Source organism: Scomber japonicus, chromosome 23, assembly GCF_027409825.1.
Source record: "Scomber japonicus isolate fScoJap1 chromosome 23, fScoJap1.pri, whole genome shotgun sequence".
In the NCBI taxonomy this organism is placed as follows: Eukaryota; Metazoa; Chordata; class Actinopteri; order Scombriformes; family Scombridae; genus Scomber; species Scomber japonicus.
The window spans coordinates 6,854,790-7,143,147 of NC_070600.1; the positions used below are offsets into that span (position 1 = coordinate 6,854,790).

Here is a 288,358-nt window from a genome sequence, read left to right on the forward strand (position 1 = left end):
GTGTTTATGCAGTGTCGGTTTGCCCTGGCATCTGCTGCTCCTGCCATTAAAAATGACTAAAGCTCTTTAGCTGCTTCGCCGCGCTTTCTTAGTAAGACGGTGTGTGGGTATAGGAGTGTGTTTTGGGTCCACTCATCTGTTTGGGACGACGTGTGTGTCAGTCATTGTGTGTGTTTGTGATTTTGAGCTAAGTGTAGTTAACTGTAAAGCTTTGCAGTCAGTGTAGCATTTTACCGTACAAATGTCAGTATGTTGATGTTTAGCGCTCCCGTCTGTGGGGGGTTGAGAAAATTGAGGAAAATCAGGGAATCTTTCTAAAACGGTCCCAACGCTGGAATGTATTTTACAACCAGTTTCAGTGCTGTTTTTATTTTTTTCCTCCGCGGCGAGGCCAGCTGTAGACTGTGCCCCTCTATTATAAAAACAACACTAAAGAAACAGGAAGGAAGGACACTTTAAGGTGAACTCTGATAACCCCTCTTAATGTTATTGTGTGAGATAAATATGTCCAAGACTCCTGTATGTTTATCTGTCTTGTCACATTAAGTGATTCTGGTCCCAGCCACAAACAGCTGAGTCCAGACTGTGACACACTGGTCACTAAGGGCGAGCTGCCGCGGAGCAGAAGCATGTGGCTCGATATGGCAGCAACCTCTGTCTATGTTTGTGTGTGTGTGTGTGTGTGTGTGTTTGAGTGTGTGTGTGCGCAGTTAGCTCTTTGTCTCAGTCACTTACTAAGCCTATTGATCCAGCACCTGCTCGGACTATAGAGGGTCCAGCCAGCTTGGGAAACTCAACTTTAAGGAAGCACGGTCGCTTATAGAGTGGGAGCAAAGGGGAAGGAAACAACTGACACACACACACACACATACTGAAACACACACACACACACACACACACACGCACACACACACACAAAAACATCCACAAAGATTCAGCGGTCTTGCAGAACTGCTGTTTGGAAAAAATCAAATTTTACACCACAGCGGGTAAAAAGAAGTGTTTTCTAACAGGCTTATTTGAAGACAAGTGCTGAGTTTGCATTAGTATATTGTAGATGTTGCTTTCTGAAATAGATGCAGGACTCATTCCTGCTGTGCTATAAATACATTTACAGTCATGCAATTTTAATATCTTAGTTATTAACATAATGTAGTAAGAGGACGACTGAGAAATGAAAGTGATGGTGTGCTTGTTTACCCCATGAAGCTTGCTATCAATCTGAAACTCAAGTTATTTACTGACAACCCCCCCCCATCCAGAGTCAAAACAACAGCTATTTTTTTTCAACTTTTGGCCGCGTATTGACAGCACGAGCTGTGAATTTTGGAAAGTCGCCATTGGCCACCTAGCACCTGGAGCTTAAATGCTTCAGCCAGAGTCATCACAGTAGCAGCAGCTGTCAGCGGAGGGGGCAGATGAGTCTGATTTACTTCCTCTACACAGATTTTTCACCCATTTGGGAGATGAATCATTGATCCTCAAGCCGCAAGCCTGTTTCTCTAACTGGTAGGTCGCTGCTGGTCCAAGGGAAGTGGACCAGGGCCAACTGAGCAGCTGCTGGGAGCTCGCAAGTAGAGACCAGCACGGCACCAGCATCTGCAAGCTTCTCAGCTAATCTGCATACAGTACATAATATGCCTTTTTCTTCTAAACCATGTTCACGCTGCGAATGATCCACAAGTCCGCTGAAGTCTCATCACTTCCCGAAGAGATTAGCCAACAGAAGAACTTGGCCGGTCTGGAAGTAACAAGGCCAAGAAACCCCACTCCCTTTCTTACAAAGTTATTTCATTGGAAGAAAAGATGCTCAAGTTACAGCCATGAAAGGACTGCAGCTCCCTCATCTCTACAAATGCTGGTAACCTTTATTTAAACTCAACCAGCCACTCCAATGTCGTCAGTTGGCCTTTAAAATCTTCCTCCGTGCGATTATAAGGCCCGAAAAGGCATCACCTCTGACTGCCCGGAGGGCTTATGAGATAGCACAGTGAAGGACAGTGGAATTACGAATGAATAGCCCTACTCTACTCTAATTTGCTCTCATCAAGAACAGTATGTAAATGAGTCTGATCTTTGACCTCCTTACTGTTACAGTGTGTAATAAAAGCATATATTTATATCAGGTAGCCATCCTGCATTAATACTATAAGGTCAGATTTCGGTCACTCGATTTGAAATGAAACGTCACGGCTTTTAAAATTCTCTCCCGTGACTTTACATCGGCATATTTTCAAGATGTTCAAGATGATGCAGTAAAATAGTTGTTACAGTTAGAGCTTCAACTAAAAGCTTGTTGATCCTCTCTTAGATCCCACAAATCCTTAATCCTACTACTTTTAATACTGCAGGTATTTCCTTTCCCCCTTTTCAGACTTCTGTGGCCATATCTGTGCTGTACAGTTGTTGCTTGCAGTAATGGAAGCAGAGCAGTCAAAAATCCATGTTGTAAATGCAAATGGGGTTCCTTACATCTGAGAACTGGCGTTCCCAGTGGTCAGACTGGTCAGAATTTGCGAACATGCATGTTTTTTCCCCCCCTGATAGAGCTCGCTGCTGGTGTGGTTGGTGGGGGAATAGTTTTGGTTGGATTTATTGGTGTAGGAACTAATGATTGCTGGGAATTGGTTCTTAAATTAGGGTATTCTACAGAACCGTACCCTTGACCGCACATTTGGTCCCGGAAGGAGTCATCTGCAACCACTGAGCCAGTGAACATGATGATGATGAGGAGAAACGAGGGCATAGTACAAAGAGGTTTTCAATTCCTTGGAGATGTAGTCCGATTGTGTCTTTTTTTCCCCACTGTTTTGAATACATTTCTTTTCACAGTTTTTTCAGTGATAATACGAAAGAGAAGAGGAACATAACATGGATGTGAGTCAGTGGCAGAAGATTAAGCTTGATAGGATGAAGAGAGACTCCTCTGTCACTTATTAAACCATCAATTCCCCTCAATTCATTGTCCATGTTTTTGGATTTCTTGTATCTGATATCTGATTTGAGATGTTGGATAACAGGTTGAGTTAAACGCATGTAATATACAACTATAAATGCATTCTGTGGATTAAAAAGAAGAATTTGAAGCCTCTGAACTGCAGCATTTCATCTCACTCTGCAATCCCTCTCCCATGTAAAACCTCACACCCTCCGACTGCAGTTTCTTGCAATCGTGCAGCAGACATTCAAAGGAATTAGATGCACACCCAGGTTTTTTGAATGGATAATGTTTTGTTTTTTTTCATTTCTCAGAAGAATTATGCTTAAACACGAGAACGGCAGGCGGGGGACTGGCAGAAGAGGTCCATTCAGCAGAAAATATTACAGCCTCACAACACTAATCCTCCTCATTATAGACAGACATCATTAGCGAACCACAGAGCGCTTCCCTTGAATACGGATGACTTCGCAGTTTCACTTTCTCGCCGTGTGTTTTTTTTTTTTTTTTTTCTGGCGACCTCAGCAAAGAGCGTGGAGAAAAAAAATAAATACTTGTCAAAATCTGAGCATGATGTAAAGATGTTACATTTGTCAGCAGAAGGCTGTACAGGTTGGGGTAGGGGAGATTACATCATACAAGCCGCAGAATTAAAGTCAACTCTTTCTGGTTGCTGATAATAAGTAGAATGTATTTTAAAGTGTGTCATGGATCAAATTTAGATCAGCTATCTTCAGGCTTGGCCTTCATCCAATTTAGTTTGATCTAGCAATGTAATATCTTTAGCTGGTAATTTAAAATTGTGATACAGTTCATCAAATTTAGGCAACTGCGCCCATTCTGGATCTAATTTGCCTAGATTTCAAGATTAAATTGACATTACCACGTACTGTACTGTTGGAGGAACAGAATATCAGGGAAATGTGACTTTTAGCATATAAAATATCATTTCTTTATTCATTTGTAATTAATGGTAGTGATTAGTGAAACATTCTAGATGTTATGAGAGAATTATATAAAAATGAATGATTCATGAGTGATTCTGCGTGGGTAGTTAAATATTGCTTAGAGCTTTAATGGACAAATGTTTAACATAGAATGCTTTGCTTAAGTGAGTGTGCTGACTCAACAGTTTCACTCATTGAATACACGGAAATAGTCATGGTGTGATTACTGTGTGGTCAGGTTGTTGCTGAGCTGACCTCATAAACAAGCTTATTTAGGCTCAGTATTGTACTTAACTGAATAAAACAGCTCAAACCAGCAACAGACTTAGACTTAAAGACAGAAAGTTCGGCGTGATGAATGGTAAAGAAACAATAAAGTGACAGCTTACTGACACTGTAAAGTGATGTGTAATTTCCACTTCTAGAAAAGGTCAGACTGTGAAGCATTGTGGTCCGAGCACTAGGTTTGAGCTTGGTCTGCTGCCTTTGAGGCCTAATTGAGTCTAGTGTTTCTTGGAGACTATAAAAGTCCACCAGTCTCATCTGGGTCCCATCTGTTGGCAGCCTGCGCTCCAGCCAGACATGAGGACAAATGGCAAAAGCCACTCAGTACTGTCGCCTTCTCTGGCCTGACGCTTCATCACCAACACTGCTGGCTATTAATCTATGCTGCTAATTGATCATGTTACTAATTTAAGTCCCCAGCTTGGGTTCCTGCGAGGCCAAACCAACTGGCATCTATGTGACACTATGTCTCAGGTCGTTAATTTGATTACACAAGCCCGTCCGCCGGGCGACTTACCTATTATGAGAGTCAGTCGGTTTGGAAATATACTGACAAATGGATGATGGGAACTCCGGGCTTCTGAAGCATCCCTGATGTCATTTTGCATGCCTAGCAATTTCGAGCAGTGAGTGGTCTAAAGAGGGCAGAGGCAGATGGCCTGTTTAGACTGCTGAAAATATGGCTATTCAGGGGGTATAATTCATTCTCTTTTCTTGTTCACAGTCTGGATGCCTTAATGGTAAAGAGGTCAGCTAGTGACAGGAGGGTTGTAAGTCAAATCCTGCATTAGCTATAAATTCTTGCAAAGAACAGAATGAGAAATATTGTCCTCTCTGTTAAAGGTTGAGGAAAGAACATAAAAACATTTTTCAGCTTTTATGGCAAGTTTGTCATCATCATCATTATTTGTCCAAAACATCTATTGATGAAGAAAAATACAAGTGAAGGTGAAAAGAAGCACACTTTTTTTGTTTTAGTTGACTCTCACAGCTTTCATCAGTGGTGTTTCCAAATGCAGCAGCAGGCTAAAGCTAACCAAACAGCAGACAGGAAGACAAAGCTAGCAACTAGCTGATTAATGTATTGAAGCATTTAGTGGCTAACCAGTCGGAAGCTTTTGTTAAGATGAGTGAATATCGAACATATTTGTGGACACGTGACTCTGAATCAATGCTAATGTGTTTCCCTACCTGCTGGATGTGTAAACAGACAGCTAGTTGCTAGCAAGTTTGCCATATCAACTTAAAAGGTGATAATATGTCAATAGCGTGTCTACAGCTTGTTTCCTCTACCTCCAAGTGACTAAAAAAAGCCACAAATGCAAGCTGTGTGTTTAACTTTGCCGAAACTATGAGTTCTAGGAACATTTTACGCACGCACACACTTTACGACATCATTTACAGACATCAGAGAAGTGGAATATGCTTCAAGAGTGGGTTACGGAAGTTTCCATGGATGTCTTGATGCTTTTTTTTCCTCCACGATGAGATTGGGTTAATGTTGAACTGCATCAGCTGGCGTCCTCTGCAAAGAAGCTAACTTGAAAGCTTTCGAAAACCACATTTTAACGCAGGAGTGAATTAGTACAGTGCAAATGTGTCATTTTAAAGGGAACATTTGGTGTCACTCAAGTCTTCATATCTCATCCACATTTTGAAATGTCGTGAAAGATCATGTATTGCATTTGGCCCCACATGCGTTTATCTTACTTTCAAGTCAGTTGGTCTGAGAACAAGATATCTTGTGTCAGTACGTTTCATTATTACTGCCATATGTGCTGAGAGGAGTGTGTGATGTATCAAATTGAGACTTTATACTGATGAAACATTAGAACCGTTACCAAGGACTGAGAGCGTGATCCTGCTTTCAACGTATACTTCTATATACCTCAAACGCCTCAGCAGCCATTGCTCTGAGTAGAAACCGTGTGAACATCGCTCCCTTCACTCTCTGACTCTTGTGAATATTCTTAATGGGGGTCATCTCCTTTTTCTTTGTTCCTCTTCAAGCGCCTGTTTATTTTATTATTGTAAAAAAGGTGTGTGTTCTAGTGCAGAGGTTGACCCTCTCATGTGTTAGCCAGTTTAGCAGCATGAACAGAGCACGCGGGGGCTCGTTTGTAGCTCAATTGGAAGCTTTTAATCACTCATTATAACTGAACGACGTGGGCAGATGTTCTGTTAAGGGAGTTAAAGAGCCGGCTTGTTAAAAAACGGCTGCAGTGAAGGACTAGTAACCTTTGATCTAGCTCAGTTTGTTTGACTGCAACGCTCCAGCTGCCTCTTCTTTCACATACTCCAAACCTGTTGCAATTCGGGAGTAATAAAATATAAATCAATCGGTCTTTGCCCTAATTCCCTCTGTCTTTAGCTCTTAAGTTTAGTGAGGAGCATTTAATTGTCGCATCAGAAATCATAAACTAGCTTCCTGCCCCTTTTTCCTTCAGTTCATCTATCTTGTTTTATCCTCTGTCCGTCTCCCTCCTAATATATTACTCAGCCCAAGGACTCATCGGTAGCTTATTTACAACCGGACCACCTTGAATTATGCCATTATAGCTTCCCTCCCCTGCCTCCCTTCGCTTGCCAAATCTGGCACTCTCCTCAGCCACCCCTCAGCGTGACATGGCATGCGTCACGGTTGCGAGTGATCACTGAGCGTCCCTCTCATTCCTCAGCGCCTGGACAAAAAGAGGCTTGTAGTTTTCTTTGCCTTTCAAATGAGGAAAAAAAGCTACAACTGTTGTTTTGTGTGTTCTAAAAGTCAAAGCTCATGACTGCGGCTGGGATTTATTTTTTGACACTTACTCCCAAAAAATGCAGCGGAGGCTTCTTAGTTGCACAAAGTGACGTTCCCTCTTTTGAAAACAGATCTTCAGTCAGTCAGTAAAAACACACACAATGCTCTTGTTTATGATCCCAGTTTTATTCTAAACCAAAGGGACAAAAGTAGATCTTGTATGAGCGCTGCTTTTTTTGGATACAGCACTCACTCATGGCTCTTTAGAAGAGAGTCTGTCAATTAAAATGTTTTGATCTATCTATCTATCTATCTATCTATCTATCTATCTATCTATCTATCTATCTATCTATCTATCTATCTATCTATCTATCTATCTATCTATCTATCTATCTATCTAATTGGCCATCACTGGTAGTCAGTAGGTATGGTCTGTATTTTTGGCCATGCAGGAGACAACCCTCAATGACATCATAAGTGTTTTTTTTGCATAATCACTGTTCTCAATACCTTACAGTCTACATTGTAGTAAAAAGCCTTAAGAAGGTTTGTTTTCATCCAGATTAGTAAAACAAAAAATGTTGAGAATCGCCAGGCAGCAGCAGAGCTAGGAAGGTATTTCTCACCTCGCGTCACTGCTGGTCAGCAGGTTATGCAAACAGATGCTTTAAAAGTCAGCAGCTTAACCTCATTGACCCTTTTGGGAAAAAATGGCCTCAGACGGGACTGACAGCTGAATCAGTCGGCTGTCGACAGCGACGCTATCCATCACGTGTGATGATGTTTACCTACGTGAAGGAGGCACTGTAACAGCATGTACGTGCCAGACAGGAGACAGGAGACAGCCGAGTCAGTCCTCAGCAGCTGGCTTGTGAGCTTAAAAGCCATCAAGAAATACTTAACGTCATCCCCGTGCCCCTGAAAAGCATCCTCCACTCACTTATCCTCCTCTGCTACTTACTTTAATGTGTTGTGGTGTGAAGATTAATAATAACGCCTCTTCATCTTCTTTCAGACGCTTTATTATATATTTACCCACAAAGCCATTAATGGAAACGATAATAAACAAGATTAGTTTTTAGTGTTTAAGACAAGAAACCAAAAGCTTAAACCTTTTTTGGAGCTTTCCATCCATTCAGCCTCTTTTCCAGCCCAGTTTTACATTTTTACATTTTATTGATGGGGTCTCCGTTAGCCTGATAATTAGACCACATTGCCATTTACATTCACTAAATGTTTAGTTTAACCCTAATCAGTCAGTAGTGGTTTAAGAGATATCCTTTCTGTAAGTTGACTCAGGATAACTCTTAAAGCTCCGTCAATCTCTTTAATGTCTCTTGCCATTTTTTTGGTCACTATTTTTGAATGAATGTGGCGAGTGGTCTAATCAGCCATCAATGAAAACAAAACACTAGAGCTTTTCTGAATTGCTGAGCAAAGCCGAGATGTGGACAAGCGATGCAGAGGTTTGGAACCAGGCTGGCACTTTGTTAATTTCACATGTCAAAGTCTATTTACTTGTCACAGGGAGTACAATCCATTCTGGGAAAAGAGTCGGAGATAATGACTCAAGTGACATCACCATAGTAATCTAGTTTTGAGCTCGAGGAAAGTACAAACTTTAGGGGCTTTTGCGGGCATTCGCCAGGCAGGGGGGTTCTTATGAGCGACAATATTGAGTTTCATTAAGGGAAACGTAGGATCAAGTGGTTTCGAAGCTTGACCCACACTAGTGAAAGTCTACAAGTCAGGATATTTCATCCGCTGGATCGGTTTTGACCGTTGCTTATAAAATGTTTTCTCTTGCAAATGCTCCAAGTTAAAAGAAGTGCTAGAGTACTGATATTTGCACAGCTACTTATGACACTAACCTTCATGACTCACAGTTGCTAAGATATTTGCAGCGACACTGAATGGCCTCTGTTGTTCTTTTGTAATGTTGTTTGATGCTACCATAGCTCAGAATAAAATGCATCTAAATGAAAGAAAACAGAGACTGAAAAAAGATTAAAAAAAAGACAACAAACACAGTCTTTGCACATGCGTTGCATCATTTTACAACTTTCCGAGAATGCATCGTCAACTGAAGCGCTAACGAGACCAGACTCCAGCACCAAGCGAGGGTTTCAAAGAGATGAACCCAGAGGTGGATGAGGTGCTCGTCTTTGAAACAACTTTGTTTGACTCTCTCTCTCTCTCTCTCTCTCTCTCTCTCTCTCTCTCTCTCTCTCTCTCTCTCTCTCTCTCTCTGTCTCTGCCGCTCACTTTACACATTGCCTTCACACACATATGGACACACACCCTGTCTGCACAGCAGATGCGCAAAGCCACATGGAGGTCCTCCAAGTTATTTGATGCTGTAAACATTTGAAAATGAACCACCATATATAATTGAGACATCCATGGATACAGGCTTGTGTTGCCATGCAGATCCTGTTGATTATACATCATGTGTGTTTATCTGCTGACTGAGCTGGAACAGGAACGTCACAGCCAATAAAATCCTCAAAGGAAATTATTGTTTTATTTAGAAGAATATGAGGTATGATGTGATAAAAATCAGCTAGGAGCTTGTTTTGTCTCTGAAGCCTCGGCTACTTAAGTTGAATCATTTCCGTTTGGGTTTCTTGCGTTAGAAAAAAGTTTTATGACACACAGTTTCATAACATTTAGGCTGCTATGAACACAAACACTGACTGTAAGCCTGAGTAGGACTGATGAATCTGAATGTGTCAGGTTCAACATGAGGTTCAAACTAAAAAAAAAAAGAGCAATAACCCCCTTTTGAAAGTTTTTAGGAAAGACGGATCATCAGCTGTCTGAGGATCTATATGAAAGTCTTCAGTTGGGGAAAGGGATTATGGGAACTGCCACCATGATCAATATTGCATAGAGCAGTTTTTCAGCTGATGGCAGATGAGAAAAAAAAAAGTTTCTTTACTTTGGATTTTGACACGATGAGCAATGATCCCTGGATTATGAGACAGGATCCTTTAACCCAGCCTCCCTTCTGCCCATCAGCTGCGCTAAGCTCTGTCCCATTTTGATTCTTCGTCTGTCAGCAGCTGTCTGCTTCTGGACACGCTCGGAGTGATAGGGCAGGGTGAAAGAGGGAATCAATGGACTGTTTGGGGATGAGACCAGCGGAAACACCCCTCCCACCCTTCCTGATCTAGACAGAAGAGCTGATGTCGAAGTGATAGACTCAGAGAGAAGTGGAGGTGCTCTGAGGAGACATGTCCTTCAGGTCTGCTTTTACTGGCTACTCATAGGATTAAAAAAAACACATATAATTCTTCTCTTTTCAAAACCTTTGGGCTACAACTCAGCAGCAGAAAGCAGAGGGATTTGGCCTCGTCTGAATGTAAACATTTAGATTTCCAAACAGCTCGGCTCAACGTAATGATTAATAAAGTATATTCTGGCTGTGAAAAGCGTCCCAGTAATGTGTCACTGGAGTGTGAATGATGCGCTCTGCCTCAATAGGTTTCAAATGCCAAGAAGAATTACAAAAAAAGCATGGATTCATTCATGTCCTCTTGACATCTGAATGGAAGAGAAATTCAATGTTTGATACATGAGGACTGTCAGTGATTTTGGGCGCTTTAGCTGGTATCGATTTTGGATTCAACTGAGTCATCGTTAGACGAAAGTAGATGCTACAAAAGCCGATCTACTCATTGCTGAAAGGAGCACAAAGAAGCCACAGCCTCCACTGAGCTTCCATGCCCTCTGACCTCTCTTGTGAATCAGCTTCCAACCCTCCAGGACAAATATAATAAACGCTGACAGCATTCAGAAAATAATGGTGAAGTAAAACCGACTGTAAAGAAAAACCTTCGGTCAACTGAGTCATCCTAACTCTTACTCATGAGTTTGAGTCATCTGTGTTTTTGAAATACTGACTTAGGGATTTTAGGTGGCATGTTTTTTTCCAGTGGATATGTAGCATTTTGGAGTAAAACCCCACAATTATTGAGACTGTGCTCATGCGCTATAAATCACTAACGCCTGCTTTTCCAGTCCTGTCTTGAAGGAGGTTGTTTTCTGTCCCGTAGGAAGTGGTAATTGAGGTGTTGGCCCATTTGTATTTGACAAGTTGCATCGGTGGGGATAACACTTTCCAATTCCAGCCATCATACATCAGTCACTTGATACTTTTCAGAGAGGCCCAATGTGCCCACACATTATGTAGGCAAGAAGAAGGACCACGAGGAAACGAAGCTGTAAACATGCAGATGGAGCGGTGTCTCATTTTGTGTCTCACTCATCAAGTCTCGCTGGAGTGGAAAGAGTCACTTTATATATATACTGAAGTACTGTAGAAAGGCTAGAAACTGTGCTGAAATGTATGCTCAGTGGAAGTAATTACTGTTGTAAAGAGTCGCTGAAGTAACAGTAAATTAAAGTGCACGCAGAGGAAAAGATATGTCATCTTTTGAGTGCAGTTTAACTACAAAATAAAGGTCACACTTGTCTTCTAATGGAAGAAAAAAGACTCAAAGTAAAGTGCATAAACAGATTATAGTCAATATGTTTAAGTCAAGTAAATATGTTGACTTAAAGTGAAGTTTAAGTTGAAAATACAAACATATGTACAAGCTAACTGTCCTATAAACTATACTGTAGATATTCAGAAGAGTTTTTCCTTCTTTTCCAAGGCAGCCATTGATTTCCATCCATTTCTATATGGTATAAAAAACATTAAACACACTATTGAAACTTGTGCAGACTGATCTGAAATATCATCACTGGACTACAACACAAAAGTAACATAAGTATGACAAAAACTGATACACAGCTGAGTCAGGTATTTATTCTTTTATAATGAATGAAAATAGTTTGTTGGAGCCCATATATGAGATCCTGTTATCACATGACCAGAACTGTGCCAAAATTCTGGTTTTCAGAGTCATTTCTTTCAATATTGTCTACTACAGGCATGTTCAAACTACTCCATAAAGGGCTATGTACCTGCAGATGTTTGTTCCAACCAATCAAGAGCACACAATTCAACCAATCAACTGTCTGAGGACCGAGATCAGTGGATTAAATGAGTCAAGCCTGGTGTGATCCTGCTTGGTTGGAATGAAAACCTGCAGCCACATGAAGCTTTATGGAATAGTTTGGACATTCCTGATGCACTGAATAGTAAAGGATACAAAACATTTTTTTCTTAATTGAACTACAAGAACAAATACCACAATACATTTACAAGAAAAAACAAAATTTAGCCTACATTTAACAATAAAGTGCAACTAGTACCAAGGAGCAAACCACCACAGTGCTTTTATACAACACTATGCTCTTTAATAATGGTTTGCTTCTCAATTTGTCTCCCTTGTTCTCTATTGGTCTTGGTGGTATTAAGTAATAAAGCGTATTCATCAATGTCCAGTGTTCTCAGAGGAGCGAGCTGAGGGCAGTTTGAACCGAGACTTGCGGTTTCATACTCGGCAAACCTCATGTCATCGAGCCACGCTACAAGCTTTTCTCTCCTCGGCCGCCTACATCAACTGGAACGTGATATTTTGATTTGTAGTGTGGCTCCGTAAATGAAACATAGCTTAATTGAAACTGATTATCACACAAACTTTAACAGCTCCCCCCCTCATTATTCTTCGGGCGCTTAGTGGCAAGTTTCCTTCCCGCAGTGCATGTTGCACATGTGCCCTCCTGTCACTCGTCGAAATGTGCTCCCTTGTTTTGTTTTGTTTTTCCTGCTTTAAGCACTTCATGATTGGGCGAGGTGCGCCTCATCAAAATGCCCTTTTCCAAATTGCTTTTAATGGCTCACGCGGATCCGTCTGATGCCAGCCTGTGTCGGAAAAATAAATGATGTCGGTTCCTCGAGAAGCTGTTACAGGATGCCACAAAGCCAAACCGCCCACCAAACTAGCAGTTAAACATCGCCAGAATGCCCCGGCCGTCATCAACGCCTTCAATCATTATTCTGCTTGTTTACGTCATTTTAGAGTTAAGGCCGCCTAAAAAACAAACAGCGGTTTCGCCTGGAAGCCTCAAGATTTCTGGGTGCCGTGTTGAGGGCTCACAGGAGGAAGGCAAGGGTCTCGTCGGCGATCCCGTTAAAAGACAGATCTATCTCCGTCTAAAGAGATTTACTGTGTGTTTATGAGTTGACTCCTTTTTGTCTTTATCAGCCATTAAACTAGCCTTCAAAAACACACACACACACACATCGCCTGGTGAGCAGATGCAAAGCATCGGGACCGAGGCCCTCTGAGCTCTTTATCGCCGTAAATATCTGAAGCTGAGACAGTGCGGAGAATAATTGAGAAGTTCCTCGATAAAAATGGCTGTTATCAAGCAATTATTGTTGATTACATATCATCTGTGCCTATAGGCTGTTTATCTTGGCAGAAAATTACACTTTTAGAACTTCTACAACCCACGTCGTCCTGGCGCTCAGTCTAATTAAGACTGCGCTGCTAATGAGCGTTCACAGGCACTGCTCCACACATGTCTCCCTACGCACAAACGTCTGACTCTATGTGTGTGTGTGTGTGTGTGTGTGTGGGATAATCAAACAGGCTTGCACCCAGGCACACATGTGCAAGAAAGACTATAGAAGCCCACATGTAAAGGGGGTTTTCGTGCCAGCAGGAGGGAATGCGAGCCTTTTCGGGAGGTGGGTGGTTGTGAGTTGTGTCGGGCAGATGGAGACCCTCCGTGTGGCTTGGCATCCCGCAGGGCTCACAGTGGATACAACCAATGTAAACATCTCAATGGTGAGAAAGTGACTAGGAGGAAGATGGGTTGCTTCTTGGGGGCCCTTAAGGAAAGCACTTGACCTATAGTGGAGGTATAAGGGCCGGTAGTGTTGGATGTGGTTGTACTAGTGTAAATATGATGAAAGAGAGCATGCATGGTCAGTTATCTCTCTGTGTGAATTAATTATGAAAACATAATAAACCAAATTAACAGGCATAGTAAGAAACCCGAAAGCAAGAAACTAGAATTTACACTATACATAAGAACCATTTTCGGTCATATCACACAATCTTCCTCAGCAGATGGAGTTTGCCCACTCGTCATGAAAATGCAGATGTTCAATTTTCTGTCCGCAGTGCAAATATGAAATGAAATCAAACAATTTGTGATCTCAATTAAGAAGTTGAAAGCTGAATTAAAAAGTCACAGAAATACACATCGCTGAGCCACGGAACACAATGGCGTTCAAGCTCAGCGGGTATCCCAGCAGCCCTGTGTGCAGATATGACTCATTATCCCAGTCTTACAAATTCTCCCTTCAACTAATCAACAGAGAAAGAGAGACTGAGTAAGAGAGAGAGAGAGGGAGAGAGAGAGAGAGAGAGAGAGAGAGAGAGAGAGAGAGAGAGAGAGAGAACTGATGGGAGTTACAGCTCATGAATCATCATTCCCCGCTGGACGTCGGGGGCCGAGTTACCCAGCCTGCCCTTTGTGTGGCCTTGGCACGCCGCGCCGAAGCCGAGCGCGCCGACCTTTGACCTCGTCATAAAAGCTCTCCTGAGGGGGCGTTGGCAGCTTGCCGCCGTGTTAATGAAGCCACCCATTGGCCGCTGCCACGGAATGCAAAAATCCCCCCTCCTTCACCCCAATAACCACAACCTCAGTGAGCCTTTGTGAAACTGAAACCAGTGTGGAGAGGTGACAGTCGTTGGCTGTTAAAGGCCTCGAGTGGGCCACGCTGTTGCTGACCCACACACCCTGTGTTTATATGGAGAAATGTGTGTGTGCGTGTGTGTATTTTATATGTGTGCATTTACTACATATTTGCTTCTTGTGTCTGCCTCTTCATAAATGTATACGTGTGTCTACCGCTTGCTGCCAATGTGTGTTTACTGACTGCGTGTGCATGGCATGCCAGGGCAGGCTGCACCCCGGGGCTGTGTAGGTTGAGATACACTGCGGTCAGTATGTCACACAGTCGGGTCCCCAGGGGTCGAGCTGGGGTCGCCTAATAGCCGCACAATGACGCGCTTTATGGGTAATAACGCCGATGATCCGAGCCCTCTGCCCCGAGACATTTAGGCTCATTGAATGTTAAGTATTGTCACATTCTTGCTGTGTCTGCCCTTTGTGCTGACTGTCTGACGTCTCCTCATTTTCTTTTTTTTTATGCCCCGCAGATCGAGAATGTGGACGCCTGCCTCAGTTTCCTGGACGCCAGAGGAGTGAATGTACAAGGGCTCTCAGCAGAAGGTAAGAAGAATAAACAATACACGATTCAAGGCCGGGATCAGGACTGATTCAGACTCTTAATTGAATCAGTGGAACTAGCAGAAGACGGATCTCCCTGTTGTATTTCTAATTTCTCAGACTTGGAAAATTAATTTGGCTCCAGCAGCACCCAACCTCCTGTGGGTAGCTTTCCATTTCTCCACAGTACCAAAAAAAGGGGGTTAAAACGTATTTCCAAGACATACTATTATACTTCACAGCAATGGAATTTACCACGTTGGTATCATGGCAGGGTGCAGTTTCTCCATCTCCAGCTTTCAGTATGGCAATGTAGGCAATCATTAGGGCATCAAAGTGGATTGTGGGAGGATAAAAACTGCAGAGAGGGATTCAGCTCCCGACTATCAGGGTATACAGTACATGGCTTATATGACAAGGCATGACTACAGTGGCACTCGGCGCTGCGTGACTGCTTGCCAATTTAAACGATGAGCTAAAATTGTCGCACGGGGCCAGGGTTAAAATTACAGTTAAGTTCCAAACTATGTGTTGTGATTGTGTTTTTGCACTTGATTATGAGTTTGCAGGAGGAGCGCCAGTTTCCTTCAACGGTTTGTAGACGGATTCAACTGCAGTTGTGTTATTTTCATTGCGTGTGAAGAGCTTATATTTAGTTTTAAGGGCTCAAGACACCAGATGTGTTGGTGATGCAGGAGACACCTGATGCCCGAGCACATGCCTGACATACCCAGTGGTTTACAGGTGTCTGTGGTTTCCTTTTGTTTTTTGACTATTGCTTGGACAAAACAAGCAACCTGAAGAGTATTTTTTACACATTTTACACAATTTGTAGACTAAATAATGAATTGATTCATTCATTCAAGTGCTATAATATAATTAATAATAGTATAACACTCACTGAGGCCTTCTAGACATTCTGTACACACAGATAATAATGATAACTTTATTTGTATAGCAGATTTCAAAACAGTTGTTACAAATTGTTTTACAGATTATAGGAATACAAGAACATTCAATCAATCAATCAATCTTTATAGAGCCAAATCACAACAGAATCTTCTATCTTGAGGGACTTCTCACATAAATCAGATCTAAAGTAGAACTTTGTATTTAAGAGTATCTTGACTGCAGTTAAAGTAGTCAAGATACAGTAGCTATGGTAACATGTCTCCGTCTGGGAAGTTCCAAAACTTTGACTTTTCATGAGCTGAGAAAAACAGTTTTGTTTACAACTCTGTGGAAATGTATTTGTCAGAGAAGGGAGACATTTCTCAACTTATGAGGCAACAGGTTCTGAGAAATGACCAACTGCCTCACTCCATAAATTCTCAGCATGTCACAAGTTTACTTACAGGATAGATTGACCCAAACTTTTTGGTGTGACGCCTGTTTGCAATGTTAAAGAAACTAAATGCATTACATATAAAGAGTTGTCCATATACTTTACAATATAGTATTATTCCAGTCATAGGTGCAGATTATATACATGAAAGAAAACCAGTTCTAATATACAGGTACAACCTCATCTCAATTATTGTAGCAGAAAGCATCTCCAGCTGGTGTTTAGGACCTGTGCTTGCCCAGACCCCATGTCGCGTCTACGTCCCCCTTTAAACATTAAAGAGGTGAACATGCCCTTGACCTCTGCAGCAGCAGAAATAGTTTGACAGCCCGACACACTGACCGACAGCTCAAAATTCTGTGCCCACCCTCAACACTAAAGACAGCAAAGTGACTCACTAGGCCTGGAATTTCAAAGAGGGTCTGTAAATATATGGGCTATTGGGTTACTCTGCCCATCACTGTTGCTGCTCTGTTTCATCATTTCCTCCACTCAGTCCATCTTTCTCTATATCAGTCTTTACCCTTGTCAACTCCATTCTCAAGGCGTGCTTGGCATATGGTGTGTGTGTGTGTGTGTGTGTGTGTGTGTGTGAGTTGAATTAGGTAGCCATGTTTGCCTTCTCCAGGCTAATTGAATCAGTCAAGGGCTTTACAGGGTTTGTTCCTTGGCATAGGCAGTCTTTATCATCTTTTTACAAGGCATGGGAATAAAATAAAGTGGGATGTTTGATGTGCATGGGGGCACTGCAGTTTCAGAGAATGTACTTACTGTAATAAGTTCTATAGAAGTCTGCTTGCATCTCTCTGGTGGGACGCTGTAAACCAAAGTTCCGGAAAATTTCATCTCGCTGAGTGTTCTGGTTCACCCTTAGATGTTTCCGCTTGCAGAGGTTTTGGCAATAATGAGCTCAGAGACTTGTTTTCCATGCAAGAAAAGAAAATAATACTACAGAGGAGTACAATATTGACTCTGTACCATTTGAAACAAGAGATAGTGAGGTTAACATGTATACAGGTCAAAACCCATATCATTAGAAACTCATGGGGATAAAGTTTAAGAAGCTTTACCAAACCTCAATCCTGGACCATGTTCTTACTTTTTCACCATATTTCTTTTCACAAATAAAAAAAGGTTCCACCTCCTCAAACTCACACTTGACCCCTTAGAACAAACAAAGCCATCAAAAGCGCCAAGTGTTTTACTACATGAAATGTGATAATTATCTACAGGAAGTTCAGTCCACCGTTTCCAGCCATTAAAAGCAGGTGTAAAGCTCCCGAAACACACATTTCCTGCAGTTGATAATGGGTTACAGTGAAGGGTCCTTACAGCAGGTCATTAAAACCTCTTTCCATTGCAGTTGAGACCTAAGCAGAACAGACTCTTATTGGTTGTAGTGCTCTGACCTGTTCACCACAGTAAAATTCTGCCACCTTGATCTCAGTGGTATAGATTTTTAAAGAAAGGCCTTTTTCATTAGTCCACTTAAACACTCCTCTGAGTTGGGTCAGTAAGGGGTTAACACTTGTTCTCATAGAAGAAGGTAAGGCGTCAGATTATATGGTTTTATGTTAAAGTTTTATTATCGTGTCTACGCTTTATATTATGTAATTATAACTTGGATAAAGAACATTTTTATTCCACAACTAAATCAGGATCTTACAAATAAATGGAAGTCAAACAAAGGAAGTAAAAACAAGCTTGCGCAAGGACACAGGAGGTCACTAGCGGAAGCAAAGACATAACCAGCTGTGGAGTTGTGAGGAGAGACCCTAACTGGGTGTATTGTCTGGGGATTAAACCAATGAAAGGTTGATTAAGTAGGTAAAGACAGAATATATAGAGCTCAGACAGTATTTGTCTTCTTTTTGCTATTAGCCAGCTGTGCTAGAACCTTTCCTTCACCTCCTCCAAAGTCCTCTGTGACTTATTAAATAACCAAGAAAAAAAAAGACTGAATGAAACCACATCACCCACTTAAAAGGCCTCCAGGAGCAAAGGCACATTTTCGTTGAGCGTGGGCCAAGCAGCAACACTTCTCTCCTACCCCGTGCCAGAGCAGCGAGAAACCTCCAGCAAGTACAGTAGATGAAAAAAAAAGCTATGTGCTGCTGACAAAACCGTCTAATGTCCTGTCACCGTCTCATGGAATCCAGCGATCTTTTTCTCTATCACAATTTCTACAAAAACTCTCCGAAACTTTAAAAAGGTGCCAGAAAGAAAAAAAACAAGCAAAAGCTGACACCTTGTAAGAGTTTTACAATGAATTTCCAGCAGACACACTGCGCTTTGGCCAGATGACAAGCTGAGCTGCCGACAATTTATGATCAAGTAGAAAAGCTCTGAAGTGTTCATATCTCTCCGACATCGCTTTGGAAGAAAGTGCTCCTTTGTCCCTGGTGCCAGAGAGAGCGCTCTGAGTTTGTGCAGAAAGTCACTTTATGTTGCACAGTGGCATATGCTGAAATCCCCCTTTCATGCATAAATCCTGCCCTACTTGCAGATGATTCTGTCTTGAACATTATACAGCAACACCAAAATAATCACGAGATAAAACCGTCGGGCGAGAGCAACAGTGTTTCTTAAATTGGTGTTCATATAGATGTAATTTTGCCTGATACGTTTTGTGGCGACGTGTAATTCATCCCAAATGACAAAACTTTTATATAGATCATATCTGCAAATTCAGGATACGTTGAGATTTTGCCGTATCATTGGTTTGATTTTTTCCAAATGTAACCAAGACCAAGCTCTTTCCCTAACTTTAACCAAATGTTTTTGTTGCTAAAGACTAACCACACTTGGCTTTCTTACGCCTGACTTTTATAATAACTGCACACTGCATTGCAATAAAATGTTGCTGGTGAACATAATAAACGTGGCAGTTACATGTGCTCCAAAAACATATTTGTCATTGCAGATTAGTTTGAAAGACATTTGTAGGAGACATAGTTGTTGAGAGACATCAGTTACTTTGTCTCGTCCTGTGCCTGAGAAAAGGGGCAATGCTCAAATTCCCAACAGTTCCTCGTTTGGATGGAGCCAAAGTGCAACATTTATTTAACGCTGTTTCCGGTAAGCCTTGCCAACCTAATGGAAAAAGTGATGTTACAAGAGGTTATATTATGGTTGAACTGTCTCCAATGAGGTGCTATCAGGACCAAAATCTCCTTACTTTTACTCATTCTAATAATAAGTCACTCACAATAAATGTATTCAGTTGTTAATACTGAACAGATATGCATATGGTAAAATGATCCATTCATGAAAATATATTATACTGTTGCTGGAAAGCCTCTAGAGAGCTGAATCTGTGTATTTTAGTGTATTCTCTAAGACAAGGCACATCAAGGCAACCGAACTAACCACTGTTCCCTGCAGTGATTTTACAGCACAAACCTAGAGCTTTGTTGGTTAATAAAATATATATCAGTTTATAATAAATATATACATAAAAATGTTCAAATATAAATAAATATACACTATCCACATGATGCTAAATCACATCCATGCCATAACAGAGACCATTGTTTAGTCCTTGGTTCAAGCTCTTTTTTATGCAAGTCATGACTGGCCATTGGGGCAGAAACTGAGCGGAATTACTCAATTGACCAGGCACCTTAAGACTTTTATAATGTTAGTTGATACTGTGTTTCACTGTGTAATATCCAACATATTTTCAAATAGATGAGTGCAAAGTAGAGGACATACAGTAATCTTGGAACCTGTGGGACCCAAGACAATCGGCCAAAAGACTGATTGGAAGCGTCAGGTCAAACTGTCACTTCGCTAAAGTACATGAAACACTCAAATTACCTGTTCTGCTGTATGTCTGACCCTAACCTTGATGACAAGGCCTGTAGCAGTCTCCCTCTGGAATCGATGAAGTATTCCTTCTCTTGTCCTCGCCATTATCATTTCAACTACTTTTACCGGTCGCCAAAAGTTTCAGTCCGCAGCAGCTCTTCGCTTGGCTGAATCTGCAACATTGTTTCTCCCTAAAGCACAGAAAACACTGTTCTGACTATCTCAAAGGCACAGTATAAATTACCGCCTCTGGGTGAAAATGGAAAACAACCCCAAGAGATTAATCTTCTCCAACTTTCACAGTCTCCAAAAAGCAGAGCCATGGATGGCTGGGGAGAGGGTTTGAGCCTCGCCAGATTGAAAAATCGAGTAAAAACCTCTGCGTCAGCCACCGCTATCCTTCCTTCGCCTTTGTGTGCCAGCTCTCACTGAGGGTTTGATATGAAAAGTCCATTTCACAAATGGGTGCGTTAGCCACAGTGATCAATTCTCCCGACTCTGTGAGTGCTGAATCCCATCCTGGCTGTGTGTAGGAGTCTGTGGGAGATGCCTTTCTTTAAGTTTTGTCTGACATGAACTCAGGACGTGATCAGGATAAGATTAACACTCCAGACAAAGTTACTTATTGATTAGGAGCCAGCTCAGCATATTTAAGAGGACACTTTGTTTGCTGGGCTGCACTCTCTAGATCTGATACCCACATACATGAACACATGAACACTCTTTTGTTCTCATACATTTTACTTCCTTTGAATTCATTTTTAATATCCATTTATATTGGATTTGATAGTTTTATCTTTTATGTGCTCCTATCAGTGCTGCAGTATCCTAGCTTATTGTGTTTCAGCTGTCATTTTTATCTAATCCATTTCAATGATTTCACTACATTACCTTTATACAGCAGTGTAACAAAAGTGTCACTTCTGTCAGTATCCTTACAACAATAGCACCTACAAAAACACTTCCTTATTTCAAGGCAAAAGCAGAACTCTAAATGAAGTTTGTGTTATATATTTTTCTCCGTTTGGCTGCTCTTCCCTCTACACCAGACAGCAGTTCTTCTCATGCTGAGCTTCAATCCTAAATAAAGCAGCTGTGTGTCTCATATATGGCTGCAGGTACTTTAGTCCAAATCCATGAAAGCTGAAACTTCAATTGGTTTAAATCATTCTTACACAGTGTTAGTCAATGCAAAATACAATCTACTGACTCTGAATTGTAACTGCTATAACTCTGCCCAAGTGTATTCAGTATATCAATAACTGCAGTTAAAAGCAGTTTATAAGCGCCCTTATAAAACTCTTATGCTTGCTGCACAACAACACTTGAGCTCTATGCCCTAGTATGGGTTTTTTTAGTCAACATATGTTCACTTTTTAGTGTTTGAAAGATACAATAAATGGTCTGGAAAATATTCATCTTTAACGCCACAGGATGCTGCTTTGAAAGAACAAGTTCTGAACTACTTTGACTTGAAGTAATGACTTTATTCCTAGAAAATGCATTGGTTCTGCTGGAGGGCAGATAAAGAAGAGAGTTGTATGCAAGCAGTTACACATGACGGATGTAGGATGAATTTCTTTGATGGGAGTTCTGCACAATAACTAGACTGTCAGACTGTATAGACTTATTCCCTTCCCTTTGTTTTGTCCCTCCAGAAATCAGGAATGGCAACTTAAAGAGCATCCTGGGCCTCTTCTTCATCCTGTCACGCTACAAGCAGCAGCAGCAGCAACAGCAGCAGTACTACCAGTCCCTGGTGGAGCTCAGCCAGCAGACCAGCAGCACAGCATCGTCCGCCAGCAGCCTCAAGACACAGGAGATGCAGTCCAGGTACGTTTACAGTGCTGTAAATGCTTCACATGGTTGTATTACAGGGATGTCATTTGCAGCAGAGGTATTCTGGAGGTCAGACAAGCAAGCTAATGTCACTGGTTTGAATTAGTAGACCAATAATTTTTTTTAGAAAGCATGCTGGAAAAGAAAACGACCAAGTTTTTGCTTTTGGATGCTTAATAAGGTCCAGTTAGAGCTTTCATAAAGAGGAAATTGATGGATAAGACCGCCTTTAAGTGGTGTTGAAAATACATAACAGCTTTGATGGAAGATGTTTCTCATTAAATGGTGAGAGGAGTTTTTGCTGTGTCAGCTCCACAAGGAAGTTTTGACAGGGACGTGTCGATTTGGCTGACAGCGGAGTGAGGAAGAGTAGTCACATCAGGTTTACATTTTTAATGCAGTCCTAGCCTAAGATTGTGTTAGTACGTGTTACATTTATTGAAGTTTAAGTAAAGTTTATTAAAGGAACAGTTTAACATTTTGGTAAATACACTTATTTACTCTCTGGTGGAGAGTCAGATGAGAAGACTGATACCAATGTCATATCTATTTGTTAAATATAAAGCTAAAGCAAGTTAGCTTAGCATATAGATAGGAACAAGGGGAAAGAGCTAGCCTGGCTCTGTGCAATGCCAACAACTCTCTGCTTACAAAATTGGGAATTGTCATTTTTTTATGCTTGGTTTTTGTGTGGATTAAACAACAACAACCATCTATAACATTAAATATAAAGCTGTAGACAGTTAGCTTAGTTTAGCATCCAGACAGGAACAAGGGGAAATAGCTAGCCTAGCTCTGTACAAAGGTAACAAAATATGTTTACTATCACTGTAAAGCTTATTCACAAACTAAATAAATAGTCTGGCACATAACTCCCCTGTAAAATTAGGAATTGTCATTTTTACACTCGATTTTTGTGATGTTTAAACAAACAATTTTAATTAAAAAGCTTTAGCGGTGCTGGTAGATATTGTTAGAGCCAAGCTAGCTGTTTCCCTTGGTTCTGTTTTTTATGCTAAGCTATGTGTGTATGAGTGGTATCGATTCCCCATCCCCGTCCAATAGTCTAACAGTGTATTTCCCAAAATGATAAACTTTTGCTTTAAAATTGGTCATGTAGATGTAATTAGCATAATAATAATAATAATGATAATACATTTGCTTCCATCTAAAAAATGGCAGCCTAAACAACAAGTTTCCACAGTTACGTAGTTGTTTTTAATATGAACTGCTCATGTTTATTTGTACAGTAGACATGTTGGCATACAGACAGCTTGGCAGTAAAAAGCAGTAAAAGCACAGAAGGCTTGGCCCTGTGTGATGTAAATAGACAGAGCAGGCATTAGAAGAGCATCTAAAGACAGGCCTGACATGCCACACATGAGCAGCATTCCCCTCCGCCAGATCAAGTTACCGCATCGCTGCTCTGTTGAGAGTCCGCGTTAGCATACGTGCGTAAAATCAGCGCAGTGAGAGTTGGTCTCAGCACTTGAGGAAGAGGGCATGTGAGTAAGACGATATTGTCGAGAGCTTTAGTCTCACTCAGTTTGGACGGGTTAGGAGGTGGTAGTGGTGAGGTCAGTGTATTGTGTGTGTGTGTATGTGTGTGGGGGTCATTAGGGGCACAGCTGCCTTCCATTCCCACCCTACTGCTCCCCCACACCCCCACTACAACAGGTGGAGAAGGCTCTCACCGCTGCATCAGTCCATCCGGGCAAGCATGCCAAGCTCTCATACATGTATCTGAAGTTTCTCCACCAGTGAGAAGGAGAACATATGAATTCATGAAAAACACAGAACTGCACAGCGGCTCAATTATTTAGCAAACAGACCCTTTGGCCTCACAATCCACAGCCTCAGTAACGTCTCACTCCCCCTGGGCTGATAAGTTAATCACGTCTGAATGCTGGAGGCCAGAGTGGAGGTCAGCAGATCACTTCATGTCTGTCAATGATAAAGTAAGCCATTAATCTGGACTAATTCAACCTCCCTTTGTAGCTGGAGAGAGTACAGAAAGGTGTGGAGAATGAATTGGGAGAGAAATTGGAGAGAAAAAAAAAAGGTTGTCCCTCATACTCGATTATGACACACATATTGTATGAAGCAATTTGGCCGAGCTGACGCTGACAAGCCTGTGAGCGGGAAGTGTAAAAGGTTATGAAGTCAGAGTTTGCTGGTGGATTATGTGTGAGTTGAAGTTGTGCAGATCGAGGGTTAGGAGAGGTGGAACCGTGGAAGGGAGCGCGATTGAGCCAGATGATCATGAGTGTGTGAGTCAAACGTCACACACAGATGATTTGCTGCCATGTGTTGCTGCTGAACTGAATTCCACTGAGTGTTGCGACCTGTGTTCTCCTTCAACCAAAACAAAACAATGTCAACTTGGTTTTTAAAAAATATTTTTCATACAGGAAGACATTTTCATACATTGCTATTCCTGTCATCTTTTTCATTTGTAAAGATATCCAATCTCGGATGCTTTTTGTGAACCTTTTTTGCCGTTCAGTGGTGACAAGATTATTCTAATGCAACTAAAATACAGTTTGATAGCAGAAAATGTCAAATTTAATGTCAATCCCTCAGCACTAAGAGTTTTTTTTCCCATCAACGTTCAGTTATCATGAAGGGAGAAGCCTTTTTGACATAAAAGTCATAAAGTACACCAGAAAGTTATAAATACGGCTTAAATTCCAGAGCTGCAGTGAAAATGACAAATGATTGATGGATATCTGAATGTAGATTAGTTTTTTACCTTAAAGAACTGCTGTAATTCAGACACAGCCACTCACACTGCATCATGTCCATAGATGTGTCTGGTTTGTAAAATCTAGACAGCGTGATTCTATTTGAATAATCCACCTGAGCACACACTGGTGATAATCTGAAGTTTGCTTTCTCTGCACTTTTCCATCGTGTACCATTTCCACTTCAAATGATATTCTAAAGGTGTCTATTGTTCTTTTATTTGAGGTTTCATGGCTTGCTGGTGCGCAGGTTCCTTCTCCTCCTTTTTCACTCACGACTCAAAACATTGAAATATAATTTATCTATTCATAAAGATCTTTTCTAGTTCTAATTTTCCACAGTGATGAATTCCTGTGAGCTCTAGTAGACCCTGAAGATTTAGCGTGTCTGAGTAACGTTGTAAAATAAAAAAGATAAACCAGAAGAGTGGGGGCTTTAAATTAAAAAAAATGTTAAGCTTTTTGAATTATCAAATTATCTGTCTCGCAGATTTACACACAGATACACACACACGCACACACAAACACACACACTGTCACACTCTCACACATTTGGTCTACTGCACATCTACAGTTGTGGTATGGGGTGCTTTCTATAGACAGCACCTGCTGGCCTAACTGGTGTCTCTGGGGTAGGGGATGGGATGTGTGTGACTATGTGTGTGTGTGTCTGAGGGGAACTCCCCATTGGACAAAGTGCGACAGCTCGGAGCCACGGGAGGTTTTCAGTGCTCTAGAAGGCAAGGGGGCCCAGGCCTGGCAGAGCACAGCGAACCCTCCCTCTTTAACTCACCATGTCCCGGGGCGAACAAGTTGACCCCCTGGTCTGGCGATCCTCTCGCCTGCCTACCGCCGTGTCTCGCGACAGGAAGAGCCGTTTGCCATATGGGAGAGCCAACAGTCAGGTCAAGCCTGACTCGTCTCCTAGGTACAGTTTTAGCATGTGCGCTCTATGAGTGTGTGTGTTGTTAGTGTCCAGGCAACAGAGTTTGGATCTTTCTGAAAAGCAGACCTTGACATGAGGAAGATGGATTATTGTCAGTAGCGTCATGAACTGGTAAATGATTTTGTTGTCCTGTTATACATCATGGATTGGTGTTAATGGTGTTTGAAGGGTTGTTATTGGATACAATTGGACATATTGTTTTGGTCGGTGTGGTTGAAGTCATTCAGTCTTGCCTACAGCTTAGGAAATCAGAATCTCTAAAAAATAAAAAGCCCCTTCTTGTCAGACTAATTCTGTATATTTGATCCATTGTCTTTCATTTTCAGGTTGTCAGAAATGTGTCCTTGCTGTGATTTAATATTCTCTTTTCTGTCTGTGCAATACATGATAGGTGAGAGATTGATGCTGGAGTTTAAACCTGTGTGCCTCAGTAATAAGACATATTTTGATAAAATTGTTCAGAGATTTGTTTGCTCTCAATGGGTAAGTGTTGTGTCTCTGGAGAACCATACCTCTATGAATCAGGACAACTGTCATCCTCCATCCAAACACATACAGTACCTCTGATATTGCTCTGTTATCTCCGAGGCTAAGTCAAGTGTGTGTATATGTTGGGAGGGTTTAGCAGGTCATTCAATTAGCATTTTGTTGTATACATTTGTGTAGATGCTTCAGACTGCAGATAGAGACAGGGGAGAAAAGACAAGGATTACATAAACACTCAAAGATGTTTGGCATGTACCAAGAGATAGCAAAAAAAAGAACGGGGCTATATATATATATATATATGATTTCCATTGAGGTTATGTGTTAACTGCATAGAAGACTTTATAGGTATCTATATTTAAGCTGCAATAGTAGACTGGTGGTCTTAACGCGAGTGTTGATTGGTACATTGAATGCAGGCCTCATTTGAAAGACCCCCTCCTGCGAAGGTCGGGTGACATCTCATTACCTGCTGTCATCACGCTGACCCGAGTTCCTGAGTGGCCACCATTTTGATGTAGAAACTAGCAGTTTGCGTCTGACCTCAGCGCTGCAGCTACAATTAAGCTGAAAGCGATATTACTCACATCGAATGCGACGGCATCCAACAACGCTTGTATGCGCACCGCACTGTCGTGAACTATTAGACGGAGGCCTCGCTGACGTATGTTGTATTCGATCAAGAGTGACAGACTGTACCTCTTCTCTCCTTCACCACCACCGCCACCATCATCTCCCTTTTTTCCCCGCTCCTAGATCCTGCCCTCATACGCTCCGGTGTCTCTATTTTCCACATTGGAAAGATCTTAAATGTTGCGGGTTGGATAAGCAGTCCAGGCTGGGGACTCTATACCATTGCATTATGTTTCGTTGCGTTTTATAAAGTTGGACGTGGGGGAGGAAGGGGCTCAGGATGGTTCTTGTGGTGGGAAAATGTGCACCACAGCAGCACCCCTGATATTTTTCTGTTATACATCTGTGGGCTTCTCCTATACTACATGAGCTGCACTTATGTAACCATCAGTCAGACTTTTGCGGTCTCCGTTGCCTTTATAGATAACCTCTGTTCTTCCCTGCACTGCACTCCACTCTGACTGTGAGAAAAAAGAGAGAAAGACAAAAGTTTTACTTTGAGAGGAATGTGACAAATTTAAGCTTGACCCCTTTTTTTCTTTCCAAACTCTGAAAAAGCACTTTAGAAAGTGTCAAGCTCTATTAATCCCTGTGTCAGCTTGTCTTTTGTGTGTGCTGAGTACAATTTACAGTATTCAATAGAGCACAGTACATACTAATAGAAGACAAACAATGGTTTGAGAATTGATGGAGTAAGGGGGAACAGATTTAGTAACTAGACATCATTACCCGATGTGTCATGTATCATATAGGTTATTAATAACATGATATGAAGGTGCTTGCCACCCTGATCTCGCTTCCCCTGCGATCTGCTGCCGGCTCCCGAACTCGTTAACATAACACTGCATCATGAAAACCTGCAAGGTCAATTAGAAAGGTACAGTGACTCGGCACTTCATCACAGGTGGTTTAGAGGTGAGGTTAATTGTCCAGAGGGGAAGGCGTAAATAGAGAAAGACAGTGTATGTGTGTGTGTGTCTACAATATGTGCAAGAGGCAGGTGAGAAATGTTAATGTGTGTGTGAGTTAGAGCAGGAACTTAAAGACACATTGTTAGAGAGCTAGAAAGCTAATTAGAATTCTGCACACCGCCTTGAAAGATCCTTGTTTTCTCCAGCTCGACCTCAACCAAACAAATCATTAAATATGTCACTCTGTCACTTCGCCACAGCCCGTTTGATTCTACAGAATGATGAAATTTATTTAGGACATCGATTGAAAATATCACAGCAGCAAAGCCCGAAATGTCAACAAAATGCTTTTCACTGAGAGCAGAAAGCTAAATGAGTCTGGATGTAAAATGGGTTGGGGAAACGCAGTGAACACAGGTTATCTGTTCTTCAGTGAGAACTGGAGGTGAGATTTTAACTGTCAGTTCTATTTATCTGTCAACAGTACTGTGCTAGCCAAGTTTAGCCTCAAGGACTACCATGTTTACTATTGCTTGGCAACACCATCATGTCTCTCTCATTGGCTATCATATATATAGTCCTGCTCGGGAAGTAGTGATGTAATCATACATATTTAAAATCCTAAATATCAAACAAGCCCCGATGAGTATCCAAGCAGTTTTTGGGGGTTTAAGATTGGATGTGTAAACCCCTCTCATTACCAGATAATCTGGGCTAAACATCAGTACCAACCAAGATCCCAGACCAGATCTCTCTTCCCACTATCAGAAGGGGTCAATCAGGGATGAATCAGCCCAAAACTTCTGTAGTCTGAGCCCAGTTTTACTGCTGATTCTGTGCGGGATTGATTCTGAGTCCAAGAGGGACCACAAGAATCAGCAAGAGAGGAAAATCTACGAGGATACGGAAGTGAATGAGAGGGCTTTTGAAATGGCGACTGTGAGGAAACAACCACAAGCTGTTGTATGCGTGCGTTGACAGCTGAGATGGAGAAAAGGTTTGTCAATATGTGGCAAAAACATTTCTGCTTATATACTGTGTCTTCCAAGACATATAACCATACAGACAAAGAAGAGCTTTACTGAAGCAAATTGTTGCACCATGTCAGTTTGGTTTACATCTGCCTCCCCAAGAGATCATGTGAGGTGGTGCACGATATTCCTAATAATGGTGGAGAGAGAAGAACATCTGCTAAGTTTCTACTTATGTACATGATGTAAACTAATGTCAAAAATCAGTTTTTAATCTGATTTTAAAACTCCTGTAGTCTGATCCGGGCTTAAGAGTAAGTGAAGCATGAATAAGAGGCTGCCACAATATTCCTCAGGGACATATTTTAAAAGTTATGTTCTTGTAGTAAACTTTATTCCTTGAAAGATGATTGTTTTAATGGTCTTGGTGGTTTACGGTTTAATTTGGGGTGTGTAATTACATTAATATAATAATTGATGAAGTTTCTCATCTCTTGTTTTAGTACGTTTGTCTTTCATCATTTTATAGCCACCGCAATAATTTCAGTTGCTGATTCTGTAGTTGCCTTGAACTCATTTTTATTCAGTTTGGTTCAGTCAGGGTGTCAGCTAACCTCACGAAATGTTGAAATGTGCAAGTCTAATTTCGAAGCTGTTGGCATTGGTTTCATATTCAGTTTTATGCAAAGTTGAGAGCTGCACACTGAACTGAGAATGAGTAGAAAATAAAGACGTGATGACTGCAGTGCGTCATTCAGCCACCCAGTATATAGGTACTTTATTGTCTCTGTCCACTTTCACTCACCAACGCCAAACCAGCAGCCCACAAACACAAAACAGAGAACAAGTTGTTCCCCGTTGTCAGAAGAGAAGGACGTCTAAACAGACTGCTGGTGTTGTTGCTTCCTCTGTCCTCCAGCTGAAGTGTAAATGGTCATTGTACAGTGTTTTACGGTTAGACTTCTTGTGGAAATGCGGCTGCTTTGTGGCTCTTCTCCTCAAGAGGAACTGTTAGGACCCCTCAAGTTCTGATCTCTGTTCAGTCTATTGAAGGTATGATTAAAGTCTCTAATTAGCCATAATTTTTTTTCATTTCTACTGTGTTGTGTACAGTATTAACTATTTGAAGGGGGAGGGGTTGTTAGTTGCTAGTGTGCTTGTAACTAATTTTACTTGGTTTGGTGAGAATAGTTATTAAGACATTATATGAGGCTACTGGGACCAAACTGAAATTGCCATTGTAATTTAACTAGCTGCTGTAGTCTTTGTTAGCAACTATTAGTCCTTTACAGTTTGTATTATTTATTTCATGTACACTCAAATGTCAAATTCAGACAATGGTTAATATTTTTGAGAACTAACTGAGGTTGAAAAATAGGTGAGGGCTAGCTATATTTTTAAACTGGAACTCCACTGAGCTAATAATGTTAGCATAGATTTTCTGAGCCTGCCACAGCACTGCCTACAATACAGTTTGGTTAGCTTCTTTTGCTGCTTTTCCCCCCAGTGTTTGTGCATAGTTTTGAGCATAATTTATTCATAAAAAATGTTTTCTTATGTAATTATAGTCTTTGGTAGCAACTATTAATACTTTCAAGTTTGTATTATTTTGTTTCATGTACACTCAAATACAGACAATGTTTCATATTTCTGTACATAAGTTAAGCTGGAAATTATGTGAGAGCTAGCTATTTTTTAAACTGGAACTCCACTCAGCTAATAACATAGTTTTTCTGAGTTTGCCACAGCCTACAATACAGTTTGGTTAAATTTGTAACATTTATCCTAAATGTAGCTTCTTTTGTTGATTTCTTCACTATTTATGTGTAGTCATGTCCATAATTTACTCATGAAAATTGTTTTGTTTGTAAACAGAGTGAAAAAGGAGTGGCTGATTGCATGTTACTAGCTAACGTTAGCTAAGGAGCAGTAAGACCTATCTCTCCTTAACGGCAGATGTTAATCTAATACTTGTTGCTTTGAGTGAGTTTTCTCTTGCTTATTTAACAATGCAACAGCCACAAATAATAGTTCCCCAAAGCAGTTAGAGCTACTAGTTAAAAAAGAAAGATTTGTTGAGAGGATAGTGTGGCTAACTTTCAATAAAGGCTCTATTCATTTACTTTATGATAACAAATGAAAAACACTTAGATGGTTTACAGTGATATTACACACAGGAATAAACAACAGCCTCACCACCTGGTATTTGACTTTTCATTGTTTACAAGGCGTATGCATGATGATTAAAGGCAACTCTTTGTTCATAAAGCGCTCTACAAGTAGCTTAACTGCTTCCTGTCAAACATGAATCGAGAGGCCTGCCTGTAACAGCTAGAGTTGATTCACATCTCTGCGAGTGACTAACAGTGAGTGTTGGGTTATAAACTGTGACTGGTGCTGTGGGCATTTCCTTTGCCTCTGCCTCGTGGGTTGCGTGTGTTCTGAGGTTTTCTTCAAACGACGCCACCGTAAAAGTGACTGTGAAAGGTTTTTCAGGGGGGCGTTTTAGGTCAGCGTCCCTATAAACAGACTAAGATATTATTGGCTTAGTCATACGCATGTGGTAATAAACATATGTGAGCCATCATGTGAAAAATCAAAGAAATGTGCACTGGCATGCCACATTATGTACCATGTGCTTCTTCTTCTTCTTCCCTCTCCCTGGTCATCCCTCTTTCCTTTCTCTCTCTGCCTCTATGTGAATGCCTCTTCTCACTAACATTATTGCATTAAGACATGGATTAAGAGAATTCCAGTAAGACGCCGGTCTCATTCCTCATTTAACTGTTAACAGTCTGTCCATCATCTGCTCTGCTTTCTCCTCAGTCTCACAGCACGATATGCAAGTCCTCCGGGCCACAGTGGAATAGGGTCCCCACAGAAGAAAAACACAAGGTAAATAGAGCAAATACCCCATATCTTTTTTTTCCGTGTCAGTGGGTTAGCTATTTTTATATTATTGTTTAAAGTTCCACATACAGAGCATTCATATTTCGAAGTGTTAGAGTTAATGTTTTCTGGTATTTGTCATACTCTGATACCACCATATGGAGGTTAGAGGTCCTCGGTCAGGGTCAGCAAGAGAACAGCTGGTAGGGCTTCAGTGTTTTGCTCCAGGATACTTGAGCAGGGTGGAGATGTGCCTCACAGCTAAAGGACAGCTCCTTCTTTAATGTGCTAAATGTTCATTGCATTCTCTCTTACCGCTGTTGATTCAGCCTAATTAAACATGCCGCTTCAGTTCAGGACCTGTAATATGTGAAAATGTTAGGTTTGCGTTGTTTTTGTGTCCAAAACTGGGGCAGTTCTACTCATTACTGTAATAGGCACACTGGCATTGAAAGCCAGTCCATTTGAGTAATGTGCAAGAAAGCAAATATTCAGTTAATAATCAGCTGTATTTGAAATGAATCACATGAATGTCAGACTTAATGACTAAAGAGAAATTTGAATCCACAGTATAAGAGTTGACAAAAATAGCCATTAAACTTCCCCTACACGAACTCCTGAGTCAAATATATCACAGTCACAGACACATACACATTTTGATTGACTAGTAACACAGGGAGTTCACTACATAAACACAGTACTACCACAAAGAGGTCGCCAGAAACACAAAATAAGAAAGTTCAACATTACCACGGAAAGTTTTTACACAGGTCGTTTCTGTACAGTAAAAGTCTATAACCTCTGTCCTCGGTCCAGCACTTTTACTACTCGAAAAGTGCTATTCAATGTGATATGTCCTTTGGGAACAGCCCTTTTACACATCTTGGCAGCGGAGCCGCTGCTAAATAATCTAGCAGACGTTATAATGACACTCTTTGTGTTGCCAAGCTGTAGGCTGGAGCTAGCAGTAAGGGAACCACAGGCTTCAACGATGCTTAAGGTGGCCTGGCAAACCATTGACCCCCCAACCGTTCTGTAACTTTAGCATTTAGGTGCTCGCACTTATGCACGGTAACACAGGTACTCATTTAATGTCAGCTTATATGACCAAAACACATGGATACAAAGACTTGCCATACATTTATATACATATAAGGCATTCACCCACAAATCTGCACATGCATACTGTATACACACACCCTAGAGTCCAGTTGTCTGATGCTTGCAGCATTTGTTCCAGCTCAGAGGCCAGTGGGAACCAGCGTGCTGGCAAATAATTCCTCTCCATCCGCCACTGAGCAATGGCAAAAATGCCGCAGCCAGCAGCTCCAGCCCTATGGGTGGTAACCTCCCCTCTCACATCACTGACAACAAACCCTCACCACTGCTGCTTTTCAGAAATAGCACTCTCACATGCCTCACACACATGAAAATTACAGTCGCGCACAACGCAAACAAAACCCTTTATGCGAAGTTGGTGAGCAGCGACGGTGTTGGCTTTTCACTCGTCTTCCTCTGCCACCACCACCGTCATCTGATTCTCATTCATACAAGTATGATTACCACCTTTAATTGCTCTCTTACCATCCGAGGAGTTATTTTTAATCACCACGTGTTGTCTCCTCTCCTGTCCCTAAAGCAAGAAATGCTTCAGTGTTTCTAAAAATGGGAAAACAATAGATGTCTCTCTCTGATACTGTGCTGAATGTGGTGAAAAGTGTTTCCCTCGAGGCTCTGGAGGTTTAAGTGTTTTTTTTTTGCTCTTGATGCGACATTCTGCTCGTTAACTGGTCCTAAAGGAGCTACCACTTTACAACGACTGCACTTTTTCACACGCATTTACTTCTATGACTGGTGTCTTTTGTTCTAGTAGAGGGCAGAAGTACGTCCAGTGAGTTATGTTTTTGTATTTGATTTTATTTTAGTCCCCTATTTCCCTTTCAGGAGGTGTATGCTTGTATTTTTGTGCCTCATAATGGATTGCCTCCTGCCATTGGTTCTCATTTTGTTCTCCCCCTCTGAGTCCCCTCCTTGAAGACCCCTCAAGGACCAAAACTGAGCTAAATGAGCTTTACAGAATACCACTTGATAGGCCACTTGTTGGTTACCCATATGCTGTTGGGCTACACTCTGCTTTAAAAGGACCATACCAGTTTTATGGCAAATTCTTTCCACAACTAATCTGTGCTTTCCATTTAAACTCACCATTTTTTGAAGCATGCTATTGAACTTTAGATTTGTAGTTGAATTTTTCCTACAGTCCAGTGACTGATTTCCACTCATTTCTGAACTCAGTTGTGTGTTTTAAGAAACTAAATGATTTTCGTCAAATATGGAAATGGATGCACATCTGTAGCTCCCTGAAACCGTGCAGAAAATAAATATGAATAAAAAACCAACACAGATTTGGTAAAGAATTGTTAAAAAATGACAAATGGATAGCTAAGATATAAAATATAAGATAGTTAGAAGTATGCTTGCACTGATGAACTCCAAAAAAAGTGAATAAGAAATCTTCATATACTTTCATGCTAGTTATACAGTCAGTACTTTATATTTTACATATATAAGACTGTATGTATATGTATCCACCTGTCTAATCCTTTCAGTGCCTTTACGTTTCCCTGTGACTTTCCTAAAAACAAAAATCAGTGTCCAGAATCACGTCTTCCCTCATGAGCTCCATTTCTCTGTTGCATTAACAAATATATATTTTGGCAGATGAAAGAATCTCACGATAAAAGGGACTCTAATTTCCATCTGAATTGCCTCAATCTCTCGCTCATTTCCCCCCGCTGTTTATCTCTCATTTTCTCTCTCTCTGTGTCTGGGTTAGCTGCAACAATATCTTTTCTGTGTCTCCCTCTTTCACTCCCGTTCTTCTCACTTGTTTCTTTTGTTCCTCGTCGATAGAACTCTATCCCTATCATTACAAATGTATATGTGTGTGTTTAGAGGGGTCAATTTAGTTTGCTTTTACTGTGAAATTCAAAGTGTCTTCCTCCCTGTCACTTCTATGCTACCTCTGTTTGTTCCTGCATTATGTGGTTTGCTACTGTTTCAGCCCACTGAGTGACTGGCTCAATTGTGGGCTGAGGACCACCTCTGGCTGCAGCCCAGTACAATCACTCAAGCAGAGCTCTCAGGCCTGGATCAGCATCTCTAAACAGCCAGCGTCGTCACTTTAAGACACAGTAAGATGTAAAAGCAGGGTCTGAAACATTCAAAGGAACTGAATGAAAAGGAACTGCATATTTACTGCATCTAGATGTCAGTTCTTTTTTGCACCGGAGCACTTTTTTGCACAATCGTATGTGTAGAACAATGTTTGCATTGCTCAGCACACTGAGCGACTTATTAGGCAGTTTTGCTCTGACTACACGCTGTGCAGAATGCCTAATGGCTGAGCCTCGTTCTATTTTTTCAAGGAAGGCGCCCAAAATCGACTCCCCCAATTTTCACAACTGGATACAGCTCAAGTTTGATGCAATAGTAGAAGTGCTGATTAATTATTATCTTCTTTTTTTTTCTCAAATGCTTTTTTGTGTTGCTCGTTGCATCAGAAATCGCAGCCCCGCAGCTTAAAGCCTCATTTACTTCATTTGGTATGAAGTTTTTGGAGCTGCCATCCTCTGCTAATCAGAATCTGTCTATAAGTGATGTTTAAAAGGTGAGGAAATAATTGCTTTTATTCCGTTTTGTGCGGCATGTGACAACAGAAGAAAACAATTGTCTCATTTGGGGATGGAAGCAAATCCAATCAAGCTATTAGTATTAACAGAATATTGAACTTTGTATAGCTGGGCTCAATCTAATGCCTGTCAGAGAGAATAAGCAACATGTAGCATAATATGCAGAATAGCTGCAGCACAGGAAGTCTTTAAAATATTTACATTTTTTTAGTATTTAGACTGCCAGCTTATTTTTGGGCTTGTCACCAGTGTCAAATAGATTCCAGATTCAATGATGAGCCCAAGGGCCAAAGGGTCTATCAGCAGCTTTTCATTCTGCTACGTTTCCCACATTTTAAACAGTATTAAAGGGACACTCCGGGGAAATAAAAGTCCAAATACTGCTTACACTCTGTCCAAATAGTACTCCTCTATTGATTTGGTTTCTTCTTATCAGTTTGACTGATGCTACCACAAACCTCGCAGACACAGCATCAAATTACCAAGTAGAGGGGAGAAAAAGTTGACCTCTCTGGTGTGTTTGATAACAGAATGAGAGAAGTGAACTTTGGAAGATGTATTTCATCATTTGAAGCTCTTATTTTGTAATAAAGGAGTAAAACAGCACCGCAGGCAGTTTAGAGAGACGAGTATTAATAATCAAGATGTTTTTTTGTATCTGTCCCGCTGTTTGTTTATTTTCTATTAAGTAAAGGCTTTAAAGACAAAATGGAACATATGAAATGTTTTTGTTGTTTTTTTTTGTTTTTTTCCCACTGGGGGTTTTTTCGACCACTTGATGATTCCTCCAGTAGAAAAACTTTCCTCTCCCGACATCTCGGCTCCATCTGCGATACAGACCCCGAGTGACATATTCGGCGTAGCGAATCGATTATCTTTGTGAGAGGACATCACGACAGCTTTCGGGCAGGGAGACAGAAAGACACAAAGTTATGTTTGAATCTGTTCAAGGTCTTTTTTTTGTGCTTTTTAAAATTGACAAAGATGAGGCTGTGAATGGAAACACCCACAGCGCTGTGAAGCGAGGTCTTCACTCAATGCCTTCCTTTTTTTCTTAACACCCACCTCGACTACATTTTTTGTGTTCTTTTCACTTTCCTGCATCGTCAGCTATGAGAGTTTTGTAATATACTCTGTGTGTGTGTGTGTTTGTGTGTGTGTCATCTTTTTATCCCTTCTCACACACGCTGGATACAATCTAGCAACAATTTGCAAACAAGCAACATAAATGTGGTGACAGATTTGCAGAATTAGGAGTAGCACGGTGTAAATCATACAAATCTTCAAACCAGATAATGATGTCATTAGATTCAATTACACCAAAATGTTGTCTGCTGCAATTCATTTTACGATAGAATTGTATAATAATTAGCAGCCAACGTCCACGTATGAATGTCTGAGCTCAACAGTGTATAACCGCAGCACTTTTATTAAGATGGAGAGCAGTTTTCCATGAAAATGTAATCAACAGATCCTTTCCAAATGTGTTTTTTGAAACATCACACCGACTAACAGATGGGAGAGCAACATCTGTCAAAGTGCATAAAGGATGCAATGTAAAGTTATTTTACAACAACAGGTTTTTGATGAGATAATTATTTTAGCTGCCTCTGGGGAGTCGTGAAAATCCTCCAGCTGCAGCATGGCAAATCAACGTTTTGACACTCGCGGCTTTGACTGTGTCAAAAGAAAGATTATGTGTGAGTAAGTGTGTGTGTGTGTGTGTGTGTGTAAGAGGATAGAGAGAGAGACTGAAAATGCAAATCTTCCTGCAGGTATGTGTGTGTGTGTGTGTGTGTGTGTGTGTGTGTGTGTGTGTGTGTGTGTGTGCACTGGTTCCTTTAAATGGTGACAGTAGAGGCAAAAGTTGCAGTGTATGACTGAACTGTAAATGTCAGAGGATTAGAGATAGATAGGGAGGCAACAATAAATATCAACTTCATTTATAAAACAGTAACAGGCACTGATAGATGTCAATCATCCTGTCATGAAGAAAACATCTTTGTCACGCACTACAGATGTGCTGGGATCACATTTTCAGGCTATGATATGCTGGATATATATATTGAAGCTAGATAGATATGCTATATAAAATATCACAGTAAATGATATTATGATGAAATTGATCAGATGATTCTGGAGTCTAAGAACTTTATAATAAATGCTATCTGCTAGATGTTCATAGTTAAATTCATTTTTAAAGTAATTATGGTTAAACTGTGCTCTCTCTGAAAACAACTATAATCAGTGTAATTACGGTAATGGAAGTGGTTTTGCAGTATTGACACCATCAGAGTGTTTCACTGTATAGTAAAAATAATGTACCAGCACTTTCATCATAAATCATAAGTTCACCTCATCCTCACCCTTCCTCTTCATCCCATAGGAGAACCCACACTGTGTGTTTTACAGCACACTCTTCTTGATCTCTCTTCATCTCAGTCCAGGATCACAATTCATGAGTCAGTAACAGGACTCTTTACAGTGAGCCTTGCTGTCTGTGCAGTATAGAGTATAGAGTCTATACAGTTCAGTCTGAGGCCTAACTCGTCTGTCTTCTTGAATCCTTACTTTTATTCTCAGGGTTTCCAACAATCCAGGGTTCAAGTTTAAAGCGTGGGCATAATTCAGCACAGATTTTTTTTACAAGTTTAGTGCATAAAAATGTCGCCTCATTTATTCAAAACTGAGAAAAATGTCAGAAAAGCTTCTCTAAAATGAGTTGAATCTCAGGTGGGTGGAGACAAAGAGCCACAGTGTTTCTGGCTACATTATCATGTAATGATCATGAATGAAAACCAACCAACTCGTCTATTAATATATTTCTACCCCAGAAAACTCAGTACCTCTTCTCCCTCTCTGTGCAGGTTACCGGGACCCTCCAGGGTACCTGCTGCAGGCAGCGGGGCCTCTAGGGGCCTGGGCTCTTCCAACCTCAACCGTCGCAGCCAGAGCTTCAACAGCATCGACAAGAGCAAACCTCTCCAGTATGCAAGCGGCAACGACAGAGGTGAGAACGGCATGTTAATAAAACACAAAGCAGAGGTAGAATTGAGTTTAGGTGAGGGGAGCGTTTTTATATTCTCCTTCCCAGCCACTTGATGGCACCACTGACTCAAAGACAGAGAAGCAGATAGGAGCTGAAACAGTCGGAGCTCACTTTTACCAGCCTTAACCAGTCTGCTGAATCATTCCCCAGCTTTTTATTCCATATGAGTTCTAATGGATGCCATTAAAGCGGAGGCGGTGACAAATTTTCACAGCGTGGCGAGAGATGACCAACGGGGGCAAAATTAAGGCAGCCGCTCTGTCAAGCATGATGACGCTAATGAGAGAGATGATGTTTTTTGAGAATCAGGTCTCTTTGTAGCTTTTTATTTAACACAACATTGATTATTCATGAGTTAATAGTTGTTTTAGGGTGCTGTCTCTGTTGTGGGGAGTAAATATATCAGCTCATAATGTTTTGATTACTGATAATCTCTGCTTTTGGCTCGCTCACACTGTTTATAATAGCTTCAAGATTTCCTGTGGCTCATTCAGAAGATTTATCATGACTTATTGGCTCACACAGTGATAATAATTAAAACCTTTCCCCCCTCACGGGTCACAGTCATTTTGATAATTAAAAGCATTCCTGTCAAATTTACGACGACATTATTACTACAAACCCTTTGCGTTGGCTCGCAATGTATGTAGTCATAAAAAATGTTTTTTTAAATAATGAGATCATGCTTTTCATCTTAAAGGCTGGCTCAGTCGCTGAGGGGAAAAAAAAACACACCACAGGATTGAGTGTGTAGAGTGGAGAGAGGATCAGTGGGAGGTGATGGGGGCGGAGGAGAGATGCAGAGAGTGGCATCAGATGCAGAGAGCAGGGAAAAGCCTCGAGCAACATTCACTTTAACAAAAAAAAAAATCTGTCTTTTTCTCTCCATTTCAATCTTAAAAAGTGGAGAGTGGACTGTAGTGGGAAGGTTGACAAGTAGCATGTGATGAAAAGAGAGTAAAGATATTATTTAAAAACTGGCATATCATATTAATATTAAGCTTTAGTTGAACTATCAATCATTTATTTAAGTGTATTCTTCAGCAAACTCCATAATACAGGATTCAGACAATGGCTGGCACATTTTTAAAAGGGCAGATATGTTCTTTTCCGGCCCATTCACACCAAGCCCTCAGGCTTTGAAGCCAATTTCACATAATGGGCAAACCCTGTATTTACAGGGTAATTATCCATCACATGATGCACACTGGCACAAAAAGACTTTCCCATAGACTTAAATGAAACGTGAAAGAGACATCTGTCACAACCCCCCCAAAAATGACTCCATTTAATCAGATAACATTAGGAAAGTCTAGAAGAGCCATATGATTGAATTATTTTAACTCCATTCAAGTCAGTGGAGGGCTAAACTATCCGTTAGCTGGCTCAGCTGGTGTACTTTTTGGAACATATAAAACAAAAAAGAAACACAAAATAAAAGTCTTAGTCTGAGATAGATCCAGGACAATAAGGAAGTGAGTAATATCCGCATAATTTAACTTTTTTTTGCTTCATGCTACTACCGAGAAACTCCAGTTCTCCTTTATACATCCATGATTCACAGCGCTCTGTCGAGCCCCGCCAGAAGACAAACCTTCACTTTGCACAGATAACACACCGAGGCATCGGAGCTTCACTGCAGGGGGAGATGAAACAGTATTTTGGTCTCCAGTAAAAAAGAAAAAAAGAAAAAAAAAATCAATTGTCAGGAAATGTCAGCGCTGCAGCCAGAACCTTCTGGGCAAAAAGCAGGTAGCAGAGAAACAGATACAGGAAGTCTCTGCCACAAGCCATGTCATACATCTTCTTAACTTTATTTCTTCTCTCACAGCAACTTTCATTTGCTCCTTTCATGTCACATGCCCTCCTGTTTCATCTTTCATTCTTTTATCTTCCTTTTGGGTTTTCAGGCATATATATATATATGTTTTGCTTTCATCATGCATCAATACTATTGAAATTATCATATGTTCTCATGTAAATAGTGTAACTAGGATACAGTTTTTTTGTTTGTTTGTTTCTATGACTTTTTTTTTATCTATGCATGTTCTGTGTCTCTGCTCACACACACAAACACACACACTCACTCACTCACACACACACATGCACACACACAATGAAGCTCTGACCAGACAGAACACAAGAGCTCAAAGGGCAGAAGTAGCATTGCATCACTCCTGTTGCCATGCAACTATCTAATTAGCTTCAACCAAATAAATTGAAGCATCAAAGGGCACAGAGGTTTTTTTTGTTGTTGTTGTTGCGAGCAGAATTGGACTGAAGAAAAGTTACTGATTGCCCCGCTTGTTGTTAAAGATGAGGATGAGTCAAAGCTGAGTGGGAAAGCTGCTGACTTCTCCCAGCGAGGCGATAATTTATAATCTGTCTGACAGTGATGTAATGTGGAGAGCAACTGAAGTTAAAAAGCGTTCAATCTAGAGAAGAACAAGAGAAATATATAAAGGTCACTATTGTATAAGTAGCTGCAGGTCTGAACTGAGCAGTGGACATTAACTTTATGTTCATATGTCATTTCAAACATGCATATAAACATATACATTTATAAACATATAAACATATAAGCATATAAACACACTTACTTAAAGCCTTTCACTTTCTTTCAGTGGATCATTTGTCACGTAGCTGCAAACAACATGTACGTGTGTATTTGTGGGTCCGCCGCCGCCCACAAGAAGTGACATTTCATTCCTTGGCTGCTGAGGCAAAAAAAAAGTGGAGAAAAAAAAGAGTCTGTTGCCATGGCAACGGCAAAGTCACTGCACGGTGAAAAGTGCGGTGACGCTGCGAAACAGCCTCGGGAGGGGAAGGAGGAACGGGGAGGAGGGGAAAGGGAGAGAAGGAGGGAGGGACGGGGGTCTCTAAAGACGGGGTTAATTGAGTGGACACACAAACAGAAACACACACACACACACACACACCCAGAATTATACAAACTGCTCGTACCTCTTTCATTCACATTCATAAAGTGCCTTGAGGGCCACTGTCTCTGAAGATGAGGGGTAATACAGAGGACACGAACACACACACACACACACACACACACACACATATAAACACAAGAATGTACTATTTGCATGCTCATGCACATTTATACCATCATCAAACAGCTGCCTAGACAAACACACACACACACACACACACACACACACACACACACACACACACACACAAAGAAATATAAAATAAGGGTGTCGTTTGTTGAGTTTGTGAGTTTACCTGGTGAGGGTTTACTGATAACACCACACACACCCATCAACTGTTTAGAATTAGAGGACCATATTAACTTTTATTTGGCTAGAATTAAATTTGAAACAAAGATCAAGTCTCAAATGGAGTCTAGATATGTAAATATTGGTTGCAAAACAGTCATATTTATCAGAAGAGTTGCTTAAATTTCAGATGGAAATTAGCTGGTAGCTAAATCTGCTACAAAGCATCTTTTCTCTTTCTTGAGATTAATGTATATTGTATATGGTCCCTGATATTAATACATTCAAAAATAATAATAATAATATACAGTTCAAATTATGGAATACCATATCCTAAATGTTAGAACCATGATTATACTAAAAATAGTATTTTATTAATAGGCAGCGATACAGTCTGTTTGAGTCAGATGATTTGATGCCATGTTGGCAAAAGCAATGACCAGTATGTTCCAGTATGTTCCAGTAACCAGCTGGTTTTGTCAGATTGCTTTCTGGAACATGATTATCATCAGCATTAGCAGCACTATTTTGATCTAACACATGTTGCCTACCAGTAGTAGCCACAGACTTAAAGAGAGGCGTATAAATTGATATATTAGTTCATCTCGAATGGAGACATACAGAGGTGAATACATTCCACGGACATGATTGGACATTTTACAGTTGGGTGTTAGATTCCATCCAATACAGCACCATGTAAAGAAACCCTGTTAAAGCCTGACAGATTGCACTTTTCACTCTTCAAAGCAGCAACAGTGTGCTCAGACTCTTTCAGGCATGTTTTTTAAAGGACACTGTCAGATGCATAAGCCGGTTGAAGCGTCTCGTCTCAGGCCGCAGTTTAAGCTGAACGACCCTTCCCCGCCTGTCTCAAGGGGCTTTAAACTGCAGACTGGAGGTGACTCAGTGCTCACTGTGCTGACTGACAGCCAGACACTCTCAGTCTAATAGCACATAACTTCACGCTGTCACTGCATCTTCTTCTTTTTTTCTATTTGTCTGCCTCTCTTTGTCTCTGAAGTAGCCTCCATCTCATATCCGGAGAGGAGATGCAATTTTGTCTTCTGTTGTGTCTGTCTCCCTCTCTCAATTTGTTGCAAACACTACGCTTATCTGTCAGTTACTGTGTGTGTGTGTGTGTGTGTGCATTTGAGGAAAAGAGAGAACGAGGCGAAGAAGTGCTGATGGTCCGAGTATTAACTAGCAATAAAAGCGAGGAGTGTGTAAAGGTCAACGCTCAGCTGCAGACGCTAGAACATTTTATTTTACACGCATGATGGATGCTTATGTGCTCTGTGTGTTTGTGTTTGTGTGTGTGTGTGTGTGTGTGTGTGTGTGTGTGTGTGTGTGTGTGTGTGTGTGTGTGTGTGTGTGTGTGTGTGTGTGTGTGTGTGTGTGTGTGTGTGTGGTTTGGCCCAGTACCATTTCACAGAAAATATGCTAGAAGTAGGCACTTTTGTCATGCATGACAGCTCAGCATCCAGGCATGTAATAGAATCAACACCAGTGAATGTAGTAAATGTTTAAAATATCAAATAATGTCTTGAAATAGTTTGTAAATACCATAAAAGCAAGAAACATCTGCTTACTGGTATGTAGACACAGACTTATTAAAAAAATCAGTTTGAAGGAAATATTACATAATTAATACTTAAATAGCTTCTCACTTCTTACATAATGCAGCATTGACTACTTTATATAAAATCTGGAAGGGGCTTGAAATACTGCCAGTGTGTTTATAAATCTTTACATATACATTTCACAGTCTTAATTTGTTGCTGCTGACTTAAATTCTTCCATATATGTATATTTAATATAATATGTCTGTTCAAGCATAATTGTGATGCTAGAGTTAAAGGCGCTCTGTTGAGTTTTTTCTTGTAAACAAAGGCTATTCATTTCACTTTGGCTAAGCAAGTAGCGTCCTCCATTCCTCACTGTGGACATTCTGAGTGGAGACTGTAGAAGTGAGTGGCACTGCTTATCCCACCTCCTGCCCCTCTTGCACTATTATACTATTATATTACCATTATATCAGTCGTATATAAAATGATCTTCAAATGACAATAATATCATTTATCGTGATTTTTTCTGAGACAATATATCGTCCAACAAAAGTAGTTATCATGACAGATCTACACAGGGTACCTTCACATGTCAAATTCAACCAAAAAGTTCCCCACTGTAAGATGTACTCATACATGTAAATACGTGGTTAAATGTAGATAACATGATATCCATCAGCAGGAAATGATTTTGGCTTCTAGTCCCTAAGAGAACGGGCTTTCTTCTAGAGCTTCTGTTCTCTACCAATGTTGAACAATCATGCGTGGAGAAATCCCTGGATCAGAGGCACAGAAACCAATTTCTACACCCACTGAAGCCTCAGTATATTTGGCTTCAGATATTTTTTGAGTTGAGTTCGCAATGCTTCCATTTTCCCAACTGGAAAAGCTCACTCTGCTTTTGCTACTCCAATCCCTATCTACATGTAGAACATGGATGAATGTAATACAATCTTCTTTTGAGGATTGTGAAGAATTATTCAGGGGAAAGGCAGAAAATTACTAACGTTAAAGTAGGGTAGGTGCAGGGAACGCTGCTCCACCAAAACAGTAAATTAAAAATAACTCAGAGAACATATTGAGCATCGCAGCCTGATGAAGCTTAATAGTGACTCTGAGGGTGGATGGCAAATGGAAATTCTCCATCCACGTTTTAACATAGGTGGCCTGATCTCGTTTGTTGTCACGGCTACAGTATGGTGGCCTGTAGCTTGTAACAGCTGTTACCCACCTGCAGCATGCTGTGACAGGCCTCTATAGAAGTGTAAATCAGGGGGATGGAAGCCTGAAGAGGAAGGTACAGTAGACCCCTTCGAGACATCAGAGTAATAATAACAGTGAAATCTTTTCTATATTTTGTCAATTGGGATAAGCGCTCTTTTTTTTTTTAGAAATCTAAAAATGTCCCGCTCCACATTTGCTTGCTGCTTTTGAGCTGAATGTGTGTGTGAGCTCTCAGGTGTGACTTCTGAATATGTTGATTCTCATGTCAGATAAATCCAGGAAGACGGTGAAAGTTTGCTATAATCTAAACTTGAGTGTTGACTCCAAACTTTAAGCTTTTGTTAGGAGTGAATACTACAGAGGGAAAAAAGGAGTACATGCTGGATCCTTCAAATTGTAATCATCACGCCATTAATGTGTCCAAAGTAGATACTGTATGTAGTATATGGATTTTTATGTATTTCTCTCTTCTTCTTCTCTGCTACAGAGGCGGTGAGGGGCATCCCAGTACCCGGCGGGATGAACGGGAGTGGTATTGGTGGTACAGTTCCCACCAGCCTCAGCGGGCAGCAGCTGGCCTCTGCCATCCCTTCACCCACCACCGGCAAGTCCTGGCGCAGCAAGTCTATGAATCTCAAGCACAGCGCCACCTCGTCCATGCTGGCCAGCCCCACGCACTCACCCTCGTCCACCCCTTCGCCCCAGACGCCGGAAGGCCTACAGCAGCACGGGAGCGACGGATCGAAGGTTGTCGGCGGCGGACCCCCAAGGTCCATGCTGGAGAAGTTTCGTCTGATTAACCCTCGATCGGCTTCGCGATCGTCACCGTCCGTGGCGGAGATGGCGCTGCAAGAAGAGGACGATCTGTCAGAGTACGGCGAGGACGGATTGACGCCCATGGGCTCCGTGTGCAGCAGCAGCAGTAGCAGTGCTACAGCCAAGCAAATGCCTACAAAGACATCCACATCCTCCCTCAATGCATCAAGCAAGACCTCCTCTTCTTCATCCCCTTCCTCTTCATTTTCAAAGGGTTCTGCTAACGGTAGCAGGTCCATGACCTCATCCAAAGACAAGGAGGAAAAAAGCAAATCTGGGAAATCTTCTAAGGAGTCTTCTCCACCCAAAGAGGAGCGCGAGTCGTTCGGCGACTCCACAAAGAAGTCCTCCAAAATCGCCAGCCTCATCCCCAAGGGAGGGAAGCCGTCATCGGGTAAAAAAGACCCTTCCACCGGCATCCCTAAACCAGGACTCAAAACTCCCTCCAACTCGACGGCCAAGCCTCAGAGTCAGCCCCAGACTCAGAGCCAGGCCTCCTTAAACAGCAGCGGCAACCTGCGGGGGGGAGAGGGGGAGAGGGCCAAACTGTCAAAAAGCGGACAGGGCGGGAGTTTCTACATACAGCGCTCCACCGGAGGCCAACCGGAGGCCAAACGGACCAGCATGACCTCCTCCACCAGCACCTCAGCCCTGTCCGGGTCTGGTGGGATGCTGGTAGGAGGAGGCGGAGGTGGAGGCGGAGGAGGAGGGGGAGGAAGTGGAGGAGGGGCGCTTGGAGGGAATGGAGTTGTTCAGCTTCCTCAGCAGCAGCAGCACAACCACCCCAATACTGCCACTGTGGCTCCCTTCATGTACAGGTGAGATGAACATGTGTGTTTACTGTTTTCTCTTTTCCAGGGAGGTCAAACATTCATGAGTATTCACTGGAGCACTCTCAGTCATCAGCTGGCATTCCTGTACATCATGCTTTCACCTCCACATCACTTCACAGTTATTACAGAACAAATTAACATCTGCAGCTTGCACTCTTTGCCAAAGCCTATTATTTAACTGCCTGGGTCTCATCTTTGATGTGAAAATCCAAACATTGGCACCATTCAGGAACCCTTTTACCCCACCCCCACCCCCCCTCATCACCTCTCACTCTCTTCATTCAACTGGTGTTATTATGAGGCACACAGTTGGCTGATTTTCTCTCTTACGACAGCAGAGGTAATCCAAGGGGGTAAAAAAAAAGAAAAAGAGGAAGAGGAAGAGCCGCCAAAGTCTCTGGGATGCCTTTGTGCTCAGAGAGAAAGAGAGTTAGGAATCCCATTAAACAAGGCTTAATCCCTCACCCCTTTTCGCTCCCAATCTCTCCCTCCCTCTCTCTCTCTCTCTCTCTCTTCCTCCCTCTCCCTCCCGCTCTCTCTCTCTCTCTCTCTCTCTCTCTCTCTCTCTCTCTCTCTCTCTCTCTCTCTCTCTCTCTCTCTCTCTCTTCTACCTCCTCCGTTGTGCACAGTCAGCTTCGCCACATTGAACGGCGCCTCTTTTTGAGCATTAACATGACTTTAATCCCACACGTTTAGCAAGTTTAAAAATGCTGCCGCTGTTGTTCCTGGACAGATAGAGAGTGATAGTCAGTCAGGAGGACGGTTGTAAAAACACAGTCTGCTCAATCAGCAAAATGGAAATGGAAAAAAGAATGAGCGTGGAAAAAGGTGGATGCATCATCTGTGATGTCACTTGCTAGTTGATGGATTATTTAGAAGCATGACCTTTATTACCACTTACTGGCTTCTTGGGGAACCAGTTTACTGACTGCTGAGACTTTTCTTTCTGATTTTAGGTCAAATTTGTGTTTTTTGGGTCCATTAGAAACAAAAAAGTATGTGGCATGATTATTGCTGGGTATCATTTAAAACATTATGATACCAGTACCAATCCTTGTACCCTAAAAGTGATACCGATACCAATTGAGTACTTCATTCAATAATACCTATCATGTGAATAAAATCATTAAATTGCATAAAATCTCACCACTCCTCCACATCTAAATGATTAGATTTTTACACAAAAGTCTACAAATTATTAATATTTGTTAAATACAAAGCCAGATGAGGTGGCTCGGGCATCTAATCAGGATGCCTCCCGGACGCCTCCCTGGTGAGGTGTTCAGGGCACGTCCCACCAGTAGGAGACCCCGAGGAAGACCCAGGACATGCTGGAGAGACTATGTCTCTCGGCTGGCCTGGGAACGCCTCCGGGTCCCCCGGGAAGAGCTGGACGAAGTGGCTGGGGAGAGGGAAGTCTGGGCTTCCCTGCTTAGGCTGCTGCCCCCGCGACCCGACCCCGGATAAGCGGAGGTGGATGGATGGATGGATGGATGGATGTTAAATACAAAATGCTCAAAATCAGGGAGACGTTTCAATACTGCTTCGATTTATTTCAGTTGATACCTTAAAGGTACAGAGTACTGATACCCAGCCCTAGGCATGAGTTGACCAACATAGTCAAAGGACACAATGGACACAGTTGCACTTTTGGCAAACTTCTGGTTTCTATTATAAACCGTTTAGCACAGGTATGTCTGAACTATTCCATAAAGGGTTCATGTAGCTGCAGGTTTTCATTCCAATCAAGCAGGAGCACACCAGACTTGACTCATTTAATCAACTGGTCTCAGTCTTCAGACAGTTGATTGATCGAATCAGGTGTGCTCTTTGGTTGGACCAAAAACCTGCAGGCACACGGCCCTTAATGGAATAGTTTGGACATGCTTAGTGTAGGTTTAAAGACATGAAACATTTTAATGAGAGGCTTCACTCATTTTAAAAAAGTGGCACAGCTAAATTCATCCCCATATCCTGGAGAAATAGGCTTGATGACACAGATATTGCTGGAAGTGCTAGTTGATGAAGTGCTGTAGACGGCTACACTTTGTCTTCTTTCTATTTAGCCTGTGCTGTGCTGTGCTGTTTACTCCCTACTAGCATTTGCTTCTCAGGATTGTGCTGTGTATCATTTCATTCAATAAAGAGTTTTATTAAAGAGGGAAAAGAATCTGTCAAAGAACATCCAGACACAATCCAAATGCAAAACAAATCCGCTGTTCTGTACAATTCCATTAAAATAGGCTGATTGTGTTGCAAAGTGTCATCATTTTAAATGCTGGCCTGTAAACATTCATCTCCACACATTTAACCTAATTATCATGTGTGGTGCATCGCTCAAACTCCTGTCTGTGCTTCTGATACAGAGTACCTAGACTTACATGTCATCCCTTTACCTTTTCTCCCCCTGAGCCAACATATTTGGATTCCTGTCGTCTCCATCTTCTTCTCCTCCTGCTATAAATGTTTCACTTCGCCAGCAGCCGTCAGCAGGCTGACATAGCGTAAAGGCCTCCTGCTGTGCTGCAATTTTCCATCGTTTTCAGGCCAATTAGCCATCTTTCTCTTGTATGGATTCTCTCCCTCCTCCCACTTGAAGCCCCCGTCTCTGCCAGGCTGAACAGAGCACGCTGGCTGTGTACAACTTTGCTGCAGTTTGTGTGCAGGACTGACCCGCACTGAGACAGGAGGCTGTTTTGCTGTGTCAGTAACTGACTCCTCTGCATCCTGACCTCAGCTGACCTCAACAGTTCAGGGAGAGAGTCAGGAATTATGGAAATACAGTGATGGGTAGAAACAAGGTTGAATGTGGTGTTTCTTTATCCTAACATCACCTGTACTGTTATGACTTCTGAAGGTTGTGAGGAATATTTAAGAATCACTCTTTGTTATATATCAGCCAGGAATAGATAGCAAAACAGTGATTCAAGTAACAGCTTATCAATGTGTCATCTTGAAAAATGCTTGTTACATCTTAAATCCAGACATTTCTGATCCAAACACTGAACTCTTTCTCTCTTTTTAAAAAGTAGCACAATCTACATTAAGAAAATATTACTGCAGCAGCCACATTGCTTTCCCTATCTCTTATTTTGGGTCCAAATTGTTGTAGAGAATATCTCTGTGTCTGTGAATCCACTGAGGTGAGGGATGCTTGCATAAAAAAAAAAAGAAGCTTTTTTACATGAGCTGAAGTCACAAGCTGATGCTGCTGTCGCTAGTGGAAGCCAATTTTTATCTGCAGCTCTGCAGGTGGTGCACTGTGTGTGTGTGTGTATGTGTGTACAGGAGGGCATGAATACTATATACACTAGCTTGAGCTGAGATCTGTCTTTCGTGTGTGTGTGTGTGTGTGTGTGTATGTATTTCAGGATTGTGTGGTTAAAGTGTTAGTTTGCTTATCATGCCTACATGCACATTTCACTGTGTTTGTATGCGTATCATCTGTCACTGTGTTTAACTGTGTTTGTTTGTGTTGCTGATACTCTCTGACAGTTTGTACATGCAGGGTTTTTCACTGTGCACGTCTATGCGTCTGTGTGTGTGTGTGTGTGTGTGTGTGTGTGTGTGTGTGTGTGTGTGTGTGTGTGTGTGTGTGTGTGTGTGTGTGTGTGTGTGTTTAACGCCGTTATCTCTTCAAGTGTGTTGGACTCTACCGTTGTTTCTTCAGATCAGCAAACAAACAGTAGAGCGTGATGCAGCTAGCGGATTGAGGGAGAGAGACAGATATACACAAACACACTCCGAGAGGCACTCGCAGAAAAAAACATTTCATCTGAGACCCACACCTCACCCCCCATCCCTTCCTTTTTTGAGGCTTCCATCTGTTGAATATGCGACTGAAACATAGACTCAGAAATTCAAACTCTTGTTTTACATCATAGAAACACACTGAACAGACTGAATGCAAAGATAAGAAGATACTAAGACTCCTTCCATTACCGGAGTTCATCAGTCTTAAAAAAACTAACCACTCTACAGACTACAATATATTTATATGATGTGTATGTATATGTATGTGTGTGTGAGAGAGAGGTTAAGACATATTGCTATAAATGCACACCTGCAGGACAATACAAATTCTCCATTTGTAGTGGCACTTACACGCATTTATTTTTCAATGCACACATACACACCACACTCTTACACCCATATCAGCACATCCAGGTCATTTTGGATGCACTCAAATTTTTCACTGGTCTGCTGTTCTTTATAATAAAGGACACGCAGGACTGGGGAACACTGCATTGTATTCTCCCATAGGCAAAATACAAGTAAATGGTGTTATATCTGGTGGGGAAAAACATATTTTGGCATAATTGGTTTTAATGGGGAAATATTTGTCCTTAAAAATGTTGATGTAACACCTTTTTCTATACAATGTATTAAAGACCTATTAGAAGTGATATGTTTAAAATAAAACAAAATCCTTGGAAACATTTATGCTATATACACAGCCCAAAATGATCAAGAAAATAAAAATGAAAAGCCAAAAATGTCCTTAATAAGGCATAAAGGTTAACACTGTGCTAAACTAAAGCCAAATGGTGATAACTCTCATCCAAAAAATGATGCTACATTTGATTGACTTCACTTCTTTATTGCAGCTCTTTCTCTGCGTCTGTATTCTAACCGCTGTGTATCATTTCTTCTCTGTACCTTCAGGACATTCTCAGAAAACGACTGCACCATGGTGGCCCCAGCCGACCCCTGCCTCAGCCCCACCAAGGGAGAGCTGGTTTACAGCAAGACAGCCAAACAGTGCCTGGAGGAGATATCAGGTACGACGGGGTCAACACACACACACACACACACACACACACACACACACACACACACACACACACACACTCACACACTCTGCGGGCTCTGCGAATGTGATATTTCTCGGTGTCTGTATGTGTGTGTGTTGGTGAGTGTGTGTGTGTTAACATTTGTCTCTTGTATTAACCCTCTTGTACTGTTCAGCATCTATATTTATTTAATGTTGACCTTCCTGCTGCTGCAATGCTGCTCTACATGTGAGAGGAGCTGTTTAATACATTTTCCTTCAGTTTAGAGTCAAGCAGTTGTACATTATGGATTAGCTGTTCTTTGTAACATTTGAGTAAAAGCAGGCTTCAGGGTGTGCCGCAGCATTAAAGGAAGATAGCTAAAGGGGTTAGCTACTGCTGCGGCTAGCACAATTGAAGTTCGGTATAAGTGTGTGTGTGTGTGTGTGTGTGTTGACTGGGTATCTATTTTTGTTTACTGGGGGGGGGGGGGGATCCCTGCTTCCCTGCTTCCCTGCTTCCCGAATGCATCTCTGCTCGGCGCTGGTTTCACGCAGGGGAAGGGAAAAGGTCAGCGCTGACAGCCGGACACAGGGAGCATCTGTGGCTCTTTGTTTACATCCCCGCAGGCTGCCATCATCTGTTACAATCCCAGTGCTGCGCCGGCGACCAGTTATCTGACACACCATCATCACAACATACATGTCCAGTTTATCATTTTCAGCCTCATCACAGGAAGACTGGAGTTTTTTATCCAGAGCCTTTCCCTTTAACTCTTACATACTGTTCGGGTCCAATCCGACCCATTTTAACAGCTGTAAAAACACCACAAATATCTTTTACTCTGAAATTTGATGACTTTTCCTGAAGTGGCCCAAAATGCAGAAAAATTCGAATATTTTGCTACAAATTTGTGTCCATTGAGGCTGTTCTGGGTCAAATATGACCCGCATCTATGATATGTCTTTTAGTGAAATGAATAGTTAATAGTTTTAATAAGATAGTAGTTATGAGGATTTCTTTTTATGATGTAGCAGTGGAGACTGATGGCTCTAATGGTTCTACAATAAACCCCACAGTTTCATAAAGGTCTTCAATAAAAAACATTTCAATCATTATTGCTATGTTATATTTTCATGTCTTAGGTAAAATAGGATATGATATTGTGTGATAGTAGAATATAAATTATTCATCAGTCAGATCGACTATTGATGCTTTCTAAACAGATCTTTGGTTCAAAATTAGCTATTGACACTTTTTATGAGGTGATTCTTAGACTGGGTCAAAGTTGACTGAGCGATGGTGTAGAATGTGAACAGTATGTAAGGGTTAAAAGTAGTACCCCTTGGGATAAGAGGCTAAAATCACTTACAAACAGGAACACGCTGCCTCTCGATATATTTAAATTTACGATCCCATCCAACTGTTATTGTCATGAAACCCATACGGCCTGAAAACAACTGATTAAAATCAAAACATAGTGTTTGTTTGCGAGAAGGAGAGACCGCAAACGTCTTCATTGTTCTTTAATTAGAGCCAGAGTGCATCTGTACGCTCTGAGCTGCTGCAGCTGAGAGCTTTTTGAGATGGAGGGATATTCAGCGTTGTTTGAAGGAGCTGCTAACCACAAACTTAAAGGAGCATGAGAGGTTAAAGCAGCCACCACACCATCAAAACACACTCACTGACACAGCTTTAATTGCTTCTGGGTTTTTGGAAATGAAGCCTACAAGTGTCACAACTCTTCTTTTAACATAAAAGATCATTTAACTGGTTCAGATTTAAAGGGTGGATATCCTCATTTGGGATAAAACTCCTTTATTATAATAATATAAATCATAGAAGTCGAAAAATAAGACGTCAAGTTCAAGTTGGACACAGAGGGACTGAAAGCCTCAAACAAAGTGCAGCGTGCACAAACAACAGCGTGTGATTACAGGTCGGCAGCGGCATTCCAGAAGTTTCGCTTTCGGGTCGCGGCTTTACCCCGGGCCGTCATTTGGAGGCTAAAATTAGGCCGCGGTGCCGACCGTCCCCTTTGTTTGGTGTCCATTTCAAACACTTTGTCATCGTCGCACGTTCGTTTCGCGCTCGTTTCACATCCTTCATTTCTCTTCCTCTCAGCGAAGAGGCGGAAATCTGTCTTTGAGGAGGAAAGCCGAGCGTGTGTGTGTGTGTGTCTGTGTGTGTGTGTGTTTGTGTGTGTACGGCTTCCACATGACAAACCTCGCTCATTTTAAATATAGCGGCTAAAGCAACTTCAGTAGTAGCAACTTCAGCAGTGGGGTTATCTCAACATCAAAGCCGCACACTGTGATTCTCCTCTTCAACAAACATGTTGATAACATCGCTCACACTCTCTCACTCACTCAACCCCAGTCACTGGCAGTGTAAACATATAGGATCACCTTAATTATGGTTTCTGAGGCAACCGCTTCCTCTCTGTACTAGCTGCCGGTAACCAGGCTTAGAACATGCGTGGAGGACAGCTGTGACTAATTGCGACAGGGCTAATAAAGTCTGCAGTGATTGATGGGAATATGTCGGTTCTGTGGACTCATTGTTGATCCATGATAAGCTACATCTCACTGTTTAGCTCCTCAAGATAGCATTTAATTAAGTCAGGCGGGTGGCGCGGGTGCAGCAGGGGCTGCAGGCTTACAGGTGCACTGTCCAAACAACTCACTGTCACATTGTGAGGGAGAGAGATGGAGAGATGGAGAGAGAGAGAGAGAGAGAGAGAGAGAGAGAGGGAGAGAGAGAGAGAGAGAGCGAAGAAAAGGTGTGGAAATAGGAAATAGAAGGGAACTCAATAGAAAGTAAGAGAATGAGAGGGATTAAGAGAAATAAATGATGATAAACAGTGTAAAGGAAGGCTAAGAAAGAGAAAGGAGAGAGAGAGGAGAGAGAGAAGAGACAGAGAGAGAGAGAGAGAGAGAAAGAGGGAGTACTGCAGGCTGCATGCTGGAATGAGCAGGCAGACCGAGAGCTATGTGAGCCCGCTCGCCGGCTTCACTCTCTGCGCCGCGAGGAGAGAGAGAGAGACCGTCAGAGAGTCAGAGGGGAGGCAGGAGAAATGTGGCTTCGAGGAGGTAATTAAAGGAGAGACAGAAGGTAGAGGGAAGAGAGATAACAGTGAATGAAAAGAGGCTGTCGTTTCATAGGATAGCAAAAAAAAAAGAGAAAAGAAAATAGATAAAGAGAGAGAGTGCAGAGAGGGAGCGCAGAGAGAGAGGGAGGAAGCAAGAAGAGAACGTGTTACAGCGAGGAAGAGGGAAAGAGGGAGATGTAGCGATTCGTTCATCCACGCCCCTGACTGTGGTGAAGGAAGAGGAGAGGAGCCAAGAAAGACGGGAGAGAGAGAGACAGCATGAGGACAGGAGAAGGAGCGGAAGAAAGAAGAAGAAGAAGTAGTGCGTGCGTCTGGCTCAGCGTTTGACCAGAGAGTATGGGCTGGCTCGAGGATGGATCTGGATTCTACCTGCGTGCCTGAGAGGGAGCTTTTCTCTCCCCTCCTGCTTTCCTTCCAGCATCAGAAGCCGGGTCCTCGGTCCTCAGTCGGGGAGGCGTGGGACTCGGAGACACATCTCCACCTCCGGTTCCTCCATCCTTCCTTCCCCTCCGTCCGCTCTTATCGGCGACAGCGCAGCCGAGATGAGAAACGGAGAGGGACGCCCAGGTAGATCCACTCACACGTATAGTTTCACTCACTGAGCCCAGCGGAGGTCGACAAGGTAAGCCACGAAACGAGAGAGAGGAGGTGAAGCGGGTGAGCAGACATGAAGAGAGGAGCGGAGTTTTCGGTGTATCAGGGAGGCAGCCCTGCTCGACGGCCGCCCCAGCCTCTCCCTGACAACCTCAACCTGCGGATCAAACAACGCTCGCTCACGAACCTGACCCTCCTCAGCGATGGCGAACAACGGGTCTACTCCTTCGAGCTCAATGAACCGCCGCCGGCGCCTTCTCGCCTTTCTCAACCTCAGACCTCTTCGTCGTACTCCTCTTCCTCGCAGCGTGCAGGAGGCAGTCTGCAGGGGAGCCCCAGAAAAGAGGCTGTAACAAGGGGCGGAGGGGCACGGGGCATCAGAGCTCGATCCCTGTCGCTCTCTCTCACCAAAGTGCTCTCTCAATCGGAGCACTCCCTCATCCCCGTGCCTTGGCGGTGCAAGGCGGCGGGCGGGCGTCCTCAGCGGGCCTCGTACAGCGGACACCCGCGCAGCACAGAGCCCTCACACAAGTCCAGTGAGGACGCGGGGACGGACGAAGATGGCAGCAGCGAGCGTTCGGATGAGGAGCCGGCGAGCGCGGCGGCGACGAGCAGGGGCGGCGGTGGCGGTGGGAAGCAGGGAGGCAAGGAGAAGGACGGCGGGTATTGGGCTGAGGAGGAGGTCTCGGGGGGAGGTCCTCGTGAGGGGACAGCTCAGCTGGATAAAGAGGTGATCCTCACCATGCTGGGCGACCTGGAGCAGGTGCTGCACAAACAACCCCGTCCACGTAAGTCCACACAGCCTCGGCAAATGCCAGGAAATCAGATCAGATACAAATGACTCAACATGAAAGGGTTACCATGACAACACCACAAACAGGAAGTAAAATAATATATGTTGCTTTCACGTAAGTTAAGATTTGGTTGAAATAAGCAAAATTGAGGAGATGTGCCCTCAATAAACTGGTTATTTAAATCCTCATGGTGGGGAAACATATTTTTCAGAGCATCCTATTAGCATTTTAAGACATCATTAAAAAGAAACTTGAGGCCGGGCTATACGATCACACACACACACACACACACACACACACACACACACACCCTCATCCATGCATCCTCATCCACAAAACATTTACACAAGCAGCAGCAGCAGCAGTTTGAATCCACGGACACAGACAGATTAAAAAGAATTCTCTAACGCATCCTTTCTGTCACTGTCACAGCCTGTAAATGAGGCGCTGTGTGTGTGTATGAGTGTGTGTGTGTGTGTGTGTGTGTGTGTGAGTGCAGCTCTAATGGCATGCAGTTAGGGAGAGTTCACGCAGCATGCTTTATGTCAAATTTCCCATCATACAGTACAATGATGACGAGTTTTCAGAATCAGCACCTATCTCCAATACCTAGCTTTGATGTCACATAGGGGAAAAGGGAAGAGTGAGAAAGTGGGGAGAAGAGGAGGAGGAAGAGGAGGAGGAGGGGGTTCAGATGATAAGACAGACTGTTTTTTCACCCCGTTGTGACAGCTGAAGACGATTATTGTGACTCTACAGATAAAGCAAAAACTGCACAGCACAGCATTGCCAGTTTTTAGCAACGAGCACATTTATTGCTGATTCCTGGAAGATTTTCTTTAAGCAGGTGGAGGCATGATGCAGCATAAAGCAGCCATACCTCCACATTTAGAAACTGAGGAATCAACACGTCCTCTGCTGGCTCGGCTTTCATTACTCGCACCTCCTTCACTGCCGCTGAATCACAATGTGATCAATAGCTTATTATTACACCTTTCTCTATGTGTGTGTGTGTGTGTGTGCATGCTTATCGCTGTAAGTAGATATACAGGTGCTTTTTTTCCACCTTTTTTAATGCACATGAACAGGTGTGAGTTTAATCCAAATAACTGAGAATCCAACAACATCCTTAAAGAACTCTTTGACCCTGTCCAAGTTGGCTTTGAGAGGATCCAGCTGCTGGTCGTATTTAGCCTCGGGGAGCAGTTGTCGTCGATTCGTATTAACAAGCTCTCAATGTGCTGCAACGCCTGTTAGGAAACACATTCAGCAACAGGGCTGTAAAACCACACACGGATACATCTATCTGTGTGTGTGTATGTGTGTGTGTGTGTGTGTGTGTGTGTACGTGTGAGAGCTGCCACACTTGGAGCGTTGATGACTGACAGCCAAAGCTTCGTTAAGGCTGACAAAATGCTGCAACGAGGATAGAACTGCAGTCATCTCTAGTTGTGTGTGTGTGTGTGAAAGTGGGTTGGTGTCCTTCTGTGTGTGTCTGTGTGTCTGTGTGTGTGGTGTGTGTGTGTGTATTATAATTAGATGCTTGGGATTGGTACCCTGATAGTATTCAGCTGGAGCGAGGGGCATCAGTACCAAGCTTCCATGCATTATTGAAAGAGAGGGGGAGAGAGAGTGTGAACTGGCACTGAAGCGCCCACTGCTACAGTGTGTGTGTGTGTGTGTGTGTGTTGTGTGTGTGTGTGTGTGTGTATAACTGTGTCAGTCCCAAACGGCAGTCATTTGCATTATGTTGTGTCAACTCTATCTGGAGCAGCGTTTGTTCTGCACTCTTTAAATGTGTGGTTGTGTGTGTGTGTGTGTGTGTGTGTGTGTATGTGTGTGTGTATATACCTTCACTACTTCTGTGCCCTTTTCAACCCCCCCATCCCCTCCCTCTCCACCCCTCCAGCCCCCTGCTGGGCTGGTATCAGTTTGGCTGCTTCACAGGCTCACCGGGCCAGGAGCTGGACAGCAGCTTTGAATCCAAATGAATGTTTTGTGGCTTTTTCTCCCTCTGCCCTCTCACCTCTCTGCAGTGTTCAGACATTGAAGTGGAAACACCAGCTAAACATGCATATAAGCAGCTGGGTGAAAAGAGGATTTAGTCTTTTTTTGATCCACAAATGACTGCTGAGTTTAGACACTGCTTTTCAGAATGAATATTAGCTTCTAATGTTGGTTCGCCTGTTGCTTTTACTGCATGCAGGTGAGCCCTCTGCTTCTCTAATGCAGTAAATCCTTCAAACACACTCACACACACACACACAATATAAATGCACTCTCACATACACACACACACACACACCTTGGGCTGCTTCTCAGCGTTGCAAGAAGTGTCCGTTCACCATGGAGACTCCAGGGCCAGATCTCCTCATGTCACTTGATAATGGAATTGTAATTGGATCTTTCTCAAAGGAGCCACAGTGAGAGGAGGAGAGGAGAAGAAGAATTATTTCAGGGGGGGAAGAGAAGCTCTGATAACTGCTGTGCTTTGAGTCGAGTCGCCTTCCATAAGGAACTGCACCCTACTTGAAGAATGACTAACTCAAAGATCAAGCTGGTGTTCAAAAGAGAGAGAGAGAGAGAAGGAGAGAGAGAGAGAGAGATAGGAATAAAATCAGGGCACAGAAGCTTCTGAGCATCAGAAATGAACATATTTTTTCAGTGATTCCTTTTTCTGTTGAGATTTAGTGTAAGATCACGGGTATCTCATAGATTTCTAATTACTGGTCAGAGAGTGGACAGCTGATTTGGGGTCATGGGTCAGGAACATGTAGCACCACCTCATCCTCACCTAACCTCCAGTGTGTTTGCTCCACGAAGACAAAACATGACCTCAATTACACCAGACTGATCTTTACCCTGTGAGGTGATTACACAGTGCGGTGCAGTATAATTGAGGTCAAGTATCGCCTCAATCGGAACAATATTTTTAAAATGTGAATACGTTGAAGTAAGACAATGAGACTGACAGCGTCCACTTGCACTTGAGTCACGTAACTGGTGTAAAACCTGTGACTCTCATTTCTTTTTCTTTTTCTTTTGATGTCCTTGAATTGATTTTTCAGCTTATTCATCAGAGTTTGAAAGCGTTTTAGTCCTAACAGCACATTCTCACTAAGAGAATTGTAATGAATGAAAATGAGATTCAGTTGTCGCTGTGCTGTTGTGAGTCATTGATTTAACCTTTATTTAACAAGGTTTTCTCTACACAGCCAAGACAGCTGCACCAACTAAAACAATCACAGCATGTAAAGCAGTCTTAAACAGACCAAACAGAATAAATACAACAATAATTCATTATGGGAAAGAGACTCGTCTATTGAATTTCGATAAACTTTGATATTAACATGAAGACATATATTAAGACTTTAATAAATCCAATGTCAGTGTCACCAAGGCAATCATTTATTAGCTCTAAAGTCCATCCATCCATTTTTTTGACGCTTATCCTGGAGCCGGGTTACGGTGGCATTAGGTCCGAGCAATGAAACCCACACATATCTCTCCCCAGGCATGCTCATCAGCTCCTCCTGGGGGATCCCAAGGTGTTCCCAGACCAGAAGGGATATGTAATCCCTCCAGCATGTTCTGGGTCTCTAAAGTCGAGTTTATACCAAAGATTCACAATGAGATGAAACAATTTTAGAACGTTGCAGCAGGGAAAAGTTGCAGAGGTATAAACTGGCTCGACTCAAGCTGGCTACTGATGTCGCCTGCAAGTCAGCTGTTTCTAGAACATAAGGCACGTCATCTGTTTTAACTCTCATTGTGAATCTGTGGTCTAAACTGGCCTTAACCCTGCTGTTGTCTTCAGGTTCATGTTGACCCAGGAAGACAACAGAACTAAAAAAATGAGGTGTAATTGAGGTATAATTAACTATAATATGTATAAAAGCTGTGGTAATAAGTTGGAATGAAGTGATAATTTATACCTTTTATAAACGGAACCAGACTGGGTTCATTTTGACCTGGACAGAAGTTCCATGGTCACCAGGATAACAACAAGAGGGTTGACAATGTGTATTATCACACAACATACACTGAAACAAGATGATCGGTGCCAGTTTAGAACATCAGCTACATACTGGCTTTGTCGTGGTATTCTGTTCAAATCAGTTTTTAGAATGTGGTAAAACAATAAGAAACATAAAGTGTCAAAATGTCAAGGAGCGGTTGGAGATCTCTTCCTGCGCAGTGTAGATTTCAGTTTGAAATGTGAAACTATAGAAAGCAAAATGCCTTACAGACAACTATAAATTGATTTTTATAAACCTATAGTTATCCAGGGAACCCGGCTTAGTGTTTCAGCTTATTTTCAACACAGACCTGCTTCATATTCCTTCACATAAACACCTCAACTATTTTTTCCCTCCCGGCACTGAGCTGCACCACAGGAGCCGCTGGGGGCCTTTTCAATCCTCCAACCTACTACTGCTCCCATCTGCCCTCATTTACCGAGTCAGTGTAATCACAGTAGCGCGCTGTCAGTATGTTTGCTCGGAGCACTGGAATCAGCTCGTGCACTGACAGAGAGCGTCTCCTCGCACTCATCTTACCATCACGCTGCATTGTCGCCTCGTCATACCAGATCTGCCGGCTCATTCATTTCCACAACGGAGGCTGTTTTCCTCTGAAAGCACCTTAAAACTGGAAAGCAGTGTGACCGGCATCCATTCTGTGCCTCTGCCACTTGTTAATTACCCATTCTTCGGTACCCGCCCGCAGATATAGGCTAGTTTGACGAGCTAACAGAGAGGCTTAATTGGAGCAGACAAGCACATACTTTGGTGTGCGCCTACAGCTCGCACTTCTGAAATCTTGCCCACCCTTTTTGCTTATTAGCAACACTCCTTTAGAATAGGCCTCAGTGAAAGTGAAACAAGCGTGTCATCTGCACAGGAGGCGCAGAGAAGTACATAAAACACATGAAACGCTTTTGTAAATGTATGCGTCAAAGTGCTGCGGGGCAGGCTAGGAAGACAGTGGACTGAAGGGGTTTTCTTTTTTCTTCCAAGTTTGCTTTCACTGTGTCCTCAAACTAACTGACAGAGCACTCAGTGTCATGGCGTGACATTTCTGTGTTGGCCCAAAGGAAAAAAATGTCAATACTGTGTAAAATAATGTATCTTTTTTTTTTTTTAAGAGTAAAGAAGTGTACGCGGTGCAGCCTGGTTTAGCTGACAGGCTGATTTATTGTATGGCTTACAGCTTGTCAGGATGGGGTTTAGGGATGTGCACCCATGCCGACTGTCATCCTGATTGGTAATCATTCTTTTTTTCCTACGGAGACGCTCGGTGACATCCAATGAAAAACTGTATGTCAGATGTCCTCATCGCTTAGAAGCGTGCTCTGCGGTTGTGTGTATGTGTGTGTGGTTGTGTGTTTGTACAAGTCCAGACATCTAAGTAAATCATACAAAAATGTGTGTTTCCAGGAGAGGACCCTGAGACAAGACGCATGAGGACGGTGAAGAACATCGCTGACCTGCGGCAGAACCTGGAGGAAACCATGTCCAGTTTACGGGGGACACAGATCAGCCACAGGTAGGCACACAGATGACGCTGCCCTCTGATTTCTTTATATAGTTTGATTTAGGTTAAGAAAAGTGATTTTAAAAGTTCTTTATAGGCATATGGTGGAATAGACAACCAGAGATTCCAGTCTTGGAGATATTGTAACAGTATAACAGCATGATCATTTCTCATTCACATAACAATCCTATATTCAGCCCTACAGTCATATAAACTTGCTATACTGTCAAGACTGCAGCTACAGCACATGCAACATTGAGCAGCCTCCTGTAATTCTCTCCTAAAATATCCCCCAGTGTCACAACTTCCTTGTTCTTACAGTCAGTCTCTTGTAATCTGCCTCCACAGTGGCACCTCAAGTGTGGAGGCAGGAGTCTTACACGAGCCCCACCAATCAAAGTACATTTTTAAACCAATTTTTGGAATCTGACCCAAATGGCTTGTTTCAGAGTTAAAGTGAATTATATTTAAAGCTGAGACAAAAGTGTAATATAACACCTCCGATGGGATCATTTATACCCCGCGGTTCAAATCTAAAAAATGCTCCCATCTGTTCCTGAAATGGTTTACCAAATTATTCCAGGTTTTACTGGCATTGCATTAGTGGTACAGTCCGCTGGGCCTGACCACCATTGTGATATTTGTTTCAAAGCATTAAAGCTTTGACCCCCCCGCGCCCCTCCAACCTGGCTCTCTGCAGGCGTCATCCAATTTCCATCAGACACTGTTTTTAGAAATAAATCAAATAAAGGCAGAAGAAAAAGTGACTCGATTTGCCAGGTTTATTTTAAGACACCCACACCTTCAGTCATTCTAGCACCCATCCAGGTTTGAGAGATATCGTGATTCACATTTACTGTTCACTTAACAGAATTAGAAAGGTGGATTGCATTTGGTTTGTTTGGGTTGATTATGCTCAATGATAAAGATATGAGGGCTTCAAATTAAAGTCACAGAAAGGCAGAAGTGATTCAAGCTCTGGCCAGCTATGTAATTGATGTCAGCTGGTTAACCTTAAACCTTTTTTAATTGATTTTGGAAGGGCTGGGTATCATTTAGAAAAAAATGCAATACCAGTACCAATCAGTACCATAAAGTGATCCTGATACCAGTTGAGTACTTTATTTGATATATTAAATTGAAGAACATATGTGTTGATTGGCTGTGAGCAAGTCCATACAAATAGTCATATTTTCTAGCTCTGGGTACAAAAAGGATCGACTGCTGGTATCTGCATGACGGGAGACGTTTCGATACTACTTCACAATGTTCACCAGCTTGTAGCTAACTTTGCCTGTGTGCCGTTTGATGCTCAATAGATTAGGTTTCATCCACTGTTAATAGAAAAATATTGATCGTAGCAGCTTTAAGAAACAAATATGACCACTTCAGGGCAGTATGTACTCTGTCACCTCTACAGTTCTTATTAAGCGCTTGCCCTTCCTGTGTGGAGCTTTCTTCACAATAACAACAGAGCAACCAGAGCTTTGTCTTCTCATCCCAGAGCTACAGTTTACACAGAGCACCCACTCTTCATACTGCTATTTTCACACTGACGTAATGCGTGGCCAGTCAGTCCGAAGCTTCAACTCCCCGCAAAATGCGTCACTGCCAAAACAAAAGACACACGCTGTGAAGACCCACACATGTCGGCAACGGAAAAAACCCCCCCACTGAAAATAACCAACGAGGAGGAAAAAAGACTTCCTCTGCCATCACAGCTTCACGTCTCAACACTCGTCCATCCATGTCAGTTTCTTTTCGTGCATCCGGCGTCCTTGGCAGATAAAACCAATTCTAATTTTTGATGCCGTATCTCTGGCTTGCTCACAACACTGAGATACGTCTCCAACTATTAATGATGTTCCCTCTATTACCACGACCATCTTCTCCTCCAACGTTTTCTTGGATTTCATTCCAAAAAAAAAGCAGCATCACCTTCCTCACCAGCTGGCACACATGTAATGACATTCAGGAGTTGATGGACAACTGGCACCTTAAAAAGACTGTCCACCATCTGTGAGCCACGGGGCAACGCAGAGAATCTTAACAGCACACAGCGAATGAGACTGCGGCTCAGGCGAAGACAAAATGATAACCATTGGTTTATGTCGGCTCTCTGGGCAGAGGCTCGCCTGCTTTCTCCCTCAGTCTATTATTTTGTGTGTTTTGCCCCATTTACAGAGGAAGATGGTGGCCAGGCTGCCGACAGCCATGACAGATGGCAGTCTGTCTCTGTGTGTGTGTGTGTGTGTGTGTGTGTGTATGTGTATGTGTGTGTGTGTGCATGGGTGTGTTTGTTTTCTACATTTTTCTCTCCTTTTTTTCCCTCAGAGGAGTCTCAGCCAGGCACAATCAATACAGCAACATTGTCTTACTACCACATTTAATCCAATGAGACTCACAGGTATATTTGATTGGCGCACAACTCTCATTGACATGCATCAGACTCTCGAGGACAGTCGGCATGAAATTTGTGGAAAATGCATCATCGTGCCTTTATATTAGCATCATATACATCAAGTCTGCATGTGCATGTTTGTGTATTGGAGCAATTGGAGCTAAGATGGCTGTGAAATAGCATATGGGCAGCTGCATTTTTTTTTTTTTTTTTAGCCATTAGGTTTAATGGAAAAATTGAAGTCAGCTCATGAGCGTGTGTGTTAGTATTCTGAATGTGACAACAGCCTCAGAGTGAGAATTCAGTCCATGACAAAAGCCTGGCCAGACTATCCTAATCTCTCCTCTGGATAAGAAATGGCTGTAATCACCATGAAGCTTTGAAGCACCTTTAGTAATTAATCACCGTTACGCTCGGGTGGACATGACTGTCATACTCATCATTCAGTCTTCCTTTCCTTGCTGCCACGTTTTAGCAGTTTATACGCCTGGGTGTTCAGACACATGATAGGAAACATCAAAAACGTCAAAGTGTCGTCCCCCAGCACTGCTACATCCACCACAATTTCTTCTTTATTAAAAAAAAAACAACAACACAGTAAACATCTTCTTTTTTGATTAACACACTACATGTCACACATAAAAACAACAGCTATTACATCAGTGTATATTTGCCTCCAAAAATCCAGCTCAGTGCACCATACAATGGATGAAACTAGCAGAAGGCATTCATTTCAAGATGCTTGCTCATACAATAACAACTGTAGTGTCTTAAAGGGGTAAAAGTTAAATTTGAAGTGATGTAATTATACTTACATCACATTGGTGCAATACAGTGACTCCAAGCCCCCAAATTTCTTAAAATGACTTCAAATAGACACTTTGATCCAACTCGGTTCTTCATCAGTACAGAGTTTTAAAAAGTTACAAGCCAGAATAAAAGCAGAGAATTGATCAGTAAGTAATCCTTTTCTCAGCTTCAACCTCCTGAAACTGCCCACAACTCCATCATCATCACACACACATAGCTGTGTAGAGCTTTTTTTCTTCATATTTGGAGATGGAGCAGAATACAGAAGCTTCATCAGTTGGCGAAAACAAAATTGGAATGAATGAAGCATTTCTTCCTGGATGTGGTGCAGGAGCGGGGTGGTGCTGCAGCAAGATTCCAGTCAAACGTGGGACTGCTGTAGCTTTTAGATGCCATTACTTGTCACGTGACCGATGGGAACAAAATGTGAATGGCATTGCCACAGCATGCATTTTGCCAACTTCAGACATGGCATACATTCAAGACAGATGTTTTAGCCATCTGTCCTACAATTGCACCAAACTACAGAAAACCAGTTCAATCTTAGTGCACCCCCAATCACAAAAACACACCCCTAACCACATTACTGTGACTAAAAAAACAAGTTTGCTGGGTTGGTTTGATGGCAGCACACATGTGTTTATACAGTTTTGAGCCCTGTTCGTAAATTCACAGCCACATTAGATATACTGAGAGTAAAACCACTAAATCTCTGCTTTTCTCACCATTCTCATCATTGCATGTCTCAGCTCTCTGCTCCAGACTTTGCATCGTGATAATTGAGACAGAAAATGTGACACAGCCACAGCAAGGTGCAGCTTGCCTGGAAGTCAGACAGCTAATGTTACCCATAATTATTGACCCACTCGAAAAAGCTCCTCTCCAAATATTTTGTGTGGTCGGGCTAAGGTTTCAGAGACCCTGCAACCATCTCTCTTTCTCATTGAACTGACCTTGCTGTTTTGATGCTGCTGTCATCGGGTGCAGCTCAGGTCACATCTGCAACATCCTTCAGAGATCAAGATGTGTTGAGATCTCTACAGGCAATGGAATGTACTATTGATTGACATTTAAAAGGAAAAGAATGACCTCCATTTGTGAAGAAATGCTGTGATCTTCAAGCAAGCAACCAGGAAAAAGACATTTTTCCTCCTCTTCTCTATCCGTCTGCTGGGGCCTGAGGGATCCCCGTCTAGCCTCTTGGGGATTCAGCGACGGCCAGATGACATTTTGTACATAATAGCTTCAGCTGGTCGACTTTGTTTATTTTGTGTTTACACTTGGGGTTCAGAGAGAACGGAGGCCGGCTAAATTATTAATTTGCCTTGGAATTGAGGAGCTAGCCGTTGGTCCTATTTGAGTGCATGTTCAGGATTCAGAGGCGAGCATGCTGTTTCCTTTTAAATGAACATTTTAGGCATTTAGCTGATGCCCCAATACCAGGTTATTCACTAAGATTGCAACACACAATAAAAGTGAAATCCTGATCTACCAAAATTACTACTAATACTTAACAGTAATGAAGAATCAAAGCCGGAGACAGTTTCCAATCCCTGACAATGTTCTTGAGAGCAGTCAGACTGAGCAGAGGAATGACATGATTGAGCTGCAGGAAGGTAATACAAGGCTTTTCTTGGCAAAATGGGTTTTCAGTCCGTAATGGGAGATGGAAAGTGACTGGAGTGAGTGTGTGTGTGTGTGTGTGTGTGTGTGTGTGTGCGTGCGTGCGTGCGTGCGTGTGTGTGTGTAAGCGTGTGTGTGTGTGTCAAAGATGGTTGTAGGGCAGCAGGGCAGGGCCCCTTTTCTCAGGGTCCAGATTGAAGATCAGATCTGTGATGTTCTGAATTGCTCTCAACTCAACTTAAAAGGGTTTAACATCTGCCGGTACCAATGCAAGCCTCACTCCTACGCACATTATAAATATACATGCAGATTCATACACACACTCGCTCGCACATCTCATGGAAATGTTAGATTACATGCTGTCGTTTTCTGTCCTTAAAAGCCACTGAGTAGTAAGAGATGCTGAGTAACAAAATGTATCAGGTGGATATTAAGCTCTGCAAGGAGGTTGGAATACCTTACATAGTGAAATACCCAGTGATGGATATAGGCTACTTGTGTCTCTAATATTAAAATACTAATAATCTAACTTAAGTGTTTTTGTATATATATATTTCATGAAACCACTGATAAATCATAGCTGGTTGAATGGCAAGTTACATTGATGACATGCCAATTATAGCAGTCTAAGTTTGTCCATGACTGAGAATTTGCACACTTACTAGTGTCAAAGCTGTTCTTTAGGTGTAAGGTTGGTACTGAAGTTGGACCCAACAAAAGAAAAACTGTAACCTTCAATCATGAAAATGGAACAGTCTTTACATTCAACTAATTCAACCATATAGTCCTAAAAACTAAGCTAAAATAACTATCAGTCCACCAGTAGACTGGAGGCTTACAGTTGTGGCTTTTGATTGACTCACAATGACTGATCCCACTGTTTCCCTTCACAGGGTAGATTTAATCTCCACTTTAAATTTTCATGCTAGCTTAGTTTTTGTGTATTTTATGAATCCCATTAGCTGCTATTATGTGTATATTATAAACCTGACTATATGATTCAGATATAGATAAAGCAGCTATTATTAAAAAAAATGTGGCTAACACTATTCATGATTGTGAAGACCCTTTGAGAAGATTCTACAGAATTATATTTCTACCAAACTCAGTGTTACCAAACAAGTAACCCCCATAAGAATGAGATGTTTAAGTGTTAAACGTCTCAGCAGTCAGAGAAAGTTAGAGTGTATTTATATCCGGCATTGCTCAGCAATAAGCAGTTCCCTGCTGTCAACATGGATTTTTCTCCCACTGAGCTCTTGGCTAAACATAAAATAGTCTCCTCGTATTAGGATTTATTTTGGATGTACCTCTGTTTTATTCCAGACAGTGGATAGCAGACAGAGTTGTTGAGTGAATAATGTTGAAGCGATGGTCAGAAATGAGTTTCAAAGGACAACACAGCGATGACAGTGATGGTCCTCCATGTCTGTCCTCTAGCCAGCTCTCTTTTTCACCTCCAAGCTTTTACATGAACATATGTTAAAAAAAGTGTTAGTTGTCCTGTCCTTCTGGAATTTCTCATGGCCAAACAAAAGGAGCACTTAAAACACCCAAACTTTTAAAAACTTTGAAAAATGTTGAAGCTGTTGGAAAAGTCATTAACAAATATCACTATATACGTGATAGTATCTAGTATCGTGAGGTATCTACTTGATTGCACATGTTATCAGTAGCATTATGCTGTTGGTTTAAAGTGTCTCTTTACTTTCATTTATTTTGAGGAAGCAAAGATTCTCCTTAAAACAAACAGGGTTTATGGGAAATGTGTTCCTTATTGAGAAATAATTGGTACTGGTACTTGTAATCATTAGAGGCCTCCAGTAATTGATGATAATTATTATACTCACATGGTAACAACAATATGATGACATTAAAATGTATGGTTGCCATGGTTACCTTCATTGTATAGCTGCAATAACAATAAATGTCCACTGTCCACTTCTGTAGCATATCATACATTTGAGAGTGTATTTATCTCGTGCCACTTGACATGTGAAAGATAACATGTGACCTATTGACAGTAAAGATGAAAAAGGATGTAATATAGCAAATTGTACTGTATGTGTCTGCAAGTGGTTAGATTTGTAAAATATCTCGTCATCTTTCCTCCGCTTGCCGTTCAGCCGTATCCTTCGATTCCATGCTCCTTTATCTCAACACCTACACACACACACACACACACACACACACACACTGTACACTCTCCCTGCGTTTATCAGTCTCTCTCTGTTTTTTCTTCCCTGCTCCATGGAGATAAAGATAAGCTGATTTAGCGAGCTACATTGTGTACCAATGTTTAAATGATTTTGATTTCTATACCGTGGCAAATTGATTTCTGTACTTCCATATTCGGCTGTGATCTGTTGTCAGATAAGCAGTTGTTTTTTGGGGGTTTTTTTCCATTTGGCATTGCGTGTGTCATTTGGCGCGTGTGTGTGTGTGTGCGTGTGTGTGTCGATCTCAGGAGGTGTTGATAGAGATGTGTTGTGAATACGGCTGGCATCGCTGCCCTTCTGATTTCGGCACTTGGCATCACAGGGGCGCAGTCTTCCACGCCCTTTCTCACCAAGCACGCACACACACACACACACACACACACACACACACACTTATACAAGGCTGCTCTGACACCTCTCTCACTGCTGTGTGTGAGACGCTGCTTTAAGATGTCATTGCTTTTGTCACCTAATGAAGACCCACACACGGAGGGAGGTATCCAAAAAGGTATCTCATCCCACCTCTCCAGCTGCTGTCCTCCATTTGAACCACATCATCTGTTACAGTCAGATATCCTGCTCTAAATTATAATATAATTATTTTATATATACAGTATATATGCTGATAATGGTACACTTTTGTATATGAGCATTAAAACATCATATAGCCAGTATATGATTGCCAACAGCATCATGTAAAGCTTAGTCCTGTTTACACTGTTGGTTTTGCTACATAACATGTGAGTCCTGTTTCCATGGTAACACATATAATCAACACACTCTTAATATGTTTACACAAGGATAACTGTGGCTATAATCTACGCATATTAGCAACTTTTCCTGAATAACATGAATCAGAGCAGCTGTCTGGTTTCATGTCAGGTTGTTTCTTCTTCTCATCATTTAAATGCAGTGCACTGTTTTTCCCAGCAGAGAGAGCTCAAGCTAGGTACCACTGTGGCCATGCCATGTTTTGCTCTCCGTGTCCAGATCATATCATATTGCAGGGCTCAATGTGTGAGCAGCAATGAGTGTATATTGTTATTGCGTTCACAGTCTACAGATGTTGCTTATTTCTCACCTGCTGCGTCTCTATTGTGTTGTCGTCAATGTCAATTTGGATTTTGCTCCTCTTTTGTTTCCAAAAATGTCCCAGCAAGGCGTTCCTTGAAAGATGAAAGTCATGCGTTGCAAGTTGACATATTCAAAGCCTTCTTAAAGGGAAGAATTGACAGCAGAGGCTGTTGTAGGGCTAATAGAGGGTAGGCAGGATAGTGAGTCAGTCCTTTTTATCTCTCTCCATCAGGTTTCATTCCTTGTCTTGGCTGCTTTTATTTGCACTTCCTCTTTTTTTCTCTCTCTTCTGTGTCTCCCACAAGATCTCTCTCTGTCTCTTTTTAGATGCATTCAACTGAAATGACAAAAAAAGACAAAAATGACACAATCAATAAAGATGCACAGTGTCTATAAAAATATTCCAAACTTTTTAACTAACTTTAACTTTTGTGCTGTCATTATGTAGGCTTTGTATAATTTAGTGGCATCTGAACAGATTTTGCAGAAAAGGAAAATAACATTCATAAAATAATGTTTTAATTAGTTTATTATCCTGTGACAATAAAAATGATTGTGTTTTGTTAGCTTAGAAGGAGCCCTTTATAGCTACATAGGGAGTGGGTCCTCTTTTACAGAGGTTTCCATGTTGCACTGCCATGTTTCTACAGTAGCCCAGAGTGGACAAACTGGCTTTAGAGAGGGCCTTTCACAACTTTTTTGAGTTTTGTGGCAACATGTTGGAATGGAGAGGGTGATGAAATATACATTAATAACTTTGTTCTGATAATATTTTATTTTTTGTGACATTTCGAAAGTGTTCTGTAAAAAATTAACTTGAGTTAGATGGAAAACATAGCTGTCTTCCTCTCTCTCTCTCTTTCCATCTCAATTTGATGTACTGTGATGGTCTGACATATGTTCCCCTGGGAGACTTCACTCTCTTCTCCCCTCTTTCTTCAAGTTAACACACTGGAAGAAACAGCACTTTAGGAAGGTCACACACTCACCCACACACACCGACACACACACACACACACACACACACACACATATAAGGCAGTGTTGTAAGACGCAGCATGTGATTTGAAGAAAATGGAACTCAACTGATGTAGACAGTCCCGTATGACTGATCTTTTCACCTGAATGATTTGCCCTTCATACAGGTGTGCTCCTGATATAATAGAAAGTTATGGACGTGTGATTTCAGTCTATTTAAGGCACTTTTGCAAAGACCCTCTATAGTGAGACTTTAAGTATGTTGAGCAACTTTCAGATGTTTGAGTAACAAGTACCAAGCTTAGAGAGATTTTGCTGTATCATGTTGAAAGCAGGATACATTTTCATACATCTTTTATCTCTACTCCTCTGTCTCCACAGTACACTAGAGACAACCTTTGACACCACGGTAACCACTGAGGTCAATGGACGGAGTCTTCCGGCCCTCACCACACGCTCCTCCCCCATGGCCTGGCGTCTGGGCCAATCCCAAACCCCACGTCTCCAGGCGGGCGACGCCCCCTCAATGCCCAGCAGCTATGCTGCGCCCAGGGCGAGCACGACAGGCGCTGGCACCACCACAGGGCGCTACAGTGGGCACTCGGACCCCTCCAGGTTTGTGTACAGCGCCCCCCTGAGGCGAGGAGCCGCAGCAGGGGCGAGGGGGGCTGAGCAGGGGGAGAAGGGAGGAGGAGGGCTGGAAGGAGGGAAGCAGATGGAGGTGGCAGGGTACATGAGTGATGGGGACATCCTAGGGAAGAACGGCCGGATGGATGAGATCACCAGCGGGTATGACTAGCGCCAAGCATGTTAGCTTCCTCTGACACTCTAATTTCCTGCTTTAAAGACCAAATCAATAATGTTTTTGACCATATATATTACAGATATATTTACATACACGACTGAAGAGTTTTACTATCAATCATTTTGTGTGTTTCTCAATTGATTGTACCTGACAATATAGTCAGTTTTACCTAATTACTGATTGAAACAGTTATTTAACAGCATTATAGCAAGCATTTGAACTCACTGTGTATTATTAAAACATCAATCTATTTGGGAGTGATAGCAGGTTTTACACTATATATGGTGTTTTTGACTGGTAGTGGGGTGTTTGACCTTGATTATGCTATTATATTATCATTATATCAGTCGTATAAAATGATCTTCAAATGACAATAATATCGTTTATCGCGATTATTTCACAGTTCTACCTACCAATTCACATATCACCTTTAAATAATCAATACGACTGAAACATTTTACAAAAGATTTGGCTTAGTAAAAATGTGTCTTCACCTTTTAATGCATTGAACACATAACTTACCCTTTATTTCAAAACGCATTCATGTTCATGGCCTTTCGTGAGCCCAGTATACTTTGCTGTAGTATACACTGATTTTAAGATACAGTTGATTAACTTCCTTCATCATTCATACTGTAATATTGCTTCCTTTTTGTATGATTATGAATACAAGTGACACCTTCAATGTCACGGTGTATACTTGTTTAGTCCAAAAACACCCTGAAATTCACTTAGCTGTGTATTCATACAGTCGCCAAGGCCTCACAAATCTTTCTGAGTGGATTAATACAAACAGCCTGCCAACACCCACCAAGGTTATCACATGTTTGTCATGCATTGAAAAGAGAAGGCTCAAATAATACATTTCTGTGGGCATTTGATACACTGAGAGATAACCTGAATGAGAAAAGATAAGTCAGGGTCTTGGACCATACATCACACCACCAACATGTGTGTTTTGGGCTTTTGACCTTCACTCACTCAATAGGAATAAACGCGTTGAGCGAGCGGGAAGCGTGTTAAAAAAACAGCCACACAAACGCACCCTCCCCCCTCCCCCCACTTGGCATCCGTACTAGTTAAAATTTCCGTAAAAGCATTTGGCGGGGGAAAAATTGCGAGGGATGTTAAGCAAGGAGCGATGGAGTAAAACACGCGTTGGATTAAAGACGTGACTGATCAGAAAATGTAGCAACACGTCAGGAGGGAAAGGTGATTAGATGAATTATTAGCTTAATTAGAGCAACACTAATGATCCCCGTGTCCTATCAGCCGTGTCTGATAGCTATCTGGCAGTAGCCTCAAATCCTAACCAATTACTCACTGCCACATGCACATCCACAGATATACAAATTGTGAGCATTTACTTGAACACACAGTTGCATCCTCACTAATGTCAAAGTTCTCATATGTACTTCTATGTTGTAAACAATGCTCAGTAATAAGCCAGTGCACTTTCTCTGCTTTATTTTCTACTTGCTGTGTATGAATATTTAAAAAGTAAAAGTTTTTCGTGCCAATCCGAGGTCAGATGTCTACCTCCTCTAATGAATTCCTCTCTCACAGATACCTTACAGACGGCGGCCTCCATCTGTATGCACGGAACACAGGCCGAGCCTCAGACGCAGCTTCTTCCCGAGAAGTATCTCAGAGAGGAGGCAAAGAGATGCAGGGCGACATAGACAGGTAAGACTGGAGTCCGTCAATCAAACGGCGCTGCTTGTTTTACTGATGCGTGTTTGTGTTTTGTCTGTGGACCGCGCCCCATATCACGAAGTTCAACTGGAAACCTGGTAACACAAAGCTTGTTATCAACTCAAAGAAAGTGGTCTCAGACAATTCATCCTAAGCCACAATCAGAAGCATGAATGGAGTAGTTAATATGATTGAAGATGAAACGGTGATTCATCTTACGAGGAAATGCGATTATTGCAGTCACACAAAAGGATATTCAGTGAGATGAAATACATCCAATGTAATCACACAACTTCAATTGAATAAAAAGCTGGAGAAAGTCTAGAAATAATATCCTAGTATTAAAGTTAAGGCTAACACTATAGGGTTTCATTTATTATTAAACATACCTTCAATTTTAAATACATTTGGCACCTTCAGCATAGAGTATTCTTGCTTTTATGAACACATACTGTATATTTTATGACATATACTCTTTATAGCATATCCTGTATATGTGTAATATTGGGGGTTTCTGTCAGAAGTTGATATGGAAGGGTTAGAACAGCAAAGTCATTCTACAGACCTATAAAAAAAAATATCTATTGCTCTTGTTCCTGTCAAGATATTGTTGAAGTGATGTCTAATTTTTTCCAGATATATCATTGATCAGTAGTTTGATCTGATCCTCTGAAGTTTACATGTTGGAGCAGGGTAGGGGTTCCTTTGGTTGATCTATCCTGGTCAAAAGTGAGCCGTCTTTGTGACACCAGCTCAAAGAAAAGCTGGCTAACCCAATAATCTTCCATCATGGTGATCAATCCAAGGACACATTTATAGGATATTTAGATGATGGTGCATTGACGTCTACATTTGACATTTCATAGCTGATGTTCCTCTCCAAAGTACCTCGCAATGAGTTCATCAGCATAAGCATCCATGGCTTTGCTGGTTGCCATTCACTTTCAGCTGCAGCCAGGTTGATGTTTGCAAGGGCGAATCCACCAGACTGTGTTTTGCAGCCAGTGATGCGTGTGCCATCACTGGCTGTGACAATGGCAGAAAGGTTGAAAGTGTTATCAAGTGTTAATCCTAACCCTAACCCTTTGCCAAGCAGAAGCTGCAGATGTATCTTCTTGAAGCCTGATGGGTAGAGGTAACTGCCCCTTACCTACCTTACAACTTAGCATTCAAACAAGCCGAAGTAGCTTCAGCAATCGATTTTAACTAGTAGGTACATTTGCTACCCTATCACAGTAAAAGAATGATCAATATATACATTTTCTACTTGAAAAATATTGTCTGCCTACCATCATGTTACAATTTTCTCTATATTGCATAGATTGGTGTAAATATTTGCTCTCTGTAAGCAGCTTTACAGCACTGATATTACACAAAACCTCTTCTTATCTGAATGTGAACAAGGGTCAGTACCAGAGACTTCATTCCATGGTGTTAGAAGAAGAAATGGGAGATAACATTTATTTTTTTACTTCAAGATACAAGCTAAGGGTATATGAAGATATGGCAAAGAGGAAATGATTCAGTACTGAAAGGTGGCATGGGTTAAGAGCTTTCATTCAGCAACAGACTGGAAGCAAACATATCTTAGTTTGCTTATGGTAACCCAATAAAAGAATAATGAAACCAAAAGCAAAAAGCAAGCCTCGAGCATAAAGTAAGAAATGAGTTCAAGTCCTTCAGAGGTGACAGTCAGGACACCCACCGTACTGCAGGGGCAACCGAGAATAAACGAGGTGAAAAGGAGAGACGTGCTATCGATTTTAAAGCTGTCAAGCTAAGATTGCGATGACATGCCTTCAGAGAGGCTGCTGGGAATCGACTGATGCTGTGACATTTCCCAGTGTCGCAACTTTGTCTTCTGCCAAGATTTTAATGAGTGGCGTGGTGTTTTTTGAAGGAGTGGGAGGCTTGAAAAGCAATCAGATATGACTCTCAAGACTGAGTTGGCTTTTGTTTTAGTGCTTTAAATCAGTAAAAGTTACGTTAAAGAGACTCTAAGCCAACATGAAAGCAAGTAACTAAATTAAAGTAAGAAAAAAAGCTAGACATTCCGATTGTTAGTGAGTTTAGAGATTCTCTTCAAGGAAATTGAGATGTGCTGAATGTGCATGGTTACACTGAGCAAATTTAAACAGGGTGAAAGATGATTTGCAGATATGCTGATGGATATTTAGCTCCCTGCTGTGTCTGAGTCTTTGTGTTTGCTCCTCTTCTATAGATAAATCTAGATATGGATCTAATTGTTTTACAGTCCAGACACACAGTCCTGCTGTTTCTTGGTAACATGCTCACTCTCACATGCGTCACAGAGGCCAGTCAAGCTAGTCAGCCGGGGGAGGCGAGTCTGATCATATCTGTGACCAGCCGAGCGTTAAAACACGCTAGACCTGACCGGAGGTTCAGAATAGGCGATCAACCTGCCCCTGTCAGTCTCAAACCGATGTGCCTGTCAAACTTGACTCTCGGGCAAAGAGACTGATAGGATGAGAATTAATATGAACCCTGTGAACTGTCTCTTCTATTTGCTGAGTCTCAGCTTCACCCCTCACATATGTTTTATCTCTGCATTTTAATGTTTTGCCTAAAGTACCTCTCACCTGTTCTTGACATAAATCCAGAAAATTGCAGCTTTAACTGTGTTAAAGCTTTGGGTCTTGGGGGCGATGAGGAAATATTGATGCTTGCTCCCCCTTAAGACACCTCCACGCAACAGACTCCTGATAGGATCAGAATCTGAACTCTGGTACCCCTGTTTTCCTTCCTTCTTCTCCTTTTCTTTACAAACCTAGGAAAACACCTACTAGAACACGCATAGCTTTGATGCTTCCTCCCAGCCTCCCTCTGACATGTGTGATTGTCAGATGCTGAGCTGTCACTTCCCGCTGACATGTGACAAAGCTCAGGGGGAAAAAAATCATTTCCGAAGCGATTGCACACCGGGCTCCACACCTTAGCTCGGCTTTACCTCCCTCTGTAGTACAGGATATACCTTCCATGATTGGTTCCTTCTTCTATCCCAAAGCGCTCTTCTTCTTTTTCCCATAACCCCCCCCGGCTTTAGGCGAAATAAGAAGCAGATAAGGCTCAAGTTCAAACAGTCTATTCCCTGACTTTGAAGAACATTTCATCTCACAAATGCACATACTGGCACATTCTAGGAACAACAAATACAATCCCCCCCCATGTCTTTATGGTCACTGTAAACAAACCACACTAGGACACAAAAACATTTAACACATTTTCTATGCCTCAGTAACTGGCGTGTAGTGTTGTAGTCATTTTTTCTTGCATGGCTGCTCAGACTAGAGTAGCAAGGAGTTGACTGAAGGCAAAATACACTCCAATCAATCTTTTACCAATGCCTAGGGAAGGCAAATGAACTTGTTGGACTCAGTTGAGGATAATCTGAGTTAGAGGTTTTTCTCCATCCTAGCAGCATGGCTCCCGGTCAATTGGTCGGTCCAACACTTTGGCCCAGACTGAACCACTGGCTTTGATGAGCAGCAGGTTGACATTTTTAGGTTAGAGTGAAATATCTCAACAGTTATTTAAGGGATTAGCATGAAATTTACAACAGATATCCAGGGTCCCTAGAGGATACATTAAAAAGTCTTGTGATCCTTTGACTTTCCCTCTATTGCCACCAGCAGGTCAAAGGTCTCACTGCTCAACATGTGTTTGATGGATCACCGTGAAATTTTATACAGATGTTCATTGTTCCAAGACAATTCAGACAAGAAGATTCCTATGACTTCAGTGATACTCTGACTCTAACTTTTCCTCTGTAGCAACATGAGGTTGATGGTTTTAGTTGTTACTGAAATATCTCAATGACTGTTGGATAGATTGTTGTGAAATTTGACAACCGCGGTCCATTATTTCATTCATATCAGCCTCACCTCAGCTTTTTTGTTAACAGCTAATCAGCATAATTTAGCTGACACGTGTTCTGGCAATTTTTATTTATCAAGAAGCACAAAGCCGGTAACGTTGTCTTTCTCTAGTTTATTCAGTCGTCTGCAGACGGACTCCTTCTGTCTCAAGCGTGAGATGAAAAAGCGAGCCCCGAGCAGAGGAAACAGTCAGATTATATACAATACATTATCATAGAAAAGGGAGACATTGTTCTATCAACAGACCAATGTCATCACAATAGGCACGTCATCACGTGTATACAATCAGGACAATAGTTAATCAGTAGACTATAACATACATGATGTTCCATCAAAGGTCAATGATATTCCTTAAATCAGCATTTCATGGCATGGTCAACAGATTATGACACACACACATATGTCTAATCAAATAACATAACTACTCATTTGCTCAGACAAGATGAATAATAAGAATTTCCATTACATTCCCCCATTTGAGCGTATTACGCTCACAAATTAACATTAATCAAACAAACATTAATCCTTGAAATTCAAAACTAATGATTAAAAAAATCTGATTAACAACATCTTTTTTTTTTTTCTTAAGTAATCAAAGCAAACAATATTGCTAGATTGAGCAATACTAGATTAAACAGTACTGTCAAAATCATGTAAGTCAGCATAGGGTGGAACCCAGTTCAGAGAGGAACCACCTTCAGATTGAATTATGAACTGCCCAACAGAGGTTTTAACCAATGAAGTGACCAAAGCTTTAATGCAAGGTATAGCACAACAGATCACAACCATAAACACTGTCAGGGTAACAAGCACAGGTGTCCATGCTTTCAGTAACGTCATTTTCCATCCTCCCTGGGTCAGCCATAACCATGGACTTTGATACACAGAGTCTTTGATCTTTTGTTCATACAACAGGTCGTTCAGGTGTGAGACAATATGAGTCATATTGTCCGTAATGTCCCACAGGTAGCCGTAACCACCTGCTTGCACGGTGGTATTCCCAGGAAGTGCTCTTGTTCAGTGAAGCACTTCCTAGTGAAACAAACAGTTCCTTGTTGTTGGGTGGGGTTTGTAGTCATGACAGATTGGTGAACTCCTGGTTGTTTCACCTGTGTCATGTTCCAGAATCTCGCCGTTGAACCCCCGTAGTTGACGATGCTGATGTTGCACATGTCGATGTTCTCAGCCATGTCCTTCACAGTCCGGTCCTCCAGGGAAACCCCCCAGGGTGAAAGCTACCATGACGCCTAGTGTCTCCGAAACATTCAATGGTTGTTGGCGTCACAGGTATAGCGTCTCCCACCCCGTGAGGAAGTTGTGTGCAGACATAGCAGCTGTCATTTGTAATCCTTCTGGCTGTCGATAGTACTACAGCGTACCAAGAATTTTCCTCAGGCTTCAGTAGGGGATGAGTAAACTCAGGCAGCAATTCTCTCCTCTTTCTGCAGTTGGATGCTCTGCAGCTGCTCTCTGAGTTTTTACCCCCCTGTTGTTGTTCAGGCTGTGATGTGTCTTGTTGCAGGAGCAGTAGCAGGACGATGATGACAGTGAGCAGGAATATGCTGCAAATTCCTCTCCATCTGCCACCCCTCCAGCGCCACTGTATATTCGTTGGCGTCATTGCATCAGCCGTGGTGCCTCAGCTTACCCCCGTAATCAGTGTACTAGAGACGTGTGGTCCTACTTTAAACCACACCCCTCCTGTTGGTCAGTACAAGGCGGGGGAAAGTGTTGGTTCACTTACTGATGCTCTGCACGCTTGATGGTGTCTCGTCCGTGGGTTCAGGAACCCGTTTGCAGTGGCTGGCGTGTATCCAGGTGACCCGTTCTGCGACCTTCACTGCTGTTTCCGTGGTGAGGAGGATTTGGAAAGGTCCGTTCCACCTGCGTGCTTTCCAGCTCTTTCTCCTCAGGTCTCTCACTACGACCCAGTCTCCAGATTCCAGGTCATGTAGTTTTTCCTCCGTGGCTTTTGGTAGGGCGTCCTTAGCCTGTTTGTGAATATCAGTAAGCACAGAGGACAGGTTTGCACAATAACGTAACATTTCATCCTCACACTGGGAAGTTGCCTCTTGACCGGTCCAATTCCTGTATCCATAGGTCGTGCAAAGAGGATTTCAAATGGGCTAAGGCCATTTCTGCTTCTGACCCTAGCTCTCATGTACATCAAAACAATCGGTAGTGCTTTTGTCCAAGTTAAACCAGTTTCCTCACAACATTTAGCCAATTTTCCTTTCAATGTACCATTCTCTCTTTCAACAGCCCCCCCACTGGCTGGGTGATAAGCACAATGTTGCTTCATTTCAATGCCAAAATACTCACCCACGCTCTTAAGGGCTGCGCTCACGAAAGGTGTACCATTGTCGGATGAGATTTTACCTGGAATTCCCCATCTGGGAATTATTTCTCTGATTAGAGCCTTGGCTACTGCTGCTGAGTCCTGCTTAGAAGTGGGAAAAGCTTCTACCCATTTGGAAAACATGTCAACAAAAAACCAAACAGTATTTCTTTCCCTCACTAGGCGAATCACTAATGAAATCCATTTGTAAGTGATCAAAAGGTTTTTGTGGTGGTGGATGCGCACTCTGTTGCATCTGGATGCCTCTGCCTGCATTGTTAGTAGCACAGATCACACAACTTTGACAAAATTTTTGGGAGAAATTAGAGAAACCCTTTGTGAACCAATACCTCTGTATTTCACTCATCATTCCCCCTTTTGACACATGATCCCCCATGTGTCAACTTAGCATAATGAGGAAATAAGTATTTGGGTAGACAAGGTCTACCATTAGGCCTGCTTTCTTCCAAGCCATCCTCTCTTCAGGGCTGGCTCTGGCCTGTAGGTCAAACAAATCAACTGTGGATGTCAGTGGTGAGTTAACAATAGCAAGACATTGAATGTTATTGTTAGTGTTATCTAGCTGTGCTGCTGTTTTGGCTGCAGCGTCAACTCTGGCATTCCCCTGTGAAACAAAATTGTCATTATTTGTGTGTGCTTGGCATTTGCAGATAGCAACCTGTTTTGGAAGGAGGACAGCATCGAGAAGTGCAGCAACCATTGCATGATGGGCTATAGGTTTGCCTGTTGATGTTAAAAAATCTCTATTGGCCCAAAGACGGCCAAAATCATTTACCACTCCCCATGCATATCTACTGTCAGTATATATGTTGGCTGTTTTGTCAGCTGCAATCTTGCAAGCCTCTGTCAGCGCTACTAATTCTGCTGCTTGTGCAGAATAATTTGAGGGAAGTGGCTGTGCAACAATTGTGTCATGTAGTGTTGTAATAGCAAAGCCCGCTTGGTTTTTACCGGTTGTTGAGTTTCTCGAGGCTGAGCCATCCACAAACAGTTCCAGGTCAGCGTTCTGCAGAGGTGTGTCCTGCAGATCAGGTCTGGGGGAACAGGTTTCAGTTATTACTGCCACACAGTCATGTGGTTGTCCATCGTCTGGTGTAGGGAGAAGAGTTGCAGAGTTAAGAACATTGCATCTTTTAACAGTTATGTTAGGCATATCAAGCAGAATTGTGTTATATCTGATCCACCTTGCTGTTGACAGGTGGGAAGTTTTCTGTTCAAGCAAAATCATTGAAACAGCATGTGGTACCAGTAGGGTGAGATCAGCATAGCCTACAATGTCACGTGAAGCTATCACAGCTTTTTCTGCAGCTGCCACAGCTCTTAGACATGTAGGAAGTCCTGCAGCAACCGAGTCAAGTCTTGATGAGAAATAGGCTACAGGTCTCTGTCGTCCCCCATGGTCTTGTGTCAATATTAAAGTCATGTACCCACCCCGTTCGCCCACAGTCTGTGTGAATGGTTTGGTGCAATCCGGAAGGCCCAATGTTGGAGGAGATTGTAATGCCAATTTCAACTCCACAAAGGCTTTTACAGCCTCAGGTGTCTAAATAACTTTGTCTTTGGGATCCACTGTCTGCAATATGACGTCATTCCTAAAAAACTCATTACCTGTTTCTTTGTTTCAGGCTGTGGAATGTTTTGGATTGCTTCAATTCGTTTGGGTGAGAGGGTTTTGCCCTCTGCTGTGATCACATGACCCAGAAAAGTGACTTGTTTTGAAACAAACTGAAGTTTTGACAAGCTGGCCTTGTGACCGTTATCAGCCAGATGGTTCAGAACAGCGAGTGTGTCTTGTACACAGGCTTCCTGTGTGAGAGAGCAAATCATTAGGTCACCCACATATTGCAAAAAAAAAATACTACCAACTGGTAAGTTGAGTGAATTTAGATTGTCTTTTAATGCTGCATTAAAAATGGTTGGAGATTCAGTGTAACCTTGACAGAGCCTAGAAAAAATGTACATTTTGGACTCAAATAAAAAGCAAACCAAAATTGGCTCTTTATCCACTGGGATACTAAAAAAAAATGCATTTTCGAGATCAACAACATAGAACCATTTACTGTCAGATGGAACTCGAAAGAGAATTGTGTGTGGATTTGGTATATTTGGTGCGCGCGTGGACTGCTGCATTTACTGCTTGCAGATCCTGTACAAATCTCCACTTATCGGGTTGCTCAGCATCTCTGATTTTCTTTACAGGAAAAATTGGTGTTCTCACAGGAGATTTTTCATATGTAACAATTACTCCTGCTTTAAGGATATTGATTTTGCATGACCTATACAAAGATTTTGGTGTGATCACAACTGGTTTGGCATCTTTAATCAGTCCTACATCATATTTGTGCTTTGCCCATAAACATGATGGTACCTGATTTAGCTCAGGATTTTCAGAGACGTCTTCTATGAAAATGTGATTGCCGAAAAAATGAATCAAAGAAATCTTTTACCTCTATGGTTGTTTGGAAATTTGTGTCTGGAATGAGCTCAACAGTCTTTTCCGCAGTCACTACAGCAGAAAATCTTTTTCGGTGCACCTTTAGAAGCGGATGGAAATCAACATCAGGATCTGATGTTTTTCCCCACCCGGAGGCCTCATTGCAATCCAAGGTCCCAAGTCCTCCCACCTTTTAGTTTTGGGTTTGACCAGTGAAACATGGGGGTTGGAGTGTGGTATCCTGAACAGAGTTTTAGAAAATGGATTAGACAGAGTTACTGACACAGCACATCGATTATAGGTCCAATATAACCAGTTTAGTCTGAGTGTGTGTCTGTCCTGATCTGTCCTATACCATATTTCCTCAAACTCTCTGTCTGCTCCCTGCAAGATGTGAGTAGTGCAGTGGAGGCCTTGTGATGTCATGAAGTCAGTGTGTTGTTGACATTAGGTCTTCCCTACCATATCTGACAAAGGAATTTGTTTGGGGAATCCTTGTTACAAGAATACATTGGGAAGTGGAAACCAAAACAAACCAAAACAAAATAATTCTGTTGAATGGCTGGTGAGATAAGCTGTTGCTTGACGTATGTGTCTATTTCTGTTGTGTTTTGCATGTCAGTGGATGCATTTCTACTTATCTGCTGTGTGGAGTGATCTGCCGTCTCAGCCCTTGTGTCATAACCAGATGTGTCCGTCACTGTCCTCTGCTCCACCCCTAGTCAATCAGCCTCGGTCTCATGTGGAATCTCGTTCTCATTTTCCTTGTTTTTTTCGAACAGTCTTTAGTCTAATGTCCCATCATTCCACACGTGAAACAAGCGTCAGTTGTCCCACGGCCTGCCCTGTCCCTTGTTGTGATGTCCTCGTCGCTTCAGTTCATTCAGATGGTCTGAATTGTTGACAGAAAATGTCCAATTGTGTTGCAAACTCCTCTCCCCCATTTTTGACTGAGGGGAGGTGAGTAGCAGCTTCTTTCATCTTGTTGTATGTCCATGGTCTGAGTAGTCTGTTGACTTGAAAACTGTGCCTGGTCGTGTTCTGCTTTCATCCCATGGGGAAAGGTGTGCGGTGCACAATATCTTGTAGCATATGGTGGAGGTGGAAGTCCTTGTCTTCCCACCCTTGGGCATGGAATTGGCTGTGATGGTGTGGTTATGGCTGTGGCTGTCATCATTCCCGGAGCGCTGGCTGCTCCTCCTTGGTCCACAGCTGGTGCTGGCTGTCTTCTGGGCAGAGCAGAGTCCAGATCAGGATCTAGTTTGAGGCACTGAGATGCAGAGGTTAGTGTAGCTTTCCCTGCCTTATGTCTTCTGTCCCTGGTGTTGGCTTCATCAAGCCAACAAGCATAAACATTTTTCCCTTTTTTTTTTTTTTTTTGTTTTGTTTTGACTGACTGGTTTCTTCTTTTACTGTTAGTTGGATTTTTAATTGTTCTAATTGTGTTAGGCTAAAACTGCCCGTAACTGGAAACCCACACTCCTGAACCCAGATTCCAAGATGGTCAGTACTTTGTTCACCATATTTTGTGATCATAAACCTAATATTGGGAGAAGACATTACAGGTGGATCTACAGGTGTTTCATCCTTGGTACTGTTAGAGCCCATTGTGGCAAAAAAAATAAAATTTGTTTTAGATTTTTAGTTGCTTCTTCTCTTTAGGTGGATTTGTAAGGACCTTGGATTTTTTATTTATTTATTTATTGCTACTTCAGTTAATTTAGTGTAGATATTTTACTCTTAGTTTTCTCTAAAGTTTTAATCCAATTTGTGTTATTTTTACTAAACTCCTCACTTTTTTTTTTTTTTTTTTTTACAAGTAGAGTGAAAAGTAAAAATATTCTATACCCCTACGTTCTTAGAACTTTAAACCTTAAAACTAAACGATCGTTGATGGTAACATTCAAAGCTTTTTTAATGTGCACACGGACTGTCTCTACAGTCTCTAAGGTCCCAGACCCCCGAAGCTTCAGCGATCCTACAGCGGTAAGCACCTGCCCTGTTAATACGTCTATTACACCCACCCTCGGTGGCGAGGATCTATTATTACTGATTGTACTCACCAGAAAGACAAGGTTGTGTGCCAGAAAAAAGTTCCTCGATCACGCCAGTGAGTGGGCGTCGGTTCTCACGTGTCAGGTCCCCCACTTCTCTACCCTCTTTGACAGGGAGGTTTGGGGCGTTTTGGAGTCCCAGACTCCAGCTGTACAGACTTAACCTGCAGCGCTGAGTCCCGAACGCCGGCTCACGGGTGATCCTGCCGACAACGCCAAATGTTCTGGCAATTTTTATTTATCAAGAAGCACAAAGCCGGTAACGTTGTCTTTCTCTAGTTTATTCAGTCGTCTGCAGACGGACTCCTTCTGTCTCAAGCGTGAGATGAAAAAGCGAGCCCCGAGCAGAGGAAACAGTCAGATTATATACAATACATTATCATAGAAAAGGGAGACATTGTTCTATCAACAGACCAATGTCATCACAATAGGCACGTCATCACGTGTATACAATCAGGACAATAGTTAATCAGTAGACTATAACATACATGATGTTCCATCAAAGGTCAATGATATTCCTTAAATCAGCATTTCATGGCATGGTCAACAGATTATGACACACACACATATGTCTAATCAAATAACATAACTACTCATTTGCTCAGACAAGATGAATAATAAGAATTTCCATTACACACGCTAAATTAACACAGTGATGGTGTGTCAACATTAAACCTGCTTAACATCAACATGCTTGTATTATTATTGTGAGCATGTTAGCATGCTAATGTGCTGCTGACTAAGAAATGGCTAAGACAAAATCTCCAACCTTTACCGTTGATGTTCTTAAACTATTTTCCATAATTAAACTTGAAGTTTGAGGTTGTCTGTGTGCAAAAAGAAGGCAGAGCTTGTGTTATACATACAATGCCTGATTGCAGGAGCCTTTGCCACTGCTATCACTGTAGATACATACTTTTTTGAGTGATATCTGGATATTAATTGTAGTTTGAGACAAAATATTTGTTCACTGAGCGCAACTATATAATAATTGTTGTTTTATCAGTAAAGGGAAGATTACCGAGCTTAATAATGTTTTCAAACCGATTTCCCCTCTACTTGGATTTTCTCTCTACTATGAACAATAAATGGGAAGATACACACAATGCAGGAACACACATACACACACACACACACACACACACACACACACTCTCATGCTTTACCTCAATCAAGCCTTACACAAACACACAGCACTTACTTCCCAGCTCTCACGGCACACTGGCAGTAGTAGAGAGAGTTCCTAGGAGGCAGGAAGAGGGAGTCGGTCTGTGTACATAATCTGAGCTCCCACGAGACTCATTATTCTTCACGTTTCTCTCCGTCCATAACGACTCCCCTGGCTGCTACCCGCGGCAGCTTTATCCCCAAATCAGCAGAGCCCCCCGAGGAAATTCATCTAAATGACTCATCAGATCGAGACTCACGGCCAGCAGGTGACTGAGACCATCTGGGGCTGGAACAGGGTGGGCTTATGTCTGCTGCTTCAGTCAAGTGCATATGTGAGCTTGATGTGGCTGTAGGTGGTGTTAGATGTTGCACACCTTCATTAGATGTGTGGGTGACTCAGGTTTACATATATGGAGAGTCTTTGTCATCAATGTTTGGCCAGTGCCTACAATTATACTGAACAGCAAAAACACATAATGTATCCTACTTTTTGGGGGTCTTGGGGTTTTTTTGTTTGATTATGCTAATAATTCAATTTCAGGAAAGTGACCATCGACATGTAAATAGCTGAATATCAAAAGCTCAGATTCCTCTTATTATCAGTTCATTAAAAAAACAAAAACAATGGTGAATTCAGGCTTGGGTAAAAAGCCCAACTCTAAAAATACTCCTCTGTCATGCAACATAGATGAGCGCATGCTCGTGGCTCCACTGTCAAGAAAAGGCGCCCAAGGAGAATGTTTTGACACCAACAGGCTCCCCGTTCTCAGCAGAGTGATGAATAAGTAAAAGGGCCTCGCTTTTAGCATTCTGGTGTGTGTGTGTGTGTGTGTGTGTGTGTTGCTCTCTCTCTCTCTCTCTCTCTCTCTCTCTCTCTCTCTCTCTCTCTCTATCTTTCTCTATCGCCCTCTTGTTTAAGGGCCGGACTAAGGCAGCTGGCTCTGCATTCTTTTTTTTTCTTTCTTCTTTTTTTTCGCTGTTTGAAAAGTAAGCTTTGGGGAATTGGAGACAAGCTGGTGTGTGAATGTGTGTTGCGTTGTCCGCGCTTGACAAAAAGAGAGCTTGTTTTTTTCGTGCACTCGCCCTGTATTACATTTAAAGGGTGCGTGTGCAGACTTGCGCGTACGTGTGTTGCTGAGCAGCAGGATAACGGCTGTCACTCTGCGGAGCGGTGACAGTCGCGGTGGAGGCTGCGCCGCTCATCAGTGCTGCCGTAAGCAAGGAGAAGATTTGGAGGGTTTTTGCCATCAGTGACAGCGCCGGTCGTTATATAAGTTCCCGTGTAGCTCCTCTCTGCCAAGGGCGTCACTTAGCAGCAAAATATCCTCTCTCTCCAGTTGCACCTGAAACTGCAGCGCTTCAATGTTTCTGCTTTCTAGTTTTCTAAAGTTTTCTGGCACTTGTCAGTCTGTTTCTGTTTTCTTTTTTTCCCAGTGTTTCCACTTTAATGAAAAGCACACAGGCACACAGTCTAAACTTAGCAAACTGTGATGGTAATTGGAAGAAGTTTTATTACCGATTTGAGCACCCAGCTCTGTGTGGTTGTTTTGTGTGTGTGTGTGTGTATGTGTGTGTTCATGTGTGTCTTCACTTGCGCAGGTTCATGCATAGACTATATTTCCTCAACAACAGGAACATTGTGGCACATACAAACACACTCATTAAGCATCTATTTATTCACAGAACCTCAAGGAAAAGTTTCCATTCTTATGGAAGAGTTTTCCCCTCATTTCTTATTCGTTGGCACTGATTTAGCGACGTCTTCCATTCCGGATGCCGCTCTCCCTGTTTATCATTCATCTAAATATCTCTCATAATTTCCTCCAGGGGAAGTTCGGTATTCTCGTTCATTACTTTACTCACTGAATTAATAAGTGAAGTCAAGTGAAAGAAAAAAAAGACATCTTGCCCAATTAATTTTTCTAAATGTATTATAACAATAAGATTTTTACCCCAAAACATTTCCACTGTCAACCAAAACTTACTGCATTATATATATCAGTATGTCTGGTATAATTTGTCTCTGTAATAATTGTACATTTACATCATTTTTGTGTTGATTGAGTGCAGGAAGTGTATTCTGTCACAGTCTCCCTTTCCTTCGCTGAGCCCGCCTGAAGCTCCTCTCAGCATGATGATCTTTGGGCCATATGCCTGTGTGACAGTGAGGCACAGCTCTGTCAGTCAGGGGCAGGTTATTCATCTGCTCTGACTGAGAGGTGAAAGACAGCATGGCCACCAGTGTCTCTTCACTTCTCTTCACTTAATTTCACAGTGTAACTACTTCATGTTCCAGTGTATTAAGTAGAACTGTTCAATTTCACAATATAAATCCAATTTAATCCCATTGTGGGACCAAAGCTACACATAGCATTTTCAAGATTGTTTGATATAGTTCTCGGCCCTCTATTGTCTAACCAGATTTAAACAACATATGTTTTCATTCAAATAGCAAAGCTCATCAACAGACTTAAGAATTCCAAATTGGTTTCTTCTGACCAACATGTATTTTTATGTAACTTGTCCTGATTGAAAATGTTTTTGTTTTTTTACTCTAACAAATATTTTCCACTCAAGTTAATATATGGAACTTAATTTTTAAATATGGAAACCCTATAGAAGAGATTGTATCAAGAACCACATTGTGAATTCTCTATAAAGAACCAGCAGCAGCTAGCATTGAATAGTAATTCACAAGATATTAAAATATAGAAGAGATTCAACCTGATTAAAGACATTCATGTGCAGGAAGGTTCATCTTCTACATAATACAGAGACACACGTGCAGACGGCAGCAGACACACACACACACAGGAGATGCCCTCCGCTCTCCTAGGCGATTTATCTACCTGGGCTCATCAGGTTGGACTCAGGGGTGAGACTGAAGGCAAAGTGCTGGGTGAGGTCAGATCAGCCCGTCTGACTCCCTGATTGATGACAGCTCCCATATGGTCAAACTTTAGATCAGCTCACACAGGTCATCTCAATGTCCATACCTGCTGTCTTCTCTTTGTATGGGAGTTAACTTTCTTTAACTGTCCACATTTTAAATGCCAGCTTTGACCTCTTCAGCTTTTTAAAGAATAGTAGGAATATTAAATGAATGAGAAATCTTTCAGCTTGTTTCTCCATGATAGAAATGCAACACCAATTTTGGCCCTCAAAATCATTGAAAAATATGCATTGTCCCGTCTATTCATGCAAATTTCACAAGGTGTTGCGTCTGACTGCATGTGATTTATGGGAAACAGTGATGCTTTAATGATGGGTCACCTTAAAGTGACACAAAGGTGACATAAGATGGCTATGAGATATTTATTATCCCTCCGCATTGTATAATACATGTGCTAAAGAGGTCATACATGCAGAATGTGACACCTCATGTGAATTAATGTGTATTGTCCAGGCCAGTATAGTAATCAGATTCATTCTAGGTCATTCTAAAGGGAAACACTGATGGCATGCTGGTGTCTCCCACTAAGATATTCTATTATGAGTATAAGAATTTATTTTTGGTTTGATTTTGGCTAAATGTGAATGCTCTCAGGATGAACCTTTCTCCATAAGTAAAACATGAAAGAGCTGAATGTCTGTTTTGTACCACAAAGCTACATTAGAAGTAATATGATGTAAGCGACCAGGAAGATGACTTATGGATCTTAACTTGTGCAGTGTTGTAGTGTCGCATTAGAAAGAGAGAGAGAGACTCCCTCCACAAGCAGCTCTGGTTCCAATATATCTCCAGCCTTAAAGCTCACTTGATTTAAAACTTTTAATCAAATAAGTTTATCTAGTTAAAAAGGCCTGAGTGTTTACAGAGGAGAAAGATTATTTGATTGTTGATGCAGAGCTCATGCCCCTGAGAATTCACTATGATCGGGAATTCATTTAAAAAGATTGAATTGTCTGCGTGGTTTTATTTTTTCAAGTTCACAATCACTGCAGGGAGAATCGTCTTTCTTTCGCTATTCAGCTGGAAGGGAAAAAAACAACCTTGGAATCAAAGCATCACATTTAGCTGTTGTTATCAATTTAAGTGCCTGAACTGTGTAGTATGTGAGAGAGTATGTTGTCAGTAGTTCCCCCCTTTTCTTTTCAGGGTTAGTGCAGCTTGTTCTCATTCTTTTTAGAGGTGTGAAATGAAAAAAGATTTGTACGTAGTATTCTTAATGGAGTGAGACACTTCAGTAGTCATGTAGTGCTGAGGTAGACTTTAGGATAAACTAACCAAACGTCTCCTGCTACAGCCGCGTCAGTTCATTTGGGTGAGAATGACTGAGGTTATGACTCCATTCATCATGTGACAAGACTAATGAGTTTGTGAAGATAATAATCAACAAAGCTCCTATCGTCGATAATTCACTTTACTGCCATGGCGCCCGACTCTGTTGTGGATTATGAAAATGTAATCGTGTTAAATGAGGAGTGGTGTGGTGTAATTACAGCGTTTATGAAGCTGTAAGGAACTCTGCATTGTTTATGTTCCTCTTTTTGATCAGTAATGACCCAAACAAGGTATGAATACACTCCAGGCTTTTGTTAATGACTGAATAAGACAGACCTTGAGTTTCTAAAGGCATCGAAATACAAAAGAGATAAAAGGATTCATTTTGGATATCTAACACAGTATTTGACGCTCCATAAAGACATTTAACACGATTTACCTTCATTTAAGTTCTTATCATACTAGATGACTCTCTGATGTGTTTCATCAGAACAGATGTCAGTTGCCAATTATAGCAACCCTGTCAAGTCAGTCTCTCATAGAGATGTCGTCAGTTGTTGGTTGCTCATCATTGATTACAGACCCATGCCAAAATCACCGGTGGTGGGATTCAAACCTTGGCCGAGGGAGCTTTGGAGATCTGCCACTGTCCATCAACTAGTAACGCCATAATCCTAGAAAGATGAAGGATTTAGATTTCTTCAGTACCAGAATAGTAGATGAGCAAGGTTTGGTGGTGAACAGTTTGCCAAGTCATCTGCTACTCAAAGCAAAGCCAAACAGCTGAGTGACCCCACTGATGCCCGCTAGCTCACCCATGCCCTCCATGGCTTATTTTGTCCGACCAACAGTCCAAAACCCAAAGATATTGACAAAAAAATACATTTTAAATGTCTTTTGACTAGTCAATTCCTCTTCTTCCTATTCATGTTTCCTGCTGTTTTGACTTTATAGACAAGACTTCATTGTAGTTTTTGTTCTTCACATCTCTTAAGAAAATAAAAACAATCCTAATCAACCTCCACATTGTACACTATATCTGTCCTGAGGTTGAAAATATGGTTTAGTCAGTCAATCTCCTTCCAGGCCAGAGGAGGAGGAGGAGGAGGAGGAGGAGGGAGGGAGGTTGGTGGTTGGGCCGGCGGTGGGCCATGAGCACTTATGTGGGCTGTTTGTTTGCACATTTGCCAGTGCTGTGCCATCGACTAGAACAAACCCCTGCCGGGTTGTATCGGCCTGCTGGAACCCCCCTCGGCTGCTGAGCGGCTAAAGATTTAGTTGTTGTCTTTGACCGCACTGCAGCAGGAAGGCTAGACGTCTTTACCAGCCCAGCCAGGCAGTACTGACGTCCTGCTGTCTGTCACTGCTTGGCAACGGATACGTTTCCAGCCCTGTCTCACCAAGGTCACTCTGTTCCCTCTCTTTAATTGAATTGTGCCAGACTGAATTGGATTCCACAGTCGGTGTCAAGGCTGGGTTTTTTTTTTCGACAACATGTAAAAGATTTCTCTCTTCCTGTGACACAACACCTTAAAATAAGAATCCAAGGCTACTTTTTTCTATCACTCTGTCTTATTACACAGTCGCTCTACTCTTATGTTACATTAAGAGACAAAAGTTTGATTTAATTGATATCAAACTTGAGTGCCTGGCTCCCTAGTGAGCACAGAATTCAGGGAAAAAGCTGAAGCAGGATGGCTCACACTGTTTGATTTATCTCTGGCTACTGTGGGAAGACATTTCTAGATATCCAGGTGGCGTGTACTGTCCTCTGACACTAGAAGATGTTGTGATACTGGGCAGCTCTGTGCGACAGTAATTAGAACCACATGATGAAGAGGACTCTCAAGTTAGTCTTCAATAAAGCTCGTCATCCTTTTCCTCTTCGATGTACTGCCCGCCATTAGGGCTCTTTCAGCGCTCAAGAGAGGAGAGTCATGAATAATGTCCCAACACGAGGCTTGTGTGGACAGACTTTTCTGAGCCGTCTCACGTATTATGCATGAGATCACTTCCAGTCATTCGGCGAGGACGAGACACGGTCGGTGCATTGCTCCTATCCAGCTTCCCTCCTAGATTTGGCTGGATTCTGCATTGTCATCCTCCTTTAATTAACCCTTGCTAACCCACTGATGACGGCATGCCTGATTGCCTCTCCCAGGGCTGACAGGCCCATCCTGGTGGTGAAGGGGAGGGGATATGAAGGGAGAGAGAGGAGGGGGGAGCCTGTGGCAGCAGCAGCAGCAGCAGCAGGGGGTGAAAGTGAAAGAGTGAGGTAGTCCTTTTCTTCCTTTCTCTCTCTCTGGTTCCCATTTCCCTCTCTGGACTCCCAGTCGACTCGCACAGCTTCCAGCTTCTCTGCCAGGTTGAGCTTTGCCTCCTGTGGTAGTAGGCGCGGCAGGGAAACAGACACACCAAAGCAAAACACTTCCGTGACAAGACGACAGGCAACGTCCATCCCGTTAGAGGTGAGTTGACAGAAAAGCTAGAAGCTGCTCTACACGCCTACCTTGCTGATTGACGCTCCTTTGTGCTGCTTGTTTGAGTTGAGTCAGACTGTCTAGTTTTGTTCTGATAGCTTCTAGTTTTGCTCTTTTCTTCATAAAGGAGACGCTTTGGCAGCTGACGAAAAAAGTAAAGTCAAGTTTATAAGGATGCCTTGGTGTTTTCTAAAGTATAATTGCAGGATCACAGTGGCATTAACTGGGATTATGGCACAGGCAATATGGATATGAGTGCTTTCCATTTACATCATAGAGCCCTGGCTTCTCTGTCTGAGTGGTAGAGAGAGAGAGAGAGAGTGGAAAAGCTGAAATACTCATGCATTTCAAAGTTTTGTGTGCAACAGATAGTCGTCTTGATGGTTTAAAAGAGGACATCGTTGTTGTTGTGGCTTTGCTGTTTTCTCCTCCCAACACTTGAGCTTGCCGTGTGTGCAGTTAGAGATTTATTATTGTACTCAAAGCAATTATCCACATAACACAAATTTGACAATGATGACAGTAGCTTTCATTGGCTTTTATTATTTTATACCTCACTGTGTCTTTTAGTTCAGAGATTCTAGCTCTGTTGTAAATAAAGCTTATTTGTTTGTACTGTATAAACAATCTCAGCCCACACATTTACTGTTCGGTTTACTGTCAATCAAGCAGCAGTAAATCTGTCTCTGCACTCCAGTTGGGAGAACGATGTCCTGTTTTGTACACAAATTCAAATAAAGAATGAGGAAATAGGAATTCAATCATTTTCAGTAGGTGTCAGATCAGGATTATGCTTAGTTTTAATCATCCACAGAAGTTTGAATGGGTTTTATAGGCATGATTTGAAGCTAAAATGTGAGAATGACCAAAATTGGAATGACAAGAATTTCAGATATGTCCTCGATTCAGTGTGAATGAAGTCATTCATGAATCCACAGCACTTGTCTTCAAATGCCATTACATGTGAGATGTTATGTTCTCGTGTTCTCGCTTCCGTTATGTAAGAAGTCCTCTGAGGAAGTGATGCCTTCTCCCATCTGTAGACAACCCACCTTTACATCCTCAACAGCACCCCCCCCCCCAAATATTTCTAAATCCCCTCATCAGAAACCTCATTTATCTTCATGATGTAGTGTAATCACCGGTTGTTATCCTTTGTTCATGCCGCTAATAGCATTTTCTCCTCTCGGGCCGTCGAAAGAACAAGACTTAGCGTATTGAATATTGCATGAGATAATGTTTGCATGGTTGAGTGGAGTCACAGTGACGCATGCACGGGAGAGCAGCTATGTGCCTGTGACACAGCGGCCAAAAAAACCCAAAAAAAAACAAGCCTATGTAATTGAATCTGCAGCAAAATAAAAACACATGGATCCATCCTCATTCGTGGTCGAGTCTTCCTACCTGAGAGCAGGCCTGTCCATCATCTGATATCAGACATCATCATCCACATTTTCACTACTGAGATATACCCAACCCCCAGGTTAGAGGATTTTAAAAACATACCTTTAAAGCACTAGGTACTGTAACTAGGTGTTACAGTACCAGGCATTGCACTTCTGTTTGTCCAATGAACACGGTCACCACAAGGGAAATACCGTATGTTTTCATATGGATATGGATTTGAGGGGGGGGGGGGGGGGGGTTGAGTGTGACTTATTTTGCACCATCTGCCCATCTCACTGCCTTCACATATGAAACACGGGAGAGAAGCTTATATCCTCTCAAGCGTTCCGCTCTGTACATTGTTGCTCATTGTTAATTTAAGAAGTTATGACACAAAAAGTCCGGCTCGCCCGCCCTCGCTCTAGGGTTATTGAGTTCAGCTGTGCCTTTTCTGAGGATGCTGCTCCCCCCATCCCCACCACTACCCCCTCCCTCCCTGTAGAAGATGTGGTGACGTGCAATCTGAAAACGTGCAGGTCCGATGGGAGGAGCTTTCATTCGCCGCTGTTCTGTCAGAGCAATCATAGCTGATCCAGAGAGTGGAAATATGAAATATTCAGCCTATTACAGCCAGGCGGGCTATCAGGAGGAGGAGCGTCATTTATTTTTGTTTTCTTTTTGCTTTGTCCACTTTTTATCCCAGGATTATGCACTGGGCTTGGAAGCTCTTCCTCAGCAGTCCCCAGCTTCCCATTCAGAGAAAAACACAGTCATCTATTAGTGTTCATTCAGCATCTGAGGCTTTGAAGCCACAGTCATAATAAAGGTTTTCTCTTCTCTATCTGCATGCTTTATTGAGATGCCGATCAATACTATAATTCAGCTATAACCTCACTGTATGATGAGCCAGCTGGCTTTCAGACATCATTTTCTGCAACCTTCTCTATTTTGAGATAAGTTTCAAGATGCTCCCTGTACTCAAAGGGAGATAATACAATTATAGAATGGAACAAGCAACTTCCTTTAATAAACGAGGACTCAGATTCCACTGTCTTGAAAGCAAAGGCTAAACAATAATATGCATTTATACTGTCCCATATTTATAATCTACCCGATACATCATTTGTATTAACTACCGGTACTTGTTTCATAACTGTTTCTGGAACTTATTTTAACCTTTATCCTACTTCTTGAGAGAATTATATCAATAGTATGGTCAGGCTTGTACTTCTATAGTTCTTATTTTTCAGTATACTATATCTTAAAGACAGACATTCAGTGCTAAATGTCTCTTTATAAAGATTGGTAGAAACATCAGGGACAATTGTAGAAATGGAGGACTTTATATTTCTATCCCAGACAAAGTTGGATTTGCTACAGCATTATAAGACTTTCCTGATTTATCACCTGTGTGTTCTGTAGATAATCTGCCCATTGTTTGCATTCCCATTCACCAACTTAGTTCTGCTTTTTTTGTGCCCCCATTGTAGTAACTCAGTATGTTAATTAATACAAATCAGCTGCCAGAATTACATTTACAGAAGTCTGAAAGCCAAAGGGCATCTTTACTTTATGATTAAGATTCCAAAGGCCATTCACTGTGACTCATTATGATAATGAAGCAAAAAATTGGCCAAGAAATAGTTTAAATCGCATTACCCGCAGTTCATACTCATTCTCTAGAAAAAAAAAGATGTTCTGCATTGTGTCAGAGAGACCACCCTAGGAGGAAATAGTGATATGCTGCAGCCAGCGCAAAATTATTCTCATGTTTAGATAAGAATTGGAAGTCAATGAGCTCCTCTGCAGCCATCTGTCTCTGCTTTGCACATTGTGATGATAGACTCCAAGAGCTAGCATCCTATTACTGCGGCCTTACCATTCCCCTTTTTCTATCTCCCAAGTAAATGTGCAGCACATGATTTTATCAAGTGTAATTTGTCTCAGTTTGGAGGAAATGAATAGTGATGCAGACAAAATGAACCCTTTCTCCCTTTAAGAAAGCCTGAATGATATTTGAGGTGTTCAATTAAGCATGAGGAGCAATCAGAGTTCATAAAGTACCATCTGTCTGTTTGATCTGTGTGTAAAGAGTGTGTCACTGAGAGCATGATGCGTCTACGCTCTTTGAACTAATATTTATACACCGAATAAATATAATAACACAGATTGAGTTTTCCGTATGTCTGCTGGCAAACACTGACTTTTGGCGTTGAACCAAGTCGCCTCATTTTGTCGGGTGCATTAAATTTGGCTCAGTCTGCCCCTGTTATCTGTCACGTACTGAAGGCTGGTCTCAGAGGAAACCTCAGCGCAGTCGCAACTCTCCTGACACTTCTGAGGCTTCGGTAAGCAGAGGGGTAACTTTAAATCAGACCGTCAAGGTGACCCAGCAGGTCCTCGTCGCTGCCAAAAACTTTCGAGGCCCCCGCCCTGCACCAACTGCCCGTTTAACCTTGATGTCGTCGCTTTCTTTGACGGAGTCTCAGCTGCTGTCAAAAGACGCCACCGCCTACAACTCAAAATGACGCCGCAGTATCAGCGAACACTGGCTTAAGTGCAGATGAGAGGAAATGATTAAAGGAGAAACAAGCCAGGCATGTTTCAAAGCCATCGATTTCCACGGGCTTTGTTTGCAAAAGCCCAGTGTGTGCAGAAACCCGCTCAGCAAAGACAGGGTTCGACTTCTGTTTGATATCAGAGCTCCACTCAAGCTGCTCCTCGCCTCTTTTTTTATTTATTTATTTATTTATTGAAGAACCGTGGTATACCTGTAGATTCATAGCTCCGAAGCTTAGATTGCCAGACGGGATCCCTACTACGTATTTATTTTTTTTTGTATGACAAGCTCCTCTGTGGTTTAAACATTCATCTCTGAGACGCTTTTCCGATAATGGCTTTGAATTGAAGAAAAATGAAAGCTCAGAATGACAGATTAAGGAGGGCGAAATGAGAAGCTGGCAGTGACATTCAATATCAAAAAGGTCCATTACCTGTTTTATATTGCCTGTTTACTTCTTCATAGTTTGTGCTGGTGCTGTGTTTTCAAAAAAAAAAGTATATATATATATATTCAACACAACACAAAATACTTTGAGAAATAGGGCATTTTACTTTCTCATGCTAAAATTCCTCATCATTTGCTTATATTATATGGTTATAATGTTTCGAGTCATAGACCTGCTCAGATTCCGGCCATGAAGATAAATGCTGCTCATTCAAGCTTCCATTAGAGCAAATCAATTTCCCGCTGCCTCAGTGAATAACTGGGTTGCAAGGTGTCAGCTCTGCGCTACATTCATGACAAATCTTTTACAGGTGTCAGGTGAATATGCACAGACCAGGAGGTCAACATTACCACCATTCAGCCACCTAACCCTGCAGCGGAGCGGTAAATCCTTGTGAATACGATCCATCTGCTCCAGCAGAGATCTGAACTGACAGTCTGTCAAAGAGATGCGAGCCACAGTGTAATTACCACTTTCACCACCATCACGCTATTAAAATCACACATTTTTGAGCACAGTTTTTCCTGGTGAGTAATGAAATGGAACTTCACATCAGAGGATGAACAATTTGATTTTCAACCGAAATCAACGAATCTCTTCTGCTTCCTGCCATGGCAGAGAATAAAATATTTCTCTCCTCAAAATGATGAGATAAAATCAGATAAGATGTATCTTTATTTATCCCCCTTGGGAGGAATTCAAAAGAAGGGGTAGCCACATCCTCCCCATCTCTCCTCTTTCATGATGTGTGGTAACCATTGCTAACAGAAAGAACGTTGTTTACATCAACACTCTCATCAAGAGCCACGTTGAATACTGACACACCTTTCAATGCAAGAGATTACAACCATGTCGGTAATCAGCCTCTACAGTTCTCTCAGAAACAGGCATTATGACCTCCAAACTGCTCGCCAAACTGGAGAAAAGCCTCCTTTATATACTGTCAATTGGAGAATGGCTTCCCATGTTCAGGAAAGCACTGCATGAATTTATAAGGGCACTTTCACACCACCAGCAGTTGGTGCGCTCTAAACAGTCCATTCGGACCAAAAGCTCCTAGTTCGGTTAGTCTTCATTTGTGTGAAAGCATCAATTGCACTCGGGTGCGCACTAAATCAAGAAGACCGCGACCTCCAAAAAGAGATGATCTCTGTCCGCTTGACTCCGCACCAAATGGCTGACCTACCGGAAGATGAGAGAACGTCAATCGGACCAATCTTGATTTGTTTGCAGGTGTGAGCGCAGACCACACCGCAGCCTGTATGCTACATAGTAACAATTTTACTGCCTGGTGCGGACCAAATAATCTAACTAGTGGTGTGAAAGCGCCTTAAGTGCCCTCCATAGCTGGGTTTTGGGCCACTGCCCTCTTGACTAACTGGCTTTGAAGTTTTCCTCGTGCCTTGTTTCAAAATACAGTTTTACGCTTTAAGTTCGACACACAACATTTTTGCAGTAGACTGTGCACTCAGCGTTTTTTTGTGTAAAATATATCAGAATGTGTTTGTCCAAGTGGCTGAAAGATTATTTAGATAAGATACTTTTGTGGTTCTGCCATTCTCAGTTGTCCTTGAAATATAGCAAAAAAAGAACACTAGCTAGCTATCCTAGCTAGCTATCCTACTATCAATGTCATGCTGCACCTTGCTGTCAAAAACAATGGTGTATTTTGAGACCAGTCAATTATTTCAGTATTAAATTGAATAGGCTAGGTTTAAATAACATATTTTATTACAAAACAGTACGTAAAAAAAGTTTTATTGAATTGCTGAGTCGTGTGCCTCCGGTGGAGCAGGTTGACACAGTCGCTATCTCATTTCTGCTCAAGCAACTGATTTTTATTTTTCATGTTTGATAATGAGAAAGAAATTTGTTTGTTCATTTTCATGCTTATTAACACTCCCAACAATTATTTCTTAAAAGGAATCATCAGAGATAATGAATGGCATACGTTTGTTATGCTTGACAACTTTCACGGTTATTGATCTTCTGAACAAACTTTAGAAAATCAATAACGCCATTATCTTCCCCAGACAGCTACACATCCGCACATCTCCAGCTCACCCACATTTTTCTTCCCGTCCTTCCATCTTTGTGAGCCTTTTAAAATTGAGTCATTATTCTCTCATTTTCAGCCTGCCTTCGAGTTTCATCCTCTTCTACGATGAATTATAGATGGCGAGCTTGAATTGACTTGTCGAAAAAGCGTAATTACCTTCTGGAAGTTGTTTCCACTTTCTGATTTAAAAAAGAATTATTTTAAATACAGCATGTGTGTTTGTGTTTGTGTGTGTGTGTATGTGTGTGTGTGCAATCTGTCAGACTGAAAATTCACGTCAGATGAAAGTGCTTTTGGATTTGTAGGTAAAGTAAATTGTGGGCTGTATGTATAAAAATCACAGTGTGTGTAGTTGTGTGAACAGTCGTTTTGTTTGTATTGATTGTCAACTGTGTGTGTGTGTGTGTGTGTGTGTGTGTGTGTGAGAGAGAGAGAGAGACCCAACCCTACCTAATAGGACCAAATATCCATAAGAGTTTAATTTAACTCAGGAAGGAAAAATAAACGGAGCCAGCCATTGTGCAGCAGTCTCACACACACACACACACACACACACAAAGGCTAACGCACATGCAGATAAGACTTAACAGGTTGGCATGGAAACCAACTTGTATGAGCAAGGACTGTGTGTGTGTGTGTGCGCCGTCACAGCTGTGGTGCTGGCTGACTATCACTCTTTGTGTGTGCGCATGTGTGTGTGTCTGAGAGAGACACACACACACACACAATGAAAGAGGAGAAGAGCTAATATATCATTATTAAAGGTGATTTATTGGTGCTGATGGCAGAAAATGGGTTTGCAAATTACAGAAACATACTGCAGGAGTTTTCAGCGTTGTAATTAAAGAGTGTGTGTGTGTGTGTGTGTCTGTGTGTGTGTCTGTGTGGAAATGATCATTGTTTGATCCATACGCTCCTCATTTGGTTAGCTCTTGGTGTCTGTCAGCTTTAAATAATTAGAGTGTTAATGAATATCCTTTTATTCCTCCTCACATTCAGAGTTAATGAGGAGCTTAACAATTAATGAGCCAACGCCTTTTTTAAAAAAAAAGAAAGAAAGAAGAAGAACTCAAATACCCACAAGTCAATGGCATCCAAAAAAAGAGCACAGCTGTTTGATGAGACAAATTGAGCATCTGCAAGTCTGAGAGCCTAGCTGGTGATTGGACAGTGAGGAAATGACTTCATTACAGCACTTTTTTTGCTGCAATTCTTCACTGACATTTTGAATAAAGTTTTAATTAGTGTTGAAAGATGCTGATGGCAGATGGGGTGCAGCCAGAGCATGCTAGTTAGTAAAGCACAGAGAACTGCTATATTACTACTCCAAAGCTTCAAGATAAAAATGACCTCTGATCTGAACGCTGTTATTATATTCCTACGTCAGCCTCAGTCTCACTCCTCTTCTTCCTCTCTCCTCCGTTCTCCTCTCTTCCCACAGCTGGGACGACAGCAGCTCAGTGAGCAGCGGGCTGAGCGACACGCTGGACAACATCAGCACAGATGATCTGAACACACCAGCCTACTCTGCCGTCAGCTCGTCACGCAAAAGCAAGGGAGCACAGGTAAGGACACGAGCGCTGATTGTTTAGTATCTAGATCTAGATGTTTTTTTCACAGTGGGGTTGGAGTATGGGAACTTATTTATTTAGCTTGCTTTGTTAACTTTTACACTTTCAATTTTAAATCCTTACTACGGCAAACACTCATTAAGCAACTTATATGTCAGATATACAACAAAGGAGCAACTGCTATACCTGTTTACAGTGCAGCCAAACAAACTTTTATTGAATAACTTAGTCAACAATGTTCTTTTTTCCTCCAAAATCCTATGAGCAACTGCAATATGATTTCATTCTGCATCATCTAACAGCTGCTCCTTCTTGCCCCATTACTCCCCTAAAAAATTAATGATGATTCACTGTTAAAAAGTGCTGAGAATGACCGTTGTTTTGAAGACGCATTTTAGTAGAGACAAGTAAAAGACAGTTAAATGCTTTTAGTATGAAACAGCAGCAGTAGGAAATGTTCATTTTGTATTAGCAGAAACTCTGTACAGCTCTGTAATGGCTTTAAGAATATGGACAATAATGAGTGAGAATAACAGCAGTGAGACAAAATTACAAATGGTAATGCTGGATTACAAAGTTATGACAAGCACATCTGGAATACAAAAGCAGGAACTGGACCAAATAACTAAATCTATAACAACAGATTTGCTTTATAGTACTACTATTATGTTTTTTATTATCTTTTTTACACCTCTTTATGTACACCTGTGAGTAGAGTGGGATTTACACATCATGTGACTGTCAGGTGACCTCGGTCTTTGTGGATATAAGATGGTAACTATACATTCTGTCTTTAGTCTGCAGGAGGGCAGGAGGTTTGAAACTTGTAACTTCTCAGCAATGCTGGATGAGACACACACAAGCACACACACATACACACACACACAAGCACACACATACACACACAAACACACACACACACACACACACACACACTAGAGTACCTGGGAATTGCCTGCACATATTTGGGAATAGTGGTGTCTGTCACTACCAAAAATGTGAATATATTGAGTGGTTATTGCAAAAAAAGAAAAAAAAGGAGACCATAAGTAACATCAAAAACTAATGATAAAATAATAATAAAAGAACCATTACAAGAAAACACTATAACTTTGATTAAAATAAGAAGGGATAGCATTTAAACTGTAATAGAAACAGGATTATTATTATTATAGATTAAAATAGAAGCAGGAAAAACCAGATCCAACTAAATTCCCTCTTCTAATACCGAGTTAGAAGCCAGTTGGTTTAGTACAAAGCGAGGCCAGCCTGTGTGCGAGCGCTGATATCACAGCTGAGAGAATTAGCTGCGGACTGACGGCCACCGCTCAGCTCTTCCTCAGAGGCTCTCTGCTGTATTCTGCCAAGTATCTTTGGCCCCTCATGAAATACTCAACAGACTGGGCTCTTAAGAGACTCCGGTGTTGCTAGGGAGACTGGCCATCTGTCAAGGTAGGATGGTTATTACCGCTGTGTTTGCGTGGGTGTGTTTGCGTGGGTGTGTTTGCGTGCGTTCCCAAAAGAGGAGATCTGGACAACGGGTGATTCCATAGATAGCTATGACTTCACACACACACACACACACACACACACACACACACACACACACACACCCTGCTGTTCTGTTTATCCATTCACTTCTATTTCTTTGGGCTGGCTTTGTGTTTTTAAAGGACCATACCTTGAGTTTCACAATGTTTTAGACTATTAACTATAACTATACTTATAACTGACCCCCCTCCCCCTCCCCCCACAGTCCCAGAGAGGAAGCCGGTCCAAGCATGCAGAGCAGGAGGTGAGCAGCAGCTGGGCCGGAGCCGAGGACTTGAAGAAGGTGGAGGAGGAGCTAGAGGCGAGCATGGACCCCAGCAGCGGCTCCTCCCGCTGGAAGCCTTCCTCATCCTCATCTTCCTCCCAAGCCCAGGGCCAGTACGAGGACGCCAGTCAAAAGGCCACCGCGCTGGCCCAGATGTCTCAGACGGGCTCATTGAGGAGGGGCATGACAGCCCAGGTGGGCATCACGCCCCCAAGGACCAAGAGTACCTCTGCCTCCCTCAAAACACCCGGTAGGAGGACACGTTTATCTGTTTATCTTTAACCAATATGTTTCATTTTTTCCCACTGAAATGGAATATTTGGTTGGTGTACAGTTACAATTTAAATCAAATCCTCCACTATTGATCGGACTGTTAAACAAGTGGCCGGGGCTTAAAGTTGACGATATGGAGTTTCAGAGAGAAACAGAGCAAAGCAGTACTGTTGGCTCCACACACCTCAGATCAAGAGGAGGACGATGGTGTATCAAAGCTGTTCTGGCAGCATGTGGTGAACCAACATCTTACTGAGACACTTTATGTCGGGTTTTCCTTTCATTTGTCATCTGTCTTTATCTCTCCATATTGACCCACAATCGATGTGACCGTTGTGGTTAGCTACTCACCCAAACCCACATTTGATTGGATGAACTTTTGTAAATGCCTCTGAGTACAGGATGAGTCATCAAACATGTGAAACCATTTTACAGGAACAAGACATGTTTTTCATTTCACTGGGACCTAACCATCTACAGTGACATCAACAGATGCATTTCATATTATGTGCTATGCTTTTTTCATAAGCTCTATAATAGCAGTTTTAACACATTGAAACACAATTATAATTCATTAAGGTGACCTATTAATAATTAGCTTTTTGAAAGAACATGATTGGAATGTGAAATAATTAGTTGTAACAGATTTGTTGCCTCTGCCAAAAAACATTAGATGATTCTTTTCACTGATACCTGAGCTGAGAAACTTTGTTCTCAAGTTTTCTGTCCACTCAGCAGGTTCAGCAGCATTGTTGCAGATAAGCATTGGTTTTCAATGCGGCTGAGCTTTGATAATCAGGGCTCTGGCTGTTGGCCAGTATTTACACTAATTCAGCTTTTCCTGCTCTGGGGCACCACAGGTGATGAAAACAAGAGCCGGGCCAAGAATGTGCTGAGGGTAATGTTTCTGTATTTGTGCTAATAAATGTTTATGCAAATTGACAGGCAAAACTGATGATGCCAAGGCCTCAGAGAAGGGCAAGTCGCCTTCCAAGAGTTCAGCCGGCATCCAGCGCTCGCCCTCAGATGCTGGGAAGAGTAGCGGAGATGAGGGCAAGAAGCCACCCTCCGGCATTGGACGCCCACCCACTACAGGATCTTTTGGATACAAGAAGATCCCTGGTCCCACTGGAACCCTAATCACCTCTAGTGGTGCAACGCTCACCAGTGGCTCAGCCACGCTTGGCAAGGCGCCCAAATCCTCAGCTGCCCTCGGCAAAGGTGCAGGCATTGGCGGTGTGCGTAAGACCAGCCTGGATGGCTCACAGCCCCAGGATGACGGCATTCTGCTCAGCTGCGGAGGCTCCAAAGTGCCCCTGCAGTACCGCTCCCTACCCAGACCAGCCAAATCCTCCAGCGGGGTGGCGGCAGGGCGCAGCGGGCACCGCTCCAGCTCCAGCAGCATCGACTCAAACGTCAGCGGCAAATCAGCCGGAGGGGCGGCGACACAAGCGGGAGCCAAACGCAGGGACGCGGGGAAAGTGTGCTCAGACCGCTCCAGTCCCATCACCATCAACCAGACTGACAAGGAGAAAGTGGCGGTGTCAGACCAGGACCCGGCAGCGGGATTATCCACCTCCCCCAAGTCAAGCCCCACTTCCACATCAGCAGGCCAGTCAGGCCTCAGGCAGCCGGGATCCAAGTACCCCGATATCGCTTCTCCTACCTTCCGCAGGTCAGACACACAAAACCACGCCCACTGCTCTCATTCTGTGTTCGTCCCTCACCGTATATGTTCCGACGTGAATCAAACATTTCACCACATTAATTATCAGTCCCTTGGTTACAGTACAGAAAGCATGCCTCGAGGTGCAGCAGGAAGTCTAGGATCTATTTTAAGAGACTCATCCGATGTCATCAGCAGTATTTCAGAACCATAACTTTAGTTTTTTTTTAAATTCATGATGATAAAGTGATGTTTGTGTTACTCAGCAGTGTTTTCCTGATGCAGGCTGTTTCCCAGACTCCTCGAACAGATAGGAGCATTTATTGAAGTTGTCATCTGTAGTGGTAAAGTCTCAAAAAAAACAAAAAAACACACTGTCATCTCTATCAATTTTAGATATCTCTGGATGCACAAAAAACGAATATAAGACATCTAATAAATCACATTTCAACACCTCTATAGGAAAATTGATTGAGTGAGTTTACGCACAGCCGCACAGCCTAGGGGTGCCATTACATAGATTGCACACCCGCCCCCCCCTCCGCCCTCCCAGCGTAGGTGATAAGTCACTGCAGATGAAACATATCTTTTACCCTGAAGATGAAGGTCTGACGGCTCTTCGTTCAGGTTCAGGCGAATCCAGTTTAGCGCCCCTCTATCAGAACAGACAGGAGACAGGAGTTCCTCTGCACGCCAATCCCCGGCTCATTAGAAGCTCGCGGTATCGGCAGGCGTGTCCAAACATCCGTCCCATCCGATCTGTCAAGCCGACCTGTTTCATCTGCATGTCTTCAAGCTTCTTTCTTTCTTTTTTTTTTCTTTTCCTTCAAGAGAGCGTCACCTATATATATATTTTGTGTGATTGCGATGACAGACTGGGACGGGGGCGCAGGCTGTGTAGCAAGCTGTTTTGAAGCATATGCGGGGAGGGGGGAGGCGAACGGGGGGTCGAGCGGCCTAACAGATTGGGTTATTTAAAGAAAGCGGGGTCGCAACGTCAAAGCTGTGAAAGCAGATGTGTCGATGTAAATTACAGAGAGTTCGCAGCTGAAATGAGCCGGAGTTTGCTGCGAGGGGATGAACTTGTCGGGAAGTGAGCTCAGTGTTTTCATCTGCAGTTTAAAAAAAAAGCTGGTGTTAGAATAAAGATGTGTGGATGTTTGATTCTTGAGCATTTGCTCCTTGATGCTTGTGACCAATCCAGTAATTTACATGTAGACCCTAACCCTAACCCCTAACTCTAACCCTAATCCTAACCCTATCAGATTACCACAATTTAATCTACTTTCTCAACTCCAAATTATAGCAAAGCCCTTCATTTGTCAGTATGAATCTTACAGATGCTCAGCACTTGTTCTTTGAGCATTTCTGAATGACTGCACCCACCTCTCTACCCTCAGATTGTTTGGTACCAAAGCCAGCAGCAAGGCCAGCTCTCCGGGCACGCCCGACTCTGGCAAGTGCCCCTCATTACTGGGCAGCCCCCACGGCACGCTGGCGAGGCAGGCCAGTCTGGACTCACCCTCCTCTGGCACGGGGAGCCTGGGCAGCGCTGGGGGCATGAGCGGTGGCAGCAGCCCGCTGTACGGTAAAACCCCAGACCTTTGCACCGACTCCTTGGCCTCCAGCCCGGCCTCTGGCCTCTCCCTGCCCTCCAACGCTCGGCCCTGGCCTGCCTGTAGCTCGTCAGCCGGCAGCAAGGACACACTGAGCTGCCAAAGCATGACCAGTCTGCACACCAGCTCTGAGTCCATTGATCTGCCGCTGGGCCACCACGGGCCCAAAGTCACACGAACCGGCAGTGTCAAGTCCACCCTGTCTGAGGGGTGAGTAACGTGAGGATACGATTGGGCGGAATCGTATTCATTGTTTCATTTGAGAACACAGACAAAAAGAATGCATCTCCCTACCTTAAGATGCAGAGGAAGCCTAAATCATAATAATCATAAAGGTTATGAATGGAATCATCCAGCACAGTTTGTTCAATTTAAGCTTCTTTTCCTGGCATGGTTACCTTTTTTAAAAAAGTAGGTATTGTATCAGAGCACTTAGCTAATGCCACTGCAACCCATTTAACCTACTATAATTTACCAGCTAGTCCATTACATTGACTTAACTTAGCTTAACTTGGTTTTAATGGGAGCTTAATAAGAGACTCACTGCCATGCCAGAAAAGGTACTACAATAAGGTTCAGTTCATTTCAGATACTCATTCCCATTACAAGTCTTTCTTTATAGGGTGTTTCCATTGTTTTGTCCACACACAGCGCATGCAGTATATACCTTAAATTAAAGAATAAACATGGCGCCAGTTATTCATCCTTACATAGCGTAGCTGTATGTCTCAAAAATGAAACAATTGATTTAATCGTTGCCTGTGTTTTCTATTTGTCGTCTCTTGTGATGTGGCGTATCAGTTAACAACGTTTTAATGTTTTGTTACTCATTGTGTGTCTGCATATGTGTGTGTGTGTGTGTGTGTGTGTGTGCGTGTGCGTGTGTGTGTGTTAAAGGTGGAGTTTGTAAAAAATGTGAAGTCTTTTTTTTTTCTTCTCATGTATCATATAAGCAGATGGTCTCCAGGTGTTCATCTAATTCACTCATCCTCTGTGTTTTTAACAGCATGCCTCTTGACAGAAACACCCTTCCCAAAAAGAGACTGAGGTACAACCAATCAGCAGCCAAATCTCATTCTCAACTTTTTTCCTCTTTATTCATTGGCACAGATTATTATTATTCTTATTATTATTCTTATAATTATTATTGTACAAGTGCATGAAAAGAATCACTCTGAATCTACTATATTGACTTTTCTATGTTGGTGCATGTGTGGCATGGCGTTGCACCATCTTCAGATTACCAACATTTTGGGATTGTCTTACGTAGCATTCACACTGCAGGAGTCATTACTCAGCTCCAAACTGCTGTTCAAACCTTATTTGAACTATTTCCTCAAAAATTTCAGAATAAGTTGCTATCTTTTAAACTATTTCCAGCTCTTTGTTGGTGTTTTCCATCAATCAGACTCCTGTGGCACAACACTGAGGATCTGATCCCGTACCCCAGATCCCATACCCTAGATCAGATTCTTAAAAAAAAAAAAAAAATCAGAAGCAGTAACGAATGCAGCCTCAGATGATCGGAGCGTGTTTGTCTGTCTTGCATGCTTTGCCTCTCTGTTGCATCGTCATCTCATCTCCCCAGCGCTGTTTTAGTAAAAATGCGGCAATGACAGAGCAGTTCTTCCTCAGCTCTCCCTCCTCCTAAAATGGACCTGTTAGCCAAGAGGAGGAGGGGAAGGGTGGAAGGGTGGAGGGGGAGCGATAAAAATGGATGTTTTGAATTTAGTCGAGACTGCAGGGGGAGAGAGCCAGAAATACCATAACCTATTCATCACAGTGGCACGACCTCTGCAGGGAACGGCCTCTCTCTAGCCAATTATACACTTCTCTGCTGGTGGGAAGCTGCGAGGTCAGACGCCAGTTTTCGAACCATTCTTTGATTTTTTCCTATTGGCTTCCGGAAGCTCGAGTTCTTTTACAGGCCTAAGAAAAAAGCATCTTATCCCGTACTACACTTTACGCCTGCTGGATGTGATGCTCCGTTTTTTTTTTCTTCTTTTTTTCTGACCACAGATTTGACGCCCATCTGTTCACATCTCAAAACCAGACAGCCTGATCTTTACATTTCCTTCAAGAGGAGCTTACACTCATAATTACCCCCCTCCTCCTCTAGTCGTATAAATAAGCGTGACGGTCCTGCTCGTGTGCATTTTTACTTGTAAAGCAGTAAGAGCACAGAGTCAAACGCTGACCCCCCCCCCCCCCCCACCCCCCGTTGGATGTTTCGCTTGTTCCCTTTCAACTCGATTGCTGCCGTGTCACAGCATTCATCGCTTCTCTTTTAGACACCCAATCCCCAGCGCCGAGAATGTGGAGCCCAGGCGTATATAGTGGGGTGGGGGGGGGGGGGTTGGTGGGGACTAGAGCGAGGTCAGATGTGACAAGCGTAGTAATGGGGGGCGTTGGAAGGGAAGACGGTGCTGAAAAGGGATGAGCGCAAACTCAATTATCATCCTCTGAGGATTAAATATGGCCGATTGTCACGCATGCGATAAGGGGGCCCCCCCTTCTACCGCTGAGCCACTTTGGAGCTGGGAGGAGAGGAGTGGTGGCGGTGGCGGTGGCAGTGGCAGCAGTGTGTGTTGGGAAGCTTTTGAACCTCAGCAATGTGTGTGTGTGTGCGTGTGTGTGTCTATGATGGAGTGTGTGTAGATGTATGCATGTGTGTGGTGAGGCTGCATGTGGTTTCTTTTTTTCTTTCTTTCACAATCTGCTCAAATGCTTCTGCTGTGTACCACCACACACATTTCATCACCACAGAAAGAAAGTCACCACCTGTAATTGCTGCCTGTCAGAATCTGTTAAAGCTATTGGAGTTTACAGCGTCTCTGTGGGCTTCAGGTACCCTCCGTCCTCCCGGCAGACGTCCCACGAGGAAGGGAAGGAGTGGTTGAGGTCCCATTCAACAGGAGGGCTTCAGGACACTGGCAGCCAGTCTCCACTGTCTCCTCCAGGAGCCTCCTGCACCAACACGGGAAAATACCACTACTCCAACCTGTGTAAGAGCACACTACTCTAACTGGCTGCTTGGTGGATGGTTGAATGATACTGAATGATTCAGTATCAAAAGTTTTAATTTACAGACATCAACAAGGGCTCATAAAGAGTAGAGACAGTCACCTAAAGACTAATGGAGCGATTCATGTCTGTGCAGCTTCTGTGCAAAATAAAAACTAATCTGTGCAACAGCAGCAATATATAGAGTACATGCATATTAGCCGAGTTGACTAATTTTCTAACCAATACCTGCTGTTGGGATAAGTGTTCCCATTAAGCACCAAAATATAAGTTCAGCTGTTTTTCATGGATACTGAGATATTTTATGTAAAAAGTCAGAAGTCTGGCATGGGCTTAATTGGTACTGTGACATCACTTGAGCCCATGTGTGCTCCAAAAAAACTCTCCTGAGGAAAAACTTAAAGGTCTGACTTCAGATGTAATCTCCTTTGTAATCATCAACATTTTATTAAGTAACATTTTTTCTCAGTAACAGATTACAGTTACATTTATTTTGTAATTATATTACATAACACCATTACATGTAACTAGTTACTCCCCAACACTGCATCTTACACTATTTTAATATAATGACTCATGAGGAATAACTTCACTTTGTTCGATTTTTGCCTACAATGTGTATTTAAAACAAGAAACAAGACATAATAAGACATGTAGAAGACACATGGCCATTTAGATAATGTATATGATATTGTGTTGTATAATTGCATAAAACATTCTTTTATGTGCAAATACAGAAATAACTTAGTGTCTAGAAATTTCAGAGCAAATTTGCAACATCATCATTAAAGCAAGTCATCTATGTAAATGTTACTGGGTCAGAATATCAACACTCATCTTGATCACTTCATCATTTTTCCCTCTGTGCAGTGAGCCCCACTAACATCAGCCAGTATAACCTGCCACCAGGCAGCAACAGCATGAGCCGCTCCAACAGCATCCCCGCCCAGGACTCCTTTGACCTGTACGGAGAGGGTCACCCACTGGGTGGCAGCGCAACCTCCCTGGAGGATCGCCCGCGCGCCATCAGCCGCTCTGGCTCCTTCAGGGACAGCACTGACGAAGGTAGGACACTCTCCAAAACCTGACTCACTCAATGAACCCCACTTCTTTAATAATAAGCTGTTAGAAATAATAAAGCAAAGCCAAGCCCCATCAGTCATCAGGGTCTTTAATACCAGATTTAATGACCCCTCACTGTGTGTTCATGCTGTGAGTGGCTTAGCTGAGGTCGCTCTGTTCTGCTTTTTGTGTGGGTTTTATAACAGGCTGTGACTGCAGTCACACTGTATAGAGGTCAGCTTTTAAACAGCCAAATCACAGCTTACATCATCTGTGTTTATTATGAAGAGAAATAATAAAACAATTGAATTTAAGTTCAATGGTCACATAATTACATAAAGTTGACTATTGTATAATCACATATTAATTTCAACCTTATCTGTGGCTTTGCTCTCAGTTGTTAATCACTCATTACTCTCTCTGTGCTTACAGTTCATGGCTCCTCACTGTCTCTGGTCTCCAGCACGTCTTCACTGTACTCTGCGGTAAGAACCAGTAGCATGTTCAGGGTTAGGATACATGTGAAAGAATCAGATATTTGTGTAACAGTTACCCCTTTTCAGAATTAGTCAGGGTGTAAATATTGAAATCTAGCGCATCACGCTCTATAAAGCTGCACTGCTTTATTTTGTTGTAGCATCCAACAACGCCTCCAAATCCTCAAATATCCTCTCATATAGCACTGACTGTAAATATAAATATCACATTTTAGACACTACAACAGAAATCAGTATCTTTATAAACAGATTTTATTTCCTCTTCACTTTTAAGAGTTCAAGATTGATTGAAGTTCTTTTTAATCTTCTTCCTAATTGGAGTTTTTGTCATTTGAAAAAACAAAAACTGACTGTAAATGTTTATTTTTTTAATTGTTGGTGCAAATTTTAAACATTTTTATACTAAAGAAAAAAACTTTTAAGCTGATTTTGAAAGTGGGAAAGCCTTCAGCTCTTCTCAGTGATGCAGTGTTGCATCAAATCTCACTTGAAGGCTCGTATTCTGTCCTCTCCCTTTCTGTTTTGTGTTTTTTTATAAGGACACAAAATAACTTTCCATAGTCGCATGCTTCCAAACTAACTTTGGCAGATAAGACTGTGGACCAGTGTCTGCTTTCTAATAGCACAGGCAGCGCTCCAGTCGTCACGTTCAGTGAGGCAGCAGATTAGTTTTAGGGAGGCGAATCGATTACTGCCCACCTCTGCCTGTTTCCAATTGTACTCGCGAGTTGCAGAGGAGAGGATGAATGATGGAGATAATTTAGTTTGTAAAGTTTTCCCTCAGGTCAAAATACTTCTGTTTGTTTGGTAGTTTTCATAAAGTATGTTCCATTTTAGTCTGTCTGATTTGATTCTGTCTGATATTCATTTTAATTCAAGTTTGTTAAGATTTGTCCTTTTAATCATTTCTTTTAATCTTTGGCATTAGAAGCTTCTCTGGCTTTATATGCTAATACAGCTTATAAGTTACTTGATGAGACACAACACACACACACACACACACACACACACACACACACTCACACAGACAACACACACAAATGATCTACAAGTTACTTGATGGGACACAACACACACAGACACACACACGATTTAAAAGTTACTTGATGGGACACAACACACACACACACACACACACATATATATGATTTAAACGTTACTTGATGCGACACAACACACACACACACACATATGGTTTAGAAGTTACTTGATGAGTCACAACACACACACGCACACACACACACACACACACACATATGTGATTTAAACATTACTTGATGGGACACAACACACACACACACACACACACACACACGCACACACACACACACACACAGCAGACGTTTTAAAATTGACTCAACTTTGTTTGTTTCTTGCTTCCAGACGGAGGAGAAAGCACACTCAGAGGTAAGGACGGGGGGGAAACTTAGTGTGTGCCTGCTTGTGTGCATGTGTGCCTCCTTCCTTCACATTCACACAGTTACAGTTACATTGACACCCTGAAGCTCTCTGCATGTGGGGGTGAAGCGCCTTGCTCATGAGCATCTCAAAAAGAACTTCTCACTTACTGGATTTGCTTTTCTGGCTTAATGTGGGATCAATCCAACAACCTCTGGGTCACATGCATGTTTCTACTGCACTTCAGGAGGCTGCCGGCTCTTTTTCCTGTGTGTGTGTGTGTGTGTGTGTGTGTGTGTCCTTCTATCTTTTTGCACTGCATCTGTATTCAGAGACTGTGTGTCTAACTCAATCAAAGCAAAACAGTGATATATGTTGATCTTGATTTAGAAAGCACTTGGACTCTTATTGATGTATGATTAAACAGTTTAACCCTATGTTGCATTGCTTAGTCTTTTTGCATTGATCTCATCTGGATCATAAATCACCACACACCCTTACTGTGATATAACTTCTATACTCATTACAAAAACTCAACACTATACCAATATAATGCATGCCCTTCCCTTTGGCTCTTTCTGTTTGGCTTCATTTAACAATCCTGTTCAGTTTATCACTGATTCTTCTTTGATTTTCCAGTTTCAAGTTTTCATTTTCTGATTTCTGTTACAATCTTTTTCTCTCTGTTCCTGTTTTATCTGTGCTGGAAGCTCTTAAGTTTACAATTAGACTCATGTTTGGATCAAACAGTAATGGCAAATACTTTGTAATGTATCTTAAACCCATGACAGGTGGGATAATCATGACCCAATTCTGATCATTTCTCTCTAATAGCGGACACACATTTGATGTTTACTACGTAGCATGCAAAAAGCAAAAAGCTGAGCCATGTTGATATGTGCTACATATTCAGACTGTAAGGCAGGTGACCTACACGTCTTCATCTAAATGAGACATTTGTTGTCATATTGGCACCATAGCAACTTGGCAAAGCAGTGTGAAATATATACGGCAATCACATGAAAGCAAAACAAGTCTCGATTTGAGTTGATTTGAAAAAATGAAAGCTTTGTCATTGTCAGTATCTATGCAAATGTCTCAACAGCATCACTGCATATTCATCCTGCTATCAGATATGGATTGTATATTTAAAAAAACAGGCTAAAGTCACATATTAGTCACACTTAAGAGGTTAAGCGTGACCCAAACTTTTTTTTTTCTTGCACTTATGTTGCAAAGAACCACCAGATCTTTGCGTTATCTAAACCCTGTCAGGTATTTGCAAATACTATATGACCTGTGTGATACTTACCTGTTTATATATTTGTCTAACAATGAGAGAGCCAGTGATGTGGTTTGTTATAGCCTCTGTGTCTCCAGCCACATCAGTACATGCTGTTTGATGGAGGCATGCAACATAGTGTTAATTCTTACTCTTCTCTTTTCAATCAAGGGCCAAACAGTCCAAAATTCCACGGTAATCCCCCACACTTTATGTTCACACTTCACCCCAGTGTTCTTTTTTTCTCTCCACACAGTGCTACCATGTAAAAAGTGTGCACAGTAATTTTTTTTTAAACATCAAAAAATGGGAGTTGCAAGTTCAACGCCTCTTAACATTTAAAAATCAGTCTTATTTTGTTAATAGCTTCTTCTTTTTTTTAATTTTAAAGGAGCATTATCCATAAAAATGTAACCTCTGTATTTTTCTCTATCCCCTCAAAAACAGCAAATCAGAAAGCTGCGTCGCGAACTGGACGCCTCTCAGGAGAAGGTGGCGACCCTGACGTCTCAGCTGGCTGCCAATGTGAGTTTGTTTACTTAGAAAAAAAAAAAAAAAGGCGCAGTGGAAACAGCCGGCTCATTTGCATGATAACCTGCTGTCAAAGAGCTTTTTTATAACGAGCGTCGCCTATCGAAGCTCTGGGAGGAATATAAATCTTTAAGACGCCCACTAATTCCTCTTCTCTGTGTTTGAAGCTGCTGTGAGTGTGTTTAGGCTTCTGCTTGTTTGATTTTAGTGGCGTGTGTGTGTGTGTGTGTGTGTGTGTGTTTGAGTGTTTGTCCTCAGACGGGATGTTTTCTCGTGTGTTTGTGTGGAAGGAAGGGTTGCATCTTTGCTTTTGTCTCAGTCGGCGCCGGTTTTTCCAACGAGAAAAAAATAAATAAAACAGGAGCCTCTCCCCAATTCAACCAAGCAGAGAGAATCAAATAGAGACAGACGGGGTAGGGTGGGGGGGTTGGGGAGGGCAGGGAGATGAGGATGAGTGGATCTAGACATCGAGTGCGTCATGCGTGGGTGAAACGAGGAGAGATACAGAGACCTTCAACCCCCCCAGAGAGGAGGCTGTCTTTGTGTGCTGAGATGCAGATAGATCGACAAACTCCAGCATCTGACTCCACTCAGCCAACCCCCCCCCCCCCAGACCACCACCACCACCCCTACCACCACTCCCCGTACCCTCAATGCCAAGCGCCTGATCAAGCGTAGAGGCAGACAGGGTCTCCGCTTCGGTCCGGCGCTTTGATCACAAAGTTGAGACGAGCTGAACTACAAGCAAACTCTACGAATGCGGGGGGGGCGGGGGGACTTTATAGATGAGTTAGGGACAGTCAGACCACTTTCTGTTTATGTATGTGTGTTCAGCCTTACATTTACAGAATAGTCTCAAAGGAATCATTCACGATTAGCACATGATGTACTAGCATAGGCTTTGGGATCGACTGTTGGACCCCAATCAACATATTGGGCACCTCTGATCTGATCTACTGTATGTTGAGTCTGGCTTCCACAGCAACTGAGTTAGGGTTAGGTTAGTAAGCAGATAGATAGATCATTCATCCCCCAAAAATGCAAACCCTAACCCTAACCCTCATATTTACAGCAGTTGTTGAGGTAGGTTAGTGTGTGTTTGTGTTGCATAGGCTGCCAGTCTAGTTGGCCCTGACTCAAACAGTAGACACTCAGTTTTGGCTGCGCTTCCCAGTGTGGTACATTTACAGGTTTGATAACATGTAACCACCTCAGGACGCCAGCAATGAAGCCAGTGCAGAATCTTAAATGAAAGAAGGAGACGATGTCATCTGTGTCAATGTCTGTAAATGACAATAAGCGAGTCGACTCCACATTTAAATCTTGGAGCTGCCTCCCAGCTGTCAGGAAGTTGATATGAGGCATGATAAAGATCAATTCATAATAAAAAATGTTTGTAGCACACAGTGTTTATGACAAGATATAAGTTTGATCTTGTTTGTTTCTTTAATATTTTTGCCTTTATTATTAAGTTAGCAGCAGAGAGACCAACAGGAAAGAAGGGAAGAGAGAAGTGGGTATGACATGTAACAGATTTGAACCAGGGACGTTGTGTATATACGGCATGCACTATAACCACTCGCCTACCAGGGTGCTCCCAATGTTTTTTAATCTGAATATGAATTAGAGTATAATTATCATGACCATTCAAATTTATGCAAAAACCATGACCTTTGTCCATTCATTATGCAAGGCAAGGTAAATGTATGTGTATACAGTAGCACATTTCAATAACAAGGCAATTCAAAGTGCTTTACATTAAAACATTAACTGCATCAAGACAGGATACAAAAGCAACACATGGCGAAATAAAAGACATTTAAATACAATTAAAAGTAGAGTTTCTCTCAACGCCCCCAACTCTGATCGACTTCGACTTGTTCTGTTTTCAAGATTGGAATCACAGAGAGTTCATGTGTTTTCTTTGCAGTTCAGTTGTAAAGTAAAAGTCTGCTGATGCATCCTCACATGCAGGAGTCGATGCTAGCCAGTTGACAGGGAGAGTCAACAGAGATGACAAAGAGAAGAATTCAGGAGTATGGACAGATGAGAAAAAGCACTAAATTTACATTTAAATGTGTGACATATATTTTACATATGATGTTAGCAAAAAAGACACAATCTGAGACTTTAGCATCTCTCTGTGTGTAGTTGATATTTCCTGACCCTCAGCAGATTCTGAACATCAAAATAGCAAAGAAAAAGGCTAGTGTTATATCTTTCTGTGCCAAGCCAAATGCAAACACTTGCACAACAGAAACCCATATATGCTTTTCAACTCCCACTCCACTGTCGGAGCCTTCCTGGGGATTTGAATCTTTGGCCGCATTCCACCGGGGCTGCATCACACTGTATCTACATGACAGCGCGGTGGGCTGTCGGCCGCTGTAAGCTCATCTTATCCTCCCGGTGGGGAGCGCGACACTATGGAAATGTCAGCCTCAGCAGCCCCCTCGCATGTTCTCCACCCACGGTCCAAAAACTAGACTGCTGGCTGCGCCTTGTACAGGGACCTGTCAGAGACATCACTTCATCATCTTCACTCCTGCACACACACACAGCTGTAAACCCACACACAGGCAGACGCAAACACTTGAACACTTCAACATGTAAACACACAGTGTAGCAAATACTTCCAGAGCACACATGCTGCTTTAAATACTCCATTTCTTACACACCTACAGGTTGTGCAAATCAAGGCTGCGTGTCGTTACCACTGAGTGACAAAGTGCTATTTTTAAAATGTTATCTTCTTGGTAGAAACACAGCAGATTTGTCTTTAAGGTTATTTTGAAACAGCATTTTTAATCTAAATACAATAATTTCTTGTTTAATAGATATATGGGTCAATGATGTTTTTTGTGTCCTTGTGGTTTAGTCAAATTTAAAGGGGTTCAAATTTGAAAATAAATATATGAATAACTTGCACACATATAGGATTGTGGCAAACATGTCTAAGTGGTGTAACCATAAAAACTTTGTACCAAATAATTAAACTTGCTTAAAAACACTAAATTCTCAATAAAACACCATATCAACTAGTTTGATCTTACATTATAACTTTTATATTAAATAAAGATAATGGAATACAATTGTTCTAAATATTACATTTAATCTGTCAATCAGGAACCATTTCAAGTCATTATTAGTATAAGTACACTTAAATACACTGTAGGTGGATAAAATATTGAATATGTATCATTCTTCTGTGGTTATACCATTTGACATCAAGAGCATTCAGTCTTACTTTTGGTAAAAAAAAATGGTGCATATATCACATATCACAGTGCAAGTAATAAAAGGTCATTTCTATTTGATTGCAATAGAAATTGGAGGTGACATGATGACACAAAGTATATTGAGTAAAAACACATGCTCACCAGCTACATGTTAACCTCTAGCAGCTGACTGCATTTGCATTTCATCTCCTGTCATCTCATGAGAGAGCCACAGAGAAACTGCGCAGTGATTGAGGTCATCTGATCTCCATCTCTTCCTCTGTGCCACCGCATACATAATCATTATTATTAGTATTATCTTTATCTGGGTTTGTTTTGCTCAGGAAATTGAATTTGGTTCTTTTATGGATATGTCATTACCCTCGGTCACTATGCGTGTGTTCAGTAAAAGACTCCCATATTATAAACATATTTGCTACTGCACTGTCATGTTAGATTAAGAACGCTCCACGGGTGTCGTTATAATTAACAGCGCATTTGTTTTAGGTTTTATTTGATCAGAAATGGAGCAGAATTAGCAAAACCAACATCCTGTCGAAAGGATTAAGATGAACAACTGCTGCCAGACTGGCCCTGCTTTGTACCGCTCAGTATGTGAAGGGGATAAGTTGTTCTGCCTTGGCTGGCGTTCAATTAAATCGGGTTTAAGAGTTCATACAGGCAGCCCTCCCTCCTTCTCCTCCTCCTCCTCCTCCTCTCCATCTCCTTCCTCTTTCTACTCATCCTTCACTTTGTCAACCTAACCTTGTCTCCTTTCCTTTTTCTGAATCCCTCCCCTCTCGCTTCTCATCGTATCATCACTTTCGTCCCCTCCCTCTTCTTGCTGTAGAGTTTAAAGTACTCAGCGCAGTAGTAGGTAGGTTGCGTACTGTAGTTGTGGACCCCCCCCCCCCACAGCGCCCCCACCAACACGCAACACCTTTGCGATGTGGTCCACGTCTTTAGAGGTAGGGTCAGGCAGCATAAACACAGACGACTTCTCTTCGTCCAGTTCGCTCGTTTGGCCCACCGTCAACCTCTACCCCACAACCCAGGATCAGCACGGGGGTCTGAAAAACAGGGGTTCGGGGACCAATCGGGGGGGCAGCCGGGACTGGATCCCAGGAGCGAGACAGATGGTTCAGCCGTGGGACGCGTCAGAGTCCGATCAGCGTCTCCTTCAGGGCGGACAGGTGGGCAGGGGGTGTTGAGTTGGAACTGGAAGGTGGAGTTGGAAAGAGATGTGGAGTTGGAGGGGATGAGTTGGAACAGTTGGCATTTCTAAAGGTCGAGACCTTTGCTGATTCAGCCAGAGACACAGAGGAGGAGAGGCAGCACAGGGTGTTACTCTGCATGTGTGTGTGTGTGTGTGTGTGTGTGTGTGGCCCAGGTTTCCTTCCAAGCATAGACTGATGAAGAATATGCTCATTTTGTCTTTGCTTTTTTACGGCTAGTTTTGCTCATTTTGGGAACAAATGCTGTTAGACTCAGTAAGTCTTAAGAAATATAATGATACATGATGAGTGTGTATGTATGTGTATTTGTGTGTGTTTGTGTGTGTGTGTGTGTGTGTGTGTGTGTGTGTGTGAGAATCAGAGATCGTCTGATGTGTCTGGGCACGCTGCCCACCTTTCTGTGATCCACCATGCCTGACAGGTGTCTCAGGGTCTTTGGCATAGGATAGGAGGATAAGCTGGCAGCACACACACATAAACACACACACACGCACACACACACAGACTCACACACAGTCATGGAACATGAGGCTTCAGCACACTTCCGGACATACACATACATACATACAAAAAAAACACATGCACAGACGACTCCAGAAACACACACACACACACACACACACACACACACACACACACACACACACATAAACATACACAAACCACAGGTTCAGCAGAGCAGATGGTGTGACGTCGCTAAACATTGCCACCCTTCGGCGTGTCGCCACTGTATCTTCAAGTGACAGATGAAGTCAGGGAGGGCAGCCCTCTCTGATCTGTGATAGCCACAGCTCTTCTCTCGGCCGTCAGTTTTAGTTTGCCAAAGAATAATCTCATATTTTATATCATCACGCATACCATATCATGTCTTTGACGAACAGAATATTTGTCTTGGTAGTATTTAGCTTTCGGAGCACGCTCAAATGCACGATGGGTAATCCACAGTAAATAGATACAACAGTAAAGTCATACAAAAGTAGAACTGCTCAATACATACTTAGTGTAAAGTTGCTCCTGGAATCTGAGACAGACATTGTAGCAGCAGTTCTTTATTGGGAACCTTTTCAAGAGGGGCACAGTGAGAGTCTTCAGGTTTTTGTGCACCTTTTTGTCCCGAAAACTACATGAATATTAACTTATATCTTATTTATCTGTAGTTACTTTTGTGTTTAAGCTTCCCAGAGAGAATAAAACAGTGCTTTACAGCCTACAGTATACTCTTGTGTCTGGTTTACTTGAGCAGAAACGAAATGAAAAGTTACTCTACACTCACTAAAACCTTGTATTCATATGTCTCTTTCTTTGTCTGCAGTCTCACCTGGTGGCAGCCTTCGAGAAGAGCCTGAGTAACATGACCTGCCGTCTGCAGAGCCTCACCATGACCGCCGAACAAAAGGTACAAGAGCTTAGTCCTGAATTTGAAATGTACTGTGTGTGAACTCTGTGGCGAAGGGATTACAGGGAGGAGAAATGATGAGAAACAGGCAGCTGTCTGACATTGAAATAGTGCAGCGGAAAGTAACATCGTGGAGGTCTGCAGGTGTGAGTTAATGGATATTTTTTTTAATCATTCAAGCTTCACTTCCAGACTCACAGGAGCCTTTTCATAGTGAAGTTTCAGTCAGCGCTTGGATATTTCTCTCTAACCTTGACCAAAGTTCCCCAAAACCTTCTTTTTTTATATTACAGCCAGTTGTAAGTCTCCAAATCTGTACCGAAACGCAAGGGTTCAGCACATTCAATGAACTTATGGCCCGAAAATCTTTTTAAAACTAGAACATCCTCCAAAAATACTCCATCATTCATCTGCTCCCGGGTTTATTTCTCTCTGTTTCCCTACAAGTCGACTCCTTTAGCGACTGGAGAGCTCGAATGATGCAGAAGCACTGATCACACAGGAGCGGCAATGTGCTTCAAGATATATCCCTTCCACAAATTATGAATGCTTCCTTCTGTTCACACACACACACACACACACACACACACACACACACACACACACACAGAAAGCTGACGAGCCCTGGCAGCTTTTTAATCCTCTATAAATTAAAGCAGACTGGGATCTGGTGGGATGTCTTTGTCAAACAAGGCCATCCCAACTTTTAATTAAAGCAGAAACCCTATCTGCAGCCCTCGGTGGGTTTTTCAGGAAAGGCAGAATAAGAAGACTCCCTCTATCTGATCATGTTGGTTCAACAGAGGGTAGAGCTTTTTTCTTTTTTTTTAAAATTCAAAGCAGGTGGTGCCGGGGTCGGGGGCAAATCCACTGTGAGACTTCTATCTTTCCTATCTTCTGGAAAACACCCTCCCCCACTCATTGCTTTTTCCACTGAAAGCCACATGAAATTTATAACAAAGCTCTTGATGTGTTGTTTTTGGTGCGTCATCTTTACTTATATATATATATAGAAAAAACCTCTCTCTCTCTTCTCTGTCTCTCAGGAATCTGAGTTGTGTGAGCTCAGAGAGACAATAGAGTCACTGAAGACCCAGAATACCGACGCCCAGACGGCCATCCAGGTGGCGCTCAACGGCCCGGACCACTTCCACAAAGGTACATCAAGAAACCAGCAGCAGCGTTGGAACAAAACTTCTCACAAATAATCTGCAGGGTCCTTAAATGTCTGGAGTTGTTGGAGTTAAAGCATTAAATTTGATTTGAGTGTAATTATACTTGTTCAGTTTATGTTATTTATCATTATTATCAGTATTTGCTGATTATTTTACATAAACCAACCAATCAACTCATTTATTAAAGTCAAAATTAATCAGCAGTTGGAACTATAATGAAACTAATCATTAGTTACAGTCCTATATAAATGACTTCAAAATTAGCCTGATACCCTGATATGACATTTTGAGGTAGATTTCCCCCAAAATACTTAACTGTGCCATGAGTGGAGCCTGATTGGCCCCAGAGGGGATTGAAGCCCTACTAATGGAAGTGATTCTGCTGTGTAGGTCAGTCTTAGAAAGCCTTGACTAGTCATGAGAACAACCTGAATCAGAAATGACCTTTTTTTCAGTCTTAACCTCCTCGTAGCTGCTTAGTCAAGCCGGGCTGAGCCCAGCATAGCAGAATATTAGAGGAATAAAGGTAGTTTCTCATCTCTTCAGTGCACTAAGGAAGACTTTGTTGTTTCCAGACTTGCGGATTAGACGGCAGCACTCGTCAGAGAGTATGTCGAGTATCAACAGCGCAGCCAGTCACTCCAGCATGGGCAGCCTGGGAAAGGACACAGAAGACAAGAAGAAGAAGAAGAAGAGCTGGGTAGGTGGAAAAAAAAACAGACACCTAGGGATCGCTGGGAGAGTAAAGCTGGAAAGCGGTGCTCAAAAGTTAAAAAAGCCCAGCATTTAAAACATCTGGCTAACTTCATATAGAAGAAAAACATGCAAGGAGAAAGTTAACAACCTTCACATCTTACTTTACATCTCAGAAATGCTCTTCTGTAGGAATGCCAAAAAGTATTATCAGGATTTAAACTGGATTTCAAGGTACCTCAAGGTGATGCGGCACAGGTTCAGAAGCCTAAGGGTTTTTTTTATACATATAATGAGTTGTCTAATCATATTTTAAGAGGTGGATTTGCTGCTGAAAGACTCCTAATTCATAAATATGTGCATTATTCAGTGGAAGTTAAGCGAGATCAAATGTATTCCATATGCCTGCATTAAAAGATTAAATGTCTTCTTTGCATAGAAGAAGGGATTTTAAGGATCCATGAAATCCTGGAAAGCTTTTTGTGTTGTTGCACCTGCTGCAAGAGCCTAAAAAAAGAGCCCAAAATGTAGAAGTAGAACGCATTAGATATTGTTCATATACCTGCAAACAGCTTGAACTAACCATGATTCAGATTCCTAGAGGTCACGTTGACCTAGCGCGTATCGCAGTCTTGCCACCGTATCCCCGTTGCTAGGTTACAATGCTGAGACGTTGTCAGTTGAGTGGAGGGCTAACAGAGGGTCGAGCAGACGAGTCAACCACCCCTGCAATTACCGTTTGAGACTCGCTTGGGTTTTTCCAACACGCAGCTAAATCAGCATGCAGATTGGGGCCTCGTCAAGAAGCGAAGTGGCCACTCGCGTCACAGATATCAAAGTTCGGCTTGAAAACAAGGCGACGGCTGCTCAGAGGTGAGAGGAGCGCCGGCTGAATCACAGCGACGAGTGGGAAAGTTTGTGCAGAAGTGTTGAAAGAGAACCACTCTGAAAATGGACTGTTAAAGTGCTTTTGAATAGGCTCTTAATTCTCCAGGTGCTTGAATAGACTCGGTCAAGTTCTGAGGTCTGAAACAGCAGCAGGCCAAGCGTCTAACATACACATGGATTAGAGTTTAAATCTAGCCCAAAAAAAAAAGAAGAGATGAAATAATCTAAAAAGTGCACATTTACCACCATAAAGTGCTCTCCTCTCTCCCTCTCTGCTCTCCTCTGTGATTTTTTTTCTGTGCTCCACACTCAGTGTCCTTGGCTGAGAGCCGTTATTTGGTGCAGCCCCCTGAGTCAGACAGATGACATATTAGAAGTTCTCTCTCAGCCAAACATGCACACAGCCCAAGCCAGAGCTCACTGTGTCCGTACTGCAGTGCAAAAACTCCTGCCCTTGAAATGAAAATGCATGCTAACAGCCCCAAAAAGTGTGACAACTTATCCCGCCATGTTTAGCAAACCCCCCCCCCCCCCACCCCACCCCAAAAAAAACAAAAATTCAAGTCAGGCTCATGAATGCAAATCAATCCCTTATTTAAGCAGTAATTAATTATTCATTTGCATAAATCCTGCCTCGGCATATGTAGGGAGAGTAGGGACAAGGATGGAGTTGAAGTGAGGTTAGTGAGATGGAAGTGAGCAGACGGATGGTTTTCTAAATAGGTAGATCGCCCTTTTCAATAAGGCTTCTTCCTGCATCTGCCCCCGCTGAAGTACCTTGATTAAGACTCCAGTTTCTCCAGTTTGCTTCTGTGTAATTGATATCTTGACTTCTAGCCTCCCCGTGGAGAGAAAAAACTGCACACACACAGAGACTCATTATTCCACACACACAACTGTAATCCCAAGTGTGCTCCTCATGCATGTTAGAGTATGAATACATAACACAATTTTGGATAACTTATCATCACATTTTGTTGGTAAAACTAGAGAGAAATTCCATCTATTCTTTTTCCACCCTGCTGTAAAACATGTATTATATTTACTGAAACTTACATTGATTGAATGTACTGTATTTGTGTATTCTGCTAAACATGATTATACATCTTTTTATACTCATTTCATGCAGCAGCATCATGGTCTACATGCTTGTTTAGTCTTTAGTAGTAGCTTTATAATGAGGGCCAGATTACAATATAACGAAGGCATAAACACATTCAGGACAAGACATAAAAAAAACATAATTATACAGTATGGTCACACATACTGTATAATTATGCTTCATGTCTTGTACATTATAACTGTAACTGTACAAAACTACCATATGAAAAGTGTCCAAATCATACTTTTACCTTATTTAATCCTAATTCCAGTTTTAACACCAGTAAATTGTTTGTAACAAAATTCTGATATCGATATTCCGGCCGATAATCTTAAAGATACAGAATATGTGTATAAAATGCACATTTTTTGCAATGTGGTTATCAACCTTGTGATTAAGATATGTGATGAAGGCCATGATATTATACAGTTTAACTATAAACACAGTACCCTTAAACAGTAAACTATACTGGGAATTTAATCATTATAGATTCCTATATATAGTAATAATACATACAATGAAAAGAAACTTGAATGAAGAGAAAAGGATCAAATGCTACCTATATAACTTTTTTTTAAAAATTGGTGCATATTGATCAACATATATGCTGTTACCAGAATATGTCACTGGCTCGGGAAAATACTTTTTAAAATTAACAATGAAAACACTTGAAAGTTTTTTGTTGCCATTTGGAACACGACCACTTAACGTTGATGAGTGCAGCTGCAGAAAGTCTCACACATTAAGTTTAACAACTCATAATGTGCTTCCCTATCACACGAGGAAGCATCTATCACATAACAGGAAGATGAACAGGATGCTCTGAATGTAATCATAATACCAATAACAGTCGTTATCATCATCCTCGCAGCACCAATAACTGTATTTGCTTAAAGCAGAGTGCTCATTAAAACACTTGAGCAGCCATTAGCTTTAATCAGCAGAGAGTTTGTGTGTGTGTGTGTTGGTGTGGCTTAACGCTGAGTGTGTTCTGCATCTTCAGGTGGCTGATTCCATCCCGGCTCAGGTCAGTGGCTCCCAGAGTGTCTTCTGTATGTGTGCAGTGGTTATTCCCCCATCCTCCCTTCCTCCGTATTTCCTCCTTTTTTTCCCTACCTCTCAGAGCAACCTCTCCTTTACCTTTTCTGGAAACGTCGGCATGGATACAGCAACCCCTTCATTCCTCCCTCTTCCTCCTCCCTTGCTCATTTTGACTGCTTGTTCAACCCTAATTTATAGGGCCATTAAAAAGCCTGATCTCCAAATCCTCCCTCTGTCATATCCATCTGTACTTACAGCCTTGCTTTTTGCCTTTCCTCTTTACCTAAACCAGACAGTGACCATTGCTTGGAAACAGCAAGGAGTGACTTCCTGATCTGGCAGGATGTGATGTCGCCAAAAATGTTGTCTCTGATGTTATCAGGAAGACTGTATTGATTGTCTTCGCCTCTGTGTATTTGTGTTTTTTGTCTTGCAGTTACGCAGCTCCTTCAAGCAGGCCTTCAGCAAGAAGAAGACCAAATCCCAATCGGCACACGACGAGATGGAGGAGATGACTGACTCGCTGCCGTCCTCGCCTAAGCTGCAGCATGACAACAGGCAGGGCAGCGTCGCCACGCTGCGCTCATCACCCTCCACCACCGAGTGAGTACCTACACACACAAACACACATGAATCCACTCTCATTCTCATCCTTCTGTGAATATTTAACACACACATGGGTCAATGATATGTTTTTGTGTCCATGTGGTTTAGTCAAATTTAAAAGGGTTCAAATTTGAAAGTAAACGTGTGAATAACTTGCACACATTCTTTTTTTGTGGACCCAGCATCAAATAGAGAATATATTAGAGGATTATGACAAAAATGTCTAAGTGGTGTAACCATAAAAACTTAAAAACAACTAGTTTGGCATGATCTTAGATTATAACCTTTTTATATTAAATAAAGATAATTGAATACAGTTGTTCTAAATATACAATTTAATCTGGGGAATCATGTCAGTTTCATTCTGTTCAGGGTCAAATTTGACCCATCTTTACATTTGAGAGCTGTAAAAGCACCATACACACATTTATTTTACCCTAACTTTTCTTAATGTGACCCACAGTATAAAAAAATGGAAATAAAATGCATCTTTTTAAAATGTTTATGCAGCTGATACACATTTTTATATATGTAAATGTACAAATTTGACCTGTGTTTATTAAAAAATACAAAGCATTCAAACATGTTGCATACATCACATTCTATAAAATGTTCTCCTGGACCATACAATAGTGATTGTGAATGTCTTTTTAATCAAACAGAAGGATTAATTAACATTAACGACTGACTGAATGTGTTGCTGTATAGATGACTCATGAGTCAGAAATATGAACAGTATGTGAGGGTTAAATGAAGTTATTATTTGTTTAAGTGCACTTAAATACACTGTAAGTGGATAAAATATTGAATATTTATCATTCTTTTGTGGTTACACCATTTGACATTTTCAGGAGCATTCAGTCTTACGTTTGGTAAAAAATGGTGTAAATGTCATTTTAAATGATATAAAACCAATTTTAACACACCCAATGCTGCTTTTAAAACTATTTTTTAAGATATTTTTGAATTGCTCACCTTGCCAACCCTTATTTGTAACGGACCTCTATATGCATGACATTCCTTCTGTAAGTCACAATTTGTTTTTTTTCTTCTTTACATATGTTTGTAAATCCTCACCTCACTTTTTCTTTAATCTCTCTTCCGGCCTCCCCGTTCATCCTTTTTCTGTAACGTCTCTCCGCCTGCTGTAGCAAGTGCTTTTGTGATAGCAAGTCCTCCCCGATTTGGACGACAAAGAAAAAGCAAAACGGTCATGTGGTCTACAAGCACAGATCTCGGTAACAGGCACCTGGCATGCTCCGAGGGGAGTGTGTAGTGTGTAGTGGGGGGGGGTGTTGGTGTGACTTTCTCCTGCATTTTAATGCCTTAAAAACAAAACACCTGGCATGTCAGAGGTGATGGATCGTCACCGGCACACACAAACAAAACCAGGACCTTTTCTCAGTTTTATGAAAAATGATCACTATAGGCTAAATAATGGGTGACAAGGACAAGCAGTAATCATTCTCTCAGTCATGCCAGAGTAAATTGTGGCTGTGCGTCACTGCAGAAGGGACAGGAAGTAGCCATTTGAAGCATGTGAGTACATTCTGTGCACATCTGCTGTGCTGTGTGGCACCTGCTGAGATAAATACTGTTTTAAAGGAATCTGACGTGGTTTTGTCAGAAGAAAAGCATGTGGATTTTTTTAAATTTAAGATGACACAGTGAACTACATGAGTATGACACATTCCTGTTGTGTTATGACTTGAGTTACTGTTTTAAATATCTGCCTGCTGTTGGTGGAAATAGCTGAATCTCTGCTGTAATGATGCACCTACTGAAGATCCCACACTACACATGCTCTTTAGATATGCAAATTCAACCATAACTGCAATATATGTTTGACTTACAGTATCGGATTTGCTGAAAAAAAATAGTTTCCCCCTTATGGACTAGTGTAAATGGGAAGGATTCGCTGTCCCAAATGCCCCGCTACCCCCATTCAATACAGTACTGTGCAGCTTTCTTCACTGACTCCAGCTTCCCTCTAAACTTCAGCTCTCTTGCTTCCTTTAAGTGTGTATTTTTCGATCCAGATAAAGTGTGTGTGTGTTAATGTGTTTGGTATAACCCTCAAGATGACCCCCCTTCCTCCTCCTCCTCCTCTTCCCCATGTGTAATCCCGGGTTGCAGGCTGTGTGAATGCACCGAGGCCGAGGCTGAAATCATCCTGCAGCTGAAGAACGAGCTGAGAGAGAAGGAGCTCAAGCTGACAGACATCCGCCTGGAGGCGCTCAGCTCCGCCCATCACCTGGACCAGATCCGAGAGGCCATGAACCGCATGCAGGTGAGGCTGCGCTCGCCGGTTAAACGCAGGTCAGAGCTTGTGCTGGCTGACCTGCTGGCGTCTATTTATGTTTGACATTCAGGTCAAACTGGAGCAGCATGCAGGATTGGCCATTTGTTGGAAGAACATGTGGTGTGAATGTGAATGTGGCGGTCGAATCTAAATATTAAACTTAGCTTCAGTTCTGGTCTCGCTGTTAGTTTCATACAGGAAGTCTCTCTAGAGGCTCAGATAGAGGCATCTCATGGAGAAAAAAAACACTTTTGGTTGTCCTACAGTTGTTTTTTAGCTAAGGCTCAAATAACACAACTTTATTCTTATAGTATTATTGTTATTATGAGTGTGAACAGAAACTTTGTATTTGTTTTAAAGAACATTCTACAGAGCAGCTTTGGTCAATACATGATATATAACACAAAAAATAATGAGTAATAGGATTCTAAAGCCTGCTAATTAGAGTTCCAGCTATTACAAAGCACATTGAAGCAGCATGCTGTGTCAGCTAAAAATAAGCAATTAAGTGAGTTTGTCTTCTCAGTCCTAAATATACTCTAAAAGGTAAGCATGTTCCAAGTAGGCAAAGTGGATTTGTTTCATTGTTAATGAAGCTGAATAAAAATATACAAAGAAAAGTTTCCCCACTGCAAATAGATGTTTTTTTTATTTTTTATTATTTTATTCCTATTTATGTAGTGCAATGAAAAGTCACCCATCAGTTCAAAGTATAAGGCTGCGTCATTTCATTCTTTAAAAGAAGCACACGTTCAAAAGAATATCGCCTATCACCATAAACGCCTCGGTTAAGTGGATCTTTGCGGATGTGGATTGCCTCGTCTGAAGGAGCCTATAGTCTCCCTTCAGATCTGGGGATCATGTAAGGCTCCTTATCTGAGACTCGTCTTACACTACAAAGAGAGCCTTGAAGATCAAAAAGCCGCTTTACAGCTCATAATTCCAATAATACTGATGGAGAATAACACCAGTGGCTAGACTGAATGCAGGGAAATGACCGTTTGCTGTTTGAACAGACTATGACCCAATGTTATCAGAGGCTTTGAATGCAGTTTCTGTTAGTGTGTGTACCAGTGTGTGGTTACCTATCTTATGCTGAATCACTCACAGCTTTAAGGAGCAGTTTTAAAGCTCTAATATCACTTAGTCTTTTATTTCACCCTAGATGTACTTGGTGAATATAAAGCCGTATAGTATCCATTCTAAATTACTTGATCAGTTACTTTAGTATTTTTTATGCAGTGGTTTGTGTTGCTGTGGCATATTTTTCTGCTGCTGCATATTTTTCTGCTTCTTCAAGGTTTTATTAATAATAAATAATAAGTAAATTTAATAAGTTAATTAATAATAGGCTTAAACAGAATGATTGCACAATTGTGCAATCATTCTGTTTACAATTGTAAAGGGAAGTTTCACATTTCTTAGGCTACTTTAACTTTGAATCCAATCATTTTGACGTTAAACACATTATTTCAGGTCAAATTTGTAAATGTTAAGGGAAATCTCAAGGACACTGAGAATTTGGGCCCATTATATTCCTCTGTGAATGTAAAATGAAAGCATTCCACAAAGTAAGATAAGATACAATACAACACGGTGGGGAAATTTACAGTATTGCAGCAGCAAGTGTATAGCAAAAATAGAACAATTAATACTAAGTAAAAAAATATAACATTATCATTATCAGTAACATTATGTACAAGAGTAATATTGGTGTTGAATGGTAATTATACCTGAGTTTGATATTGTTATTGCGCAGTTGAACTGATGTAATAGTTAAGTACAATTCTTCAATTTTAATTTCTAATCTTTTTCTCACTGAACAGAATGAGATCGAGACGCTGAAAGCGGAGAACGACCGTCTCAAGTCCAGCGGCAACGCCACGCCAACGGCCACGCCCATCAAGACGGCCCGGCCGCCATCCGAGACTTCCAGCACATCCTCGTCCTCCTCTCGCCAGTCCCTGGGGCTGTCGCTCAATAACCTCAACATCACCGACACCATCATGTCAGGTCAGTTGAGTGTCAGAGCTGGTGTCCGCGCCATGTCGATCTCAAGTGTCAAATTGGTGTAAATCAGTGTTAACGGCCCGCAGTCTGTTCTAAGCAGTGAGAGCAGTAACTGTGAGAGAGTGGTGGAAGTGAGTCCCCACAAACCAAAAATAATACAGCTCAGAATGCCTTCACTGGCCAATCAGGACTCGGTATTCAACAGAAGTGTGTAATAACCCCCCACAAACATTTTATAGTTTTTAGGAGGACAAGTTGTTTCTCTTTTTCTTACAAAGAGGTATATTCAGCCATTGAAAATTAAACTTCCAACCATGGCATTGTAAGTGCCATGTTCTTGTGTTGTGTTAAGCCGTAGGACACAGTTTATAGTCTGCAGTAACTCTCAGGGCAGGATTTTTTTTCTTTTTTTTCAAGTTGGATTAGCTCCCTACATACTTGCCTCAGTAAATGTGAGAGAATAGTGTTTGCAGAGAGAAATGATCCAGAAGAGCTGCGTGGAATGATGAAATAGCTGCTCTCTACTGCGGACATGCCGAAAATCTCTCCAGGCCTGCTCCGTTTGAGAAGGGAAAGAGTTTGTCCCTCTCACTCCTCCTATAATTAACATAGAAGGCGCAGCTCTCTCCGAGGACGCGGACCCTCGTTAATTGACGGAGGGATGAGCTGAGAGCAGTGACGCGTGGGAAGACGAGTGGGCCAACGGGCCGTTATCACCCCAACACAGAGCCCTCAGCAAAGGGAATGCAAATGACGAATACAAAGTACCCCCCCACACTTCCCTTTCCAAAATGGAGAATGGGGAAAAAGAGAATGAGGAAAGACATAGGATGGGAGTTAGTGGTGGTGTAGCAGAGACTTGTTGCCAAAGGTTAAAGGTGGCATCAAACTTGCCCAAAGCTGAAACATAGCCACAAAAAATGTGTTGCTGCTGTTATCTATTGTATTAGTTGTCTCTAATAGTTATAAATTGATAAAAAACCAATGTACTTTATATTAATAATGGATTACATGACTACTTTTATGTAAAACTCAAAGAATTATAACCTGATTCTGCAGTTCCTGTCCAGCAAACAGCAGATAGATAAAGGTAGTGACTAACATATTATATCTATCAGGTGGCGAGAAACACAACTCCAAATGAATGCTAATGTTGCTTCATGTCTCCTGGATGTGGATACAAGCAACAGTTTGCTGACACATTTGCCTAAAATGGTGATATGACAGTATGTCAGTGTTGTGTTCATGGCTTTTCTCTGCTGCCCCCTGGTGGAAGAAAACATGTTATTGCAAGTTTAAATTAAAAAAAACTTAAAGTTGGTCAGATAGAGAGAGTGACAATTTAGAGAGACCGTAAGTGGCTGTGGTAAAGTTGAACATTTTGACCTTGGTTGAAAAGTTGAAGTCCTTAAAAGAACCCCGACTATTAAGATATGTCTTAATACGCTATGATTGCTCTCCCCTACAAAAATACCCAGACTGCATTGCGACGTAAACAACAATGGCGACATATGAGTCAAATTATTTTTTCCAATTTTATAAAAAACCAAGACACCAAAAGTGTTTTTATATCACATTGGTTTAGTTGATGCCAACGTTTTGATAGTCTGGGTTCCTTTTAAATTCAACAAGCTGAGCCTGAGTCTTTTATCAGTTGAGAGAGATGACCATGAAATGTTGGCACAGCGATGGAAACAATAAACTGGGAGTAGATGCTTTTCTATTAGACTCTAGTCTATACCAGATGTTGCACAGTGATAGTGTGTCGCTGTGCTTTATTATGCTTACTCAACACTTGAGTTTCCCAAGTTTTGTGATATTAGAGAACTGACAGCCAGAGAAACAGCTCTGTCAGCAGCTGGCCTTGAGGGTCTGTGACCGACAGTAAAGAAGGGCTTCATATAAATGTGTTTGCGCTGATGGTTAAAATATACTCTATGGTCATCAAGTCATTTATTTCTTGTTCTGTCTTTTCTCTTGGTTACTTAGTTGTTTTTTAATGAACTAATCCAGACAAAAATCAGAAAGCACAGCAATTGTTTGTATCATATAGACAGTCACAAACGAGCTAGTAAACTGTTCAGCAAATACCTCAAATGAACCTCTTCCTGTTGAATTGACTTTTTATTCTGTGTATAAAAATTCTCCCTCATATTGAACAATCTTTCATTTCCTCACACAGTTATTCTTACATTTTTGTTCCTTGCACTCACTCACTCTGTATGAGAACATTGATTAAATGTGAAAGTAATTATCACATGAAAGAAACTCATTAGCTATCTTTTACTGTAGTCTACTGTTTGTCCATTTCCAGCTTATGAGTATTCGCCAGCAAGCAGAGCGAAAGTTTGTTTGTAATGAATCAAACCTCTGAATGATTAAAGTTGGTTTTGTTTTTAGATATTTTGCTAGACGACAGCTACGAGGGCAACCTGCGGAAAGAAGGCCGGAGTGTGCGGATAGTGGTCACCATCAACAGCGGGCTGAAAACCACCAAGGTTAGTGGATGATGAGTTCAGGTTATTTTGTCTTGTTTTATCTTTATTTATTCTGACTCATGCGTTTTGATTGATTTAACTCTGCAGGGAACACAAAGCCAGCAGTACCTGATTGGCTCTATAGGTGTGAGTGGGAAAACCAAGTGGGACGTCCTGGATGGGGTCATCAGACGCCTCTTCAAGGTAAGCAGACTGTAGCTGGTTAATGCAGGTCAGTCATTGTAAATGGTAAATAGACTGTACTTATATAGCGCTTTTCTGGTCTTTCAACCACTCAAAGCACTTTTACACTACAAGTCACATTCACCCATTCACACACACATTCATACACTGTTGGCACAGCTATCGGGAGCAATTTGGGGTTAGGTATCTTGCCCAAGGACACATCAGCATGTGGACCGGAGGAATCAAACCAAGGATCTTCCAATTAGTGGATGACCGCTCCACCTTCTGAGCCACAGCTGCTCATTTAGGCACAAAATATTTTTTTTTCCACAGCAGATGTTTGACTCGTCTTAGCAGGAACATCACAGGTGTAACAATGACTCTACATCTACATTTAGATATGTCAATAAACTACGCCATTGAGCCCTGTACAACACCACAGCCGAGGAACTGGCTCATCTAAATGCAATATTAGTGTGAAACTTAAATGTAATAAGCCACATCTTTGGTTTAACTTGTTGAAACGTCTATGTCCAAGTTATTGTTGTTGAATCGTGAGTACACCTATAATGTTCAGCTACTTAGTTGATCGGGGTTCATTCTAAAAATGTGCAAAGCTGCATCATTCCTGAATCTACATACACAGACACACAGTCTATTTAAAATTATGTTAGACCATAGAATAGCATTACATCTTTACATCTAAGCACGTCTAACTCCCTCCCTCCCCTCCCGCTCCTGCAGGAGTATGTGTTTCGGGTGGACCCCCTGACCAGCCTGGGTCTGAGCTCAGAGAGCATAGTCTGCTACAAGATGGGCGATGTGGTTCGCTCCCACGCCTCTGAAGTGCCTGAGCTGTTGCCGTGCGGCTACCTGGTGGGCGACAACAATGTCATCAAGGTCAACCTCAAAGGTACGACAGCGAGGAGACAGAGTTTCTATTTCAGGATTAGAGCTGATGTAGAAACCTGGTTTATATTTTTAAGATAAGAGTTTTGGACTGTGAGATATATGAATGTATAGTAGAATATGCAAAGTGCTTTATTGAACGCTTGTTTGTAAGGACATCAACTGGTCTTGAAATATTCACATTGAAATTTTTACATCTACTTTCCTCCACCCCTTCCTTCCTCATCCTAGGTTTGAGGGAGAACAGCATTGACAACCTGGTGTTCGACACGCTCATTCCAAAGCCCATCATCCAGCGGTACCTCAACCTGTTGATGGAGCATCGTCGCATCATCCTCTCAGGACCCAGCGGCACCGGCAAGTCCTTCATGGCTGCCAAGCTAGCCGAGTTCATCATCTCCCAAATGGGACAGAGGGTGACGGAGCACAACCTGGCCAGCTTCAACGTGGACCAGAATTCCAGCAAGGTAGGGAAGGAGAGTTTGGGAGTGGGAGCCATTTGCTCCTTTATCTTCTGATCATGATGTATGCAGGTAGCTGGATACATTTTTTCTTTCCTTGTGACAAATGAAGGGATTTTGTATATCACATGCAGATATTTCTTCAGATCTTCAAAGATGACAGGTTGCGTTGCATTTTGGTCTTTTTTCTGCTACTGTGTATGCAGAAATTGGGGTCCTCTTCTTCTTCTGTTTTACAGTTTTCCCTGTATGATTACTGAATGCTCGTACAAAATTGCAGTTCTAGAAAAAAAGGCCTTGTTTCTGAAGGACTGACTCAACAATCTGACATTTGCCTCTCATGTTTTTGATCATCCCTGAAGAAAAACATCCTAGCATTTAAATAATGGGCACCAGAATGTGACATTCATCACTGATCGATGCTTTTTCATTTGTTTTTAGCTTAAATTTTAATCATTACAGTTCAACTTAAATAAAAAAGAAGCAGAGTCTCAGATCTGCACCTTATTGTAAGTTTGATCAAACATTTCAAGTCCTTTATCATCCACATTACAAGCTGTTAATGCTTCCTTGTCCAGGACCTGCGACAGTACCTGTCCAACCTGGCAGAGCAGTGTAACTCAGAGGAGACAGACACAGAGCTCCCCACTGTGGTCATCTTGGACAACCTGCACCATATTGGCTCCCTCAGCGACATATTCAACGGCTTCCTCAACTGCAAGTACCACAAATGGTGAGTCAAGATTTTTCCTCTCTCCCAATTTTATTGTTGTTTTTGGTGACTAGTAGCTAAAACCAAGGAAGATATACATTAGAATCAAAGTCAATCGTGTAACTGAGTACTGATGGATCTTGTCTTCTTTGTCTCCATTAGTCCTTATGTTATTGGGACCATGAACCAGGGTGTCTCCTCTTCTCCTAACCTTGAGCTACACCACAACTTCAGGTTTGTGACAGCACTGGAATGTCTCTTGATCTCAAAATATTGTGTTACTCTAAGTTGCTCTTCATATTGTGTTTAAAATATTCTTCTTGTAATATGTACAAGTGTTATCAGTTCCACAGAGAAAGCTCATTTAAGTTTTATTTGCTTTGCATCATGTCACTTGTCTGATAATGTGATTCTAGCTCTCTGCATGTAGTATCTTACAGATTGTAAACCATAAACTTTTTTTTCCAGAGCGAGTGCTGTAATTGCATTTCTTGGATAATTATCCTTGTTAAATGAAAATGAATAGACAATAAGTGAGGATCATTTGTGCTTGGCTTGTTTGACTAGCTGATGATTTGGCAAATATAAAGTCATTAGTGAAAGCTTATCATGGGCCAGACATTAATTTAATGTGAATCATCACAGTGAAGTGAAATAAGCCAAAAACTCTTTATACTGAAATGGCACAAGTCACATCATCTTTAATATGAGCTGCTGTGATGATGAGACGTCTGATGGAGCGGTGAGCTGTTTTATTAGCTCCCGCTGCTCTAATTACACCATTGATCATCTGTCCTGTCGTAGGTGGGTGCTGTGCACCAACCACACTGAGCCGGTCAAAGGTTTCCTGGGTCGCTTCCTGCGGCGGAAGCTGATAGAGACAGAGATCAATAAGAACATGCGCAGCAATGACCTGATTAAGATCATTGACTGGATCCCTAAGACCTGGCAGCACCTCAACAGCTTCCTGGAGGCACACAGCTCGTCTGATGTCACCATTGGTCAGTATCGCTCTCATTCACGCGCACACACACACGCACTCAATCACACAGAACACTGAAGCTTGTGCGGTGTACCCACTGTCTGTCTAAGCACATTCATATTGACATTAGTGAATGAAACATTCAGAGTTACTGAACCGCTTTTAATTACTTGAATTAAAAGTCTAAGTGAGTGTGTGATGCTCACAGTCTATAATCCATCTTCCAACCACCAAACACTCATCATCTGGGCTCTTGATCCCTACAGGCCCCCGTCTCTTCCTGTCCTGCCCTATGGATGTAGAGGGCTCTCGGGTCTGGTTCACTGACCTGTGGAACTACTCCTTGGTGCCCTACCTGCTGGAGGCTGTCAGGGAAGGACTTCAGGTAAGTGATAACACCTTAAACCTTAAATAACATTAGATCTAGATTAACAGTCAAAGTAATTACAAAAAATATGGTATTAAATCTCTGCTGTTATCAGTAGATATACTGTATGTACAGTATTACTATAAGAAAGAAAGAACCAGAACCCTTGAATTATTTATCTTAGATGTTTCAAATTATTATATAATAACAATAATGTAGTGTGTTGATGCAACAAAATCTAAATAAACAAAATGCATGAATTTATAAAATAAAAAAGGTCAACTTCAGGACAAAAATGATTACTATACTATACTTACTACTATAGCTGGATGGCACTCTGCTCTCCTTCTGCTGAGCCATTATTGCCACGCACCACTGTGTCTGCACGGCTGTTTAAATGTTACGACACAAGTAATGAAACTGAGAAGATAATAAAATTCACCCTCTGATTTTTATTTCACTGCACACACTTCTTTTGCGAGTCACAAGAAGCACATACAGTGTGTGATTAAAACTAGATTAGATCATCAGAATTAGATTCATGAAAATACAGAGCAGTCTTTCAACCCTAAATGTCTCCATATAAGTTAAAACACTCACATAGGGTTTCTTCTTTACTCATGTCTTCTTCCCTTTGCAGCTGTACGGCAAAAGAGCCGCATGGGAGGATCCGTCCAAGTGGGTGAACGACACGTATCCGTGGAACGCCGCCGCACTCCAGCAGGAAGGCCAGTCGCTGCTCCAGCTGAGGCCGGAGGACGTTGGTTACGACGGCTACAGCTCGTCCAAGGAGGGAGCGTCGTCCAAGCAGGTGTCTCAGAGCGACACAGAGGGAGACCCGCTGGTAAGAAAGACATCAAACACATGAGTGTAGCATTTAAGACTTGAAAAGATGTAACAAGTGGATAACAGATTTTAAATAACCAAACACAGATTCATTTAAACTGTGACCTGGGGTTAATGTTTTAATTCAGTCATTCTAATATGTTTCTATATTCATGGTGCAATTTTAACAAATCAAGGCTGCTGGTTTCCATAGAAACCTCAAACAAGCATTGCTATGGCTTTTGCCAAGTGAAAAATACAACAACAAATTAAGAAAGCAGTAGGAAGAGGAATAAAAGTAGCGAGGTGATACCATCTTGCCAAATGTGGAAACAGACACACACACACACACACACACACACATACACTGAACTTCTCAGGGAGAGTAGAGAGAGGGAGGGAGAGAATTAATTTCCATTTGTTGGGTTATTGCAACCCAGGAAGAATTAAAGGTTAGTCATCCAAAAACGACTGACTTGATTTCGCAAGTGTGTGTGTGCGTATGTGTGTGTGGTTGTATGTGTGTGCATGTGCGTGTGTGTGCCCAGGCGTGCCCAGTTTTAATGTGCAGGTGTGCAAAGGCTCATTGTAGGAACACTTGAAGCAATGTGCCAGATTGCAGCAGCACCTCTGCATTATTTAGACCATTAGCTCTGTCACACAGATGAGACTTTGTGCAGTTTTGTTGTGAAGACTTGTAGCAACATTTTAAAAGTGTATTTTATCACATGTAAAATATAGAAAGTAAAGCTTGTGAATCATTAGACTTAATGTGACTTATGTTTAAGTCACTCCTCATAGCATTTCTCACACATGAGTATTTCTATAAGATTAGTCTCAATCGGTGGTTTACAACCTTTTTGGCAGTTTTTCCCGTCTAAACCTCTCAACTGTTTTACTTGAATAAGCCTGGAGATGTTAAGTTTTGCAGTCTAAACTAACCATATATAAAAATACATCTAACTACAATTTTTACTCATATGTAGACAAAATAAACCAAAAACCCCCCACATCATCCACATCCTCAATCTCTCTTATTAAAGTGTGTTTTGTGGCGTTTGCAGATGAACATGCTTCTAAGGCTGCAGGAGGCTGCGAACTACTCCAGCACGCAGAGCTGCGACAGCGACAGCACCAGTCACCATGACGACCAGCTGGACTCTTCGCTGGAGTCTGCGTTGTGAGACCAAGGAGCTTCGCCAGGAGACATCACATCCTTGAAATCCTGAAACCAGGAGACCACGGGAACCTTTGAACCTCCATCACTACCAGACACCCCCACAGTGCACAGATGTAATGATATATGAAAAGTTTTATTATCCAAAAGTGATACACCACCACCCTCCCATGAGAAAGAAAACACATTTTTACATAAGAATGGTGCAATATTAATCAAATTATCATGTTTTAAAGGGCAGTAGCCAACGAGCATCCTAACCAATTATACAAGTTAGACGGTTCTATTTTACAGACCTCAGACAGTGAAATTAGCTCATTTTTTTTAGTGTGTGTATAACATTTTAGGATGTAACTTTTCATATATGTGTAGGTGGGGCGTGTCTGATAAGGGACAGTAGTTCCTCTGAAGTTGACTTCTAAGGAGTAATCACATTAGTGCTCACGATAATGAGCCGCTGTTCGCTCCATTATTTCTAACTTTGGGCGTCAATCTCTAAAGTGTCCAAGAAACGAAAGAAAGCAGAGGGTTTGACACAACTGGATTTCTTTTGGGTTTTTTTTTTTTTTTTCAATCCCAGTTATATCTTCAGATGTTTACAGTTGGGGAGTATCGGGGGTGGGAAGAGGGAGGGGGCCGATTCTGTTGTTTTATGTCTTTCCTTGTTTACAGAGGTGCTTCTCACAGACACACATACACTCACGTACACAAACGCACTTACACACAGGCAGCAGGAGGAGGGGGAGACACTCCTTTTAATCAGAGGCTTTAATTGGTTCAAGTGCCCCCGAGTGACCAAAGTGTCCTTCAGCAAGGCACTGTATCTCCACCACTTCTGACCCCACCCCCTGAGGGAGGCGAGTAACAACAGTGGATCTCTTTTTCCAAATCACCCCTAAATGGCACAAATTAGAACATGGACCCCTATTTGATGATGGGGCTTTAGATGTTTTATTACAGAATGTGTATGAGAACCACTGCTGTAGAACGTTTAAGGTGATGCAGTGCCCTCTGGTGGCCATATTGGAGGCTCTTCGCTCTTAAAAAAAGTGGCTTTGAACAGTTGATTGTTTCTTTACATATAAATTAGACTCACTGCAGATCCATCTGAGTCATTCTGTGTTTTAATAACGTCAAAAACCAGCTGTTTGTCCTGGTTAACTAAACTAGCTCCTCACAAGTTACTGTTCTAAAGTAGAGTCCAGGGCTAAAGAACACATTTTGTCTCTATATCTACTGTATATCTGTATCACCTTTTTTTGGGGTGTTTGTACTTTTTCTGAGCATAAATTGTCCACAGACAAGGTTGCAACTCCATGACATGGTCAACGCATTCGCAAAAACCTCTAACAGCCTCACTGGGATTACTAAAGAATTCCGTTTTCATAGCAAACTGACACACACATATACACACACACACTCCTCCTGCCCTCAGTTGAGCCTCATGGTGCTGGTCTCCCACCCTGAACCTCCTCAGTGTCAGGCACTGCCAAGCCGCTCCTCGCTGCCCTGTACGCCAACAAGCACAAAGAAAAAGCGCATTGTCTGTGTGTCATCCAGCCACATCGCTACTGTGAAGAAAATGGACAAGTGCCAATGTTTCCCTTTGATTTACTGCCAAACGTGCACACACACACCAACACACACACATTCGCAGACACAAACAGACTTTACATCGCAATGCCAAGCTGACCATGGTTATAAACTTTCATTAAGTTGTTCTTGGAATTCCCTCGAAGCTTGACGTCACTCTCCAGTTTTGCATATATTGCAATGATGACGTCAGCATTTTTGCTTTAACCTGCTTGGAGACTCATTTTTGGTGGTGTTTTCCTTTAACAAGGAAATTCAGACACTGATAGAAAAAGACAAGCCTCGACACTGTTCGATCAATCAACAGTAGTATTAAATTGAATGATGCAAGCTTACAGGCTCATTAGAAAGCCTTGTGTTGAGCATCTGCACCCATCTAACATCCATAAGGTACCAAAAAAAACCTGAAGTATTTTTACATGGCCAGGGAACAATGATATTGGTGCTTTCTCACTGCCTTAAATGTGCAAAAGTACGGGAGGCATCTCCTGCTCCCATCGGCTATAGTGAGAAGAAAAGATGTTAATGTTGGAAGATGATGTTGACGATGATGATGATGATGAGCTGCTTCCTGCTATGTTAAAGATGCTGCTTGTAGTCAGGGGGGAAAAAACTGTTCTGTTTGTTGTCACTCCCTCTTCCTCCAAAACCGCCCCCACCCCCCTCGTTTCTGACATACACAAGAGTTGATGCTGTATTTGAATTGAAAACTGACCAATATTGTAAAAAAAAAAGATCATTTAAAAAAAAAAGAGAAGGGGATGGGGTATTTTTTAGTTGGTAGTTTTTTCGCCCAGTTGAGCTGGGCTCACTTGAACTGACAGGAGCACAACCAAACTGTTTGGCTTTTCTAGCCTGACAAGCATGTTTTGAGTTTGTTTTTTTTAATTATTACTAAAAAGGGGGGGGTGCATTAAGAAGAGACCTTTACCTTTATGTATGCGTGTATTGGACGGAAGCCATTTTGAATTTTGATTGTCCTCTCTTTGTTTAAACGAGTGGGTTGGTTTTGCACACTTGAGGTCGGGGTGGGTTGTAAATACTTAAGTCTTGCACAGTGAATCAAAGATGCATTCTGCCCTGTTGATGTTACAATATGCTTAACCCGCTGAGTAAATTATTGTACTTTGAAGACAGAGAGAGAGAAAGAAAAAAAAAGAAACGCAAAAACTCAACACTCTGTCAGAAACAGGTGTGTGTCTTGTGGTGATTGGATGTTTTGCCTATGCAGGAGGCATAAGGTGTACAGTAAAGAATCCGTTTTATAACTCACTAAAATCACAGAACAAAAAAAAGAATAATAGGCACTTTTCCAGTATTCTCCCATTCTGCCATAATATTCTCTGGATCCTCTCCGTCTTTAGGAATGCCTGTTATTCCTTAGAAGCACTTCCTCTCTGGACATTTAAATCCAAGCTTACCGCCACGTTAGGCTTGCCAGAGGCACCGAAGCTGACCTGACACCGTACTGTATACATTTACCCACAACCAACAGGTGCTACTGGTCAGTCAAAAAAAAGAAAAACACATCGGAGACCAAGACGTCACATTGTCACAACCTCAGGACAATCCTCTCTTCTACAATCCTACCTGTGTTCGGCTTCACACGTGTCTCTGCAGCCAAGCCTCTGATGGTTGCTCATACTTCCGGCCAACTCTAGCCAGCTTTCCGTCTGCAAGGGTGTGCGGTCGCATGCTAAGGGGGTAGTCACCATGGTAACCGACTTATACCCATGTATCAAACCTTGAGCTTTTGATCTCACAGAAATTCAGAGCGCAAACACCCCCCGTTTCACCCTCTCAGCTACACTACACTCCTGTTGTAGGCCATTAGATCCCGAGCTAGCAGAACTATGACACAGTTAACAGTGTACACCATAGTGTTGATGATCAACTGGTAATTTTTCCACGTACACCTGCAGTTACATCTCAGTTGAAGACCATAGCATTTACTCTGGTTTGAGAGAAAGTTTTTTTCTTCTTTTTGGGTGAAACATTTGTCCTTAAATGTTTTATATTTTGTACATTTGTATGTAACATATCATGTAAATAGACAGAGACAGTGATTTAACTCATCTGGAGGATTTTGTAGTCTTTGTAAAGCCCTAATAAATGGTATTTGGTGTCACACAAGCAAACAACATGCCAAGTCTTTGACTGTGTCCTTTTTTGTTTGTGCTATGTGACCATCTGGAGGATGGATGTTTTTTTTTTTTTGTGGAAGATAAAAGGATCAAAAACTGAGAGCAGCCAAAAACTGTCCTCAATTTCAAGTACCTTTTCTAAAAGCAAATATCAAAATAGGAACTTGAGTCACAGTATAAAATATCTTTGGAATAACTTCAAGCATGTAACTTTTGTAAGAAAAGAATAAGAAGAAGAATAGTGAATGCAGAGTCTCAAAATGTTAGTGTTCTTTCAGAAAACTTCCAAAATAATTTAATAACAAATCAAATCTTAAATGTTCAATATCTATTAGAGTTTCAGTAAGCATGACACTGAACATAACTGGCTGCAATATAGTGATATTTCTGCCAGGGTGAGTGTTAAATGTATTCACTTCACCCTATTAAGCCAGTGGAGACTGGTTTATGTGCTGGTGTTGCCATCTCATCTGAGTGTCCCCAGTAAAATTCTGGACTTTGGTCTGTCAGAATGAAGCTCAAACTACTTCATTAAAGAGCTGTCGACAGAAGTAAAAATGTAATGTCTCAAATATGATGTGTGTTTCTAAAGAAAAAACCTTATTTTTCCTCATTATCTCTTCTATCTCTATATTTCCATATCGATCATATTTGAATATACTTCAAACTTTCTCGTATATACAACAAATAGGACTATGTAGAAAATACATTTGTAGAAAAGAAACAGGTTTAATCACAGTTGCAATATTTACTAGGGTACTAGACTTTTGGTGATGTCTTTCCGACATCTAGTGTGTTTTTGTTTTAGACACAAACTGAATGAAAAAAAGATAAGTCATGAAGTTTTAAATGTCAAAAGTCCTGTATTCACTGGAAATAAAGTACAATTAGTATACAGATGTCAAGACACACAAACATAAATCAAATGTTGGAAGGTTTTTAATTGACATTTGTCATGAAGAAACAGGAGAGCATGTATATGGACTGTATTTATATAGCGCTTTTCCAGGTGTTATGACCACCATGTTAAAAACCTCAGAAAGTACACTTTAATTTAATAGATATCCAACATAATAGCTCAATAAATTAGTGTTATAGGATCTTATTTCAGTATCTTGGACTCATTTTAATGAGAAGATATGTTTTAATGAATATTGTAAATACTAGACATTCTGGTTCATACCAGTAGATGGTGGTAATGCGTCAATTGGATGTTTGTCCATAGCCAATAGGCCTCAAAGAAGAAAAAGACGTTTCGTCTTCACTTCCGGATACAGCAAAGATGGGAGCAGCTACGACTCCCGGGACAGAGTCCAAACAAGACGATATGAAAATGTTTCAGTCTAAAGGAGCACCGCTGTCTTTACCGAAACACTCCTACTGGTTTGACTTTTGGGTGTTCGTTGTGTTTGACATCGCGTTTTTCTTCTTCATGTATTTCCTGGTTCCTTAAAAGGTGAGAAGTTTGTGCTAACTAACGCCCTTAAATTCATAAGGCGGCTACTGGAGATACTAAACTAGTGAGTATGAAGTAATAGAGAGTTGAATTAGTCAATTATAATGTCAGTTAATTTATTTATTTATTTATATAGAAGTTTTAACTATTGTCTGTTCTCTGGGTTTATCTGTGCTCATATTTGACAAACTGCAAACAAATGTTCCGTTCCACCTTAAAAGTGACACACGGCCTGTAGATGGCGCTGTTCAGTCACTTTCAAACTACTTCATGAGCTCATACACGTAACAAATGGAGGAAGATAAAATGACAGGAAATAATACAACTGAATTGTTTTTAATTGATGTACAATCCCAAATATTTAATCATTTTACCTTTTATTATATTTTTTCTCATTGTAAACTGATGTGCTGTCTATTTGCTGCGATCCTGTCTGTCTGTGTTAAAAAGTTTAGAAACTAACACCCAGTGGTTTTTAACCATGAGCCGGTCTAATATGTCTAGACTATAGTGACATTTGCGTAAGAGGCATTTCAAATATGGGTGGGACAATCTTGTTGTGGTGGGGAGGTTATGCAATAAATGTTCATTGTTGAAGTCAAACCACTCACTCACCTTGCAGGTAAAAGGCATACACCCTAACCACTTAGTTACATAAGTCTGCCAGCAGAATGCAGACTTTTAAAAAAAGGTTTGTCAGTGAAAAGCGAACAAAACCAACATTTAGTTAAATGCTATGGTTTCATTTTAAGTAAGTTCATGTCCTGGTCATCTTGTAAGAGTGTGTGACCCACCTTAACTCAGATACCTGGCATCTGAGCATCAATGACAAGCTATTTTGGCATTCTCTCCATTCCACCCTTTTGTGCACAAAAGCAGTGAAATCTCCCTTTTTTTCATTTTCACAAACAGTAAAGGTTTTGAGGTAGATAGTAAAACAAATGCTGCAGTGAAAGTGAATAAAACTCTCTGTTGTGGACTCCTGCTTTTGATGATAATTAATACTTCTACCACTGATTGTACAGAAATATCTACCACAAATGAATAAAATAGCAAAATCACTGATGGTGTGTAATTTATTAACACCTCATGGTACACTACAGTCCGACTGATATATCAGTCAACCATTATCATCAGGTGATATTGACCTATGACAGATATATTGGTTTCAGCAAACAAGTTGTCCGGTATACATTCTACATTTCACCAGGGTACAATGTTTTTTCTGTTAAGTGTCACCTTAATGTTGTAGCAGAGAATTTTGTCTTAAATGTGATTGTTTTTGTTAAGGATTCATCTTTTGGACTCTGGAGCATGAAGACATGGAGTGCTGGTCTTACCCTGCATCAGGAACGCTAACCCAGTTTTGGCTGAATTAAACATCATTGGACATCACACCCCACGTTTCTAGGACTTGCACCTTGTGACTGCAAGTTTTATACAAATGCCGTCCTGCTTTCACATCAAAGATTTTGACCACAGAACTCTTTCTCATGGTGACATGTTGCCAGTTGATATGGACTTTATTTCTACATGGATGGATTCATGTTGCTGCTGTGAGGAAGAGGAACATTCAAGTATTTAATTATTTCACTGAAAAGTGGCAGCATCTTCATCACTTTGTGCCTAAAATCACCAAATAACTATGTTTAAGGACCAGTGTTTAAGATGTCAGGGGCTCTATTGGCAGAAATGGAAAATAATATTCATATGTGTGTTTTAATGAGTGTATAATCAGCTCCCACATGTTTGAAAGAAAGGGTTGTGATCTACAACCTCACCGCTAGATTCCACTTAATCTTACACACTGGTCCTTGAAGTGTTATGATTTTAAATGTTACCCAGTAGAGCAGATTTGTGTGTTCTGTCATATTTATACCATTGGATGATCCAGAGTGGGTCAGTCAAGAGTGAAGACACCAGAGGAACAAGACTTTACTTCCACCCCATAAAGAACAATGTGATGTGGTTTTGAGTCTGATGCCAGCACACTAAACTTTTGGGACTTTGCACATGAAAAATACTACAAATAAAATGTTTTTCCTACCTGCTAAATGGTGATTAGTTGTTTGTAGTTAGTTTCATTTACATACGCATGTCAAATCTATTTTTTTCTGTTATATCTGTTATTATAACAAAGTACAACATAAGTCTTAGTTTTTCAGAGCAGAAAATACACAGTTTTGCACACTGCAATAAAATAAAAGTTGAGATCAATGTGTGGATTACTCATAAAATCACAAAAACTGATTAGTCTACATCTACGTACATCTACAGCCCCTACTTCTAAGTAAGGCTATAGCCTTACCTCGATGAGATCAATGTGTGGATGACTCATAAAATCACTGATCATTGATTAGCCTACATCTAAGTAAGGTTATACCTGATATTTCATTTGATATTACATTTAGTTACAGAATTAACATTGATGGGAGAAAGAAAAAAAAGATAATCAAAAAGCAAAACAAAATAAAATATAAAAATCAAAATGCCAAATTTTAAACATTAAGATACAATGATACTGATACTGAAGATCTGAAACTATAATACATGGCTGTTGTCCAGGACACTTCTTGGCTGTTGTTCAGTATTGGGAATACTCCTTGCTCTCTAGTCCTATGAATATGTATACGTATTTTATTTATTTTATTCATATGGTCTAGTAGGCTGATAGGAGAACCTCAGTCCCTGTATACCAGGCAGCTACAGAGGATGGCTCGCACCCACTACACAGGGAATTTCAGCCCCTTCCATCAGGCCGCAGATACAAACTCCCAGCATGCAAAACAAAGCGATATAAAAACAGCTTTGTCCCATCAGCCATGAGAGAGATAAATAAAACTCACCCCTAATTAAACTAAAGTAATGAGTTTTTACTTATTCATTTATTTATTTTGGTTTGTTTTTTAATTCATTATGAAGCATTATTACAATGGTTTTAAATGCTCTTTTTTTTTGATCCAGCACTTACCTTTTTACTGTTATTATATTATTGTGTCTGACCTGTTTGTTTTGTGTGGATGAAGCCAAATCATCAGTTAAACTGTGACCTGAATCTACCTTCGGGTGCAAATAAAGTTACCTTATGGACGTAATGTAGAGTAGGTCTATCAGTCAAAGGTTTGGACAAGACTAGTGGGCTCATGACAGCTGAGAGGAAAGAGTTTACAGCACCTGGTATTCCCAGGCGGTCTCCCATCCAAGTACTAACCAAGCCCGACCCGGCTTAGCTTCCGATATCAGATGAGATTGGGCGTGTTAAGGGCAGGGTGGTATGGCCGTAAGCAACGAAACAGGCTGCAGAAAGCCCATTTAAAGCTACGCCAGGGCCCGTTATACCTGTCCTTGTCATTGAAGGAAATAAAATGGAATTTTTCACACATTCTATTCACTGTAGACATAATACACGTCACATATAGTGGATACCACCATACCATCAGCCACATATACCTAATTGCACAGCGACAAAACACGACGTGATGGAGAGACACAGAACTTCGAAAGGTGCACGATGGCGTCGGGGCACTGGCGTAGTTACGGCGTGGAGGTTACGTAGAAGCATAATTCAGCCTTCACACTTCACACACATACAGACACACACACACACACACTCACACACACACACACACACACACACACACACACTCACATACACACACACACACTCACATACACACACACACACACACTTCTGGCAGTAGTATTTTTTTGGTAGTTGGATAATGCTGGAAGTACAATTATTGTTTTGTATTATTTTTTACAAGAGGCTGCGTTACCAATTAACAGCCTATCTGCATAGTAAACAATCACTAGTATCAACAATCAACACATTTCCTATTAGATTATGGTGGGACGGGAAGTGTCACCATTTCTGACGGTCACAGATTTTGGTGTAACACCGGTTAAAACAAGGGAATATATATTTTTTCAGACAATACATTTTTCTGAGGCAATGAGTATTCACATTTCCCTCTATCATTACCATGATATAGAAATTGTTACTTAGATTTTTGTTTTTAACATATTACTTTCATTAACAACTATTATACTTCAAAATGTGATTATGCATGTAAAGGAATCTCAAGCACCTTTTCATGCATTGGGTCCACTATATTACAATTTAGTCTGTGTGTCATAGCCTAAATAAACATTTTTCAGAAATCCCATTATCAATATCTATTGACTTTGTTAACCAGTGGTGTGGCATCATGCATTACCTCATTTTAAAAAACTGTCTTGACTTTTCAGCAGTGAGATGTGAGGACACATGTATTTTTATTTAATTTAATGGTCCTCAGGTTGGATGCTGGATGAGATACACCTGTCATTAGCATTTTAGCTCAATAGCTTCCAGGTCATGTGATCAATTGACTCAAAACCAGTGTTAGAACCTTTAAACACAGTATCTCTGCTTTAATAGCCCACATTTTTATTTTGAAAACAGGAAGTCGGTACACACTGTAGTTGTCTTCTGTCTCCGTGTGTTTACTGTAAAGTCTGCAATACCGGTGCACTTGAAATGTTGGAGTGGCTGGCTCGGAGTCGCACTGGGTGGTAGCCTACCATCCATGGGCGCTACAAAAGAGATTTATCCGGGGCGAATGTCTGTCGAATATCCAACTTAAAACTAACTTCACTGCGGTTATTTATGGAGGGAATTTATGAAATAATACAAGCAAGCAAAGCAACATACTTACTCAGCTGTAAGTCTGTGGGCCTGCAGCATCTGCTCACCTGTAGCTCACCTGGTTTCAGGCTCATTGAACTGGTTGAACTCTGACCTCTGCCTCAGAGCTACACCATGATAGTAATGACACATAAATAACATCAGACATATTATATTACATGAGACATATCACGTTATTTGCCTCTAAATAACACTCCACTGTGTGTAGTTACTTCTCCCGTCTATCTGCTCTTTTCTCTTCTTACATCATAACAGGATGAAACTAAGTGATATTAATAATTTAAATAATGTCAGAGTAGGCTGCTGTATGAAGTATTATCAGGCTGTCCTAACAAGTCTCTCCGGCTCCTCTCCTGTGGAACCATCTTCCTGATTCGGTCCGGGGGGCAGACACCCTCTTAAGAGTAGGCTTAAAACTTTCCTTTTTGATAAAGCTTATAGTTAGGGCTCTTAGAGCTCTTAGCCTATGCTGCTATAGGCTTAGACTGCTGGGAGACTCCCATGATGCACTCCCATGAGTTCCTCTCTCCTCCTCTCTATCTCTGCCTATCCATCTATCTGTATCCATTAACATTCATGTACTATTAATGCATTCAATAAGCTAAACTTCTTCCCCGGAGTTGTCTGTGCTTTCTGGTCTCACAGGTAATCTGGGCCTGGAGACGTCCGGATGACGGATTCCAATCCCGGACCTTCTAGCTTCATTTTTGATTTTCATTGTGCTTCTCTCCTCTATCCTTCCTTTCTCTCCTCTCAACCCTAACCGGTCGAGGCAGATGGCCGCCCACTCTGAGTCTGGTTCTGCCTGAGGTTCCTTCCTGTTAAAAGGGAGTTTTTTCTCTCCACTGTTGCTCATGTGGGAATGTTGGGTCTCTTAAAACCTGAAGAGTTCGGTTTAGAACCTGCTCTATGTGTTAAGTGCCTTGAGATGACTTTGTTGTGATTTGGCGCTATACAAATAAACATTGATTGATTGATTGATTTAAATAGAAATTAAATTGGTGTATTTTGAGAGAAGCAGTTTTACAAACAGTATATACCTCAACCTGAGAGAACGTGCTTGTTCTGAGTGCGTGCACATTAGATTTGAGTGTGCAGACTTTAGATTTGAGCATGTGGACTTTAGATCTGAGCGTGCACAGGACATATTTGAATGTGAGCGAAATGTTTGTGTCCAAGAAATGTGAGCACAAGCATGTCATTTTTGAGTTCAAGCACACATTTTTAAAGAAAGCAGCAGACTTCTCAGTGCGAGCACAAAATGTGAGCATGAGGAGAATAAATGTGAGCATGAGAAGGAGCTGTGTTACTAAAAAGGAATAAAATCATGCTCTCAAACTGAAAATCTACGCTCTTGAATAAAGATAGGATAATTCTTCCATACTAAAGTAGGTTGACAACTAATTAGTGTATTTACTTAGTTAATTTGCATAAAGGTTAAATACAGAAACATTTCAATCAGTTGAAGCCATTTGTATGTTTGAAATTCATACTTTTAATTTGAAAAACAAAGTTACTACACGTGTTTCCGCTTTCCAACGCCTACCAACATTTTTCTCATAGGATGGCAAAGTCATGATCCGCCCTACTCCATCTCTGATTGGTTAGTACTTGTTATCTTCGTTGGTTGGATTGGTTAGATTTAAACATGAGGCGCAAGATTGGGTAAGAATATGATGATGAGCCAATGAGAGGCAGAGTAGAGCGGGCTTACTTAGAACAATCCGTCGCCATCCTATGAAACGTAAACCTGCCTTTCCTTCCTTATATGCTAGTGTATTGCTGAAGTTTAGTGACTTAAAATTGACTTGTTATCGCCTGCGTGATGGAATCGACTGTCAGTTCCTCTCAGTTGGAAAACACAGGTCCGTTTTTCTTCAATGTGGAACAAACAGCTAACAGTGAGCTAACCTGCCATACTACCGTTAGCTTGCAGTCATAGGGTTTAGTCGTATTGTTTTGTTGTTAGCAGTGCTTTATAAAGGGTTTAACGTCGCATTTTGCCTTGTTAACACATTTCTGTATATAATTCAACTCATGGCTAATCTTGGAACTGGTTTTGTCATGTTATAATATGAATTTACTGGGCTATAACAGTACCAAGCTTCAAACAGCTGTGAGGAGAGGTGGTGTTAAATCCTCAATACAGTTCATCTAAAATACACTAACACAAGACAGCTTTATATTTAATGTGTTTATGTTGTGTTGTTGCAGCTGTGCTAGGAGCCTGTGTACTTTTTATCTTATTGATATAACAGCAGCTTTCACCCAACAAGCTCTGCAGCCACCTGTTGTGTTATTTCTATGTTTTTATTCTAACCTGCACATTTACTAATGATTTACTAATAATCTTGTTCCATCAGTTGGATGTTAGAGCTTCACTGTACACAATGATGTATGTGCAGAGTTTGATTTCACATTCAGTTGGTGGAGCACTTTTTGGAAAGTTTATCATGATAATTGAAAACCTGCTTTTTAAGGGGTGGGGCTTATGAGCAGGATTTGTGACATCAAGGTCAAGGTAACTATTAATTAATACCAGAAGGTAGATTTGGTTTGCAGTTTCAGGAGAGGGCATCACAGCATTCAAACAGATACATACATACATACGTACATACAAACTTCAGTGACAGTTAAAAAAGCAGAAAGCAGACATGGGCAGGTGCTCGCAAGGCTAACTGATCTGGATTTGAAAAGTAAAACAAGATAATATAGACCATTAAAAGAATCACTAAAATGCCAGTATAAAAAACCTGTTAAGAGCATGGTGGTTCACAACTAGTTTGGAGCCAATCCTGAACCATTATTCACCTTACACAAATGTGATGTGGAAAATGAAAGCCCCCAGTGCACTGAGAATGGACTTAACAGCAGAGTCCTGCACGGGTTCGATGACTCACAAATTTAGATGAAACGGGTGAAAAATACCCTACAGTTGAATTTGTAGGTACGGGTTGGGTCAGATACATGCAAACCGTGGGTCTAAAGTGCAATGCTTAAGCTATATTTTAAAACGTCATTTCTGCAAACGTAAAAAATATATATATACCTCCCAGAACTCTGCTTTCATTTAAAAAATCACATCCACTCACACTGCAGTCATTGAAATGGATCCTGTAGAGTTGAGAAAAAGAAAAACAAGTTTAGAATTATTTTGTATCCCATGTAGTAGACTGATTTTAATTAGGGTGAGGGTTGGGTTTCGGTTCTATTTAAAGCAGGTTGGGTCCAGAATTGAATTAGTGATACTGTCTGATAAAGGGTCGGGTGCGGTTTATAGCAAAGCAGGTATGGGCAGGTGCGGTTTTACAAAACAGGACCTGTGCAGGACTTTGCTAACATGATAACCTAACTTTTTGTAGAGTAACACAATATAAAACATATCTAGAGAGGATCTTTCAACCATGGTTCAAAGTAGTCACACCAGACCCTGAGCTCTACTAAATGCTTACTGGCAAATATACACACATTGGAGCCGAGCTTCACCAATTTGTGAGTTTGCTACAGAAGAAAGACTAATAATTATGGTGGTTTGGTCTGTAACTGTTGAGTATCAAGAAGACCATTGAGAAAAGCATATAGCATTGACCCTGTCTACTCCATGTCTATTTGAACAGATATATTCCTGCCACTGTCATCATTAAGGCTGCTGATTCCTCCTCTGCGGCTGCTTTCTGCGGCGTTGTGGCAAGTGGCTCAGCGGAGAGACGTCCTCGATTACGAAAAGCTGGACGAATTTGTGACGCTGGTGACGGCGACGGTTCCAGACCTGCTCAGTCCGAAGCAACGGGGGAAACTGCTGCTTCGACTGAGAGCGAAAGTGAGTGGGGGAATTTCTGATGAAATCGAGTCACAAAAATGAATATGCCATCGTCCATCTGCGACACCTTTCTATATTTCAGTGCATCTTGCAATCTGTCTTTTACCACACGTTTCTCCTCAGATCATTCTTGAGATGTGCAGAAATGTGGAAACAGCCAACATCTCGTCTATACAGCCTCATCTAGAACGAATCCGACCACTAGGGTACACTGGGGTAAGTGAGTCAGTGTCTCATTACAATTCCTAAAATATAGGATTACAACATGTCAGTCCCTTCTGTCATTGTCACATGTACAGAACTGTGACATTCCACTTGTAATTACTGTTCAGATGGGGCATTGTTTAAAATGGTCCCAGTAACAATGATAGTTTCTTTCAGAGTGGAGATGCAGAGGTGGATGCAGAGGAGACCATTTTCCTGGAGCTTGTCCAAACGCTCCTTAAAGACCCAGCAGAGCGGGAACATTTTTACCAGGCAAGGCAGCTTCACACGTAGTCTAACTGGCATCCTGATCATGAGCTTTTTGTCATTACGATCCCTCACAATTCGATTTTTGAGTGACTTTTACCTTTCGTCCTATCAAGGAGGTTTTCTCAACAGAATACGGTCTCAGCTACGACACAGACATGCAGCTCCTTGTGTGGGAGTTTCTTTCCAAACTGGAGAAGTTGCTTCCAGTACCAGACCTGGGTCAGGTAGGACAAGGCAGTTACTACTGAATATCAGCGCTGGGTTTAAGAATATGTATTTGGAGCTCAGGTGCAAACTTTCTAACTACAATTCCAGTATATGAAAAGGGTTATAGTGTCAAAATATATAAAGTAAGAGCAGTGATGGATGAATGGATGTGTTTAACTTTTTTAATGATTCACTGATTATAAAAGCCCCACCTCATCATCATCATCATTATCATGACTGTGTGATCACACTTTGGCCCACATATAACTTTATATTCATGCTGACACGTTTCCTTTTGTTCATAAACAGACTGTTTCGTGGCTGACCTCTGCCCCTTCTCTAAAGGACTGCTTGGAAGCGCTCTCCAATCCTGACGACTTAAGATCTCTCCTGCAGCACCACAAGTGCCTCGAGCATCTCGGCGCCCAAGGTAAACCGGAGGCTGCTGGTCATGTTGAAGAATTAAAGCTTCAAAATCAAACATAATACCCATAATGGCAGTCTGCGTTAAGGAAGTTTAGCAACTACTCTCCAATCCCACCCCCTACCCTATCATGCTATTATATAATCGTTATATTAGTGGTATAAAATGATCTTAAAATGACAATAATATCGTTTATCGCGATTATTTCTGAGACAACATATCCTCCAATAAAAGTCATTATCGTGACAGGTCTTGTATAGGAATACTGTTTGTCTAGTTAATAGGTAACTGAAATCAAATACTGTTTTATACTAAAAATATGCAAATAAAGCAACTAAATAGTATGTTTGGGTGTATTAAGGGTGTAGGTCTTACAGAACATGGTCTAACCAGCCAACCAAGACATTTTCCTTCATTTTACTGTTGTTAGCCATCCTTACAAAAATGACCTGATAATTATAGTAGAGATGTGTGTTTGCAAATTAAGCCAACTTACTGTGGTCGTATTAGTCAGCAGAAGGCATAAGAAGGAACCTAGATATCGGCATCAGAAACCTCAACCAGGTATTTGAACCCAGGTCCAGGTGAAGGTGGTTAATTGTAAAGACCACAAACAGTTCCAAAATTGGAGGGAAACATCAATCTTAATCAGTTTTTTCTGTTTTCCGCGTAGGTACCACTGTGGAGATGTCCACTCAGGTCTTTGCCTGCTCTGAGTGTCCATTCTTCCACATGCAGGAGTCCTACCTGCTGCAGCACATTGAGCACAGTCACCCTGAGCAGTACAGCAAACTCCAGAGAGCTGCAGAGACGCCTGAGACCCCCAAGAAGAAGATCCAGCGCCCGGTTTTCCCAAAGCCTTTCCCCATCCACGACCGACCCGACCCTCACATGTGCCAAGAGTGCGGCAAAACCTTCACACGTGCCTCGGACGTGACTCGTCACCAGCGGACCCACACGGGAGAGCGACCGTACACCTGCGAGGAATGTAAAAAGGGCTTCAAGAACTCTTGGGATCTGACCAGACATCAGCGCATTCACACCGGAGAACGACCCTTCCTCTGCTCCCGTTGTGGCAAGCGTTTCACTCAGATGGGTTTGCTCAAGCTGCATTTTGAACGAACCGCTTGCGGCCAGGCTTGCGACCCCCCGCTTGACTTGACGACAGAGGTGGTGGTGGCGGCAGAAGACGCGGCAGAAGACGCAGCAGAGAAGGCGAGCAGTCAGTACAAATGCCAGAAGTGCGGAGAGAGCTTCGGTAGCATCCTGGAACGGCTGAGGCACCGGCAGAAGCACGTGGTGAGGCGTCAGTACAAATGCTCGCTGTGTGAGAAGATCTATAGCCGAGCGTCAGACCTGAAGAGACACCAGATGAAACACACCGGGGAGCGTCCGTTTGCCTGCGAGTGCGGCAAAAGCTTCACCCACGTGTGGCTCCTGAATAAGCACCAGCAGATCCACACCAAGGATCGTCCATACCCTTGCGCAGAGTGCGGAAAGAGCTTCACACAGCTCCAGATTCTTAACCGCCACCTGCTGACCCACGAAGGCCAGCGACCTTTCCAGTGCTCTTACTGCGAGAAGAGCTTCACCCAGATGGCGAGCCTCACGCGCCACGAAAGGACCCACACAGGCGAGAGGCCGTACCTCTGCGCCACATGCGACAAGACGTTCCTCACACATGGTGAACTGGTCAGGCACCAGCGCAGCCACAGCAACTTTCGTCCGTTCAGCTGCCCCCAGTGCTCCAAGAGCTTTAAAACCAAGCGCGCTCAAAGCGAACACCTCAACACCCACACAGGAGAGCGTCCCTTCGCGTGCGCCCGTTGCGGAAAGAGGTTCGCAAAGTCGACCTCGCTCGTACGGCACAACCTGACTCACACGGGGGAGCGGCCACACCAGTGCTCTCAGTGTGGGAAGACGTTCCTCACCTCTGGAGAGCTCCTCCTCCACAGACGGATCCACACGGGGGAGAGGCCTTATCCCTGCTCCCACTGCGAGAGGAGGTTCAGGTGCTCCTCGGACCTCAACATGCACATCCGAACACACACCGGGGAGAGGCCGCACAGCTGCCTGTTTTGTAAAAAGAGCTTCTCCACGTCTACGAGGCTCAAGAGACACATGCACACACACATGGAGAAGGGCCTGGATGTTCAGTCATTTAGCCTTTGACCTGTCAGAGGCTAACAATGTACTTTATTGTAGATAAATGGTGCTTTTTCCAAAATAAGCGTGGCTGTGAACATCCTTATACTATATAAGGGATATAATTGTTCTTTATTACATATTTTTTTGGTGAAAACAGCTCAGTCAAGTCAATAAATTGCCCCCTTCAAATGTTGAACACCGTTTAGTGGAATCCGTTTAGTAGCTGCCCAGGCATTTTTCCGATGTGTGGCGATGCTGTTATGTGGAAGTTATGTTTGGAAAATTATAGTTCTGGTTTTATGAACATGGAAATTTACATTTTTTTGGGTGCTTGCTGATGAATATAATCCAGATATGTGTCAGACAAATAGATACATGACATTTATATAACAGATACTGTTGTCCAAAGCAACTTCAGATAAGTGCATTCAATCCCCGTAGGGAGAAGAGTTGGATTGTGTCAAAAATTACAAAATAAGAGCATGTTCTGAGCTACATTCCAAGTGCTACAAAGGGTCAAAAGGGACCCTTTGTAGCACTTGTGGTTGTCTAGTGGTTAAAATGTAACCACAGTGATGAGATGCTGTAGGTCAGTGGTTCTCACCCTCAAAATAAAGTAATGTCTATGTAACACCTATCATCAAATGTATATATATATAAATATATAAATGTGTATGGATTATGACCTAATCAACCAAAATGTCATGATTCAGATCATTTTGGGAGGAGACTTGTATCCACATTATAGTCTGTCTTTATGTTTCTATAAATAAGAGTTCTGTCAAATATAAGGCACAAATTAATCTGAGGAATATTCTGTTGATAATCTAACCACACTCAAAACAAACAAACAAACAAAAAACGCTGAGTATGACATGACGTTTAGGAAGCTGACAACCAAACAAGGGGCCAAAGGACAGATGATAACATTTAGGGCCATGGTAAGGAGATAAATGATCAAAGCGTGAAAACAATGAAAAGGGGGTAAAAGAGCAGGGTATCTCTAATCTAATCAAGACTTATGTGCTATCCCTAGTTCTGTCCATGATGACTTAATGATTTCTATTTTGTCTGATGATGGAGCAGGATTTACTGCTCTGCTTTGTATTGTCAGTGAGGCTCAGTCATACTGTATAGTCAATAAAGTTCAATTTTGCTGATACAAGTACCCAAAGTATTGACCAGTTTCGGGAGCCATTTGTAGCCATTTCTGCTACTCTCGACACAAGGAACAACTGCAATATACAATCAAGGATATTTTTCAGATGATTTTCAATATATTTGTATCATAGACTTATTTTGCACATATTTGTATTTCATTCTAAAAGAAAACACAACAATGTAATTGTGGTAGAGCTTATTTCACTGCCCTGTCTACTTGTTACCATCACTTATTTGCTTACTTTTTAAAATTTTTAGTATATTATTTGTTGTAGGGGAGAACGGGGTTGGTTGCCACATGTTAGTTGTTGGTCCCTAGAGGGCGCTGTTTGAAAAGTGTTGGTACTGAAATTTTCTGAATTTGGGTGAGATTTGGTTTGAGATTAAGATGAAAGGATGTTAAGTGTGGAGTTTATAAAACAATCATCACCATTGAAAAGTATGAAAAGAGAGCGATAGTTTAGATGTGTTTTTGTTAGGCACACTACAACATAGTGTAGAGAGCAATATGAACAGGATGTGATGCTCAAGGCATATTGTTTTATAAGGATATAAAATGCACTTGTAGGAATGATTTTTGTGGTTTATATTCTTTTGATGCAGGAGATGTGTTAGGTTGTTGTATTTTAATGAAATGAAACACTTTAAATTAGTTTCTGAGATTGCATAGTTTGTTTGTTTTTTTAATTTCCCCATTAAAACAACCCCATAGTGTGTGACTACCAACTCAATGATGGGGACAGTTGTCTCAAGTACATGAGACGTATTTGACGTTGCACATCTTTTGAACAGTATGAGCTTAACGAGAGTAAGGCAATTCCAGGATCCAGTAAATAAAGAAAAGCGAAGTTTTAAAAAAAGTGTGACTACCAACCCTGTTCTCCCCTACAGTTTATGACACATGATTTGTCTCAATTTGGCCCTACATTGAACCCGAATGTCTTAATGACTGTTAAGTGTTTAACAACAGTAACACAATAATATTTGGCTGTTTTTGTAGTATTAAAACAGCAACACTTGTATTGACTTTTTAAAGCAATCTAAGATGACATTTACACTCGGGTCAAACTGGTTGCCACGTGGTTATTATAAAACGGGATGAATATTAACATTTTCCCTCCCAAGTTTCCCGCCGGACCCCTTATCTGCGGGGAACTTCCTGTCCCACCCACATTCTCGTGTCGCTTCCGGGTGGCAGCACAAGACTCCTCCAGAGAGCCGACGTTTTCTTTCCGCTGTAAACAAAAGTTACTAAACGGTTCAGCCCCGACGACACATTCAGCGACAAGACATGCATATCAAAACAGGTGAGTTTGTGCCACTTTTCTACACGTCCGACTTAAATCCCTCACTTTTAAGAGGTGTTACTTTGTTGTCTTACCCGACGGTGTTAGCAGTGGCGCTAGCGGCGTCGACAGCAGCCTTTGAATGTGGGGGGGGGGGGGGGGTTACGAAACTTAAAGTGAGCTAGCGAGGCATTACTCAAAAATTGTGAAAAGTGGAGCCATTTCCTCGGCGACACTTGCTTTCGACACAGCGTTGAGGGAAATCCACCCGGCTGTAATGTTGCACTCGTAAAAAAATCGTCGAGTGAGCTCACCGTACCATGACGCTGCTAATTAAAGTCTGCTAACACCGGTGCGAGCTCTTTATAGCTGCAAGCACCGCACAACATACTCGTATATCCGGAGAGTTTGTGATAACGCTGCCACTCCTTGGCACAGCGACTGGGGAGTGTTTTTTTTTTTTAAATTTTATTATTTATACGGTTAGTTAGTTTTGGATGTTGTGAGAGGCGGGATTGGTTGAACTGGCACTAGTTTCTATCAGATGTGGCGCTGAGGAGCGAGCACGCTGCCCCGGCCACACGGAGCGTTTATGAGACGTTCAGGTGCTTTTAACCCGCACAGCAACTATGTTAACCCGTGCAGTTACTATGTTAAACCTCACAGCTACCATGTTAACCCGTACAGTTACTATGTTAACCCGCACAACAACTATGTTAACCTGCACAGCAACTATGTTAACCCGTACGTTAACCTGCACAGCAACTATGTTAACCCGTACAGTTACTATGTAAACCCGTACAGTTACTATGCTAACCCCCACAGTAACTATGCTAACACCCACAGTTACTATAGAGAGTTTCAAAATTTCCTGCTGACATATTTCTTATTACTCATTGAGTTGCCATTGTGTATGAAATGCGCTATATAAATAAAACTGCCTTGCCTTGCCTAGCCTACTCGCTATAAAAAACAATTACCACCAATGTAACGTTACCGCATTGCTGGAGAGTAACGTTATGTTTAAATATAATTTTGAAGTATTTGTACTTGAGTATTTCCATTTAATGCTACTGTACACTTTTACTCCACTACATTTCAGAGGGAAATATTGTACTTTCTACTCCACTACATTTATTTGACAGCTTTAGTTCATTTTCAGATAAAGATTTGACACAATGGATAATATAATAAGCTTTTAAAATACAACACACTGTTAAAGATGAAACCAATGACATTTTACAAAAATCAGTGTGTAGCCAGGGTCACATTTCAGATGTCTATGAGTTGATGCTAGTGGGAAGAAACTGTTGAATCTGACTGTTCTGCTACAAAGCTGCAGTCCATGGTGGGGGTTGGAAGGGTCTCTGATGATGTTGTGAGCTCTGGTCAGACAGTGTTTTTGTGTAGTGTCCTGGATGGAAGGAAGTGAAGTCCCAATGAACTTCTCCACTGGACTATACTAGCTAACTGTATATAAAGTAGTGTAAACTAGCTAACTGTATATAAAGTAGTGTAAACTAGCTAACTGTATATAAAGTAGTGTAAACTAGCTCCACCTCCAGCAGCTACAACAATAACATGCTGCTCTAACACTGATGCTTCACTATTAATAATCTAATGATGTCATATAATAATAATATATCACTACTTTTACTGTAATACTGCATACGACATCACTCATAATACTGCAGTACTTTTACTGTAATACTGCATACGACATCACTCATAATACTGCAGTACTTTTACTGTAATACTGCATACTACATCACTCATAATACTGCAGTACTTTTACTGTAATACTGCATACTACATCACTCATAATACTGCAGTACTTTTACTGTAATACTGCATACTACATTACTCATAATACTGCAGTACTTTTACTGCAGTAGGATTTTCAGTACAGGACTTTGACAGTATTTTTACATCACTGTGTTGGTACATGGCTCTGAATATTTCTTCCACCACTGTGTTACATGTCTTGAGCCATGTGGACACAGTAAGTTAATTAGAGTGTAAATACATGAACCTTTCCTTTAGCACTTCCCGTTAACCCGGCATGTTTTTTCATTCTACATTTACATGTACAATGTGAATCATCCTGTCACACTTGACAGTAAAATATAACCAACCATGAGGAGTATGGTGAGCTGAAGACAAGAAAGACATCACACAGGAGTTTATTATAAAACCATTGCTTACAGTTCCATTTTTTTATGCTTTTCATGTGAAAAACTGACATCTAGGGTTGTCACTTATCAATCATTTTCTCTCTAATTGATCAAGGATGTGGGAAAACCTGAAGTGGGGTCTTCTTGTTGCTTCTTCTGTCTGAGCAACAGTTTCTAACCCAAACATATTTATAATAATCTAAATTATGTAAATTAGCAAAAACAAAGGTGTAATGAATGATTGTCTTTTTTTAAATCATGAAATTGATTATTAATTGAATATTAACTTTATTGCATTAATCAACACTTTGCATTTCAGCACAATGATAATCCACGTACTATACTGAACAATCTTAAAATTCTGACTGCTCTGACTGTCAAGACAAAAAAAGACATCACTTCATCTCCGTCGTCTGACTTCATTGTCTGGTGCACTTGTTTGTTTGTTCCTGCACAACTCGGCAAAGGCATCAGCACAGGGAGCTGCTGTTCTGCCAAAACTCAACCGACAGTGAAGTCACATGACAAAATGTCCCGGTGTTTCTTTATATAAAACGGCAAAGTGCAAAATTCCTTTTGTGAACCAGCGTCAAGGGAAGAGTCTCGTAGTGTGAAGCTCCCACATGGATACATTGAGTGTGCTAGCTGAGACTCAACACCACAACACAATGTTTATTGAGAGCAGAACAGAGTTTCTGAAGACTGTGACCAAATGTTCATGTTCTGTTTCACACGCTGGACTAGTCAACCAAATCATGGGTAATAGTAGTAGTAGGAGGCTCGATACTAGGACTGGGTAATAAGTCGATGTTACACAGATATCGTGATATTTCATCTTAGATTTTGAATATCACTTTCCAAGATTAACACACCGCTCTATTATCTGCCTTTATCCACTTATGGGGCTTTTTCATTACACAGTTCTAGCACTGCTCAACTTTTTTTTGCTTTTCCATTAGGGATAGTACCTGGTACTTTTTTAGTACCTGCTCTGGTGAGGTTCCAAGCGAACCGAGCCAATACTAAAATGTGACATCAGCAGACTGCTGGCCACTGATTGGTCAGAGCGTTGTCACTGGAAGAGTCATGAGCCGTCCCACACAAGAATCAAAACCCATATTTTTAAATATTGGCAACAACAGTTACAAGTTTCACATGAGTTAACATGGCTCCTATGCGCAAAATTACACTGTGGTCCTTCGGCGAGGTGCAGATGTTCCTGTGTGTGGTGGCAGCCGTACTATGATGACCCCGCCCATGTTTTGGAGGTACTATGAAGTGCTGTAAAATTACGTACCTGGTACCAAACCGAGTAGAGTCGAGCCGAGTAGTGCTAGAACTGTATGATGGGAAAGCGCCAGAAGTCATTATATCCACATCACTGATGATTATTTATCAAAAATCTCTAGATATTTTGTGAAAGCACAGATAGTCGTCCCTACAATATGGGTAAAATATTGATATGGAGGCATTTGGTCAAAAATATGGTGATACTTGTTTGTGCTCATATCACCCAGCCCTAATAATACACATATCAGTGTTCATTTAGCTCAGAGACTAAAGTAAGTTATAACAGTTAACAGCCAGGAACAGTACAACACGTTTGACCTGCATGTGGACGCTCTGTTTCAGGTACATGGGAAGCCAGCAACACTGTATGTGAGTCCGATACCCTGTGTGATCCAGCAGTCCTCGTTTCAGCCGCCAGCTCTGAGCCACACATTCGTAACCGCCGCCTGTCACCCGGCTCTGGAAACTGTGGAGGAGGAGGGGGCGGAGGCTGCATCTCTGGAGGTAACCAGCAGCCCCGACAGCTGTCACCCGAGGGGGACCTGATCGGACCGGGCCACACGCACGCTTTCAGCTTCCGCAGGGAGAAAGAACGCAAGGGCCAGCAGCACAAAGGCCGCAGCCTCCGCAGGGAAAGCCAGAAGGGGGTCGGACGGGCGGGTGAGCGGCCCCAAAAGGTCAACCAAAAGGAGAGGTGGGTGGAGGACAGTCTGTCGCTGCTCAAGCCCCCGCCTGCCTTCCCGGTGCAGGACAGCCCCGCCAAGCTGCAGCCCGCCGTCAGCTACGCCTCCAAGGTGAAGGCGGGCGCGACGAGCGGAGCGCTGGAGGAGGACCGGCCCGCCATCGGCGTGCTGCTACAGAACCAGTGGGGTCTCAGTTTCATCAGCGAGGCGAGACCGGCTGCCGAGGGCTCTGGCCCCCGCCCGGCCACTGGCGCCCTCGCACCTCAGCCCACAGACACACAACAATCAGCAGACCCACAGCTCGACACAGTTCTCGCAGGTCAGCCCCCCGAAGAAACGCCCAACCCAGTCGCTACCTCCGTCACCCCCACCACGCGCCCCGAGGCGGACGAGAGCAACGGGAAGCTGCTGCTTAGCTGTCGCCATCTAATGGAGGCTCTGAATTATCACAGTAGAGGTGAGAGCTGAAAGAAGCATTCAAGTGCACACGTTTTAATGGGTAAAGTCATCTCTGTACATGTGTCCTAACTGCATCTTTCTTTCTTCCTTCCTCCGTAGAATGGAATGGTGTGTGCAACAAACAGAAAAAAGGTAAGCTGACTCCCAGCTGTTTGAAAGGTTGTGACATTGGCTTCCACGAGCGAGTTGGGGCAGGGTCCCATGTTCCATGGTGGAATATTTGAAGGCATTATATAGTGTAGATATTTACACACTCGGCATTCAGATGCTCAAATAAATTAGCGGAGGGTAAATGTGGTGCACTAATATGGTAAACAGGGTGTGGTTTTGGACAGAGCCCCTGAGGCTGATTCTTTTATTGCTTTAATGTGATTGGCTCAGAATGTGAGACACGATTGACAGAAAGGGCTTGGATTGTGATTGAAGCAATGAGGCAGTCAGATTTGATCCACTTATGAACATCTAGCATAATTGTTATTAATGTATCTGCTAAAGAAATGTTATATATTACAGCCATTAGAAATGTTTATTTGACATGATTTTCTTTGTTGTGTTTGTTTCAGATCCAAAAAGGGTCGTCTGGTACAAGGACACCCAAGAGCACCCAGCCTAGCAGCGTGAGAAACCCAAAGCAGATATATTTATATACATATAAATATATATATAAAAACACATACACAACACCTACATGCACATGAGAACACATAAAGATGGACAGTTTTTTTCGAGTCCCCCTTCACACAGACTGCACTCAGGATGATGTCTTCACACAAAAGCCACACTGAGACACTTTGGACTAACTCCTTTTTGAGATCTTACAGCAATGGACTTTTTTAAACGCCTTACAGAAAAGCCTGCCTTAATTAATCAGACCTGTCGTCATCACCTCATTACGATTTTTAGCTTGTACGTGTAGAGCTGGTCTTTTTTTTTTCTTTTTTTTTAAACAATCTCTGAGGAGCTGTAATTAATTTCCCCCACCCCCCCTTTTTTTTTTTTTTTTGGTGAAAGCTGCAGTTTTATCAAACTTTTTGTCCTCTAAAGCGAGTGGTCAATCAAGCACTTTGTTTAAAAAAAAAAAAAAGAAAAAAATCTGTTGTGACCAATCCCTGTGTGCGAGAAACCCTCACCAGAATGATTTTTTTTCTTTCTTTCTCCACCCTTCTCAATTTCTAAACAGAAGAATGTCTTGTAATCTTGAGTTTTACTGTTAATGTATGCAGAAGACTTCTGTATCCATGTCTTCAGTTTACAGAAGGGTGTAGTCAAAGGCACAGTAGAGTTCACCCTTTACCCCGTCCCCCGCCCCCTCCCCCTCCCGTCAGATCTTAATGCTGTTTTACTTTCTTTGTTTTTATTTGGTTCCCTAATCGGGTGAATGTTGCTCGTGAATCCAGAAGGGAGCTCACTGTGTTCAGTATGTTTCTTTTTTTTTGTTTTTTGAAAATGAAAATTTATCGAATATAAAAAAAAAATAAAAAAATTACACTGGAGGAGGAATGTAAGTGAACAGTATTGCATAATAAAAAGGAATAAACTTGACCTGTTCCCATTTTAGTCTTTTTTATTTTATTTGAACATAAATTCAGAAGAAGTGCGTGACAAAAAGTAAAATAAAACATCACATCTGTCAGCTTTTCCCTCCTCAGCAAATACAAGCTCATGATGATTCATGATGAGCAATTTGTAACGGAACATAAAACAAAACACAATATAAAGCTAACACCAAATCATACATTTATTGTAGTACAGACATCTTTTAAAAAATGGCAAAGAAAGTGTCCTAACTTTGCATATTGTGACCTCCTCATTCCACTGTGTTTCTGCTCTTTAAGACTGATGCACAGGAACGACAAAATGTCCTCTTAGAAATTTCTCCACCAGCAGAACAGGACTGCTGCACCACCACCTTTAAGCTCAGTCCATCAGTCTCTCCACGTCACCTCCACTTCATCTGTTCTGTACCTACAACAGGAGAACGGTTACTTCAGGTACCACAGAATCCAGCAGTAAAAATCCCATTCATTTTCCCCACAGACAGTTACATCATCAATTCAAAAGATACAAGTTAACTATGACTAGCCAATCACAAGGCTTAAAATTTGGTTGTAGGCAGAAGCTAAAGACTGTAGTGTAAAATCATTTGCAACACTGTAAAGTTGAATATGTTGACTCTTAATTTCTGGGTCACTTTTGAGTGAATCCAGCAACCATGTCTATTGTTTAACTTAAATGTTAACCCTGTAAGACCCAGATATAGAAAAAAAATGTTGGGCCTGGTTGGGAGCAGAATTTCTATATTTGTACTCACTTTGTCTGAGCAGATATACGGAACATATAAGCATTAATTTGAAGGGTTGATTGCTTACTTAGCCCCATAACAGTATATATCATCAGTAATAATCACACAACAATCAGTGTTATTAATAAAAATACTGGAAAAAAGCCATGTTCACTTTCAATGTGGTTTGAATGAAGGCTGTCTCAGACCCAGTCTATGTTGACTAGCAGTGATAGTATTATGCTCTCTACTTAACATACTAAAAGGAACACATGCATCCCCCCAGAGTACTTACAGGTTCACATTCAAGATCATTCACACTTGTTGCATTGTCCCTGAACAATGCAACAGGCACCCCCCCCCCCCTCCCCCAAAACAATCCAGAACATTAAGAGCCCGTTTTTCTATCCCCTAATTCTACAAATTACAACTTGAGAAAACATGCAGAAAAATAGCTCAGGATCATTTAGAAGTTAAAAAACTACAAAGATACAGGGAGTTTTAGTCATGTGTTTAATTATGGTCTAAGCTAAACTAAGTACACATTTAACAGAAAAGCACATTTACAACTTAGTTACAATGAATCATCTAACACTTGCAATGGCAGCTGAGGCTCATGGGCTCATCGTTTTTAACTGTGCCAAAATCACAGGCAAAACGTTCCTCATTATTCAAAGAGGTGGTCATGATATAAATCTATAGGATTGTTGCGTTTTCTGAGAGAGAACTTATTGTCCATATTCAAGAACATTAAGGAGATGATATGCAGAACATTTTGAAATGGGGAAATAAGATCTTATAGCATAGTAGTGGTGTCAAGATGAGGAGCAGGCTACAGAGGTCTGGTGACCTCACCTCTTAGTAACTCCACACCACCACATATATTTTTTAGACACTCTTGTGGAAACACACTTTGATTTGTAAAATCAGTGAGGTTCTCCTGTAAGGGTAATAGTGTAGTCTATAATACTGGCATTTTTAGCTGGGGGGAGGGGGCTAGGGCACAGATGTAGATTGTCAATACAGACAAATGACTGAAGTCAAAAGTGAAGACATTTACCTTTGTGTTATCCATGAGTCCTCCAGCTCGGTCACCTGACCTGACCTAAACATCTCCCAGCCGGCTTGAGCAATCATCGCTCCGTTGTCTATGCAGAATCTGTGGCACAAAGTGAACAGTGTTATCTGGACGGGACCGGGAACACAATGTTCCTGGCAGACTGGAATCCAGTTTATTTTAGGAACTCGGCAGTGAAGGCATGTGATGGAAAGAAAAGACGACAGTTTGCTCTTTTCACATATTCATACAAGAGATTGATATGGACATTGTTGTGCTGAATCTTTTCATAAAAGGCCTGTTACCCTGAATGCTAGCACTATGTCACTGCTTTTCTATGTTCAGTCCATATACTACAATTCATTTACACTACTGCTAGGCATAGCAGCAACTTCAGTCATTGTTTTGCAGATACAAGTGTTTGTGTGTCTGAAACATGTCTAAATAACTACATTATTATCCAGCAATATCTAAACAGGCATGTTTTTAATAAATAATAATATTAGTAATAGTCAAATAAATGAAAACAATAGCAAATCTTGTCAGCACTATATGTGGTTTGTACTAAATAGAATGTTTTGCATGATTATCTCTTAAATTAAGAGATTTTTGAGTTGATTATATATTTTAGTTTTTTGTTAGATATTCAAAAACAACAGCTAGGCCTGTCCCAATATTTATGTTATCGACCTATCGTACAATGATGTAATTATCAACATCATCATGTCTATATATGGACTTCTTGTATATGGAAATTACATTGATCATTTATTCACCTCAATATTGCCACACTTCACATTAGCAGCTAAGAGGCTATTCATGTCACATTGACTAAACAAGTAATTAACTCCATTCCTCACTGTGTACGTCCTGAGTGGAGACTGTAGAAGAATTAAAGGTAAATGACTGTCCCCAACCATAATGACTGTCTGTGTTTTTTGCAGAAGCATAGGGCCCACTCTCCAATCCCACCACCCACATCCCTTTATGCTATTATATTATCAGTGGTATAAAATGACAATAATATCGTTTATCGTGATTTTTTCTGAGACAACATATCGTCCAACAAAAGTAGTTATCGTGACAGGCCTAGGAACAGCATTTTCCCCATCATGAAACACCCCCACTATATAACTTGGGTTAAAGGGAGTGATGGATGTTACTGTCCTGATACTACAACAGGTGTGAGGTTTGTGCTCCTGAACAAGGTACTAACACCTGACTGTAAAAACATGTATTATTTAACACCAAATGAAGCCCATTACCAATACATTACAATGTCATCTTAGTGGACAAACAGATTTACCGTTCATCTGTGGCGAACAGTTTTGCTCCTCTCTCCTTACTCATCACCCCCATCATCTCCTGCAGACGCAGATTGCCTGCAGAGGAAACACAAAAGGTCCTGACATACATTCTCAAGCTCAACCTGCTTATTCAAAGACACAAATATGAGGTTCTTTAGAGTGAAGACACAGGAGACCAACACTAAATAAATGTACTTGAATTCCATTAAATTATCTTTTTTTTCATATTTAGAGAACAAACACCACTGACTCTGCATGGACATGTTTCTCTTTTTTTGGGTTGTTGTAGCATCTCCAAGAATGTAAATACTTTCCAAAACGGTCTTGCACAAAACAAAAATTAGCAAGCTGTTCCTTTAAAAGACCCTGAAAATCTTAATCAGCTTCTTTATATGAGGTGACAGAGTCCTACATGAACATCTATGTATCTGTTTCTCTTTGTAGGCAGGGCCCAGTTATAGAAAGGTGATGTCACATACTTCAATGTACCACTCGGGATTTTCCAATATTATATCTTAATCCAAATCTGACAGACGTTGTTTATGTAAAAAAGGTCACTGCAAATCAAATGTGATCAAATCACACCCACAATGTCCTGATTAAACTGATTAGATGATTTTTTTTTCAGTAGTAATTTGTTTTCAGAAGCTGTAAAAGGGAATAACATTTGACTTTTATAGTTTATTTTAGTACATTTATTGTTCCCACTTTGCTCAACTTGTCTCATCTACTTATTATCCAGTGATTTCAAAACATGTGATAGGTGAACTAGCTCAATAACTCCTTCATGGGAATCTCAGAACATTTACTGTGTGTATTTCAGCTTAGTGAGACATTTTTGCTGCATCGTCGTGTTTACCGGACGTATCACTATACTATAGGTGTTTGGAACAGGGTTAAAAAGTTAATATTGGATTCTTCCTTTCAACGCTCTTGAAGGCTTCTTGAAGTACTTACAGCCAACCCCCCCGACGATGAGGACCTCTTGGGAGCCGCAGTGAGCCATGGCCCTCTCTGTGATCTCCACCAGCATGGAGAACACAGTCTCCTGCAGGAAGGGAGACATTACAAGCTGAGCAATGCTGACAAAGATAAATGTGTTTTTGACCGCATATCTCAACATCAAAGAATTTTCCAGACATGCCGATCTTAACATGTTTTGACACTGATATTTCTTTTTAAGCGTTTTAGTGTTGATATCAGCTTGACTGAAGCTTTAATCTGGAGTGCTGGTGGCTTGAAGCGTGCTGGCTAGTGGCGTTGGTTCTGACCTGCAGTGAGAAACACAGGTCCTCTGCTGTACACTGACCAGAGCTCAGCATCTTATTAGCAGCTTCCTATGAAAGGATTAAAAAAACATAAATCAGGCTTGAAGTAAAAAGCAAAAAGAACGATGTAATGATAGAAATCAAACATTGGCCTGGAGCATCAGTCTCAGGATTTTCCTCATCAACATTTCCATCACATGAGAATATAATAGACACACTTTATTCATTATTTAGATGACAGCTCACCTCAATGTAGGATAAAATCCCAGAAAATGACACATCCATTCCTTTTACTGTGTAAGGCAGCTCCACATACTGACTCCCCCTGACAGCACGGACGAGAAGTGATGTTAAACAATGTCAAACTTCTCTCTCACACACACACACTCACTCACACACACACACACACACACACACAGTCCAGTGAAGCTGCTTAGATTGCAGTAGTGGCAGCAAGCGTGCATGTGTTTACTAATGTACAATAACTCACTTCTTGGCCATCTGTTCTATGTTGTAGCCTGGACTGGGATCATTGGAAATCTGAGTGGAGAAAAACAACATATGAACCCACATACAGCAAAAGGAAAAATATCTGCTAAAATAATGACTTCAATGGTGAATGACGAACCTTAATAACCCTGGCGAACCTGTCTAGACAGTTGCCTACTGCGATGTCGATGGTCTCCCCAAATATTCTATACCGCCGCTCAGAGTACGCAATAACCTTGACAGGAAGAAATGGACATTGGTCTGATGACATTTATTTGACCTTGTGTTACAGATTCAACAGCTCCAGAAGCTCAAAAATCAAGATTTATGCAGACTAGTCTTTTTTTCCCACAGGAATGAGGTCTATATCCACAAACTAACCTGTGTGTTCCCTCCACTAACATAAAGCACAGTGGGGTTGTTGGCTTTGGTGATGAGTCGGCCCATCTCGATGTGTCCAATACAGTGGTTGACGCCAAGGAGTGGCTTCCCCCAAAGCTGCGCGACCGTACGAGCTACAAGGGCCACTGTTACCAAAGGGGCACCCATTCCAGGACCTGCAAGAGGAGACATTTGTTGCACGAATTGTTGGTAGCTGTAGATTACATCTATGCTAGCTGCTCTTTGAGGCTGTTCTTAGGCACAGTGGTGTTTTGAGCTAAATGCTAATGCTAGCATAGCAACATGTTCACAGCACGGACTTGTAAAGAGAGCAGCGTTGGAGCGAGGCCCCGTTCATTCCTATGACAGTTGCTCAGTGGGCAATGAAGCCACAAAAGTCACTTCCCGCTATGGGTCCCTTCCCACGGAGCATGCTCACTAGAGACTTCAGCTGGCCCAGACAGTTAACCGCCAATTTAGCCCTTCTGCTAATTCGAATAGAGATAAAACAATTCAATAGTGCAGCTCTTCTAGACTTTCCAAATGTTATCGGGCTAAACAGATTAAATTCTGATAGTGAAATGAGTCATTTTGAATGAATGTCACCACAAAATTTAATGACAATCCATCCAGCAGTTCATAGATTTAATTTCACTAAAAGCAAAAAATGTCTACTCATGGCACTATAAGTAAGGTAAATAAGTAGGATTTCTCCTCTGGGAATCATTAATATCTATCCAATAGTTGTTGAGATATTTCCGTCTGGACCAAAGAGGCATTGCCAAACATCAATACTAAAGGTCAAGTGGAGTAAAAAATAAAAAATAAAGTCCCAACCATTAAGTTTAAAAGCAATTGTTTTCCAATGCAAATAACAAAAACTTGCCTCTTTAATATAATGTCTTAGGTCCACCATTACTCACTAATGTTATGAGGACAAGCATTGTTCAAACTCACTTTTTAAATCATTCTGGTCAAAATCAGAAGGTTTTTTAAAAATATCAAACATCATGCTTAAATTGAAGAACATATATATAGTACAGTATAATGTGATGCTCAACATGTCTAATCTAACCCTTATTTTACTGAATAATGAACTTGCATGAGCTTATGTTACCTTTGGTGTATGCCACGCAGTCGATGTCTGCAGGCTTCAGCCCTGCTTGCTCCAGAGCCTCCTTCAGGACGGTCAGTATGACGGCACGATGGTGTCTGGCTGTGTCACTTGGCAGGAAGCCTGATAGGTAAAATCACAAGGTGTCAACATCAGCTGTAGATTTTTAGCTCTAACACATCAATTGTTTAGAGGAGGCAACATCAGTGTTTTATCAAAAGTCTGACTTGCCTTGACCAGGAGGGGTAATGTAGGTCCGTCTTGGGTTGGACAGCACCTCACCATCCCGGATTATTCCTATGCCGATCTTATTGGCACTGCCCTCAAACCCAATTACTACAGTCATGGCAGCTAAAAAAAACAATTAGGGAAGAAAAAAGCAATGTGAAGTTAAAAGAGATGAATTTTCTTAGTGTGAAAGAAAAGAAGCTTATTGCAAAAACAAGACAATAATACACAGTAAGGTATATGGAAGTTCAATTCTGACAAGAAAAAAAAATACATGATGAATTGGGAATGGTAAAAACAAATTATTATGTATAGTCTAATGCTGTAACATTAGTTGATTAATTGCCAACTATCAAATAATCAGCAACTATTTTAATAATCAATGAATCATGTGGAGACAAAAAAAGTCTGAATTCTCTGATTCTAGCTTCTGTATATTTTCTGGTTTCTATGACAGTAAACTGAATATCTTTGGGTTGTGACCTGTTCGTCAAGACTAAATATGATATCTTGAGCTTTGGAAAGATAGTGATTGACATTTACTGATAATTGGGTAATGAAAATAATCACAAGTTGCTGAGTTCATTTATTAGTAAGTAAGTTGACTAACACGAAGTCAAAATCATGCAATAAGTATTTTAACAGGTGATTACACTCATTTAAACATACTTATGAATATTAAGTTACATTTCAGCAAAATACAAGTCCCAATTTAGAATTATTTTCATTATCCTAAATTCTACACTCTGCACCTTTAAACTTATTCTTAGCTTTCAGTCTATGCATATACAATCATGGCTAAAAATACTGGCACCTATGCACACTTCTATCAGGTAATGCACTACTTCTCCCAGAAAATTGTTGCAATTACAAATGCTTTGGTATACACATTTATTCATTTTGTTTGCATTGGAACAACCAATACTTAGTTGCAATCTTCCATCCATTTTTCTCTTCCGTCTACATGCAGAGAGGTTCTCAAAGCCTCGTGACAACTCTTTGCTCTTCTTTCTTTTCTCCATGCTCAGTGTAGTACACACAACACAAAGGTTGAGTCAACCATTCTCCATTTTAATTGGCTGCGAGTGTGATTTCTATATTGCCAGCACCTGTTACTTGCCACAGGTGAGTTTAAATACAAATGACAGGAGCGTCACATGATTGAAATACAACTATTTCTTACAACTTGGACAAAGTGCCAATAATTTTGCCCAGCCCGTTATTTGAGTTCTGTGTGGAATTTCATCAGGTTAAACTTTTTTTCCCTCTACTTTGTGTTACATATGAATACCAAAGCATTGGTAATATTTTTTGGCCATGACATACAGTACCAGGAAAAAGTTAGGTCACACTTTTCCATTGATGTGAGTGGGAAAGTGTGTCCAAACTTTTGACTGGTACTACACACACACACATTAACATTGCCTGTACAGTAACTCCCTCGATACATGAGCATTGAGCAATATATTACGTGCATATTATATAAACCACAACACAGCCTTCTGTACATATATATATATATAGCTGCTATGTTATCAGTGAAAGCAGACACACTAACTGTTTTGACCCTGCTGCAGACAATAAGGTGACACTACCTTGCTTGTTACTTTCCTTTCGTAGTTCACATGAATCCAAATTCGCGCCAGTTAAAATTTTAATTGAACTTTTTTATTTCTTCAGCTAGCTCCAGCAACCCAACTACTCCATATGCAGCTCAGAGGACCCAAACACTGTGAGACGTAGTGTTCGCCTAAAAATAAAAAAATAAACTAACTCTCTCATACTAACCTAACGCTAATTAATATTGCACTTAACCAAACCTTGTGTATTTTCATTCAGTTTTTCTTTCTTTATAGTGAGATATAAGCATGAGACGTTTGATGTCATTTTAAGCAGGCAGTCTCTTAGCGCAGCCAGCACGTGGTCACAAATCTTTGCTGTGCTTTGTGTGTGTTTGACTCTGACTCAGCCTACTTTTGGGGACACATTTCAGATTAAAGACCAATTCATTGGTGACGACATGTCTAATTGGGGACAAAAGCCGTGTTCTTAATTAATAAAAGTCTGATTTTGGGGTCAGTGGTTATGATGAGTCTGCAGGAAATGAATGAAATCAATGTAATGTCCCCAAAATGAACTCAAGTAAGCATAAGTGTGTGTGTGTGTGTGTGTTTGAGTGAGAGAGTGTATGTGTTGGGGGGAGTGACTGTGGAAGAACAGTCGTCTGCTCGTTGCATCCTGTTGTGAAAGTGCAAGTAAGGTTATTTGCATGTCCTTCTCCTGAAACTTGTAGGTAGTTAACGTTATTTAACAGCATTTGCATTGATTGGTGAAGCATATACACCGTTCAGGAAGCTATGTTAGCTGTTTGTCTCTATAACATCCTCCGTGAAGGCCGCCTGCTGCGTGCGTGCTCTTTGTCACACCGGAGATGCTAGCTATGCTAAGGCTAGCCTTTAAAGCTACTGTGTAAAACCTATTAAGAGCTTCTACTGTAGTGGCTTTTTTGTCTTCTGTATGTATGCATGCATGTTGTTGTTGTTGTTGTTTTAGCACCCAGCGTCTGATAACTTGCAGTTGGTGTGTTTGGCTTTGTGCTCATCCACGTTAAGGAGTTGCTCAACACTCAGCGTGCTCCCCCTCTTTGTTAGAGTTTGTGTTAAACCTCCAAAAAGTCACTTAACCTTTGCCAAGCGGACCAATACCATTTCTAAAACATGCATAGGTAGAAAAGGGAGGCGTTTAGAAACAGAATGCTTTCTTTGGGCCGTAAAGACATCAGAGTGTCTTAAAAACCATCAATTTATGTTTCATCTTATAAGTATTTAGACGTTTTACATTTCAATTACAAAGGTCCTTAATATTTTTCTAGCCTGTCATTGGCACTAGTATTATTTATTGGAACCCGACCGATATATGGTTCAACCGATATTATCGACCGAAATTGACCTATCGCAGACATATTGGGATCAGTGAATATATTGTGCCATATGTGCCGATATCTTTATTTTTTAAAGTTACATAAGCAGTATGATCATGCACACTTAATAATTCTTCTTTATTCAAGGTTCTGTTTTTTTATTCATAGCGCATTATAATTATTAAATTCCCCACTGTGTTTATAGAGTATATTGTTGAACTGTAAAATATCAGCCTTGATTATATATCTTTGTTGCAAGTGCTTAATAACCACATCTGAGGGATTATTGCAACAAAATATGTATATATACAGTATCAGTAGACACACTTTCCCGTTCACTTCAATGAGAAAGTATGTCCAAACTTTTGACTGGTACTGTGTAATATTATCAGCCTATATATTGATTGAATTTGTTTGCTCCCTAATATAAGCATTGGTCCCTAAAATCCAGCATCAGTTGGACCGTTTTAGTTATAAAATGTTTTTAAATGGAATTCAAGTAAACGCTGTCTGGAAAATCCCCAGTTCTATTGTTCCAGACCCCTGATCTGAAATGAATTAGGTTTTTTAATCCATCTATTCTTTATCTACTGCTTACCTGCATCCAGGTCATGATTCATGAGTCATTAGTTATATTAATGGAAATGATTATTAAATACTTCCAGGAAGTAATGACAAAAATGTGACATGAATTGAAATTGTAATTCTAGGCCTTATCCTGGTTATTGAAGTCTTTCATACTTTGACTGTGAAACCGGTATTACATTGCACAAAATGTCTAAAGGGACATATATTATATTATATATTGGGCGATAAGTAATTGCAGCACAGGAATCTTGGTCACAGTAATACCAAAATGCTTAAAGGACAGGTTCATAGTTTTTCTTTAAACAGTCAGATGTCTATATGAACACTGAGAGGGTTTCCTCATTCCTCCTGTTCATACTGCTTTTAAATGTATGTGATCATGATATAAAGCTTATAGCTTATATAAAGGCATTTGGTATTTGGCTCAAAAAGGTACCTATTTGATTCAACTCATTTGGATCTTCTAAAGACCACTGTGAAAAGGAGGAACAATTACTTTAAACTTAATCCTCTTCATTCCCTGTGGAGCGTAAGGCTGAGCTATCTGCTTCCATCTGGTCCTGTCCTGTACGGTATGTTGTGCCTTGCCCCAAATTAGGTCAGAGGTCACAGTTCTCTGCCAGGTTGTTTCTGCCTTGTTTTCCCGCTTTCTTTTTTTTTTTAGCCAAAAAGTTTCAACATATCTTCAGATCATGGTTTTTAGGCTGTACTGCTTTGACTTCCAGATGATTTGAAGGCTTGTAAATGGACCTTGAGCTTTCCCAAACCTTATGCTTTGACAAATGCAAATGCTAAAACCATAGAGGAATGGTAGTGTTCATATGGGCAACTGACTTGAAAAAGTGTGAACCCCTCCTTGAAGTTATGGTGTGCATTTACTATTTTTATCTGATTTTAAAATACTTGCAAGTGTTGCTAAAATAATTTTTCTGTTTTTTCCAGCGGCGCGTGTGCTGTCCTGTGTGCGTGTTGTGTGTCTGCGAAGTGTGTTTGTAGTCCGAGCGAGTTCAAGCATGAAGAGAGGCAAGAAGGCAGAGGAGGCGGTTGCAGAAGGGGAAAACGACACAGGCTCTGGTACTACAGCAGGCACTAACACATTCTTCACTTCATTCATTACATCTGGAAACATTTCCAATGTCCTCTTTACCAAATAATACATATCTGATCTGCCACTTTGATTCATGGCCTTATAGCGTCTGCAAAGAAGACAAAGAAGGCTAAGGAGCCAGAGGCCCCAATACTGTACGATGACCCTCCTGATAAGATGACCAGCAAAGATGGACGTGACGCCAACATGAAGATCACGTCCTGGAACGTTGATGGGCTGAGAGCCTGGGTGAAAAAGAAGGGTCTGGATGTAGGTTTGCAGTGAGCTTTGGAAATAAAAACACTGGCAATTATTCGCCAAGCCGAGGCTCCGGTTTTAATGCTTTTTGTTCTTCTGTTCCAGTGGGTGCGCGAGGAGGCTCCAGATGTTTTATGCCTGCAGGAGACCAAGTGCGCTGAGAAAGCCCTGCCTGCCGACATTACCTCAATGCCCGAGTACCCGCACAAGTATTGGTCCGCATCAGATGAAAAGGATGGTTACAGTGGTGTGGCCATGCTCTGCAAGACTGAACCCCTCAAAGTGACCTATGGCATTGGTGAGTTCTGTCTTATGTTGTCAGATCAGGTCTGAACCTTCACTGCTGCCTGGATATGGCAAAAATACGTTTTGATTTTCCAACATCTCTAGCCTAGTGCAGCTCCACGTTACTCACCTCTTTATGCTAGTAGTTTGACTCAAGAGCTGGTAACATCAGTTGGTCAGTCTACCACTAGACTAAAATATCTCCACAACTATTAGGCTGACTGCAATGAACTCTTTTCATGATCCTAATAACTGTGGTGATCCCATGACTTTACTTTTGGCGCCACCATCAGGTCCACATTTCTGGTTCCTAGTTTAAAATCTCTAACTGTTGGATTGTGAAATTCTTTACAGGCATTTAAGATTCTCTCAGGATGACTTGTATTTTGGTAGTTCCTTCTCCATCCATATAGCACAGTCATCAAATCAAATGTCATTTGGAAGCACCAATACTTTAATTAATAAAACACCTAATGACATTCCTATTAGCTTCAACAATGAGCAACATAGTAAACATTATACCTGCTAAATATCAGTATGTTAGCATTGTGAGTATGTTGGTACATGTTTTGATGTGGTTAAACTGTCAGTTACACATGTGAAGAGTGATGTGGCCTTGATTGGTGGTCTTTACTTTTATATTAATTGTGACATTAGAAATGAAAGCTAAACTAAAGAATTTTAAAACAGAACCTTTTGTCTGAGTGATTGTGAAGTATCTACATTTCACTTTTTGCTGAACCTCCTCTACCAATCCCCTTACCCAGGCAAAGAGGAGCATGACAAGGAGGGCCGTGTCATTACTGCAGAGTTCCCCAGCTTCTTCCTGGTGACGGCATATATACCAAACGCCAGCCGAGGTCTCGTGCGCCTAGATTACCGCAAAACCTGGGACATAGACTTCCGAGCATACCTGTGCGACCTAGAGAAACAGAAGCCCCTGGTGCTATGTGGCGACCTCAACGTGGCACACCAGGAGATCGACCTGAAGAACCCGAAGGGGAACAAGAAAAACGCAGGATTCACCCCTGAGGAGCGCGAGGGCTTCAGCCAGCTACTGGAAGCCGGATTCACCGACAGCTTTCGCGAGCTCTACCCCGAGCAGGCCAATGCCTACACCTTCTGGACCTACATGATGAACGCCCGCTCAAAGAACGTGGGCTGGCGACTGGATTACTTTGTGCTGTCCTCTGGTCTGCTGCCGGGCCTGTGCGACAGCAAGATCCGCAACAAGGTGATGGGAAGCGACCACTGTCCCATCACTCTACACATAGCAGTGTAGGTTACTGTGGTCTGCAGAGCTCTGGTACAGTGAAGCATCACCTACTCGGGCAGGAAAATCTTGCATCTGTTGAAATGTCTCCAGGTGAAATTCACAGTTAATTCAGCAGTACCTTAATTGTCTAGTAGTTTTATCTTTTCCAACATCATGGTGATGCACATTTGTCCTTTCTGTAATTGATGTCAGTAAACAAAATGTACAATGAATTCCTAACGGCTGTTCTGTCTGAAGATGCAACACTAAATCCTCTGTAAGCTCATATTCAACAATGATTTAAAACCAGCTGTAGAACTCAAAGTGGCTCCTGTCTGTACTACTGCTGACCTGAAACAAAAGTCTCCGCCACAAAACCTGCAGGATGTTTGTTTTTTTGTTACTGTTGAAAATGAAACCACTGTTCCTAAAAGCAAATGTAACTTGTTCAGGCACAAAAAGGTTAAAACTTTTTTTCCAAATCAGTGTTAAGCTGTAAAACATTCCCACACTTCTCAATAAAGACTAGATTTCTGTAGAACTTTCTTCTGTTTGTTATTTGAAAATACGGAGCCAAGATATTAATAGTACCAAAAAACTGTAATGCATCAAGACATTGTTCTGCTTAGTGTGGTTTAATAACACAACCATGAAATCAAATGCATTCAGTCTGAAAATGGGACATGAACATGAACCTATAATGAATCTTATGTTACTTTTGTCCTAATCTAAATGATAATCCCAATTTAAATTCCAAATATAAAGTTTCAGATATTTCAATGTCTCATGAAGTCTATGTTAACTTCATGATATGTGTTCTTTGATGCATTTTGAGATGATATGACTGCCTAAAGCCTTTCCCGCATTCCACACATATGTATGGTTTTTCCCCTGTGTGCGTTTGCTGGTGTCTTTTCAGCCGATTGGCACTGAGGAAGCTCTTGTCACACTCGGCACAGGAGTACGGTCGGACTCCGGTGTGGTAGCGCAGGTGAATAGTCAGGTAGCAAGACTGTGTGAATTTCTTGCCACAGTGGGGGCACTGAAAGGGCTTGTGGCCCGTGTGGAAACGCTCATGCTTCAGAAGCTCTGCGTGGGAAAAGAAACCCTTCCCGCAGTCGGAGCACAGGTACGGCCTCTCGCCGGAATGTGTCAGCTCGTGTCGGATCAAAGTCGCCTTATAGACAAAACTCTTGTCGCATTGCGAGCAGCTGAACACGTTTTCCCTGGTATGGCAGCGCTCATGCTTCTTCATGTTGCGTTCCCTCTTGAAGCACTTGCCGCAGTAGGAACACATGAAGGGCATTTCTTCTGAGTGGATCTTCATGTGGCTCAGCAAACCGCCCTTGTAGAGGAATCCCTTGCCGCACTGCGCACATCTGTGTGGCCGCTCTTTTTGGTGGATGCGTTGGTGTGCTGTGAGAGCTGCCCGGTAGGCGAAGCTCTTCCCGCAGTTGCAAATGTGCATTCGCTCTTCTTGATGAGTTTGGAGGTGCCTGTTGAGGTAGCTGACACAGCTGAAGCCCAGGTCACAGCGAGGGCATTTGTGAGAACGCTCCACTTTGTTGGCATCCTCGCTGTGGGTCTTTAAGTGTCTCACCAGCGCAGACTTCCAGGCGAATGCCCGGCCACACTCCGAACACAGGTACTCGCCATTCTCCATGTGGGTGCTCTTGTGCTCCCTCTGTGCCACCAGGGACTTGAAGAACTCCCCGCAGATCAGGCACTCGTACCTGCGTCCAGACTTGTGCGTCTGCTTGTGCCTCTCCAGTGATTGTTTGAAAGAGAAACGCCGTCCACACTGAGAACAGAGGAAGGGCTGCTCACCGGTGTGGATACGCTGGTGGGCTTTTAGTAAGGACAGGAACTTGAAGCTCTTCTCACAGTCTGGACAACTAAAACGTCCCTCCTCTTCTGTGAGGCACTGAAGGGACGGCTTGTCATCCTCTACCTCAACAGAGTGAACTTTGTCAATGTGCTGCTGGACCTGCACTTCTTCTGAATGGTGGAAGGAGCAATTAGGACAGGAGAACGCCTTTGATGATCCATCTGCAACAGAACCTTATGGAGAATCAACGCTATTATAAGACTAGAGCAAGAAATCAACAAAGAAAGAGCAAAATGATGTGTGCAGTTTGGACTTTGTTTTGTGCAAGTGCCACTAAAGAATTTTCAGAAACACTGCAAATTACAGGCCAAAATGAACAATTATAATAATGTCCTTGACTTGAATTAAATTGCAAACAATAAGTTTGGAAAATACAGTAGTGTATTGAAAAAAGGACCAGTATCACGCAACATGACACTGATCCTTTTTTCTTTTTCTAGCATGGCAGCAATCAAAAGATTATATTTCTAAAAATGAAACACTCACTTTCATCCCTGTCCTTCAATGACACCATGGTTGACCCATAAGAGTGCTCTGCACTGTAAAAAAAGAAGGGAAAAGTCACAAGGAGGGTAGAGAGTTGTGGGATGTCTCACCATACATAACTATTTGAAATTTTAATTTGTCATTCAATGTGTGCAGTGAAATGCATAGTGCATACTCTTAACAGGCAATTAGATAAAGAAACTGAAACATTAAAGATAAACTATATGTAGTATAAAGTAGTAGTGCAAAGTGTACACTGGCCTGGTAAAAATGTTCTTATATTGTATTTTAATCTGCTTACTAAATCTGTGAATAAACGAAAAAGTTTTAATGTGAGACAGGAACAACTAAGTGATCATGAGGCCAGATGATGTTACCAGTTGAAAGGCAAAGGCTTCAGTGCTGCTGGAGGACTCGCACTGTTGATCTCCTTCCTCCTCTTAGTCGTCATGCGCTTCTGCAAATTTATCACCTGGATCTTCATGGTTGGTTTGCGTTTGCGCCCGCTTGTGCGTACTTTGACTAGAGAAATGACTTCATTTAGTGTGCCTCCAGGCTCTGAGGCGGGACACTCGCTGCTCTCTACCTCTGCATTCTCTGAATTACGATCACAATCATCAGCTGCTCGAGCCTGGCGGTCAGATTCGGCCAGGGCGTTGACCTCTTTTACCTGCTCGTGGCTCCCCGATGTCTTGTTTGCGTCTGTGTGGTTATCAGTGTGAGTTTTCAGGTGCCTTGCGAGAGCGAGCTCCCAATTGAATTTTTTGCTGCACTGCTGGCATGTGTAAACACCGTCTTCCATGTGCGTTTGCTTGTGCTCCGTGCGGGCCATCAAAGAGTGGAAGGTCTCCCCACAAACCACGCAACTGTACTTCCGTCCCGTCTTGTGTGTGTTCCTGTGCCTGTCGAGGGACTGCCTGAAAGAGAAGCAACGGCCGCACTCGTTGCATCGGTGGGGGCGTTCGCCGGTGTGGATAACCCTGTGTGCAGTAAGCGCAGAAGCAAACTTAAATTTCTTCTCACAGTCTGGGCAGTCATGAGGTCCCAAAGAGGTCTGAAACTGAGAGTCTGCAGAGGCGTCCTTGTTAACTTTTGTATGGACGATGTTTATCAAACCACTGACAGGCTTTTCTTGTGTTGTTTCCTCCCCTGCTTCACCTACATCCTCCTCCCTGGTCGTCTCTTCTGTGAGCACCACCAGTGAATCTTCAGCCACCCCGTCTGTTCCTTCAAAGCAGTTTACTCCCATCATCACCTCTACGTCGGTGCTCGCACCTAGTTCGACCTCCGCGTAATCCGTCACTGTGATGATTTCCATCGCTACGTCATCCACAAAAGAAACAGTGGTGTGTGTGTCATCACTGAGGTCTCGCAGGGGATGTGACTGGTTGGGTTGTTCTTTCGGGTTTGCCATTCTTCTGGCGGGAACTGCAGAGAGGGAGGAGAGAATGCTGTCGCCCATGCTTGAGGGTGGAACTGTGCCGGAAAAAAAAAAACAAGGGGAAAGCGTTAACTATTGTCTTCAAACTTAAAAACACAGTAGCAGTGGTTATGGGAAGTCGCCTACCATGTTGATCTAAATGGCCGAGGTGTTTGTGGTGCTGGAGCAAAGTCCTCAGGTGTGTAGGTTCAGAGACGGAACACACACATTCCTCAAACACAGAACCTTCAGCTCCAAGCCAGGAAACAGTCTGCAGGTAAAGTATAACAGCACACATCACCACAGATCCAATATCGTCAAAAATTATACAGCATTCATGTAATAAACAAATATAATATAAAACTAATTGCTGGTTGATCATATTTAATATCTCTTTTGTCTGGTTACACAGAATCAAAAAGTGTTACTATTTTTGAGATGAGAGTAGTCGAGCACTATGAGTTTTTAGTTTGTCTTAAAACATAACAGATCCTTTTAAAGGGCTTCCAATGAAAACTATAAATGTGGAGGGAGGAGAGGAGAGGAGGGGGGGGGACTAGGTGCCTGGAAAGGTGTGTAGAGGCAAGGAGGAAAAAATGTTAAAATTCTGTCCACCCTGATGCCCAACCCCCACCCCGTTTTGTTTTTCTGGTTCCTTTTCTTTCAAATTCTTCCTCTCTTTCCCCTTCTTTTCTCTACTTAATCACAACACCTGCCCACACTGACTGACTGACTGACTGACTGCACTGTGTCTTCAATGTTTATTACTTATACTACGCTTAATTTATGATTCACGTCTTGCACTATAAGTGGGAGCTATAAGTGTGTTATGTGTACCTTGTTTCTATTACATTACACATACATGCTCAAAATGTAGGTACACACAGAATGAAGTGGAGAGAGGAATACCCATGGCCTCAACATGGGGAGGATTTTATTTTCCTGCAATTATAACATTATACTTATAGGCCGTTCATGATAACTGGTTTATACTGAATACTTACTCCCTCTAGTGGTCTTAGTTGTTGGTAGCTGTTACCTCTAACTGTAATGTTCTCACATTTCAAAATTTCACCTGCTTGAAGAGGTACGCAGTATTAATAGTAAACTTTTACCGTACCTTTATCTTTTTATCAAGATGTCATAATGACACTGCTCACCTGCTCTAGGTCAGGGACTGGCAACAGCTGAGCCAGTCGGCAGAGGAACTCCCAAAACAGCGTCTGCAAATCACTGTCATACTGTGGTCCATACTCAGCAGGGAAGACCTCCTTTAAAAAGACAATAAAAGACTGTCATGACAAATGTTTCGCTGTATCGCAACAGGAGCGTTTGGCTCTACGGAGGTCTAAATGATTGTGACTCACTGAGAAAAAGCCTCGTCTCTCTTCAGGATCTTTGAGCAGGGTCTGAATTAACTCCAGAAAGTGAACCAGTACTTCCTCCTCTTCTGATTCTTTTATCTGCAAGTACACAAGTTCACTACTGGATAGCTGCATATGTTTACATACACAAAAATATGGGCTTAACAGAGCAGTTGGAGTTTGAAGACTTAATTCATTCAGAGTGTAGACACTTACATCTACCAGGGAAGGGTGTTGTGATTTAATCTGGTCCAGGTGAGACAAGATGAAGTCATGTTCCACAGGCTGTTCCCTTCGGCACAACTCAAGAATAAACTGATGAGGAGAAAGAAAGAAACACTGCACCAAAATACTACTGTTTTTACACTATAGTTCATATATCATTGGCTATCTATCTGTAAATCTAACTATCTACTGTTTCCTTGCCTCATCTTACATAACAGCATTTGACATTAGCTATGAATCAGCTCATGAATGAGGAGGACATCTCTCGTGTCCTCCACTGGTACCCACCCTAGCTCTTAACCCCAGGTTAAGTTGTGTCCTGTGCTTGTACAACAGCAGCTCTGGGACCATGTCATTTACTAAAGAGATGAACTCTGCCACTTTCCAGTAGTTCATGACATCATGTCTCTTCAGCACCTGCCACATAGAGGCTGTCATGAGCTGAAAAGGTGGGACCAGGAGGCGCAGTGACGCCAGAGGTAAGGGGTTGCCTGAAAAACAGAAATGTAGGGTTGAATAAAGCTTACCTGACATCTTCCTAGAGAGGAGAGGATATCTGTCAATATGTCAAGTTGTCAACCCTATTATCAGAAAATTAAACTGTGTGATGATGGAAATTTAAACTACCCAACTTGCTGTTTTTTAATCACATGGTACAATTATGTATAATGATTCTGACATAAAAGCCTGACTATGTGCTTATAGGCACGAAATATTAAAGTGCCCCTTTGCTTTTCTTCTTGTTCCTAAAGTTGGATGTTTGAGCTTCACTGTGCATGAAGCAGAATGAAGCATGGGCAGAGTTTGATACTGGAAAGCAGTTTTCACATTCATTTGCTGAAAGTGGAACATTTTATCTGAGCTTATTAAAAATCTAATTTTAAGGGTTGGACCTATGAGCAATATTTGTGACATCACAACTAGTGTCAATCCCGGTCCAACATTCAATTTATGTATGAGGTAGAAACTTAAAGAATCCAGTGCACCAACACCAAAAATTGACTTTTCAGTAAAGTAGGGGTGATTTTGCGGCCAGCAGTTAAATCTATGACATTAAAAACATTTAAATTTTCATTGATTTATCTTTAGGATTACTATATTACCCATCTGTAATTCCAACTCAAGAGGATCTTTCCTCTCCTTTGCTTTTGTTTGCTAACTGTATTTTTAGCGACACAGGAACAGAGGTGTGTTTTGAATGCAACCTTACTGAAAACACTGAGAGCGTGTTCAATACAGACAATGTTCCTAAAACTAAGTCAGCTATACATGTGGCATGCTCGTACGAATAACGCATGGAGAAGCATAATTCATTAACAATATGCATGTAAAATGATTTGTGATGCACACTAAAACCCGCCCAGATACAACCCCAAAATATGTCAATAAAATAGCTCATGAAGCTAATTTAGCTTAAGTCGAAGCAACGATAAAAGGCAACTGTAACATAATTATTCCAGACTTCCGAGTTTTCCAACAAATTAGCATGTATTCATCCTTGCTAACCCAACAAACAAACCTTCGGAAAAGGTCGTAAAAACACCTGAGTCCATCTTCTCTCACTGGTGCTGATGAAAGTTTGACTTGCTTCGGTTAGCTGCCTTTAGCCGGCTGGCTAGCTAATGTAGCCAGTTTACTAGTATTAGCGGCTACTGGATAACACAGACTAACAGACAGACTGTGGAAGTTATTCGACTGTAAAGCCTCTCCTCTAACGTAGGAGATGAACTCCAAATAACCGTAAACACTACCAAAACAAACAATTACATAGTGAATTGATTTGTTGTTGAAGGCTTCTTCTTCACTATTTAGATTATCCGACACATAACATGCTCCTCGTTGCATTACTACCACCTAGTGGACATTATTTGCATCACTCCGAGCGCTGCTTACCCTATCTTTTTCTGTATTACTGTATTACTCTATTCCGTATCATTCCGTACTATCCCATTCTGTAATACCCCGTGATAAACATATAGTTTTCACTCTTGTCCTTAATGTGATCAGGGGCTTCAAAATACATAAAAAACAGACATTGCAACAGATTTATTTTTCCTTATTCTTCATTGTAAAATTGTATAAAGGCACGTTTATTGCGTGTGTACACTTACTTGGCAATTAAGCTTATTCAGCTACTTCAAATCTGATGTTTTTGTATTTCCATTTCCTGCTGCTTTTACGTCTACTCCACTGCATTTCTGAGGGAAATGTTGTACTTTCGGAATGACCACTTTTAGATTAATTATTTAGCCTACTTTATGAAGACAAAACACAGGCCTATGATTGATTATTGAATTGTTAACCCTATAAAGCCATATTTGATACATGAGTTTCAGAGAGACCTATAAGGGCTTTAAACAACACTGTATTCATATGTTTTTGTTTGTTTAAAAAAACATGCTATTTAAAAAACTACAAAAACTTCCAGATGTATCAAATATGATACAAAATAAAAGAAATGTTGTTTCATTATTTTTTTAATTACTCATCAGAAGATCCAATAAACAACATTAGAATTTTCTAAAAAAAAAATATATATATATATATATATATATTAAAAAGCTTTTATTTCTAATGAGTACTTTTCCATTGTATAACTGACACTTTCAATTGAGTAAAGGGTCTTAATTTGGTCACTGAGTAGTGTCTCTCACTGTAGGTAAGTACCACACACTCTGACGCCACAACACAGTCTTGTTAGTCAGGACTGGGTTGCATTAAGTTCCAGGACTCATGGAGCCCTCTCAGTGCAGGTCCTCGTCTCTGGAGCGCTTACCTTTCAACAACACTGTTTTGGAAAAGTTACCGGTGGACGACTCTGAGGAGCCCGGGTCACGGATCGTCCCAGCGGCATGTTTCTCCCGAATTGCAACTCTTCAGCCACTGGTGCGTCCGACCTTCGTGGCTCTGTCCCAGTCAGCGCTGGCTCTGCTCGACCTGGGAGTGCAGGATGTGTTGAATGATCCTTTGGGCCCGGAGTATTTGAGTGGCTCCCGGTTACTGCCAGGCTCCCAGCCGGCTGCGCACTGTTATTGCGGTCACCAGTTTGGGATGTTTGCGGGTCAGCTGGGAGATGGAGCGGTGATGTACCTTGGGGAGGTAGAATCTGGCACCCATGGGCGATGGGAGATTCAGGTGAAAGGTGCGGGAGTCACACCTTTCTCCAGGTGATTATGTGTCCCCAGTTCAGGCATTTGTTGGTGCAGTTTAGTTTAGTTTACTTATAATGTTTGATACATTTTCTATCATCAAATGAGGATAAGACACTTTAGGCAAGTGACACAGCAAATTCTCCATAAGCCTTCATCACTAGAGGCATGTGAATGCACTTAACCCAGGGAGAGCTGCTTATGAGCTTAACTGCTTGGCACACATCAAATGCATCCCATTGCTTACCTCACAATAGCACTCCATGAAACCAATTTCCCCAGCAGATTTTTTTCTCTTGAACACTCAGACATTTTTTCGTTCATGCCTTATAACATAACTGACCAGTATCACCTCAATTCACTGAAATCATATGTGTCAAATTTATGGCCCAAATTAGAACATGCAGAATTATATGAGTTGTATCGCTGTCATATTGTAAATGAAATTTTGTTTTGTTAAGATTTGTGTTTTTTTCTATAGCTTTCTTGTGGAAGACAATCAATTAAAGTTAAACTACTGTATTGTAATGTATATTTTTGATGCTTATTTAACTCACTTGTCTGACACAAAACAACACAGTCATAAAGATTGGATAAAGATTGGTTGAACAACATTCAGCATATTTCCAGTACTGGCAGGTTATAACCTCTTTGACTCATGCACTGATTAATCAGAAATGGATACAATGCAATTTTCTTAGAGATGGTGATGGCAGGAAGGTGCTTCGTTCCAGCATCAGGGAGTTCTTATGCAGCGAGGCCATGGCCGCCCTGGGGATACCTAGCACCCGTGCAGCCTCCCTTGTGACCTCTGACCTCTGTGTCAGCAGAGATCCACTGAACAGTGGCCAGCGAATTGCTGAACGCTGCTCAGTTGTCCTGCGTCTTGCCCCTTCCTTCATCAGGTAATCAAGTCTTTCCAGAGTTCATCACTTCTACCATAATGATGTCTCTGGTAAATAGGGATCAAACTGTAATATTGAACTAAAATGCAACTAAGATGAAAAGCTGACTTCATACAGAAAAACCTGTGCACACATGATGATGATTTATACTTTGTAAAAAAGTTATATAAAACAATCCCAAAAACAAACATCTTTCTTCCGATTGTTTAGGTTTGGATCTTTTGAGATATGTCTGGGTCGAGATGGATTCTCAGGCCTGCAGGGTCCCAGCGCAGGGAGGCATGACATTCGCACTCAGCTGCTGGATTATGTAATCGAGACTTTCTTCCCTTCCATTCAACAGGCTCATAGCAACAGGAAAAACAGGAATATGGCTTTTTTTAGAGAGGTGAGAAGATTAAATGTCTCCCTCAGGGGATGTAAGGATGTAGGATTCAGTATGAAGTCATTGCTAAACATGGCAAAAACTATTTAGGATTTAATTCATGTTGTTGTTTTAGCATTTTGATCATCATATTGGACTTGTTTGTACCCAGGTGATGGTGCGAACTGCAAAACTAGTGGCCCAGTGGCAGTGTGTTGGGTTTTGCCATGGCGTGCTAAACACAGACAACATGAGCATCCTGGGTCTGACTCTGGATTATGGCCCCTTTGGTTTCATGGACAGGTAGGCTGCTGAAAGCATAAGTAAGTAGTAGATATAGTATATATAGATGTAGATATAGATATTTTTATATATTACTAAATATATTATTTTATTTTATCAGTAACATATTTCTAAAAGTAAGATTATAGTCTGTTTTGACATTCAGTGGCTAATAAGAAGATAAGAAATTTACATAAGAAGAGCATTTAATGTAATGTGGCTCATCATATTCTACATGAAAACTGTCCCATCTTCCGTCAGATTTGATCCAGATTTTGTTTGCAACGCCTCAGACAAAAGAGGACGGTACTCATACCAAGCCCAGCCATCCATGTGTCGCTGGAACCTGGCTCGCCTGGCAGAGGCATTGGGCTCTGAGCTGGATGCAGCCAAGGCTGGAGCTATCTTGGATGAATTTATGCCTACGTATGAAACCTTCTACCTGGGTATCATGAGGAAGAAGCTTGGCCTTGTGAGGAAAGAAGAAGCAGAGGACAGAGAGCTCATCTCAGACTTGCTGCATCTCATGCACAATACTGGTACAAGGAATTATGGAATATAACTAGAGATGTCAGGGAACAATATATAAAAGTAAAAGTATATTCATCTTGTTTTTTTTTTGTTTTTTTCAGGTGCAGATTACACCAACTCCTTTCACCTGCTGAGCCGTGTGCCCTGGCCTGAAGAGGGTGACATTGAGAGGGCTACAGTTGAGCCAGTTGTGGATCTCATCCTAGAGCAGTGTGCCTCTATTGAGGAACTAAAGGTGGCTAATAAGCCAACTATGGAGGACCGGTGAGGGGGTGTATGGTGGTTGGGTCTATGTTTTCTTTTTTATAGTGTGGCTATAATGACGACATAAAGTATCTAGCTGAACCACCATATACTCCCAATGAATGTACATTTAGTCGTACCTGAGCATATGTCTTTCACCATCTAATCAGTTTTTTCTTTTATATGCAAGCATTTTGGGGAAAAATCTTACCAAGAAAATATGTAAGTTAAATTTGTTTTGTCGTATCTAAAAGGATGCAGGCAACTGAGTCAGTCATACATAGAATACACATGGAGCTACTTTAGAGCTAGATTTATGGACAGTATCAAGCATTTTTCCTTTTCCCTACTCATCATCATAGTATCTTCCTTGTTTCTAGTGAGTTGGCGATGATTTTGTCCATGGCACAAACCAACCCAGTCATGTTTGGCATGGTGGCAGACAGGCCAGGTGTGTCCAAGCAGCTGCAACTAATGTCCGGACTAAAGGAGCTGCTGGAGACGGATCAGGATGAGCTTAAGGAAAAGCAGCGTGATGACTGGATTCGCTGGGTTAGCCGATACAGGTAAAAAGAGAATAACTAAAAACAAGGATAAAAAAATAAAAGGTGTCAAATTTGACTTATTTCTTGGTTTAAGGCCAAAACTTACCTTTATGATTATATAATGAATATATTTACATAATGCATAAGAATTTACCCTATTCCTACATTTGTCAATCCAGTTTCAAAGAAGAACAAGCTTACATCCTGTTGCTGGTTGCCATTTAAAGCTGCACTAATCAAATGTTTTATATTAATAATGAATCAAAAGGCTACTTCTTAGACATCACTTGTTGCAGTGAACCCACAGAAAATAATTACCTGACTGTGCAGTTTCACTAGACCGAGGCTTACATCTCATTGGTTTGGTTTTACATAAGAAAGACTCTTTTTGTGATTTTTCTTTTGCCACAATACCAGGAGGCGTTTAACCAGGGAATGTGATGGAAGTGACTTGTCCCTCATCATAAAGGAGAGACTCAATGTGATGAACAGCACCAACCCCCGTTTCATCTTACGCAACTATATCGCCCAGAATGCAATTAAGGCTGCAGAAAAGGGAGACTTCTCTGAGGTTAGGAGACTATTCAAAGTTGTGTTCTTTCCTTGTCAAAATTACTATTGCTACACCCATGTCTATTAAAGCAGCTGCTGGTCTACACTAGTTCACTAGTGTACTACAGGGTTCTATCCTCTCCCCAGTTATTTCAAATACTAAAGATAATATCCCACCAAATGGTTTCTTATGCCACATAAACAACAGTATCCACAAGCAGTGATACACTGGATAACTTCTAACTAAGATCGTACTGAAAGAGGATGAATTTTACACTAAAATGCTGCTGACTGGGTATTGTTAACCTTACTTCCTGCGCCAGTGTCATCCTTCTGAATTTAGTATTTTCAACAACGCTTCTTACAGGTGCTGTAAATAAAACAGCACATGGCTTCAAGAACCAGGAAGAACTTGGAGCCAAGATGGACGTGCTATTTATCTTGTATTATTTGGAAAGATTATTGTGCTTGTGTTTGGAAAGATCCAAATCCAAATCTCTGAATATTTTTATATTTCTTCTGATGCTAATGAAGGCTTTCTTTATTTAAAATATTGGTATAATATACAGTATCATATAATATTCCATGGTATGCCTATAATACCTCTTTTAGAGACATTGTCAGTTTATTGCATTGTTGTCTCAAGTCAATGAATTGAGTTAATGAGTACCACTAGGTGGAAACAAGCATCCATCCGTGGTATAGATACACAGACATCAGTAAACTGTATGTAGCTGGTAGACCGGCAGCTCCTGTAATAGACTGAATTATCTCAATGAAGTTTGTGAAAAGTAATACATTTTGGATTTTTATGTGTTTTCTGTTTTATTCAATTTAACCATATTTCTTGGTTTATTTCTTATTTTCCTTCTTAAGAGTTGGTAGTAACCATCTTCTCTGTACATTGGGTTGCAGGTCAACAGGGTCCTCAAAGTTCTGGAGAAACCATATTCTAATGCTTTTGAGTTGGAGCCATTAGATGGTAATGCATGTAGTGAAAAGGAGCAGAAAGGGAGGGGGGTGAATATTGACTATGACAGGAAGCCTCCTGCCTGGGCACAAAAGATTTGCATCACTTGATCCTCGTAGACCCTCCAAGGCAGCAGAAGGAGAGAAGTTTGCTTTCACTGTTGGACCACATACAATAGGCCACAGTTTTCAGAGCAAACAAGATCTGGGTTGTCAGTGTGAAGGGAGATTACTGATTTGATACTAGCACATCAGTTTTTCTCTTCCCATCTGTGACTTGGTTTCTCTCCTAGCCGAAGGGAGGATGTTTTTATAACCTAGTGTGTTCCAGTGTTCATCAGAGTTTTATTTGTGTGATCATTTCATTCAATAATACAACTGCAACAAATTCAAAACAATTGATGCACTCAACAATGAACAAATGAATTGATTGGTGATAGTAAATAGCAGTTTTGTCACACACATGCATGCATGCATGTAGCTGATGAAGTATGATGGCTCAGATGACCAGTCTCACAATGACCTGTCTGGGTCTGAAACACCAGGAACACACTAACACTCATGTACTTAATAATGTATAATGTATAAGGTTATAAGCAGAATTATGTCAAATTAAATTAACTGAGTTTAACATGGCTGTATCAAATAAGGAGCTCAAACATGTTACTATTAATCACTGAAACCTACTCTAGGAATATGATATGATATGGTCATATATCTTTGTAAGAGTTTCTCAATAAAATGTGTTAAATAACTGGATGTGTGTTTAAATATCTCATAACATAATGTGTTACTAAACTGTATTTTTTTTACATGAACCCTACAACAGCTGTCTATATATTGTAGTATAGATCTGTTAACAGCAGTAAATAAAAGTTTTTTTGCACATTTTCAAATGTTTATCATTTGCACAGTACTTGTCAGAAATTTGAAGAAATGTTATATTATTACTAACTGTGTTTTGTTATATTACATTAATAAAAACTTATATCTGCTTACAATTTAGTGTGTAATAAGAAATTTGCTAACTGCTCATATATTGCCTATAAATGCTAAATAGGGGATGTTTTTTTATTCTAACCTATTGCACTGTTAACAGTCAGCACTAAGATGTGAAAACATAATGCCAATCATTCTGTGGTCTACAGTGCAACATTAGCAAACTGTCAAAGTACATGCAAACATTCTAGAAGTATCATACCCCTGTCTGCTTCATTTGAGGGATTGGAACACACATGGTTTCTTTCTACTTTACTGCTGGTTTGACTAGTTGCCAAAACAAGAACCCGGACCTTTATGTGACACAGAATGAAACTAATAATAACAATGATACCTTATGAACCATTTTACTTCACTATCATTCATTTCATAAGTTGCCCACATTCCCACTTACCATCCACTTGTCTGGACTTGTTCAACTTGTTTTAACATGTATGGCATGTAAACAAATGCACTCTTGTAGAAGGCTGAGAAGCATGAATAATGTATTTACTGTAAACAGGGTTGTTAAGCATGTCCAATGACTGTGCTTTCTGTACTCATTACATAGTTAATCTTTAAATGGATCTACAGGAACTGATGGGTGTGATGACAGCAGCTTCAGTCAGATCAAAACTGAAACCGTTGCTGTATTTTCCACTTGCTTCTGCTGAGAAATGGACGCAAAACAAAAGGAGAGAATGAAACACGACTAACTTAAAGAACAGATATGGCTTGTGTCCCGGAGCTTCTATTGGCCACTTTGGAGGAACTGGTTGATAAAGACCTGAGGACTCTCCAGTGGTTTCTTTACAATAATGTTCTCGAAGGATTACCTCATATTCCAAAGTCTCGGGTTGAGGGCAGTGATAGGCCAGGCACAGTGGATCTTTTGGTGCAGACATATGGCTACGACGGTGCTATTACTGTCACAGTGGACATATTGACCAGGATGAAACTCAAACTATGGGCTGAAACACTAATAAGCAACTATGATGAAGGTAACACATTTAAAAAGTACAAAATTTGACTGTTATGTCAGTTTGTTGGGCAAAATAATCTTGTTATGTAACAGCTATCTCTCCTCTTTGTTTCATTATCAGTTCCGAGAACTCAAGCAGGCAAAAGTAAGTTGATAAAAAAGATAACTGACACAAACACACAGTCATGTTAACAAAGTTCAAACTCATATCTATGTACATATACAAGAGGGTTTAACTATACAAATCTGAAACTGAATTAAGATTTTCAATTGATTTTTTGAACAGAAATTGATCGCCGTGCAATCCGAGAAAGATTGAAATCCACTCTGAGGGAAAAGCACCAAAACTTTTATGAAGGGAATGCAGATGAAGGGGACATCATCTATCTGAAAAAAATCTACACTAGGCTGCATTTGATTGAAGGAGCATGGGGAAGCTTCAGTGAGGAACATGAGGTCAGACAACAAAGGTCTGGGCATGTAACAACAAAGGAAACCTCCATTGAAGCAAGTGACATTTTCAAACCACGCCCTAACCAAGAGAAGCACATTAGAACTGTGCTTACCCAGGGTATACCTGGAATGGGTAAAACTGTCTGTGCACAGAAGTATACGCTGAGTTGGGCAGAAGGGGAAGAAAATCAGGACATTACGTTCCTCTTTCCATTTCCTTTCCGTGAACTGAATCCCAACATAGGCGAGAAGGACTGCAGTTTGATACAGCTGCTCCATCAATTCTTCCCTGAGATGAAACCTCTTGAGACACTGGGAACAGAATGCAAAGTCCTGTTCATCTTTGATGGCCTAGATGAGACTCTCCTCCCCTTGAATTTCAAGCACAACAAGGTTGTGAGAGATGAGACAGAGCCAGCTTCACTTGATGTGCTGATCACAAACCTAATAACAGGGGATCTGCTGGGCAACGCTCTCATTTGGATCACTTCTCGACCTGCTGCAGCCAGCCGTATCCCACGAAAGTACATCCATCAGTGGACGGAGGTGAGGGGGTTTGTTAATGAACAAAGGGAGGAATATTTCAAGAGGCGCTTGTGTGATGATAACCTTGCCACTAAGATCATCAATCATGTCAAATCATCAAGAAGCCTCTACATCATGTGTCAAATACCAGTTTTCTGCTGGATCACAGTCAGAGTGATGAAGAAAATGTTGCGTGACAACATGACAGGAGCCATGCCCAACACCTTGACTGAGATGTATGCACATCTCCTTCTTTGCCAGATGGACAGGATGATAGAAGGGCACTATCCGATGAAAAGCAGCAATGTTGTTTTGAAGCTAGCAGAGCTGGCGTTCCGTCAGCTAGAGAAAGGCAACCTGATCTTCTACGAGGCTGACTTGAAAGAGTGTGGTATGGATGTGAAGGAGGCTACCATCTACTCAGGCGTTTGCACAGAGGTCTTCATCATGGAGGGGAGAAGAAGAAGGGAAGTTTTCAGCTTTGTACATTTGACCATACAGGAGTTTCTGGCAGCGGTACACGTCCACCACTCCTACACACAAAAGAAGGAAAATGTTCTTCTTGGATACCTGAAAAGGGTGTCTACAAGATTGCTCCCCAAATCTATGTTCAGTTTTCACAAGACTGCCATTGAAAAAGCCTTGGAGAATCGGGATGGCCGCTGGGACCTCTTTCTTCGCTTTCTTCTGGGACTGTCGCTGAAGTCCAATCAGGATCTCCTTGCTAGACTACTGCACTTGGAAACAGATGGAGAAGAGAGGAGGGATGAAGATGTGTTAAAAACCATCAATTTTATCAAAGAGAAGATCAAAGAGGAACCAGAGGCTAAGCTCAATCTGTTCCACTGCCTGAGTGAGCTCAAAGAGGAATCTTTGGTGCAGGAGATCGAGAAACTTGTGAGTTCTGGAAGGCTTGTTGCCAAAAATCTGTCACCAGTCCAGTGGTCTGCACTCACATTTGAACTGATGACATCTGAGGCAACAAACGAGTTTGACTTGAAGAAGTATATAAGATCAGATCAAGGGGTAGTGAAACTGCTGACCGTCATCACTTCTGCTACACGTGCTCTGTGAGTTTACCCACATGCTAACACAATATTCCTCTTAGTTGGTTTAAGTTGCACTCCAAACCAAAATTCAGTTTCTGCATATTACTGCAGCTATTCTTGTATTTATTATTCACTTTTTCATCCATTGATGAACTGGACATTTGTATGTATTGTTTCTCCTAGGCTAAATCGCTGCAACCTCACTGACAACTGCTGCAAAGACTTGGCCTCTGCACTGAGCTCGACCTCTTGTCACCTGACAGAGCTGGACGTGAGTGACAACAACCTGAGGGACTCAGGGGTGAAGCTGCTTTCTGTTGGATTAGGGAGCCCTTATTGCAAACTGAAGAGTTTAAGGTCTGTAACAATTTGTTAGCCATCCTTTACCACCCAAACTATTGCACAGTACACCCCTACAAACAGCAGACGCTAAGCCTGCTTCTTGTAGTTATACTATGGTAGTGGTAAAAACAACACTACTTTTTCTATTCACATGAAAAAAAAATGCACATTTTCCTTTGCTTAGATTACAGAAGTGTAAACTGGAAGGAGACTGCTGTGAAGCACTGGCTGGTGCTCTCAGCTCGGAGTCTACCCAACTCAAAGAACTGGACCTGAGTGCTAATGACTTCCAGGAAGCAGGAGTAAAGGATCTCTGTGTTGGACTACACAGCCAATCCTGCAAACTGGAAACACTTAGGTTGGGCCTCACTCTTTCTGACAAACTGTGTTTACTCCCCACTTTATTTCATAATTCCTCTAGACATGGAGGCATAGTCAATTTCTTAATCCATGTTGAGTAGAAAACAATGCATGAATGATCTGTTCTTACACAGGTTGAATCAGTGCAAGCTGAAAGAGACTTGTTGTGCAGATTTGGCTTCAGTTTTATGCTCAGGCTCATCTCACATAAAACATCTTGACCTGAGTAACAACAACCTGAAGGATTCTGGTGTATTTGTGCTTGCTGCTGGACTGAAGAGTTCACACTGTGGACTGGAAACACTCAGGTCAGTGCATTCTCTGAACCAATGACCCTGACCGAGGTTGTCCTGTCTATACCATGAGAACAAGAGTACAGTATATAGCACCTGTCAGTTGTGGCAATCTCATGGTTAAATGTTAATACATAACTGCCACTCAAAATGGCAAAATGTGCCGTACTGAAGTCCATATATTATAATTGCTATACTTAATATCACTTTTTATCACCTTATTAAGTTAAATATATAGCAGTCATATTGTTAGGAAAATTATCTCAAAGAGGCACAGAGTTGTTGAGGTTTTGAGTGTTTATTCATCTTGCAGCAAGGAGACAAGTCATATACATCACAACTGACTAAATACATGAAGCGATCTTTTATAGTCTTAATATATGAAGCTGTGACAGGCTAATACAATGCTATTATAATTTACGACATATGCAGTCATACTATATTTAATAAAAGGAAACCTGTGAAGAAACATACATTTCAGCACTTTTCCAATCTTGAAAAGTTCATACATGGGTCAAACAGTTCAAACAGAATACAGATTGTTAAGTGGTGAGTTCACACAGTGCAGGCGGTGCTTTTTTATGTGTAACAAACATATCAAAACATAATAATAGCAATATTTTAACACATATAGCAGACATAAATGAAGCAACATTTTGATCCTGCTGGAGTTATATTTATGGCCGCTTAACCTATATTCTCTGGCCTTAGCTAATTAGCTCTATTAACTCCTGCAAGGACTATCTGGACTGTTTGGTGATTGATTTCATACCACAGCTAGTTCCTAAATTTGAATGTCAATGTTTCAATTGGTTTATCAGAGCTAGTTTGCTGAAAATAGCTGGCCATTCTGCTGCTTCTGAAAATGGAAATAATGGGTGTAGTGAGATTGAAGCATACAATAAACATGTGGGTAAAAAGCTGACACCACCAGCACCCTTTCATAGTACACATTTGATAATATTAAAGTAAAGAATTTTGGTATACTGTTTTAAACCTGCACTCTTGTTTATATTAACACTGGAACAAACAAGATATTTACTTTCTTTACTTAGTACTAGTTTTATTAACTTCATTTACAAAAGCAGCAGGCAGCTATTTTCATTTAGAGAATAACTCTATAAATAAAGAAATAAACTTACTATACACTATCTGACCAGCGCCAAACAGCAAATAGTCAAAGCTAACAATTAGCTGATAAACATAATATAGCATTAAGTGGCTAAAAAGAAAGAAATTTTACTTAGGAGCTGCTGGAGACCAAAAAAGCATGAAAGAAAAGCCATTAATGTTGTACTACTAATCCTAACCCTAAGCCTAACCCACTGCTCCAAATAAATGCTAATAGTAACTGCTAAATATGTAAATAGACAACTGTTTATACAAAATCTAATATGTCTAAATTGGAATAGACAAAATAACCACAACATATTTTTTTACTAATAATGTGTAACCATATATAATATTTGTGGACTCTTTTAATAGAAACTATTGATATGTTCATCCTCATTTTGTCAAATGTAATGTGTTGTAACTTTAAATTTTCCTTCACCTGTCAGGCTCTGCCGGTGTGGCCTAACACATACATGTTGTGAACAGATTGGTGCAGCTCTTAGCTCTGACTCAACTCACCTTAGAGAGCTGGACCTGAGTGGAAACAACCTGCAAGGACCAGGCATACATCTTCTCTCTGCTCAATTGAGTAGTCCACACTGTGAACTTAAGACATTAAGGTCAGCTCACACAGTTCAGCCTATCACCTTAAACTTGTGCTAGTATCACCAGTTAATATAGCACACAATCTATTGGAACAAATGTATTTATCTCACCTGCAGGTTAAATGAATGCAGTCTCCAGAAATGCAGTGCTGATTTGGCCGCAGTTCTCAGCTCAGACACCTCTCAGTTGAAAGAGCTTGAGCTGAGTGGAAATGACCTGCAGGATTCAGAGGTGAAGGAGCTCTCTGCTGGATTGGCAAGTCTGGACTGTAAACTGGAGACTTTAAGGTATTCTTGCATTTGTAGAAGCATAACCTTTACTTCCTTAATCATTTCTAATATTTACCAAGTTCAATAGTAATTACGATTGTAGTAACAAAGTATAATCATGAGAATTAAAAAAAAACAAAAAACACTCAAAGATTAAAGATTGAAAATTAGGGAAGAAATAGGTTTGTTGATTTTAATATTATTTGTGTAAACTTTTTTATGAAATGTGCAGACTGTATCTTTACATATTACAAAGAGGTGAATAATGTGTTTTTGGATGAAATGTGAATACTCTTCCTCCACCCAGGTTGTCGTTCTGCGGAGTGACAAAGGAAGGCTGCACTTATTTGGCTTCAGCGTTGAACTCCAACCCTTCCCACCTGAGGGTGCTGGACCTCAGCTACAACTACCTGCAGGATTCTGGAGTGAAGGTGATCTCTGCTCATCAGGACAATCCACTCTGTAAACTGGAAAAGTTCAGGTAAAAGAATTCATCACAGAGATTTTGAAATAGTTCTGCGACATCCCTGTGACTTAGCACTTTGACGCTCAATGTTTCTTTGGTTTGAATCTGTTATGTTACCATCAGTTCTTCAGTATCAAAAATACAAAGAGCAAAAATCCAGAAAAAATATACAAAAAAAGATTTTGAAAATAAACAAAGTGGAAAACATCATTATACAACATGGCTTGTTAAAATGGGGTTTTCTTTGAACATGCAATGCATGTCTTGTGGTTTATAGTTTCACATCTTCAAGTTCCCTTTATTGAGCTGTTTTATTGCCACACACTTATCTGGAAATTAAGAGCAGAGGTACATGAGCTAATGCTGACCATACACAATAAACTGCAGTAAATGGGAAGTACAATAAATTAAAAAAAGCAATGTGAAGCAATGTGAAACACACACATTTTGTATACATATATAATGTATAACACATTGGTTAATATCATCTGTATATCCCCCAACATTGCAGTGTGGACCATAATGCAGAGTGCTACTTGAAATCGACTCTGAAGAACTGTAAGTGACTTTCTACAATCTTTTCTTCATATGGTTTTATATATATTTGATATGTTTCAAAAAACGTTGAATCAAAGTTATGCTAAGCCTTGACGTTTTTTTTAATTCATAATGAAAGGAATCCTAAATTAACAAGGCAAAACATTTGAGCCGGAAATGCTGAGTTGCTTTTTTTTCATTATTTCTTTGAGTTGTGTTTCTGTGCATATATAGATGTGACATATTGTATATGTGCTTGCTTTACTTCAGCCTTTTCACTTGTGTCTGGTCTAACAACATGTTGTAGTGTCATTTGTTCATGGCAGGAGGTAGATCTTAGCCTAAAGTCTTTTGATCTGATCATTGTGTGGAACAAAATGTAATTAAAATCTGACCCAGCTTTTCATTATCAACCCCATTTTGTTTCTTCTTGTGCTTCTTTCCTTTATTTTTTCCTTGTTTGGGAATGGTGATGTTTTTTTTAGATTAGACACAGAGCTTTTGCCTTCATTTAAAGGAAGTATTATATAATAAATAGAATGATTTCATAACAATGTGTCTTGCACAGATGCGTGTATGCTGACATTGGACACAAACACAGCTACCAGGTCCCTCTTCCTGTACGATGGTGGAAAGCAGGTGACGTGGGTCAGGCAGCCACAGCAGTACCCAGACCATCCCGAGAGGTTCGAGAGTGTGTCTCAGGTGCTGTGTCACCAAGGCCTTAACCAGCGGCACTACTGGGAGGTGGAGTGGCGAGGACGATGGGTTGATATTGCTGTGGCGATGAGAGGGATCCGTCGGAGGGCAAGCTCTCATTTGTGTGGGTTTGGTTACACAGACCAGTCCTGGAGTCTGTACTGCTCTGAGGACCACTACATCGCTCAGCATGACCACCAGTGTGTGGAGATACCAGCGCATCTGTCTCACTCTCGTAGGGTTGGAGTGTATCTGGACTGGCCTGGTGGCACCCTGTCCTTCTACCGCATCTCTTCTGGGACCCTCAGCCACCTTTACACGTTCAACAGCACCTTCACTGAGCCCCTATTCGCTGGATTTGGGATGGAAGAGGATGACTGCTCTGTAACTATTTGCAATGATTGAGGGTGTGTAAGAACTCAACCCCAAGAATTGAGGAATTTTGAGTGAAGAGATTAAATGGTGTTCACAGATGTTATAATATGATAATGCTGAAAAACAATAGCTACAACAATACAATACGTAGGTTTTAAACTTTTATTTGTAGTTGTCAAACCTTGAAGACAAAAAATGACTATGTAAACATGGATATTGTTAAAATGTGTAATATTTTATTAAAAGGTGTGTTAAATATCTAACTGTAAGCTTTAATCATTGTCTGTCATGGCATAGGTAGTACTGGCAAATTATCTACCTATTTGATCTAAGACTTACAGCTGTACTAGTTAATAACAGGCCACAACACAGATTGAAAGACTTCATTGCCAATAGCAAGAAAATGACGCAGGCCCTGTCTGAAGCCTGGTGACAACCCTCTTCTGGCATTCTACAGTTTCTCCACTCATCCTTTACAGTGCAGCTCACTCTCACTGTGTCACTGGGGTGAGCTCGCTCCAGTCCTTTCTTTTTATTTTTTGTCACCAACTGCACTGAGGTTACCGTTGGTTTTACTTCATTTAGGTTAACAAATATATGCAGGCAGAAACCAAACCAAAATGCTTCAGGGGATGAAGATTATCATTCATTCTCCATTCTCCAAATCAATGCATTCATTTATTCATATATGTTTGTAATGTTACATATGTGGGAATGTAGGGTTAGGGTTATTTTTTTGTATTTTATACTTTTTCCCTTATATCTTGCCTTTGTAAAACACTTTGTTATTGATGTAATCAAAATGAGCAAATGTATAAATGCAGTGCTGTGCAGTGCTTTTTATCTACCTCTGAGTCTTGTTTTTTAATGAAGCTAGGTGTGCTTGACTCAGGGAAACACACAACAATTCAAATGTACCCCTACTGTGATGTACCTGTGCAAATGGCAATAAAACTCTAATCTAAGCTTGTATGGCCTGGTTATAACGAACTGAACATAACTTGGACTAGCTACAGACTTAATGTACTACTGAACTGAAGACATTCAGAATCAATACTAGATGTTGGGCCATATGAATGATGATGTGCTCACTTCCTGTGGCAGTCATGAAGTGCTTAGCTTAGAAAAAAAAGTGAAGACACTAGGCCTACATAGTCAGTGACTATGACTCTTTGAGCTGAACTAAACAAAGTGATTTCCACCTCAAGTTTCTGTCTCTTCTGTCTGCCTCATAAAAGGTAAGACAGCTGGCAACCAATCAAAAAACACAGATGCTAACGCTTCTGGGAGACTGTATAGGTAAAGCAGTACTTTGAGCTCAATGCGAATGTCATCATGTTTTCATAAATATTTTGATAATTTAATAATTTGATCTAAACATTAAGGCTGATAGGGGACACAAATGTATCCGCTATATTGAACAGCAATTCATTCAATAATTATTAATTGAACAAATTAATAGATGTGTCAAATGAAAGTCATTACAACTCATTGAATGTCAGAACAGACGTTTGTGCTAATCATAGACATAGACAAATTCAAAAAGGGAAATATGTCTACGAAAGACATTTTACACTGGATGACTGAAAATTTAGATCCACTACTAGAACTACAAAGGTCACGGGGGACCGTGGATATCTGTACAAAATTTCATGGCAATCCATCCACTAGTTCTTCAACTGGACTAAAGTGGTGAATCACCATTCCCAGATCCACATCTGCAGCATGGCTGAAAAAAGGTATAATGGTCCTGGAGCATCATTTAAAGATGCAAGAAGCAAACACCCCTAAAGTCCTGAAAGGTGATATTTTTTTATTTTCTGTCATTTACTCTAAATTCATATGTGTGAGACATTTAACCCTTTATTCATGATTCATAATCATGTGTAAATGAGGCCTGATGACCCAAAACTTATTACAAATCTCTGATAAGAGAATTACAGTGTATGACATTCTGAGATGAAAATAGTGCTTAATTAACTGAGTCCTTTCCATTATATGATGACTGTGCACATTTGAAGTTGAAATTTATGGTAAATTATCTTGTGTACATAATATAACAAGATTAATAAAGTGTCACCTTTCATGACTTTAGGGGCTCTGTAGTGTCAAAATGAAAGAGCTTCTAATTTTATCAGTGCAAGAATTTAAAAATGTTTAGGGTTAGGATTTAGGGTTAGGTGATATTTTTTAGGAATGCTGGAGGTGGAGCAGTTGTGATGTGGTCTTACTTACTGAAACTTTGCTGAATAAGCTTCATTTTAACTTCATTTTAATTGCACTGCATTAGGCTTCACCAACCACAGAAAGTATTTCTCGAGTCAGTCTTGGAATGTTGTTTGCCTCAAGGGTTGCAGCCAGATGGTAAAAACAGTCCGAGAAATTGGACTGATGTCAAAGTTGTGTGACGCACATTTCCAAAACAGCACATTACTTGAGAGGAATAGGGGAAGTTAGATGACTGTAGCTGTGTTAGTCAGACTTTGTCCCCACCCAGTCTGCATGACAGTAACTGACTTCATTTATTGCAAGCATGAAGGAGGTGTGGCAGTTTAGTGAGCGGATAAAAGTGCTCCTTGTGTTGTAGATTTTGAGCTGGGATACAAGGTCCATCCAATACACAGGTAAGTGTGTAGAGAAAGAAATGATTTATTATTAATAGTATTATTTTACTCTTCAGATTTGTGAAATTGAACAAAAGATGAAACTTCTCACATTTGTAAGTGAGTTGAATGTGAGTTTTCATTTAACATGCATTCATGAAATGCTGTGCTGTATCTGTCATGCCTGTTTAGAAAACATTAAGGCTACATTATGGCTGACATGACACTTTCAACCTCTGAATAACAGGTTACAATGGAGAGTAAGGTTGGGGGCTGTGGGCTGATCTTGACTCTGCTTCTCTTGAGCTGCCAAGTGCAGGCTAAGGTATAAAATATAAAACTACACTACCATACCATTTTTCTCCAATGTCCTTCACTTACTGTCTTTAGTATGTTTCAGTTTAATATATTTAATTTAACTTTATGTTTATTCTGAGCTCTGGCTGTTGTGTCTGTTTTTTTTCTTTTTTCTTTTTTTTTTACATTGCATATTTACACTACCTCAAGTCTCACTTAAAACTGTTTCTGTATTGTTACAACCAGCAGAGGGCAGTGTCTCCTCAAGGTATGGAGCGTGCCATTATTGCTTACTGTATAGTTACAATTTCATATAGTTAACAATTTATGGAAGTACAAGACACCATGTATTTAAATGTTACTTTATTCTTGTTGTTCTCTGTCATGTAAACCTCAGGAACAGACTGCACACAGATTAAGGCTCTCTTGCCACAAGCATCCAATGGGGTTTATGTAATCCAGCCTCCCGGAGTGAAAACCCCCTTTAAGGTATCGAACTATACATTACACATGGCACATAATGTGCAAAGAAGATATTCATGCTTGTAATGGACTGTTTGCTAAACCTGCATCCCTTAGTATACATTCATTCTATTAGCAGTAGCCTTTGTCCAAAGTGACTTCGATCAATACTTCCTCATATTCTGTTCTATGTTGCAGGTGCATTCAGTAACAAATACTGCATGCAAATGATATATTCTTAGAGAGAGATGGAGAGAGTAGTTTAGACTGAGACAGTAAGACTAGTTCATCTTTGTGAATGTGAAGGCTCTTAAGCCTACGTGCCCTGAGTTCAGGTAGGTGGGTGTGGTGCTAGTGACCACTCCATAGGCAAATATTAGCAACTTAAGCTTAATGCAAATGGTGATAAGCACATGCATACGAAAGATTATCAGCCACTAACATAAATAAAGTCAACCTTTCATCTATAACAGAATTTGAAGTTTGTATTTCACTTCTAAAAATGTAACCCATAATGGAATCTTTTCCAAAGCTTGTATTCTCTTCTCCACTTGCTCAGGTGTACTGTGAGATGCAGTCAGATGGAGGTTGGACAGTGTTTCAGAAACGCAGTGGTGGAGCGGTTTCCTTCAACAGGAAATGGGCTGCATACAAAAATGGATTTGGAAGCCTGACACGTAAGTTAAGTACTCAACTACTGTAGTAACTGCTGTGTGTGTAAATAAAGTCATTATAAATCCTCTAACCATTTAAAACTGGTGGGGGTTGTTGAAGAGTGACAGGCATGTAGTTTGAGATGAGTGATAAACCTTACCAAACACACAGATAATAAAAAATATCCCACAAATGTTTTTGGAACAGATCTCCAATTACAAGCATATATTGTGACCCTTAACTTTAAGTTGAGTTTGAATCATTGATAGACTTATCAGCCGGCAAACTAAAATACTTGTATCTTGCACCAAGCAGACAGTTGCTGTTATAAGGAGATTTTGAATAAAAGCATAAGCCAAGTGTTACTCATATCAAAGAATGTCTTTCTTTGTTTCTACTAACTGGAAACATAAACCCTTTCTTTGTGCTTTGCTGATTCCCTCAGATGACCACTGGCTTGGTCTGCAAAAGGTTTTCTCTCTGACCAAGAACAAAACCAAAAGATGGAGTATGAGGGTCGACCTGTGGGACCATGAAGGTGGCACTGCTTTCGCTGAGTACGGACACTTCAGATTAGGCAATGAGAAAACAGCTTTCAAACTGCATGTTGGGAACTACAGTGGGAATGCAGGTACTGTGGGCTCTTCTGACAGCGACTTCTTAGGTTTTCTTATTATTTTCTTTGCTTTTTATAAACACCTAGGTAGTGTTTTTGCCTACTTCTGTATTCTCTGAAAGATTAGTCACATTACAATCTTGATACACAAGTGTACAGCTCATTTGTAATGTGTCTAAATGAATGAAGGGTTAATTTAATCATGATAAAATCCTACATATGATATTAAATGGTTTCCAAATCTGTCCAAAGGTGATGCCATCCGTGGGGCCTATCCAGGCATTGACCAGAATCGCTATGGCTTCAGTACCATTGATCGGGACAATGATGGATGCTCCCCATGCATCTTTGGTGACATTGCTGAAATGGAATGTTCCTCTTCAGATGGTGGAGGTTGGTGGTACAGCCGTTGTGGCTCTGCCAGTCTAAATGGTGACTGGCATCCTGCTGGTAACCACATCGGTTGGGCGTCAGGCCTCCACTGGCACACCTGGAAAACTCCTGCCCCTTATTCCGTCAAGGCCACCAGGATGATGATCAAGTCTATGTGAGAGGGCACCAACCATCAACTACCCCAACCAGCATGACATTTATACATTAACTGTAAATGTTAACATATATTTATGTGCTTTTTAAGGTCCTCCTTCACTCTATAAATAATATCAATACAAATATTGACTTATGTTATTTTATTGGGGAAAAAACATGGTAGACACAAAGTATTATTCAAACCATACACAGTAAGTTCACTTCATAGAACCAGTATTACAGCCTCAGGGCAAAACAAAGAGGTATAAATATTAATTTAATAGTGTGACAATGTGTTGTTATCTTTTACTTAAAATATTAGTGTCCAACAAATCTATTCAATTAGAATCATGCTGTAAACATTGAATGACTCTTGAATATTAATTTTTATCCGTGTTCTCGACATCATACCAAAAAAAAACGAATTAAAAATCTTATTGCCATTAATTAAATGATTATTGAATTTTATTCATTTATTTTAGTCTATTTTTGGGGGATGTCATCTGATAAAAACACTTTTTTATGACTGGTTTATTTGAATGCACCAGTAGTTATTCATTTATAAACACAGACGTTCATACTCCAAAACTTTTTCAGTTTACAGTGTGTTGGGATGATGGTTAATGGTTCAGTCATGATTTGCTTAACTGAACTGGTGCGGTTTATTAACTAAGACTGGGTTCCCATTGCAAACACTCGAGTCCATAAAACTCTTTGCCAGTTGCTGTAAGGCTCACCAAGCACACTGTCCTCGGACTCTATGTCAGTCCCAGAGTTAAACAAAGTATCATCCTCTGATCCATCCAAAATTTAGGGAATCTTTTATCCACAGCACAATAAAAGCTGCTCATCTCGCTTCAACATCTGCTGCTGTCAGTCAGGTCAGTTTGGTCTGTAAATACTGAAACACTACTGAATACTGAAACACATACTGAAGATGTGGAACTGAATTAAAGTCTATAAGATATCATCTGCATAAAGATTGACTTTAAAATCATTGCTGAAAAGTCTGATACCGGTTATATGAAGATTTAACAGGATAGCTTTGTTCTTAGACCAATTCATTTTGTATCCAGAAATGAGACCAAAATCACAGATGAGAATGTGAAGATGTGGGATTGAATAATCTAGTCTAGACAATGTCAGTAAAATATCATCTGCATTTGCAGATTGGTCTGTCTTTCACATTATCACTTTATTTGTTGATGAAATATGTAATACATTTCAATAGCTTAAAGCGACTCTTACCTTTCTTGCATTTCACACAGTACTTTGAAAAAACTTGAACAGCAACAACCCCTCCTCCCCCTCGATGAACGCGCACTATAGCAATATGGCTGGAGGTGGAAGCCGTGGCCCACTTTTGTCTGTCATTGTCAGTCGCTACTGTCTGTTTATTGCTATCTCCCTGGATCATGGATGTATTATAATGCCATGGATTCACAACAGACTCTCTTCCGGGTGGGGGTGCAAGTGCGATTACATAATGTGAAAGGGGAAAACAGGCAAGTCGCTCGGCCGATCATTCAGACCAAATGATATGATTGGTCAGAGTTTTCACAGAATATTATGAGAATGGAATAATGGTTAGTTTCTATGTAATGTAACAAAGGTAAAGGGTAGCTTTAAAGTTGATGAATATAGTTTTTGTAAAATTTCAAGTGGTGTTTAAGTCAGACCAGTTGAGGTGAATTCTGAAGTGGTAAGATGAGTAATTGAGTTGGGAGCGTGTCTATGTTCCCACAGCTCTATGTTCCCACGTTTCTAGGAAATTATTTACATTTAGGCCCTATGTTCCCACAGCTCTATGTTCCCACGTTTTTAAGAAAATATTCAAATTTAGGCCCTATGTTCCCACAGCTCTATGTTCCCACGTTTCTAAGAAATTATTCAAATTTAGGCCGTATGTTCCCACAGCTCTATGTTCCCATATTTCTAAGAGATTATTAAAAGTTAGGCCCTCAAAGTGAAAGTCCCTCATGAGCAATCATTTACAAATTAAGCACTGGGGCGGACACAACGCTGTCCTGATTGGGCCGTCTTTTTGCGCTTGCAAGATCAGGTAGACCAGGCTTTTCTCCTCATTGAGTTGAACAATCCATCTGATACAGCACAGCACACAGGCTTTGAGCATTGGCTTATGGAGCTGAATTTACAAATTTCACAAATTTAAAACATTTAAATGTTGAAGTTCTATCCAATCTGCTGGTGCCTGACTATCATGCTGGAGACTGGGGTTTGTTTCCCACTTGGGCCGAAAAGATTCATGTGTGACATTGGGTGCCGTAGACCCGGACGAGTGTGGGGAAAATTTTGGGGGATGAATGTAATGGATGCAATTGTAGAAATATAACCCTAACCCTAATCCTCAGGGAACAAAAAGAAGAAATTTAGAAATGTGGGAACATCGGGTTGTGGGAACATAGAGCTGACCCCATTGAGTTGACAGATTCAGAATTCAATAATAACATCAAGCGTAGATAGATATTTTACCCAAAATTGTTTGCCAGCAACCACAGTACTAATTTCACATAAAAATAACAGTGATTAATAGGACTGATCATAAACGCACATCTAGCTCCTCTTTTGAGGGCATATGTAGGACAAGAGGACGTTGATCATATTCTTAATAATGGGAGGGGGTGGATGGAGGTCATGTGGCAGGTGATGGGCCAAGACCATCTCCCAGGCATCCACCAGGTGAACATTCAGTCCTTTGAACATGATCCTGAGCACCTTGTCAAGCTGCATGGCATACCAGTCACTCATGGTCAGCGCTACAAAAGGCGTCATAGCTTTGGGGTTTGCGGTCCGGATCACAACCAGTGTACCTGGAGCTCTGTCCAGCAGCCGCACCACTGCCCTGCGGATGTTCTGCAGCCGCCGGATGTAGAGCTCTGTGGGGAAAGTGCTGAAGTGTGCCCAGATGCCAAAAACTACAACAGTGTTGACACCTCCAACTACACGGTCTAGTTCATTGGCAATGGAGTGCAGCGCCATGACTGGGACACCAGTAAAACGGATAGGGGGGCCGTGGCAATGGAATGTCACCAAAATGTTGTTTGCATTGTCTAAGGCCATGAAAGGTCCAACTTGTCTCGAGCTGTGCAAGTCAAACTCCTTGAGATCTAAAAGTATTACAGAGAGAACACAATTGGGACATATTGATTATGTTCACACTGTAGCAAAATGTTGCCAGAGATTTCTGTTGACTGTGGTATCATCTATGGCTCGCCACTCATCCTTATAGTAATAACCAGAGGACTTCACACTGCTGCTCTTTACCTCTGGTTGACATAAAAAAGAAGTTGAGGGATATAGCTGGCATTGTTGTCATCTTTGCTATTGTCAACAAATGCCATTAAAAAACAAAACTAACAACGCACTGGTAAAGGTAATGGTAGATTGTTACATTTAATTGTCTGAAAGCAAATTAAAGTTTATCTTACGGGCAGAGGCTGAGTTAGTGAGAATTCTGCCTTACCTTTCATTTTTGGCAACACGTTGACACTGGTCAATCCTGAGGCCTTAATGGAGACTTTCAAGTTCACCCCCCTGAAGAAAAAATCCCCACACATAATAAAATATCCATATGTAGCAGACTGCTTTTTTCAGCAAAATAAACAAAAACAAAAAAATGATAAACACAAAAATTGCACACTATTTGCCTAGCACCTATTGAATATACATTAACAAACACTAAATGATTGTTGCTTAGTGTAACTGACAAGCCACGTTAACAATAACCAAACCATTTCTCATGCAGAGACTAATTTATTTTGCTATTTTGAAACTGACAAAGTTGACATCTGCTACAGCTTCCAAGGATGCATCTTTACATTTAGTAAAATACCACATCCTAAAATACATTGTACAAATGTGTTTGAATATACTGAATAACAGTAAATACTAAAAGATTTTCTCAATTTAAGTCTTATCAATTTATATATTTATAAGGATGAGTGATTAAATGCATAAAACTACAGTGAATCAGGCTGATTTGATTTTGGACTGAAAACACCTCCAGATTCATTCTTTATCAGCTTACACACTCCTGAGATTTATATAGAAATACATATTTATATATTGATTAGTGGTCAAACAAAATGCCAGTCCTGTGTCTCTGCTCCTTCACCTTTTAAAGAGCGCGTTCTCCTTGCCCTTGAGTTTTGGCTTGATTCCTCCCGTGGAGTGGTCGATCCTGGCATCACAGCTCAGGTTCTTTGGCTTGTAGCAGAACCACGGTTCACCTGTATTTATGTCAGTGTAGTTGCACAGCGGCTGCTGGGTAGGACGCAGGAAGACATTGCAGATGGTAGATTCAGAGACTGAGCCTGAACGGAAGACGCTCCGAAAATAAACCCTGTCTGGCTGTTCTCTGGTCAACCTTTGCAGCACTGTGACAGCCTCACTGGGGTGAACCAGTGTCACCTGAAAGGACAGAGAATCAAGTTCAGCCCACACTTCTTCAAACTGTCATAGCAGTAAAGGCAAATCAAGTGAAAATCACAGGTGGGACTAAGTCACACATGCAAGTCTTAACATAAGTTACAGTAGTGAGAATGAAGCAAGTCAAGTCCCTGCTAGACGTCAGACCTCTTGAATCTTACTGATATTTGGCATGTAAAAAAAAAAGTAAAAGCCTCCTGCCTTCGCTCTCCCATTTCTCCTCATCACCTAGTTATATTATGTCTAGGCCTGTAGTTAATTCCAGTAGTTAATTGCGATTAATTGCTTTTTTTGGTTGCATTTTTATATTGCATTTCACAACTGTTTTAAATCCATATTAACAACATAAATCAATTCTTAGCAGTGTATTTTGATTTTGAATCAGATGAATGCAAGAAAAGTTATTTATTGAACTTGACTTTTACATTTATTTCAAATCAAAAGAAGGTTGCCCCCCCTCGTGGCCCAATTGTTGAAAAAGGCGTGCTAAAGTGCCCTCTTGAGAGCCGAAACGCGTGCTAAGGTGCCCTCCTGGTTGTCAAAACAGGCACTAAAGTACCCTCTTCAGTGGCGACAACGTGCTGTATGTGCCCTTTTTTTTCTTTTTGTCCCTGCCCTTCAAAAAGTCTGCACGCCACTGGTGTGCAGTGTTACTAGTGTATAGTGTCTGTGTTTTGTGGGTGTGGTAACAGAGGAATCGAGGATGTAGCCGCGCCCTTAATGTCACGTCCCACAGACGAGTCCAGAGGGGGAAAAACACAGACGTGTTGAAATCAAATGCGGCGAGTCAAAATCACCTCCTCTACCTTGAACCTGCAACTGGTAAAAGACACCATGGCAACCGCTGATATAGGACACACATCAAACAAACTCAAACTGGATGATCTAATAAGCAGCAACACAGAGCTATCAGGACTCTTTGCTCTCGCACGCGCTGCATTGATAGTCACACAAACACGTGCGCACAGACACTCTTGCTCGCTCGCTGCAGATTCCGGGCGATTGTATTCAATTTTGCGGGCGTCAGGGAGCTGCTATCAATATGCGGGACACTCCCAGAACTTCCGGGAGAGTTGGGATGTCTGCACTAAAGCAATAACTAGAACTATTGGGGTATTTGTAGCATCAGAGGATACAGTTAGGACACTGTTAGGACAGTTAAGACAATTGTTCAGTGATGACTATGGACATGGCTGTTAATGTAGTTTTTGTTTTATTGTGAACTTGAATATCATCTAATATGAAGAGTGTACACTGCAGTTACAAAAGGGTCACTAGAAGATTCTTTTGTTTACAGTAAGTTTCCAATTGTTTGCTGAAACAAGTTATTGTTACATTATATTTTTAATAAATTATTTAATTTTGACAGTAAGCCCTTAGTGTGGTACATTGCAAACAACTGATGGAGATTATATCAATCATGATAAGTCTAAAAATGGCATAGACATCTGTGCTAAAAGGACCGCCCAAAAAATCGAATCGAGGACTTGGAGGATGAAGAGGGAAGATGAGCCGGTATCAGCTACCATCAGTAGGTCATTTGTGACTCTAACCAGAGTTGTTTCTGTACTGTGGGTAGAGCGAAAACCAGGCGGAAATTTTCAAAGAGATTGTTATATTTGAGGTGGTCCTGCTGTGGATGTGAGGGGGACGCTGTCTGAGTTTAGTCTCAAGTCAAGAATACCAAGTCTAATGTAAGCCGAGTCATTTTACATTGTAAGTGAAGTCTCAAGTCCACAAATGTGCAACTCCAGTCTACCTCAAATCAAGTCTTTCACTTAAGTCCCATACCTCTGGGGAACACTAAAAGTTACACATTTCATATCAGGTGTAAACCAAATTGATCTCCAGATACCGTTGTCTGAACCCCTCTCCTGAGCAGTGATTGTTCAAGCATAATTTAGCCACAGTAACTAGGTACAGCAGACCTGTCAAACTGGATTTCTCCACATGGTGAAGTCATATGCATTGGGTTCCTCTCCAAACACACCTTTTAACAAAACCCTGCTCTAATGTAATCTGCAAGCATTAGCATGCCCAGCAGGTAGCAACTGATTTTTGAAGAAATGTAGTAGTAGCCACCTGATGTCTCAATATTTTAATGGTATTTATTACTCTGAGACACACTAAGTTACTACAGACTGTGGGGTAGGGGGCATAGCTAACGGCCCATTGGAAGATAGACTAATATCACAATCACATTAAACATAATAGCTTTTAGCATCACCTCAACCTGTGCGCTTCCCTCCCAGAGTAAAGAAAATACAGCAGAGTAGGAGCCGTTGAGATGATCCAACACTTTCCCAGCCACACCTGCACCAAGTGCACGGTTGTGCAGGCGGGCGAGTAAGACGTCTCCACCAGACTTCTTGGGACGACCATGGAAGTCATACATTTTGATCATAACTTCCAGCTGATCCCCTACGTGCCACTGTTGTCCACCCTTCTCTGGGAGAATAGTGAATCTGCTGTGGGCAGGATGGGTGGTCTTCTCCAGGGAAAGAGAAGCTGACAAGGATGGAGTTTCAGGCCAAGCAATGGAGTCTAATAGGAGGCGTTCCTCCAGAGCATCCTCAGGGGACAACGGTTTGAAGCTGCAGATGCGGTGTTGCTGGTGAGGTCTTGGGACAGGGTAGGAGGAGTTCACTTTGTGCTGAATCTGATAGGGGGTCAAGAGAGTGATGTGACAAAGGCATTTTATAATAATAAGAATTGATAAACATAAATGTACTAAATGAAAAAAAAAAAAGATTTTTCTTCTCATCAGAAAATCAACTGAATATTTGTAGGGGTTGATGAGAGAAGTGAATAGGAATTCATTCTTAATGAATTTTCAAATGACAACAATATTACAATTTGTTGATGATGTTAATATTTAACACAACTGAAGTGACAGTTGTAGTTATTCTGGTGAAAAACTAATGCAGTTTTGTGTTTCTGGAATTAATTAATCATTCTAAAGTATTGTGTTCTTGGCCAAGGCCTGATAAGTAAAAACACAAGTGAATTACGTTATTGCACCGGGTGAAATGTTCTTCTATTATCATTAACATGGCCACAAATACTCAGTAGTGCAGTACATTCATATTTATATGTGGTTGGAAACAAGCGGCAACAAATTCACTACTTTCAACTGATTGGGTAACATTGACTAAAAACTGTTAACTGTAAAAATTGGTGCCAACTGTTCGAATGGATTGGTTGGCTTTCAAAGATTTATAGTAGTTTCTCAACAGGCATGTTTTCAAAACTTAAAAAATCACTATAAGCAAGTGAAAGGCCTGAAACGTAAGCTACCACTGAAGTAGACTCGACAAACTGGTGAACAATGGGTGAAGAGCCCAGCTGCTCCACTGCAAGCTAATGAAATGATGGTATGCAGGTGTGCAGAATATGCAAATCCTGGAGCCAGAAGAGCCACAACCATACACATAAAAACAAACAGAGACACACAGACTGGGAAGCACTAGGAACACAGGGAGGGGGGAAACACAAGGAAACACTAGAGAATCTTCAGTCACTGTAACAGAGTGCCACAGACAGAAGAACTAACACATTGTTGATAAAAAAATATATATAGATGAAAACAATGAAATGAAAATATACAAAAATGATAAAGTTACCTGAAAATGTGTTATGCATTGAGGAAAATGATCCAAGTGTGCGTGGCAAAAGTATGTGAACCTCCAGGGTTGGGTGTTTAAATCAAAGGGACTATAATTAAGTGTGAGTCTTAGAGGACCTGCCTTATTTATGGAAGAGAAATCAGGGTGTTAACTATCAAAGTCTGAACTTCACAACACTGATTGGTGGAAGTGTATCATGGCTCAAACAAAAGAGATTCACGAGGATCTTAGAAGAAGAGTTGCTGATGCTCACCAGACTGGAAAGAGTTACAAAACCATTTCTAAAGAGTTTGGACTTCACCAGTTGACTGTAATGTAAGTCAGTGTTCATGACACCACCATCTAGAGAACACTGAACATCAATGTAGTGCATGGTGGCAGAGTTGCACAGAAAAAGTCACTTTGACACAAAATAGCTGCCATCTATGGTTTGCTCAAGATCACGCAAGTAAGCTGTTGGTAAAATGTTCTGTGGATGAATGAGACCAAAAGTTTCAGCTTGAATGAGAAGTGTTTTGTTTGGCGATGAGTATTCCAGCATCACACATCACACAAGTGACTGAAAACAAGGGTTCACACAATTTTACCTCAATGCATATGAGACCGGACAATTTTCCTCAATGATTGAATGAATAATAAAAATATATATTTTTATTCTCTCCTTTGTTTAATTGTGTTCTCTGTATCTAGTTTTAGGACTTGTGGCAAAACCCACTCAAGACCAAATTCTTACCTCCAGGAAGTCCATGTTAAAAAGTGCAAGGATGAAGACAAACACAGCCAGGAAAACGAAGCTGGCAGCATACTTCGGACAGCAAAAGCTGACCATCGTTTCTCTACAAGCTCTGACCTTTATGATTGATGATCAGTCTACACTGCCTAAAATGACACAAATATTGTTAGTTGACACCTTGTTTAGCTGTATTAATGTCGGTGATTACTTAAATGTAACCTGAATAGTAAAACTTCTCAATGCAGATTGTGTGACATGTTTGCCTTTAAATCATTTCTACTAAACTTAATCCAGTCACCCAAGACATTCCTCTGATTGATCGATCATAAGGCCTCAACCAAAGTAAACAGCATCACTCCCTTTACAATTTAACATGAGGATTCATCCCCAGGTGGCTCACTCATTTAACCATTGCAACTTAATGTAAATGAAAATAAATTGCTGGGAGTATCCTACATGTAAAATGAGTAAAACAAACCAAAACCAATAATTCCAATAAAAACACAACACTGACAAACCATTAGCACTGACAACAGAGACAGACTTCCATTACACAGAACACACTTGTGAATAATCACTATGAATCAGAGCAAAACAATATTAAAATACCCACAAGAGCACTGTTACTTTGATATTTTAGATGCATACATTTAATACCTTTTGTCAGGTACTATGTTTGCACCTCTAAAATTACTATTACATGTCCACTGTGTGTGTCCTAGTGTCCCCTATAATAGAAAATGGTGTGTGAGTGTGACGTGTACAAATCTACGTCTGGTCCAAACATTTAATTAACTGTTGCAGTCACATTCCAGTTGTCATGGTTTGTCACTCAAATGTTCATTCATACAAGTTAACTGACCTGAAAAGAATTCCTCATTGAATGTGTTGTATTGGTATAAAACTTTAGACTCCATTGTCTAAACGCGGCAGCCCACATGTGGAATATTAAACAGGCATAAATATTTTATTTAACTTTTGTTTTCATCTTTTGTATCACTATTAAAGGACCGCAGTTGTGGGCTAATTTTACACTTAATTTATCTTAACAGCAGAGATGATCTGTGAATCAGGATCTGTCAGCAGTACCAAAATAACTGATTCAATTTATACATAAGCCTGGTTGTGAGGCTGTAAATAACATTTCTGTTTTGGGCTCATAGTGGATGCTGAACATTTTTCCATTTGCCTGATACACAGTTCAGGATTGACATTGAAATATCCAAATAAAGTATCAGTACAGTAATACTGATGAATCAACTACCCCACTGTTTGTCCACAAAAAAAAGATTAAAAGACTAGAATAATGGTGGAATAACGTCTGTCACTAGAACATGGTGTAAGCATAATAGATACCTCCAACTGAAATACAAGCACCACCCCTCCCCCTTCCCAAAAAAGATGAATCTATAGATTCTATAGACTGGGTTGAATAACAAGTACTAATATTACAAGAGGTGTTCTTGCAGGCTGAAAACCACACAAGGGGGGCAAACGTTATTAGCTACAGGAGAACAGGAACCGGTTTAACAAAGATTCTCGACGTTATTCCACCATTATTCTAGTCTTTTAATCTTTTTTTTGTGGACAAACAGCCAAGGTGGAGTATTCAGTGTTCGTCATTTTAACATGCCTCGGAATATAATGGTGTGAAAAACTAAGTGATACAGGCAGGTGCTTGATATCCAGTTCCATGACAATAACTGAGGGATACAAAACATTACTAGTTTGATGAAAAGTAATCAATGACGAGGACAGGAGCTCCTATCATCACTCCCTTCAAGCACCTGCCTGTATCGCTTAGTTTTTCACACCATTATATGATGTCCCCAGATTTTATGTCACTACCGAAAACGGTGAACATTTTAGTCTGTGGACTGAGACTGATTTTAGCCTGGATAGATACATAGATAATCAAGTTGTACTTCTGTGCCTCATGCATAAATGTCTTTCTTAATGAGGAAAACACTTATAGTTTCTGCTGTGGGGTGGGAGGTGATGCTGGAGGTATTTATTAACATCAAGCACATATCTTTGAATCAGTCTTTTTTATAGTGCTAAATTCTCTGTTTTTCATCCTTCCATTGTAGCTCAACCAGGGAACACTATCATTAACAATTAAGAGAAACTGGAGACATAAGGAAAAAAAAGAGACATGAAACACACCCCAAGGCCCATTCCCCTTATCATTCCCCCCAGCTTAAATCAACTATTGACAATTATTCAAAACATCTTTCTTAATTTTTAAACTATTACTTTCTGCTTCCCCCTATCTTGTTTCCGTTTGCAAAGCATCACCACGACAGAGGCTGTGTCAGCATCCCCCTTTTATGGTTTGTAGTATCCCTATTAAAGCTGCAAGCAGCAATGAACCCCTCCCTCCCCTGCCCCACCCCGAAAAAGTGAAATGTGGCGCTAAACCCACCAGGTATAACGGAAGCAAAAGATTTTGATAACTTTTCATCTCCAGTGTTTTAAGATGACACTGAGTTTTAAGTCGGTCAAATAAAATATCTAGGAGGAGGTAAAGTACAAGGCGCGAAAATGGCGGCAAAATCGTAAATTCAAATCTTAATAAAAGGGGGTTGGGCTGCCAAAAATGCATTTGTTTTTCATTAATTCCTACAGATGCAATAGCATTAACAATATAAATGACTAAACTTTGTTACCCTTTACTATTAAATAAAGGGGGAGGATCATAACATTACCATGCTTATGTTTATTTCTTTTATTCTCTCCTTTCTACCACATTTTGTTTCTCATCAATCAGATAAGATAGAGTTAATTGAAAACATGTACACTACCAATCAAATGTTTCGACACACTTAATGACAAAGTGGGTCCATAACTTTTGACTGGTAAAAAATAATCTAAAGAGCAACAGTGAATCATGCCACAAATTGTAACATGATACAACCAAAATAACAAGACATTTGAATGTTGCAAAAAATATACAGTAAAAATGTAATGTTTTGTAGAATTAAATTTAGCAATTTTTAAAGTTTTGCTGCTCTGTCAACTTCCCTGGTTAAAAATAGAAAAAATATAGAAAGGTAGAGAAGGATCATGTAAACCCGGCACATGTATGTGAATTCCCAGTCATTTCCAATATAAATACACATTTAGCTGCCATTTTGAGGGCATATGTAAGACAAGAGGACATCAATGATATTCTTAATAATAGGGGGTGGTGGATGGAGGTCGTGCGGCAGCTGATGAGCCAATACCATCTCCCAGACATCCAGCAGATGAACATTCAGTCCTTTGAACATGGCCCTGAGCACCTTGTCACGCTGTAGCGAGCACCAGTCACTGTTGGTCAGCGCCACACGAAGCGTCATAGCTTTAGGGTTTGCAGTCCGGATTAAAACCAGAGTGTCTGGAGCTCTGTCCAGCAGCCGGACCACTGCCCTGCGGATGTTCTGCAGCCGCCGGATGTAGAGCTCGGTGGGGAAAGTGCTGAAGTGTGCCCAGATGCCAACAACTACAACAGTGTTGATACCTCCAACTACACGGTCTAGTTCATTGGCAATGTAGTGTAGTTCAATGGCTGGGACGCTGATAGAACGGACAGGGGGACCATGGAATTGGTATGTCACCAAAATGTTCTTTGCATTGTTTAAAGCTATGAAAGGTCCAACTCTGACTGAACTGTGCAGGTCAAACTGCTTGAGATCTAAAAGTATTACAGAAGGAAAGAATAGGTGAGTACAGTGTGAACAAAATAAAAGCTTTTCATTCAAGCTGATTTGTGTTCATTACTACCTGGTAGCGCTTTGTTGAGATATTCAAACCACTGTCTGATGGTAGAGTCTCCATACATGTGGACCACTTTGCCTTTCAGACATTGGTTGATAACAGAAGGAGTGTTGAACTGGCGGACTGTGGGGCCACTTATTGACTGCCACGTACCATTGTAGTAATAGCCAGTGGGTCCAGGCTGCACAATATTGCTCTTTACCTCTGGTTGATCTGATAAGAAGTTAAAGGATAAGGGGGGAAACATCTGGTATGATCTTGCTTAAAAGTCACTTATGGTTTATCTTCATCCCATAATAACAAGATGTACTACTAACAGTTAACAGCTTTAGTCTAGTCAGCAGTACTCTGCGCTTCCATCACTGTTCAAAAACTGGCCTGAATAAATGTCTACAGGAGGATGCTACCTTGAACAAAAAGGTGTTTTTTTGTTTGTTTTTAACAAATGTTTATTTCTCTAATTGGTTTACCTCTAATAATCTGTAGAATATTCAAATTTAAATGGTTATTATGATTGAGATTATGATTAATATAGGCTGGGTGGTGGTAGAAGAAAGAATGGTGCATTACCTTTACTTTTTGGGAAGATGTTGACATTGGCAGGTCCTGAAGATTGAATGGAAACTTTCATGTTGATACCACTGACGAGAAGGATACATGAAAAATGTCTTACACACAGCATATGACAAAAAAATGGAAGAAAACTTTTAAAATCATTTCATGATGAAACAACAGCAATCTAGCACTTATATGGGAAACAACTGCTTGGACATAAATACAGTTAGGTCCGTAAATATTTGGACAGTGACACGGTTTTCATAATTTTGGCTCTGTACACCACCACAATGGATTTGAAATGAAACAACCAAGGTGTGATTGAAGTGCAGACTTTCAGCTTTAATTCAAGCGGTTGGACAAAAATATGGTTTAATAATTTATGGAATTACAAGCATTTTTATGCACAGTCCACTTATTTCAGGGGCTCAAGAGTAATTGGACAAACAAAATAATCCTAAATAAAACCTTATTGAGAATCCTTTGCAGGTAATGACTGCCTGAGGTCTGGAACTCATGAACATCACCAAATGCTGAGTTTCCTTATTCGTAATGCTTTACCAGGCCTTAACTGCAGCTGTCCTCAGTTATTTTTTGTTTGTGGGTCTCCCTGTCTATATTCAATGAATTGCTGAATTAATCTTCAGCAAGTGAAATGCATGTTTTATAGGGCTCAGATCAGGTGATTGATTTACCTATTGCAGAATAAATTTTGTATCATCTTAGACTTTAAACATCTCTAGATTCAATTCAGATTCATATATTTCTGCTCACTCACCTTTTAAAGAGATTCGACTCGTTAGCCTTGAGTTGTCCATTAAACCCGCCATTATAGTTGCTGATCCTGGTATCACAGCTCAGGTTCTTTGGCTTGTAGCAAAACCACGGCTCACCTGTAGTGAGGTCAGTGAAGTTACACAGTGGCTGCTGTGTTGGACGCAGGCAGACATTACACGTGGTAGTTTCAGAGACTGAGCCTGAGCGGAAGGCACTCTTGAAAAAAATCCGATCCGGCTGTTCTCTGGTTAGCCTTTGCAGCACCGTGATAGCTTCACTGGGGTGAACCAGTGTCACCTGATAGAACAGAGACCCAGGGTTCAACCCTATTATTTGACACTGTCACAGTACACATAGACAAATAAAGTGAGCATTACTAAAACTTATTTTAAACTTATTTATAACAATTATATATATTATATTCTCCTCTTTCTGTTAAAGTGATATGGTGATGCTGTAGTGCACAGCATGTGCCACTAGAGGTCAGTCTATACTGGTGGAACAGACAGCTGAACTGAGAAGATGATTCTTATCAGTTGGTCCAGAGTATGCCACAACATCAAGCTGGCATATAGAAATCCTAATCATCAAATGTTCCACTGCAATTCTGTCAAATTTCCTTGAAAGCCAGGCACGCAAATGGTGTGGAAAGGCGAAGAGATCGACTGCTTATGGCACTGCTTATGGCATCTGCTTGAACATGTGTTATCAACAAAATCTTTTTTTAAACAATGAAGAGGTCAAAACTCCAGCATCACTTGTAGTATATTGAACAACTTCATTGTTTTTGTTTAGACTGAAACACCTTGGTCGAACAAGAGGGTTGTTATGTAATATACTACAAGAATTTCTGATGTTTTGACCTCTATAGATTTTTTTCATTCTCCATGAGTCTTGGAAGTAGGTGAAGTTTGTTAAATGATGAAACATGTTTAGATGCATCTGTTGTTGATTACTCTTGGACATATTAACTGACTGTATGAAAGATGTTACTACTAGATGATATTACTAAGGATTTTGAGTGGTAAATATGCCCCTATTACAATATAATTGCAAACTGCTTATGTGCTGTGTGAAAGTGAAAAGTTGACAGGCCTAGCAACAATACCCAAGGAGGGTGGGGCTTAGCTAAATGTCAGAAGATTGAAACAATTAGATTTAACATAGTCACCTCAACCTGTGCGCTTCCCTCCCAGAGTAAAGAAAATACAGCAGAGTAGGAGCCGTTGAGATGATCCAACACTTTCCCAGCCACACCTGCACCAAGTGCACGGTTGTGCAGGCGGGCAAGTAAGACGTCTCCACCAGACTTCTTGGGACGACCATGGAAGTCATACATTTTGATCATAACTTCCAGCTGATCCCCTACGTGCCACTGTTGTCCACCCTTCTCTGGGAGAATAGTGAATCTGCTGTGGGCAGGATCGGTGGTCTGCTCCAGGGAAAGAGAAGCTGACAAGGATGGAGTTTCAGGCCAAGCAATGGAGTCTAATAGGAGGCGTTCCTCCAGAGCATCCTCAGGGGACAACGGTTGGAAGCTGCAGAAGCGGTGTTGCTGGTAATGTTTTGGGACAGGGTAGGAGGAGTTCACTTTGTGCTGAAACAGGCAGGGGGTCAAGAGAGTGATGTGACAAGGACACACACACACACATATATATATATGTATATATATATATATATAAACAAAGGTAATATAAATGTACTAAATGGAAGATAATTCTGCTCATCAGATAATCAACTGAATATTTGTAGGGGTTGATGAGACAAGTTGATCAAAGAGTGCATAACTGCAACCTAAAAATGACAAAGTGAGGGAAACTATTGTCAGAACATCCTTAAAGTTCATTTCAGTAATTACTGGCGCAATAAGTTAAATGTTTTGTTTTTTTTACTGTTTACAGTTTTACAGGTTGTTGAATGCAGGTGCTGTATATATTGGAGAGGAATAGCCTTAATTTTCCTAATCATTCTTAATGAATTTCAAATGAGGACAATATTACAATTTGATTATGATGTTAAGATCTAACAAAACTGAAGTGTTCATACAAGTTATTCAGATGGAAAAATAATGCAGTTTAATGTTTCTTGAATTAGTTGATCGTTCTAACTCTCTCTACCCCAACCGGTCGAGGCAGATGGCCGCCCACCCTGAGTCTGGTTCTGCCTGAGGTTTCTTCCTGTTAAAAGGGAGTTTTTTCTTGCCGCTGTTGCCAAGTGCTTGCTCACGTGGGAATGTTGGGTCTCTTTAAAATTAAAACCTGAAGAGTTCGGTTTAGAACCTGCTCTATGTGTTAAGTGCCTTGAGATAACTTTGGCGCTATACAAATAAAGATTAATTGATTGATTGATTGAAGTATTGTCTTTGTGGCCAAGGCCTGATATGTGTGTATTATTCCTCTGTGCCATAGAGTTCCATTGTTTCCATGAAACAAGTAAAAACACATCAGTGAGTCACACTGTTCCACTGGGTGACATGTTCTTTTACTACCATTAGCATGGACATTGTAGTTCATTTTCCATCAATCCCTGATAAAATGTTCTGCTGCCATAAATACTCAGTACTGTTGGGTCTAACTAGATGACCACATGGTTCAAGGCGGTCCAGGGAGTCCTTAAGAAACTCAGCTTCCCACAGTCCCTGGTTGTTCATACCCAGGTGTGAACTCCAACCATGGACTCAGGACAACAAAACAAGAGCTCTCCCTCTCCTCTTTTTTCTCTCCATCCCTGCTGCTGAGAGTAGCAGGAAGTGCAAATCTTTCTCTAGCTTCGGGAACAGCTCAGCTTCTCAGCTCTCTGTTGTCAAGCGTAGCCTGTTCACAGCAGAAACACACAGAGCCGTCGTGAACAAGCAGCGACACGAGAGCCTGCTTAGGATTCAGTAAGGGGACTATCAGCGGCCTCTTCAGAAACCTAGACCATCCGATCTGCACATCTGCTCACCATCTACCGTAGAATGGAATTTCTGCTGTTTTCAGTTTCTATATTATGAATACAATAGGGGATGGGGCTTCATTGATTCCATGTATAATGTATAAATTGTCATCTTTAGGAAAGTGTGCATATTTGATCAGCATGTCATTTTCATGGATTTTCTACTGTGCACAATGAAACTCTTATCAATACAATAAATATATTTTTAAAACATTTTTCTACAATAAGTCTTCATTCACAAAACATGAGTCAACTACACATAATTCACGGTGGAGTAGTTAATAACAATAACAATAATAACAATAATAACAACAGTAATAATAATGATAATAATAAGATATAGAAATAATAAAAAGAACATGAGTGTGACTGGTGTACTCCATCACACTAATTCAAATATAATATGAATAATATAAATATTTATATTATCAGATGTAGAATTTTTAGCAACCATTTGCATTTAATTGCATTTGTTTACAAATATTGAGAGGAAGAACATCCTCATTAGTTGTCCAATGCCACATTGCATAAAAAAATATTTCCTAAAATGTGACTATTTAAAATAAACTTCACTCTTTAAGCAGTCCCAATCAAGACAAAATTCTCACCTCCAAGTCGATGTTAAAAAGCAAATAGATGAAGACGACAGCCAGGAAAAGGAAGATGGCAGCATATTTCCGAGAGCAAAAGCCGACAATCATTTCTCTACAAACTCTGACCATGATTGATGATCAGTCTTTATCTGGGGCTATAAAATTACACACATGATTTAGATTTTTTTAAACTAGCTAATTATAAAAACAGACAAAATCAATGTGAAGATAAGATAACTCCAATTTTACAAAATGAATGAAAAAAAAATAAGTGAATAAAATAAAGTAGCTAATGTCCATAAGTCACTCTTAATCAAAAGCCAGGCTAAAGAGGAATGTTTCAGCAGCTCAGAGCATGAAAGATAAAAGCTGCCTCATCAGTTGTATCAGTGCTGTACTTTGGACCAACTGAAAGACTCATGCCAGATGTTTTGAGGGGTCGTACTGGTTCACTGTAAGCTTGTGAGACATATTGGCTGGTGCAAGACAAGGAAAAAAACAAGGAAAAGATATCAATATGGAAACTGACAGGGACCCAATATAAGGACTGGAAAACAGGCATAATGTGTTCTCAACTTCTGGTTCTGGTGAGCACTCAGGCAGCAGACTTATAGACCAGCTGTAGCTGATATACCGCTTGTTTGGACAGAGCAAATAGGAGAGCATTACAATAGTCCAATCTGCTAACTATAAATGCATGCATTTTATGACATGATTCATGAGCTTGTTTGGCTACTCAGGTTCTAGTTTGTCAAATTGTTACTATGTACCTTTTGCAATGATTTACAGACGATTACAAATATTTGCATATTGCATATGTTTGCCAGATGTTAACTAGTCTGACAGTTTTGACACTGACAGTCAAATTCCAAATTTGCTTTTAGATGTTAGTTTGCAAACTTTTATCTGAAAAAGTACAGCCATTATTATAGAGAGTGGACAATATATTTGATTCAATATCCTGTGTTGTTAAATCAATCACTTAGGACAGATTTATTTAAGAGTTTTGCTTACATGTTTGGCAGCAAAGAAATATTCATATAAAATTAGTACAGAAATGTGCCAGGAACAAACAATGAACGTTCAGTTTATTTCAGCTATAGTTTGCACTTTAGTTAAACCAGGACGCAAACAAAAGTTATGAGATACTGTAGTTTTCCATGGAGGGAAGGCTTAGTAAAATAACTGTATGGGATTATCTAAATGCCATTTTGTACATAAACAAACAAAAGGACATGTTAGGATATATTTTTTTATGATGTCTATGAATTGAAACTCCAACTAAAACTAAAATCAAATACATTTAAGTATATCATGTGTCTTACCTCATCAGAGATCCATTAGATGAGCAGATGAGTCTGTTCTCTTTGCTTGACATCTGGGTAATGATTGTAGCTTGTGAGCAAATACAGAACCTGGAAAATCCTTCCCATAGAAACAATAGGCACAGTTTTGTTAATAATTAGTTTATGCTGTGTTCCATACAACACATATGTGCAATAAAACTTTCCAAACGGGGTGCTTGTACTACCCTTATGTATCACAGTAGCACTAATGAAGAAATTAAAAAGAACACTATGTTATTATGTTTGCAAGTAATATACAGTTACATTTATATGTACATTTATGTAATGTACAGTATACAGTATATATGTTGGGGAATGAATATGATTTTTTTGCACATGGGAGTGGTTTAAAATATAGAGCATCAACATCGTGAGATACTGTGGCCCATTGTCTCTGTGGGAAGGTCTGTGGTGAACTGCTGTATTTACTACCCATAATTATTACCTGGATTTCAAGTAAAGAGAACAGACTCATCTGCAAACCAGCAGAATATACTTCAGCATCGATTTTGTCAATTTACTGTGTTCCTCTAAATTAGAAGTGTTAGGGAATTTTCCATCATTAATATGCACTGGGCCAAACTAGGCTTTGCGGTCATAGCAAGGCCTCACCAAATGATAGGTTTAGACACTGTCTCCCCTTGAGATAGTGGTAAGCAGTGAGTCTGCTCCTTTTGGGGAAAACAGGAGGCATTCTGATAGTGTTGCTATAGCAGCCGAGGTTAGATATGTCTTTGACTGTTTTCCCTGAATGGGGTAGAGGCAACTGGAGTCAGAGGTTTGATATAGTGTTGGATGTAGGACAAAGGTCCTGAGTGATGTCTAAGCAATGTTTGGTCTATAGACCAGTAGACAAAAATTCTGTATATTGTAGATGTGTTGGATCTGCCCATATTTGGGCATGGCTCAACTTTCGGCATTATCTGTGTGGTTTAAAGTCTATCCCCGGAGGAGAGAAACTTCAGAATTGAAGGAAGCATCAGAACATAATGTGTACTGATCATTCATTCGCTTCTCCTTGTACAAGTAAATAAACCTTTTCAATACAACACATCCTGGACTCCTGTCTACTTTCTCCATTGATGAATGGGCTGCATAATTAAAATCTCTATCAAACTGGCGTCACAAACAGGATTTGTTGGATTACTTTGACACTCTTTGGCCCAGTGTCCCTTTTTTCCGCATCTACGACAATTTAATCTCTTTTTGTTGTACTTTCTGTATGTGGGCTGCTCGCCACTCTGATACGGTGCTTGTTGCATCATCTGTTTAGACCTTGAATTGTATTTTTCAGTAGTGAAAATATCACTCCTGTACATATCCATCAGCTTGCTTTTTGTTGTTTTCCAATCTAGTTTTAGCCAATCTGGGGCTGACAGTTTGTATGCTGTGGAAATTTGCGGTCTTAAATTCTGCAGCAAAGTGTGAATGGCAAGGAGAGCATTATCCTCTCGTTTCATTCCAGCATTATTATCCCACACTTGCATAAATCACTGAATAAATTCAGGCACACTCTCTTTAGGACCTTGAACACAGTCAACCACTTCTGAGAAATCACAACGCTTTTTAGCACATTTTGTTATTGCTGTTTTAGCTTCATTGTTCAACCAATCACTCATAGGTTTGACTGGCGGCCACCGGCCATCCTCCATTGCAGCAGGGAAAACAAACTCATCCTTACACAGAGGCCAGTGAGTGTGATATGTATATTCAAGCAACATTTGGACATCAGGCATCAGACTGTAATACACCTTATATGTTTGAGACAACCACACCCAGTACTCCTCAGCCTGGTTTCAGCAGGTTTGCAAACAGCTGTCTGATGTCCAATGCTATTCTTTTCTTTCGGCCTAACAGTCTGTCCTTTGCTATCTCTCTTTTCCCTTTCTTCTGCCTCCAGCTTCTCTCTTTCCTATTTGTCCCTAGCTTCTGCTAGCTCTCTCTCCTGTCTGTACTTTTCTGCAGCATCTGCTAGCTCTTTCTCCTCTCTAGCTCTATCTGCAGCTTTTGCTAGCTCCGGTCGTAAGAATTCAACCTCTTTCAAAACAGTTAGCAGTTCTAGCTGAGAGGGAATTTTAGTTTGATGCTTTGCCCAATTGTGCATCATAGCTGTGGCACATGCACGCAAATTATCACCATGTTTTTTCTTAATTTTGGTCAACTCAATAGCTCTTATCTGCAAAGCCGCTTCTAGCATAGGAATATGATGCATCTCAACACGGGCAGCAATTCTCTCTATGGTAGCTTTCAACTCAACAGACCACCTTTCAGGTCTTCTCTCATCCACATGCACTTCACATTTCTGACGAGTCACAGTTATCCACACTCGCATGCATTCTCTCATGTAAGCAAAGTTCCAGGATGGATTACCCATGTTTCTATTAACATTCATCTCAGCCATTTGCAGTTTCTCTTTCTCAAACGACCCCTCATACGGCCACTCTCTCTCTGTCCAGTCATTCATGAGGGAAGAGAATGGAAACACAAAATGCCATCCTTTTAGCCTTCCACATATAGAAAACACCTGTCTTGAAACTGTGTTGTAGGATTAGCTGGTTGTGTGTCTGTAAGAGTGTGTGCATGTGCCTGTGTCTGTGGATTATCAGGTTGATTTGTCTGTTCCACATTTTCACTGGTCTTTCTTACTGTTTGACAGTCGCTCTGTCTTCTAAATTTTTTTGAATCAATTTGTATGGTTTTGGACTCCAAACTACTACCTGCGCTGGACGTGTTGTTGCCCATTTTTATCATACATCAGATACACATACAATTTCAACAGCATCTAGGACTCCAACGACTTTTTTACAATAGCAGCAGTGTTGGTTTGAAGCTTAGAATAAACGTGTATACACAAAATTACCCAATTTGCAAAATTAAAATCAAAAGGTTCTTTTATTTTGATCTCGTCAAACAACGACATGGTAAGGCATACAATTTTAAATGAGCACTTACCCAGTCGTTGTTATGTTGAGATCCTGTTCCGGTGACGCCAGTTTGGTTTGCACCGGGTATCACACAGGTCTCACAAACTCTTGTTGAAAGTTGATTGATATGTCAAAAGACCAGAAAACAGAACAGCACTGTGCGACATGACCATTTGGAACCCCCATCAGGTCCATTTGTAAATATGCAAATAGATTTTCCACTTATGCGCCCGTTCCAGCTTGCAATTGTGAAATGTGCTGCTCAAACTCAGGAAAATGATCATGTTTCATGAAGAAATGCAAACCAGTTTGTCCTCGAGCTCTCCTGCACCTACTGGCACGTGTTACACATGGACCAGCACATGTCAGAAGAGGGGTGATCAATGATGTTATTCGTTCACAATGATTGGTATCACACATCACACAGGGACTGACAGATATTTTAGGATTCAAGTGGCAATTACATGTTCCTTATCACCCACAAAGTTCAGGACAAGTTGAAAGGATGAATGCAGCTATCAAAGAAAGACTGACTAAAACGGTACTGGCGACCGTTCTGAAATGGCCTGACGCCCTACCTCTGGTGTTGTATTCAATTCGAAGTGCACCAAACGCAACCACATGACTTAGTCCTCATGAAGTGTTGCACTATCAAGAGGTATTTAATTAAAATTGTAGATCGAATTAAAGATCCAAGAAGATATAATTAACGATCCAATTTGTGAGAATTTCCTCAAGTGAAGGTCTGGATTGAGGTGCCATCATAATGTCCGTGTTATTTTTCAGTAGCTTGAAGTAGCATTGTAGTTCCATCAGCGGCATCAAACGTTTTCTGCACCCGAATTGGGGGGTCTCTAGTCTGCAGGGCATGTCTTGAGTTTCCTATAGCCGCTCCACTTTTACCTTAATAGCTAGAGAAGCTGCACCTGTTAAAATAGAAACAGACAAAATTTAACAATCCTCAGTAATTCATCACTTACAGGTCCGGGTAGCATATGGATAATTATAGGGCCAACCAACCCCATACCATGTGACCACCAACACAGTGATGGGGTTGGTTGTCACAATGTGTCAGAGTGTCTTTGATGGTTAATCACTTGTCACAATAAATTGTAAAAGTAAAAGTGATACTCATTTCAAGCCAAGACCTTAGCTTCCATTTAAATAGGAATGATTATTGAAAGATGTTTCTCACAAGAGTAAAAAGTGTGACAACCAACCCCGGTCTCCCCTACTTAATCTGTCTGCATAGTCTTTAATACTGAGCGTCCAAATACTTGAAACTTCTTTTTGGTATATTCAGAGAGTTTGTGTCAATGTAATAATCCCTTCATGGCATACAGGCTGCACTAAATAGGGGCCGAGATTTATGACTTCTTTATCTTTCTACCACTCATATTCATTCTCACAGTTACTTGACACTGCATCCTCACCACGTGAAGCAGTCACGCCTGCAGACGCGCGTAAAAACCGCAACATCAACCCCGACACGAGACAGAAAGCGAGATAGAGCAGAGGTGAGGTCGTTCGGTAAACAGATTTGAATAAACGGAGCTCAGATTAAGTGTGCAGTGGGTGGAGTTAAATATGCTTTAGGGTACGGGATAAATTGACTTCAGATGTCGAAGCCATGCGTAATAGGCGTGACCGCTTGTGAGGAGGATGCTGGAGGATGAGGCAGGACCAGACATGCGACTGGTCCATCAGATTAACACAGGTATGAAGATCCAGGCCGGGAGTGAGCACATAGGCAGCAGCAAGATCGGAGAAAATCACGAAAACCAGGTCATTTGTTTGCAATGTCAGGACGAGGTGGTGCGGGTTTGTCCGGGAAGTCCACGCTGTCCCCGCCGCGCCATCGCAACGCGCCTGTCCTCCGGATCTGCAGGTATCTTATGCAGCATATGGAGCTAAAAGAGGAGAATACCTCAATAGCTGATTTACATTATTTTGGCAGATTATATAATCGACTACCCAGATTTCAGGGTTGAGTGTGTGCTGTGACATGAGGGTGTGGTACTTCAGTGTGCTTGGAGTGATGCTCGGGACACTTTAAGAATGAGTGTACAGTAGCACCTTCTTCCTATCAATTATTAATGCACACTAGAAGACTGACAAATGAGTGTATGCTATCTTCAAAAAAGGAATAGTTTTATGTATTTTGAATTATCATGAGTTACAGTCCTAGGCAGTTATGTTAAATCAGTAAAAAGTCTCTTAAATAGGCATCCAAAGCTGACTGTTATAGCAGATATGTTGCTGTAAATCAGACAGTTGTGTTTGAATATCTTTAATTTATCATCATGACACATAGTACCTTCATTAAGCTCCTCAGTATGTGTTTGGGACCCACACTAGTGCCTTTTACTTTCAAACCTTATCTATTGTAGGCATCTATAAAATCATCTAGAGACAGGCTCTGAGTATGTGACTTTGTATCACAGCCTGTGAAGTTGCTACAAACACTTGAGATTGCTTCACTCTTGGTTGCTATGGTGTGATTCATATACAACAGAAGCCATTGACCTCACTGTAAATAAAATGAAACCAACATTGTGTACATTATGCTCAAAGCTTAAATGATGTTCTTTTAAAAGCCAGTGTGATGATAAATTATGGATGCTGCTTGGAGGCTGATATAGGATGCTTAGTCCACTTTCCATAGCTTTGGTAATAAATAGTACCTGCAGCTTTATCTCAAAACATGCAAGCAAATGTGAGTGCTTAAGCTGAAAATATTCCCAGTCAGTGATAAATGTTGATGCTGTGCTGCAGTTGCTTTTCTTTGATGCAGCTGTAAGCATATAGATTAGAAAACAAGGAAATGGAAGCACGTTTTCTAAAGTGTTAGATGAGCAGGGGCTTTTGTATTGAGTTCTTAATGTAATGCAAAAATCTCAGATTGTACCTGTCTGTAATGACTGCAGTGCCAGAGAAAGTTCTCTTCTGCTGGGACAGATTAATGATTTAACCTCTATCTCGCCTCATAAATTGGAGTTCCAAATTAGGTTTGTATAGTAGTTCAGTATAGTAGTGTCAAGCTTATTTTTTAATGGCCATGGAACCTCACTGATAGCAAGCACTGTTTCAGTGCTGTTGCTTTAGAACTGTTAGATGTCAAACCAACAAAATATTATCACCCACCTGTGCAGTTTTTCACCTGTACAGGCTGGAGCTTTAATGTTTAGTTCAGTCTCACCGTTCTCATCAACCCAAAATACCAGCTAAGAGTTGGTGGAGATTAAAACTGAGCTTAAAGAAAAGTGAATATTAGACTTTTTGCCAAATGGTCAAAAACATGTGTAATTGTGTAACATATGCCCCTGTCATTGAACAGTTTCAACATAATAATTTAAGGGGAAAAAAATGCCAATTAATGCTGTTTTGTAGTTAAGTTATATGGACAGTGGATATTAGCTTGCACTACCATAAATGTAAAAGCTACAAGATTTCTATGAGCTAAACTAGCCACAGATCTATAAAACAAACTATGAATTTGTTTAATGTATTTGTGCCAGTAATGCTGCAAGAAGACATACAAGATACATCTTACACAGAAGGTAGATATAGTAAGGTGAATTTTTGTTTTGTAACCCAGTAATTAAAGGGTTAGGGGTGGTCAGCATTTGACTTCCAGTCTTTAAAGCAGAAACACTGCAGGACTTGAGGCATTATACCCATAAAACTATCAGGGTTAGGGATGGTTTTGTTCCTGTAACTCTTCCAGGGTTATGGGCTCAGTTATGAATTTCATTTGCAATGGTCTACCACAGTGGATGATTTTATTCCCTCTATATATAAACTTGCACAGTATTCCTTCAACTCCGCTAAGGTCAAGGTTTTGTTTCCCCTGTGTAGCTCAATATGTGGAGCAAGGCACTAACATTGCAGTAATGTTACAGGGTCATGGCTTTTTTCAAACTCACAGGAACAGTACTAGTTGCTTAATGGATGCAGTTGGAACTGCAGAATTCATGATCCCGTAGGACAATCCTTAACTGTTTTGCCATACACATTAATTAGAGCAACAATGGCTGTACACATGAACAAAACTTTAATGTTCTCTTATGCTAAAAGTGTATGCATTTGTGGTACTGAGATGGTTTGGATATATGTGTGGTGACTTATATGAGATGTCTCCTCCTGTCGTAGACCGTGAACCCAGCAGTGGCAGCTACAATGTCTCTACTGGAACTTTCTACAGCTGCGTCAGTCAAATCACTATTGGTGAGTACATTTTGTTCCAGATTGACTTGGCTGTTTTTGTTAAGGAAGGTGAAAAATGCATTACATGTTTTGCTATCATCTAGTGCTAGCATCGAGTATTTTATCACGCCAAACACCCACAGGTCCACCATGTTCATGTCATGTATAGTCTAACCAAAGTGTGAAAAGTATATTAGTAGTGTTTTTATTATGGTGCTTCTAACAGCAGTAATCAGTAGGACAGCATAATTTGTGCTTTCTAAAACCTTTATAAATCACGGTAAAAAAAAAAATGTTTTAGGGTGTGACAATGCTGTGGTCTGGTTAGGTTTAAACACAAAAACTACTTGGTCCATGGCAACAGTAGACCGAGACAATCTAAGTCACAGTTTTTAAAATACTGCCCCGACTCGCTGTTGTAAATGTGAATATTAGTGGTTGGAAATGGGTAACAGCTTTCTCCTGCAGCTAAGTCCAGTTTTGCTATCTAACTCTCTACTCATCCACTGTACCTGCCGCCTTCTTCCAAGGGTAGACGTAATCTGAAGTGCATCATAATCACCACAGCCATTAGAAGGAATTATTGGCATTGAGTGACTTTTCACATCTAGACATGACATGACATGATATGTTATCCTGTAGTGGAGTGGTGGGTGTATTACACACCTCGGCATGATACGGGGCTGGTATTTTAATAGTATTTGTTTGTTTTTTTTAAGTATATTTTTTCGGGCCTTTAATGTACAGGACAGTAGAGATAGACAGGAAACAGGAGGCAGAGAGAGGGGGAATGACAAGCAGGATATGACCACTCGGCGTGGGATTTGAACTGGGGTCGCCTGCAACGAGGACTATAGCCTCAACACATAGGGCAGGTTGCTCTACCCGCTGAGCTATGCTCAACCCCTTTAATAGTATTTGTATGTAAGAAAATGTTCACCTTCCATGTAACTTTTGTGTATGTCAGGCCTGTCAACAGCAAATTGTGCATTGTTGACAAAACAGTCTGAAATACTTTTCCTGTCTGTCACAAAACTGCAGCCTGCCTTTTGACATTTTTTGGTTGAATATTACATCCCAGCCTGGTTAGTCAGAGAGGATGTAAGCTCAATGCTGTGACAGACTTGAGTTCAGCTCAGGTTGTACTGCTGCTGCATGCAGGTGTTCCTCTCCTCTCTCTGTGCTAAATATAAAAACTGAAAGTGCTGAAGGAGAGCTTTGGACCATTGAGACTCACCCTTTTGTTTTAAAAAAAGAAAAGATCTATAGTCTTACCTTGACTCTGACATCAAAAAGTTAATGTGCCACCTTTGATTTAAAAGCTCTGGCCTTTGTTTGAGAGGAAAATACTTGTCAGCATCACTGTAGGTTCTAATCCATTATAAACTTCCATTCCATCCACCTTCTTTGTCCGTCATGCTTTTGGTCACTCAGTTTATTTTTTTTGGCATCAGTGAGGACACATTGCCAAGAGCTATGAACATGCTGAAACTTTCTGTGACCTGATCTGGGAATGATTCAGTCAGGTTGCTGTAGTACAGTAACTGTGCTCGAGGAGAGTGTTTCTTCAAGTTTAGCTGACTCTGTGCTTCTTGAATATCACAAAAGGATGTACAACAATTTTATGTCCTTTTAAATTGTGTACTCCTGTACCTACACATGTTTTGGGTATACAGTGAACCCTCACTATAACGCGGTTCACCTTTCGCGGCTTCGCTGTTTCGCAGATTTTTTTAGTTCAGTTTTTTCATGCTTTTTTTTTTTTTTTACAGTGCATTTTGTTCTGCATCCGGATTGGCTAAGGGACTGTAGACCAATGTCAACAGTCTCCGTGCCTCGTCTCTGTACAGCTTGCCAAATTTACGTTTGCAGTTTTCTCCATGACAAAACCCACAATGTCGACGAGGGTGGCATGTCTGTTTATAAGAATCTTCTTGCCCAGAAGAAAAAAGAGCACCAACAACTACCCATAACTATGTTCTTCTCTCGGAAAAAGACACCTGCACCACAGCCTTCAGTAGAAATAAACGCTACAGCGGAGTGGAGTCAGGACGAAGAGGCACAGTCAGAGGAACTGTGAAATAGCGTCAGTCACAATGTGTCCAACCTCATATTGATTATTAAAATTATTATTTTACAGTATTTCTAAAAACTATCATAGTTATTTGTAAGAAAACGTTTGTATTTTTATTTCTTAAACAAATGCTTGGGCCTGAAAACTGGTTTTGATCTTTGGTTTCATTCTATAGTACAGTAATGTATTGTATAATAATTGTAAAAAAATAAAGCTGACTACTTCACGGATTTCGCCTATCGCGGGTTCCTTTTGGAACGTAACCCCCGCGATAAACGAGGGCACACTGTATAAGTGTGTTCAGAGTGAAAAGTAATGGAAAAATGCAGTGCACTATGAGTACTTGGATGGTGCACTCAAAATGGTCAAAAAGTTGAGTGTGTATCTATGGACACTTCTTGCCCTCAACAGTTGCCATATTGGCTATCTAGCAAAAGAGGAGGGACTACTTTTCAAACTGGAAATGGCGGCCCGTAAACATTGCTGCATTATAAAAATGCATAATACATGTGTTTTTTGCAGCATCGCCATGCTGTTGTCACATATAAGCCAATGCTAGTTTTTTTGGTTTAACAATGGCTTGCTAACACTAGCTCGCTAACTAGCTAATGGTCATTTCCGATAAATGCGCAACGGCCATGTTTACACTACTGTTACACTACACTACACAAATAAGTACTGTATATAGTGTACACAGTGTACTAAACAAAAGTGTACTAACATGAGTATGTGATTTGGGACACAGCAGAAGTTTCCCTCTTTTGAAACCCCTCCAACCCCTAGCTACAGTAGCTGCATCCCAGAAAACACTGAGACTTTCTATGACCTGGTACGGTATCTGGCTAACATTTGATTCGGCATTCCAGCAACATTAAAATATATTTTTGTTGTCATTTTTTGTTTTTCAACCATGTTTTACGTATACAGTGTGCAGTCTGCAGCTTAAACTGCTGAGCTATAATATTCTATTAGGATAAAACACACAAGCACACAAGACAAGATGATCATCAAATGTGCAGCTTCTTGTAGATCATTTATAATTTGAATTCCAAACTCTTTTAATTCCATCTGTTTCAGTTTGCTCTATTTTCTATTTTCCATGGAAGCGCTAATGCTAACTCCAGGGTGTCAAACAGCAGCTGACAGTCCTTGTCGGAATTTTGTTAAGGAAGCATGCACATAAACGAGTGTCACAGTGTGGCCCAGATTTCTGCACCTGCATCTGTTTTCTCACCTCTGAAGGTGTCAGGAACTACAAGTGCCACGTATCTGGGCCTCGCTCTCCTCAGAGAGCCACGTGGACACTTTTTTCTGATGACTGCAACATAGATATTGCTAAGAAGCGACCTTGCTGGAACAGGCTGTGAGTTTTAGAGGTCATATGGATACATGGTAGGTGTTGATTACCACCTCCACCTCCCCTTGCCTTTTCAGGTGACAGGCTCTTAGGGTCTGAAAATCATCAGTCAACTAATGGCAGTTTTGAACTATTTTCCTTAAAACCTAGACCAAGTTTCTGTGTAAAAGCCATTAAAGTTCCTGAGACAATCTGTCATAGTTTTTTGTTGTTGTTGTTGTTGTTGTTGTTGTTGGACCTTAAATCCATTAACCTTAATAGTGTACATTGGTTAGTCAAAGTTGCAATGAAGCATTTTTTTGATGTAATTATATTACTTTAAGGCACCAGTGAATGTTTCATGTTTCATGTTTTTAAAGCTTGTGCATTGATGTAAACAAAAAGAAAGAATTCCTTAGGAAATGATTTAAGTAATGGCTGGTAATTGTGATTTTATGTCCTTAGTTTACTGTAGTCTTTCATCAGTGCTCTCTCTCATGTGTTACTCTGTTTTAATGCCACAACTTTTGGTTTTAATCAAGTTTCCTAAAACCAAATCTCAAAGAGCATTCTTAGACCACAACATACCGTAACATGTAATCCTAACATCCTTAAAAAAAAGATCAAATTCAAAATTGAAATAAGGAAATAAGGAAATCTCTAGAACTAGATACTTAATACTACACTCTCAAATAAACACCACAGCAGCAGTTCAACTGTGTGCAGCCTTATTTTGTCAAAGAAGAGAAGTTGTTTTGGGCATCTGTCCATCGCCGTGTTAAAATAATCTCTGCTTGTGGGCATTTACTTAATGGATGAATGAGCTGTTGCTAGATATTTTCCAATTTAGAAATTGAAAGAAAAAAGTCTGTCTTGCGTCTGGTACTGGATCTGTTCAAGAGCCAAAAAGAACAACATTTAGTCTTAGTTTATTTAAAAAATGTGGACTATAGTTACTCATTTTAACATACAAATATCATGATAAACTAGTGATGCTCTTCATCTGGGACAGTAGGGAATGAAAAGGACTGAAAAAACAAATAAAATTACCACTATCATTTTCTCTAACTACTGTCATACACCAAAGAAGAGTCCCTCCTGTAATTTCCAAGACAGCACTCAGGCCTTTCGTTCCAAAATCTGCTGTACAAGACAAAATCCCCTCAGGGAAATAAAGACTTTCTCTGTACTGTAGTTGTTGCAAATGCTGACTTGAGCACATACATTATTTCAGGGACGCCTGACGCCTAACGGGGGCACACTCCGTAGGGTGCCTTTACTCTTGTGGAGGTTTCAAGGCTGTGAAACAACTGAGATTAGATGTATAGCTTAGATTTACCTTGTCCCTCCTCATAATTTATCCTCGTGCTGAATGTGCTGTGTGACGAGTGAGCAGGGAGGCTCAGAGACTGACGAGGTGTTCCACTAGACTGCTATCGATCAGGCTGTGTTTGTTCATTGCTGATGTACCTTTGAAATCTGCTGGGCTTTGTGTTTCACAGGAAACCAGTAGGTGGAGGGTGAGTGTGATCCCTTGTCCCACCTGCCCCCAGTGGGTTATCTAATGGCAGTGTCTAGGAAATCAGCAGAAAACATACAGTACAGCACACATCTGTCAGTTTTCATCTCTTGACACATAATGGCTTCTATCATACCTACCTACTGTACATTAAGCTGCCAAACATTATCCAAGCCCACAGAACATGATTGTAACCTTTACACAAGATCGTGAAGTTTCCAAAGGTATCAAATATGTGACACTGAATACAAGTAAAAGGTGTATAAAACGTAGATACAGTCTGTGTTGTTCATACTCAACACACAGCCATGAGAGTGCAGTGTGTATGTTACATAATTTGCTAATAAGAACACTGACAAGCATAAAGTTGATATTGATATTTACACATGGATTTTCAACTAAGCAGCTGTCTGCATGAGCGCTAAGAATCTGCTCGTGCTCATGTTGTCGTAAAACATTGAAACAGGTTTTTTTCTGGCTTTGATCCTCTTTATCATACTGAGAAATCTCCAAATGTGCTCACAATGCAAGTGATGGGGAATAAAATCTGCATTCCTTGCTTAGATGTCTGAGTTTTTTCTTTGTGGCTTGACTGACAGTGTTTTCCTGTTGAGCTGCAGTGGAAGATCTGTAAGAAACATAGGGAGTTTTAGCTCTATAAAGACTAACTTGACTGGACTAATTTGGACTGTTGAAGCCTCATATTAATTTCAACATTACTTTTAAATACATTTTTGCACATTGAAAGTATATTTGGAGGAGATCTCCTAATGGTCAGTATGAACAGGAGGAATGATTACAGCAAGAAAAATATGTCAATGTTCATTTGAGCTCCTGACTGATCTTTTAATGATTCTACCACTAGAGGGCAACATTGCAAAGGAGATGTCTAATACTTTGACGGCACTGCCTGAGTCCTCATAGCAGATGCAGCTATGGTCATGTGTAATAGAGGAGAAGCACAGTTTTTAGTTTCATATTTGGGAAATGACTCAGAATGAGGTCGGAGCGTGTTCAGAAACTGTCTCTTTAATCAGTCTGTGTTCTTTTTGTGATTTGACTCCATTGCCAGGGATTGACCATGGGGGTCAAGTGGCCATCGGGATCTCCCACTGGAAGAGTCCTTTCCCAGCAAGTGGCCAGAATCTTCCCAGTCCGGACTGTGTTCACTCTGAGGCCTCTGCAGTCCCACCCATCAGCGAGCATCTTGAGCCCGTGTCCTGTCCGGCGTCGCTATCAGTCACCCCGCTGCCCACCTGCAGCTCCAGCCAGGAGACAATATGCGACAGCAGCACTAGTATGTAGACAGGAGTACAGTCCAGGTTTAAACCATGAGCCCTCACTTTACTGGAGCAGCAGATTTAAGTTTAAAGTCCCCCTCAACTAGAATATATGTTTTGCTTATTGTCCCTTGAGTTAGATGTTTGAGCTTTGCTGTCACATTCATCTGCTAAAAGGAGGAACGTTTCTCTGTGCTCACCTAAAGCCTGAGTTAGAGGCATGCACATACAGCATGCTTGGTGACATCACAATTAGTTTGGAAGCTAGTTGAAGTCAGATGTGGAAACACTGAGAATGGATTTTTCAGTGGAGGAGGGTACATCCTGGTGCAGCACATGAACTTAAAAAATTAAAAAATATTTGAATATTTATTCAATCTGGAATTTTCAATGATGGAGAAGATAGTTAATTTTGTGACTTTGAAACTGATCAGAAATAAATTATTATCCAAAGAAGAGTATTTTTACATCTTAAAACATGCCTGGAGGGGGCCTTTAAATTTAGATTCAGTTGTCTTGTGTTAGTTCTGGCATAAAAAGCGCTGTCAATGAGTTTGAGAGTGATACTTTCCCACCCTATGCCGGGTATGGGGTGGGGTGTGTGTGTGTGGGGGGGGGGGGGGGTGGTGATAAGATGACACCTCTGTGTAATATGTGTAATTTCCACAGCAGGTCCGCTGGCCACTGTCTTGGCTGGAGGTCTTGTATTTCAATGATGAGCCAAACTTAAACTTGGCTGTTTGTGACTTTTTGTCCTCTCTGAAAGCTTGTATGCACAGATGTTGTAAGCTTGTATGCACAGATGTTGCAAGGAAGAAAAGTCCACTAAGTATCAACACTATCTAATTGGGAGTGGAGTTTAGTTTTCTCATTACCTAAAGACATCCAACACAATATAGTGAATTGCAAGTGTTACAAGGATTATTTAATCTGTGTAAAAACTGAAATATAAAAACAAAAACAAAACAAAACAAAAAGCGGCGTTCTGTTTCTTGATCAAGACCAGCGACCGTCAGTGGAGACTCCAAAAAGCTGTGAAAAAAACTAGTGGATGTCACATTTATGAAGAGGGCTACTTTTTAATGTAGTTTACATATCCCCAAAGTGATGTTGTCAGCTAGTACTATGCTGCTTCACTTTTGGAAGTGCTGCAAGTTACCTGGGTTGGGTTGGGGAGTAAGCTTGTTAGAGCCAGCAAACACACTGTTAAATCCACTCCTTACAATTTTTCTTTTGTGTTTTTCGGTTTAAAAAGGTTAAAAAAAAAAGAAAGTATGCCACCTTCCAAACCCTATGAGAAATTCAAAACCTGGCAGAACTGCCCTGCCTAGTTACAGTTGCTAAGCTCTGATTGGACAATCAAAGTCTGTGGGAGGGGTTAAGCAAAAAAAAAAAAAAAAATCAATCCCTTGCTTTGACTCTTTTCAGGTTGTGTTCACTCTGTGTCTGTGTGGGTTTTCTCTGGTTACTCTGGTTTCCACCCTCAGAGACATGGAACTACTAAGAACAATGCAAAATAGTAATAGTAATGATAATCATTTAAAATTGTACATCTACCTGTTTATAAGTGTGTGTGTGTGTATGTGCTGTGTTGTGTGTGTGTGTGCCTATATGCCCTTGAGTGCTCATCAGATCTACACACCAACACTGTCATCTGTGCCTACTGTCATTGTTTTGGGCTGCAGCAACACTGACACAGCCAGCCCTTTTTTCTGATTGGCCACTGTCAGGGTAGCTTAACCTCTGATTGGCTGCCAAGGGAGACTGATTAAGAATGCCGATTAGTGGCATGCAGCTCCACTCTACCTCCCTCTCTCTCTCTCTCTCTCTCTCTCTCTCTCTCTCTCTCTCTCTCTCTCACTGTAAACATCCAGCTCATGCTGGTGTTTTTTTTTTTTTTTTTCATCAGAGAAGATCTTTGACAGCTGTTGTGAGGTTTTCTGCCGCCTGCTCCTAGCATCTACACTATGACAGATCTGTGTGCGTGAGTGTTTCTGTGCGTGTGATTGTGTGTGTTGTCATGTCGGATTGACCAATGCAGTGATGAGGAGTCAGGGGTAAAAAGTGGGGATGCTGGTTTCCCTCGTGGGACGTCGTGTTTGTTTCTTTCCCTCGGGGAGGTTATTTGCACGCTGGGACCGGGTGGGGGGAGGAGGAGGAGGGGTGACCGCTGGGTGTGAGTGTGCGCTTGTGTGTACGGGGAAGAATCCTCTGGCTGTTTTGGCGTCTGCTGCGGCTCAGCTGGAAACACCCCCCCCACCCCCCCGAACCCCCTCTCTGCTGCTCTAAGGGGTGAAGCTGCCTCCCCACCTCTCTCCACCTTCACACGGTGAGTGTCGTCAAGTTGTCTGCAAGCCAAGACAGCTTGTTCTTCAGAGTGGATGGGTTTTTGGGTTTTTTTTTTACTGCAGTGCTCTCTCTCATGTGTTACTGTGTGCTACTCACACTCCTTTTTACGCTGCTTCATCTCTCTTTCACGCAGTTCCCTGTGCTCATGCAAGCATTTGACCTTCACACGCGCACTCGTTTTCTCTCCTACTCACTCTCCCACCACTCACTCTCCCCTCCCTCTGGTTGTAAATGTGATTTTTTTTTTTAATGCACCACTTCTTCAGTCTCCATGATGTTTTTGTGCTAAGACAGAGAAATGGGTCATGCCTCTGTGAGAAGTGCGTGTCTGTCTGTGTGTGTGTCTGTGTGTGTATGTCTGTATGTGTGTGTCTGTGTATGTACTGCGATGGTCCAGGCACCAGTAGCAGGTAGGCAGGCGCAAAATCTCCGCTGTTCACCCCATCAGTTAGACCATACAACACCCACCCCCCTGGGTGCATCCAGAAGGAACGAACGATTCCTCCTCACAAGTGACTGACACCTGATCCCCTCAGTGACACTTCTCACCCTATCACCCGCCATTCTTCCTCTGTCTCCCTTTGCAATCTTCTACTCTATTCACTTCATCTACAGGCTGGGTTGTATTACACCAGGAATTACCATGTTATGTATTTTTTCAGATTTGTTTTGTCTCTTTCACCAACACATGTAACAAATACAGCTTCATTTATCAATTAAGAAAAAAATCATACTGACCTGAGAAAAAATGGCAATTAAGTAGTTATTCATACTTTAATGTGGCAATGGTTCTGTCTGTTTAAATGTTAGACATGCTGCTTACTGTATATTGTGGTACTGCAAGCTATTTGCATGAGGAGTCAAAACTGCCAAATGTATTTTAAACTTTCAAGGGGTTTAGTATTGCACTCCCATAAAGTTTGGGCACTTGTGAGAAGCAGGGTTTTTTTGGAATTTGGATAGTTGAAACTGGTGGAGTGGAAACCAGATCTTCCCTGCCAGGTGAGCAGCAACGTCTTTGAAACTAAAAGTCTAATTTTTAATATAGGCTGTCTGTCAAAATGAGCCAAGATAAACCCAATTACATCATCAGGATTATTCTCCCACATCATAAGCTCCCTCTAGAGCTACAGCTATAAGACATTATACAGCCTACAACTGTTTTTGACAGGCTGAGCAGCACTTGCAGTAATGAGTGAGCTGATTGCAATGTGTAAAATAAGTGGAATGACCCTTCAGATCCAAACAGGATGAGATGAGATATGCGATACATCGGTGGCTAAAAATGTAAGCCTCAGAAGATGTTGTCAACTGTGCATTTATAAGATGTCAGTCACTGAAGTTCTTTATTTCCCATAATAATGAGTGGCTTTTATTTAGAGGTAAAGTCTGATAGTATTTTATCTAATTTAGATCAGTGTGGTTCCACTCATTGTATCAGAATACTTACAAAATGTACCTGTCAAAATAGCAACACTAAACAGTGATCCATTTTGAGATATGTAATCACCTTTGGTTGACTGAGAAGGCAGAACATTTAGTTTTTAGTAGTAGCCTAATTAATGTTTGCACTCCCTAGTTACAACCTGAAAATCAGATGAGCAGCATAAGAAGGAAAGGAAATGATGAAATATGCATCTAACACATGAAAGTAACTGGTGTAGCTTACTTAATGTTGCACACATTAATTTTCATGAGGTACTTGCTCCAAATACTGGAAGTCCTGTTTCAAAACTATTGGGTTGATACATTTTAATTATTGATATTGTACATAAAAGGAGAATCAAGCTTCTGAAACTGATATATACTGATATGAACTGATAATAGGAATAGCTAGATCATTTTACTAGCCAAAACTCACCACCATGTTTGTCTTTTTTCATGTACACATATACACAGCGGATAAATTACACAGAATCTTAAACAGAACTGAATCTAGTAAGCTAAGACACATGTATTTATTGTTGAGGTTGGTTGACACCCAAACATGAGATAAGGAGAGTCAATATACAGTAGGGCTTCATCAATCGGACCAATGAATGTTTCTAATATCTCCTGAATGTGTGCCAGCTCATCAGCCATGTTAGTGATGAAATGTTAATCAGGAGTTTTCAGGTTGTTGTAGAGTAATCGTCAACTCCTGACTGAACAAAAGTAAATTGATAAAATAAGTGATGCCATGATGTTACAGTATATGCCCTTTTCATGCATTTTCCCTTTTTGTTCTAGTTCAAAGCAGCCAATATACTACACTACCATATACTACACCACTTGTTGCTTCGATTGGCCTTACTATTGGCCCTGGGAAGGTGTACTTAACAAATAGAGCAGAGGTCACTAAGCGTGGTCCGTATCCAGACCCAGACCTGTATCCGGACCCGGACCTGTAACTGATGAAAAATTGAGGATTGTTAAATTTTGTTCAAGCATTTTTAATTGAATGGGCGCAGCTTCTCCAGCTATTACGGTAAAAGTAGAGCAGCCCTTGGAAACTCACAGACCACTGTGTATAGCCAATCTTCTCAACTGTTACAAACTTAACCGTTAGCTTACATTAGCTGTGCCTAGCTTGCTCATTATTACAGCTCATGGGACTGCTTGTGTGCAGCTTGAACAGCTAGTAGCTTCATATTGTTTGTTTTCAATAAGAAGAAGCAATGGGGGGGGGGGGGGGGGGGGGGGGGGACAATGTCAAATAGCTACTGAAAAATGATATGTTTTATTTACTGTAGCCAAGCTCAGAAGAGGACACGCCGCTGCACTTCTGTCTGTGTGATGCCAAACCTTCAGTACCACATGACCTCAGTTGTGGCTTGGGTTACAGACGTACTATAGGGCTGTTAAAGTTTGATGGATATATTGTTTGGCCACAGTCTCGGCACAGCAGCATGTAGGCTAATATGTAATATGTCTGTCCTTTGAGAGCTAATATTTATAGTAAGCAATTCTCTCTCCTTTTAATGAGACCGGTGTTCAAGTGCTGCTGAAGAAACAGGGTCGATAAGTGCTTTGAATACGGGGAGGCAAAGCTAACAAGCTAGTGCTGATGATCTCCATAGTCATTATATACATGTATGTGGAGGAAGTGCAATATAACAGACCGAAAAAGCAAGTCTTGTCTCAAGTGTTTTAATTACCAAGCTCTTTTTCCATGTACTGTATATACAGTACATCCAAACCACAAGGGTCTATTCAACTTCTGGGGGGGGGGGGGGGGGAGATCTGCAGTTTACTTAAAAAAATTCTGCTGCAGTGCCATCAAATCCACATCCTCGTTAACTTTTTCTCAGCCCAACCTCAGACTGCTGCAGCTCATGGTTGGATAGCCAAACACACCTTTGTCACCAGTGGGATGAAATGTTTACTACCAGTCTGAGTGAAGGAAGGAAGTGGAAGTGGACTGCTGATTTCTCACTAGTATGAAATTTATTGTGTCTCTATTGGCTCTATCCATTGGCTCCAATGTTCCAAAGCATCAGCGGCTGATTAAGAGCCGAGACGCTTCCCCCTGCTTTATCTCAGTCTCCGGTACGATGGCTCAGCAGAAAAATTGAGCTGAGTCACCTTCGCTGTCACAAACGAAAAGTCAGCATGCAGACTTTGAAGGCAGCTGCCCCTGTTTTGTGAAGTCTTCTTGCTCTCCAGAGGACTGAAAGTGAGAGATACAGACCTATTAGATATAGGTGATTTAAGCTGTTTTGCTAAGACTAATTTCTCCTCTTTGTCTGGTTGACAAATAGACCCAATTAGCTTATGCGGTCCTGTGGAGAATGTCTTTCTTTTCCGAAGTTATAGGTTCACCCCTTCTCTTTGACTCTCATACATTATCTTTCTCACACCATCTGTATCGATCTCTCTATTTATGCAGTTTTGTTTTGCCTTGCAGCTTTTCTAAATTAGCTTTTACACAGGAAAAAAGTTTGAGAATGGTTAGGATTTGGAGGAGGCCAAAACAGAGCTGAAAGGTGGGTTAGGGTTAGGGGTTAGTGACTTACTTTTCTATATAGATAAGCAAGCAACTATTTGCTAATAATATCTACTTTTTATTGTTTTAAAAGTTTCTTGTCTCACTCTATTTTTGATTATGTTACATATTAAGTTTTCTGTATCCTATAGGTGTGAGTTTATCTCTACATGGGTCTGAGCCCCAGCGGCAGAGCCCCCATCGATTCCCGCTGCAGCCCTTGGCCTCTGGCTACCAGGCAGCGGACAGGCACCTTGCCTTCCCCTTCTGTGGGAAGGCAGACATCATGGAGGAAAACTCAGCTGATGGTCCGGACTCCAGCACTCAAGACGATGTGCCTCCCCTCGGTGAGACCTACAGACACATTGGCTCAGAAGTAAGGGTAGTCACTCCCCAGATTGGCTGGCAAATATGGGTGGGTAAATAAAGTCTCTGTCAGCAACTCCTTAATGAGTCTCGAGCCACACACAAATCTTTCAATGGCAATAATATTGGGATGCTCTCAGTAATAAGTATGTAATCTGAAAGCACCACTGAACCTCCAGAGTGTATGTGGCCACTGTAAATTTGGCTGCTGCACTGGCAATTTGTAGCTTCCAAAGGCAAACCCTAACTTAACAGTTGTCACTAACAGATTAAAAAGATTTGCTGTACAGTGCAAGAATCAGTTCTCCTCAGGTCTACAAAACATGGATCCATCTTGGAGCTCATTGCTCATTCACTGCTCTCAAGCAGCTTTCATTAACTTACTGTTTTCTACCTGTCCAGCACCAAATGACAATTCGGCAAAGTCAGTGAGCAGCTAGTGAACATAGTGGAGCATTGAGCCACTAAAGTGTCAGATATTACTCCAAGGGGTTGGTAAAGAGAAAAATAGAGCAAATAGGAGAGTCAATATCGAACTTGAGACATGATTTGAAATGCATGCTTATATCACAGGCAACTACTTCCAGTTTTTTGTGCTGTCCCCAAGTAGCAAAAATGTACAATCACATAAATTTAAATTTCTTAGTGTTTTACCGTAATTACAGATAATAGAGTAATGCCTCTCCTCTGTTCAAAAAGTCACTCTGTTCAGCACTCAATAATCCAAACCATAGATTAAAAAGACAGCTGACCCCTCTGTGAAGTGGCTCAGTCAGCAGATTGGTAACCATACAGCTTTCATATACTAACTCTAATATTAGTCAACTTTTTATCCATTCTTATCTTCCCTCCAGCTGTGAAGGATGTCAATGTCCTGCTCGAGAGAGAAAGGTCAGAGGACACCAGCACCCCCTCCAGAGATGACGACTCCACCCTGCTGAACCCGGGCACCCACAGCAGCATCCTTGACGAAAACACAAAGTCTGATTCTGGCCTCCCAGAGGTCAGTGGTAAAACAAAATCTCTGGGCCTCCTGGAGTCTCCAATACTTTAATCTCAGATGAAGATATAAGATTTTCTAGAGACGGATTTAGAAGTTATATGCAGTGGACAGAAAAGTATTACAGTGATGACCTGAAGTTACTTGATAAAACTTATTTTCAAATCAAATTTTAACATAACTTGTTTTTCCTTTTTCTCTCACTGGCCAGTTATTATTAATTCTCAATTCTCTCTCTGTTGTCTGTTTTCAGGCAAGGAGTAAGTCCAGCGGCCTTTGTTTCAGCGATGGAAAGAGCCGCATCGACTACATCCTGGTTTACAGGAAGTCCAACTCACAATCAGAGAAGAGGGAGATATTTGAGCGGAACATCCGTGCGGAGGGTTTACAGATGGAAAAGGAGGTGAAGAGCATTTACACTAGCTACTTATTTCATTATGTTGACAAGGGTTCCACTAAATCATCCTGTGAGTGCTGGCTGTCCATTAAAATTCAGATATTAGCAGTTCAGTGCCATACCGACAGAATACCAATCGCACTGTCAAGTTTGATGTAAGACCAGGATTATTTCGATTTGTTTTGATAAACTGCAGGAAATGTTTAACATCACTTCTTTTAGTGGTTCCTGAAAATGCCAATATGCTTTTGTTTAGCAAATATTATATACAGTTACTTCCAAATTACTCCACTTGGACTTCTGAGTAACTAATATAGAGATGCAAAAAGTTATTAAGTTATTTAATTTTTAAAAAAGACAAAAGAAAGACAAATTGAAGTTGGAAGTTACTAGAGCATAAAGTGATATCTTAAACATACATTCATTGATATTTTGGCCATTTGGGGGCAGCGCAACAAGCTGTTAACACAACATTGACATATACCGTATGAAGTAGATTATTGAAAATAATTTGCCTATTTACATATCCAGCAGACATAGCATTCATTTGAAGATGCATTTATCTGGCTGTTTAGCTACGAAGCGCTCCCCTATGTTCCCTAGCTAGTCGCCAACTTCATCTGGCATTTTGGTTCCAGATGAGTAGTGTACTGTGGGGTTATCAGAGCTTGTTTTGCTAAAAACATCTGCCTGCTGCTACTGGAGATAATGATAACAAAAACCAAAACAGTATTAAAACCATAAGCTTAAAGATAGTGAAACACTCTCTTTATTTGTTGCTACGAACAGCCAGTCTCATATTACACAATCAGTCATTTCATCCATTATCAATATGGAAAAAATGATTTGAGCAGCTATAATGTTCATAATTGTGTCTGCCCACCAGTCTAAAACACCACAAATGTTTCAATTTACAGGTGCACACATAGGAGAGCCACCAAAATGTTCAAATTCAACAAGCTGCAACATCTAAATATGTGTTGTGTGTTGATAACCAGTCATTATTATTGCACTATTAATAATTGATTCATTAATCATGTAATCATGGGGCTGCAGGGGAGAAGTGCCCTTCACATTAGGTCTCCATCTCTGCCAAGAGAAAATTAATATCTGCTCTCACTGCTCAGTGCAAGGTTTCTCACTTTCTATCCTTATTGCAAAGCAAAAATTGTCAGTTCTTTGAAAACGGATGACAGCAAGTTCACAAGCAGCTCTGTAGGTTCTTATGTTGAATAAGATTTGCTGTGATTACTTTGGCCAACCTGCAGTTGCATTCATAATGTGCACTATGAGCAACATCTATATCAATTTGTTTGAATAAGCATTTTAATGCTCAGTCCTATAATGCATGTAATCTCAGTTGTCAGACTGTTAAAGTTTTGCACCAATCATAGACCTGAATGAATGTGCTGCTGATCATTTCTTCCCCTGCTGCTTGTTATTTAGCAAGATGGTCTCTTGAAAGGTTGGGAAATGCAGACATTGTGATATGTGAGTGTTAACTTCTGCACTGTCTGCTGTAGCATCAAGGTCAACATTATCTAGGACACACAGGGGAAGGCAAGGACTCTTGTCTCCTTCAACAGCCCACTTGTGTGTGTTTCTTCCATGGAGCAATTTAGTTATTTTTAGATGTCTTTACAGTTAACTCCTGATTCACATACCTTTAGACTGACTCTTACATTTTCAGGGAGCACAAACAGGTAAGATAAACAGCAGAACCCAAAACTATAATTGTAAATCTCAGCAGTGGGAATGAAAATTAAATATACATGACCTCCTTATTTTAGCTAGCCTATGGTTACTGACATTGTATTGTTGTTTTGCATGTTCTATGTATGTATGTTCTTCACAGGCCTCCTTAACAAACAGCGATGTGATCTTTCTGAAGCTTCATGCACCATGGGATGTTCTCTGCCATTATGCAGAAGTCATGAACATCCGCATGCCTTTTAGGTGAGACAAAAAGACACTTCTTACAAAGTGTCTTCCAATGCAAGCTTCCAAAGGTACCCTGTGAAGTTTTCTTGTTAACAAACATTTTGTTTCTTACTGTATTACTCTTACACATTTCCTTCTTCATAAAACATTCAGAGAGCAGATTTCTTTTTGATTATTTTAACTTGTGCAATTTGCTTGTGTGATTTTCTTGCCTTTGCTGGGGCATTGCAATGTTTTTTTTTGTAAGATATTGTCAACAGAGTAGCCTGAAACCGGTGTCAGGAATGTGTATTTTGATGCTTATATGCTTATGAACAGTGCAGCTAAAAGAGTGTTCTATTTATAAAAACATTGCTCCATAGCACTACTAGTGGTCAGAAAACTCTAGGGGTTACCTTTAGTACTTGTATTAATAATTAATAACTTGCACACATTCTTTTTTTGTAGACAAACCAGATGCTGCTTTTAAAACTATTTTTAAAGATATTTTTGAATTGCTTATCTTGCCAAACGTTATTTGTCACTGACCCATTATCACTTGTATTGCCATAGCAATGTGGCTAGTAGGACCACAACTTAGCAGCAGTAGAGGAAGTAATAATAATGGCAGCAGCAGTAGAAGTAGTAAAATTCATTGTTGTTATAACTTCATCACTGAACTTTATCATCCTGTACTAAAATCATTATTTTAAATATTCCAGGAGAAAATTCTTTTACATGCACCGACGCCACAAGTTCATGAGCAGGTGAGTGTTCAGTCTAAGAGGCAGCATGAGATCAACTGACGAAGCAAAACTCTGGCAACTTTAACAGAAACTTCACTTCTAGGATGGAGAAGCGCATCAACAAATTTCGTGGCTGGCTTCCCCGTAAGCCCATGAAGTTTGACAATGACACTCTGCCCGACCTGGAGGAGAATGAGAGCTTTACCGCCCCCTTCAGTCGATCGAGGGTACATCAGTAAGTTACTATGGAACTGCATTTTTAAAAATCCCTATGAAATGAATTGAACTTTATACTGCTGCCTGGTACATTTTCAGTTTGCCACTTGAAATTTTCTAGCTTGCCTTTTTATATACCAAGAAGAAGAAATATCGTTCACAGCAGACAGATTTATAACAACTGTTTAATTTCAATGCAGTTTTATCATCCACAACAAAGACACATTTTTCAACAACGCCACCAGGAGTCGCATCGTCCACCACATCCTCCAAAGGGTCAAATATGAGGAGGGGAAAAACAAAATGGGTGAGTCGCTATCACAAAAACGAATGCTATGACTAATGTCAGAAATGCTTTAAGAAATAAGGAAAATTGAAGCTGAATAGGAAAGGGTGAGAGAAAGAGTATAAAAATGTCAGTGTTTGTGGGCTGTGAGCAGGATCAGCTGGCATTTGGACCAAAATCCATTTATAAAGAACTTATTAGCATTTACAATGGGATGGATTGGCTGACTTGGTGGATTATGATAAGAATACTGGAGGAGGATTTTCCACAAGCTGACAAACCAAAATGTCTTAAAATGGTTTAGTTAGTAAATGTGCTTAATTCAAATGAGGCCTTTCTTTGTATCAGTAAACCTGCAGTATTTGCAGTCTTATTGAGTATGTTAGAGCCCAAACAGTCTCTAAAAAAATGGAAAATTGAATTAGATTTGTGAAATTGTATTTGGCTTTCATCAGATCAATGTATTATTACGATTTTTGGGGCCATTTTTCAAACTATTTTATTAGTGGAACATTGGATATAACAGAAAAATAGAAAATCGGAAAGTTTTCATTTGTATATAAGATTCTAAAGCTATATGCTATATATATTTACTTATTTATTTATTATTATATATTAATGTGAATACAGATTCTTCTGCCAAATGGGTATTTAGAGGGAACAACCACAGAGACTTACCTCCAACAGCTGGATCTGTGCAGAGGACCAGTTGTAATTCTTGAATGCAGGCGATACAATAGGTGAGACAAGTGAGCCCTGCTAGCCAATCAGATTGAGTTGGGCTCTTAGACCCTGCCGTCTCAGGAAACCCAAAACATAAATGAAAATAAAAACTATCTGATTTACTGTTTTTCTGTTTTTTTAGTTATACATTGATCTGACTAATGAAAAATACAATTTCGGAAAATTAAATAAAATTTTCCAATTTTCTATTTTGATTTTTTTATATGGAAATTGAACTGATAATTCATTTATGAATCCTTTACTTTTGTTCCAGGGCTTAATCGTCTTTTGAGCAATAGTTCATATGAAGCAGCTTTCCCTCTTCATGAGGTAATTTGTCTAATCTCTGTAAAGCCATTCAATCATTTAATTGTGGCACCTGTTTTCAAATCATCACCGCTTGCTGTGAAATGTTTGGTGATGTGTAAAAAGAGGACATTTCATGTATTTTTCTTACACCAGTACATACATAGATTATGTTATCAGTGACATTACACATCTGTATACAACAGGGGAGCTATCATAGCAAAAACTCCATCAGAACACATGGAGCAGAGAACCATCGGCACCTGCTGTACGAATGCTGGGCTTGGTGGGGGGTTTGGTACAAATACCAGCCGCTGGATCTCATTAGGTAACTACACTCAGACAGTTTAAATTTCAGTGGAAATCAATACATTATATGATTGGGTAGTCATAGCTGTAATAGTCTATTACCTTCATTTAGAAGGTTATTCATCACCCAGTTACTGCAGGCTGCAATTGTTCACAGCAATTGCTGCTGATGCTGATGACTGCTGTTTTCTCATATATTATACTGTATATACTCTTGTTTCAGGAGGTATTTTGGGGAGAAAATTGGTCTGTATTTCGCCTGGCTCGGCTGGTACACAGGAATGCTGTTTCCTGCAGCTCTGGTCGGCCTCCTGGTATTCCTGTACGGCATGTTCACTCTGGAGCAGTGCCAGGTCAGGTAAACACACCTCTCTCTTCTTATAAAAATAGTGTCCCTAGAGCTGGTATTGTATTGTATACAATACTCTATATGCAAGAACAAGCCTTATCTTGCTTCTTTTTGTTGTTTGTTTAAGATGCACAAATGCTCAATGACTACAGATTAAATGCAGCATTTATATAGTGAATAAGTCAAGTAACTTTTTTGATGCAAAACTTATTTTATAAGACAAGAACAAAGTGTGAAATTATCCCTTGTAACCCATCAAATTAGATGCTTGTCAAATTAAATGAAGTTAAAGTTATTCAGGGGCCTCTGGTTAAAATAAATGACTAAATGTAAATGTAAAAATACTGTGCGATGCTATAGACTAACAAAATGCAGTTTTTCCATCCAAAACCTTATCAACAACGAGTTTTTAATGCTTAAATGCACTTTGACTGATGCTGGATGTTGAAATACCTGCTTTATCAGAGTTTGATGGGCAAATGTTGTTTGTTGTTCTCCAGTAAAGAAATCTGCCAGGCCACTGACATCATCATGTGCCCCATCTGTGACCAGTACTGCCCCTACCTGAAACTGTCAGACAGCTGCATCTATGCCAAGGTAATGCTGCCACGAAGCCAAAGCATCTGGGGGGAAAAAAACGCTCCTTCATCACCTATTTCTTATTGAACATGTGGAAAATGTGTCATGAGACGAATATGTACATACCCTGAAGGAGTAAGCACATAAGTGGTCAATTAAGGACAACTCTGCTGCCAAAATGATGTTTGATTTAGATATTTGTTTGGGCTCAATTCACAGTCATACAACTAGACTTAATTACTGACTGTGGACTTAAGCTAAATGATGTATCTTTTTAAATTTCAAATCATGTTAAGTTTGCCCTCTTTCCATTTCAGGTCACTCATCTCTTTGACAACGGGGCGACTGTTTTCTTTGCTGTGTTCATGGCTGTTTGGGGTAAGTAAGACAGCTTACATTTCTGCAGGAACTTTACAAGCATTTATCCACTAAGAAAAACTCTGTATATGCACTTCATGATTTACTGTTTTTAAACCTGCATTTCTTGGCCACTTGGGGGCAGCACCACAATATTTCACAAACAGTTGGATATTTACACATTGAGCAGATACAGAGTAGCATTAGCATTCATTCAGAGTCGTGTTTATGAGCATCTGTCCAATGCTAGCTCTACTTTTAGCTTTTTAAAAAACAATGTACTTCTTTTAAACCTGCATTTCTTGGCCACTTGGGGGCAGCATGACAAGCTGTAAACACAACACTGACGTACTATCGCTATCATAAAATGCTTTCGTGAACAGTTGGCTATTTACACGTCTAGCAGACACGGAGAAACATTAGCATTCATTCTGAGTGGTATTTATGACCATCTATCCGACGCTAGCTCTACTTTTAGTTTGTGTTTTGGTCTCTTTTAACTTCTGAGGAAAACGTTTTGCGCTTGAGCTGCTAAATGGTCGACTACCTTCACCAGTTGGTCATTAACATCCAATGTCTGTAATTTGGTGTTAGGGCAGATAGTTAACAGCAGATTTATCAGAGATTTTTTTTCTGAAAACAATGAGAGCGGTGAGAGTGAACCAAAACAGTAAATACACAAGCCTTAAAACTAAAACACTTAGCTCAAAGATGCTAAAATGTGCTGTAGAGCTGCGGGGAACTGCAGAGTCTGATGATTGTTTGGGATGGGTTCATCACTATTAGCAACGGCTTTCATATAAAACATAAATCAGAGCACCTTAAACTTTATTTTTGAAAAAACGAGGGGTTCCAAAAAGGAAAGTATTATTGCTACATATACAAACTGAGTGACATACAGTATATTATACAGTGAAACATTGTGTAAAAGCCAGAAGGATGCGGAGACTGTCAGCGCTGAACAAGGTCCCAGGGTATGGAAGGTCCAAACAGAGAGTTTGTGGCAGGTTCATATTCTTCAACTGCTGCAGACACTGCAGGTGATGAAGCAGCAGCAGCATCATCATCACAAAGCTGATAGCTAGCCCGTTTGTAAAGGTCTAGGTGGAAGGATGAGGGGACTGGAGACATAGAAAAGAAATGAAAAATGAAACTAAAGTCACTGTGTTGAAGAAAAAGTGAATTTCTTTCCCCATTTCTACACAAAATAGTTTACTCTATACGCTACACTATGTGCACTTAAAGTGATTATCAAGGTAGTTTTTTAAGTTTGGCAGGTGAGAAAGCTTTTACTTTGGAACAGCTGATCTCTCACTGTTGATACTGCAGCTATTACTTCAATTCATAGATGTCAAATGACAGACATGGGCACTGTGCCACTAAATCAAATCTGGAGGCATGTATTATATGTGATTTGTGCTTGTATACTGGAACTTTTAGAATTGTAATAACACTAGAGTAAACAAATCATTTAGTTCATATTAGTATCCTTGAGTAGATTTGAAAAATAAACAAAATGACTCAGGTTGTAACAGTACTTCTTAAAAAACAACTCACTTGCCTCCCTGCCTGTATGGAACAATGATTGGCCGGAGGTCACATGACTTTAAATACCCTCTATAAATGTTGCTTGTAATGTGTTTCATGATGACCCTGATGCAGTCCACATGCTGAAACACATTGGTCTGTTAATAAAGTTCTCCTACACTACAAGTGTTGCTGAAGCTTTGACAACTCACTCCACTTTTTTAAATTAAATGATTAACATTGTAACTTTGTTGATTTGTAAAAATATGAAAACGCAAAACTAAAACTGTAGCAACACACTAAATGCTCACTCACCACAGAGTTTTTCTAGAGTGTCTGGTTGTTTGAGAGCTTTTTGTACTTTGCTGTCCAAACTCCAACATCTCAGCATGAAGAACAGAGCCAAGCACAGCTGGAGGGCAAAGGTCAACACGCCCAGCACAATGATGGTGTTGTTAACTATTGAGGGAAAAGAAGAGAGGAGTGGTTATTTATGTGTCTGCTTTTCTATGAGGAGCGTTTAACAGGGCTTTTTTAGAGTAGTGCAGCAACATGGAACTAATAATACTAGGACATTTAAACTAAATATGTAATCATTAGGGTGTTAAGAGCTCTGTGTAAGAGCAGTCCCCAAATTGCAGATGTTATATAAACTCTCCTTCTCTCAGCCATCTCTGGTGCCAATGTGGACATGCAGTGCAGAACTGGTAGTGCGTAAATAATAAATAAAATCTATAAACATGATGAAAAAATAGCTGAGGCAGAGATGACAGAAAAAGATGATGGTTGTGTGGCAGCTTAATCCAATCATATCACTATACATCATGCCTGAAATATAGCACAGTAAGGTGTTTTTGTGCTTCATCCAAAAGCTGAAACTTTTTATCTATGAATGTTTAAATATAATGTAGTCAAATGGTTAATACATCAATCAAAAGTGATATTTCATTTCCATTACTTGTTTAATATATGGACAGCAAGTGTAGTGGTTTCTATACTAATGAAAGCAGTGCAGGCCTTGTTGTGTTTGTGTGTGTGTGTTAATAATTCAGACATTCAGGCATATTCAGACCTCATCACAATGGAAACCTGATCTGGAAACCTGATCTGATGGCTACAGATATAGTGGGACTGAACTTCAGTCAGGACAAGATTTTTTTAAAACTATAACGTGAAAATGGGAAGATGTGTCACATATTCATAATAAAACTTTTGACCCAAATCTTAACACTTTTGAAGTTTGGTCCCCCGTTTGCTTATATGCTTAAGAGGCTTTGTGCAAAGGTAAAATATATGCCAGCCATTACTGACCAGCTGATGATAATTGTGGTGTTGACTCCAAGCGAGAGATGTCTGGCTGAGAGAAGCCCACAGTGAGGTTCTGGTTCTGGAAGATTCCCATCAGTCCAACCTGTCACAACTCCAGCAGAGTTCCTGTACAGCGGACAGAAGCATGTGCATGTCTCGTCAAAATGTTTAAGTTTTCTCAGGTATTCGTGTTGCCTTGATGTGGTATGCTATATGTAACACAATGAAGACCTTTGGAAGAGTAGTTGCTGATGTTGTATTTGTGATCGTAATACTGTAAAAGCCAACATGTAGTGTAGAAAATGTTGTTCAGCACAGAGAGATGTTGAACAGAGCATTGAACTGTGGACAGGTTTCAAAAGAAAACAAACTGCAGGAAATTCAACAAAATGACTTTAACCTGAAAAGAAATCAATAGAAAGAACCTTTTCATCCTCTCTGAGCAGTGACCTGCTGGCTAACGTAGAAGAATGCAATTAACCACAGGACCAACATTACATGCAGAATACCAAAAAAAAAAAAAAATCACACATCACAACAGCAGGACTGACCCTATTTCACATCAACTTCTTTGAGAAAACACCAAAAATTAAACAAGGTGGTGGTATATTAGCTAATGAATGATTTAATAGACAAGGTCATGTAGAAAGGGTCTTTTCATAGTGATGAAGAATGTACATACTGAGAATATAAAATCAACCCACCCTGGTAGTTTTGATCATTTTGCTTTTATCTGCCTCTGCTGATTTAATGGTTAATAGTAAAACATCCCTTTCATGTATTTGTATAATCTATTATTTAAGACTTCTAGCCTTGATAGGGCTCTACTTAGGTTGTTAAAAACCACTCTATTATAATGTTCCAGTTGGCTTGGATGTGTGTAAAGGTTATTAATAGACTTCATTCAGAGTATCAAGTATATTATAACCAATTACACACCTTTAAATAACAAGCATGTTGAACTTTAAATAGTGCAGTTCAACTTTTTCCTAAAGTCATGTAGTGTGTTTAAATGTATGTTTTAGGTATCTATATTTGATTTAGCTTTGAATAGCAACATGACAAAAATACAATAGAAGACTGCATAAAACATCTGAGTGCAACAGGTGCATACAAACTAATAATCCGACTTCAAAACATGCCAAGCTGATTTCTGTCACACATGTTAAACTCCATGAAGAGCAGTGAGGAGGTCTAAAGCTGTTTGGACAGCTGCACAGACCTGCAGAGCCCAGTTTAATTCCAATTTTTATCCAGTTTAAAGAAAATTGAATATTGCACTAATATACTGACCTTACCTTCACTGCTGCTTGGTGTTGCAAGGTCTGTTGCCGCCGCTGTCTGAATGAATATATTTTGGGTTCAACTGCTGCCGAGAATCCACTCAAATCCCTTCATCAAGGTTCCTCAGAAGTGTGCTCCCCTGCTGCCTCCACATGAGAAGCTGTGCCCTTCTCAGACAGCTGAGCCTTCACATGCAAAACACTGTGCTCAACAGTGGACACGAAAGAGAAAAATAAACTGCGAGCATTGAAATAGTGAGGATACAAACTTGACTGAAGTACTCCTCCAGTTGTCAGTGGAGAGACAGGTTAGGAGAGGCAGGTTAACATGTCAATAAGTAAGCCATCTTAAGGACTTTGTTCAGATATATACTCTCCATGCCACAGCTCTGTATCTGAATTGTAAACACCAGAACATTAGTGTCACTTTGCCCCAGAGACAATATCAACACAGTCTGTTATCTTAGCAAACCAGCTGGTTTCAGAAGTTATCTTATGCAATGAAAGATCCTGAAAGATTTTGATTATGACCTCACCAAATTAGGTATAGTTGGTAGGCTTGTCACAATCATTTTGTAATTGACTAATCGCACAATAGCATAGTTATCAACATCATCATGTCTATATATGAACTCAAATGATACATGGACATGACCCTGATCATTTTTTTTACCTCAGTATTGCCACATTTCACATTAGCAGCTAGGCTAATTCATGTCACATTGGCTAAGCACGTAGTGTCCTCCATTCCCCACTGTGTACGTCCTGAGTGGAGACTGCAGAAGCAAGCAGCGCTGTTTATATCAAATTGAAATTAAATAATTGTCCCGGCCCATAATGGCAGTCTGTGTTTTTACAGAAGTGAAGCGCCCACTCTCCAATCCCACCCCTGCCTCCCTTGCATTATTATGCTGTTATATTATCATTGTATCAGTGGTATAAAATGATCTTCAATAAATGAAGCATAGTGTTTGTTCGTGCAGGACACCGAAGTCATACGCCCCAGCTGTAATCAGCTGACAGCCACTGATTGAATCACCACACTAAACACAGCCATTCTCACCACAAGGCGGTCCCTTTTAAATATGACTCCCACCTACAAAGATCTAGCTTCACCATTGCTCACACTGCTGCTGGCAAAGCTTGCCTCCACCACCCCAGCTTCCACCTTTCTGGTTCAGGGTCCCATCATGGCTCTAGGGTCAATCTGCAATTCATGTCTTTCTTTCGGGCCCACTCCAAGGGGATCTTGCGTTGCGCTCCCTGTTTTTAGCTCAGCATGCTGTTGGCTAATCCAGGGGGCATCTTAGAGTGGAGCCTTCAATGCCAAGTAAAACTGTATTACCATTTGTTGCAATAAATGGTTTAATCTATGACGAGAGTGTTCCTGACTGAATATCATTTATCGCGATCGTTTCTGAGACAATATATCATCCAATAAAAGTAGTTCTCATGACAGGCATAATAGTTGGCTATATTCTTTTTACTTTTTCAGTTAAGTGAAAACTCTGCAGACGTCAGAATTTTGCATAAAAACTGTGGTCACCAACCAACCCTGCTACTGGAGAGCTACTACCCTGCATGTTTCAGGTATCTCCTCACTCTAACACACTTGATCTAATTACTAGCTTATTATCAAGCAGCTGAAGCTTGTCAAGGGCTTGATAATGAATTAATTATTAGAATCAGGTGTGTTAGAGTAGGGGGATACCTAAAATATACAGGGCAGTAGCTAACCTCAGCTGCTTCAAGATGATAAGAAACTGTTTGACATCTGACTGTGCCTTAATGTTTCTAAATTCAATGATACTCCCACATCTGTCCTATGGTTTAACCCCCTGGTCCCAGGCCGACCAGTGAGTAATTAAATCCATAGTTTCCTTACAGTTGGGCTCTGAAAATCTTATAACACGACAATGATGGTACCTTATTTGTTTTTTGTCTAAGTAAATATAGAATTTGAAGCTTTATTGATCTTCATTTTGTACAGCTTGTATTTACATTTTTTAGTGGACTCACTCCTCATCCTTTTGTGCATCAAGAGACTACATATATATATATAATCAATATTGGATCTATGTGTGAGCAGTCTTGTTGTAACAAACCCACAGAAAGTGTCACTTGACTGTAGTTCCTCTCAGCTATATGGAGCATTGTAATACAGTTCATGGTTTGTATATTTCAGCTTACAGCTATAATGTGCTGGTTCATTCTCACTGTTGAAAACAGCTGCAGGCCCAGCAGGCAGCAGGCAGAAAATGAAACACTTGGCATCCAAACAGCTACATAATCCTCTCACAAGTGGGTGGAGACAGGACAAAAGCTATTAGAAGAGAGGACATTGGACTGAGACAACTACAAATGGATGTTAATTTTACTATTTGTCTGCAACTGATAACAATTGTAAAAGCTGATAACATGGAAATAAAATGTTAGAAATCAATGGATATAGCTTTAAACAAAATGTCAGCACAACATCAAATATGGACATTAAGAGATTTATGATGCAGACTTACGGTATGCTGCTGACAATTTCAACATATTGAATAGCTTGCATTGCATATAGAGGAATTCTATATGCTATGATAAAACATCAGCACTCAAACATTAGCACATTAGTTTCACTAATAAATGTTTTTTCCCATGCTATCTTGAAAGAAAAACTGTTTGTCCAGCATTTGAGGCCTTGTGTTTATCCTCAAGTCATCATTACACAACCTGGACAGTGCTGCGTATTTCCCTGCATTCAAAAATCTTTGAAAATAAACTGCAAGGAAAAATAGAAAATGTAGCTCTCCTACTCAGGTTTTGTTTTACCGTGAAAGACGATATCACCATTAATCCAGGTAAAAGACAAGCCACAAATGGTCCCGTGCTCCTAACACTGTTTTTCTCATATTTCAGCAACAGTCTTCCTTGAGTTCTGGAAAAGGCGCAGAGCCGTCCTCGCATACGACTGGGACCTCATTGACTGGGAGGAAGAAGAGGTGACATAGTTACTTCATTTGGAATCAACTACATATGTAGCTAGTCTACTCACCTAGATATGTAATGAATGTAATGACAAGATAGTGTTTTTTTTTAAGTGAAGGGTTAGGTAAGACCATTTGGTTTGTGAGCAGCTGTAAAGAGATACTGCAGTGTCAGGTTTGCATGTGTTTGGATGGAGTCTGCACCAAGAAAGTCTCTCTCAGATCAATTTATGACTTACTGGAAATGTACAATTTAAGCCCTTACACAACTGTCGTATGAGAATATAATGATTGGTTTTGTCAGAAATTTTGGTGGGTTTATAATGCTCTTGCTGTTATGTATCAACCTCCAACCCTCGTCTGTCAATCATTTTGACGCTGACTGATAAGTGTGTTGTTTGAAAGGCTGCTGTTTGCGGGTGGGAGAATGACTCAGAGCCTCAGTCTGCTGTGAGATAAGAACTGAGATAATAAACTGCATTAGTGACTGTATGCCTGGTTGGTACCTGCAGCAAGTATGGCTGATTCACAATCAAGAACTAAAACCTTTTTATTTTAAACATTTTGTGCTGCAACTGTAATGCAGTAATAATGGCTGCATTTTATTTTGCTGCCCTAGTTCCTGGGTCCTGATATTATACTGTATCGCTCATTGGCACTGCAGTATAATATCCTTTATATCTGTGCATTTCTATTGACTTTACACATTACTTTACATCCTCAAATAGTGGGCGTACAATTTTAAGGTGATCAACAACCAACAGTTTTAGACTAATTACTAATTAAAGGTGCAGTGTGCAGAATTTAGTGGCATCTAGCAGAACATCATTGGTAGAAATGGAATATAATATTCATAAATGTGTTTTAATTAGTGTATAATCACCTGAAAATAAGAATCATTGTGTTTTCATTACTAGCTCAGAATGGACAAATACTGGCTCTAGAGAGGGCCTTTCGCATTTTCTGCGAGTCTTGCAGCTGCTGTAGGTCCTCCCTCATTTTTCGAGGGGACGCTTGTTGAAATCTGCAACCTCACCACTAGATGCCATTAAATCCTACATACTGGAGTTGTTAAGTCATAAATGGATAAGTGTTGAATGGGTTTGATTTAACAGGTCTTTGTCTTTTATCAAATGTTCTTCGAGAGTTTGCTCATGTGTGTCATGTTTGCAGGATGAAATACGCCCCCAGTTTGAGGCCAAATACTCAAAGAAAGAGAGGACGAACCCCATATCTGGAAAGCCTGAGCCTTACCAAGACTTCACAGACAAATACAGTCGTCTCATCGTCTCAGCATCTGGGATATTCTTCATGGTGAGTTACTGGAGTGAATTAACAGGTGTGCCACTCTTTGAACTGTGTTCTTTTTAAAGGAAAGGGAAAATTTTGTTTGTGCTCATTTCTAAGTATGTTTACAGTTTTTATGCATTTGTTGACCACCTATTGTACTCGATGTACAGACTCCTATGTTATGCATTTTGTAAATCACTTGATCGATACAGTTTTACAGCATAAGGCCAATGTAAAGTTGACATTAGTTGTTGTTTGTAGTAATGGTATTTTTGTCACTTGTCACAGATATTGGTGGTGATCGCCGCTGTGTTTGGCATCGTCATTTATCGCGTGATCACCGTCAGCACCTTTGCCGCGTTTGGCTGGGCTCTCATCAGGAACAACTCTCAGGTGGCGACTACGGGCACAGCGGTCTGCATCAACTTCTGCGTCATCATGCTTCTCAATGTGGTGAGTTTCTGCTGTCCATCAACAGCAGTGGTGCAGAGATGCAGTGGTACAGACAATGGTTGGTCAACTAATTAAAAAAAGGTTGATAATCGTAATATAATACAACCAAGATACAGGATGATTTATTTGGCCCACTGCCAAATAAACTAATTAAATAATACACTAAACTAAATGTGTACAGACATACTAATAGGCATATGTACTGTATAAATCTACAATATATCCTCTGAATAAAATAACGATATAATGTATGTGCTTTTAACTCGTTTCCTCAGCAATGACTTCTAATCTTGTTTTTTTTCCTAGCTCTATGAAAAAGTTGCTCTCTTGCTCACTAATTTAGGTAAGTTGGCGTTACCAGCATATCTACTATTATTGACCTTTTAATGCAGGTTTAACTACAATTGTACATTGACGTTGGCCATGGATGTATTAATAGAGCTGGATACAGTGCCTCTGCTCAGCCTTGCTGCCATTGTTCCCTAGTGATTATTTGCAGTATTACAACTGTTGCTTAAAAAGCATCATCTCCATATAGGTCTGTCACAATAATTATGTTATTACTTTTAAATCTGGAGCATTCCAATCTCTCTTACAACAGCCCGTGCACACCACTCAGCCATGTATCAATCAATCAATTTTTATTTTTATGGCGCCAAATCACAACAAAATCTCAAGCCACTTTTCTGTACTTTCATTTCATTTAAAGAGACCCAATGTTCCCTCATGAGAAAACGACAACGACAAGGTAAAACTCCCCTTTAATGGGAAGAAACCTCAAGCAGAACCAGGCTCTAGGTGGGCGGCCATTTGCCTTTACCGGTTTGGGTTGATAGAGAGGGAGAGAGAGAGAGAGAGAGAGAGAAATCCAAAGCGTGACAGGTCAGCCATGCCTAGTTCCTGTCGCTAAGCTATGTTCTGACAATGTTCAGGGTAGGGGTTTAGCGAGCAGTCAAATTCAGAGCCATTAAGAGAATTAATATTTACTTTGGTCTAGGTCACTGACTGTGTGATTGCCCTACAAATTAATCTCATTTGTCCCATTGGTCAGCTTACTAAAATTCCCAGTCTGCTTGCTCAGTTTATCTCACTACTTCTGGCTTCTCTCCCCGTCGCTACAGAGCAACCAAGGACAGAGTCGGAGTGGGAGAACAGCTTCACCCTCAAGATGTTCCTTTTTCAGTTCGTCAACCTCAACAGTTCAACTTTCTACATCGCCTTCTTTTTGGGAAGGTGAGAACGTATGAAAATGTTGTAAATTTCGGATTTCTAACAGTTACAATCAATGCATGATAACAAGAAAACCTATTTCATACAAATGTAATAAAATATGCTGAGCAAAAAATGAAGGCAGAAACAATAAAAGCAAAAACAAAGAAAAGACAATTGAAACAGCAGGCTACCTTAGGTGAAAAGATCGTAAAATATTGCCTTTTACATCAACTGATAATAAAGTTGCCACATTGCATTACTTTAAAATATGGTTTTTACTTTGGTTGACAGATTTACAGGTCGGCCTGGTGCATATCTACGCCTCATCAATCGCTGGAAACTGGAAGAAGTGAGTAATTACTTTGCTTTTCCACGGGGGAATAACAGCAAAGCATTATGGATCCAGTTATTTCTAAATTGGACATTAAGCAATTACTGTATGCCTAACCACCAGGCATTTAACCCCCATCAGCAGTAAGTGTAGCCAGCAGTACTTATGGGAACATGCGGGGAAACAACACACTGAAGTGGTCTAAGGGGACAAAAGGCCTGAGATGGCGCTTTTAGATGCTGTACTAATGCGGCCCCACTTGTTCCCTTGGCTACAAAAATTGAAATGACAAATTCTATATGAATTGACATGTACAGTACAAGTACAGCCTCAGTCAGCCTTTTTTTGGCCATGCAGAATCATCATTGTACATACACAAGTTTATTGGCCTTTTAATGAACATTTGCAAAAGCTACTACAAGCTGAATAGTAACATCTGAAATGTTTCTTACTTACAACAAAACACTTGTGTTGGTGTTACAGGCCCGTACTGTGACTTTCATGTAAATTGACTTTTTTTAAGCTTAATAGAGTCATTCAGGGTTGTAAACTATTCCATCTTAAGTCCTGATTAGATTTAAGATACTACCAATCTATCAATATAATATGAAAAGATGGAATTTACAACCAACAGATTACCAGCACATTAAAACCACTTTCATACATCCCTGAAATGTTCTGGAAATTACCAGCAGGTGCTATATGTGAGGACACAAATGTCCAAGTAAGATGGACCAGACAAAGTCCATGTAATGTCTCATGTGTGACTACAGCAGCCTAAACAATCAGTAGACCTAAGCCACATTATTTCGACTGGGCCCAAATGCTCCGCTGTGAGGACTTCCTGTGATTTCTGACCCACTGGAAATACTCCATTTGGTTTAGGCGAAACGGACAATCTCCTGCTGCGTGCTACATGTGTGATAGGGCAACCCTGGAAAATCTGAACCTGATTCGATGGACTTTGTCCAGAATGAAAATAGGTTTAGTTCTGAGTGCTACAGATACAGAGAATGTTACCAATTAGGTAGTAAATACTAACAATAAGCAGCTTTTTGAGTTACATATACTCCAAAAAAGTCACATTGCATACTATTGATGCACACTATAATCCCACAGTGCAATGCATTATTGATCATCATAGTGTGCTGTCTGTGCAGTCAGTATTAGGGCCGACCAATACTGTATTTTTAGGGCCGATGCCAATACTGATATTAGGGAATAAAAACAATTCCAATATCAATATATTGACCATTAATATTATATATACACAGAATAAAACACACATACAATTTACAGTGTAGTTCTCAAACACAACATTAGTGCACTGAAACAATAAACTTATAATTATAAATTCCTACAAATACTGCTAAATACTAAATTCCTATAAACAAAAAACATATCTACATATGTATTAAACTTGAATTAAGAAAAATAATTAAATATAAATATATATTTTTTTGTGTGTAGTTTATTTGGTAGTGGCTTTCTGAAGTTGCACTGTGAGGTCTATAAATATATTACATCCTGCATATCTGTATATATATGTATAAATATACACTTATAGAATTGGGACGCATCTTGCCCTTAAAAGCAGAACCTTAGCATAAAAAGTCTACACTCTTGCGTAGGCCAGCCTGTAACAGTTCCGTTAAAGCCCCTACACACCTATAGTCCACCCACACAGGTGCCCTCACTTATATTGCCTGATTAGACCTCTTTTGCAGGAATGTGTGGGCGTGTGCAAATTAAGCTTGACTGGTGAGCAGAAATGGTAACTGAAATATGAGAATATATATACATATGTACGTAAGTAATCGCAGTAGGGACTTTAAATCATGCCAAGGCTCTCCTTTGCATTGTGTTTGCTTGAATTTCCAACAGAGATTGAGAGATTGGGTGTTTTTCTCGAGTACCTGACTGAAGTGAAGAATGATTGATGAGTCTTGAGAATGATGAGGCAATGCAGAGTACCCCCAGAGTACCCCCAGTTTTTTGCTTACATTTTAGAGTTTGATCATCTCCCTCTCTCTGTCTGTCTCTCTCTATCCTTGCTGCAGTGCCACCCCAGTGGTTGTCTCATCGACCTCTGCATGCAGATGGGGATCATCATGGTGCTAAAACAGACCTGGAACAACTTCATGGAGCTTGGCTACCCGTGAGTTCCAGACGCATTTTTATAACCTTTAAAATGAAGTTAGTGTGTTTTTCAGTGGTGCTTGGCACATGTCAGACATAATGATTCAAATAAATCAGTGACAACATACATACTCTTTTTTAACTGTACTGATTGCAGATGAATAACAGATCAAATAGTATCCTTATGTTTCTCTACTGAATTGATTTTTGCTGCTATCTTTTGTTGTTTTTGTTGTTTTTGTTGTGGTTGTCAGGCTTATCCAGAACTGGTGGACGCGGCGGCGGCTGAGGAGAGAGCACGGAAAGAAGGCTAAGGCCAGCTTCCCACAGTGGGAGAGGGATTACAACCTACAGCCGATGAATGCCTACGGTCTCTTTGATGAATACTTGGAGATGAGTACGTATGTCATTTACATATTTAGGCTGCAGAGATGATAAACCACTACCTATGTGAATGCTACAACCTTTAATATCAGATTTGTAGGTTTAAGGTTATCCCAAATGCACTCCAGTTTAATCTTCTGCTGTACTTTTTTTTTTAACAGTAATACATTTTTCCATTTAGTGACCTAGCAGCTGACACGCATGTTATGTAACTGCGACACTGATTTGCCTTGGATTGAATGTGGGCCAGGAGCTTTTCCACATGCTCATGTTTGTCTCTGCTGTCTATCATCAAATTGATTTAAAAAAAAATTGAAATATGAAAAGGACAAACAACAAATTGTAAAAATAGTCCTTCGTTTATATGTGTTGGTTAACTTAATACATTTATAGGGTTAGGGTTAGGGTACTTCTGCTAACCCTAACCCTAATACATGTGTAATGTTAAAAGGGTTATAGTAATGAACCTAAAGAGTATTATCACCCCACTTCCTCCCTTTCCTAACCTAACACACCAGATGGTTTCTTACATACGCCTGTAGCTCCCAGTGTTCCTAGGATGATGAGGGATGGGATGTTAGCAGCTAGCTGATGATGATGTTGTGTTGTGTTTCAGTTCTACAGTTCGGATTCACCACCATCTTTGTGGCAGCCTTCCCTCTGGCGCCTCTCTTAGCGCTGCTGAACAACATCATTGAGATCCGCTTAGATGCCTACAAGTTTGTCACACAGTGGCGGCGACCTCTGCCATCACAAGCCAAAGACATAGGTACATAAGACATGGCACATTTATGTTTTTGTTTCTTTTTCCCCTAATCTAAAGATAATGTTTTTTCTTTTTTTGGCAGGGATCTGGTACGGTATTCTAGAGGGGATCGGTATATTGTCCGTCATCACCAACGCCTTTGTCATCGCTGTTACCTCAGACTTCATCCCTCGCCTTGTTTATGCCTACAAGTATGGGCCCTGTGCTGGTCAGGGCCGAGCAGGGGAGGGGTGAGTGACTGTGGCTTTTGAATCTTTCGGTTTCATTGTTTATTTTCATGTTTAACTACTTTCTTTAGTTATGTTAATGTCTTTAGATGCAGTATTAAGTATTCAGTGATATTTTGTGTGTTCCTAAGGTGTATGATGGGTTACGTCAACGCCAGTCTCTCAGTTTTCCTCGTGTCTGACTTTGAGAAGAGATCACAGCCGAGGACGAATGGCTCGGAGCTGATAAAAGAAGCTGTGAAGTATTGCAGGTAGTGTGTTTGTATGTGTGTCCCTGCACCAAAAGTTTCCAGTGCTCATCGAGTATAATATCAAGCATGCTAAAACTATACTTCTGCACCTGAGCTATGGTTTCCCCCCTTGTATCTGTTACATTTAAAAAAAGAGAAATGCTTGATGCAAATAAACCTTTTTATTTTTAACAAGCATTTGCTGCAAACATTTGTGCAACCCCAAGATGGATTGCATAACCCATTTTGCGTGTTCATCCATCACTTTATCCCCATAAACCAAAATGCAGGCTCTGTGCTTTTTGTACAATCTTACTAAGCTGCACATACAGTACAAGTCAAAAGTTTGGACACAATTTCTCATTGATGTGAATGTGAAAGTGTGTCCAACTTTTAACTGGTACTGTATAGAAATCATAAAATACAGAGAATAAACAGGAGTATAAGAGAAAATACGAAGACAAAATTACAACAAGAATAAGTAGACATACAGTGAAAAGATGTTATTTAGATGTTTTGCTTGAATTTGCACAGATGCTGTCAGCATGTTGAGTTTGACTGCAGTGAAGGGTTTTTCACTCAGTGACATCGCTTAGATATCATCACTTTGTGACAACCTTTGACTTCCACTGTTTGACACACCAGATATCGTGACTACAGGGAGCCTCCAGACTCTGCTGATCCCTATTCGTACACACTGCAGTTCTGGCACGTCCTGGCAGCCCGGCTGGCATTCATCATTGTTTTTGAGGTCAGTTGTTTTCACATAGTTTTTGACAAACGATGCCAAACATCAGGAAGGGATTGGAATTAGATTCCTTTGATATTGTTTTGTCAATGCAGTTTTCTGTCTTCATTCATGAGTGTCTTCTTCAGCATTTGGATGTAATTTGCTCACAGCGTATAAAGATGTTGCTGATTAAGAGATCTGGTGATGTTTGAATCTAAATGACTTTCATTTCTCCCCTTTAACGACATTAACTTAAAGAGGCTCCATCAGAAAATCATTTGGAAAGGTCTTAAATTCATGGTCCTCGATACTTTGCAACACTAACCAGACAAATACTTTTTTTGATACAAGCAAACCAGTTTTAGATTGTCGTATAAAATAAAAGGCAGTGTCAAAAAAGGAAAGCCTGTATAAGCTTCTCTCCAATCATTTGAAGGTTTTGAACACAGTGTTTGTGAACGTTTTCCAATTCCTGTGTTTTGTCTGTTTTTACTGCTCTTTTAATCAGCTGCCTCAAGTCAAGTACCATGTGCACACATTGTCACTAATTAGGACGTTTACAGGAGCTCTAAATGAGCCTTGCTTAACTTAGTCCACAAGTCCATTGTCAAGGACTGTGTCTGAAGTCACTCCCTTATTCACTAATTCACTACTCACTATTGAATGAACACTAAATAGTTCACTCAATAAAGAGCAGCAATTGAAGATTTCAGACACTAACTAATCGTCATAATTTCTTGTCATCACCATCAGCTGTGGAGTCATGTGACAATAGTTTTCATGTCTTTAAAATGTGAAGCATTGCATTGTGGGATGAGCAGAAAGTAGTGTACATACCATGGACACTACTATTTTCGTTTCATGGTGGAATATTTGAGAGCAAAATTTAGTGTAGATATTTACACACTCAGCATTCAGATGCTCAAATAAAATGGCAGAGGGTAAATGTAGTGCACTATATACAGTAGTATATATAGGTAGTGATGTCGGACACAGTCAAGGAGTAACTACACAAATCAATGTGTTTCAAAAAGGCACTTGTTAAAAGAAGATTAAAAGCAACAAACTCATAATGCTCACCCATGCAGAACAGGGGAGGCCAAACATCTTGTGACACATTGACTAATCCCAAAGCTAATTTCTGTAGCTAACATGCTATCATCATCAATCATTCACAATTTTACAGCTTTTCTCTATTTTCTCCCTAATGTGCTGTTTACTTCCTCCTGAGCTCTTGTTTGCCATTAAACAACATTTCGTTCAATAAAAAGTTATTGAAGAAGGAAAATAAAGTTATCCAAGCACTCATTAGCTTAGCTTGATTGCTGACAGAACAATAAGTTAATGCAATTTATTTAAAGACATACCTATACCACTGCCATTACTGCCAAATAGCTGGGTTAGGGTTAGCAGTTTTTACTCCAGTAGAGGAGGTGAAGTTAAAGTAAATTGTGCAACCTAGTGAAGCATTTAGCAGCTAAGGAGATATTTACTCAGGAGTTGGTAGACAAAACAAAGCTAAATGGTGTGATGCTCCATTTAGCTATGTTTTACTATGGACATATGGCTCTGGCTCTGTGATATCATGCTCTTTTTTTTGTAGCACATGGTCTTTGCCATCAAGACTCTGATTGCATACCTGATCCCCGACCTTCCAAAGGACCTTCGAGATCGAATGCGTAGGGAGAAGTACCTGATCCAGGAGATGATGTATGAAGCCGAACTGGAGAGACTGCAGAAGGAGAAAAATGAGAAAAAGAAGAATGATGTGGCCCACCACAAGGAATGGCCCTGAACTGGTACAGTTAGAGATTCAGAAACTGTATGTCGAAGTTCTTAAGCTCTTCATGGCTTGTATTCTACATGAACTAACCCAGGTTTTAGTTGGTGGGGTTAGAGTTATTGCCTAAAAAGCACGCCCTGTTCACAATGGTGCCATGCCATTAGTCCGACAGCCCATTTTTCTGAAACCTCATTAGTTTCCAAAATCTTCCCATTGGGCTGAAAGCCTGACAACTCATTATCCCAAAAAACAAAAGCCCACTGTTCTAAGAGCGTTTTGCACTGAAAATTGTGTCCCTTGATGTGCATTTTAACCCAAACCATGATCTTCCTTAACCCTGTGGATTTCGTGCCTTCACCTAACCAAACCTTAACCACAGCAGTCACATCATAAAACATTGTCTTTCTTCTTGTTAACAAGCACATCAAAATACACCAAAATATTAAGGGCAAAAAACAACAGAGATAGCTTAATTGGAACTCCTAACCATAAATAATGGCAGTGCTTCATTATTATCAGACACTGTTAATGTTTATTACCTGACAAAACAGAGTGAGAGCTTATGCTGTTTCATTCAGTGGAACTACAATTTAACATATCAGCAGCTACTGTGAAAACAAATGGGGAAACATCACATTAATTTACTTTACATAGAGCTAACTTTTTTTAAATGTAAATTAACTTATTAAACATACTTTTCACAATGTACTCGGTTCTTCTGATAAATTCGACGTCATATTTCACACAGCAGAACTCTGATTCACTGAAATTACATGTTATAAAAATGATTTAGCTTAGTTCACAGGGGAGCTGTTGAAATTAAATATCTGGAAATGTTTTTCTTTAGGAGTCATACAAAGTCATGCATTATGATTTCAATATTATCTCTTAAATTGAGTAGTATCTTAAAGGAGTCTGGAAAGTAGTGCGTAATAGTAAGATAGATTTTTAAAAATCATGTTGCATCAAAAAGGGGTTTCTTTAAAGGAAAATTCACATTCATTTGTGTCTGTAGGAATTAAATTAAATATTATAAAAGAGAGCCAAAACTATTGAAAATAAGTACAACAACACAAACATTAATGGAATAAAACATTTAACATATGAAGCTTTTATTTTTTTCTGTGTGTACAGTCCTTTCCAAATTATAATGTTTCTCTGATTTCCAGGTTGTCAGCTGTTTTGGTTTTCAGTGCACAGTAGAGGGGTAGAGGACTGCTGGGTTTCCTGCATGACACTGGAACCCCCATACCTTCCGCCTGCCATGCCAGACCAGCACCTCCTCGTGGACAGTTGACGAACTGCATCCAGCAGGGTCTCCTAGTGACCATGGAGCCCTCGTGGCTGCATACATGGCAGATGTCCTCTTGAAGATTTGGCAGCAAGATTTGCTACCTTTTTTTTCTCCGGATAGTTCCTACCATGGACTCAGCAGCGTATGTCTTCAGATCCTGAATGTAGACTTCAAGCAAGACAAAACTTTTACAGATTTTAGATGAGGAATTCACTCCAGAGCTTACTGAATGACACACCCTGTTTACATTTCTCCTTATTTTAGGAGTTCACATTTTGCTTTATTGTAAATAAAGATATTTAAATGAATGTCAGGTCATCTGCTCTGCTATAGTGTAGTGCAATAAAATAGGTACACTGTGGCTGTGTCCACAGTTTGCTTAAATTGGAAATGCTTTCCATTTGAATTTAGATTGATAACTGCAGTAATAAACAATATTTATTGTTAAGCGATTTGACTTTGTCTTTCTTGAACATTGTCAAAGTTTATGGATTCAAGTGGGGTTGGTATTTAGGATTCAGCAACTCTACCAATATCATCAACCTCCCTACAGATTAAGATGTCCATCTTTCTCATTATGATCAGTCTCTGGTAAGAAATAAATCACTCAATGAAGGCAAATAAATCTTAAATAAATGTAATGGTAACTTCATGGTCTGTAATTTCTGAACAATTTCCAAGAAGTTCCCTGGAAAGAATTCTATAATTTGGGAGGAATTAGCAGGAAAATAGACAATTCGTTCATTCTGTTCTAATTAGTTCACTCAAATTCATTGCTATTGTAATAAAGTTTTAATGTACAGTATAAGTCAGTTGAACAGTCAACAAGTTTAACTTTATTGACAGGCAAGCACACAACTAAGCAAATACGGCATGTTCTCCACATGCCTGTGTAGTGTGGGTTCTCTTCGGGTGCTCCGGCTTCCCCCAACAGACCAAAAACACACAGGTGAGGTTAATTGGTGGCTCTAAATTGCCCTTAATTGTGAATATGAGTGTGAATGGTTGTCTGTCTACGTAAGCCCTGTGATTGATTGGTGACCTGTCCATGGTGTACTGTACCTCTTGCCCAGAGTCAGCTGATATTGACTCCAGTGACCCTCAAGCTCCCTGAGATTTTACAGTCAGCCATCTAACACAGTGATTATGACAATTATAACTTTATCATCCACTAAAATCCAATGAAAACCACTCCAGTATACTAGATATGTAAAAGTACATGACAATTATATTTTGACTCTAGGAAAACACAGCTGTTCATAATTCTGTGCATAAGCTTCACACTCTAAAAGTAAAGTGAGGATACTTTATAAAATAATTCCATAAGTAGTTACTTCAAGTTCAGTAAAGAGAAGAAACCTAAATGAAAACTTTTGCTTTCTCTTTAAAATAGAAGCAGTTCTCTTTGGTACACATGCACACAGTTTTTCAGCTACTTGTCAGGTTGGTTGTTCCTGCATCTTGGAGAAGTTGTCACAGTTCTTCGGTGGATTTCAGTATTTCAACTGCCTCTGTCTCTTCATGTTATCCTAGGCTGACTTCATGATGCTGAGATCAGGCCTCTGTGGAGGCCAAACCATCTGTTGCAGGACTCGTCACTTAAGACAGTTCTTTATGACAGCTTGTTGTCATGCTGCAGAAAACTTTAGCATAGTTCTGTATATTTTTTATTTACACATTATCTATTTTTAATATATTTAAATAAAGAATGTTGTTATATACAGGACATTTGTTTTTATTCTTATTCTTATTAACATTGGTAAAAGTAGGGCAAGAGTCCCCCTAATGCAACCCCCAGATCAGAAACCATTATTTTTTAGTATTAGCATTTTTCTTGTTTAATTTATTCTGTTAATTGTTCATTTATATCTTAATGTTTCCCAAGTGAATCTGTAAAGGCTGTTTCAAAGCCACACTGCCAGGTATAAAATAGGAAAATGATGAGGTCTGTTTTATATACAGTTGAGCTAAAATCGGTCAAATTTGAACATATGCAGTCTAAAAACTGTAGTTGTAGAATGTTGACTTACTCCAGGTTGCTAAACCCTTTAAATTCACAAAGAAGAAAAAAATAAACAGAGGTGACCTCAATGGTCTGCCACAGCCAAACCTGTTATTCTCTTTCACACCACTAGATGGAGCCAGAGAGTGTGGCTTCATATCAGCCGATGCAGATTTTTACATAGTTATCATGTTTTACAATCTAATACAGTGGTCTCCAACCCTCCAAGACTCTAAGTATTAGCTGATTATCAAGCAGCCGAAGCTCATCAAAGGGTTTGAAAACAAGTTCATTATTAGAATCAGGTGTGTTAGAGTGGGGAGAGACCTAAAACATGCAGAGTAGTAGCTTTCCAAGAGCAGGGTTGGACACCACTGATCTAATACCATTATTATTTTGGCCAAGTCTTATTAAAAATGATACAAATATTGTTTTTAAGAGATTTTTGAGTGAATTGACATAATATCTTCTTTCTTTTAGCAACCTACACCACTGAGGAAATGATTTGCTCATTGCGTTTCCCATCCTTCAACCTTTTGTTTGTGTACACTGAGACTGAGGCATTGTGCAGCTGGCCTCAAGGCTCCCCAGCTTGTTATCACTCTCAGTGCAGATAAGAAGACTTTTTTTTACAATCAGAACTCATCCTTATCGCTCTGTAATTTATGAGGCACAACACAGTCTTCAAGATCAAGACACTGGGTATTTATGAGTTTGTCTGCTGGAAAACAGAGATGATTTTTTTTTTTTTTTAAACAACCAGCCTCCATTTTATCTTTTTTCAATTTAAAATTTCAATGTATAAAATTTGTATCACCTCCTCCAAGTCACACACCTTTTTATTTTTGAAAACCAAACAATCCTACCGTGATTGGCATTGTGTGGGGCGTCCCTGCACATGCATTTTAATACACAAACACATCTGTTCATCCAACGTTGATCACTATCTGGTCATTTTGATCATACAAATAATCATAGATTAGAGAGCACAGGCTTGTCCTCCAGCATGGATTACGCTGGTGTGGTGGCCTTCGTACAAACTCCATTTTGATTATTAAAAGCAGGGGACAGGGGAGGCAAACTGTGTTTTGTTTCCTATTAAGGCGACTTTTCTCCCACTAAGAGGATTATCCCTGACACACGCTCAGGAGTTACGTAAGGCTGTCAGGAGGATAATATCTGACATTTCCTCATATCCCACATTTTGGCAGTTTGGCCCTCTGTGAAATTGGTGTAGTTGATCTGAGGTGTGGTAGAATGGTGAGTATGCAACATGAAAGAAAGAGGAACCATTTTTTATAAAGAATTAAATTCTTTAGTCTTGCTTTATTCGAACATACGCAACAGGGAACAGTAGCAAGAATAGGTAGGCAAGAACATTAAATTACACTTTGAGGATCAGATCATCAGATGTCATGATCCTAAAAAAAGAAAATCATCCAAAAACTCTCTGAAAAACATCCTAAAGCATGTTGTTTATATTCATCTTGTGTGCCAGTTTCCCACCAGTGGGCAAATAAATTTGGCAGACTGAAAATCTGCAGCATCTAAATGAGTGGAGATGGGACACAGATGTGTTCCTAAATACAAATCTGGCTTGTAGGATGTTTGTTTTCTGATAAACAAGGCAACAGCAAATGATCAATTTTAACATGGAAGAGCATCTCATGACTGTCGTGGATGCAGCCAGAAAATCTTCCAAAAAGTTTAAAGAAATAGACAATACAAAGCTAGACTTGCTTCTTTTCTTATCTCTCTACCTTTATAAAGTATTAGACTGTCATATCCAGTATGCATGTTGTGCCCACATCTATACTTTAACAGAAATATAACATTTTCTCTTTTTCCTTCTTTAGTCTTTTCATTTAACTACCACATCGCAGCAGACAAACACCAAGTGACGTACTATATGCTTTACATGCTAGTCGATCTGCTGATTCAATACATTTGACCCTTTTTTGTCTATTATTTTAAATTCTAATCTTTATGCAGAATTGACTTGTTTTAATCATGTTTGAATATTAAAGCCGCACGAATCAATATTTTTAAAATTGCAAATGGGGAAAATTACACTGTGTAATGTCAAAGGTGTTGCTTAGAATAATGAACCTTCAGAGCATCGTCACAAACTTTGCATTTCCCCACGCTCTGCAGGTGCATTTTAGAATCATTCAGCTCATTTTTCGAATACTTTTTTTTTGGCCTGCAACTTAATTGTTTTGGTTAACTCTCAATACTCTGGCGCGCAGGTGGTCGAGTGGTTATAGCGCATGCCATATACGCAGCTGACCCCGGTTCGAATCGGAGGTCCTTTGCTGCATGTCACCCCCCTCTCTCTCCCATGTTTCCTGTCAATCTACTGATTAATAAAGGTGTCTATGCCAACAAAATCTTAAAAAAAAAAAAAAAAATCTCAATACTCTCGTAGCCTTGTTTACAGCTGCAGTAAGTAAACGGCTCTGATAACAACACTTTATCAGGCCAGCATCTAATGACAGACAGAGTTACAGTAGTTAGTTTGTTAAACCACAAAAGAGCAAAAACGAGAGTGAACATTGGACTTACATTCAGAAACATGACCCTAAATGCATGCTAATGTGGCTCCTTGTCTGCTAGGTGTCTTTATTTTGAACATCACTTCAGTCCCATTCAGCTGTGTTAGCTTTTAGATGTTTCAGATTGGTGTTTTGACCTGATGAACGTCTAACCCTGCAACCCATTACAAACAGTTTTGTAACCTATTGTTACACCAGATACACCTAAACTTCTAATAGACTTACAGGCACAGAGTTCTGGGATTTACATTGTGTCTGGTGTTACAATAAATGAGCAATTAAGGAAAAACATTATTTAATATGTCTTCTGCATCATGCCCATCATTATACTCTGTGTCATTCACACAATCAGTGTTGTGCTGCTACCTGAATCCCTTTTTTATAGGCAATTTTACTTTACATTTACTTATAATTCACATTCAAAGACGTGAGCATGTTTTAAGACATATAAAATACTTTGCTTGAATATATTTATCTATTTTAAAAACATGTTATTGAATTTTGAAATGCAGACAGTGCAACACATCAGAAAACATAGGACATGAAAATAAAAATTTACAACACATCAAAGAAGAACAACGATACAACACAATAGCAAAGTGTGTGTGTGTGTGTGTGTGTGTGTGTGGGCGGGGGAGGGGCCTACGTCTGCTGTTTAGGAGCGAATTTCTTTTCCAAAATAACGTAGAATTGGAATGGACGCCAAACCTTATCAAACCTCATGGTTGAGCCTCTTTATGAATATTTCAGCTTTTCTAACTTCAGAATCGACATAACATTGTGTACCCATTGGGAATGTGATGGTGGTTTAGCAGATTTCCACTTTAACAATAACTTGTTAAAGTGCTAGTAATGACGACGAAAAGGCCACTGTGTCGCCCCATGCCACTGACAATGAGATTTCCGCAGAGGCAACCCCAAATATTGCTGGATCTAGTGGTTTTGCTTGAATATTAATTTGTTTCTGATATGATTTTTCCACACCAAAAACACTTAGAATTTGTCAAAAATTACTGTAAAGTCCATTCTCAGTGTGCACTGGAGGCTTCATGTTTCCACATCACACTAGTATAAGTTGAATATTGGAGGAGGATTGGCTCCAAGCTAGTTGTGATGTCACAAATGATGCTCGCCCCTCAAAATGTGATTTTCAATGAACTCAGGGAGCAGCAGGGAGCAGACTTCCCAGCGGGTGTGAGATACGAGATGTGAAAACAACTCTGCACATACATCAATCTGCACAGTGATGCTCAAACATCTAACTGAAGGAACAAGAAGAAACGTGTATTATTGATAGGAAGGCGACTTTAAGAGTCAGTTGGTGGGTGTTTCATATTAGAGGGTGAGGTATTGTGAGAAAAACAACAACAACAACAACAAAAGTTGCATCTTGGATTGATCACAGTGACAGTCAGCCCTCCTGTGCTGTAAAACAAACTCAATTCTCTTTCCTTGGTCTTTTGATATTTGAAATGTGTGTTCTGTACATTTTACAGCTTAGCAAGACTCAGTACACCACAGGATTCTCCACTTTTTCATCTTCAATCCTTGGGTGAAGGTTTCTTTCTGTTACTCAGCTATATAAAATATCTGTGCTAAAGCTAACTTAGTGACCTCCACCTATGGTTTATTTTATTTTATTTTTTGTTTGTTTGTTTTTTTAAGGTCTTTTACATTGTAGGAAACATCCTGTTGAAATGGCAGGTCTTTCCCTTCATTCAGAATCTGACTCCAATTCATAAACTGGTATTTTCTGTTTCAAGGTTCCAGCTGCAGCCATGATTTCAGGTAAAGATGCAGTGTATGATCATTTGTATTATTCTTTAGGTAGTGATTCTGATTGGCTGAGGGTAAAGGTGGGGGCCGCACCTCTAGCCAATCACAATAGATGCTCATCAACAATGCAGATTTTTATGTAAATATCTTCTGAAACAGCCTGTTGAAGGACAGATGGCAATGTGTGCTGTAAGGAGAGATCAATTTTGAAAAGTCTAAGCGACGTTTGGTGAATAAAATATCACTGATAGATTTAAAATAAAGTATTCATAAAAAATGAGTCAAAGAAGGTCATAATACCAGATCTTTAAAGATTTATGAGGAATGGCAGCCTTTGTGTCTATTGTAATTGCTCCTGCACTCTATTTTAAAAATGTTATTACTTTAGAATGATTAGAATTACATTATGAATCTACTTCATTTGTCTATGTCTGGCTTTTAAATGAGTTGAACATTCATTTTTACTTGTATTTTCTCTGCTACATGTTGTTTGTTATATTTCCATACACCAAATATTTGTGTTCAGGTAGTTTCCTCCACAAATCCCTCCTCATATTGAATATCTGCATCCATCCAAGACTTAAAGAGAACAGACAGAGAGCGAGGCGTCCAGCACGTGTTTTCTCCCCCTCATAACCTGCACAACGAGTAGATGAATTACTCTCGTGCTAGAATCCCGCCTCCTTTAAATGTCAAGGCTCCAGCTGCCTGGGTCTGTATTTCAGATAACGAGCGCTGCTTGTAAGCTGCCTGGCAGATTGTTTGCACACACAGACATTAGACAGCAAGGTCCTGATGTCACATCCTGGATCATCCCTGCAAATGCCAGGAAAAAAAGGGGGGAAAAAACAGAAAAATAAAACACTCCTGCTGTTTCCTGGCTGCGGTTGCCAGGGCGACACAGCTGAAAAGTCCACCTCTATTTTCCTCCCTTTTCTTCTCTCTCTTTTTCACCCTTTTTTTCATTCTCGTTCTCAGTTTGTCTCATCTCTTTTTCTTTTCTACTTCTCTGTTTGTCAGTCACATGCATACAAAATTAGAATTGTAGTACAGTATGCACACACACATTCAACACATACTGATCTATTATAGTTGCAGTTTGTGACTCACAGCAGGCATTCTGTGACTGGTTACTCAAACTAAAATTAAAATTCTGTTTTTAACTGAGATTAGAGCATATTTCCTCAGTCTGTGTTAACAGTTTCATCAAAATGTATATTATCAAATACAAAAGATTTGTGTATTGTAGATGACTGATGATGTCAGAGCTGTAATTTGATTGGGCAGGCACTAGCATACTAGCATTCATTCATATTAAGTATAACATCAAACTGTAGTGTGTTCCAGCTGAGAAGAATTTCTGAGTATGCAGTGTGAGCTAACTGCATTGCATCTCTTCAAATGGACTTGTTACCGGCCAGCAACACTAACTTGCCTAAAAATAATACTGGGAGCGATTTGGTAGCTGAGTGGTTATTGTGCATGCCGCATAATGGAACCGTCCCTGGTTCCAATCTGGCAAGGGACCTTTGCTGCATTCCCCTAACCCTTTCCTGTCAGCCTCGGTGCCATGTACTTTCAAAAAAGGCAAAAATAAATAAATAAATACTGGAAAATATTACATTTAGTAGAAGAGGCAATGTTTTACCTAACCCTAACCTTAACCCTTAACCCTAACCTGTATTTTTGAGTAAGTGATGAATATTTCAACTTGAAACAACAAGTCCTGTCAGATAAAATGTGAATAAAAAATTGCACGTGAGACAGGTACTAGCTTAACATAGGTTAGCTTGCACATGACGTCATGACTAACAATTTTAGCCATTGCTTAGTCCCATCTGTGATTTACTTGAGCACATTACCAGGATGATTCCTACATTACTCCATGTTGGACTGGACCCATAATAAAGTGGCAGCTAACGCTAGACACCATGAGATAAACACAACACTGATTGTGTGGGAGCTACCAGTGACTCAGCAGATGTTAAAATAACAAGATAGAAAAGTAACCTGTAGTGAGAATCAGTGCTAATAATGGATGTATCATAAGAACTGGTTAGGGGGCCACACAGCCATCAGCCATTTTTTACCCAGTGGCCATTTGAGGTATTGCAGCGGAAATTCCTCTGCAGCCCAAAAAAGCATTTTCCCCATAGACCATCATTGTAAAAGAGATGTCTGTAAAACTGTTGATTATAGTTCACATTTACTTATTTACTTCCAGAAAAAGTAGAGATAATTTTAATTTTAGTTCAGCTTTAAACCAGCAATAACTGATTTTTGGCAACTTGTGGGCATTGGAAACAAGCTGTGTAGACAACACTGATATATAATAACCTTTTTTTTTGCTATGATTGACCCCTTTTACATACAAGTAATGTGATCCACTGCTAATATAAACACATTGATTATAGTTGCTTTAACATCCCTATGAGATGTCTAAACTCAAACTTAATCCTAAACCCAATTTAATTTGAAAGTCCTTCAAACTGATTAATTATCTCATTTACTGCACTCTTGTAAGAGCATTTGCCTGTCATCATTTTAGTAATACAGAATTCACACATGCACACGCACACACACACACACACACACACACACACACACACACACATACACACACATACCTAGTGTGCAACAGTGGACAGATAATAAGGCCTAATAACATGTTGAAGATACAGCCAACAGCTCACATCCTGCCCAGACTGTGACCTCACATTCATACTGAAATATTTGATTAGACAATTTTAAGGGCAAAGCTGTCGTCGCCTGCCGCAGGAAAAGAGGAAATTACTTTGCAGGGAAGACACTCCTTTCACCTTCTTTCCTATGGAATCTAGGTCAGCTTCATCTGCTGCATCTGTGGCCGGCACATGTCTTCCATCTGTCTCCTCGGTATTAAAGCTAGGTCTTAACACTGGAGGACAAGGGGGTCGGATGATGCACTTTGCACCTGGAGGAGCTGTAATTGCCTGTTGAAGGACAATATGTTAGCACCCCTGTGGCTGTCTAACATGATGCATAAAAATAACCACTGTGAGAAGGTACCATTATTTGACCAAAACTGTAATAATATAGATTTGAATGCAAAAATAAAAGTCAGAACATAATTAAATTATTATAATATATAAATTGTCCTGTTTTGTCCTGTTGCTCACTCATTTAGCACAGCAGTGATTTAATATTTAATTATTAAATTATTTTTGGCTGTTCTTGGGCACAGTACGAGATGCATTTAACATTTCTGGGATTTTTTTTTTAGAATACATTTTTAGGTTTGACTGATCAAAGACTGCTACAGTGGCCATGCTGCTAGAACTACTTTAACAAAAACTCCACAGTAATTACCAGTAGTTACACATTTTTTGACGGATATTGACTGCTGTGAACACCACACTGAACATTTATTGTAGTATGAAAGAAATGGATTTCTCCTCAAAAATCAAGGGGTACTACTGCTCTGTTCAACTGCAAAAAACCCCCAAAAAACAACCTTTGTGTGATTAAAACCAAAACCATACAATGCAACAGTGATTATAATGATACCTTTGACACAGACACTAAAATGTGGTTTCACCTTCTCAAAAAGTCTGTGTACATCTCCCAGCATGCTCTGTACATTATATTCTGACAGGAAAAACCTCAGGAACACCTGGATGTGATTACCTGGCTGTTAGCATAAACTCATAGCCTTTATTTCAAAGCAAGTATCACTTATGAATGTGCAAACTAATTAGGAAGTACCTGTGCCATTAAGGCATAATGGTGATCGGGTCATAGCACGTGAATTCAGTTCAATTCAAATAATCTTATTCATCCCAAGAGGGGAAATAATACAGTGAATAGCTCAAATGTTTTTTAAAAAGTATTGAATGCCTATTAACAGAGTGTGCAGTAAAAATAAAAAGTGCAATATGGTGGGCACATCAGTCAACAGTGAGGATGGGAGGATTCCCAGAGGAGAGGGGGCAGAGTTCAATAGACAAATAACCTCAAGTGCAGTATGACAGTTGCTCTTCTCTTTTTTTGTACTGAAACTGGGGCAGCACAGACTTCTTCTAAAGGAGAAGCTGTATCTGACACTTTCTGAAAGTTTTTGAAACAGGTCAAGCACAAGCACACCTACTTCACGCAGCGACTGGCCAGTAAAAGTGGGCATGCAACTACTTGAGTCACTTTCAGGGACTTTTAAAGAAGCTGTCCAGAAGTTTGCACCATTACCCCTACAATTCATTTTGACATGTTCATACAGCACATTGTACAAGCTACTCTGTTTGACACATGCTGAACCTTTTACAATTCATACTTTCTGTGTGGTTGGAAAGAAAACATGGCACATAATGAACATCGCAGTACTAGTTCAACTAAGCAATTTGGGGTTAAGTATCTTGTACAAGAACACATCGACATGTGGACTGGAGGAGCCGGGAATCAAAAGGCCAATCTTCCGATTATTTGACGACCGCTCTACCTCCTGAGCCACAGCCAACCTAAGTGAGTACACAAGCAAGAAAAAGATAATAGTTGTAAAAAAATAGTAACATTATGGACAAGAGTAGTATTGCTGTTGAATGACAAGATACCTAAATTGTTTTTTGTGAGGTTTACTGAGAACAGTTGATTATCTGAACACTTCAACAGGTGACAAAAACACTTAGTTGATTAAAACTTTTTTTCCCCCAGTCATCCATGCTATCAGTGTAGATTCTGTAATGGGTATTATTTTATGTGTAACGCTGTAGAAGAACACTTACTTACAATGTGTCTGGTATGGCTTTAAAAAGTCAAATTACTAACTTCATCTTGAATTTTTGGGCTGTGAAGTAACAATCAAGCAGCTGTTTATTCACACATTCAGCAGAAATATAGCAACATAATCATTCATTTTGAGCCGTGTTTTTGTCCACTTGGTGAATTTGAACCCAATATGAACCTTATACCACTAGTTTCTTTAGCTGCTAAATGCCTCGACATTCGCCAGCTAATCACGAACTTTGCCTGCCTTCTGGTCTGTGCTGGGTTTATCACTTCTTGGTTGATCAAAGCTTATCTGACATTGTCTGCTGCTGCTGCTGGACAGAATACAGATGAGCACTATCAGGCTGTTTTTGAGTTTCGGTGACACCATCCGTCACTTGACGTACTCTGCACTGCAATCTATTGCAACAATCACATGCCTTCCTAGAAAGAGTAATGTGTAAGTACGTGGGTAAGAGAGATAAGTGAATGCCTGAGGTGAGGTGAAAATAAATTAATTGTAACCTTGCAAGCTTCCTGTCTAAAATTCTGTTGAGTTCCTTCATACTTCATTACACCACCATCATTAGCAGCTTATCTCTCCGTATTCATTGGAGTCACTATAGTACCTGACCTTGTCTTTTTCTCTCAGAGGAAACTTCCTGGCTGAGAAATGGTGCCTTGATTATTGGAAAAACACACATATCTCATAGGATGTGGCTTAGGAGAGCTGTCTGTGAGAACCACAAATCATCAATCAAATAAAGCTTTAAAGATCAATTCGTCTTTCTTTCTCAGTGGAAAGATATGATAGAATAAAACGACTACAGTTCTGTCATTTTTACCATCCAACATTCTAAACATTGCAGTGTGTTGCTTGTCTCTGCCCACCTCAACTGCTTATATATTTGCTCCTTCATGTCTCCTTCAGAGCAATTTCACTTGAATTTTCACAGGTAAATGTGCTGCGTTTATTCTGTGCCTCCCACTGTGTGGTCTTGGCAGAATTAATTTAAAAAAGAAACTGCTTACAGTTCACAACACCAAATGAGAATTGTAAAATGTATTATTTGCTCTTGTACATTTTAATAAAATGCGATGTGAGCTTATAATCATACCACCTTGTACAAACTTCTCTTTCTGTAGCTTTCAAATTACATTGGAAAGCTTATCTCACATATCTACAATATCAGGTTAGTCTGTCATAATATTAAAATGTTTCCCTGTCGTGTTGTGGGCTGAACACTCATCCCTTGAACAAATAGCTCACATCACTCTCTCAGTACTGAATCACATTCTCTCCTCTGTCTGCCTCCTCCATTCGCTCTGATATGCTCCTTAAACTGAAGCATATTACAGCAAGTTGATGAAACATCCATTCTCCTTTCTTAAACACTTAATGGTTTGTTCTCTGACACTTAATCAGTCAGAGCATGAAATATTATGTGCAAGTGCTTAATATGCTCATATTACAATGTTACAGACAACAGTGCACTTCATGTTATAATTTTTAAGGTTTTAATGAATGTAATCCCATTTTTCGACAAGTGACAATCGCCACTCAGTGTATTTAAATACTTTAATTACCTTTCTATACAGTGGTATTCATTGTTATCGGCAAGGTCCGCCATTCTCACATGGGATTCAAATGGCCTACTTACACATGAGGGATCCACAGGGAAGCAGGATTGTAATCCAGCATAATTTATGTCCTTGATATCGTCCTCACTGTTTTCTGTTAGGTGTCCTACAACCGTGTTTGTGTTAAGTTACTGCTGATGCAAACCCAGCATTTCCTCCTACTGCTGGTTCACATTACATGTGTTCATGTGGCAAAATATGATGTGGCTTCTTTTGTGAAGCCGTCACAAAGACAAAATGAAGTTTAACAAAAGTTCAGTCAGGAAGACTTGCTCCTCATAGCAGGCATAGTGGTGCTAACTCCAATTTTACTCTCTCACGCCTGCACACTTAATTCCTGGTTGTCAATGGGGTATGGTTAGAGTTTGAGTTGTCACCTCTCACTCACATCATCCAATAGCACAATGCCACACTTTCATCGTTGTCAGCTATACGTGCGCCCCACCACCTCTCCACCCAGTCTCTGCAGCATCATCAGCCCCATCTCTTCATCAGCCATCATTCCCATCCATCTCATCAGCATCACCACCAGTGTTTGGACTTCATGGGGGAGCTATCTCGCAACCGTTCCGGGATGATGTTCTCATGGAGTTCAAATGCCAAAGACTTTGTCTATGTCATCGTACTTATAATAAAAAATAATTATTTCTCATTTACTTGTCTCAGTCTCCTGATTGAGCTGTATTTGTCAGTTAGCATCGACTGCAACTGTATATCAAAAATGTGTTTTTCAGTGGATCACTTAACTTAACTCTTGTAAGGGAGTAATGGAACAACAAAGAGTAGGCCTAGCAGTCACAGTGAGCTGTTAGATGAAGAGTTGCAGGTAATTGGCTAACTAACTTTACAGTGCTCTGCTGTCATGTGGAATCCTGGTCACTGACATTGACATTGACAGTTTAGACTAGGTCCAAACTAAATACATGTCTGGAGTGCACATGGGCAATGTGTGAAGTTGTGGCCAGTTTGTTAGTGGTAGTAAAGTCGATTCTTGGATATTAAATGTTCATCTGCAATTTCCCTGTAGGGCCCAGTAACATGTATTGTTATAGTGTTCTGAAATATCATAGCACATGGTTAATCTACATTTGGGTAAAAGAAAAGAAGAACACTTTCCACTCATATCTTGGGATGTTTGATTTAAAAAAGAACTTATTTTAATTATAACTATTCTAATTAACTCTGCTCTGTCATCTGTTTCACTTTGAGAATGTCTCTTGTTTTTCACTCTGTATTGAGTGTTTTTTCAGAATGATGGTTATTTGGGATGCTTTAATTGTGTGCTCTCTCTCATGCCTCCATGCCTTTGTTTTCTTCCTCTATCCTGGTTGATGATCATGTAGGATGCAGTGGACATTGTTAATGAAAGTTTTGACAGCTTTTTAGGTGCAAATTTAGCAGGCTTATCTCCACCAAATTACCGCAGTTACAGTGAAATCAAATGCTCCTGCAGAGCATCCAGCCCACACTAAACTGATGTAACAGCCTACATGAGTTGCATGTTTTACCTGCAATATTTGTGTTTTAGTGCTGTTATTCAAAGTTAAAACGTCAAAGAAATAAAAACCATGTGTTCTGGTATTAGTTCAGACATAAAATCTTGCCAGCTGCTGACAGTGCTGTCAGCTGAGAGTCAATCACAATGGACACTAAAGGAGGAGGCACTGGTATGCATCTGATTAAACAGAAGTTTAATTGACGTTGTTGCAATTAATACCAAAGCTCAATAGCATGAAGTACAATCTCTTTCATTTTCAAACTTGTAGTCTTCAGACCCAACTGACACGAACTCAGTTGAGTGAATTTATCAGACTTTTCCCTCAGGCTTTTTTACACAGTAAAACTCCAACCCAACATACTATATTCAAACTTTGATGTGTACAATTAGTAGAGTTCTCTTTTAAGGATTACAACTTTGAAAGTAAAGTGATGAGGACAGCCAGACAGCACAAAGAAAGTACATCACCCTACAGGATATAATAAGCTCTCAGTATAATCCTGAAATATGTGTCCCACCTTTGCAGCCAATTCATTGTCAGTTATTACAGAACTCATACTTGGAGTCTGCATTATATATAATAAGTTTTCATCTTAGATAATGGAATTTCTATCTGCATTACTCTTTTTCCTCCGTAATATATAGTCAAGTTCTACAGAGCATGACGTCCATTAGGAACTGGGGGTGGGTCTTTTACTCCTATAAATCAGCTTGTTTCAATTATTTACCAATTACATTTTTTACTGTGCCACTACACTCCAAATGGTTTTACTTGTCATAAAAGATTCAACAAATATTAATTGAAATTGTACTTTTTTTATGGACATTGTTTTTATGCATGTCACCAATGCCCCTGGGAGCACTGTGCAGCACTCTGTTACAATCTTGGGTCCAACATACATTATAAAGCAGCAGGAAATATGCCACCAATGTTACAGGATCAAATCCCACTGGGCTTGCACATGCTCCAAATGTCAGCACTTACAGTACTATAATGAGCTGTGAATAAGGGGTTGTCCATCAGAGGGCATTCATTTTTGATGCAAGATTTGACATTGTTATTATGTGCTATGAGTTGAGTTCGGGGCTCCACAAGAGCTGATACAGAAAAAAAATTGGAACCAATTTTGATGGAATTATTGTAGGCTGAAGAGTGAAATTCTCAGTGAAGAATGATTACAGGCATTAGTTATCATGTGAGTAGCCTATGCTTGTGAAATGGTAGGTCTGCAGGGGGCATGATCGCCACTATTATGGAAAGATATGTTATATGTTACCATATAACATAGTTCTGGATTAAAATGTCAGAACATGGTGAATGGACCATACAGTTAACATTCATGAAACAGGTATGGATATATTAAAGTTTAATTAATAAAAAGGATTTAAAAATGTGCTGACCTTAATATATCTGTGATTGGCTGATATCGGGCGATATTGGCTGATTGATATATTGATGGTGCTCTAGTGCTAACCACATTACAAGTGATCACCCTAACCACCCTAACCACCCTAACCGTAACCTAACCCTAACCACCAAACCATGATCTTTTGATCTAACCAAGTGGATTTTTTGTGGCTAAACTTAACCAGAACTTAGCCACAATGTTGTCACACCATAACACATAATTATTATTCAACAGTGATTTGTAACAGTTTTGGAAAGCCGCACATTACAGCTCCCCTGAGTCATCCTGGAGTGCTGGTACAATCGACCCATGTGGTCATTTAATTATGAGGATATGTTGTAAAATCATGTTCATTTGCTAAATGGTCCCATTGTCTCGAATATGTTCACATTAATGTGCCTATTTCAATTACAACCCACACATCCATTACACCCACCCCCAACCCCCCCCCACCCTGCCACCCTGCATTTGAATTATAGATAGTCAGGAAATGACTACATTTATATTGGGTACAGATGAGATTAAATACTTCTGTGGAGACTATATTCATGTCTGAAACTTTTTTAAAGAGTTTTAGCAGAATTTGCTAATACTACATTGTATAATATTGATGCAAAGGGCCCATTCAAAGACCAAGAGGTCCAGTGATGTACTTCTTTAAAGACTCGATAAAGATTAACATCTAGTGTAGTGAGCACCCTGATGGCTACACTATCAAACCAATGTTAAGACATGGTGGCAAGTCAATGCACTACAACCCAGGAAAACACATGCAAATAGACGAAACACAATCATATGAAGAAATCACTTGTTTGACAACACATATATGTGGCATTCCAAAATGTGTTGCAAATAAAAAGAAAACATGACTAAATACAGAAAACTCAAATATAGAGATGTGCTGCAACTCAACAGAAATACAGAAATGCTGAAAGTAATGCATTTCTTTCTATGAACACTAGGTGTTCTGTCATAATATTGAAATCATGCTTATCACAATGTAAATACTGAAATAAACTTCACTCCACTCTAGTCAAAATGTGTCTAACTTATTGTTCCTTCGTTTGAATGCTTTACTGTGCAGAATGAAGACTGAAGACACCTATATCTGCTGAAGAGGAAAGTTTCTGTCCTCATCTTAAAACTGAATTTGAAGAAGCTTACACAAGTGTGATGTGAAAACCTGAATCCTGAATGGACTTTTCAATGAATTAGGAGAATTTTTAATTGAATAATATGTATGTGTTCATAGATTCATGCTTTTTCAATGAGAGAGGAGAGAGATAGAGGTCATTTTAAGAATTTCTAACCAGGTCACTTTTATTTGACTGTGTTTTATTTCTCTACAGCATGTTGAATCAGTGAAGATATGTCTTTTGTGTTCTCCTCAGCACAGCACATTGAGCTCTCAGGGCCACCATAAATAATAGAAGATACATATAAACAGACTGTTGCAAAGTGTGGTGGTACAGCAAAAGGCCAGTTCAGATTAATATGGAGATTCTGATGTAGGACGATGTTCTTTAAAAGTAATTAACACAACTACAAACATGAGCGCAATTATGGTTTTCTAAGGCTCATTATATTAGTTATTACATTTATTACCATCATAAAAGCGACCTCATTTAGTGAAATGACCACTTACTGTAATCTACTATGAAATAAGGAAATGAGTTTCTGGTTTTCTCTACTTGACTGAAAGTAATTACAGCTAGTAACACCTTGTCACTGGGATTTTTTAAATTAGTCTCAATGAGATCTATCACTATCTGAAGCTTCTATTCAGCACTGCCATTGGCCTGTCACCCCTAAAAGTATCGTCCAAGTTGTAAAAAGCTTCTTGTGTCCTTACTGCTATTGGACAGTACACATGGAAATTCTTCATATGAAATATCTTCCCACTTGGAAAAGTACTGTCCAACAAGTGTGCAAGAAAAAAAAAAGGTTTTACAAGGTTTTTACATTTTTTCACCAGCCATTCAAAAGGCTTGTAAGAGGATTTTTGAAAATGCGATTTGTTGACTCACTAAGAGGTTATTTGCAATCCTTAAATCCTTCTGATGTAACACTACTTTTCATTTTTCACCCAAACTGTTCTGAGTCTGTTTATTTTACATCGGAGTAGAACACAAAAAAAAAGCGATTTGAGCAGATCTCCAGAGAGGAGCCAAACATGATATTAAACACATGCAGTATGCTCATTATTTTAATATTCACTTGTAGGCATAAAAGAACACACTAATCCTCCAAAATTAAAACGTTTTGAACACAAATTAATTAAATGATATTAAATTGAATCAAAACACAGATTAACACAGAAATATCCAGTCATTGCAGACATGACATAGTGTTACTTTACCTGCTCTACATAAAATGTTACACCGTGTTCTAGTGAGACAGAAAACATATGAAAGGAGGTTAACATTAAAACAGTGGTAGCATGGACATGTCCAGCCAAGGACACTGAGACTTTAAAAAGCCTCTTGGCACCTTTCTAATCTTTCTATCTTCACACACCTATAAAAATCAAACAAAGGGACGTTGGAGGAATGTGGGTCACAACGGGCTCGGGGCAAGATGGCAAACCTCCTTTTGATTTTTTGACACTAATCTAAGCTGACTTGGGCTATATTGCCCAGCAAAAAACACCTCTCCTGTCTGAGCCGATATGGATCAATTCCTCCATGAATATGATATTTTTAAAGATACAAGTCTGTGTAACAAGGCGGAAGGTGAGCAAAAGTCAGTTTTAAACAAGACAACTAGGGATCAGGTTGACGAGTTTTCTCACTTACCTCTACTGGTATCTAGCCATAGTCCTTTCTTAAAAGTCCTTCGCTAAAAGAAATGACAATTTCAAAGCAGTATAAGTGATTTTATTGGCCTCAGCAGAACAAGCTATAAACACACAATAGACATATTATTATCTTAAAAAGTTGATGGTAAACATGTTAACTAACAGTTACCCACTTACCTATCCAACAGACAACGTTTATTCATTTAGTCATTTTCTTAGACTCTAATTTAAATCCCATATTCAGTGTCCTTTTAGCTCTGTTTTGGTCTCCACCAACTTCAAATGGATCTGAAATCGCTCCACAATGTCCACCAGCTACTCAGTAACTGTGAGTGTCTGCTGTTTGGTGCTGGGCGGGTAGTGTTCAGTGGATTTATCAGAGGATTATCACTGAAGATAGCTGCCTTCTACGACTGGAAACAGGTTTGATGAAAGCTGTGGGAATGAACGATAACAACGAGCTGAAAGACACCAAATATGTTTTGAGACGGAACATAAAGCAAATTTTAGGGGCACAATTATATACAATATAAGGACCTAAATTGATGTAAATTTATCCTGCATGGTGTAAATTGACACGAAGATGCATTCATGAATTCAAAATGTTTCCACTTGCTTGAAAATTTTCTGCATGTCCCACGGCTTGCTTGCTAAACATTCCGAGAGAAAAGGGAAAAGGAGAGAGACTGGAGGGAAATAAGACAAAGAACCGGAGTGTCTGGTGAGTTCTGAGTTCAGTTAGAAGCTGTGCTGAAAACAAAAGGCAAAAATTCACGTCACATGCTGTCTGAACACACCACAAAATACTAAGAAGAGCTGGCGAGAGAAGCTGCAGTGTAATTCCCTCTGGGTTCGTGACTACATGTGATGACTTTCACATTACGCAAATTGATTCCAATTTAAAGTGTAATTTTCACCTCAACTGTATTGGAGTGGAGCTAGAAATCCTAGAGAGAGGTATCTCAGAACCTGAAAACATAAAAATAAAACTTTCTGCATGGCTAGATAACACTATGTGTAAGGGAGGAAATATACAATTTGGGTGAAGCAACCCTTTAAGGTAATTCCATCACATTAATCATTATTGTTCAAATAAACGTTTAGTCACATACACATATATGACTGTTGTTTTTTTTGTTTGTTTTTTTAATGATTGGCTCTACAGCACAAGACAGATGGTTAAAAATAACAATGGCAGTACCATGATGGCAATATTCACAATATATATACTGTCTAATAACCATCAATGCCTCCTGCAACTTATCGAATCAGATGTGAATATTCCCCTCAGCCCAATGCAAAACACCACCCACATTTATATGATCTTTGTGATCTTTGTGGTAACGATTTCCCACAGCAACAGTGAAATATCCATATAAACCCTTAATGTAAAAACAGACACCACTTACAGGCGAGACATAATTGAAATTCTGCCTACAGATAGACTTTTCAAACACTCAAACCCTACAGTGCATCGCTATTTCACAAGAATCACAGAAAACTACTGTTACATCAAATGGATTTTTTCATCATGAATTGAACCAGGATGGTGAAAAAAACAAACACTTGGATCCAGATTGTAAGAATACAAGAGTTAGCAAAAGGTGATTTTTCTTGCTATACCACAGGATCAGTGTCTGTGAGGGTCTGTTCCACTGTCCTACTTCCATTCTTAAGAATTCCCTCAGTGGTAACATGTCCGAAATTTATCACTGGTGTTTTTGGGCCATCAATATTAGAATCCTCTGCCTGAGGCTCTAAAAAAGCTACCCTTTTTCCGTTTGACCGCCGCTGTCCTGACTCCACCTCTCTAGGGTCCGCACAGAGGATGAAGGCTCGTCCGCCGCACCCTCCTGATGCCCCACCCCTGCTTTCCCTGCATCTGCAGGGAGTTAGGTAAAGGTAGAGCAGCACCAGTATGATGCTGACCACACAGGAAGCCAAGGTGGTGAATGCAGTGTTGAAATGTTCTGCCCCGCTGCGATGTGACAAGCCACTGCCAGAAGAGACGCTCAAGTTTCCGACCACCACACTGACCTCCAGAGCCTCATGGGGGAGATAGAGGCGCCCACGGGCTGCCACACATCCGTATGTGCCAGAATCCTCCGACAGTGCTCCTCTGATTTCGAGGGTGCCATTAGGGAGAACTATGAGGTGGTCAATAGGATCATCTGCTGATGAATTAAGCACTTTCCTAGGGGTAACCCAAAACACATCCAGCTTGTCCTGGTCAGGCATAGCCAGCCCTACACATGGCAGCCATAGCCATTTACCCAGCTGCACATGGTACATTTGAGTCTCAAGAGGCATGTCTGACACTGCCTGCTGGCTACAATTAGTCCCTGGTCCTGCATTGTCTTTACATGGGTATTCACCTCTGAAATCCACAAGGGGGCGATACTGTTTCCAAATCCAGTACTCCAGCAAGGCAAGAAAAGCGCAGTCACAGTCAAGAGGGTTCTCTTGCAAATATATTCCACATTGTCGGGTGAGAGACAGCAGGCTCTGGACGGGCACCTTGGAGAGCCTGTTTGATGACAGATCAAGAAAGGTTAGGTTACGAGGACCTCCTGGTTCCTCATAAAGCCCCAGAGGGAAGTCTGCGAGTCTGTTCCCCGAAAGGTAGAACCTCTTCAGGCTGTGAAGATCGCTGAAGGCCCCTGGGTTGATCTGAACAATCTGGTTGCCAAACAGCAGCAGCTCTTTCAGCTCCTTCAGACCAGTAAATATGGATGAGTTCAACACTGTCAGGCTGTTGCACGAGAGGTCCAGGTGGAGGAGATGCGGCGTCACCATGAAGGTGTTCACCTCAATTCGCTCAATGGAGTTTCGGTTGAGAACCAGTGTAGAGAGACGGTCAAACGGCTGGGGGATCCAATCCACAGGCAGCACTGTGAGGGCATTGTGGCTCAGGTCCAACCTTGTGGCATAGCTTGGGAGATCAAAGGGCAGCAGGGACAGATTGCGGCCACTGCAGGAAATTATATCACTGGCACAAAGGCAGTAGGGTGGGCAAGTGGCCATAGAGTGAGGGAAGCCAAGACACAGGGAGAGCAGCAAGGCTGCAGCAGCAGGGTTGCAACGGCTGCCTCCAACATTGATCTTGCCTAAAAGCTGTGACGCAATGGGACACATCCTGGTTTTCCCTCAGGATGGGATCTCAGGTTACTGTCTCACTGGTTGTACACATGTCAAGATTACCAGCATCTGATACCGGACTGCTTTTATGAACTGAAAGGAGACACAGAAAAAAAGCAGAAATGAATCACATTGTTCTTTTATACTACTTTTGGTAATGATCTACCAGCGAAACCTGCACTAAACACGTGCACGCCAGTCACATGTAGTAAAACACCATAAATCAATTGTAATCCACATTTAAACACTACAGCGAAGGCCGCTGGCGTCATCTATAGCGGAAACTGTTAGTTACTGCTGGGAAGTGTAAGCTAAAGTGTAACCTAATCCCTACATGTTAGTGATCCATACTCCTGCCGGATATTTACCACTAATACTTATTGCATTAGTTGACAGCACTATACTTTTTTTTTTTTTTTAGAACATCACAACTGTTTTCATTCAGTTTTATCTATTTTATACATTTTACACATATATTAATTTTATGATAATATTTGACTCTCCCTCTGCTCAGTCATAGCATTTGCTTCTGTGCTTTCACATTCTGACATCTGTATGTGCATACAGTGTTTAACTAAACCTATGGCACAGCAAACTATTGAAATATTTAGCAATTTTACAATATTTGTAAAATATTTTTTTAAATACACTTTTTTTGCAATATTTTCAGTATAATTACATTTTATTCAACATCACCATAATCATATAAACAAGGAGCAGCTGTTTCATCTATACATCTCTATTCATAATAATCATTTAAAGAGGATCAATAATAGCAGTGGAGATTAGGTGAAGTTTAACACTAAGAATAGTACACTTATGAAAGAATGAAACATAGGAAAGTGATCTTCTTTAGTATAACTGTTGGTATAATGATCATGCCTGTCTAAATTGTCCAACTCTGTCCTCTCTCTATCCTGTTCCCACACACAGTTCCTCTCAGTAGACATACCTACTACGACTTTAGTGGGAAAACACAACAAAACAAACAGAAGAATCCCAGTCGACAGCTCACCTATACGCCCACACAGCTGCCCGCTCACATCATCCTCTTGTCTGCGTTTGTCTTCACATCCAGACGCGCGATGCAGGACCGCGTCCCGTTTGTGAATCCTACAATCCTAAAAGGCAACTTCGCTCTATTTGGAGTATATCGTCTCTCTCTCCC

General features: G+C 40.7%; 13 protein-coding genes and 1 pseudogene across 13 annotated transcripts; 8 read left to right on the top strand and 6 right to left on the bottom strand.

Moving 5' to 3' along the window:
* The first annotated feature begins 45,354 nt into the window (after positions 1-45,354).
* On the top strand, positions 45,355-136,316 carry nav3 (neuron navigator 3). Its single transcript, XM_053313731.1, has 31 exons — positions 45,355-46,080; positions 50,761-50,876; positions 60,806-60,914; positions 70,389-70,796; positions 72,379-72,498; positions 99,020-99,143; positions 100,906-101,216; positions 102,179-102,913; positions 104,305-104,730; positions 105,527-105,568; positions 107,368-107,525; positions 108,415-108,609; positions 109,039-109,091; positions 110,487-110,510; positions 112,231-112,308; positions 118,080-118,163; positions 119,210-119,345; positions 119,914-120,038; positions 123,499-123,665; positions 125,805-125,958; positions 127,797-127,983; positions 130,381-130,478; positions 130,566-130,661; positions 131,388-131,556; positions 131,784-132,019; positions 132,592-132,746; positions 132,888-132,959; positions 133,530-133,726; positions 133,974-134,092; positions 134,715-134,918; positions 135,964-136,316. The coding sequence occupies exons 1-31, from the start codon at positions 45,500-45,502 to the stop codon at positions 136,081-136,083; spliced, it is 5,799 nt and encodes a 1,932-aa protein (XP_053169706.1). The 5' UTR covers positions 45,355-45,499; the 3' UTR covers positions 136,084-136,316.
* An 8,115-nt stretch (positions 136,317-144,431) lies between these two features.
* LOC128353550 (uncharacterized) lies at positions 144,432-144,555 on the bottom strand (annotated as a pseudogene).
* A 3,172-nt stretch (positions 144,556-147,727) lies between these two features.
* LOC128353305 (zinc finger protein 345-like) lies at positions 147,728-153,220 on the top strand. Its single transcript, XM_053313997.1, has 7 exons — positions 147,728-147,821; positions 149,574-149,776; positions 149,900-149,992; positions 150,158-150,253; positions 150,364-150,474; positions 150,767-150,887; positions 151,555-153,220. The coding sequence occupies exons 1-7, from the start codon at positions 147,782-147,784 to the stop codon at positions 153,051-153,053; spliced, it is 2,163 nt and encodes a 720-aa protein (XP_053169972.1). The 5' UTR covers positions 147,728-147,781; the 3' UTR covers positions 153,054-153,220.
* A 2,150-nt stretch (positions 153,221-155,370) lies between these two features.
* Positions 155,371-161,518, top strand: si:ch211-214j24.10 (uncharacterized protein LOC558894 homolog). Its single transcript, XM_053313928.1, has 4 exons — positions 155,371-155,497; positions 159,283-160,080; positions 160,182-160,214; positions 160,646-161,518. The coding sequence occupies exons 1-4, from the start codon at positions 155,482-155,484 to the stop codon at positions 160,693-160,695; spliced, it is 897 nt and encodes a 298-aa protein (XP_053169903.1). The 5' UTR covers positions 155,371-155,481; the 3' UTR covers positions 160,696-161,518.
* A 141-nt stretch (positions 161,519-161,659) lies between these two features.
* On the bottom strand, positions 161,660-169,925 carry osgep (O-sialoglycoprotein endopeptidase). The gene is made up of 12 exons (XM_053313872.1): positions 169,803-169,925; positions 168,211-168,330; positions 167,983-168,102; positions 166,866-167,041; positions 166,624-166,719; positions 166,486-166,535; positions 166,242-166,320; positions 165,999-166,064; positions 165,685-165,775; positions 164,727-164,802; positions 163,424-163,522; positions 161,660-162,047 (listed from the first exon to the last, which is right to left on the bottom strand). The coding sequence occupies exons 2-12, from the start codon at positions 168,323-168,325 to the stop codon at positions 162,008-162,010; spliced, it is 1,008 nt and encodes a 335-aa protein (XP_053169847.1). The 5' UTR covers positions 168,326-168,330; positions 169,803-169,925; the 3' UTR covers positions 161,660-162,007.
* A 470-nt stretch (positions 169,926-170,395) lies between these two features.
* On the top strand, positions 170,396-175,154 carry apex1 (APEX nuclease (multifunctional DNA repair enzyme) 1). Its single transcript, XM_053344231.1, has 5 exons — positions 170,396-170,462; positions 172,658-172,789; positions 172,909-173,072; positions 173,166-173,358; positions 174,113-175,154. Exons 2-5 carry the CDS (start codon positions 172,729-172,731, stop codon positions 174,625-174,627), a joined length of 933 nt encoding a protein of 310 aa, XP_053200206.1. The 5' UTR covers positions 170,396-170,462; positions 172,658-172,728; the 3' UTR covers positions 174,628-175,154.
* Positions 175,155-175,246: 92 nt separating this feature from the next.
* On the bottom strand, positions 175,247-181,774 carry LOC128353237 (zinc finger protein 420-like). Its single transcript, XM_053313921.1, has 9 exons — positions 181,503-181,774; positions 180,272-180,474; positions 179,975-180,073; positions 179,762-179,857; positions 179,555-179,665; positions 178,542-178,665; positions 177,352-178,450; positions 176,975-177,027; positions 175,247-176,649 (listed from the first exon to the last, which is right to left on the bottom strand). The coding sequence occupies exons 1-9, from the start codon at positions 181,534-181,536 to the stop codon at positions 175,394-175,396; spliced, it is 3,075 nt and encodes a 1,024-aa protein (XP_053169896.1). The 5' UTR covers positions 181,537-181,774; the 3' UTR covers positions 175,247-175,393.
* A 972-nt stretch (positions 181,775-182,746) lies between these two features.
* On the top strand, positions 182,747-187,643 carry selenoo2 (selenoprotein O2). The gene is made up of 9 exons (XM_053314013.1): positions 182,747-183,150; positions 183,834-184,037; positions 184,248-184,425; positions 184,574-184,704; positions 184,945-185,222; positions 185,316-185,478; positions 185,838-186,023; positions 186,420-186,573; positions 187,470-187,643. The coding sequence occupies exons 1-9, from the start codon at positions 183,035-183,037 to the stop codon at positions 187,641-187,643; spliced, it is 1,584 nt and encodes a 527-aa protein (XP_053169988.1). The 5' UTR covers positions 182,747-183,034.
* A 1,588-nt stretch (positions 187,644-189,231) lies between these two features.
* LOC128353522 (NACHT, LRR and PYD domains-containing protein 3-like) lies at positions 189,232-196,600 on the top strand. The gene is made up of 10 exons (XM_053314218.1): positions 189,232-189,520; positions 189,767-191,531; positions 191,694-191,867; positions 192,037-192,210; positions 192,347-192,520; positions 194,065-194,238; positions 194,341-194,511; positions 194,801-194,974; positions 195,471-195,517; positions 196,065-196,600. Exons 1-10 carry the CDS (start codon positions 189,232-189,234, stop codon positions 196,598-196,600), a joined length of 3,678 nt encoding a protein of 1,225 aa, XP_053170193.1.
* Positions 196,601-198,314: 1,714 nt separating this feature from the next.
* Positions 198,315-201,832, top strand: LOC128353523 (angiopoietin-related protein 5-like). The gene is made up of 8 exons (XM_053314219.1): positions 198,315-198,372; positions 199,158-199,177; positions 199,421-199,498; positions 199,717-199,738; positions 199,868-199,959; positions 200,492-200,609; positions 201,032-201,217; positions 201,455-201,832. The coding sequence occupies exons 1-8, from the start codon at positions 198,315-198,317 to the stop codon at positions 201,751-201,753; spliced, it is 873 nt and encodes a 290-aa protein (XP_053170194.1). The 3' UTR covers positions 201,754-201,832.
* A 2,333-nt stretch (positions 201,833-204,165) lies between these two features.
* Positions 204,166-210,559, bottom strand: LOC128385270 (NXPE family member 3-like). The gene is given in 5 exon segments (XM_053344130.1): positions 204,166-205,023; positions 205,212-205,285; positions 205,866-206,161; positions 208,407-208,838; positions 210,539-210,559. Coding segments are annotated over 5 exon segments (1,536 nt in total). The 5' UTR covers positions 210,554-210,559; the 3' UTR covers positions 204,166-204,304.
* Positions 210,560-212,936: 2,377 nt separating this feature from the next.
* Positions 212,937-220,527, bottom strand: LOC128385269 (NXPE family member 3-like). Its single transcript, XM_053344129.1, has 7 exons — positions 220,482-220,527; positions 219,172-219,311; positions 216,801-217,226; positions 215,631-215,926; positions 214,868-214,938; positions 214,304-214,510; positions 212,937-214,214 (listed from the first exon to the last, which is right to left on the bottom strand). The coding sequence occupies exons 2-7, from the start codon at positions 219,283-219,285 to the stop codon at positions 213,661-213,663; spliced, it is 1,668 nt and encodes a 555-aa protein (XP_053200104.1). The 5' UTR covers positions 219,286-219,311; positions 220,482-220,527; the 3' UTR covers positions 212,937-213,660.
* Positions 220,528-235,920: 15,393 nt separating this feature from the next.
* Positions 235,921-264,355, top strand: LOC128353268 (anoctamin-4-like). Its single transcript, XM_053313962.1, has 26 exons — positions 235,921-236,170; positions 240,307-240,501; positions 241,375-241,523; positions 241,774-241,923; positions 243,773-243,873; positions 244,560-244,604; positions 244,687-244,818; positions 245,000-245,106; positions 246,083-246,138; positions 246,321-246,442; positions 246,647-246,781; positions 247,273-247,369; positions 247,669-247,729; positions 254,731-254,813; positions 255,972-256,112; positions 256,377-256,541; positions 256,848-256,884; positions 257,663-257,774; positions 258,045-258,102; positions 260,145-260,242; positions 260,478-260,620; positions 261,224-261,376; positions 261,456-261,603; positions 261,732-261,851; positions 262,476-262,581; positions 264,164-264,355. Exons 2-26 carry the CDS (start codon positions 240,441-240,443, stop codon positions 264,353-264,355), a joined length of 2,772 nt encoding a protein of 923 aa, XP_053169937.1. The 5' UTR covers positions 235,921-236,170; positions 240,307-240,440.
* A 21,314-nt stretch (positions 264,356-285,669) lies between these two features.
* LOC128353524 (amphoterin-induced protein 2-like) lies at positions 285,670-287,187 on the bottom strand. Its single transcript, XM_053314220.1, has one exon. The coding sequence runs from the start codon at positions 287,185-287,187 to the stop codon at positions 285,670-285,672; it is 1,518 nt and encodes a 505-aa protein (XP_053170195.1).
* Between the last annotated feature and the right edge of the window lie 1,171 nt (positions 287,188-288,358).

Bases quoted from the DNA above. Each gene is read 5' to 3' on its own strand.
- nav3 (XM_053313731.1), top strand. From the start codon at position 45,500: ATGACCTCATCCAAAGACAAGGAGGAAAAAAGCAAATCTGGGAAATCT. The intron at 119,346-119,913 runs GTTGGAACAAAA...TGTTGTTTCCAG, and splicing joins ATCAAGAAACCAGCAGCAGC to ACTTGCGGATTAGACGGCAG. The intron at 123,666-125,804 runs GTGAGTACCTAC...CCCGGGTTGCAG, and splicing joins TCATCACCCTCCACCACCGA to GCTGTGTGAATGCACCGAGG.
- LOC128353305 (XM_053313997.1), top strand. From the start codon at position 147,782: ATGGAATCGACTGTCAGTTCCTCTCAGTTGGAAAACACAG. The intron at 150,254-150,363 runs GCAAGGCAGCTT...CGTCCTATCAAG, and splicing joins AGCGGGAACATTTTTACCAG to GAGGTTTTCTCAACAGAATA. The intron at 150,475-150,766 runs GTAGGACAAGGC...GTTCATAAACAG, and splicing joins CAGTACCAGACCTGGGTCAG to ACTGTTTCGTGGCTGACCTC.
- si:ch211-214j24.10 (XM_053313928.1), top strand. The intron at 160,081-160,181 runs GTGAGAGCTGAA...CTTCCTCCGTAG, and splicing joins TCTGAATTATCACAGTAGAG to AATGGAATGGTGTGTGCAAC. The intron at 160,215-160,645 runs GTAAGCTGACTC...TGTTTGTTTCAG, and splicing joins GTGCAACAAACAGAAAAAAG to ATCCAAAAAGGGTCGTCTGG.
- osgep (XM_053313872.1), bottom strand. From the start codon at position 168,325: ATGACTGTAGTAATTGGGTTTGAGGGCAGTGCCAATAAGATCGGCATA. The intron at 167,042-167,982 runs GTAACATAAGCT...CTCCTCTTGCAG, and splicing joins CTGCGTGGCATACACCAAAG to GTCCTGGAATGGGTGCCCCT. The intron at 166,720-166,865 runs GTTAGTTTGTGG...CTTCCTGTCAAG, and splicing joins TTAGTGGAGGGAACACACAG to GTTATTGCGTACTCTGAGCG.
- apex1 (XM_053344231.1), top strand. From the start codon at position 172,729: ATGAAGAGAGGCAAGAAGGCAGAGGAGGCGGTTGCAGAAGGGGAAAAC. The intron at 172,790-172,908 runs GTACTACAGCAG...ATGGCCTTATAG, and splicing joins GGAAAACGACACAGGCTCTG to CGTCTGCAAAGAAGACAAAG. The intron at 173,073-173,165 runs GTAGGTTTGCAG...CTTCTGTTCCAG, and splicing joins TGAAAAAGAAGGGTCTGGAT to TGGGTGCGCGAGGAGGCTCC.
- LOC128353237 (XM_053313921.1), bottom strand. From the start codon at position 181,536: ATGGACTCAGGTGTTTTTACGACCTTTTCCGAAG. The intron at 178,451-178,541 runs GTAGGCGACTTC...TTTCCGGCACAG, and splicing joins CGGCCATTTAGATCAACATG to TTCCACCCTCAAGCATGGGC. The intron at 177,028-177,351 runs GTAACATCATCT...CTTTTTTTACAG, and splicing joins AAGCCTTTGCCTTTCAACTG to TGCAGAGCACTCTTATGGGT.
- LOC128353522 (XM_053314218.1), top strand. From the start codon at position 189,232: ATGGCTTGTGTCCCGGAGCTTCTATTGGCCACTTTGGAGGAACTGGTT. The intron at 191,868-192,036 runs GTCTGTAACAAT...TCCTTTGCTTAG, and splicing joins TGCAAACTGAAGAGTTTAAG to ATTACAGAAGTGTAAACTGG. The intron at 195,518-196,064 runs GTAAGTGACTTT...TGTCTTGCACAG, and splicing joins GAAATCGACTCTGAAGAACT to ATGCGTGTATGCTGACATTG.
- LOC128353523 (XM_053314219.1), top strand. From the start codon at position 198,315: ATGGTCCTGGAGCATCATTTAAAGATGCAAGAAGCAAACACCCCTAAA. The intron at 199,960-200,491 runs GTATCGAACTAT...CCACTTGCTCAG, and splicing joins GAGTGAAAACCCCCTTTAAG to GTGTACTGTGAGATGCAGTC. The intron at 200,610-201,031 runs GTAAGTTAAGTA...TGATTCCCTCAG, and splicing joins TGGATTTGGAAGCCTGACAC to ATGACCACTGGCTTGGTCTG.
- LOC128385269 (XM_053344129.1), bottom strand. From the start codon at position 219,285: ATGGTCAGAGTTTGTAGAGAAATGATTGTCGGCTTTTGCTCTCGGAAA. The intron at 217,227-219,171 runs GTGAGAATTTTG...TGCCTGTTTCAG, and splicing joins TTTTTAACATCGACTTGGAG to CACAAAGTGAACTCCTCCTA. The intron at 214,939-215,630 runs GTGAGTGAGCAG...CCTTCTCGTCAG, and splicing joins GAGTCGAATCTCTTTAAAAG to TGGTATCAACATGAAAGTTT.
- LOC128353268 (XM_053313962.1), top strand. From the start codon at position 240,441: ATGGAGGAAAACTCAGCTGATGGTCCGGACTCCAGCACTCAAGACGAT. The intron at 245,107-246,082 runs GTGAGTCGCTAT...CTTTTGTTCCAG, and splicing joins GGAGGGGAAAAACAAAATGG to GGCTTAATCGTCTTTTGAGC. The intron at 261,377-261,455 runs GTACATAAGACA...TTTTTTTGGCAG, and splicing joins ATCACAAGCCAAAGACATAG to GGATCTGGTACGGTATTCTA.
- LOC128353524 (XM_053314220.1), bottom strand. From the start codon at position 287,187: ATGTGTCCCATTGCGTCACAGCTTTTAGGCAAGATCAATGTTGGAGGC.